Source organism: Tenebrio molitor, chromosome 2, assembly GCF_963966145.1.
Source record: "Tenebrio molitor chromosome 2, icTenMoli1.1, whole genome shotgun sequence".
In the NCBI taxonomy this organism is placed as follows: domain Eukaryota; kingdom Metazoa; phylum Arthropoda; class Insecta; order Coleoptera; family Tenebrionidae; genus Tenebrio; species Tenebrio molitor.
In genome coordinates, this window is record NC_091047.1 from 27,680,954 (window position 1) to 27,943,891 (window position 262,938).

The window sequence follows — 262,938 nt, forward strand, 5'->3', positions numbered from 1 at the left end:
AGAACATAAAACACAAAAAAGTCAAAATGTGGAGGCGAGACGCCGGTAATTATGTTGATAAGCACTGCACTATTACTTGATAGTATTATCCGTAATAGTGTATGTACTCCGGCAAAATTGCCGTGCCGCCGGATGGAGGTGGGATAGTGAAAAATTGAAATGAAACATACATAATATTTGTAGGGCAGTTCTGGGTAAATTCTTATTAACTAAATTAATGACGGAATTGACAACAATGCGAATATTTAAAAACTAAACGTCATATGACAGGACCTGACGCCAATCTAACAAAAAAATATCGCGGCCTCCTGCGTGTTTAAAATAATCGTGAACGGCATATATTTCAATACCAAACAAAATTCCAAGCAGTCATTTGTTTTCGAGTGATGACGTCCTCCGTATTTCTAAACGACAGTATAAGAATTTTGTTATCTTACATAAGGAAATTTTTGAGAAAAAAAAATTATAACGAACAAAAACAAATTAAAAAATCAAGTAGATAAATCAAACAGTCAAATAGTACTGCCAATTTCAATCGTATGTGTTATTTGTTTTACAAAAATTTTTCGAAAATGGCTCATTTCACAGAAACACAACGTATAGAAATTTTAATTTTGATTGGGTGCAGGCATAAAACTTGATAAAACTAAAACAGGAGGAATTTGTTCATATTTAGAGTTATTTATTATCAACAAGCTGGGGGATGGCAATTCGAACATTTAATTCCTTAATTTTAAGTACTTAGTAACACAGTTTTTGACTTGTTTTTGTTCGTTATAAAATTTATTTTTTCCAATCTTTTTTTTCTCAAAAATTTCTTTATGTAAGATAACAAAATGTTTATACTGTCGTTTAGAAAATTAAAAGGGCTATCAGAATCAAGGAAAAAATAGGGGGTTTCCATTAAAAAAAAATATCGATGACGTCATCACTCGAAAATAAATGACTGCTTGGAATTTTATTTGGTTTTAAAATATGTATTTTTATAAACTAAAATTGACCCGTCCAAAAATTTTTTTGGAAAAAAATTTGTTTAGTTTTTAATGAATTTATTCCATACTTTTGCCGCTCACTGTATACATATTAATAAATTTTGAATAAATAGATTAATTCAGTGAAATTTGTCTTTTTTTTATAAAAGTGATAGAGCATATTAAGCATGTTTATGCATATTTTTTGCATATTTGTGCATATTTCAGTGAATTTTTAGCTAAAAAGCGTGCATATACCTATATGCGCATATTTTCATCATTTTTTAGTGCATATAACTCGAGCTTTAGCTATAACGAATGAAATTAATTTACCCTAAATTGGAGATCAGTAGAAGGAAGACCAAGAGGCAGACCAAGGACAAGATGGGAAGACCAGATACACGAGGGCATTAGAAGGATAGGAATAGATGATTGGAGAAACAAGATTCAAGATAGGAAGATCAGGGCAAAAACCATACGAGCAGCCAGGGAGCAAGGCAGAATCTAACGATCAGAGAGAAGAACAAGAGAGAAGAACAAAGCGGAGTGATTCACCGCAGGAAAAACAGAATTGAAAAACTCCACCATAGGAGTAGCTTAAATTCGGCATCGAATAAACGCTTATACTATATACAGGGTGATGAAAAAAAAGTGCCCACGACTGAAACTTAAATGTCCTTTTCTGTCGAAGGATTGTGAAAATCAACACAAAAATGGTCTAAAAACATGCTTTTAAAAGTTAAACAGCTTTCCTAACAGTACAAAGTGGCAATATTGCACTTTTTCTTCTAAAAAATATTATATAGTGAAATTTTTTTAATAAACAATTGTCAGTGTCAAAGTGAAGTAAAAAACCATACTGTACCACCCTAAAATTTGGACATATGGACCAGCTGTATAACAATTTGACACCAAATCATGGTTAAGGTTGTAGTGACCCAGTTTAAAATTTAAATTTAAATTTCCGGTACCGCCACAACAGCGCGCCAAATGTGAAGGTACTAGCGGCTAGACTGGGAACTACTAGCGGAAATATAGCGGGGAGGAAACGGGCTCGCGCGCGTGGTTGAAGGGGGTAGCACTTTTGTTTAGTTTTTCGAAACGAACACACCTTGCGAAGAGCGATCCAAGTTTCTAAAATTTGTAAGTTAAAGCTGACTCAATTTCACTACCGTCCCGTGTAGATATTTGTGTCCCCGTGAGGAATTCGACGTTTTCCATTCACCTGGGTAACTTATTCCACGTTCGTTGGCTTTTTGTTTTTGTTTTTGGGACCAGTACCACGTGGTAAGGGTATGTTGTAGATTTCATTTTGTTGCATGCTGTTTCTTTAAGAAGCGCCCATTCGTTAATTCTAAGCGTTATCTTTCTCCCGGGAGGTTCATTTTTTTAGCAATCTGGTAATTTCGAAAATTCGGAGCCGTCGTCCGAACCGCGTGCGTCCATTTTGGTTTGTTCCACTAACATTTTCTAACGGCACTCGACCCGCCATTTTCTTTTTGTTTAATATTGCCAGCGAGTATGGTATTCCTTTTTAAAGCGTTTTATTTTATCGTTATTTAACGTCACGTTTTGTTCTCTTTTATTTCCTCATTGTTTAATGTGCGTTTTGTTTTGCTTATGTTATCATTGTTTAATGTTGCGTTTTGTTTTGCTTATTTTATCATTGTTTAATGTTGCGCTCTGTTTTGCTGGATTCTCTCATCGTTGAATGTTTCTCTTTGTTTGATTGAATTAAACTCGGTTTTTGTTTTTCTTTGGGTTGTTGCTAGATTTCGGAAAAGTTAAAGTTAAAATGTTGTAAGTACGATCACATGGGGGCTAGGTGACATTCAGGAGGTCGGAGGGGTTGTTTAGTCAAATTTCCGTGGGGGCGACGGTTATGTAGGACCGTATAACGGAGGTGGTACAAGTTCTGCTGTATGCGACTCTGAGAAGCTGACGTGAAGCCCCCGTCGCAGTTATAGGGATCTTGGGAGTTTGTCGGAAACGGTTGGTTGGGGAAGGTGGAACAAGTTCTGCTCTACGCGACTCTGAGAAGCTCATCGTACAACCCCGAACGCTAATATCACTCGGAATTGGTCGGTACACAGTAGTCCGACACGCGATACCCCGAGTACCTATAAATGTCGCTGCTTTCAAGACGACTCAGATTTTCTGAGTCCCCTCGCGGCCGAAAGTTTGTTACCTCCAGCTCTAAGTTCCCGTTGGCGTACCTTGACCGCGTAGTTTCAAATAACCATTGTTTTTGTCATTAATCTAATTGTGAAATATGAGTAATACCTGGGATACGGTTTTTGAAGAGGGTTTTTCATCCGTCCCTGTCTGTAATAACTGCCTTATAATTTGTTTACTTGTTTCGCAAGCTTTAAACTGTCATTTTGTCTGTCATGTGCCCGTTTTTCTGCTATTTTAAATATTGTTGCATTCATCTTGTCGTTTATCTTTGTGATGTACTCAACTAGTTAATTTCTTGTACTTCGTTAACCTTAATTTCTGTCTTTTGTATTCGTTTCAATTTCTTTTTCATCAAAGTTATTACAGGCATTTTTAATAAAAGGTATTTTGCGTCCCTCACATGTGTGTTTTATTTGCGGCACTCTTCCAACTGGAACCCTCACCGTTTGCATTCCGAACCTTTTCCGCCAAAAGAAAATCACAACGTAGGGCTCCTCCGATTCGATGACGATCACGACCACATTTGTTACCGTTTTGCGCAGGTTCAAATATTTGGCGGAAAAAGTAATGTATTCAAAGCATTACAAGGTTATGTTCACTTCACTTCCCGTACCTTTCTTCCGTGAATTCATTTTCAAAACAAATTTAATGAGAAATCAGGAGAAACCTTTTCGAATTTGAAATAAACTCTCGCTCGTTAGGGCGCAGGCTCAGTTACATAAAAAAATGTTGACACTCAATGTGACCAATCGTATTATCATGAAAATCACAGTTTGGCTCATACCAACAAGACAACGTTTTGACAATTGTTTATTAAAAAAATTCAACTATATTCACGTACTTCGCCGTATCTGAGAAACCAATACTGATGACTAGGCTTGGGCAAATGCATGTTTGCATGTTTTTCCTATAAGCTCATATATGGGTGTCAAAACTACACACATGTTTATTTTTTCATTTTGAGCGATAAAAACGCATTTCATTTTTGCATATATTGCATATATCGAAGGTTTCAGACTTATTCTGCATATATAGCTGTTTTACAGCATATAAAAGCATATTTTTCTAAAAAATGGTAAAATACGACGAAATTGGACCGGTCAAAATTTAATTTCGTTTCTTAGAAAGTCTCAAAGAAAAGCACAACTCTCTGATTTATCTTTCTTGGAAAAATCCAACCCAGGTCCTTTAAAAAGAGTTGAGATCCGGACAGAAGCAAATGCAATTTAGTAATTTATTGTAATAAATAATAATATAAATTTGTTTAGATACAGTTGGTTGTAAAAAAAAGGGAAACGAAAATTTTCCTAATATAAATTTTTTTTGTCCATTTGTCAATTAATTGTCTACTTGACCAATATCTATCAAATTATTTTAAAAAATGTTATTGGATTTTGACGTTAATTCTAACCTATCTTTCGTAAGAAGGCTTCATACTATGAAAAGATTGTAAAAATGTGTCAATTTTATTCTGACAGTTCCCGTTTTTTTTGCAACCAACTGTACCTACCTTACTTTCGTTTAAATTTACATATTGTTTTGTATTTAATTAAGTTGCTTTTATAATTTTGTTGTTTTTATTACCTTAAGTATTAGATTTACTTGGGTTTAGTGTACATGTTTTACTAAACATTTCAAAGTGTTTTTCGTCAGTTAATTTTTGTTTTGACTGCATATATTAGCGCATATATCCTTGGATTACCGCATGTTTCGTGCATATTTTGATCATTTTTTACGGCATATTATCGTGCATATATGCCGTCTCTTTACGGCATATCTGCCCAAGCCTACTGATGACAGATACGGTCACCTATAGATTCAATAGATTGAACAAAAAAGTAAATGTTTTAATTAAATCTTATAATAGCTGTTCGAAATTTCTCCCACCAACTTCAATGCACATTGCTGCTCTTCAATGTTCTCTTGAACCTTTTGAAGCATAGGGACATTTATGGTATTAACTGCTGCGTTGATTCTTTCTGTTAATTCCTCTAAGTTAGGTATCGGCGTAGCATATACAAAATTTTGGAGGTGACCCCAGAGGAAGAAATTACAGGGATTAAGGTCAGGTGACCGGGGAGGCCAAGCAATCGCGCCACCTCTACCAATCCATCTATTTGGATAAGTCGCGTGACACCAGTCCCGTACTATCCTACCAAAATGTAGAGGGGCGCCATCCATTTGTAGCCACATTTGCCTCAAAATTGCAAGGGGCAAATCTTCAAGCAAAATTTGAGTCATTTTGTAAAAATTGTAGAAAATTTTCTGCATTCACTCTGGCAGGTAGCATAAAAGGTTCTACGAGGTTATTACGAGTATCAATAACCCCAGCCCACAAATAATTCCGAAGCGGTGCTGATGTGCACGAGGATGCACAGCGAAAGGATTTTCAGTTGCCCACATATTGTGTTGATTAAAAATGCCGTCTAGAGAAAAATACGATTCATCGGTCCATAAAATGTTTTGAATAAACCTAGAATCAATTCTATGACGTCCAAGTAGTCATTCACAAAATTCTACTCTGAGGGGATAATCACCTGGACGAAGAGCTTGCACTTTAACATAGTGATAAGGATGATAATGTTCGTCAGCCAGCATACCTTGTACCGTGCGATAGTCTACGTGAAACTCTCACGCCAATCCTCGTATACTTCGTCCTGGCGCATTTTCAATTGCTTCCAAAATAGCTTCCTCCAAAGCTGGTGTTCGAACTTCACGAGGTCTTCCACGATTTACATAAAGAGGCATTATTTGGCCGTTTTTTCTTAATCGCTCCATCAATATTCTTATTACCTTAGCATCTGGATGACGTCGTTGAGGGTACAGTCTTGCATGTTCTCTTGCTGCTTCAGATGCGTTATCATTTGATGCAACCAAGCAGAGTAACATGTCTACATATTCGTTAAAAGTGTATGCCATTTTTTCAGACTTTTTGGAAAATTGACTGGTTAAATTTGACAAAACCATTAACAATAAAAATTGAATTATGGTTGCTATCGTTTTCAATAATATACATGTTTCTGTATCTCAGGAGTTTTGCAATGTTGTAACATTGACGAATTTCCTTTGGACCCAAGAAATGGTACTCTAACATCTTTAATAACGTTGGTTCCGATTCACTTTTTGTATTTTTTACTTAAGAACATCATCAACTCGATCAAAATCTAGAGTTCAACAATAAAATTATTAGTAAACGGTTAATCATATAGATTTCTATTGTCTAAAAAGGAAATCTTATACATATCTTGGTGAAGAATGGACAAATTTAATTTTGGATTTCGAATTCGTTTTAGTTCAAAATACTCTATAACGTGCAGGTTAGCACGGGCACTTTTTTTCATCACCCTGTATACTGGGTGCCCCAAAATTCGCGGAACAACTCAATGAGGCAATGTCAACTCATGTTAGAGAATGATGAGAAAAGTAATAAAAAAATTCTATACCTCTTAGATTTGAAGATATGGGGGCTCAAAAGGTGCAGCTTTGATCTCATTTATTTTAAATATTAAAAAAGATTTTGACTATTTGTCTTTTACTAGCCAGTGGCCTAATAATTTTGAACGATTGTGATCAGGTTTGCAATTATTTTCTTCATTATTTCCAGTATTTCCGAGTAGTAATTTTATGTTCGTTTTATCTCAAATAGTGTACTATTACGGGCAAAAAAAGTGGGACATCAATGTCATTGTCTTGACTTTTAATGTGAAATGACCCTTACCTGATTCTAACCCTACTTTGAATTGATTGACGTTGTCATTAAGTATTGTAGGTTGTAGGGACTGAATGTAAGTAAGGACGTAGTGAATATTTATTTAATGCAAAGTTCGAATCAAAATCTACCTTTATCAAAAGAAGAGGGCATTTGGAAAAGGAAAATAGGAGTATAAAATAAATGTTTAAACTGTCAGCTGGAAAAGTGTCAAAAAAAATGACAATAAAGTTTTTTCTTTATACCATACTGTTATTAGGATTTATCAGTACTCAATGCTTGATTGATATGATACCTATAACAGACACAGACTAGGCCGTTATTCAAAATTATCAGACCGAGGCCGTTATTTTTGCTACCGTTGCTACGGTTACGGCATAGATGACAACTAAATTTAATTTTTGAAGTAAAGAGAAATGTCAGTCTTACAAATAAATCATCGTTAAATGTTAAGTATTATTGGTATAAAGAAAACTATAAAACAACATACGGCCGATATGGATATAACAGACTCGGTTGATTATAAAATCTCGGCTCCGCCTCGATTTTACAATACCTCAACCATGTCTGTTATATAACCCATATCGGCCTAATACCGTTATATACTAGAACTACATCGAATTTTTCAAAACTGACAGAAATTTCATGTCCCACTTTTTTGCCCGCAATAGTATCTACTGTCGCGAGCAAAAAAAACTGGTCGTCAAAATTATGCTTTGACACAACAGAAAATGCTCCATTGTAAAATGGTCGTAAATATCATAACCTATCATCATGTTGTACGACATTAATTGTCATTTTTTTCTCATTTTTTTGACACTTTGTTGACATGGGCATAATCGGGCAGGAAAAAATTTTCAATTTGTGACAATCTAACCAAATTTTGAAATGACATTGAGGACCAGAATTGTTTGCTCGCGACAGTAGAGCTGGTGCCGGGAAAAGACCCAACCAGCCTCCTTTCATACCGCCCCATTTCCCTCCTGAAAGGGAAAGTTTTTGAGAAAATCCTCTCAACCCGCCTAAAAAATTTCCTTGAAATCAACAACCTCCTCCCACCGGAGCAGTTCGGATTCCGGTCTGAACGCTCCACCATCAACCCCATCCTTGAGTTTCACACGGACACCACCCGACATGCCAATCTGAAGGAGCACACTCTTGCCGTCTTCCTGGACATAGAGAGGGCCTTCGACCGGGTCTGGCACGACGGCCTAGCCCGGAAACTCATAAAAATCCCAATAAACCCCAACTCATCGACTCCTTTCTCTCAAATCGTACCTGCAGCATCAAAATTCAGAACATCAAGTCCCGCCCAATCGCTCTCCAAGCAGGAGTCCCCCAGGGCTCCATCCTTTCCCCACTTCTCTACATTGTATACTGCAGAGATTTTCCTGTTACAGATGCCCCCCGGACGAAGACCAGACTCTTCGCCGACGACACCGCCGTGTGGACAAACCAGAGAAACCCCGTGATCGCCGCCAGGATCCTACAGGGCCACCTGAACGACATCACCACCTGGACAAACACCTGGAGAATCAAGCCAAACCCGCTCAAATCCCAGTCCATCTTAATGTCCTACTCCGAAGCCAACAATTCCAGGTCCCCCCACCAAGCCCCCCATCTCCTGCTCAACAACCAGGCCATCCCCAAACTCCAACACATCCGCTACCTCGGCGTCACCTTTTCCAAAAATTGCACCTTCAACCAGGACGTCAAAGAAACCCTCAAAAATCTCCTCGCAACCGAGCCAACCTCCTATACAGGATTCGAGGGCGCATCCGTGGGTGCGATCCGAAAACCCTGTATAGTCCTCGTCAAGAAATAGTCAATTCTGACTTAAATTGTAAATCATTTTACAATAGGACAGCAAAGCGCCTTATAACAACCATAAATAATATCTAATTTTATTGCCCCTTTGTCGTGCAGTGCCGACTCAAGGAAGGGCAAGCATCAGGTATATTTAGCAACCCCTACTTAGAGAAAGTTTTGTCTTCAGTTGTCGATTGATTTTCGTACACTGCGAATAGAAATATTTTGAATTCGCCACAATAAAAAGAGTGTATTTTTCAACTTATAACCTGTGTTTAAATATATGGCGTCCTTTTGAAGAGAACTGAGAGGAGGAGGAGGTGGTCGACGTTGAAACAATTTTTGATAATAACGAGGAAAATGAAGGTAAAAAATATAGATAAGGGTGTATATTTTAATGCCAAATTATAACAGCGGTACCTGTAATTTTTACAGCAGGACTGAAAAAGAAACATAGGAAGCATTACTCTAACGCAGCAAAAAGCAATATTTACCTGATGTTTGTCTGTCCTTGAGTGGGCACTGCACAACAAAGGGGCAATAAAATTAGAGGGTATAATGGAATAATTTATGGTAGTTATAAGATGGTTGGCTGTCCTATTGTAAAATGATTTACAATTTAAGTCAAAATTGACTATTTCTTGAGGAGGACTTTACCACATCTACAAATCCTTCATCCGTCCCGTCATCGAATACCGCGCCCACCTCCACCATCTTTCGACTCCCCGACAGGTTCCTCTCCAACAACCTCCACCAGGAAACCAACACAATCCCGATCCAATCCCGCCTCAAAGAACTCCAGAGTCCAACTCGTTTAAATACCCGTCACGAGACGGCTGCCTCCTCAACAGAATCCCGAAAAGCCCCAAGCGCAAGCTAAAACACCCCCCAACAGCTCTCCTCTTACCAGTCTACACCGACCTACCGGACGACCTCCAGAAGCTTCTGGACTCAACCCCCTTGACCATGCGGTAACCGTCGACGACGCCAGGAATAACGGGACTCAGGACATCTAACCCGGTAAGCCCTTCTAATCCCCCTTTTCTTTTTCTGCTCTTCTTTCTCTATTCCAGATACCTGAACAACAGGACCCAGAAGCTACAAAGAACAACTCAGCAGCAGGACCATCCATCCACAGGACCCCCAAGGACGCTCAAGACACCATCTTCACCCCCCAGCCCCATCTGCCCCACCTAGTATATAAGTTTTGTTACACCTAATATCTATATAAGTTCATTGTTACCATCCAAATATTTAATTTCCATTGTATTCTGCTTTGTTTTTTTTCATTCTATTGTATAAGATGTGCTCCGCAGCCGAATGGTTGCGAGAAACTCAAAGTTTTGGTGACAGTTTTCTAAATGAATGTCAAAATTATAAGGGCCTTATTATAATATTTTTCTACAATTGATCAAAAAACGGGTGTTTACGCATTAATTTCAGTGCGCAAAACACGCGTTTTTTAACCGTTAAAAAAAATTTTTTTTACACCGTTAAAAAAATTTTTTCACGATCGGGAGTAGAAATCAACTTTTCGGATGTCAACATCGTGACAGAAGTAGAGCATTTTCTCCCTAGGGAGCAAATATTTGCAGTTGTGACAAAAATCTAATGGGAGTTTTCATTTTTTTTGACTGTTGTGACAAAAATCTAATTGTGTTGTCAAGGCAACTACTAATTCCATTAAATTCATCGAAAGATGACAACTCATTTGTCATCATTTTTTTATTCTTAAAATTTGAGATTTTTGTGCTGTTTCTACTCCCTACCGTGAAAAAAATAGTATATATACTTCTGGAGAGAATGCTCATTTTTCCCTCGGTGCTTTGTAGCCCTCGGGCTTCGCCCTCTGGCTACAAACTGCACCTTAGGAAAAATCATGCATTTCTCTCCCTCAATATATAATATACTGTTTTTTGCACACTGCGAAAAATTTCTGACATTTTCTAAAATCCAGATTAAACTGAGAAGAAAATTTTATTGAAACAATTATAACAGGCAATTACAAGTCGACATACTTTATTTTGATATATGAAAATTAAAGTTACAAGCAGAAAAATTACTACGCTATAATTTCCGATTCAAGTGAACATCAATATTTTCTTTTATATTTAGAGTTCCCTTTAACATCAAAAAAAGGGACCACAATGTTGACGGCTCCAAAATCTTCGACTTTTCCTCTAAATACATATCCTATTAGAACGTTTTCTGTTGTGTTACTAACCAAACCCGGAAATCGTGTAAGCTTTTTCATACTGCGGTCTTCTTCGGCAAAATATTTGCAATAGCTTCATTAGCTACTGCTTCTACATCATATTCAGAATCACTGGAGTCTTCCATGAGTCTGCTAACGTCCATTTTTACAGAATTTATAGAAAACACTTGGAAAGCGACACTTATTCAGATGACAGATTTATTTTCAATTTTTATTTACATTAGTAACTACGGGAACGAAAACCCGTGCAACGATAACTTAAAAAAATAATGCTGCCTTTTTTTATGAATTCAATATTTTTTAATAAACTTGCTGTGCAATTGTAGAAAAAAAGTTGTTTATATTACGTACGCAAAGTCAGTTTTTTGAGCTTTCGAATGTATTTTTTGTCTCGACCTAACGGTCTCGACAAAAAACCTAACATTCTCAAGCTCAAAAAACCTTTGCTTTGCGCACTTAAGGCTGTTGCCTAGTGGTTGGCCAAGCAATGGTAAAGCCCGCTAAACGGATTCTAATTATTTTTCCACAGTTTTATGTTTGAAGCTATGGTGACTATATTTTTTGTTAAACATTAACGTATCTCACGGGGCTACTGTCTCAGTTTTTTGAAAAATCGCTTCATTCTTTATAAAAAAATTAATAACGTTTTTCAGTAATTCTAGTTATTTTTGCTCAATTTTTCATTTAGAGACTATTTAAAAATTGCATTGGATTCAGAAGAACGTATCTCATGGGAGTCATGGGGCTACTGTCTCAGTTTTTGGAAAAACAAATTAGATTGGAAGCAAAAAAAATAAACAAAAGCCTCAACAAAACGCGTAAAATTCGGTTATTAGGCAGTCCACTATACTTCTCAACTACCTGCAGCCCCTGGAGGTCATAAACTCGGGTTGACATAATCACTACTATATCCGATTATATCCGATCGGGCGATTTTTGCCTACTTATGGACTAGTTTCTATGGCGTAATTCAGTATATTATAGCCCAGGGGTGTAATAGTATATTATACGCCAAGGTAGAGAAGAGTGGAGAAGACATTTTTTTAAGCCGAGGTAGTTTATTCCCCGAGAAGCGAAGCTTCGAGGGGAATAAAGAAGCGAGGCTTAAAATTGTCTTCTCTAGCGTGGTTTATATACTATTTTTTTCACTACTAGATCCGTTAAAACCCTTTCTAATAATAATTATTAATTAAATTTGTTTGTCCCATGCGACGATCCGAGTTCTCATTTTTCAACGGTTGCTATGAAAATTGAAAATCGTCTGTCTACGTTAACCAATGAAATCAACGAAAATCTTTCGTTGTTAGGTGACGGCTGTTCATTATTGGCCTTGGTTAATAATGAAAATTATTATTAACCAAGGGAGAGAAATTCTACTTCTGGGGTCGGTTCGAGAGTCAATAATGACGCCTTCTGAGACTAGTAATGAAAAAAAGATTTTGCCGCCCTTGTTTATGCCGTTACTACAGTAATAACAATAACTGGCTTATTCCACCTTCCTGATTTTTGTGTCGTTATTTTAAAATTGAATCTACCTAAATTATTATAAAATTCAAAACTTCGACCGGACATAAAATTTTGTATGTACCACGGGCATAATTAGCGTTTGTGACCCTAGCGTGTTATAGCTCTCGACTGACGTCTCGAGCCCTAATGTCACGCCGCGGGCCACAAACGCCTTCATTACGCCCTTAATACATAAATAACTATTGTGGTCACCAAAACAACCTATATCAGACATAATTAAATATAAACAAACACCGAGTAGCCTTTGAATACCTTTTCCAAAAGATGTGTCATTTGAAGCATCCTTGAAAAATTTTAAGATGTCTTCGCGTGTTAAAATCTTTGATTTTTTCGGGACATAACCTTTTGAATTTTGTTTCAGAAAAACCACCAGCCGGTTATAGTTTGCTATGTTTATTTTCTTATTGACTAACAATGTTGACTTCAACATGGAATACTTGGACCACAATGAATTCGGGCTAAATACTTCAGACTACGAAACCATCAACACATAATCTTCGTAATAAAATATTTAAAAATGCAAGAAACTGAGGATAATCGATAAAAGTAGCATTATTAAACAATACATACGTACCAAATACAACGTTCATACTCGTGCAAAATGTGCATCATTTTGTGCTTATTGCATAATATACTAATTTTGTTTTAATTTCAAATAACGGGTATTTCGTCCTCGGACCCGTATAACTTCACGAATACGACGAATTAAGCTGTTGCCACAAAATAGGGAACAACTCACTCAATTCCCGAATATTCACTGGATAAGGCAAACGGTCTGCGAGTGTTTCCAAGGTCTCAGGCGGGTTCAATGGGGTTGAGGTCCGGAGACCGTGGAGGTAGCTGAAAATGTTGAATTCCGTGCAAATCTAAGGCCCGGTTGCTTAAAGCTTAGTTAACATCGTGTCAGCTAACAACGCGTCAAGTCGGAAATCCGTCCATTTGATTGGCTGATTCAAATTCAATGTTAAATATCTCCCCAATCAGATAGCTTGACAGTATGTTGACTTTAACAACGAATTGACATCGTTTTATACAACCAGCCCTAGGTTTCCAAAACCAATTGTATCCTGTGCAGACGAGCGTTATCATCCACAAATCGACAATATTCCTAACTTTTTTGGGGCAATGTACTTATACAGATGAGGATCCTTGAGGAATTTGTGCTGCCGTCGATCATTGAAGTCTTTCATTAGTTCATCACAATTACTGCTAAAACTGGCTAAAGCAAATATTATTAACGTTTTACTATGACCTTAAAGAAGCCCGGATATTAACATGGCAAATATTTGTCCGCGAAATAGGCACAAGCTCATAAATGCAATAAAGAACGAATTGCGTAGTAAAACATTTGAAATTGCAGAGACTTAATTACTTCTGTGTCTCGGCGTTTACATTCAGTGACAGAAAAAAAACGGAACTATAACAAACTACACTCCTGGACAGAAAAACCCGGACACTATAGTTTTTTCATTTATTAATTAATTTAAGATTTAAGAAAGTGAACAATAATAATAAATGATAACAAAAGTTTTTATTTATAACAATCGACATGTGTAAAACTGATTAGAGAATTGGAAGAAATGTGTATCTCCCTTGTATTTTAAGGTAAATTTAAAAAAATCAAATTTTTTTTAAGTGTCCGGGTTTTTTTGTCCAGGAGTGTATTTGTAAAGCAGTTATTTTGTTGTTGTTTATAAATGATTTTACTAATTAAATACGTGTTATTATCTTATCTTATTTGGTTTGCACATTCCGGTTAATCTGACAGTAACGTTTTTTGTTTCTTTGAACGCTGGCTGTAAATCCACAATGTCACTCTAACCTTAACCTTTGTACTAATAATGTTTGTAAATGTTATTAATTTTTAACCATAATTGTAAGCTCTCTCTCGTAAAAAGTTTTCTTCACATTGCAAGAGGATTGTAAAAATGTATCAATTTTATTCTGACAGTTTCAAATTTTTTTTGCAACCACCTGTGCCCTGGTAGACAATTTTTGCACTTTTATAAATGATTGTACCATCGTAGTAGGCGTTGGTGGCTTAGTTAAATGTGCCGCAAGCTTCATAACATGAGTGAGACTAGTATCGCCGATAGGCAGCGCTGCTGGCGGTAATGGAAATCTGTCTACTAGTTTGTCTAACGTTGCGAAGCTGGCGGCATATCCAAAATTTGTGTGGGTTTTCAACGCCAACTACGATGGTACAATCATTTATAATGACCCTGTAGATTTGTTTACATATAAATTATTTATTAGTGGGAATTCTAATACAGGAAACCAATTTAAATACTTTTTTCTAACACTAATCTCTTATACTGTTTCCATGGTGCATTTGAGCTCACACCTTATGTTTCCCATAAAATACGCTTGTCTCTATAAGACACGTCGTCAATAGCAACGTATCTTATAGAGTCATAAAATACGCTCACACACATCATTCAAGTAACATTTTATTCATCATTTTTACAGTAATTATCACAAAAGTGAAAAGTACAATAATTATTGAATTGGAATTGCCATATTAGCTTCGTGCTCTTGTTCCTAACATCTTCTTCTTTAACTTCTGCTGTTTCATTTAATGCAAGTGCCCGGCCATCGAAAATGGCAATCTTTACATTTTCTTCAAATGATTCTTGCCGTAGTGTGAATTAACTTTTAATGAAGTTCTACACGCTTACCCCATGTCAAGAAAAGCCAAAATGACATCTTCCGTTACCTCCGTGATGCTTTTTTTTATTGTTCCGGCCTTGAAACGAAACATACACCTTTTCGTATGCACTTTTAGACTTCATTGGTAACAAATTGCCCCTTTTTTCTTATTTCTTCTGGAACGTTTTGGCACATTTCAACGATGAAAATTGTTTTATTCCATCCTAAACGATAAAATGGTATTTTATCTACTGTTTTCTTCATGGTAAAATGAAGTTTTATCGTCTAGAAAAATAAAATAATTAATGTTTAACATCCATTGTTGTTTTTCTGTTTTTGACGTTTTTTTGATTGTTGAATTTTTTTGACGTTTATAATTGTCATAATCAAAATAATTCAGTAATTCAATCGAAGTAATGGAGGATGGAATAAAATTTTGTATTGTACACGACGATAAAATTCACCATTATCTTCTCGAGCGTATTAGCCTCTCGGCTTAGGCCTCGAGGCTTAAACCGCTCTCGAAGATAAAATAAAATTTTATCGTCTTGTATAATAAATAACTATTTTTCCAAATTTGTTGATATTATTACCATAGTACCCACGGCAACCTCCGCATTTTGTGTATTGTGACCCGCCTCGAATAATTTCTGAATTTATTAAAATTTCTGATAAGATGTTAGTGTTAGAAAAAATCTTGAAGACAACGCGTGTTTTATAGTTTAAAAATCTCGATCTATTAAATCCTCGCTCCCTGCGGTCGCTCTGATTTAAACTACGATCTCGATTTTTAAATCGTCTATAAAACCCTTGTTGTCTTAATAGCTATAATTTTTATTTTATTAATGACTTTTTAATAGTAACACAACACTATAGCAACAGAACTACTTAGTATTAAATATTGTTAAACATTATATTCTGGTTTCATGCTAAAAATGTCTCTCCAAAATTGCATTCTTTCAGATTCCGGATCAACACCTGTTGTTATTTGGTCACCAATATCTATGAAATTGATGTCATTTCCTTTTACAGGTTTCCATTCTATACCATCTACTTTATCTTTTAGATTTGGATTTCCGAATTTAGCAAAATTTGTCCAGTACTTGACGAATCGATTAATTGATAATTCTTCTAAACTTCCTGGTTGTATTTCAGGAGTCCACATTGATTTGAATAAGTAACCAACATCATCTATATGGGACGCACCTTTAAACAACAGTTTGTTAAATTCTTATTTTTTAATGTGACACTAGATTAATTTTTACCTGGGCCTTGAATTTTGAAAAAGTTTTTATACAAATTTAATTTCGATTCCACGGACATTCGGAATAAAAATGTTGGTTGGTCAGATGTTGCAGAGTGCAGTTGTGCTGCGAAGATGATGTCTCTCACAAAAACGTTGTCGGTGTGAATCTAAAAAGTAATAAATAAAGTAAGAGATTACATTCTAAGTACTTGGTTAAATCGCCGAATTCGAATTGTTTGTGTACACTGACTTACACAGAAAATCAAACATGAAAGTGTGACATACCACTACCATTTAGAAAGAATATACTTTACTTACTAAATAAAAGTTGTCCAGTTGATCTTCTGAACCAGGCTTTCCGTAATAAAACTGTTTTATCTTATTTGCAATATTTTTTGAAGAATCAGAACCACGTTCAAGTTCTAACATGCAAGGTATAAGACTTTCAAAATCTTTAGGCATCTCAGGTTTCATCATTGGTGCAAATATCATTCCTTCCCTTGACGTATACCCAAACACGATTGGTACTTTATTATAACGGCCGGCTTTAATTATTTTTAGTGGTTCTTCAGTTATAAATGCTCCTGGAGATTGTTTTTCTATAACTGGACCGAATGGCAGTTTTCCACCGGCATCATTTAATGCGTCACACGTCTTAAAAAATAATTCATGTAAACAAAATATTGCAACTCGTACATGTAATTACTAAATTAATTTTAAAATGGTCAAAATCTATAAACTTACATCTGCCACTTTCTCGTATATTTCAAAAAGTTTCTCAGTGGGTAATGCCTTCAATCGTTGCAAAATCTCTTTTTCATTTGGTGTTTTTAAATCCAGAAAGGAAGCCAAATGGACTATCATGTCGCTTCGTTGTTGTGAAAATGAATTTATTGCAGTCGCACTCTGAATTATAGCCTTGTGAAATAATCCTACAATGAAGTGCAGTAGATATATTGCTATTTTTTTGTTCGACACTGTCAGAATTTGAGAAATTTCTCCTGTGTAAGAGGATTTTGATAAATGTCACAACTTGTCAAAACGAAACGTCAAGCTAACTTTAAAGATTTTACACGATTTGGAGCCTTTAAAGAGCTCGTCGAACAAAAAAACGTTGTATTCAACTCGTTCTTGTGTAAATTGGGCTTTTTTTGGCATGAGTGGACCAGTTTAAAACGCGAGTGAAACGAGCGTTTTAAAGGCCCACTCATGCCAAAAAAAGCCCAATTTACACACGAACTCGTTAAATAAACTACTATTAAACAACCAGTTTTACATTCTTTTAAATGGCAGAAACTTTTAAACAAACAATAATAACATGTAATACTATTGGGAACACGGAAAACTGGGCAGATGTGTCATTCAGTTGTCAAAATTTCTAAACCATACCTTAGCTACTCATAACCAAGCTTAAGTTAATTTGACAGTTTTTTTGAAAATATCAATCATAATGACAGTAAAGGTGCATTTACATTGACACTTTTTGAAATGACAATAGTAGACTGCCCAGGATTCCATGTCCCTCATTGTACGTGTTAAAACAAATTAAGCTATTCATTAATATTTTATACTATTTCAGTATTACCTGCTGTCAAACGTGATAAAACCAAATAGTGTACAGAAGTTGCTCCAGCACTCTCACCAAAAATTGTAACATTATTGGGATCGCCAGAGAATTCGCTTATATTTTTCTGAACCCATTTCAAAGCCATCACCATATCTTTTAATCCAGTGTTGGCAGGAACTCCCAAAGAAGCGTCTTCAAAATTAAGAAAACCAAAAATTCCTACTCGATAGTTTATTGTAACCAAGACAATGTCTTCAGTAAGCAGAAACTCTGGACCATAACGCTTCGATGTGTTGGATCCAGTTTTAAACCCTCCGCCATGAATCCAAAACATCACTGGTTTTAAGGTTTTGCTTGTGTTCGATGGAAGTTGTTGTGTGTAAACATTGAGAAATAAGCAGTCTTCTGAACCTTGTACAGTTCTTGAAAACAAATCCCTGGCATAACATTGGTTTCCATCTTTTGTTGCATCCCGAACACCCACCCACGGTTCAAGTGGTTGTGCATCCTGCATTTTTTCACATAGGTAATTTATAACGACTAGAAGAATTATTTTACCTTGAATCTGAGTTCGCCGATTGGGGGTTTGGCATATGGAATGCCCAGGAAACTCAAGAAGTTCTCATTGCGTATATTTGTGGATATTTTTCCTTGCAACTTTCCGTGCTCCACGCTGACAATTGGTTCAGTCATGATGATAGGTTATTTTATAAATAACACACTACAATTTACACGCTCTCAAACTAGTTGAAGGTTAATCGATAAATGAGTAAGGTAGTGATTACAAAACCGTGTTTATATATTGATATTGCACTGCACAAAATTATCAGACAAAGATTACAAAACTATTTTATATTGGTTAAAATTTACTGTTAAATGTGTTAAGTAGTTAAGTACCTACTGATATCTGCCTCAATTCCAATTTAATTCTAAACTGCTTATCTATGTACCATCTGTTAGTAGTTTTTTGTATCTTTTATTTTATTTACGTATCTAATACGTACTATGGCGGACAATAAATTTAGGCCGGCAAATTTCTGACATTTCAAAAAAGTCAATGCAAGCGACCATTTATTGTCATTATGACTGATGTGTCAGTTTGTCAAACTGAAGGTTTTCAAGCTGTTTGGCGTTTCCTTCGCCCTTTTCGTAACTTACAGATCATGACGCACTAGCATAACTGATTTGTAGTAGCACTTCTCTCTGGTGCACGCTTCTTTTCCCGATTTTAATTTTTATTATCGCTGTCACGATGACAAGAATGACAAAAATCGAAAATGGGGTTAGTTGAACATAATGCCAGCTTCACATTTTGATGTCAAGCCAATGACAGGCCGGCCTAAATTTATTGTCCGCCATAGTACGTACGTAATTAGAATCCTTAAACTCTCAAATCTTTACTTACTTTAGTTACTTTTTAACAGATAATACAACAACTATCAGCCACTTCGACTCTCCTTTCTTTCCTGTCTTCGACTTTACCCTCTTGTCACGTTGCCTTCTGTCCTTTCTTTCCACGATTCTGACAATAGGATCATCTATACCACGTTATCGATACTCCCTCGTACGCTGTTCTTTAATTGGTAGTTTGATATCACATTTTCCATTTTACTTCATTCATTATGTTCCTTCTGGTTTGATCACCCCATGAAACATGCTCCTCAAATTCTTCGAGTCCATTCATTAGGGCTTCCCCTAGTTACGAGTACATTCTCCCTGTCTAAACCGCTTCGTCGATTTCACCACTAAAGTTTCACCTGTTCCAAGAGCTTTTTTGCTTGTCCCATCTGGGCCCCCATTGGGTGGCCAATTGGGAACACCAGCTGCAGGTTGACCAGCTAAGTCGATGACGGAGAGATTACCATTATTCGAGAATCATTTTGAAGACCTTTAAACTTATCCAAGTTCTTCTAGAGTTATCTCCTTCAATGGATCCTCCTGAAACGCGCATTCAGCTCTGTCAGTGGGGATTGCAAAGTTAACAGCCATACTGTAGAACAAGAACTGTCTAAACAAACGGCACACGCTGTAACAAACTTGTAAATAAAAAAATATATGTTTAAATTAATTTAATGATTACACGTACAAGTTGCAATATTTTATTTATGTGAATTGTTTTTAAGATGCTTTGAATGATTCTGGTGGAAAACTGCCATTTGGTCCAGTTATAAAAAAATCATATTCATATTTATTTTATAACTGAAGAACCACTAAAAATAGTTAAAGCCAGCAGTTATAATAAAACACCAATCGTATTTAGGTATACGATAAGGGAAGGAATGATGTTTGCAACAACTCTGAAACCAGAGATGTCTAAAGATTTTGAAAGACATATCCTTTATATCAGAAGTTGAACGTGGTTCAGATTCTCGAAAAAATATTTCAAATAAAATAAGATAAAACAGTTTTAAAACGGAACGTCTGGTTCAGAAGATCATCTCGACAACTTTTATTTGGTAAGTAAATTCTCTTCTTTGTAAATGGTAGTGGTATATCACACTTTCAGATTTGATTTTCTACGTAAAGTAAGTATACACAAACAATTTGAATTCGGCGATTTAAGTTGGGACTTATAACGTAGTATCTTACTTTGCTTCTTAAATTTTAGATTTACAGCGACAACGTCCTCGTGAGAAACATCATCTTCGCAGCAAACATCACTCTGCAACATCTGACCAACTAACGTTTTTATACCGAATTTATAACAACTTTAAAATTGCGTCTCATATAGATGATATTGGTTACCTGTTCAAAACAGGATGGGCTCTTGAAATAAATTTGATGAATTATCAGTTAATCGATTCGTCAAGTACTGGACAAATGTTGCTAAATTTAGAAAATCAAATCTAAATATAAAACAAATGCTCGAGAATGGAAACCTGTAAGAAGAAATGATTTCAATTTCATAGATATTGGTGAATAAGTATTTTAAAAAGTGCAAGAAATGCTTACAAGTGTACTTATAGATAAAATTACTTTTATAGAATTAAATCGGGAGATAATGCGTGACTAGCAAATATTACACTTTATAATCGTCTGTTAGTCAGCATATAATTCTATTGGTGTTTTTTTAAATTTCACCTCGTAGTAGGCGTTAAACAGTCGATTGTGAGCGCGCACTTGTGTAAAACGTAAGATTCAAACAGCTGATCCGTGATCCGTAACCAGTATAGTGCGTTCACAATCGACACTTCAACGCCTACTATGAGGTGAAGTTTTAAAAAACAGCCGATATAAAACTCCAATCAATTCAGATAATAATTAGAGGAAAGATTGCATTCAAACTTTATTTAAGTGATACGTTAATAAATGCATGCGCTATAGAATAACGCTACGCTTAAACGGCATAGTGATTTAAAGTTATTGCAATTTATCAAGGCGTTAACGTTATTAAAAGACATTGCAAAGTTGACAAGTGTGTCAAAAATGGACGAAATGTTAGAAGCTGCAATTTTAGGTGGTGCAAATGACAATGATATTGAAGAAGCAGTTCATCACTTTATTTCTAACTTATTTCGGGTAAATTGCACTCAAATTTTTTGAATAGTCGAACTATTGACATATGAGAAATGTCAAAAATAACGTCTTTCTAAATACTGCTAACCGTTATATGACACTGCAATATGCCATATCTCTCTATTAGTCGTAAATGATAGAGTAACACATTACTCCTACGAAATAATAAATCCCCGGTATTAACATGATCACTGAGATTAGCCCCCACTTTTAAAAAACGCATGCTGCACCTTCTATTTTCGGCTTTCCGAAGTTCTCACTAAATTCAATAAAATATTGTTTGGTTTGGTTTTCCAGTATTTTTCATTTTTTTATTTATTCTGATCCGTTAAAAGAAACTCTTGTGACGCTACTGACCTAATGACATTAAAATGACATAAATTTGGATCAAAAATAGTTGTCAAATTTTTATACGCGTTTGCCCTACTCTTAGTAAACTTTTATATAGGTACACTAATTAATTGTAACAGTTGCAAATGACTAATTTCTCGCTAATCAATTTTGGTTACTGGCGGCATATTTATTTGGATTTAATCTCTCAATTCAAAGTAACCAACCTTAGGCATTCAAAATAACTTTTGAAAATTCTAGTTACACACAACATGAAAAACGTTATTTACCTAAAAGTTCGAATTCTAGGGAGTAATCCATTTTTGACACGAGAGTATTTATTTAATGCAAAGTTCCAATCAAAATCTACCTTTATCAAAAGAATAGGGCATTTGGAAAAGGAAAATAGGAGTATAAAATAAATTTTTAAACTGTCAGCTCGAATAGTGTCAAAAAAATGACAATAAAGCTTGAAGTACATCAAATTTTTCAAAACTGACAGAAATTTGATGTCCCACTTTTTTTGCCCGCAATACTGGCAACATGGTTTTGATTTTTCCCTCTCATTTCCATGGATACAACAGAAATTAAATATTTGCAGACTATTGGGATGCATAGAATGTTTTTAAATGTTGCCACATTTAGTGTAACGAATAGGTCCATATCTTCTACAAAAAATACGATTGATTTTTTTAAACATTTTTACCTGATATCTTAAAGACTACTTAACAACATACTACTACGTTGTTCCGCGAATTTTGGGGCACCCGATATAACCTGCCAAAAAAATTCTGGGTCATTGGAAGGATCTAACAAGTCCAAAAAAAAACATTTTCATTAGGTCCAAAATAATGGGGATAAATTAACCCCTATCCACACACATTCGACGCTGCTCACCACAAAAATACGTACCTACTCAGGAGTTAATTGTTGGTGTTTGTAAGGGTGACAGTATCTAAGCAACATAGGTACCTGAATCGTTTATGACAAATCTCAAATCTGACAAACTAAATCAAATTAATGACATTTATTGAAAACGCTGTACCTACACTGTGTGCGTTAATTCACCAGCTTATTTAGTATTTTTCTTAAAGGTCACTGCGAGATGCTTAGGCGTTAGCAAAAACACAGTGTCAAAGTGTAAAGGTAGTCCAACTAAAACATCATCAAGAAAGATGACGAGGCAGCGTCCCAGAAGAGTTACAGCAGACTTGCATTGCAATATTAAGCAAGAAGTTCATTTTGTACTCAATGATATGGTGCAGAGCAGTAAGACAAGGGTTGTGTACTGTAAAGCTAGTTTTTTTCAATGAAATATTTCTTTTTTAAATTTTCAGTCCTACCGCCACAGGCGGTCAAATTGAATTCGGACTGGCGCACGATAGTCGGTCATTCAGACAAACGTCTGCAGGAAGTCTCAGGATTTAATTTAAATGAACCTTGACGATCTCGTTGTCCATTTTTGTTTTATGTTTATATTACGTATTATGTCTTAAGGATACTCGAGCAGCACTGTCCATAATTTTGTGTAAGTCAGAAATTTAATTTGAAATTAACCAGTTACTGCAGGTGAAAACAAGAACGTATTTGATTTTATTTAATTGAAAAATTAAATACAGGCGTTCTTCAACCCAAGGAATTGTTTTATTTTAACTCCTAGCCCCCTGAGAAGTTCCCCATATTTTGCTTCACGAACTGATCTTCCGCTATTTTGAACACAACAATTTCGTAGACATTTCACGACCAGCAAAATTAAGTCGTTTGATTTCGTATTGATATAAAATTTTTATATAAACGATCTTGTTGGTTGAGGTTTTACTTTTAAATAATCTTGACGCAAGTAGTTATCAAGAGTACACGTCTTCGTGTAAAATACTGCAACTGTAATATTTTCATTCATTTTATCTCTTATTCGTTAAGGTACTTCATTAATTACAGCATAATTTCAGGGCACAAAATATTACTGCTTGAAGGATATATTTCAAACTTTACGCGCGCTAGGTTCTACTTTCTCTGCGTAGAATTTAGTGATTTTTATGTCAACCAATCTCTCGCTGGAGACTGGACAAACCATAAGGCATTCACGATCTTTTTGGGACCGAGTTGGCTATGACCATATAGTGATTTTGTTGGCTGTACCTCGGTAATAACTAAATTCCCTAAAGGAAATTGACACTTTTTGTGTTAGAGGTATTTTCATATTTGGTGGCGGACACAAAAGACTGAGAAGTGTCACAAAATTGTATTGTCAGTGTCAAATTTCTCATAAACGCCGTAAAAAGGAATATCTAGGTAAATTTAAATTTTCGCTAAATAGACTCAAAAAATAAATTCTAAGGAAGCCAATGTTTGTCAGTGGCTCTAAAGGAAAAGTTATTCTCATATAATCAAACGTATTACAAATTATTTCTCTAGTTCGACGATGAATAACTTTCTTATTGCCAATTTGCTGCATTTCTATCGAAATCATGAACGTCTTTGAGAAATTTGACACTGACAATACAAATTTCTGACATTTCTCAGTCTTTTGTTTCCGCCATCAAATATGAAAATATCTCTAGGTTAGGTTGTTTTCAGTTTAGGGTTATATTTTCTGAATAGGTACATTGTTGCCGGATCTCTTAAATCTGATCTGTCCTTTTTAAATTAAATTTAATCGTTTAATAGATATTTTTTATCGTATCAAATTATTTTGGCAATTTTGACTGTTCCTTTGACGGAAATTTAAATTATTTTTACATACTTCATTTAGTTTCTTACGAATATTAAAATAATAAATCTGGCAATCCGGTGGCAAGAAAATGTCGAACAGACACTGACAGAAAAAAAAATTGTATCCGTTGCATCACTGAGTCAGTTAATCCAACATGAAAAGAAAAAATCATAGCCAACTCGGTCCCAAAAAGATCGTGAATGCCTAATATACAAAAGCTGATTTTGTAGACTGAAATGAATGAGTAATAAATAAAGTGGTGTTCCTCAATGTGTAAATTAATAAATGTAGAGGTAATGTGTGCAAAATTATGGAAGAACTGTGTAATAAGAGTATCGTCTTAATTGTGGTTAAATAGCCAAAATAATCTATTGAATAAATTTATTTACACTTTACATATTCGTACTTTCAACTCTAACTGAGAATATCTACTAACTAATGAAAGGTAAACTAGACTAGAAAAATTATTTTGTAATAAATATTCTGTGTGCCTTCCGTTGGCATTTAAGCACATTTGAGAATTTGAGTACACCGGTACCAATTTTCATAAACAGAATTCAGCATTTCTGGGTTTTTACGAATCTGATTCGCGGCGTCTGTTACGCGTTTCTGGAGTTGGCCTTGTAATGATCTGAATACATTACTTTTTCCGCCAAATATTTGAACCTGCGCAAAACGGTAACAAATGTGGTCGTGATCGTCATCGAATTGGAGGAGCCCTACGTTGTGATTTTCTTTTGGCGGAAAAAGTTCGAAATGCAAACGATGAGGGTTCCAGTTGGAAGAGTGCCGCAAATAAAACACACATGTGAGGGACGCAAAATACCTTTTATTAAAAATGCCTATAATAACTTTGATGAAAAAAAAAATTTGAAACGAATACAAAAGGACAGAAATTAAGTTTAACGGAGTACAAGAAATTAACTTGTTGAGTACATTACAAAGATAAACGACAAGATGAATGCAGCAACATTTAAAACAACAGAAAACGGGTACATGACAAAATGGCAGGTTAAAGCTTGCAAAACAAGTAAACAAATTAGAATGCAGTTATTACAGGCAGGGACGGATGAAAAACCCTCTTCAAAAACCATATCCCAGGTATTACTCATATTTTTCAATTCGAACTACGCGGTCAAGGTACGCCAACGGGAGCTTAGAGCTGGAGGTAACAAACTTTCGGCCGCGAGGGGACTCAGAAGAATAATCTGAATCATCTTGAAATCAAGCGACGTTTATAGATATTCGGGTTATTAATGAACGTCAGACTATTTCACCGACTAAGCAAGAGTGACAGAGCGTTTCGGGGTCGTACGATTAGCATTCCTAGACCGCAGCCGCAAAGACCTAGGTCCGCCGTCCCCAACCAACCGTTTCCCGACAAAACCCCGAAGTCTCTATAACCTCGACGGAAGCTTCACGAAAACATCCCGACGCCGCTTCCGCAAAGACTTAGGTCCGCCCCCGCTAACGGCTCTAAATAATCGTAACTTCCACAGAAATTTACTAAATAACCCCACGACTTCCTGATTGTCACCTAGCTCCCATAGGGGCGCACTTACAACATTTTACTTTAACTTTACTGAAATCTAGCTACAACACAAAGACAAACCCGAGTTTAATTCAATCGAACAAAGCGTAACATTAAACGATGAGAAAATTCAGCAAAACAAAGCGCAACATTAAACAATGATAAATAAGCAAAACAAAACGCAACATTAAACTAAGAGCAAATAAAAGAGAACAAAGCGCAAAGTTAAATAACGATACAATAAAACGCTTTAAATGGCACAAATATCGGTAAGCAACATAAATACCGAATACAATAATCGCTGGCTGGTCGAGTACCGTTAGAAAATGTTAGTGAAAGCAAAACAAAATGGACGCGCGCGGCTTCTAATTTTCGAAATTACCAGATCGCCAAAAAAATGAACCTCCCGGGGAAAACTTAGGGATAACGCTTAAAATTAACAAATGGGAGCTTCTCGAAAGAAACAGCATGCAACAAAATGATATTTACGAGTACAACATACCCTTACCACGTGGTCCTGGTCCCAAAACAAAAAACAAAAAGACAACGAACGTGGGATAAATTACCCGTGTGGATTAAAAAAACGCCGGATTCTTCACGGGGACACAAAATATCTACTCGGGACGGTAGTGTAATTGATTCAGATTTAACTTACAAATTTGAGAAATTGGATCGCTCTTCGCAAGGTGTGTTCGTTTCGAAAAACCAAACAAAAGTGACCTCTGACCTACCCCCTTCAACCACGCGCGCGAGAGACCGCTTCACCCCCGCTATATTTCCGCTCTCTCAGTTGCCAACTCCCCAGGATTACCAACCCCATCCCTTAGTTCCTAATCTAGCCGCTAGTACCTTCACATTTGGCGCGCTCTTGTGGCGGTACCGGGAATTAAAATTTAAATTTTAAACTAGGTCACTACAGCCTTTAGTGTTTATTTCAACTTCGTATCCAAATCTTTCGTGTGGCCCCAAAAATTAAAATCCAGAGGGGTTAAATGGAGGATCGGGGACGCCATCGTATTGGAATCAGTCAGAACCAACCTCACATAAATGCAGATGTAGCTACAGAAAAGTACAACGGGACGGAAGGACTCCTTCAGGAAAACGCTCGCCGTATGGTCACCTTGCCGGTCTTGAATTACCACGTGTTACGCCAAATCGGCGTATTCTTGTTTTGTGAATTTCATAATTTTTTGAAGGATTCGCAAATTTAAAATTAAACTTGACAAATGTCATAGGTGTTACAGGTACCGTTGCTAAAGAAATTGCAGCCAAGTAACCAGAATTACCTTTTTGTAATTTGCCTCCATTTTGATTCTCTAATAGACATATTAACGAACGCGACGTCATCATCTGGGATGTCCTTATAGCCATTATTTCACGGAACATTTTACGAAAATTTTTAGGTTGGCAAAGCTTGATCCGTCATGCGTGTCAGTTTAAATTACAAAATGTGCAGAGAATTATTTATCAAGATTTATCAGGCAACAAATTCGCGACCGTATTTTTGGCAATTTCACGTATTTCAGCGGGCGTAAGTACATGAAAGATTATCTTCCATATTCGTGTTTTGTGACAGAATTTGGATAAAACAAAAGGCGACTTTGAAGACTTGATCAAATTTTCACTTTTAAAATTAAGACATTACCAACCGCCACAAAAATCCCTAAATCGAGGAAAGTAAATATTTTTGTTTAAAAACGGCTTAAAAAGGGAAAATTACAAAAAATTGTATAAAAAACTCGTTTCATAAGACCTTAAAGCACTCATTCTTTAAAATAACTCGTGGCTACGCCACTCGTTTTTTAATCTTGAATTCGTGCTTCAAGACTGGTCTTATGAAACTTGTCTTTTAATATACTATTTTAAAACCGATTAACTCATTAGCGTACAGCAAATTTTGACCAAATTTTCAATTATTTTTATATCTAAAACGAAAAGACTTGTTAGAAACATTTTGTGTGTACGGTTGGCTTCAAAAAAAACGGGAACTGTCAGAAAAAGTTCTGTCAAATTTTATTAAATTTTTATAGTTTGAAACGTTCTTTTAGAATTTAGGTTAAAAAACTACACTTATGTGTCAGAAATGTCAGTTATGCAAATACAAATACTACTGTCAAACAGACACAAATTGACATAAATTGACAAATTAAATTTCCAATTCACATTAAGTCAAATTTCATTTCCCTTCTTTTTTTTTGAAGCCAACTGTACGAGTTCTACTCATCATCATCTATTACTGGATTTCTTCTGGCAAGTTATATCGGGACCAGCCTGTACATTATTGGCAGTGAAGTAAATTTTGCTTGTTCGTTTCATAATAATTATACCGGGTGTATTATGAAAAACCTTTGGAGCTACAACTTCCGGATTTTAACAAATGATACGTCAAACATAATCGTTTTAGAAACACTATAGCCCGACATGCTATGATTTTTTTTTTACATTATATTTTTCGACAGACCGCAGCTAACTTTATTTTTTTAAGTTGCACTGTATATTTTTTTATCTTTATTCTGATAGATGTTTATCTTCTGAATACATAAACATTAAAATAAAAAATCAAAAATTTGTTTTTAATAAAAAAAATTGAATTTCCAAAAATCAAGTAACCATAACTTTACTATAGCAAATGTTTGAAATTACCTCCATTCTCTCTAAGGCACATTCGATACCCTCCACTGACGCCCATTGCGGCGTTTAATAAAAATTCTGGTTGTATTTGTTCACATACTGCTACGATTCTTTTTATTAAATCATCTCTGTTATGGGCCGGAGTTAAATAGACATTGTCTTGAATGTCCATAGCTGTCTTAGTCACTTTGCAAAAGTAGAATGCACTTTTATTACTGTTTTATTATTTTTTAATTTCTTCTTTTTGTTTCTTTGCATGAGCATGGTTGTTTACATTTTCATATTTAAAATAAAAATCTCTATAAAACTGAGCAAAAAAAGTTAATAGTGCCATTTGAGAAAAAAAAGTTGACTATCATTTGTCAAAAACAGAACTCAAGAACAAATATTGGATCAATTCAAATTGTAGCCCATTTAAAACGATTTTGTTTGACATATCATTTATTAAAATCGGATAAAAAAATAAGGAAGTTATAGCACCAAAGGTTTTTCATAATACACCCGGTATATTTTCGGTTGCACAAAAAATGTTGTGTACTTCACCTTGGCCGCGAAATCTTTTTAACATTCCCGAGATTGTCTGCCTCGGCCGCAGGCGACCTCGGCGACAATTTTTCTCTCGGTACAGTTAGGAACACGGAATATCGTGCACAATTTTTCTGTCACTTCAAAAAATTGCGATGTAAATCACTCTTTATTGTCAACGTGACATTCAAAAGTCAAATTTTGAAATTTATTTTCTGTTCACGTTAATCGCATGTCAATCAAAATCGGTAAAATTGAGGTTAATAACGTAAAGCCTATTTTACATTTTTTGACAGCATATTGACAGTGATGCCCGAAATTCCGTGTCTCGAACTGTACTATTGCGGGCAAAAAAAGTGGGACATCAACGTCATTGTCTTGACTTTTAATGTGAAATAACCCTTATCTTATTCTAACCCTACTTTGAATTGATTGACGTTGTCATTAAGTATTGTAGGTTGTAGGGAATGATTGTAAGTAAGCACGTAGTGAAGATTTATTTAAGGCAAAGTCCCAATCAAAATCTATCTTTATCAAAAGGAGAGAGCATTTGGAAAAGGAAAATAGGAGTATAAAATAAATTTTTAAACTGTCATCTGGAATAGTGTCAAAAAAATGACAATAAAGCTTAAACTACATCGAATTTTTCAAAACTGACAGAAATTTGATGTCCCACTTTTTTTGCCCGCAATAGTACGTTAAATGATTTCGCGGCCTTGATATACATACAGGTGTCCCAAAATTGGCGTACAAACTACTTACTACCTTATCGAGGATGTAGGTACATGAAAAAAAAATGGAAAAAATGTTTCCGACAAAAAAATTAATTATTTTTATTATTATTAACGGTAATACAATGTAAACAAAGATATATTCGTACATTATTACCTTGCAATGTTACCGTAGTGGATTTAAAATAATTCTTTCGATTTCCAATGCTTCTAAATTCTCTATTATGCAAGACTAGATATTGGTAGTGAGAGATCTTGTGTTTTGTGATAATAAATAATTGACCTGTTAAGTGCCACTTTCAAAGACATCCAAATCAGCAAATAAGTCCAATAGGATTTTTTTAACATTTTTCTGACGTTTACGGTAATCTCTTCTACACCGTAATGCACCGTCAGTACGCCATTTTTGGGACATCCTGTATGTACAAATAACTATTCTTCAAAATTGCTACATATCTTGAACTGTACTAGGCAATGTTAATAAAAACTTCTAGAACTTTATAAACATATTTATTATCATTACATAAACCTGGTAACAAATTTATGACAGTATATAATTTAGTAATCGAAATAGCATATACTTATAAAGTATAATCAATTTGAGCAAAATGTATCTTATAAAACTAAAAGATATATGATTTATAAATAGCAATGGACGTACAATGATCAACGCAGATTTCTCTATTCAAAGTCATCCAATAATTCAATTGGTGAAATAAACCGCAATAATGTCAAATTATGAACGAAACATGAGAAAACGAAAACGCGACAGAGACTACGACAAACCGTTATGATCTGAGAAAAATGCCATTAATACTGCATTAATACCTACAAAAGACCGTCCAATTTGCTATAATTTGACAAAATTGCATGCCTCCATGCACCACAGTGCATTCGTCATATTTACAACTTTTCGCAAATTCAATCAATATCGGTGGGACACAGCTGACGCTCGCCCTCGTTTAAGAAAATCATCATTGCTTTGTAAAGCAAGAACGTTCCCAACTTCGCCTTTTGTTTCTGCGGCCACGTCGCCGCCACTCCGTAAAAGTTCCCCTCCATGGCATTGCACAAATTATCCTTTTTTAAAGCCTCTATGATTGCCGCTTCCCTCGTGTACGCCTCCACGGGAATAGTGTTTTGAAAGAGGTGCAAACACACCACACCACAATCGTCACTCCAAATATCCAAAATTTTGTTCAACTTGTCCGACTCGGACTTCCGCTTTCCTTGATTCCAGAGATTGACAGCGTCGTAGAGGTGGTCGTAGGGCCGCGAACGTTTGCCCTTGCCCACGTAGAACACCGCCGACAGAAAGATTTCCCATCTTTCTTGCGGTTTCAGGGACTCCGCTCTCAAGGGGAGATTACTGGTCACTCTCGGGTCCAGGAGGAGATAAGTGAAAGAGGATTTATTATAGCCCTCGCGCCATTTCTTTGACGGGTCGGGGGTAGTAAACTGGCGGCCCATTTCCTCGTCAAGATGTTTGTAAGCAGATATGTCCTTCAACCAATCGGCATTTTGCAGAGTTTTCTCCAATTCGTTGGAATATACTGTAAATTAAGAAAGTGAGATTAAGACGTTGGGGCAAAGATCTGATTAACATTTCTTGTAAACTTGAGACAAAAGTCGAATAAATAAAAACATAATAAAATTGACGTTTAAATTGAAGTACACCTCGAGCATTTTATCTTGGCGAAAATCGACGCATTCCAAATAGCATTTGTAGTGAAGGTGGTGAAACTTTTATATTTCTATAAGATGTAATTCTAACTTTCGTGACGTCATTTTTTTTTGTAAAATTCATTTAAAAATCGTATTTTGAAAACAGAGATAAAAAAGTGTATCAATTTATTCACTCGCCAAGATAAAATGAACATGATATATTTGCTTACTTGGCTGTCAAGCGTCAAATTTTTAAAGGAAAAAATCAGAAAAAAAAATGCGCAACTATCAAGATTATTGTCCTAAATAAATACTTCACTTTACAGTCTTACAACTCGACCGTTGTCCAATGTTCAGTCAAAGAATCAAATTCAAATTCAACGACAAAGAATCAAGGAACCTACCTCTTTTTGGCGGATCGTCACTGGATTTGACTACTGGCGGCTGCTGCTTGAGCTGCTTCAACTTCTTCAAGTAGACTCGTTTCGTGGTGGCCGTGACAGGTCCAGGATTGTACCCCAGAAGCGTCAACTCTTTTCTGATGATCTCGGGATCGCAATCTTCATAGTCGAATGATTCGGGTAGTGATGGTTTTGACGAAACAAAAGACTTTACACTACCGTTGCAATCACTGGAACCAAAAGCAGGCATGAGACTACTTGCCAACACCATGATTCATACTATATTGGCTGTTTGATAAAAGTGAGTTAAACCTTGTGATAACAAGTGCTATCGATTCGTTGACACAGGTCTCCACTTGTCTGATCAGATAAACTAGTTGTTGATAAATTGCATAAATATTTACCTTAGTGGCGTCTTCAGGAACCTCCTCTCGTACAAGACGATTCCTTCTTGTTGGTCGACGTATTTATACACCTCCGACACACTGACAAAACTCATGTCGGAGCTGCTGATCCCCTCAGATTTCGAAATTGTGGTGGCTTGGCTCCTCACGCTTTTGGTCTCGTCGTTAGTGATAAGACTGTTGAAATCGAAAATATTCCTTTCCAGGATGTCAGGGGAGACACTTGAAGTGCAAGTCGCGTAGTCACTACTTGCGTCTCTCAATTTGGACACCTCCAAGTCGAACTTCTTAAGAGAAACGTCTTTCTTCGTGTTGCAAGACAGAGAGTCTTGCAACAGAGTAATTCCACTCTCTTTGGAGTACTGCTTGTAGTCGCTGTTATCTTCGCTAACACTCCTATTGCAAGTCTGAATCGGCGAAGTCTTCTTCTTAGGAGTCTTAACCTTCTTCCTGTAAACCTTTCGGAAACAGATGTCCTTGATGTCGACCGAATTGTGACGCTCCCCGTCCGATTCCTTCAAGGAATCATCCGAGTCGTCACTGATCCCGCTAGTGCTGCCATTGCTGTGTATCACTTGGTTGGACAAGATAGGAGTGTTCTGCTGGAGGCTGTTGAACCAGTTCATGATATACTCATTGCTGTTGGACTGCGGCAAGTCCTCCAGCTTTTGCAAGTCCTTCGTGTAAATACTGTCCGTCTTGTATTCATTAACGATTTCATATTCTCCAACCGTAGTACCATTGTTTACGAGAATTTTATCTACGAATAAAACGAAAAATTAATTATGAATGCCATTGATAACATTGTTATTATACATAGAAAGAACGATCGAGAAAACAATCAACTTTGACTTATCGAGTAAAAATCGTCTCAAATATAGACTCTGATTTACGTAATCATTGTTTGCTGCTGTCGCTTTGTTTACCGTATTATTTACGCCACAACAACGATTTTATTTTTAGCGCCGATTTGAGGAAGACGACGCGGATTACATTAAATTAATTGTTTCTTGTAAACAGAAAAATTAATTTGACACTTGTGCCTAATTAAACATACTTAAGATTGCTGATAACGACGTCAAAGAGGGGAGGCTTACGTAATACTAAACTGGTGCAAAGAGGATACTGAGGCGCCGAACCGACACGAAATTTGATTAATCGTTCGATTTTTTACAGTGTACTGTAAAATTGACTAATTACTCCTGTCTCAGTTATGTCAAACTTAAGTCAAAATTTAATTTTCTTGTAACACCGATTAAATAAGCAGAGATTGTCTAACTTATACGTCATAATACGACTTTGATTTCTTTCGCAATTAACATCTGGTCCAAAGAGTAAAGCTTATGTTCAACGTGACAAAAAACTGTTTACTTATCACACAAATGTCAAATTTGACTTGAAAGAATTGGCAGAACTGGTGGCATTATTAGATAAAATTTGTTTAGACGAATCATGTCAAAGTTTAATCGTAATTCAACACCTTTTAAATAAGCAAATTCGCAGTAAACACGAAATTAATGATATCGAGTCTAATATGTAAATAATTATTATCAAACTATGGTGACTTATATTTAAATACAACTTTGATTTCCTAGTGTTGGTGTGATGGTTCTGTTATTAGACAAAAATTAGATGAATCAGATTATGTCACACTGTTGACGGTAACGCCTCAAATATGCAGATATCTCGCAAGAAATTGCTGTTGTTAATAAAAATCAAAATTTGTATTTAACACTTTAGAGGTCAGCTTTAAATTCATCAACTGCAATTCGGTAACTAGCATTGGTAGAAGTAGAACTGCTCCTATCTTGATAAAAATGTGTCTAAATTATGTCGAAACATACCTCAAATCAATAAATAAATATTATAACATTGACAAATACAGGGTTATTCTAAATGATTGTAGTCGAAGTAGGCGTGAAAACTCAATGTAAAATTTCTGGTTGCCGCTCCACATAAAAAAACATCAAAATGATGTGAATAAGTGAGTACACACGGGAGTTAAATTGGGTGCAAAACAACTCAATATTTCTGGATTCAATCGTTAATTTAATAAAAATAAATAAAAATCTCATCATCGCAATTTTCATGTAAAAAATGACAGTGACAGCGACAAAACTGACAGTTCACATGAAAGCGGCAAAAATGTAATAACATGGGCATGGCCTACTTCGACTACAATCATTTAGAATAACCCTTACTATATTTAATCATGACTCCAATTACCTTGGTGACGAATTCATCTCTTTCTGGCAGGTTATAATTGCATAAATCTATATCGTTTTATGTTTACTTTAATCACGACTCTAGTTAACGGCAACTTTAATGTGTTTGCGCTACAAACGTCAATTTTTGATATTTGTAGAGTTGGCGGCACTGCCGCTTTGCACATTTCATGAAACACACTGTTTGTCTAAATTTTCCAAATTCAATAATATTACATTAAATAATCCTTTAACTGAGATTTCTTGATACCGATTCAAATGTAATAATAGAGAAAGAGTTACATATTTGAAGTGAATCTGTTTTTCTCCTTCGCTAAAATTAGTTTGTCAGTTATGTCAAAGTTTAACCGTAATTCAGCACCTAATAAATAATCATATTGTTGGCATTTAATGCGAAATCCTTGATAAAGGCACAAGATAAACAATTTTGAGTTGGTGGTAATTTTAGCAAAAAAAAAACCTGATTTTATTACTTGAAAAACAGATAAAGTGGTGGTTCGTAAAATTCCGTTGCAAAAAACAATCGCGAAACGCGTCGTGTCTCCCTTATCGCCTCATTTTATTATCCAAATTAAAATAAATGAATTACGGATTTTAGAGGCACGTTGGATTAGCATGGAGACAAGTCTGCGTTGACCCTTAGCTCTAATCGCTCCGTTGCACAAACGTCTCTTACCTAATAGTAAGGCGTAGTTGATGCAGTCTTCTTTCTCCCTGAAGATTATGCTAGCTTTATCTGTCACGTAGAGCTTGAGCAACTTGTAACAGTCCAAGTATTCCTCCTCCACGGCATAGTGAAGGGCCGTCTTCTTGTTGAGGTCTCTGATTTCAGGATCGCCTCCGCAATCCAGGAGGAGCTTGAGGATGTCATACCGTCCCCACGCCGCCGCTATGTGGATAGGAGTCAAACCGTCGTCCGACCTAGAATCGTTGAATGTGACATCAGCATACGTTCAATTTTTCTAACGATAAATAATAAGGAGTTACAAATGTTATGCAACTGATTTATCGTTGTGTGTTTCGGCTCCAATTAGCCATTATCGTCACATGTGTATAAATGCAGTGACCCGGTAAATATGATGTTCGATTCTGTCAAGGTTGATTTTTAGAGAGGAGCAAAAATGGCGACGTTCGTAGAAAAGATGCGAAAGCAGATTTTTGGCGAACGATAAAAGTTAAGTCGAGTCAAACATCCTTGTTATTGACCCAATTCTTGGTCAATAGAGCCTTGACGATGACTTTATTATTCGCAAAACTAACTGTACTTACTGTACGTTGGGATTTCCTCCGTGCTGCAAGATCAGAATGATCACTTCCAAAGCGAATTTCTCAAAATTGTTGCCGATGATGAGATGGAAAGGGGAGATTTTCCGCTTGGGTAGCACCAGATTCGGGTCTGCTCTCTTCACAGACAGCAGAGTTTTGACCGAACTGTAAAAGGTACAAAATTGTCAATAAATTAAATTTTGATTTTACAAGAACAGACAAATAAATTGTGGCAAATACTCCACGTGCAAATAAAATATCTGATCAGTCTGATGTGCAAACTAATATTAACATGCCAAATATCCAACGTGCATGTGATGCAAAAGGTTGACACTCACAAAGTTCCCATTTCAAGTTACTTGCATAATTATTAGAGAAATAATCATCCCGAATATCTCATGTGCATGTAAAATATTCGACAAAAGAAATGTTTTTAACACGAGTTCTTGTTGCCGTAGCTAATGCTTTCGATATATGTATTTCAAAAGCAAATTTGAAAACGATAAAATGTTATCAATTCTGGGATGCACCAGAGGTGTTGTTATTGATAAATTGCAAAATTTCTTTCTTTAAAGCATCATTTAATGAGAACTGAACCCGTCATGATTTTTCTACAGCTAGACGTTGATTAATGACCCCTTGACACTTTTTCAGATTATAATAGGGCCAATGCGTCAATTATCTACGACCACTGCTGATAACATTATCAATTTTGTCGGCCATTTCCTATTTCTTTGTAGTTATTAATTAACATTCATTAATCACTTCATACTTCTAGAACGAGCGGTTTGTTTACTATTTCATTAAAGAGTCTCGTAAACTATGACCACGATATCATTCTAACAAAATCTATTGCATCTAGCTCCTGGCTACACCGCCTAAAGTATCAAAACCTCACGATCACGATTTGTCGTGGCACCTGAAAGTCACGTCTGAGATTACCCTGGAACATTATATTGAAAGCTGTGTCAAAATACACGGAAGTATCTCCGGCGCCGACTTTTTAAAACTTTGATATTAAAAAAATTTATGTATAAATAAAACTTGCTGAATCTGTCCCACCAAAAACATTTGGCAATGCGCAAGAGCTATCGTAATTGGCGTCTCTAGCGCGATAAGAAGAGGTCTACGTGATAAAGAGATGACCAAAACATGGATTCACATCCAAAGTTTAAAGAATTTTATTGTCTCATTAAGTTTGTGACGTAACTAAATTTTATTTTTTCAATCGGAGAGTCGCAGATAGACATAATACTTTATTAAAATGTAATTAATTGATGCACTTGGCGTAATCGGTTCCAATTACGAGGAACGGTGCCGTCTTGGGCCTTATCGCGCTTCGCGAGAATCACAATTGGTCAGGGCTGTGGGTGATGGGGTTGACACAACAGTGATGATGAAAACGGCTTCACAGTTACACAGATCACACAATTTTAGACAGATCAGGTTCATGGTCAGCAAATAAACAATAACAATGCTATATTTAGCATAGTGAAAAATAAAAACTCTTATCGATCAGAAATGTGACATAGATCACATGGACTGTCGTCGTGATTATTGACGATTTTCGGCAGTAAACAAAGCATTAAAATTCTAGAAAAAACATATTTTCTTTGAGAAGGAACAATAACGTTAAAAATAGCTCCGGAGGAATACAAAAGAAAAGTCTTCATTTCATGCACGCTTAGTTACTACACATGAAGCAGAACAGAGATAAAACAAAGGTTGTAAGAGATTATTTTATTTTAAACATTTTAATTTTATTTATAGAAATCTTTATCAGAGTAATGGGCCGTGCGGTTTATAGTACTACACAACCAGTTACTACCGCAAAAAGGACTCTGTACATGGAAATGACACATTAATCACAAGTTTAATAAATCCAATTATACAAACTTTTGTTTCATATCCACATCTGCCTTACAAGAATAAAAGGATATATCACATTTAGCCACTTTTTTTTTTCTAGAATTCAAAATTGTTATATCATCAAGAGGCGTCTTTATCTCTTAGGTGCTGACATGTTTATGCTATAAAGATCACTATATTTAGCGAAGGAGACGATATTACTAGGACATTCATGAAGCGTGGCATTTTAGGTAATAAATCATGATTTAATGACATATTTTGTCTCATTGTTAGATCTAGAAAATTCATAATACATCAAATTTTACTGAATTAGAAAAAATGTTTACACACTTGTGAATGCCGGAAAAAAATGTTTCTATATACATATATTTGCAACAGTATCGATTTAAAAGGCAAACATCTAGTATACTTAAGGCCAGTTTCAAAATAAACTTAAAGTCGACTTTATCTTAATGCGACTTTAACGGATTGTTGGCAATAATATGTTTCTATGGTAAATGGAAAACTTTCATGTTAAAGTAACTTTAGGCTGTTTATGAAATTGGGGGTTAATCCCCTAGTGTGGGCAAATAAATAATCACTTTAATCAATTATACATTGATGCATAATATGTCTATCGAATTAGAAAAAAAAAACCTTTAAACAATGGTCAATGCAGTTTTTCATAGATATTTATTTTTCACTTTAGTATAATTGCATGATAACTCCTAGGATACGAAATACGTAAACATGTCCATAACAACCGGGGAATAAAACAGGGCGTAATAAGAATAAGCGGGCGTAAAGAATTCACAACGCCCTCATCAATTCATAATTGCAAAGATGCCAATTTTTTTTTTTTAAAGAACAGGTATAGTGAAAAATAAAATCTTGTATGCACCACGGCGTCACCGAATGATTACGCCCATCGAACGATATCCATCTCTCGTGCTAAAGCCCTCGAGTTGGATTTATCGTTCTCCGGGCGTAGTCATCGTTGTAACGCCCTTGGTGCATAAATAGCTATTTTGTAAAATCGTATCAAAATGAAGTCATTTATACAGTAATTTGCGGGCGTAAATAATGCCTTTTGCGCCCTAAAGCCTAAAGGAACAACAATTAATTTTATAGCTATTTTATTTGTTGCATCACACTGGCAACCAACAACATATAACTCTTGATTTTTGAGAACGAATCATGTCATTTATTTTTTCAAAGCTCTAAGGTGGATTTCAATGATTTTACAAAAAATAATGTTTGCATTTCTATTTTGTATTAAGGGCGTGAAGGAGGCGATTTTGGTTCGCGGCGGAATTATAAGCCCGAGGCCCGAAGGGCCGAGGGATTATAAACGCCAAAGTGCCAAAATCGCCGTTCACGCCCGAAATGCAAACATTATTTGTTGTAAAATCATAAATCAATTAAATCGACCTTAAAGCTTTGAAAAAATAAATGACATGATTCGTTCTCAAAAATCAAGAGTTATTATGTTGTTGGTTGCCAATGTGATGCAACAAATAAAATAAAATAGCTATTAAAATTAATTGTTGTTCTTTTAGGCCTTAGAGCGCAAAAGGCATTATTTACGCCCGCAAATTACTGTATAAATGACTTCATTTTGATACGATTTTACAAAAAACATTTTTCATAATTGCCCAGCACATTTAACCACCTGGCAAACTAATTAATAACTTCAATCAAGAATCAAGTGTGCATATGTTACTAGACAAGTGACACATGTCAAACTGAAAATTTCAGAAAAATCACTTTAGAATAAAACTGTAATAGAGTCAAATTGGATAAAAACTAAAGATATTAAGTAAAACTTGTTGGGGCATTTGAGGACCTAGGTAAGAAATACACTTTTCATTTTTAATTTTGACCAAGAAGCAATATCTTAAAAAACATGTACGAGTATTAAAATGTGTGCTGTCCTAATCTGCGTCCACATTAACCAGTACTTATGTAACAATCTGTTCCAACATTTTTGTGGGTTAAGCTCTTCAAGAAATATTTATCAAAATAAAGAAACACGAGTGTCTTTTATCTTCGTGTGATTATACCTGACCTACCCAAATTGGCAGTATTTTAAACATTAGTAGCGTGAACGTTAGGATGATGCAATTAAAAAACGAATTGACTAATACTTTTTTGGAGCTTATCCAGACCACGTTCTCAAGTTCGGATGAACTTCACACATTAGTAGGTGATTAGATTAAAGCAAGTTACTGTTTTAGTTCAGTACCTCTCTCGCTACAACGTAATCTACATTAGTGTTTAATTCAAATTAAATCTATTTTGTTAGTGTTTAATTCAAAAGTGAAAAAAAAATAATACCGTAGGTCGGTGTCTTCAATAGCGTCGTAGAGCAATGAAGCCAAGTAAATTTCGTTCTTGTTCTTGCCTCTGTATATGCTCATTTTCACATAACCCACTAGTTAATAAATGTTCTCTTCTGGGAAAAACGTCTCAACGTGGGTACGTAAGAAAATCAACAAAAAAATGTTTGCGTTCTGGGAGCACTGTCAAGCACTAAACTAGAAGTCTGAATGGTGAACAATGTTTTTATAGCACGAATTTATCGGAAAACTGAACAGAATCAAAGCGATATTGTCGGTCTTTTATCCATGCAAATTGTAAACAATTTTTGTAGGTTAGTTACATTTAAACTTGAAGTTTCGGAAGTGGGCATGCGCACTAATGGGGCTATTGGACGATTTAAAGACGTATGCATCAGAGATTGTAAAAATAATAACAAATACTATCGAATGGTCATCGATCACCGGATGTACGGACGTGATAAGAAATATGTGAATTGGATGAATTAACTGGTAAAAATCGTAAATATTTGGACAAAAATAGGAAATTTTAAGTGCTAATTTTGTCGCGCGGTTTTATTGCCATTTAATTTTAGACCAGCGCAACAAAAATAAAGTAATTATACCTATTTGTTGTTAAGCGTAATTAGTCAATAATAAGTGATGAAAATAACAGAAAAATGTAAAAACATATTTGTTGTGGTTTCGTAATTAACTAGGGGTTAGTGTGCAAAGGTTAAGCGCGGTTTACGCGTCTAAAAAAAATAAGATCGTTTTATTTGATTTACTGAATAAATAAAAAAAAATTGCATATTTTGACGAATGCAATTGAAAATTTTCCTGTAAAGTTTAAATTTTTTTTAGAATTGAACTACATAAAAGTATCTACTATTCCGGACACGGAATCCTGGCCAACATTTTTTAGACATTTCTAAAAAAAATGATGTAAACTCGGTACAAGTTGCAAAGACACAGTTGTCATTTGCAACAGCATTTTTTTCATATTTCTGAACCAAGAACCAAATAAAGGCACAAAGGGACCAGAAAATCATAGTTTGGGTTGAATATTTTCCATATAAGTACAGTTTTAAAGTACATAATTTCAAATGACTAATGCCATAAAAGCGCTGTTGCAAATGACAAGTGTGTCTTTGCAACCTGTACCGAGTTTACTATGGCGGCTAAAAAAATTTAGCCGTCACTTTCTTGACATTCAAGTAAAGTGTAAATAAACCTTAAGGAATTGTAACCCCACTACTATTGGGAGCATGGAATTTCGGGCAGCAATTTATTTGTCATTTAAAAAAACCCGTCCATTTTGTTTTGCTTTCACTAACATTTTCTAACGGCACTCGACCAGCCAGCGATTTTGTAGTCGTTATTTATGTTGCTTACTATTGGGGACACGGAAAACTGGGAAGATGTGTCATTCAGTTGTCAAAATTTCTAAACCATACCTTAGCTACTCATAACCAAGCTTAAGTTAATTTGACAGTTTTTTTGAAAATATGAATCATAATGATGGTAAAGGTGCATTTACATTGACACTTTTGGAAATGACAATAACAGACTGCCCAGGATCCATGTCCCTCATTGTATTATAATTCGTGTTACGTCCTACCTGGACTTTGCGCCTCAGGGCTGATCCTCCCCCACCCTGTTATGTACAAACCGACCACTAGTTTTTCAATTCATTCCCTTTTTGTACTTGTTCAGAGACACATTCATTCATTCATCGTTTTTTCATCAATTTGTACATAGTTAGTTGTTGTTATATTTAATTAAATTGTTACACCAAGCTGTGCTTTTTATTGAGTATACAACGGTTTTGGCGATTTACCCAAAACCCTGTGTTATGTTTGGACATCGACAACAAACAATTCGGTTGATTATTCCATGAATTAAATAGTACCATTTGACAACAGTATTTATTTTTATTACTTTAGCAATAGGATTGAAAACATCTGAGAAACCTACTTGACGAATTATCGAATTATCATTTATAATACCACGAGTAGTCCAAATTATGTCGATTATTATTTTTCAAACTGGTCACGAATTATCGAATTATCAATTGTGCTTGGGAATGAATCCACGAGTGCGTCAGCACGAGTGAGATTCGCAAGCACAATTGAATGAGTGAAACCAGTTTGAAAAATAGTCTACATAATTTGGACTACGAGTTGTATTCGGAGGACTATTCCATGAACCAACTTTGGCAATTTGGCAGCAAATCGGAAGAAGAGATTAACGCAGAAATCGAAGAAAATGTTTCCAACAACACAAAAAAGACACGTGAGTTCATTTGGAAGCAATTCTCAAGGCTGGGATCATTAGTGGTATTACAGATACAATTTCCACGAGTGGGAATATTCCAGGGTTGGCAAAAAACATGTTTTTTTTATTTAAAACAAAACATACAGTTTTTTTTATTTTAAACAGTTCTTTTTGTTTAAAACATGTTTTAAACTTGGTTAAAAAAAACATGTTTTAAACCAATTTTAAACAAGAATAAAACAGCATTAAACCGGTTGAAATCTTTATTATGTTGCTGTACTTTTACGCTCGACTACTGGGCATGCGCACTGCGCAGTTATATTGAATATTGCAATGCAAACTGCGAAGTTACCGAAATTTAGATTTCTTATTATTTTCTCGTGTTATCTCTAGTGGTATAATAGTAGTTTATTTAACAAGTTCGTGTGTAAATTGTTTTTTTTTTTTGGCACTCGTGGACCTTTAAAACGCGAGTGAAACGAGCGTTTTAAACTGGACCACTCATACCAAAAAAAGCCCAATTTGTATTGGAAATGTGAATAATCTGAATAAATGAATGTAACTAAAAAAGTTGAATTCTTGTCTTTTTTTTGTTTTAAAACACAGCCTGACCAGGTAAAATGCAACCCAAAAGACAATTCACAAAGCAATCTCGATCCCTATTACATTATTCGGCATTATCATAATGCACATAAAACATAGACAGCTTTTAACGTCAGCCTAATAAATATCAAGTTCTGACAGAAAAATACCTACTTGAATTCCTGATTTAATTTTTAAATACCAAAACACAATGAATGCTTCGTAAAGTGTATTTTGGGTTGCATTTTTATCTGGTCAGGCTCGTCATCTTACGTGAATAACTCTGTATTTAGAAATCTGTACTGTGATTCTTTTGAACTTGTTTTTTTATAGGTACGGTCGGTGGACAAATAAAACTGGGACACTTAAAACTTAATCTATGTAAATCAGACCATTGAATTGACAATATATTTGTCAGTGTCTATATAATATGTCATACCAAAGTTAACCTATTTGTGATGAAGCCGTAATTAAACGATGCAATTTTTTTAAATTTTGACATGTGATTGTCATTTTTGTCCCAGTTTTATTTGTCCATCGATTGTACCTAGGTATTTTAAAAGATTTGAATCAAACTTGGAATATGTAAGGAACCATTAATTATTATAAAATTAAAATTTTAATTTTATAATAATAATAAAATTGAACTTACATCTTAACAAATGAAAAACAGAAAAACACTGGAACTATGTACTAACGTGTGCAAAAATAGAGGTTGAAATCAAATCGAATTAAAAAAAAAGTTTGACAACTTGGCTAATTTGTACCAATTGTGATGTTAATATCTAGTGTGGCCTCCCCTTTTGCCTACACAAGTGCTGCAGAGCGTCGTGGCAGGCTACGACTACGTATAAGCTTTAACAAAGCATCTTGGGAAAAATGTTCCACTCTTAAACTAAAGCCTGTGCTAACTGTTCAGTTGTAATTGGAGGATTGGGACGTCGTCGAACACATTTCCCTAATTGATCCCAAACATATTCAATTATGGATTCATGTCTGCGCTACATGCGAGCCAATCCATTTTACGATGTAAGCAATGTGCGGTCTGGGATTACCTACCTTACATAAAAATAAATTTACTCTTGGGATCACTTGAAGCTCTGGAATCTCGTCAATGTACCTTCAAGGTGTTAGGCTATCATTACGAATAACAACAAGATCTGTGCGAGTGTTTAATATTGTTCAACCGCACACCATTATGGATCCACCACCAAAAGAGACTGTTTCATGCACTATATTTGGCACGGAATGTTCTCCATACTCTTACACGTTTATCATTACCTGACAGAACAAACTTGGACTCATCGCTAAACATGAGAGGAGTCCCAATAACGAAGTTGTCAGTTTAAGTGTTCTCTTTCAAATTCAGATCTTCTTTGACGATGTTCTCTGGTCACTTTTGCAGGACGTCTTGCCCTCAACGCAGCTTCTCTTCGCCTATTGCGTACGGTTGGCCTCTACATCTCGTTCCTCGTACTACTAGATCTTCTTGCAGGTTCCGCTCAGAATGTGTGAGATTTCGAAGGGCTTGCAATCGCAGAAAAAGCTCATCACCTGCCGTAGTTTTTCTCTTCCGACCTGTACCTACTCGGGTTGTTAAGATAGGTATCTGCATCTACCTACTATCTGTTTCTCGGTATCGTTTCGAAAGCTTCCGCACAGTTCCCTACACAACACCAAAAGCTGTTGGGTAACATAACGTTATGAATATCCTTCTTCAAGTGATGTTACAGCTCTGCTAACTTCCATCGACGTTAATTGTTGAGCCATTGTTACTTTCAAATGTGAGTGAACTGTCAGACTGGTCTAATAGTGTTTAAGACTAAAATGCGTCAAAGTCTGCTTAAACATTTATTCTGAAGTGTTTTTTTTTCATATCTTGCTTTGTCTCATTGAATGTTGTACTTTGAAAGAAGGCGAAAATCTGTCAAATGTTTTGATCATACTTAAATACGTAACTCGATGAAATAAACACGATGATGCAAGAGAGACTTCTGTATACATCGCGTGCGTTAAGAGATAAAGTAGTTTCACTGTCACATTAAGTCATTGTTATAGTTTAAAAAGGTTTAAAATTCAGAAAAAATCTGAAAAGTCCAATTTAAAGATGAAGCTCAACTAATTCAAAGTGCCTTTCAGAACTTATTTGAATTTGCATTATTTTTTTTTACAAATGTACAGTAATGTGCCAGTCGAAATAGTTTACTAAATATTATTTTGAATAATAATTTTAATGTAAATATGTACAATTTTTAAACTTAATAAATAAAAAACTCAGTTTCAAAAACAAACTGTAATTCTGGATTACCTAATTAAAACTTCTTTAAAAATCCTTCAGTGTTCAAATTTTAAGTAAAAATATCTCAAAATGCTGCCTTCAACTTTTTGTTCGATTAGGTACTAGAAATACAATTGAACAACATTAGACTAAGTACAGTTGCGGCCGTTGAAAACTCAGACACTTTGACAACGCCAAACTTTTAGCTTTGTAATGGTATTGAAAGTGACGTTTCTCAAAATGTCACTCAAACATTATCCACATTAATTTCTCTCGCAATGGCTCTTATATTCACACCGTCCCTCAGTCAAACACATTTTTGCAAATCAGATAATTGCGGCATTTCAAAAGTTACTCGCAATTCTGACCTAATAATTATGTCAAATACTGACACTGACTTTATAATCCTTGATGAAAATCCTGTTTACGCTAATCAAATTTCGGAATTTATACAGAGTGTTTAAATCTTTCCTGTCTGAGATTTCAACGGCCGCAACTGTACATCCTGTGCTGCATGTACAAGATGAATCCCATATCGAATGCCAAACTGATAATTTTTATCATCAGATTTCGAGGTTCCAATAATACATCGCAAAATTGCATAATTAATTGCTTTGAAAAATACATATCTCGGCGCCGAATAATACATTCAACTCGCGCAAACATGTTTTCGACTGTGATTTTTTTAATTATAAAACTAGAATCATGCTTTGGTGTTGCTGGTACCAAAAAGTAGATAAAAGAATCTATATTTTAGTGACATTTCACGCCTGATTTGTTGTCTTATCGAAATACTTAAAAGTTAAAACACATATTTGGTCACGCCTAACTTATTCTCTAGGTTATCATCTTGTTTATATCTGTTTATTTAATTAGAACAGCAATTAAAAAAATATTAACATAAAAATTCTTAAAACAGTCTAGTCGATTTAATAAATAGCGTTGTGTTTTTTGTACTTTGCTTCATATTGCTCCAGAAATTTCCACGTGTCTAATCAAAAATTATAAATGTTGGAACACTACCACTCTTCAAATCGCCGAGCGTTGACGTTTACATTTTTGTAAATTATTAAGTATTCAAGGGTAAACTGTCAAAATATTTTTTTTCAAATGGGATTCCATATATTTTTTTAATAATTCTGATAGAGATGTTTATTCTGAAAACAACAATGTATCACAAGTATACACTTAATACCAAACATTCACAAAAAAAAAATCTAAAAAGACGCTACTATCGTCTACGTTCCATTTTGCGCTAAACATTGGAGGCATATCTGCGCAATCCCACATGTTATTATTTGTCATTTGTTTTTCCAGCTATCTTAATTTGGTTATTACATTGTAACGCAATGCATTTTGATAGCTTCTCGCTTGGTGTTGTCATTTGTTTCTGTGAGAGTTTCAGTGAATCAGAAATACAGGTTCAGCGAACACGAAATTCTTTATTATGACAACTCGTTAAAAGTACAATTGTTTGTTATTATGTGCCTAGAGGTATTTTCATATTTGGTGGCGGAAACAAAAGACTGAGAAGTGTCACAAAATTGTATTGTCAGTGTCAAATTTCTCATAAACGCCGTAAAAAGGAATGTCTAGGTAAATTTAAATTTTCGCTAAATAGACTGAAAAAATAAATTCTAAGGAAGCCAATGTTTGTCAGTGGCTCTAAAGGAAAAGTTCTTCTCATATAATCAAACGTATTACAAATTATTTCTCTAGTTCGACGATGAATAACTTTCTTATTGCCAATTTGCTGCATTTCAATCGAAATCACGAACGTCTTTGAGAAATTTGACACTGACAATACAAATTTGTGACATTAATCAGTCTTTTGTTTCCGCCATCAAATATGAAAATATCTCTACTATGTAATACAACACATGGCAACACCAAACGGTAAAATTGCCAAAACTCCAACACTCCCTCTCAAGTTACAGCTGAGGTGTTGTCGGATTGAAGTCCCAATCCAAGAATACATCTGTCATGATTTTCTTTGGGTAAGGCTTTCGTTAGTACATCTGCTATCATTTTCTCGGTCGGTAGGTACAGGATCTTGATGGGATGTTTCTTCACTGCGTCGCGAATAAAATGGTATCTAACATCAATATGTTTCTATTTTGCATGATAGACGGAATTTTCTGTTAATCTTCCAGCACCTTGATTATCGTTAAAAACCAAACGTTGGCTAGTGATTGAAATCCCAATTCCTTGAGGTAACCAATTAGAAAAACTGCCTCCTTGGATGCATCACTGAGTGCCATATATTCGGCTTCGGTAGACGATAATGCGACGGTTCGTTGTTTTCTGGATTCCCAGGAGAAAGCAGCGCCGGAGAGTATGAAGTTGATCCCGTGTAAGATCTTCTGTCAATCTCGCAGTTCGACCAGTCTGCGTCTACGTAGCAGGTTAAATTATCTTGATTCTTCCTGTAGATGAGTTTCTTGTGGATGGTTCCTTTCAGATATCTAAGAACTCTCTTAGCCGCTGTGCAATGTTTCTTGCGGTAACAATTGCTGAATTGACTTAGGACGCTCACAGCATGTGATACATCTGGACGAGTCCCCACTGCAACATACATAAGCGCTCCTACTAGCTCTCTAAAAGGAAAATTTGTGTCTTCGTTGTCATCTCCAGAATGAAGTTCAGAAAATTTAGATCCAACTGCAAGCGGTGTCAAAACGGGCTTACAATCTTCCATGCGATATCTCTTCAAGATTTCCCGGATATATCCTCCTTGAGACAGGCATATTTCATTTTCATTTTGCTCTATTTGAATGCCCAAATAGTACTTTGCTAAACCAAAATCTTTGATTCGAAAAGTTTTGGAAAGAACGTCTTTGATTTGCCTTTCTCTTTCCTGATTTCCGGAGATAATTAATATATCGTCCACATAGATCAAAACAAATGTTCTCGTATTTTTGTCAACGTATACACACGGATCTGCATTTGTTGGAACAAGTCCTGCTCTTTTCATTGTTTTATCTATTTCGTAGTTCCATTGTCGACCTGCCTGTCGCAACCCGTACAGAGCCTTACGAAGTTTGCAGATTTTATTTTCACCTTGAAGATCTCTCAACATAACTCTAGCTTTTTTCACAAGTGTATGATCATCTTCTTCTTCATCGATAATTCGTTGGAGCATTTCTTTGAGCAATGCGGGTTTTTCCATAAAAACTTCCGTGTCTATTTTGCCGTTTAAATATGCGCTTGTTACATCTAGCTGCGATATTTTCAAATTGTATTTAGCTGCTAGGGCCACCAACAATCTCAATGAGCTTAAACGAGCAACTGGCGCAAACGTGTCATGGAAGTCAATCCCGGGTCTCTGAGTAAATTCCTTTGCCACTACTCTCGCCTTACGTCGGTCTAAGGTTCCATCAGCTGCATACTTGTTGCGGAGAACTGTCCTGCAACCCACTACTTTGGCGTGATCTGGCTTGTCGACGACATCCCATGTGTCGTTGATGACTAGACTCTTAATCTCAGATAGGATGGCATCCTTCCATTCGTCCTTATCTGCACCGTGGATAGCTTCTGAAAAAGGAATTTCAGATGCTGCCATGACAAAGTCTATCTCTTCGTTTCGTGGATCTTCTTCCGAAGTTGGTTCAATGTTCGATCTATCGACTACAACAGGAAGATTTTGATTGCAGATCATGTGATACTGTTTCTTCGGACTTCCAACTTTTTTCCAGTTAAAATCTTGCGAAACCTTCCCGGACCCCTCTTGGTTTTGATTGAGTCCTCCATTTTCTCGATCTCTTCGTCTGGAGTGACTATCTCACCTGCGATTTCGTCTTCTTCGAAATCTTCTTGCATCAATGGAATTTCTTGCATATTGACAGTGGGAGCCTTCGTCTCTTCTAGACTGTTCCCCCCCCACAAATGTCAATATCAACTCTTCTCCTAGGATCCATATTGCCCAATAGATCGGAGAGCTTAAACCTTCCATATAAAGTTTCACTTGAGATTATATCTTCGTACTTATTGCTTTCGAATTCTTCTAAGAATTTGACATCTCTCGAAATTCGAATTTTTTGCTCTGACGGTATCCACACTCGATACCCTTTTGGATAATCTGAATAACCAAAAAATATTCCTTCAACAGTTTTCGGGTCAAATTTCCCTCGATTAGTTGATTTATCCAAAACGTAAGCTTTGCAGCCAAATATTTGTAGATGACTAACATCAGGAGACTTCCCAGTCCAACGTTTATAGGGGATATCTCCGTCAATACTTTTAGAGATGCATCTGTTTCGAACGTGATTTGCTGTCATTATGGCTTCTCCCCAAAATGATGCAGGAAGATTCTAATAACATACATCTGGCAGCCTCTACCAGCGTTCTATTCTTGCGTTCTGCCAAACCGTTCTGTTGAGGACTGTAGACCGTAGTCAAACGACGTTGAATACCAGAGTCTCGGAAAAACTTGTCCATTTCCTTGTTGCAATACTCTTTTCCATTATCTGATTGAACTGCTTTGATTTTTCTTTCCAATTGTGTTTCCACAAAGTTCTTGTATTCTCTGAATTTTGATGCTACTTCGGATTTCTTCCGAATCAGATACGTCTGAGTCCAACGACTGTAATCGTCTGTAAAAGTAACAAAATAACGAGCACCACCCTTAGACTCAATTCTCATAGGCCCGCATACATATGTACGATGTCCAGCAGATTTGAGGATCGATTAGGGCGTCTTGGAAACGGGGCGGTAGCAATCTTGCCAGAGATGCAAATTTTGCATGGGTTATTGGTACTCACAGCGCCTTTTAATTTCGCACCAGCAACAAGATTTTCCTTCATCATTACTTCCAAATCTTTGAAATTTAAATGACCAAAACGTCGATGCCAATTGTTAAAAATGTCACATGTCATAGTTACAGATGTAGCACATGCTTTCTGGTGATTTTCTCGAAGAAAGAATAGATCTCCATCTCGATCTGCTATCATCTTGACACGTCCACGACGATCTTGGATGAATGCCCGATTCTTCGTAAAAAGAACTTCACGATTCTTGTCCACGATCGCAATTGACAACAAATTTGTTCTGAAATCTTCTTTGCTTGATTTCCAACCATTTATCGTTAGTTTTACCCGAAAAGTAAGCTTCATGAACAAGTCCAGCCTTTTGGTTTTCTTCTCTCTTCCTTTTGAAGCAATCAGCAGCCTTGTAACCACGTTTACCACAGTAATTACACTTGTAGGTAATTTTTGGTTTCGAAGATTTTTCGTCTTGTTTCTTGTAGCTGTTTTTTGATGAGTTCGAATCCCTTGAGAAATGTTTAGAGAACATGACACCGCCGGTTGAACTTCCGTCAAGTTTCTGATTCCGTGCGTCATTCTCCTCGACAATCTTCACCTTTAGATTTTCCACGTTAGGTAAGCTATCTCTCGACTCGATAGCGCATCGAAAATTCTCAAAACTACTAGGTAAGCTGTATAGCAACATGATGGACAACAGATCACCATTTATCTCGATGCTCGTTCCTTGTAATTTATCGACTGTGTCCATAAATTTTGCTACGTGTTCACGAACGTCGTCATTTTCGCTCATCTTGTGTTGTATCAATTGTTTTAAAAACGTTGCCTTGCGTGCCGGTCCTTTGGATTCATATATGGATTCTAGTTTCATCCATATCTCCCGCGAAATCTCACAACTGCGAATCTGCCTAAGTTCCGATGCGTTCATGGCGAGGATTAAGTCTGATTTCGCCTTGTGATCGGCGGCGATCCATTTCTTTTGCTCCTCTTCTGTGACAGCACGAGCTTCACCTTCACCGGTAATTTGGGGTTTAGGCTTTTCACCGGATACATACGAAGTATCATTCTTGATAAGGAGAGCTTCTACCTGGATTTTCCATGTATCATAATTGCTTTTATTTAATATTTCAAAATGAATTTGTGAAACTCATTTCCACTAAATTGCGTTAGATCAATTGTTCGAGATTTTGCGGGATAGCAGTCTTCAAATTTCAGTTAATCGTGAACCTTGTAGTGACCCAGTTTAAAATTTAAACTTATGTTTCCGGTACCGCCACAACAGCGCGCCAAATGTGAAGGTACTAGCGGCTAGACTGGGAACTACTAGCGGAAATATAGCGGGGAGAAAACGGGCTCGCGCGGGTGGTTGAAGGGGGTAGTTCACTTTTGTTTAGTTTTTCGAAACGAACACACCTTGCGAAGAGCGATCCAAGTTTCTCAAATTTGTAAGTTAGACCTGAACAATTCCACTACCGTTCGGAGTAGATATTTTGTGTCCCCGTGAGGAATTCACCGTTTTTAATTCACCTGGGTAATTTATCCCACCTTCGTTGCATTTTTTTTTGTGTTTTGTTTTTGGGGCCAGGACCACGTGGTAAGGGTATGTTGTAGATTTCATTTTGTTGCATGCTGTTTCTTTAAGAAGCGCCCATTTGTTAATGTTAAGCGTTATCCCTAAGTTTCTCCCGGGAGGTTCTTTTTTTGTAATCTTGTAATTTCGGAAATTAGGAGCCGTCGTCCGGACCGCGAGCGTCCATTTTGTTTTCTTTTTTTTCTTCACTAACATTTTATTTTAACGGCACTCGACCCGCCATTTTCTTTTTGTTTAACATTACCAGCGATTATTGTATTCGTGATTTATGTTGTTTACTGATATTTGTGCCATTTAAAGTGGTTCTATTTTATCGTTATTTAACTTCACGTCTTGTTCTCTTTTATTTCCTCCTTGTTTAATGTTGCGTTTTGTTTTGCTTATGTTATACTTGTTTAATGTTGCGTTTTGTTTTGCTTATTTCATCATTGTTTAATGTTGCGCTATGTTGTGTCGAATTTTCTCATCGTTAATGTTACGCTTTGTTCGATTGAATTAAACTCGGGTTTTTCTTTGTGTTGTTGTTAGATTTCGGAAAAGTTAAAGTAAAATGTGGTAAGTGCGCCCCCATGGGAGCTAGGTGGCAATCAGGAGGTCGGGGGGTTGTTTAGTCAAATTTCTGTGGAAGCTACGGTTATTTAAAGCCGTTAGCGGGGGCGGACCTGAGTCTTCGCTTATGCGGCGGCGGGATGTTTTCGTGAAGCTTCCGTCGAGGTTATAGAGATTTCGGGGGTTGGTCGGGAAACGGTTGGTTGGGGACGGTGGAGCTAAATATTCGCTTATGCTGTTTAGTGATGCTAATCGTACGACCCCGAGGCGCTCTGTCACTCTTGCTTGGTCGGCGAAATAGTCTGACATTCATTAATACCCCGAATATCTATAAACGTCGCTTGATTTCAAGATGATTCAGATTATTCTTCTGAGTCCCCTCGCGACCGAAAGTTTGTTACCTCCAGCTCTAAGTTCCCGTTGACGTACCTTGACCGCGTAGTTCCGAGTTAAACATTGTTTTGTCATTAATCGAATTGTAAAATATGAGTAATACCTGGGATACGGTTTTTGAAGAGGGTTTTTCATCCGTCCCTGTCTGTAATAACTGCCTTATAATTTGTTTACTTGTTTTGCAAGCTTTAAACTGTCATTTTGTCTGTCATGTGCCCGTTTTTCTGTTATTTTAAATATTGTTGCATTCATCTTGTCGTTTATCTTTGTGATGTACTCAACTAGTTAATTTCTGGTACTTCGTTAACCTTAATTTCTGTCTTTTGTATGCGTTTCAATTTCTTTTTCATCAAAGTTATTACAGGCATTTTTAATAAAAGGTATTTTGCGTCCCTCACATGTGTGTTTTATTTGCGGCACTCTTCCAACTGGAACCCTCACCGTTTGCATTCCGAACCTTTTCCGCCAAAAGAAAATCACAACGTAGGGCTCCTCCGATTCGATGACGATCACGACCACATTTGTTACCGTTTTGCGCAGGTTCAAATATTTGGCGGAAAAAGTAATGTATTCAAATCATTACAACCTGTTTGTTAAAAGTACAATTGTTTGTTATTATGTGCCTACTATGTAATACAACACATGGCAACACCAAAGGGTAAAATTGCCAAACCTCCAACAGTTTCAAAAGTTAATGTAATTTTTTTTTATGTGAAGTTATACTTGTGATATATTGTTGCTTTCAGAATTAAAATCTCTATCAGAATTACTAAAAAAAAAGTATGTAATCCCATTTGAAAAAAAATATTTTGACAGTTTAGTCTTGAAGCCCTTGGAGCTATACGTGAATTTATTGAGCCGTTTTGTAGCCTATTAACAACCATTTAATTTGGTGTATAGATAATTAAAATCCTCCGATAAATAAGGGAGCTATGGACTCGTCTTTTTTTTGGGGACACCTGTATAAACATGATCGTATTTCCTGTTCAAAAGTGATACGTAATAGTATTTAACATTACTAGCATGGTAAAAGGGTTTTTATTGGCCACAGAAGCCTTCTGGAGCCAGTAAAACCCATTACCTTGCGTGTATTGTTGAATATTTTACGCACAACTGCATTAGGTAATAGTTATTTTTATATTAAGTGCGTGAAGAGAATGTTTTTTGTGCATGAAAAAGTCTTTTACGCCGAGACGAAGGTCGAGGCAGTATAAGCCTTTGAGTAAATAGTTATCTAGCTATTTACAAACTATTAAAAATTCCCCTTTTTGAAAAAAACAAAAATCGCATGAGCGTTACACTTATCACTTTGGAAACGTACGACACTCATATGAGCACGGGTGTAAAATTTTACTGGCTAGCCAGTAAAAATTATTAGTACAAATTATTAAAAATTCCAATTTTTGAGAAAAAAAAATCGTATGAGCTTTACACTTATCGCTTTGGAAACGCACGACACTCATATGAGCATGGGTGTAAAATTTTACAGGCTAACCAGTTAAGAGACATTTTCAAGGCGAATACAGTGACTTGTAAAACTGACGTTACAAGTGCGGAACAAATAATAGTCTTTGTTGATTAATAGAAAAATATTGTTGTGAAAAAAGATATACAATCTCGATAAAGTTCATAGTACGGCAGACGTCACTACAATTTTACGATTTTAAAATTGTTTTTGTAAACACGTAATTGAAAAATATGACGCAACCAGCAATACACACAATTGAATAATGTCTTCCTCAATACAAGGTGATTTACGAGGAATAATGAGCCCGGCGGAATAGAAAATGCAACCCGCAATTCATCAGGAGAAAAACCCGGACATTTACCGCTTCGATGTCCGGCTTTTTGTTGCAATGTATTGTGGGTTGCATTTTCTATTCCGTCGGGCTCATTATTCCTCGTAAATCATCCTGTATATACACTGCTCCCAAAAATTAACGCATCGCTAACATTTTCTGTGATAATCGAATAGTTTACAAAAATTTCCAAACATGGATACTACTCGTATGAATTGTTAACAAAGTACGTGCAAAAACTAAAATATTCGTAAATAGCTTGTCTTTGCTTATTTATTGTTAATAAAAAGTAAAAACATACTAAAAGATAAGGTGTTAACACGTCCAGTAAATAAACAGTTGTCCTTTTTGATCGAACTGTATCATAATTTTTATTGTCTTGCTAGCGATTTCTAAAAAATCACAAGTTTTGGTCACAATGAACTAAGTTTCTCGCAATTTGAGCTGTGATGAGTGCGTTGAAATGGCTACATTAGCGGGCGAAGGATATTCCCATCCTCTACTCCACTAGCGTAAATGTTTGATGTTTCGCAATCTACCATTTCTTCATGCAACATTACAGCAGGGAGACTGGAGACCGTGTTAGTCGTTCTGGACAAGGAAGACATCGGGCCACAACACCAGCACAGGACAGATATCTGAGATTGCTCGCCGTCAGGGAACGCTTCACCTATACCCTGCTTCTGCAAATGCAGCTAGCCCGAGGAACTAACGTTCAAATTGGCCTCTAAATCATTCGCCAATGTCTTCTAGAAGACAACTTGCACATCAGACGCCCTGCTACTGGACCCTCATTAACAACAGCTCCATCGGCAAGCACGTTTGTAGTTTGCCGAAAACCATGCCAGATGGAAAGATAATGAATGGGCACGAGTACCTACTGTTTTCAGATTAATCCAGATTTTGCTTGGAGTTATCTGACAGACGTGTAAGAGTAGGTAATTCGACACCAAATGAATGCTACGCCCAATGCAACTTTCTTGGAAGGCAGCCTTACGGAGGTGGCTCGGTTATGGTTTGGGGTGGTGTATGTTCTACGGCTCGTACCGATTTGCATATTTTTCCCAGAGGGACAATTAATAGCATTGCTTCTATGCAATGGCCAGTAGGGAGTCAGGACCTTAACCCGATAGAAAATGTGTGGGGCAGGATGAGGCGACGAGTCCAGGCTCTTCAGCCACCTCTAGCTACGCTGGGTGAACTTGGTGAGCAGATAATCGCTATTTGGGATAATCAGAACCGAGCAGATGTCCTGTCCTCTATTAACAGCGTGGGTAGACGGTGTGAAGCCGTCATTCATACCAGAGGTGGAAATACGCGCTACTGAGCCATTTACTCTAGTTTATTTTGTAGAGGCAGTTGTGACGATTTGCCTTTTTTTAATTATTGAATAATAGTTATTTTTATATTAAGTGCGTGAAGAGAGTGTTTTTTGTGCATGAAAAGGTCTTTTACGCCGAGACGAAGGTCGAGGCAGTATAAGCCTTTGAATGCACAAAAACATCTTCACGCACGAAATATAAACAATATTTTTTCTATAATTGATTCAAAAAATTGAAATTAAAAATTCAAATTTTTGAAGGAACTTTGAAGTTTCAATGCAGTGACCATGTTGCTAGGTAACTAATAAAATACAGTGCGTGAAGTGAAACACAGAAATAGTCGTGTGCGTGAAATCGCATTTCACACACTGTTTTGTATGGTTTCTATGGTTTCGATCTTACTAACAATGCAAAAAGAAATACACGTTAGAAAATGAACCACTTCAGGCACCGATAACTATGCGTGAATTTCAATTTTTTGAATCAATAATAGAAAAATTATATTTTTTCTGTAAAACTCTTATTGCAATTTAAAATACTCTCGAATAAGAACTGATTTGTTGTGATTTATTTACAACTTATTTACAACTACTTATCAACTATTTTCACATTTTCTAAAGTGATGCGTTAATTTCTGGGATCAGTGTATCTACTAACCAGTTAGTAGTAGCATTGTTAGTAGTTAGTAGATATATGGGTCAATCACGGATTACAATATCGAGGCAGTGGAAGTATGTTACACATGATTTAATTTATAGTAAAAATAGAAAATGTATACACGAAATATCTGTTGTTACCCTTTACAGTATTGCTCAGGTTATATCTGTTACAAGATTTTGTACTTGGCTTAGTAGAGCAAATAGTGGTCTATGGAGATTATAAAGATGTTGCTTCAATTTTCCATGTGGACTTCCACAACATTCTGTACTGTCATAACAAATAAAAAATTACATTTTATTGATTCTGTTGAAAGCGATACGATATGTTCTCTCAACGCTAAAATTAAAGCCGATGCGTGCTTCAACAGCTTTAGTTTTAGTGATAAAGTTTGGTAATGAAATCAATAAAATGTTATAGCAGTAAACATAATCAATCGTTAAAAAAATGTTACGTCTTTGTTACACAACATTTGAAAGGATTATTAGCGAATAATTAAATATAGCTGCATAGGATAATACACTTCGCTCCAAAATTAACGCATAATTTGTAATTAAGATGATATTATTTTTGTTAACTGTTTTTTTCAACAGATGTGACGGAAATATGTTTACCTTTCTTATTCAGGTTTTTTTTGAAGATAAATCAACACAAAATGTTGATGGGGTTTTGTTTAAGTGAAATAAAAAACACAGCAGTGTTATTTTCTGTTTATTCCTTGCCACATTTCTGTCAATTATCAACGTTAACTGCTTTGAAAGTAGCCTGTCATTGTTATATTCGAGTAAAATGGATGAGTTCGAATAAATCTTACCGCGGAAAAATGTGCGATGGTGGTGGCGTTCTCCGAAAAATGCGAATCTCAACAATCCATCTCTCGACGCTTGGGGGTCACTCAATCTACCATTCTAAGGGTTCAAAATCGAGTTAGAGGAACAGGTGGCAATACGAGAAGGTTGGGTCAGGGTAGAAAACGGATACAAACGCAGCTCAAGACAGATTTTTGCGCCTACGAACCTTGAGACAACGATTTGTAACAAGTTCTAGCTTGAGTCAAGACTTTTCCCGGAGGTACCATACTCAAATTAGTCAAAATACAATTAGGCGAAGATTGGCAGAGCATCATCTGCTACCGTTTGTACCCGCAACGGGTCCCCTTTTAACCGCAGGCCACCGCAAAAGACGACTCGAGTTTGCTCGCGAACACCTAAATTGGCAAGAAGCTGATTGAGCTAAGGTATTGTTCAGCGAAGAGTCTAGGTTTTGTCGATTCTCTAGTGACAGGTGTATAAAAGTCTACAGACGTCCTGGAGAACGCTTTGCCCAGTGAAATGTTGTTGGAACCGATAGTTTTGATGGAGGCTCAGTTATGATTTGGGGAAGCATATCTTTGGACACCCACACGGAGATGGTTGCTGTAGCAATGGACACTTAAATGCCTACGGACACATAACCAATATCTGGGAACCTCATGTTGTGGCCTATGCACCACATATCGGCTAAAATTTCTTGTTTTGCATGATAATGCAAGGCCTCACGTAGCACAAGTGGTGAGTCGATACCTTCACAACGTTGCTATTAACACTGTAGACTGGCCAGCCCGAAGTCCAGATTTAAATCCGATTGAGCACTTATGTGGATAACATGGAAAGACAAGTTGCAGCTTCGCAACCTGCGCCAATAAATCTTAACGATCTTGGAAACAGGCTTGTTGAGATTTGGGATAGTGTTGACCAAGATTACATAAGACATTAACATTAACAGCGAGTAGGGGTAGGCGGTGTCAAGCAGTAGTTACCACAAGAGGCGGAAATACCTGTTATTAGTAACTTTTTCGTGTAATTTCTTAAATAATGTTGTGTTAATTTTTGAATTGTTCCTGTATTTTACTTTATTTAACGTTATTTATAAAACAATATATTGATTTGGTCCATGTAAACGTTAGGTTTTATGTTATTTCAATTTAAACTACAAAAAAAAATTTACGCCGTTTTGAAAATTATGCGTTAATTTTGGTGCGAAGTGTAACTGGATAAATAAATAAAATATCTTTTATTTAAATAAAACCGACAAAAATGAAGCCATAAAATCTTTAAAAACAAAACAAACATAAAACAAATGCAATTCAAATTTTAGGATTCCAATTTTTTATTTCCCTGAACCCACACTGGAGCAGCAACGGCGCCCATATTGACCCTCTCGACTGTAATAAATTCGTCAGTAACGTTCTCTGCATTGTAGAACTTGATGAGATCCTCGATAGCCTTATCTTCGATCTGTTGAAAAAAAAAAAAAATCAAAAATCATGCATCCCTCACTTGTTGGAGCCTCACTTGTGTATAAATTAACAGTTTACTTTTGATCTTAACTAAATTTTCTTTTTGCTTCTTTTCGGAAGACATGATATCACTCAGACTAGTTCCTGGAGAAGGAGGACTGCCAACATCATTGGCAATTTTCCACGGATTTTTGGGACTTTCTAAAATCAAATCTAAAAAAACACAATTTAAAAGACATTTCTGCATACCCGATATCGGCGTTTCTACATTGCTCTCAGACGACAACCTCTTCCTCTGCTTTTGAGACATCTTGATTATTTTATGTTTGGTTTCAAATTTGTGACTTTTCGGATGACAAGACGAAGTAGGTGGACTATTCAGCAACGGAAACTCCTCAAAAGAAGTTCCCAAAACGTCACCATCTCCACTATTCTTTGACACCAACTTGGTAAATTCACCGCTGTAGTCTTCACATTCGATTTTTTCTTCTGCTAATTTTATTGCTCTCAATCGATTTGGCACGACGTGGTGAACATCACAACTAACGTCAGATGGCGAATCGGGAAACTGTATAACATTATCATCACAGACATCTTCCTTCAAAGACTTTTGACTAGCATCCAGACTACTCTTGTGAGTCCGAGACCTCCTCTTCTGACCGCTCTTTTGTACGACTTTCTCTACTTCCAACAGAGAAACAGGATATGCGCTGCTGACCGAAACAATTTCTTCTTCCAGTGGGGCCGTGGAATACGGCGTGATCACTCGACAGCAGATTTCCGACTTCTCTTCGAAATAAAAGTCGCTCAACTCTTTCAAAAGCGCTTCGTCCAGCTCGTCAAACATTCGCAGTTCCAACAGAGGCGCAATATTTGACACGATAAATTTCAAACAGCAAAACTTCAACTTTTCGGCGTTGTAAATGCTCGCGTAAGACAGAAATTGGACACAGTTTTTGAGTGTCAAGCATCGAAACAGCAAATATTCGCATTGCTCCTTGAGTCTGGTTATGAACAGTTGATCCGCCAATATTACCAGTTTGAATAAATGGTCCTGTTCCTTGTTGTTCAAATAGGAGAGGGTGTCTGTGTAGAGGTACTCCAACAGAGCTTCGACAATACTCCTAGAGCAAGGCAGTGTGACTGTTGTCGTTTCAGTCTGTAAAAATTGCAATTGTCAAGAATCCGCCAATCACAACTCGATTAAGCTCCGTTTTATTTTAGTGAACGCGCGCGTGATTGGTGGATTTGAATAGTGTACCAAAGCGACTCACCCCGCGCCATCTCGTTGAAAACAAATTATTAAAATAATCACTCTGGGCGGCTAATATGCACTTGTGGGCTCTAACTTCTTTCCCATCGGCGCATTTTACTGTGACGTCACACAACTCCGACAAAGCCATCTTGTCGAACTGTAGCGGTCTCATCGCAACTTCTTTTTTCGTCTTCTTCTTGATGACGAACTTCTGCATGTCGTAGTTGCTCAATATGGCGCACAGGTCCGCACAACCGAGTTTCTTCGCCATTTCGTGCAACATTCTCACAGGATTTCTGATTTTGTTTTGTTTGTTATCCTGCTTTTGATTTGTTTTTGTTTTGTTATTGTACACCTCGAACGCGGACAACTTCCCGTCGACTTGTTCACTTTCAACCTCTTCGCCTGTTTCCTTGAGTCTCTCGCACAAACTCTTAAACTTGTCAGAGCACTCGCCACACTTCAGCAAGTCACAGTCTCCGGTGTAGACGTACGAAAGAAATTGTTCAAAAATGAGCGAATTGTAACCATCCAGCACCACGACTTTCTCTTCGTCGTTCAACAGTTTCTCGAAATGAGAACTTTTCGACGCCACTACGTAGCGATGGGCGGGGAAGTACCTGTGGTCCACTTGAAAAACGACATCGTGAAGGTCGTCGTTTTCGTGACATTCTTCAAGAAGGGCCCCCATGTTTTGCTTCATCTCTGAATCTATAATTTCGGGAGCGTGGAATCGCTTGTACGGGGGCGCCTGAATGACGCAAAAGTCGTGTCCTTTCACATCACTCGTGATGGCTATCGCTCGATGAATCCTTGGAAACTTTGACAGTTTGACAGAAATGCAATCTTCACGCTCTAGAAACTTGTGAAAGGCGCTCTTGTCGCTTTTTTCGATGTTGGCCGTCCGCTTCTTCCTCGGTCTGATGAAACCTTGAAACGCTTCGCCGTCTTTTGTCACAAACAACAGACCGTTATTATTGATGCTCAACTGTCTCACAATTATGGGTCTGCTCAATGGGTAAATGCATCTGCACAGTTGCGAATCGGATTCCTGCCAAAGCAACAAATTTCCTGTGTTGGTCAGAGCCACCACTTTCAACTCTCTATTAGGCTCCCCTGTCAAATCTTTACCAAGCGACGTGTTCAACTTCCCCCCGAAAATACTGACTTGTATCACATTCAATTGTCTGGAAATGACATCAGATTATATTTTGCTTTCAGAACATTCTGCGTCTACCTGGACGCTATCTTGCGACACTGGTATTCGTGCAAGACGTAAATATCACCCTTTTTTGTACACACGGAGATAGCTCCGTCGCTTGAATCCACAGCTACGATTTGAGTTTCAGAAAAATTTAAAATTCTCACAGCCTTCGGTGTAGAAATGTATTTGTCGTCGGTTCTCATTTTGTGCCCCAACTGGCCGGCGTTTAGACCCCAAGTGTAGAGACATTCTGGTCCCCACGCAACAGAATGGTACTGACCCGCACACACGTATTTCACCTCTTGGGATAAATGCTTCAGTTGAGTAGGAACTAGGACTTGCGCGGGAGGGGGGCTGAGACCCAGGACTCGATGGGTGTTCACTCCACAGGAGTACAACTACAAAAAAAAAGTATATCAAACCCGATTCTTGTTTTTTTTTTGAAAATATAACAGTCTAGATCCACTTTTTTATAAATTTATATTACATACATACTATCATTAGTCATTACTCATTACTATACGTCCTCCATCCGAAATTGTCTGGTGCAAGTTGTGCTTGCGGGAAAATCCAATTGTGGTTAGAAAGCGGTCAAAATATGTCAAATATCAAAAACGGCTGATGTATAAACATAAAATCAGGGCTATTGAATATTTTATTGAAATGCAGGTACACCAAAATACGAGTAAAGAATGTAAATGTAATTGCAATAATGCTCAAAGATACAAAAATGTTCCCTGCAGAGGTCACATTTAAATCAAAGCTACCAACCACATAAAACAAAAAGTACTAGACGGTAACTAGGCCAAACTTATGTTCTCATCAAGTGGGCGCACAGTAATGAACTCTATTGTACAGGGTCATTGTAAATGGTTGTCCCATCCCTGTAGGCGTTGGTGACGTAGTTGAATGTGCTGCAAGCCTCATAACATGAGTGATATTGAGACTGGTATCGCCGATAGGTGGCGCTCCTGGCGGTAGTGGAAATCTGTCTACTACTTTGTTTAACGTTGCGGGGCTAGCGGCACATCCAAAATTTGTGTGGGTTTTCAACGCCAACCGCGATGGGACAATCATTTATAATGACCCTGTACTTTATAATTTTAGAAGTTCAATTTTGTTTTAAAATTTAATATTGCGCAACTGACACCATTTTATTTTTTAATTGAATGCTAATGGTAAAATATGCAAGAACATCGCAATACTTACATTCCCATCTGAACATAAAAATACACTGTGGTCTCGAGAGATAGCGACATCAGTACAGGTGATGGGTTCGCCATGGTTGGTTTCAGGAAAATTGACCATTTCTGGTATGATGACAGTTTGCTGGGTACCTAGACCCAACCTCCCACCTTGTCCATGTCCACAACTAAATACTTTTCCGAGAGAAGTCACAATCATAGAATGAAATTTTTCTACAACGACTTTACAAATCAACTCTTCTGGGTACATTTTATGGAAAATGTCGAGCAATTCAGGGGTGGAACGGGATTGTTGCGGTCCCAATGAATTATTACAATTTGAACCCCAAACATACAATTCACCTGAATTAGTTGATTCTGGTACAAAACCGTCCATCATGGCATGATCCAAGAGAGTTAAGCTATTTGAGTCTAACAGAGTTGTGTTGGCCCCTAAAATACAACACCACATTAATACACAATAATAGAATAATGAGAAATAATATGAAATGTAGTTGTATTTCTTGTACATACAGCCTCATCTAGGGCCATCAAATTTTATTTGTCAACAGTATGGTCCCTATGTGCTTTTCGCAAAAATGTTTTCATCAATTCTATAGCTAGTAATTTATCACAAATTATTTATTCTTGTCAGCCTTTTACCTAGTTTCATCAATTCCACTGCGACATTGATCTTTCCATAAAAAATGCTTCTATGTAAAGCTGTAAATCCTGATTCATCATCTTTCGCGTTAATATTGGCGTGGCGATTTTGCACCAGCCACCGCACCAGATTGACTCGACCACAGGAAGCTGCTACATGCAGTGCAGTCCTTCCAACAGAATCCTTCACAGATTCGCAACATGTACATATGTAGTTGAGATATGAGCAGAGGTCGAAATCGGATACACTTCGTCTGGAGATTGCGGCAGTTATTATGTCACCATGTTGAGTTGATCTACACCGGTCGGTGCAATCTGGGGTTTCTTCCAGACCCATGATTGTTCTACCTGTTACTAAAAAATTATATAAAAATTCACATATAAATACTGAAACTGTGTAAATTTGCTTAATATAATTGCGATAGTTGCTAATGTGGTGTTTACATATGTTTGCACAAGGTTATTGTTTAATATTATGAAATTAATAATTATGTAACAATTGTTGTTTCTATTAATTTTTTTCATTAGATTGGCTAATTGGAAATTTGTAATGTGACACTCACCGGGTATTTGCCGATCAAATGCGGTAAATGCATAAAATTGTAATTAGGTGTTATTTTGAACGGTGAACATTTGACAATTAAATGACATTGACAACTATTTGACATTTGACGTTTTGTAGTTCTGTTGCTTCTGTATGGAAGAAGTGTCTTTCTGGCCACTGGTTGTATCGTTGAAATTCGAGCAGGTGCTCATTCTGATCGTGATCGTCTACGAACCGTTAACAGACAAAATATATAAATCACAACTTGCGCAAACTGTCGACTATTAATCGGCCGATTGCTGCAAATGGCAAGTGGTTTTTTGCAACTTGAGTCAACTACAATGTACAGTCGCGAGCAATAAATTTTGGTCATCAATGTCATTCTTTGAGGCAATGTAAAATGCTCCATTGTAAAACGGTCGTAAATTTCATAATCTATCATCATGTTGTATGACATTAATTCTAATTTTTTTCTCATTTTTTGACACTTTGTTGACGTGGGCATAATCAGGCAGGGAATTTTTTTTTAATTTGTGATAATCTAACCAAATTTTGAAATGATATTGACGACCAGAATTTATTGCTCGCGACAGCATATTTCCTATTACCGGATTCAAACATTACGAGTACAGTTGCGGAAACGGAATTTAGGGCAGCATTTTTCTGTCACTTCAACAAAACCTCTGTAAACCACAGAAAAACCATCTTTTACTGTCCTCAGTGTCATGACTGACATTTAAAAATTAAACTTTTCTGTGTCAGTCACGCAGTGAGTTTTTGAATTTTCAGTTAATTGCCTTGAGTGTAATTAAATCATCGCCTACCCTTTATTATAACACAAAACACAATTTTTGAATGAGTCAAAAAGACAAAAACATGACAAGGTTAAAAGGTTGTTTTAGAGTTTACGTTATGAAAATGACAATACTGCCCGAAATTCCATTTCCGCAAATGTATTTCCTAATTGACTTGATTAACTGCCTTCTCCATTTTCCATTCACAAAATAATCTCGATTCTTTGTTATACCTTTCTGAAGGTTTTGTTGGAATAAGAGAACTATAGTGCCTTCGTTAGATTTGCGAAAAACTTCGTCCGGAATGTTATGTTCTTCCATTGTGTTTTAAACATAAGAAAAAAAATTAACAAACAATCAGTTAGAAAAAAATACCATTGATCCTCCTTTTTCATAGATGCCATATTTTTAATTCGGGAATTTATTTTACGTCCAGTTTCTTTCCAAGTGTGAGTTCCATTTCTTCTTGTCTTGAAAATTTCGTCGTTATGACAACATTCTACTGTTTTATCAATCCACAACGATGGAAACCTTGCAAAGGCCCCAAATAATTTGTCACGTCCAAAAAAACTTAAATTACACAATTCACGACGTGAAATGGATACCTTGTTCGGCGAAATTTGTATCAATCGGAGGCAAATCGAACGGTGCTGGTGTCATAGAAACTTACTCACTTGACGCCGAAGGGGTCGAAAAAGTGTCGGAATTTGGCAAAAAAGAGCACTTCAAATGTGGCACTTTCAGTGCTTCTAGCTTAAGAGACCGACATTTAGCCACCGGAGACTTCAGCGGACGACTTCAAATTTGGTAAGATGATTTAAAAAGTAAACAATGAAAATCTCCAGAGATTTTTTTTTGTAGGGATCTGGAAAACAATCTGATCCCGGTGTACAAAACAGAAAAACATAAAGGGGTGATTAACTCAATTGATGGCGTTGGTGGTACTACCACCGATTGTGGAGCACCGGAAATAGTAACTGGTTCAAAAGATGGTAAATCTTCAAGTTGCAAAAATTTTCATTGATCACCAAATTTCCTAAGGGTCTGTTATGATCTGGGATGTGAGGCAAAAGAACACCCCCGTTGCTAAATTCTGTCAAAGCGAAGGTACCCAAGGAAGGGACTGTTGGGCGGTTGCTTTTGGTAATTCTTACAACAACGAAGAACGAGTCGTGGCAGCTGGATATGATAACGGTGACATTAAAATATACGATCTTAAAAACATGTCCGTCAGATGGTCAAAATGTGTCAAAAATGGAGTACTCATGATACATCTGCCTCTTCCTTATGCTACATTTTTGATATTCTAGGTAGTTTCCCTTCAGTTTGATCGGAAAGACATTGAAATGAACAAACTGGTTGCTACCACTTTAGAGTCTAAGATATTTTGCTTCGACGTGCGGACGCAACATCCCAAAAAGGGGTTTGCTCAGGTCGTTGAAAAGGCGCACAATTCAACGATTTGGGCAGTGAAGCATTTGCCCCAAAATAGAGAGATCTTCATGACGACTGGGGGTGCAGGAACTCTATGTTTATGGAAATAGTCGGTTTACAATGTGATTCATTTACAGAATAATTCTAAACAAATGTTGTAGTAATTATCCTGTCACAAGAGTTGAAAAAGATGCTGATGGTCTGGCTTATGGCGTTCCAGGAGAGTTATCCCTGATACAAAACTCCACACTGAGTGACCAACCCATCACAAGTTTTGACTGGTGCCCTGACAAAATGGGGCTATCAGTTTGCTCAGCGTTTGACCAAGCTATTCGAGTTCTCATCACAACCAAACTCAATTTATATTAAAAATAGTTTAATCTACGTGACTGTAACCTAATTAAACATTTACTCAATATACGTTTGGACAATTAGCTAAAATTTGAACTCTATTACTTTCCATTTTCCAGTGACGTAACCTCCACTTGCACAGTTGATTGGATCACGGATTACGATTGGACGTTGGACGGTTGTCGGTTGTCAGATGGTTGTCAGGTTGTCAGGCACCTCAGAACACTTGTCAGGTGCACGCATGCATGTCACAGAGGACCGCGTGTCATTTTTGTCACGTGGTACACGTTGCGCCATTTGATTGGTCGTCGTGTTGCTTTTGTGACTTTAACCACCAGTCTGTAGTGACGTACGTCAACAATAAAAGTGATTAGTGATAACTAACGTCAAAAGTTAATTTCAAAGTTCGCTTTCAGGTGCTAGTCGAAAGTTGAAAGTTTGTAGAGGAGGTCCATTTCTCTGTTTAAAAATATGGGCAACAGATCGTCGCTACTTTTGCGCGAGGAAGAAATTGCCCAAATCCAGGAGGAAACTGGGTGTAAGTGAAAACGACGCACTTGTCTCTTATTAGTTTAACCTTTGTGCATTTTTGCAGTCACTCCAAACCAAATCGAGCGCTTGTACTCGAGGTTCACATCGCTGGATCGAGGTGATTGTGGGACATTGAGTCGAGATGACTTCTTACGCATTCCAGAACTGGCGATCAACCCATTGGGTGAACGCATCGTGAATTCGTTCTTTCAAGAGGATGGGTTGAATGATAGGGTAAATTTTAGACAGTTTATGCACGTTTTGGCGCACTTCAGACCAATCAAGAAGAACAAAGAGAACAACCTCAACTCCAGAGAAGAAAAATTGAGATGTACGTGTTTAGAATCGTGGGAAAAATTGTACAGTTTTGTATTCCAGTCGCGTTCAAAATGTATGATCTCGACAACGACGATATGATCTCCAAAGAAGAATTGTTGGCGATTCTCCACATGATGGTCGGCGCCAATATAAATGAGGAACAGTTGACTAGCATCGCCGAAAGAACAATAGTGGAAGCTGATGAAGACGGTGACCAGATGATTTCATTCGAAGAATTCTGCAAAGCCTTGCAACGAACAGATGTCGCCCAAAAAATGAGCATCAGATTCTTAAATTAAATTGTATATTTTCATGTATTTAGAATAGGTAGGTTAATAATTAAAGAATGTACAGTACCTCCTATATTTTTATTGCATTGCAACACTTATCCTCAAAAGTATTGGGCGATTCAAAATGATTGTGGCCAAGTATAGCAACTATGTACGAAAATTTATGTGGCAACTGTGTGGGTAGGGTAGAGGTGACATTTCATAGACGTGCAATTTTGAAAGTTGTCAAATCAATGTGTAATGGAATGAAACAAATCAAATGCACGCTTATGAAATGTCATACAAATACCGAGCGATCATTTAATAAAATAAATCGAGTTTGCTTTGGAGCCTATGCTATATTATGGGTTGCCATAGGTAACACGCCGACTCGATTTATTTTTTAATTGATCGCATCGTATTAACTCTATCCCATTCACACAGTTGCCACATACATTTTCGTACATAGTTGCCATACTTGGCCACAATCATTTCGAATCACCCAATACATTAATTTTAATTAAAATATATCCAGTTACAACTATTGTACTTAATAAATAGATGTAAATAAAACATTTGATAGGAGTCCTGTAATATTAAGCGGTCGAGGAAACCGCAAGCTTCTTGAGATGGTCCATGAAGACTTGAAGGGACACATCATCGGTCAGAACAGGAGCGCCTCCATCCTGCAATTAAAATTGCGATATTTATCTGATTTACAACAAAATTTTCCAGTCAAAATTCTACCAACGCCCCCACGTCTCATCCAAAAAAATTTGGAGTGTCATTTTTGACAGATGTACTGGCTGAACAAAGCTCAGACGTTACAATCCAAATTTTCTCGAAATTAATAAAATGTTAATGTTTAACGCTGCGCAGTCTTGAATTTTAGTGTTGCCCCCGTCCACCTGTTAGTCGCCTACACTGAAAATTGTGAAGCCAAACCAGTGCGCGAGTTGCAATAAAATTTAGTAACCCCATCCTAGCCTCAATAAAAAAAAATTACTGTACCGCAGTCGCATTAGATATGGCCTATCCGGAACATGGAACAGAAACAGTATTAACACAGATGAAACACAATGATGAATTTGAAAAGTGAACTGAAGAACTTACCCCTCCGTAAGCGTACATGTTGTTGTGAGTCTGACTCGGATTGACTTTTGACAGCAAGAACCTGGCTTGCGACCCACCCTGCTCTGTATCGATGTATCTCGGCATTGGGAACCGCGTTTGTAGGATTTCTTGAGCGTCATCTATTGGGGCTTGTAGCAATTGTCTGAAATTCTCATATTCTGGCATGTCTTGATACTTCAGGTTCCTCCACTGGGCTATAGTCTCGCCGTGGAAAATCAGAATTTGGAAGAAAGTGTCCATGAGTAAAATCCTATCTGGCTGGATCGAACTGGTATCGAGCAGGACCGGCTCTGGTGGTCCGTTGAAGCTATAACTGTACAGGATCGGCTGGATCATGATCAGCGACTGGGTCAGATCCTCCCTCATCAACATGTGCCTGTAGAAAGAGGTCTCGTCGGGGGAGTTGTTGAAGACTTGCAGGAACTGGGAGCGACGCAGGTGGTACATGAACTGTGGATAAAGGCTGAAATTTTCGCTCAATCTGAAGCTGTTGGGATCGTCCTTGTTGTATTCCCCGAATTTCTGACACTGCAAGAGACATCGAGATTGACTGTGTCGCGCCTGGAGTAGAAATTTATATTTACCAGTCTTATCAACATTCTGTCGACCCATCTGAGGACATCTGGGCTGTCGTCGCTCTCGGCTCGATACACAGCCATACGTGCCATCAGCACTGCTGCAGCCTCCTGGTCGAAACCGGCACTTATGTGGTGGATGTTGGCAGTGGCGTCGGCCCAGTTTCTCGCGATTGTCGTCACACGGATTCTCCTCTGGCCGCTTGCGTGCTGAAGGTAATAATTTGGTCAAATATTTAGTCAAGTAATAAGGGAAAGAAAAAATGCAAAATTAGATAAGTTGAAAATGAGGATTCTAAATACAAATGAAGAAATCTAACAGCGCTAAGAGCCACAGTGAGAAAAATAAAACTTTAAGCACTGAGGTGGCCCCTTTGTGATGTTTTGGAGGTTTATAAATTTTTGTGATACTTGTAAGAGGTTATGCTTGCGACCATAGATTAGAGTTTTCAATGGAAGACATTTGATGATTTTGTAGCCATCTAAGTAAAAAAATATAATTAAGTCAGTACTAGTACTTTTTGCTTTAGGTAGGTGATTGGCAGCATGTAGCTTTAATCTTTATCCACAAGGACAAGAGTGCCCTATTCAAGCAATTTTTATGTTTCAGAGTTACTGCAGTCACAATTTTTGCAAAATAGATAGTTTTCACGTATTTACCGGTTCTGTCTTCAGAGCAGTAGCTTACGTTTACCGCCAAATTTAGTTGTTAATTCATTTGACTTGTTTTCAGATTGTTGTTTTATTTCAAGATAAACAACTTGATAATGTGAATGTATTGGGTGATTCAAAATGATTGTGGATAAGTATGGCAACTATGTACAAAAATTTATGTGGCAACTGTGTGGCTAGGGTAGAGGTGATATTTCTTTGACAGTTCATAGTCGCGCAATTTTGAAACTTGTCAACTCTTCCCCACCCACATAAATTTTCGTACATAGTTGCCATACTTATCCACAATTATTTTGAATCACCCAATATTTGAAATAATCCTCTTCAAATAAATTTTAAACATTTTTTGATATTTGCCTATTAACAACTCTGTTCGTGCTATGAAAAAATATTCATTCTTTGTTTAACTGTTCGTTAAAAGAGTCCTCACCTGATATTGTGTAATAAACTGGATGCAGCCACGACCTCCTTGAGGAATCGGAGCCGAATGTTGATTCACAACTTCAAAGAACAAAGCGATCGTGGAACTCGGTGTCACTGTACACATTTTCCATTGAACGGTATTTCCCATACCGATTTCGGTATCAGACACTAGAGGACTCTTAACATTTAAAGAAACACAAGAACCGATGCCTCCTTGAACTAAAATCAACTCACATTACTGCTGCATCACCTTCGATTTTTCAAAATTTTACCCTTGAGTTCTCTGGAACATTTCACTTCCAAAGTAGCATTGAAGGCCATTTTCAAGTCATTTTTAGAGTCTCGAACAAACACTCGTTGGAATGTTTGTTTGAACAGCGACGAGTTGAACGAGTCTCCCATCACCATGTGTCCACTACAGTAATGAACCAATTAAAGAGACATTTATTTACATTAAACTTCACATTTTACCCTGTAGAATTGCAACATTGCTTCATTTCCATAAGCCCCGTCTGATCCAGGGCGCAAGAGTAAATATCAACACAATGACCGTTGGTGGCAGCTCTCATAGCTAAGGCTTCATAGTGCTTGATGCCCTTCTTCATGTATTTAGCGTTGTCTTTATGTATATCGTGATGGGACCTTCAATTATTTATTTTTTAAAGATGTTACTATTTAGAATAGTTTATTGTCTTTATTTAAAAACATTAGAATAAACAGGTAGCGAACGTTCATTTACAGATTAATTTCACACTGGCTGCCAATATGAAAGTATAGTTTCGTCAATATCACGGAAATACTCTTAGGGCCAGATTACAGGCCCTTTGAATTAGAACTTGCTTTTAAAACTTAATTTTTCTGATTTTCAAATTATATCACTCAAAAAGGTTACATAAAAGACACCAATAGAATCATTTTTACTTTGCACAACTTACACTGGCAGACTCAATATTTGTATGAACCAATCTACAAACCAATTTTTGGATTTAGAGGAGTCATTATAGTTAGTTAAATTTTATTTGCTCCTACTGTAAAGCTTTTAGTCTGTAAGTGGCATCATTTCTGACAATTTCAACTCTACCTGATAGGTTGCTTGAGATCATCGTTGACCACCTGACCAGGCCCTTGTGAGCATGGACCTCCCAAAAACATCATAACTCGAGCTCCAGTATTGGCGTAAGTACACTCCAACAACCCTATCGCGATTGACAACGCAGCCCCCGTCGACCTCAGAGGCCTCTTTCCTTGCCCAACAGGCCACGGATCTCTCTGGAGCTCACCTGCAACTCCAACTGTAACCCCGCTACAAACCGACTTACTCCACCATACCAATCAAATCGGTCAAGCTCATGTCGCACTTCGAAATCGGCTGAAGAAACCGACTGGCCGGTGGAATTGGGGCTTGCGGCTGTTGCGGACCCCTCATCGGCTGTCCCGGTTGTTGTTGGGGCTGAGCTATCGCCACTTTACCGATGCCCAACATCTCTTGGATTTGTTTGGCGGATAGATCTTTCGTCCCCCGGAACACGTAGGATTTGCTGCAGCCTTCTGTGCCCAGTTCGTGAACTTGGACCATCTTTCCGAAAGTGATGAGACCGATGAGGGCCGTCGGCGGTAAAAGACTGAGAGACATTTGCAGTGAATCCTTGAGAGCTCCCAGTTCTTCTTCGTCCATGCAGGTGTCGACGACCAGAAGGTAGATCGGGGGCAAGCACTGGGCCCTGGTTATGGTGTATTCGATAGTCGAAAACATGGGCATCAGTTCTGCGGGTTGGTGTTGTTCCGAGATGGCAGCATATTGGGGAGGAAACTGCAGAGGTGTTAGATATGAGAAGTGTTCCATTGTGAAAGATGAAGTTTTTTTTTAGTAAAATAAATGGTCAAATTGAAGAACAAAATTTAATAAAAAAGTTTGCTGAGAATGAAATAAAAAATCATAATATTCGGTAATCGTGTAACGACTTCAGCGCCCCCTAAAATAGAAATTTTGAAAATTTCAGTTTTATTAATTATTTTTATGGAAAAAATCAATTTGTTAATTTTCTTCAATAAACAAAGAACAAACTAATGTAACTGTGAGTGCATAACATTAATTATTAGAGCTTTTAGCAAAAACTAAACCTACAAAATAGGAATGACATCACTTGACTTGACCACAGCTAACTTGACCTGATTTAGTCCATCTAAATTAAGCAACAAATTAAATTGTGATGTATATTAAATGTATTATTAAATATGTAGTAAATAAAAATAATTCATATTAAACATTTTGCTAAAATTATGTTTCTACAAATACACATTTTCTAAAAATTGGAACATTCCTGTTATTTTATCACTGTGTATTTTTTTATTTCACAAATGGAGACATTGTGGAAATGTCACATCTGATATACTTACAGGATTTCTCTGAAAACAGAAATTGCACACCCATAGCTTAGCCCTGTAGTCTACTTGGCAGAGAGGATTTAAAATTGCTCTACAGTTGCTCCTTGTGCACAAAACCGGGTCATACTGAATAGGCGGTAGGTCTTGACGTTCTTTGATAGGTTGATAGAGACACCCCAAAGGGACAACTAAACGCGTCGCTTCAATACGACTGGACGGCCAAACATTCCAAGTAAAACGAACACCGTCTCGGTCCTCGTTCTGTTGAATGTATTCTTCATACGTTGCCATCTGCACAAATGTAATTTTTCTCTTATTAAAATAACGCCAACCCAAATGTTCGAATATTGTAAGTTAGTTCTGTTGGATGTAATTGTGTAAGTAGGAAAAATTACGCCAACATACCTTCAAGACGACTTAACACAATGAGTTACGAACAATTAATTATTACTAAATCTTCGATTTTAATTTAACTTAAACTGTTAAACATCTTACGAGTGTTACACATTTCACGATCCACGTCATTCACGTCAGCTGTCACTTTGAAAATTGGTAGCAGTCGCCATCTGTTGAGAAATTGTTAATCGTTGATATCACTTGACGTCGCCTGCGTTGATTATAAATTATAATCAACGCAGGCGACGTCACTTGATAAAACCACGTGTATTACCTGTAGAATTCCATAAATATCGATGGTTTACGTTTTTACGAGTCATTTTTTGTAAACCATGCTGCGAGTGATGATTAAAATTTAAAACTGTTGTTAAATCATCCAGCCGCGCTTGTTCCTTCAGTGCTTGTAGCCACATCCATGACGAACGAAACGTCAAAAGCTCGTGTCTAACTGTCAAAAGTCAGCAACGTCAAATAAGAACCACCGGCAGTGAAAGTCAACTTTTCTTTTCTTTTGGGTGACCGAGCTATTCAAGGTTGTTTGTAATTTATAGCAATATGTTCGTGTAGTTAAAATTCTTTCGCAATCTACATTCAGACGTTAGAGGAGATGGGTCCAGAGAGGCGGGTACGCTTTTTTAAAATTATCTTTAATCTTTGTAAAATTTGATTTTTACATTAAATACGAAATTAATCAATCTACAGAAATTGTGAAATAAAAGATAAGATTATGCGTTTTCGATTTAAGTACCATTATGCATACATTCTTCAAGTATCTCAGGTAGAGAATAGATGCACATGTAATGGTGTGATTGTAGAGATTTTGTTAAAATAGATTACCTATGGAAGATTTTTTTTTTGTTTCAGGCCCACAACGCTGGATATTTATTTGATCCAGAACTTCTTAAAAATCTTGATTGGGCGTCAGTGAGGGGTTATCTCTCACCCCCAATCACAAATGAAGCTCCAGGAGAGCCTTGGCTCCATGTTAGGCCTTTGCAAATTGAAGATTATGATAAAGGGTATTTGCAGATTTTAACACAGTTGACAGCTGTAGGAAACGTCAGCAGACCAGATTTTGAACGTAAGTGGTCCGTTTTATGTATTTTTTATTGCAAGGAGAGAAATGTCTTTGGATTTTTATAAAAAAAAGTAGAAAAAATTATGTAGGTTCCACATATTTGAAATTACTTCCTCTTTTGTCTCAAGGTCACCATTTTTAAAGGTGAGCAGCACTTGCCCATGTCTTGATATTTAATTGCAGCATAAAGAAATTCTTGAAATTATAACGCAACCTATATCGCCGTTTACATCACAGTAAATTAATTTGAAAAAAAAACATTTTTTTCCAAAAAAAATTCCAAATATGTACAACATTCAATATTAACTAATCAATTTGGTATTTACCTTTAAAAACCATAATGACAATGATGAAGGCCAACTTTCACCTATAATTATTTATTTGATTGGGTTAAGTTTATTATTTTAAATATTTTTCTTAAGAAACGATTGGTGATTCTAATTTATTCAGAAATCTGGTCCGCGGGTTTTTCAATTCTTTTGGATATTTTAAATTATTTTTTCTACTTCATTCATTACATTAGACGTGTCTTGGGCAGTTAGACTAATCCTAATCTCGTATTTCTGGCGGGGTACATACAAAATCGTCTGGGCTCATTTTTAATTTGTCATAAAAAAAATAATAACAATTGATACATATTTGAATTTTCCAGATAATATGACATTTGTTGCCAACCACGACAAAATTCCCCAAATTTTAAAATTGTTAATTTTCACTTAAAAATGGCTTAAAAGGTGTGATATTTTGTTTATAAGGCATTTTGTAGCACTTATTCCTTCATGGCACTCCTCGTAAGCTCGTCGTGCCCTAAACCCGTGCGTGCCACAAAATGCTTCTTATAAGACTCGTATCATAATATACTATAAAATGAAACATTTTTTGCGAGCAATCAGAATGATATTTAATGATAATTTTCAAGTAGTTTCTTTGATTGAGTCCTTGATAGATAACATTTTTAGGAGCTGTTAATTAAAGGCCAAAAAAACGAAATTTAATTTACATGTTTTAAGAGTCCTCAAAAGTGAGAAGAATATCATTGTATTTAATTAAAACTTTTGCAGATTTGAGAAATAAGAAAATATTTAAGTTTCAAACACGAAACAAAAGCCAAAACATCATTGATTGTTTTTTTTTTTAACTTTTTTTTCTTCATTGACATCAAATACGGTGTGATCAAGAATGACTGAATCTGTTGGTAATAAAGTCAAGATTCACATTTATTTTGTCCGGACTATAACAATGAAATTTGGCAAATTTGACATTTACCATGAAAGGTTCTTTTTTGTAATAGGATAAACATAACTGACATAACCAAAAATGTTTTTAATGTCGTCTCAAGTTAAAAAAATCCTGTTAGTGCCAATTACGAGACAAAAAACACCAGTACTTTTCAATTGTTTCAGTGCCAACAGACTCAGTCATTGTTGATCACGCTGTAGTATTTTCTCATTTAACGGATATGAGGTATTATTTTTAGACAATAAGTAGGTAATAACTAAATCTTGTATTACGACTAGGTATGTAGGTACAATGAAATATTCTTATCAGAAAGGGATAACCACATTAGTAAGAATTATTTTACAACACTTGCCGTTTGATCAATTTTTGTGTACGTCATCAATGAATTATCACAAATTTCTTTATCATTCATCACTACATATTTTGTAAATATCAATAATCGTTTTTACTATTTTTATACATGATTTATGTGGTACCTTTAGAATCAAAGATTTTTTTCTGAATATTAATTTGTAATTACATATTCAAAAATTTATTTAGTTTTATTTGTTTATAAAATATCCGAAAGAATATCAGTAACTGAACCTTTTCAGAATTAATGTCAGCGTTTGCTTTATATTCTGCAGATTTCACAAATATTTAAAAATATTTTTCTTATTTAATCTTTATATTGATCTCAGATGGTATTTCATTGTTTAACAGATGAACAGCTACAATTTGAAATAATGAAAGTGTCTAATCTTAGATATACAGTGTGAACATAAAGTTTGGAACAAAATTCATAGTAGCGTTATGTGATGTTTTTTGGAAAATCGCTCGGACAGGTCGATTTTATTTTGAAAAATTCCATCCTGTGACGTACAACTTGTTTAAATGACGTCATTGGTTTTTGCGCAATGACGTCATCACCAATTTTTTTAAATGGCAACCCCCACTTTTTTATCTTTTTCTGATAGACCTTCCTACTACCTAAACGATGAATGAAAAAAATTGGTACCTTACATAACAATTTTGTTTTTTGAGAAAATGGCAATTTTTATTTTAAAAAATTACATAATTTAATTTTTAATGTAAAAATTTTAATTGACCTCAAACAAATACAAACAACTATCTAAGGTTAGGTTAACAATAAAGTTTAAGGCAAATGTTGAAATTATTCCCTGCCAACAATTTGGCACTTACCGACACTTTGTACACTGCGCTCAATAATGTCAGGGCTTTTCGTTCCGTTTTAGAGCAAATTCGCTGCAGTAAATCTTCTAAATTGTTTGGTCGATTAAAATAAATCTTCTGTTTTAAATAAACCCATACAAAAAAAAAAAATACATTAAAAATTAAATTAAATTTTTTAAATAAAAATTGCCATTTTCTCAAAAAAATTGTTATGTAAAGCTTGTTTGACACGATGCTAAATTTTGTAGAAAATTTGTTAGAAAATGAGAGAGACCCTCGTTCATTGGTCCTCTCATTTTCTAACAAATTTTCTACAAAATTTAGCATCGTGTCATACAGCCTTAAGGTACCAATTTTTTTCATTCGTCGTTTAGGTAGTGGAAGGGTCTATCAAAAAGAGAAGAAAAAAGTGTGGGTTGTCATTGCGCAAAAAGCAGTGACGTCATTTAACAAGTTGCACGTCACAGAATGGCATTTTTCAAAATAAAATTGACCTGTCCGAGTGATTTTCTTAAAAACATCACATTACGTTATTATGAATTTTGTTCTAAACTTTATGTTCACACTGTATGTATCTATGTATGTACATACATTACGAATTTTTTATCAGTTATTTGTTTATTATGTTGTAATAAGTGATAAAAAGGAGAATGTGACAAAGGAAAAAATCGAGTGATTTTTCTTCTAAAACGATTTACCTGTTTATTTCGGGATTTTTTCCAGTAAAACAAAATATCACAGTTAAAATTAGTACTTCTCCGCGCCCTTAAAATTTAAGTAAAGCTTGAATTAATAAAGGTGGTTGCCATTTATAACCGGTAAAAAAAATTGGGTCTTTAGAAAGAATACTTTTTTATGTGCATGACATCATGCCTATCATATTTACCGTATTCAGGTACTATAATACAATTTGTATTTCATATGTTATCCTAATAATGACATGCATGACTATGCATTGTTTTACATCTGAAAATTTTAAATTTCTAATGTTAATGACACCAGAGATAAGTCCACCTGAACTTATCCCGCGTACACCCGGTATTTTAGTCCATGTTTATTTTATCATATCATCAGTTTGTGTTTAATTACTATTGTTATATATTTAGTTCTTGTAAAGTTGTTTTACCTGATGGAAATATAGACAAATTTGATTATTATTTATATTGTAAAATCTTAACCCTCCACCACCCGGCGGCACGGCAATTTTGCCGTTATTATTTTTATTATTATATCGGCATTTTTTACTTTTATCGATTTGAATCGCAAGTCAGAATATGTTATCAGTATCACAAACTGACAAGGCCAAGTAATTTTTGCCATCATTTTAATCTGTTTGCGTCACTTTGCAATTCTTGGATTTTTCGATTAATCAAACATTTTATTTAGTATATTTAGTAAATTTATGTAAAATGAATAAGAAATATTATTCAGATCAGTATCGGAATATGCAAAAATCTGGTGGTTACTACATAACTGTCATCGAGGACACCAGAAACAAAAGAATCATCGGTGCTGCAACCCTCGTCACGGAATTCAAATTTATCCACAACTGCGCCCTCAGAGCTCGTCTGGAGGACGTCGTCGTCAATAACACCTATCGAGGAAAACAGTTGGGGAAACTGTAAGCGTGAGAATAAACCAAATATGTTGCTCACTAACACTCCAATTGCAGAATCGTCCTAACTGTCAGTCTTCTGTCCAAGAAACTAGGTTGCTACAAAATGTCGTTGGACTGTAGAGATCCTCTGATACCGTTTTACAAATCCATCGGGTATAAACTCGAGCCCGGAAATGCCAACTCGATGATTGTGCGCTTCGAGGAAAATCCATCTTGACAATTAGCCGCTAATGCTTCCAACGCCAAATCCAAACTCTAACTAGGATTAGTTAGGACCCTTTGTACAGTTATTAATTGATTCCAGGGTCTGTTTATTATCGGGCTCTTAATTTATTGTTATCTAAGTGCACTAAGCAGAGTAAGAGTGTGATAAATTGTACTTTTATTAAAATCGAATATGACATTTTTTTTATGTTGCAATTCAAACCGATCTTGTTTGTTTCATTCATCACTTTATTTTCTTTTTGAATTTGGTGTTTTTTTTTTTTTTTGACTGGAGACTTCGATTTCATAACTTGCAAAGGTGTCCATTTTGATGTTTTTCCCCAAATGAAAAGTGTCAAAATGTTTGGATTTGATGTTCTAGCATTGGCTGGTGTTTTGAGCGCTTCGGAAACGCTCCACTTGATTTGTTTGGCCGAAATTGTACTTAAGGACCTGAAATAAATTTGTTCCTTTATCTTTTGTGTTTCATTCTCAAAACCTCGATGAAAACCCCACTGATTGATTACTCACGGTTTATTAATTTTACACATTTTATACAATTCGCCAACAACTATAATTTATTACAACTAGGTATTGTACAATTCACTTTTCTATATTGTTACATACAATTATGTGTAGTGATATGTATAAAAGTCCAACTGATTTAACTGACATAAGAGTGGAATTTGAAATTAAGAAGAACAATCGTAACGAAAGTGGGCCTGAAATGAGGATTAGTTTGAGCTGAGAAATTCGGGTTGAACTAATAATCATTGTCCTGTACAATGCGTGTCGAGTGAAATGTCCTAATCTAGCACATGTACTTTTTATAACAATTTGTAACAAGATGCTAACAATTATATAAAGTTATACATTTTAGCATAACGGAATTTTGCCGAATTACGTCCAATTCAATATCCTTTACATCATACACACATACAAACAGTAAATACTTACAAATGATAATTGGAAGACATACATTTCTAGAGGCTAAATGGAAGACATCGTTAACATTATTTGAAATATTTGACCCTTGGTTTGCACAATCCATTTTCCAAATTTGGAGGTGAAAATGTGTAAAATTGCCCTAGATAGCATTAATTTTATATAGCTAAGGTCTATGATGGGTCTATTTAGCATTCAGAAGCTACATAAAATTAATACATACATCGTAACTTCATCTTTAATGAATTTTGATCCTTCAACTGTGTAAATAAAGTTGTTAAAAAATAAGTGAATCTGAAATTTATTGTCTAAATAGTTTATTGCTTCATTGTTTTTGTAGTCAGATAATTTTTTGAAATAGAGACAATAACACACAGGGCGTAAGCTGAATAATACATATTAGATCAGTAAAGGCAGATTTGCATACTTTTTTAACAACACCCAGTATACTTAAGTCTGACTGAATTTTTAGCGTAGTCTAGTTTAAAATTACGTAGCTAAAACACTAGAAATTCCGACAAACTTTGTAACATTTTTGAACATAGGTAGATATCAATATACAGTGTGAATCCAAAAAAAATGGAACAGACAGTGAAATTTTAAGGAAAAATGAAGAGGAAACTTGGGAAGATGTTTAAGGAATTATTAGGTACTAATAGAGAAATAATTCATTTATCTTAACACCTACATCTTCAGTAGTTCCAAGAACCTTGTCTTTAATACAGGATGCATTGAGTAATATTTAAACTTTTTAGTTCATCGGAAGTTTACAATTTTTTTTTGTTAAATTAAAACAGAAATTCATCGAACCATTTGTTAAAAAAAATGTGATGCTCGTTAATAAACGATTTATTTGAATTTTGATTTGTACGAAAGGAAGTTATTTTTTCTTTAATCTTTTGCTATTTAGCTTTTAAAAATTTCCAGGAAATTAACCACAAGCTGAGTACGGTTGGCTTCAAAAAAAACGGGAACTGTCAGAAAAAGTTCTGTCAGATTTTATTAAATTTTTATAGTTTGAAACGGTCTTTTAGAACTTAGGTTAAAAAACTACACTTATGTATCAGAAATGTCTGTTATACAAATACAAATACTACTGTCAAACAGACACAAATTGACAAATTAAATTTCCAATTCACATTAGGTCAAATTTCATTTCCCGTTTTTTTTTTGAAGCCAACTGTACAATGTACATTCGGGCACCATAAAACTCAAACTGATGAATTTCAGTTTTTCAAAAATTCATGATTTCAGTAGGTACCGGGGTATCTACGTGAATAAAGAGAAACTTTCAAAAAGTTAAAACAATCAAATTTGTTGACCATTTTAGTTTCCCGTAATGTAGACTCATTTATTCAGTCGGACGATTGCACCACTCGCCTACGGCTCGTCAAATCTTATTAATTATTATTTATCACATTTTTATGTTTAACAAAGAAGAGATGTTCCTTTTGTTAAATAGGTATCTATGACCATAACACAAATTTTATCAATTCTACATGTTTGTGAAGCATTCATTTGTGCTTCAAGAACGTGAAAGAGACTCAATTCAAAAAATATCATTTTGAAGATATTGTCTGTGAAACTTTTTTAATGTTATCAGAAGTGATCAAAATATCCTTGTAGTAAGTATTAAAACTTCTGAAGATTTTACAAATACCTATTAAGATATTTTTCTTATCTTAAATTTTTCCTGTATTGACATTAGATGGTATTTAATCGTTTATCTAATCCCGTGGGATAAATGACACTTACCCCACTCATTTGAGTGGGATAAGAACTTCATTACCGCACGCATTTCATTACCTCACTCACTGGGATAAGTGAGCTACATTATGCCAAAGATAAAATGCAACATTACTCCTTTCCAGGATATTTGTTTAAATTTTTTTATCTTTTAGGTGTTGCAAGCTCTATAACTTTCAAATATTTGTCCTTTAAAATACAAGAAAAAATGACAAATTTTGTTACCTGCATTTTGTTTAATGCGTCCTCTGATGGACGTTTTTAGTACCTAAGTAATGAATTGAGTGATAAAAAATAAAGTAAAGAGTTTACTTTGTTGAACTGTTAATCTCAACTCCTACATTGTAGACTACTTTAGAGTACCTATACAGGGTGTTTTCGAAGTTGAGACGTTCCTTTTAACATGTGAGAGTAATTAAGTTACAATAAGTTAATTTTTTTGAAATTTTTTAAACCGGTCCTGCTCAAATTTGCGGTGATTTGTTAGAAATTAGAATTGACAAAAAAAAATCAAATGAGCATGGACGTTAATCAAAAATACTGTCTTGAGTTGTCATCTAATTAATCGGAATGGCTTAATCATTACGAAAATAATGAGCTCACAGATATATTGCTAATGTATGGGCAATGTTATCATGTTATCAGAATGCAGCTGCGGCGTCCAGAGAATACGCAGAGCGATTTCCAGAAAGACACCATCCTTGGGCCACGTCAGTTATTAATCTAGTACAGCGGAGAAATAGACAGGACCGGACTCAAAATTTTAGAAAACAATAAAAATATACAATCAATTATCTCCGTTAATACAAACATTTTACTAAGAAGATTTAGGCTAAAATTCTTAAGAATAATGTATAGTACCTCGTGTTACAAGGAACGCCTCAACTTCGAAAACACCCTGTATAATTGCTACAACTCACCAAGCAATTTTTTGGGAGTTTACATTATCAATAAACATTACTAGAGTTATCACTAAAATTCATAAAGCAATTTTTGTGTAACATACCTACTTATAGCTAGGACTATTCCGAACTATTGTGAATAAAATGTACCTATTAGAATTATTGGGTTTAATTTTGTATCATTTTTATGGGTGATCATCAAGATACATTTTTAACATAAAAATTTAACCTAGGTACTAAGCTTAAGTACCTAAATTAATTTTTTCATGACTTCTTTTATCTAATTTTTTTGAAACTAAAGTTTAGTCACTTTAATTCATATTTCTGGCCCTCGTTCTGTATATTGATAGCTACGCTTTTGGGAACCCACTTTTTCTTTAACATTCATCTGTAAAACTGGGGTTTAACAATATTTTTACGTGATCATATTCTACATATTCTTAACAGCAACTCAATTAAAATTTGTAATCTCGTCACGTCGTTTTGAGTACGTATTTTAGACTTAGCACATATTAGAATGAAATATACATCTAATCTTTTATAAGTAATAATTTGTTTATGTATCTAATTGGAAGACAAATTTCAAATTTTCGTTTCTGTTGGGGCATCGAAGGCAAACTTTGATATCTAATGGAAGACTCGTTGAAACCCCATCAAGATACACATCTCGTCTTCTACTTCAGTAAATATGAAACCTTGTTGTACAATAAATATAATTGAACTTTCTTTGTTATTGCGCCACTAGACTAAAAGCTTACGAATTGACAGTTTAGCAGTTGTATCTTTTCATATTTACTGAGTAAGCTTGCGGGCCTTAAAATGGAAGACCAATTGCAAACGCGTCGATGAGAGCGCGACCTGAATCAATGATTCCAATAATGGTAAACAGCACACCCAGAAATATAATAAAATAATCGAACATAACAGTCCTGCTGTCCATCCCCTCTCTTTTCAGCTTCAAGTGGAAATAGCACGGCCAGATGAAGCTCAACATGGTTCCGGTGAAGCTCCCGATGAACCCCATCAAGATCGCGAAGTGTGGGATGAAACAGGCCATCAGGATGGTGAAAATGATCACACCTATTCTGCACGCCAGCCCCCAGACTTTCAGTTCTCCGTCGCCGGCCCAGATCGTAGGAAACGGTGTTTTGGGTTTGCCTCTGAAGAAGGCTCTCTCCAAGAGCTCGCAGGCGGCGTAGTACGGAAGAGGGTAGCTGAGTAGAGCCTTGATTACCAGACATAAGTTGACCAAACCTTTGAAACCCGCTGATGGGAGGTTGTTGGTGATGACTTGTTGGGTGTCGTTCTGGAACGTGAGGAAGCAGATGTAGCCGAAGAGTGCCTTGAAGACCGCCGCCCACACGTGTGACCAGTCCAGCATCCACTGGAACTTGGAAGGGTCCTCCATGTTGCCCTCCAGAGTGGGCAAGAAGATTTGAGAAGTGTACGAGAATACGATCACTCCGAGACTTATGGGGAAGTTCTCCAAGTCGAGGGACCACTTGACCTTGCCCCAGCCCCAGTCGCCGATGTACAAGAGGCAGTAGCCGATGATGATAGCGTTGATGAAGATGTGGGACATGGTGCACCAGAAGGATAAGAGACTCACGCTTTTCAGCGACTTCAGAAACGCTGAAAAAATATATTTTGAAGGGAGCGTTTTGATTATTTGGTGATTTTGCTAGCTTCGAATAGAAGTTTTTTTTTTACCTAGCGGGATTAGAAAGATGCCGACCAGCATCATCCAGGACCTCGTGTCGATGGCTCCTTCGGGGAAAGTGCCGATCATAAGGTCCCCACAGACTACCACATACAAAATGCAGGTCATCAGCAGTTCAATGATTTGGGCTATGTTTACCATCCTAGCCCCGTACTTTTTCCCGAAACATTCTTTTGCAATTGAGACGTACGAGTCCCTTACGCGGATCTGGCGTCCTGTTTGGACGTCGAATTCGTAGAGGCATTCGACGAGGATTTTTCCGGTGTAGCAGCAAATGTAAGCGATGCCGACCATGGCGGCGATGGCCCAGTAGCCGCCCCGGAGGACGGCGAAAGGTAACGACACGATAAACATTCCCTAAAAGCGGTACAGAAACAGATTAGGCTACACAAAAATACCTCGAGACTTTGTTTTGATTGCATCAGCTTTGTACAGCATTACTAATGTTTATTATGACATCGAATTAATCTAAGATATGCCTTTCAAACGTTATGGTGTTTCAGTTGTTTAAAATTTTTTGCTTGTTTTTATAATCCTAGGCAGACTATAAGTTCTTAAACCGAAAATATCTATATATTTATCAGGTTTCAGAATTATCCAGATCGTTAAAAAGTAATTAGGTGTTGATAATAATTGGTCCAGCAATCATTATCAAAAGCTATATCCTCATGTTGCTTTATCTATTCTAAAAACATCCATTTTATATTTAAATTTTTACATTTAATTTATATTAAACATTTTGTCTTGATTAGTGTTTCCATTACATTACTGACGGCAGAGACTGCAGAGAGTCAAATCTCACCTTTGCATTCCCCAAGAATCTACATTTCAATTATCTTTTTGTTTTTGTTTTTAACATTGTTTGTTCATTTTCTTCTCGGAAAAAGTTGTTCCTTATACAGGGTGGAAACTGGAATAAAATTCATAACTTGGAAATAGGCGATTTTTGTAAAAAATACCGAAACAGGCCAATTTTTAATTTTCCTTGCCTACATTTTGACGCAATGGTTTTTGCATATCTGCTCCCGGAAGTGCGCAACCACCCCCAACTTTTTTTTCAAACGTAAGGGTATATCAAGTGACACCTCGTTTGAAAGGCCAATTTGTAAGGAATACAACGCACTATTTGTTTCTTGAACTTGAATATTTTCAATATTTTCAGTTGAAATAAAGGATCTTTTTTAGAAAGGAAGTAAACAGGTCCCTACAAAGTATTGAAACAGTTGAATATTTTGAAAACGGTTTATCGGAAGTCCTCAGCTTTGGCTCATCCTCTACGGCTTTGGCATAGGGTTAGGAGAACCTAAGTGGTCAAATTTTATATTTTTGAGAATAACATTTTCTCCTGAATTTAGTGATGGAACACATGCATACTTATTTTTCATCGAAACTTAATATGTAGTTATTTGTGGGACGAGTGTGTTATGTTGACTATAAGTCCCGCGAGAAAAAGTTTGGTTTTATAAAACTGAAAAAATTACAAATAAGAGAACTTAACTTTCCGTAAGCCTACACCAAATATCAAGGAAATGCAATAAACCTTGTTCAACCGTTTTCAGCGACCTATTTTCTCTAAATCTGTTTAATAGTAGGTATATTATGATACGAGTTTATAAGGAAGCCTTCAAAGTACGCGCGACGAGTTTAAGAGCACGACGCGCAGCTTTTAAGGTCGCAAGTGCTTTAAAGGCACTTATAAACGTGTATCATACGCTATTTTTTATTATACCTGCACTACAATCTAAAAATTATAACAAAAAAAGTAAATACCTTTTCCGAAGTAATCTGTGTCATTACTCGTTGATATAGACATGGTCAATTGTTATTGTTTCGTTGCCATGTATATTGTGTATAAATGTGTATTTATCATTGTTCAAAATGTAGGTGAATTTGTTGTTACCTAAGCAACCTTTAAAACTTTAGTGTTTTAAAGGCCCTCTTTCGCACGCATTTTAGTGTCAAAAATAGGGATTATGATTCAGGTATTATAAAAAATATATTGCTCAATATCAACAACAAACAACACCAGATTAAAATGAGCGGTTTTGAGGGTTCTTGATATAAAACAGTAAAACAACGATAATTTAAGGTAAGGTTTTTTTATATGTTGGTAATACAAATGTTGATCATTTTGATGAGAATTCCATATTTGACAACAGTTACAGGCGTACTATGCCGGACAAAAAATTTTGGCCGTCATTGTCTGTCAATTAAAAAAAAAAAAAAAAAATTGTAATCCGTAAGTACTTTATTGTCATCATGATTACCGTCTTGATTATGAACGTTATTTTTTGGGTGGTAAATTTCAAAACTCAAAATTACTTTTTGTAATTTGCCTCCATTTTGATTCTCTAATAGACATATTAACGAACGCGACGTCATCATGTGGGATGTCCTTATAGCCATTATTTCACGGAACATTTTACGAAAATTTTTAGGTTGGCATAGCTTGATCCGTCATGCGTGTCAGTTTAAATTACAAAATGTGCAAAGAATTATTTATCAGGATTTATCAAGCAACAAATTCGCGACCGTATTTTTGGGAATTTCACGTATTTCAGCGGGCGTACATGAAAGATTATCTTCCATATTCGTGTTTTGTGACAGAATTTAGATAAAACAAAAGGCGACTTTGAAGACTTGATCAAATTTTCACTTTTAAAATTAAGACATTACCAACCGCCACAAAAATCCCTAAATCGAGGAAAGTAAACATTTTTGTTTAAAAACGACTTAAAAAGGGCAAATTTCAAAAAATAGTATAAAAAATCGTTTCAGAAGACCTTGAAGCACTCATTCATTAAAATAACTCGTGGCTACGCCACTCGTTTTTTAATCTTGAATTCGTGCTTCAAGACTGCTCTTATGAAACTTGTCTTTTAATATACTATTGTCATTTCTACTACCTACACAGAACGTTTACCTCAGGTTATCTATGTACGATTGCTCTAATTTTGTTTATTCATGTCGGATTTTTGGAATATCTGAGCTTCAAACAGTTTAAATTGATTGTCAAAATGACAAGAATCGAAAGTGGGGTTACGATTCCTAAAGGTTTATTTACACTTTACTTGAATTGAATGTCAAGAAAGCGACGACCAAAATTTTTTGGCCGCCATAGTACGCGCTTATTTTAGAAAATTAATTAACAATCAATGTCAAAATGACTTTTGTGTACCATGTATAAACACCTCATTTCGAAAATATTCTTCAATAATGCAGGTTTTTTTGTTCCTTTGTGAATACCATTTTGCTTCTTTACACATAAATCTGACAGATACATATATCAAATAAAATCGGAGACAAGTTACAACTTTGATTTTGTTTCCCATGGCCTCTCCTAATGGAACATTTTGTTGATCTCGAATTATTACCAATTTATTAGAAATGTCACAACATTTTCTAGTCACTTGGTACGTATGTTTTACCAGTCCAGAGTTTCTACTATCTACTAATACTCGTAGAATTAAAACTAAGTTTAATTTAGAATATTATTATCTGTAATTATAATCCGAAAATACCATCATACTCAAAGTGAATTTTTTTTTTAATTTTTAACAAAGTGGATAATTTTAGCAAATTTGATCATTATGGTTATTAACGTCATAAGACCGATATGAAGCAAATAACAGACGCGGCTGAATATTGTAAAATCGAGGCGATAGCCGAGATTTTATAATCAGCCGAGTCTGTTATTTGCGTATCGGCCGTCAAACAGTCCTTCTTGATCATCCCGTATATATTTTTAAATAAAATACAATATTCGATGAGAAAGCGAGGGTATTTGTTTCCTTTGTAGCAATTGATACTCTAAAATGCTAGAGCTGAGCAATTTTTCATATGAGCCAATAAACTTTTCTGATTGGAAATGTTTTAATATTAAATTTATTTGTTCGGAAGAAAAACTTATAAGACTAGAATCTATCGCTTATCTTGAAGTAGAAACTATGGGCTAAAACGACATTTGTAAAATTTAGTCAAAGGAAGTGTCCTAAAAATTTTTTGTTACTGTAGAAGAGTTAAAAAAAAAGAGAAGAAATAGTTGAATTAAATAATGTTTGTTGATCATTTTTCTAAGCAGATAGATGATGAATTTTTAGGAATTAGTTGAACTTCTTATAAAATAAAGTTTATTTGTTCATTTTTGCCTCTAAACATTTTGCTAATTTTTTCACGGCTCCTCACTGCATTTTGTAATTTAGTTCCAGGCTCTGAAGGTTTTCTTAGGCTTTTCAGTTCCCTTAAATAATATTACTTTCTTATTAGTCAGGTGCTTGCAATGCAATTGGCAGATTAGACATTGCGATTACATATTTACTTTTAGTTTAATTTTTATTATTTACTTGATTTCCTTATAAGGATTTAATTTAAAAGCAACACTAAACAAGACTGTTGGTGCGATTCTGTTTTAAAATTTACCAATATTGCTGCATAACAACTAACAAGGTTATAGTTGCTATGATATGAAGCTGTTGATTGGTTGGATCTATGCAAAATCAATGTTGTTCAATAACAGTATTGCTAAATTTTGAAACAGAATCGCACTATATAGGTATTATAGGTATTTAATTACCATGCTTGCTACCATGTGGTTAAATGTAAAATTTTATAAAAGACTAGCTGACCCGGTGAACTTCGTATCACCTACAATCGCTGTTCGTTAGTCTCGTTAAAACTCAAAAACGGCTTCACCGATTTGAATATTTTTTTTTGTACAAAAAAAAAAACGGGAAATGAAATTTGACCTAATGTGAATTGGAAATTTAATTTGTCAGTTTATGTCAATTTGTGCCTGTTTGACAGTAGTATTTCTGACACATAAGTGCAATTTTTTTAAATTTTTAAATTTTTAAATTCTAAAAGGTCGTTTCAAACTATAAAAATTTAATAAAATCTGACAGAACTTTTTCTGACAGTTCCCGTTTTTTTTGAAGCCAACCGTAACATTTTGATTAGCCATAATCAATTCTAATCAATCTTCCAACTTCAATTCATTGAGATCAATAGTACTGGCTATATCTTATACGGTTTGAATTTCGTTCGGTTATTAAATGAAACTTGTTTACAATTCCAATGAATTTGATGTCTTTTATGTACTATCGGTGGACATTAAAAGCTGGGACATCCAAAATTTGCTCATTGTGTCTCAGACTTTTGAATTGTCACTCAAAATTAAAATTATCATTAAAGAACTGAACTTTAACTTGATGTTTTTGACAATATGTCATAATTTTCATAACCTTATTTGTAAAAAGCCAAATTTACACAATGTATATTTTTGAATTTTGACTTTATACAAATTTGATGTTTGTCCCAGTTTTTTATGTCCACCGATAGTACATGAAATATAAATACAATGTGATCTAAACGTATTTCTGATTTCCGGTTGTCAGCTTTGACAGAGTTGACAGGCGAATTTGACGTTTACGTGGTATCATTCTTTCCAAATTAGAAGAGTGGTCGATCCGGAGGGTAACCCAATATTATAACATCGCGAAAAGCTGACTCGACAGACGTTGTCTTGTCCAAATTTCAATACCTAAATTTGTTTGTAATCGTTTTGTGAATTTGTGAAAAGCTATTGGAAATGTGTAAACAAAGTAAAAATGAGGAATTTTACATGGGAGATGAATTCTATCGGCAGTATTCTACACTGCTGAAATGGTGGAAATGTGTGATGTGCCTGGAATGTGATCGAGTTGGAACCATGCGGTTTGGTTCCAGAATTTAAGTCAGAATTTCATGTCCAAACTAATTATTTATTTTCTTCCATTAAATTTGAAATCACAATGAATCTCAAGCAGTTTTCTTGGGTGATTCAAAATGATTATGAATAAGTATTGTACGAATATTTATGTGGCAACTGTGTGAATGGGATAGAGTTGACATTTGTATAACATTTCATAAGCGTGCATTTGATTTTTAAAATTTCATTACACATTGATTTGACAACTTTCAAAATTGTGCGACTATGAACTGTCAAAAAAATGTCAACTTTATCGCACCCACACAGTTGCCACATAAATTTTTGTACAGTTGCGGCCGTTGAAATTTCAGACAGGAAAGATTTAAACACTCTGTATAAATTCCGAAATTTGATTAGCGTAAACAGGATTTTTATCAAGGATTATAAAGTCAGTGTCAGTATTTGACATATTAGGTCAGAATCGCGCGTAACTTTTGAAATGCCGCAATTATCTGATTTGCAAAAATGTGTTTGACTGAGGGACGGTGTGAGTATAAGAGCCATTGCGAGAGAAATTAATGTCGATAATGTTTGAGTGACATTTTGAGAAACGTCACTTTCAATACCATTTACAAAGCTAAAAGTTTGGCGTTGTCAAAGTGTCTGAGTTTTCAACGGCCGCAACTGTACATAGTTGCCAGACTTATCCACAATTATTTTGAATCACCCAATATTTACATTTCGATTTCGATTGCAAGATCGATGTTCAAGCAAACAATTCGATTGGTTTGATTCCCAATTTCACAATCAGCTGTCACATGACATTTGTGCATGTAGGCAAATAAATTGGAATAGAAATAAAACAACTACTACATTTGTCGGACAGATCGCGTAACAACACAAAGCAAATGTAATTTTATTTTAATTTACTGGATTGCATTTTTCCAGATTTTTCTTCAAATCTTCCAGGTTTTTTTCAATTGAAAACAAAAAAAAGCATCAAGAAAATATGCAGCTCCTATTGTCAGTTATGATCGAGAGTGCATACAAAAATTATAATTTTTTAAATTTGTCCGAATTTTCCGACTTTCCTTTGTAATTGTCCCGAATTTTTTTTCCGAAAACTTATCCAAAACCCTAACAAACAAAACCAAAAAAAAATTACGCATAGCAATCGTTCAAATCCTGAGTTATGTTCTTGAGTTCATACAAAAAAGCACTTTCAGTTTTCCCCGATTTTTTTTAATTTAGTTTATCCAGATTTTTCTCCAAATCTTCCAGATTTTTTTTCTATTGAAAACATTCAATTGAGTTATTTTCATCCCTGGACATATAGAACAAAAAAAAGGAATTAATGAAATATGTCGTTCTTATCGTCAATTATGATGGAGAATGCATACAAAAATTATAATTTTTGCAGTTTGCCCGAATTTTTCGACTTTCCTTTGTAATTGTCCTAATTTTTTTTCCTGAAAACTTTTTCACGACTATAACGAACAAAACAAAAAAAAATAATTATGCATATCCATCACAAAAAAGCACTTTCAGTTTTTCCCGAATTTTCCAATTTTCCGGGCAACTTTTCCAGTTTTTCTTTACATAAAAACCTCATACGGATTATTACGAACATTAAAAAAAAAATTAGCCAAATCGTTCCAGCCGTTCCCACAGAAAAAAGCACTTTCAGTTTTTCCCGAATTTTCCAATTTTCCGGGCAACTTTTCCGATTTTTTTTTCTTTTTAAACCACCCCTGAAGTAAAGCGAACAAAATAAAAAAATAATTATTCAAATCGGTCGAGCTGTTTTTGAGTTTTAGCGATACTAACGAACGGCGATTCATTTTTATATACAGGTGCGTCTGCTTAAACTTTATATTTGAATATCTTCGTTATTTTAAATGACTGCCCAACGATATTTAGTCTTAATAAAGGCTGCATTGCCCTCTTTACATAGGCACTACAAAAATTAACAAGGATCTGGACAGAAGAGGAATATTCAAGAAAAAAATTAATGAAAAAAAATTATTTTCAGCATTTCCTAACATTATAACTTTTAACATGCATATCAAATGTTTCTGTGTAGATTTTCTGCCTAATAACAATCCTAGTGCTTATTATTGACCAATAAATTAATGTTAAATAAAGACAATTTTCAGACTTCATTCACCAGTGTGTATTTACGTAAAAAAGTACTTCACGGCTTACTGATTTACAAAAAAAAAACCATAATTAATTTATTATTTGACATCGTCAAAGTAAAAAAGTTCGTGAAATCTTTGAAATAATCTGTTATACAAGATGTTGTTCTCACAGCAAGAGGAAATTAATATTATTTTTACGTATGGAGAGCGTCACCGGTGCTATCGAGCCGCAGCAAGAATTCTTCAGGCCCGTCAAGAAAATGATAAATTTTCCGAAATGAATATCAGATGAATTGTAAAGCTGTTTGAAGATACTGGCAGTGTTAAAGAATTTCCACGAGTAAGGGATGCACTCCCCAAAAATATTAACTTTCAAAATGCCGTTGTTGATTAGGTAACTGAAAATCCACACACAAGCACAAGAGTAGTAGCGGCTACACTGAATGTCTCACAAAGCACGATTATTAGAACTTTAAAGTCTTTGAAATTTCATCCATATGAAATGATCCTGCAACAAGAACTTCACGGAGTTTTTATTCCAGAATTGGTGTGTGTGGAAGTTAATGGTCGAAATAAATTTTGAGCATCTTATTTAGTTATATGTAATTATTTTGAGTACATTTTTTAAATTTTCTTTGCTGCTAATTGTGTTACATTGTTGAATTTTGTCGGGGCGTAGAGCCACCCCCCTCCTTTCAGAACGAGAACCACCCCTGCGTGGGTGAATGACAGAGATTTGAGACGACAGTACCGAGATGGACTCAGGATAGAACAGTCACAGTCAGAAGTCACTAAGGCATTTATCCAACATCTCGAGTACGGTCGTACGGTCCAAACAATTGTACATAAATGTAAATAAACGTTTTACACAAAACGATACGGTGTGTCAGTTCACGCGCGCCTACAATCAAACCAGTGAAGCCTCCATTAGGCTGAGCAAACCCAGGAGCCCCATTTGGTTCCGAACAATTCCTGGAGCCCCCATTAGGCCCCAAACAAATTTATTGCAGATATTTTAATTGTTATTATTTAGTATGTGCTTAAATGATTTATTCACCTTCACCCCCTCTTTAAGCTTGACGCACCCACCTCCATAATAGCCACTTTTATAAATAAAAACAAAAAAATTAGGAGGGTACCGGGTACCCCATGATTCATTGTTTAAAAAATAAAATTAATAACATTTAAATTCGTTTTATTGAAAACTTACTTTAAAATAGTTTAGTAAATTTTTCCAGAGAAGACTGATCCCTAGGATGCAGACGTACCTACACCGGGGTTTGTACATACATAACAATGCCCCGTCAAATTGACGTATCTAAATTATTTGCTGAAAAATGAGTAATCTGTGAAACAAATTCGTAACAACTTTTTACGCATAAACTCTGTTTTGAACACAGCTGGAAAATTAGTTCTTTTTAACACTAATTTATTGCGTAGTCATCAGTAAAAGTGTAAAAAACACTACAGGGAGATACAGAGGCCACAGCTGAATATGTTATACTCCGTAATCTGAGAAAAAGCTAAAAAAAAATTTTTTTTACTGCGGTTATTTTTCAAATAACTCTGTATCCTTGCAGGTTTCGTTAACTTTTGTTAAGCACATGTCAAGAGGTCATTGAGATATATAATATTGCTAAATATTGTTTGCCTTAATTGATAATTAAAAAAGATATTCGGATATAAAGTTTTAGTAGACGCACCCTGTATATAGATTATTAAATATGTAGGTAATCCACATCTTAACAATGAATAAATTTATTTTATTCATTTTTTAATTTGAAAATACATACTTAAACTCGGTACAGGTTGCAAAGACACACTTGTCATTTGCAACAACATTTTTTTCATATTTCTGAACAAAAATAAAGGCACAAAGGGACCAGAAAATCATAGTTTGGGTTGAATATTTTCCATATAAGTACAGTTTTAAAGTAATTTCAAATGACTAATGCCATAAAAGCGCTGTTGCAAATGACAAGTGTGTCTTTGCAACCTGTACCGAGTTTACTCGTATTTCATTTGGAGTTACAATGGATTTAATAATCCAGGATTTTAATTCTTTTTCCATTTGTGCAAGAAAATTTGATATAATTAGGTACAGTTAGGTACACAGAATTGGGGACACGATTTTTCTGTCACTTCAAAAGATTGCGATGTAAATCACTCTTTATTGTCAACGTGACATTCAAAAGTCAAATTTTGAAATTTATTTTCTGTTCACGTCGATCGCATGTCAATAATTGAGGTTAATAATGTAAAGCGTATTTTACATTTTTTGACAGTATATTGACAGTGGTGCCCGAAATTCCGTGTCTCTAACTGTACAGTGTTGTTTTTCTTTTTGGTGTTTCTTTGTCTCCTTTTATTGTTATTTGTATCATACAAAAATGTAAAATACCTATTTGTTAATTTGTTGTTGTTGCTCATTGTTTTATAATCACATTGGTAATTTCTGGACCGAGTAGTCCATCGTTGCTTACGTAAACTGCAAAAGTGTTTAGTACAGTTAGTTGCTAAAAAAAACAGGAACTCTCACAATAAATTGAACACATTTTTACAATCTCTTTATATAGGTGTCCCAAAAAAAATGACGAGTCCATAGCTCCCTTATTTATCGGAGGATTTTAATTATTTATACACCAAATTAAATGGTTGTTAATACGCTACGAAACGGCTTAATAAATTCACGTATAGCTCCAAGGGCTTTAAGATTAAACTGTCAAAAAAATTTTTTCAAATGGGATTACATACTTTTTTTAGTAATTCTGATAAAGATTTTAATTCTGAAAACAACAATGTATCACAAGTATGTATAACTTCACATAAAAAAAAATAACAATAACTTTTGAAACAAATGACGAGCACCAAGCGAAAAGCTATCAAAATGCATTGCGTTACACTTTAATAACCAAATTAAGGTAGCTGGAAAAACAAATGACAAATAATAACATGTGAGATTGCGCAGATATGCCGCCAATGTTTAGCGCAAAATGGTACATACATAGACGTGTAGCGTTTTTTTTTACATTTTTTTTTTTGTGAATTTTTGGTGTTTAAGTGTATATTTATGATACATTGTTGTTTTCAGAATAAAAATCTCTATCAGAACTACTAAAAAAAAAATATGTAATCTCATTCGAAAAAAAAATATTTTGACAGTTTACCCTTAAAGCCCATGGGGCTATACTTGAATTTATTAGGCCATTTTGTAGCCTATTAACAACCATTTAATTTGGTGTACAGATAATTAAAATCTTCCGATAAATAACGGAGTTATGGACTCGTCTTCTTTTTTTGGGGACACCCTGTATAACAAAGGGTCATGATAAATGATTGTCACATCGCGATTGGCGTTGAAAACCCACACAAATTTGGGGTGTGTCGCTAGCTTTGCAATGTTAGACAAACTACGTCATACATAGTACACAAATTTACACTACCGCCAGCAGCGCTTCCAATCGGCGATGCTAGTCTCACTCATGTTATAAAGCTTGCGGCACATTCAACTACGCCACCAACGCCTACTGCGCTGACACAATCATTTATAATGATCCCGAATATAGCGTGAAACCTTCTTATGAGAGATAGGTTAGAAATATAATCAAAATTCAATGACATTTTTAAAAAATATTTTTTATTATACCTGAATCATAATCCCTGTTTTTGATACTAAAATGCGTGCGAAAAAGGGTCTTTAAAACACTAAAGCTTTAAGGGTTGCTTAGGTAACAACAAATTCACCTAATTTTGAACAATGATAAATAGACATTTATACACAATTTATGATAGAAACGAAACAACAACAATTGACCATTTCTATATCAACGATTAATGACACAGATTACTTCGGAAAAGGTATTTCAATTTACTTTTTTTGTTATAATTTTCAGATTGTAGTGCAGGTATAATAAAAAATAGCGTATGATAGATACACGTTTATAAGGGCCTTTAAAGCACTTGCGACGTTAAAAGCACTCCGCTACGCGTCGTGCTCGTGCGTGCTTTAAAGGCTTCCTTATAAACTTGTATCATAATATTATACTAAACTAGGCAAAAATGAATAGGGAATTTTTCCATTTTTGAATTTTTTATAAATACAGTTTAAAATTTATAATGAAATGTGTTAGAAATATATAAAGATACACATCAGATGTAATGTTTCAAGTACTTGTAACATTTTAAATTTATCTTGTGTTCAAGAATACGTAGGAGGATTAGGGCAATTATTTTGCTTTCCAAGAAAAATTGTGGAATTCCCTATTCATTTTTGTCTAGTTTATTATATTTCACTGAATCATTATTTGTTTTTTATACCTTGACAACGAGATATATTAAGTAGGCTATAATGCCCTAGGGCGTATAAATCATAATGCCCGCTTATTACGCCCGCTCAAACAAGTCGTAATAGATACGAGTCACCGCAAACTAGAAAATTTAGCAAAATCAAGTTCACGATTTATAAATTTTTTAAATGTTCACAAATTCAAATGCAGTGAAATATAAAACGCTGTATGCACCACGGGCATTATTCCATGTTTATGCTCTTGATACATAAATAACTATAATAAATAGGTATTGTTAAGTAGACAATAACTGACAAATGGACAAAACCAAATTTACATTAGGAAAATTTTCTTTTTCCTTTTTTTTTGCAACCAACTGTACCAGTACAATGTTGTAGTTTGCTTGAAACTCTTCTCTGTTCAGTTATAAAATTAAGTTAATTATGATAGTCGGCTGGTGCATTGTTGCATTTGCCTGGAGAGTCTATTATTTAACGACGACCGGAAATCACATACATTAATGTCATTCTAAGAGAGAGTTATTCTCCAACACGTCTGTATTAAAGTCACTCATGTGAGTAAAACCCTAGTTACCTACTTTCAAAATAATTTCAAATTTTATTAAAAGCTGTAATACCGTAAATTTGTGACTTTTGTGCTTGCCTGCTTGTGTTAAGGCACAATCTCAAATTCTTATCTCTCTGATAATAAAATAAATCAATCAAAAAGTTTCAACAGCGGCCCCGGCGCATCCACCAGAAAGCTAGCGTCAAACTATCATACCTGTATGGCATTGGTAACATTCCACGCCGCCTGATACTCGTTAATCTTGATGTTGCTCTTCCCTTCGACGAAATCGGAGGTCTCGGAAAAATCCGCTGAGGAGATGCGACTCTGTCTTTTCTCGGCGTGATAGCCCCCCTCATTGAAAGTGTCCTCGGCGTCGATGTTCGTCTCTTGCATGCTCAAGAAGGGGTTGGTGCTCTTCATGTTGCTCATCTCGTGGTGCTCGTCCGTTCCTCCATGGGACGTGTGATTCTGATTGACTTGAGCAAAATGGACCCTTTCAGTTTGTTGACTGGTTGTTGATCCTGATCTGTCGGGGATTATCTGGCGGAGGGTCTGTCCGGCGACGTTGACCGCCGCCGACAACGGAGGCAATTTTATGCTACCCAAACGATTCATATTCGGTAAAAACTATGCAGGAAGACCGTTGATTGGCACGATTTTATTTCACTACTAGTATCACTAGAATTTTTAAAACACTAGAAAACTTTGGAAGACCGAGTGAGCTTTAAAAGTACATCACCGCCAAGATGGACAAGCTTTTTGGGAAAGACTAAAGGTTTTGGAATGGTAGAAATCAATAGTAATGCGATTTTTGGTGAAGAATCTTCAGGAATTCATTCGCGGACCCCTAATCTCGACACTTCACACTCGTTTTATTGCTTAAACCATGACTAGACTTAAATCCGGTGTTGAACTAATTAATTCGGCGGAAAAATTAAACTTTTATGATTTCCATCTTGGCGGCGGTAGACCTTCGGAAAATTGGTACATTTGCAGTCTCCGCGTACACTCGCGACGCCGCCCAGAGCCGCATCAAGCAGATTTTATCTTTTTCTTTTCTTTTACAAGAACTCATCTACTCCATTCACCAGCAACACCATAAATGCAATAATAAAGCAAGTTTTGAAAAAATAGAGAAAATAATAATTTTCATGTTTTCCCCATCTCGTTTTCATCTTACTGAATTTTCTAAAATTCGGAATTATAACAATGTCTCTATTTATTTTTGTATAAATACACCAGTTAGAGGAAACAGAAATAAAATGCATGTTGTAATTTTCAATTTGTCGTTTCATACATCTTGAAAAATTTCCCCAGTACGGATCTGTTCCTGAAAAATTTCATCTCGGAGTGTACCGTGACACTGATCAATAAGTTACTGAAACTTTTAGGGACTTTGCGTTTTCAGTAATCACTCTACCATTTTTCATACTCATTAATCTTCAACATGGGGTAAAATTTTCTGAAACAAGAGATATTTTCAGCAACTAGGAGGAACTCAAAACGTGTTCGAGGTTGCGGACAGTTATAATTTGACGAATCGCGCCATTGTTTTGGTAACTTTTGCTTTCTTACTAGTGTCAAGATTCTGCTGTCAAACAGAACTGTCAAGTTTTTGTCAAATGAAAAAAATGACAATTATCGAGCGATTTTGATAAATTAAACGGTTTTGTGATATTAAAGATGAGTTCTGGGTTCATAACAGAGGCTGAAGCAGCTGAAGCCAGACAGAAAAGGCAAGAGGAATGGGAACGTGTGCGGAAACCCGAAGATCCTCTCGGTGTGTACAATTCTAACCTCCCTAGTGTTTTGTGTCGCATTTTCTTCTTTTAAAAACAATTTACCGTGATTTTTGCTTATAGTGAGGCCAGAAGAGCCGTATGATCATCGTAGCTTGTACGAAAGGCTACAGGAACAGAAACAGAAGAAGGACCTGGAGTATGAAGAGGCGCACAAACTAAGTGAGTAAAAGTTTGTAGAGAGTAGTCACGTCATGTTGTTGATGTGTACAATTGTTGTTATGTAACTCGCCGTCCTAAAATAAAATATCACTATCTTACATAAGCCAAAATTTGAACAGAAGTAGTTACGGTTGAGTAGCAAATAGTGTTGTTGTCATTATTTTTTGTTGTGTCACGTGATTTCTATTAGTGTGGAGGTAGTGGGCAATTAATGAGTCCAAAGGTTAATTATTTAGACAGCCGATGACAGTTGCTTATAAAATTTGACAGAATCATTGTTGTTAATATTTTTTTGTACGTAATTGAGGCATTCAGTACCCTTCACACTATTCAGTTCACTTGAAAGTAGAAATGTTACAACAGTACTTTGACCAGAATGAAGGTAAAACATTTACATTGCGAATTTTGTGTGTTCGTGTGACATGGTGTTCTTTTTGCAGAGAACATGATAAAAGGCCTGGACGACGACGAAATAGAGTTTCTAGATTTGGTTGATAGAACAAAGCTTGCCGCCGATCGCAAGAAGGAACTGGAAGAAGAGATAGAACTGAACGACTACAGGAATAGGGTTGCAACTTTACAAGAGAAATCGTTAGAGGAGAGACTGCAGGCGGAAATAGCTGTGAATAAGCCCAAACCCGTGTCGAATAGAAGTTCTCAACAGAAGTTGCTTAAAGGAGTGGTGCTTAAAAAGGTGGAGAGTGGTCAGAAGAGGAAGCTTAGCGACAGTTCAGTTAATGATGAAAGTAAAATTCCAAAGATAGAGAATGAGGAGGCGAAAGATGGGGACAAGGATTTAAGTAAAAGTACTGGTGTGCCTAGTTCAGGTTTGAAATGTGTGGCGATATTGCCAGGTTTAGGATGTTACAACGAATCTACTTCCGACGAGAACAGTTCCGATTCTGAAGTGGAACACAGCAGTAGCAAGATGGATATTTTAGGGAGGAAAATAGTGAATAAGGCGAAGGAGTCGTGAATGGTTTCATGTTGTTGGGCTGTTTATTCTACATAAAAGCACCAGTTTTACCAATGGTATATTTAATAAGCATTAGAGGTTCAATATCTCACTTTTTCAAATGGGTATTTATATGTAAATAGAGTGTAATTAAATTTATTAATTCAAAATTGTTTTTTTAAGTTTATTAAAATCGCAATTTGGAGTGTCACTTTGTATGTATTTGAAAAAATGAAATTTTTTGATGAATGTTCAGATAATTGAAAACTGTAATATTTTACTTAATTTTTTTTTCTACTTAGTTAAAATTATCAAGTTTTTCAATTATTTCTGTTTTGTCTTACACATTTCCTAAAAGAAACCGTTGATATGTGCTGTTCATTTGTTTGGGATTTTTGAAATAAAAACCGTTTTTTCAGATTTCATTTTATTATTTTATAAGTAAGTAATACATTAAGTGCAACTCAGTAGAAGCAGTGGCGTTACGCAACTTATCATTACGCATTTCTTTTTCAGTTCACGAAGTGCCGTTACAATTTTACCGACTTAAAACCTGCTTGGAAATTGTTGTTTTTGGCTGTTTAAATAAATAAATACAGTCGTCGCTTTGTCTTAGTTTCAAGTTTGTTAAAGTGATGTGTGGACTGGCTCATCATCAATATTCTGTCTGTGGGGCCTAAAGGGAAATGTCTTACAAGTTTTATGTATTTGGTGAAGAGATAAACTGCAATGAATTCGTATTTTGTATGGGACAAAACTATTATAAGGTGTTTTCGTTAATTCGTTGTGTTGAGTTAGGTATAAACAGATTCCCAATTACCAGCAAGCTGGTCTTCTCTCTTTAAATTTGTAATTACATTCAACAACTTGCTTCTTTGGGGTCATCACAAGGCTGATTATGTGTCCTTCATCTGTTATTAAGTAAAGTGCTCTCGTCTTGGATGCTGTGTTCCTGAGGTCTCTAAATAGGAAACTTGAAAAGAGGATCGTTACAAACATTATGTTTTGACTCTGTAACGGAGATAAAATGACTTGATGATTGAAAATAGTACATTACGATACAAATTTGTTAAGTAAGGTCGAAAAAAAGTTGGAGATCTATTAGAGTTACTTAACGATTGAGTAGGTACTGTGGATTTTTTGCGTTATTTAACAAATGTATTTGCCTAAAATGTCGAGTCGGTTGGAATCTTGATAGTGTGTGGTAGGTAGTTATTTCTGTGGTGATTAAACAGCGAAATATTTTATCACAAATTTTTTTTGCGGATGCTGTCAGTACGTAATTAAATTTTGTATGTTTATTAATTATTACAAAAACATTTATAATGGACTGTGAAAGTAACTGTAGCAGCACCCACATAGATACAGAAATTGCAGAAGTTTTCAATAATTATGGTTGTGAATAACCTACACACCCACACTTTCTGGCTAGGTAATTGTTCACTTTAACTACTTCTGGAATTTTCGCGTTTTTTCTGGCTAGACAGCCTCAGGACGTCCTCCTACATCGTTTCCCACCAGTCAAACTTTGTGCAAATGAAAATTTTCCTTACCCTTTAGTTATACTAAGACTTGGCGCGACTATGCTATAACATGGGTTGCCATAGGTAACACGCCGACTCGATTTATTTTTTAATTGATCGCACCGTACTAAGACTTGGCGCGACCTTGACGCGACCTTGAAACACAACAAGAGAGAAAAAAAGGCATTTGCACAAGGTTTGAATGGTGGGACACGATCTAGGAGGACGCCCTGAGGCTGTCTAGCCAGAAAAAACGCGAACATTCCAGAAGTAGTTAAAGTGAACAATTACCGAAAGGTACGAAACTGCTTGCAGGATCTTTAAAAAATGGGTTGATGTCGGAAGGAAAGAATTCAGAAAAAAAAAAACAAAGCGGCCTATTTAGTTGAGAACAACGAACTATTAAGTCAGTATGTAGGTACAGTCATAAGCATTAAATCTTGGTCGTCAAGGTCATTTTGAAATTTCCCGCTATTGTTACAAATTAAAATTTTTGCCTGCTTAATTAAATCAATAAAACGTCAATTAAAAAAATGTTAAATTTAATTCTAAACATTCAAAATTATGGTCCCAATGTCGTATTTTAACAGAATAAAAATTATTTCGCTGATAGAGACAGATGTGTCAGAAGCTAGGGTGGCAACACTGGCAACCCAGTTGGGATTTCCAAAAAGTTGACAAGATCTTGACAAGACATGACAAATAGAATTTATTAGAGGTCGAAGTACCAATAATTAAAACTGTTATTTAAATTATTAATCAATCAATAATTATTAATATAAATTTTTACAACCCCTGAAGGGTTATTGCCCTCTACGGTTATTACAAATGTTTTTTACATCGTAGTCGGCAGTGAAATTTGCCATCTACATAGGTACTATTGGGAGCACGGAATTTCGGGCAGACTTGAAATTTGACTGATATAAAATGTGAAATAGGCTTTAGGTGCTAGACGTATTAATAACCTCATTTTAGTATCAACTATTGTTTCATATCATTTTGCAAATTGCATTCATCAAAGCTGCAAGTGCTTAGATGTGATTTTCTGAGAACTAAACCGTGGTTTTTATTAAACTTTGGAAATCAATAACTAAAATGTAAAATAATTGCGCATAATTGTGACAGTTTATTTTGAAGTTCCGTCAAAATTAATTATTATGACATTTATGACAATAAAGCTTAGACTACTTTGGTTTTTTTTAAATGACATGTAAATTGCTGCCCGAAATTCCATGCTCGCCATAGTACAGTTGCGAGCAATACATTTTGGTCGTCAATGTCATTTCAAAATTTGGTTAGATTGTCATAAATTAAAAAAAATCCCTGCCTGATTATACCCGTGTAAACAAAGTGTCAAAAAATGATAAAAAAATTACAATTAATGTCATACAACATGATGATATGATAAGTTATGATATTTACGACCGTTTTACAATGGAGCATTTTCCATTGCGTCAAAGAATGACATTGACGACCGTAGAGGGATATGGAGGGAGCACTCTTCAAAAAAGTGGATACGACCGCGCTTTTCTGTAGACCTAATAAAAGGTCTCCAGATGAGCCGAGCGAAACCGAAGTTAACACAGATATTTCATCTTTCCAGTGGCGTCCCTTTAACTTTTTTTCTGGGGACAATTTTTGTAGGAATTGTAGGAAGACGACCGTAAATATTTAGTTCAAAATAAAAACAGATCAGAGTTATACAACTGAAAAAATACAAAGACAATTCACCAACCGGTTCACGTGTAAAAAACCAAATCCCAGTAAAATGACGGAACACCGACGCCTATGAAGCATCTGATGCCCAACGACCCTCGTCACGAAATTTCACGAAGTACTGGCGGTCATTTTAAAAGGCGTCATAAAAGGTCTCGCGACGTGCCGCTTTCTTTACATTGCCAGCATAGGCAGTGCTCCCTCCATATCCCTCTACGTTGACGACCAAAATTTATTGCTCGCGACTGTACATATCTCTTTGCGATATCTATTTATTTATGTATTATTATGTTTTTTTTTCTGTATCGTAGCATTTGATTTATTTTCTGTATCTGGATAGCATGGTATGCTAAATAAAGTACCTAGGTATAGTTTGTCCAGCGAGAAATTGGTTGACATAAAACTCACTAAATTCTACGTAGAGAAAGTAGTACAGGGTCATAATAAATGATTATCCCATCGTAGTTGGAGTTGAAAACCAATACAAATTTTAGATGCGCCGCCACCCCCGCAACGTTAGACAAACTAAAGTATATTTTTTCCTGGTAGGCGGTTGCACGCGCCGTTTACAAATCCTGCAACGAAATGCGACCTCCCTATTGGTTAGTGGAATAGAGTAACCAACAGGGAGATCGCATTTCGTTGCAGGATTTTGTAAATGGCGCGCGCAACCGCCTACTAGGAATGAATATACTATAGTAGACAGATTTCCAGTACCGCCCTTAGCGCCACCTATCGGGGATACTAGTATCACTCATGTTATGAATCTTGCGGCACATTCAACTACGTCACCAACGCCTATTGCGATGAGACAATCATTTATAATGTCCCTGTATTTAGTGCACGTAAAATTTGAAATACAGATTATTCCCGAGTGATAATGAGCCCGACGGAATTGAAAATGCAACCCACAATACATTTTCGAAAAAAGCTGGATATTTTAATTTCAATAGCCACCTTTTTTCGGAAATGTAGTGTGGGTTGCATTTTCAATTCCGTCGGGCTGATTATCACTCGTGAATTATTCTGTATATCCTTTAAGCAGTAGCATTTTTGCCCTGAAATTATGCTCTAATAATAATTAATGCATTCTAGTGCATTTTCGGCCGGTGGGTTAATTTAATACAACTTATAATTTAAATTTAAAATCTCCCAATCTCTCGCTGGACGAAGTTTACCTAGGTATATTATTGGTTTGAAAAATATTTTGCCACATTCTCTGACCAATATTGCGGCAGTAACGTGTAATTTTTTCCTGGTAAAAACTGTCAAATATCGCAAAATGTTTGTGGGTTTTGCTTTAGTCATTTTTGTAATCGTTAATAGTTTCCTCAGATCCTGAAAGTTTTCCAGTTGATTTTTTCTTAATGCACACTTGCAGTCTTTACGTTAATCTGTTAGAGGTCTTGGATTTTCTCATGGGGTTATGTTATGAGTCATATCTGCACAAATGACGAATATCGGTCTCAACTAGGCGCCACAAACCGACCGGAAAACATCGTCATTCGTTACGTTAGTATCTCTCTCTCTCTCTCTCTCTCTCGTCTAATTGATGTAAAGTAGTCGACGTTTTGAGTTTTCATGTACAGATTTTTTACTGGTTTGTCGCTCCGCCCTCGCGCAGATATTTCCAAGATTACAGCCCATGAGAGAATCCAATACCACTAATTGTATCTTTAATATGGGTTACTGTTGTATTAGGATAACTAACCTGAGGGGCAAAGAAAATTAAGTTTCTAATGAAAATGTAATAGCCAATTTGTTAAAACTTGATCAAGAATTTGTGAACATTCTTTTAAAATTGCAACCTTTTGTTAATTAAATCTGTTCAACTATTTTGTCAGTGTCTGTGATTTAATTAAAACAATATGGTGGATTTTTGTTTTTGAAACAAATTATACTTAGGTCGATTTTTTAGTAACTCTATGGGTTATTGTTTTTCCTGAGTTTGTTTACATTTAAATGCGTAATTTTTGTAGTATTTGAAGATGGAGCGCGCTGGACGAATAAATAACCAAGTGAAAAAATTACATGATTCGTTTATTAACAGAAATACACATAAGAAAAATCACAGACATAAACATCAAACGAAGATGGTTAAATACAGAGAGTATAGCAAGAATGGGGATGAAACTGTAATTTACAAGTATTATCCTCGACCTTGGCGAGGCAGTTGAAAATGCAAAGCGTATCTTGCTTTTCTATGACATTATATAAATATATTTTACATAAAATAAAACTCTTAACACTACAAAAGAAACGTTTTATCTACTCTTGCATCTCCACGTACAAAAATACGAATCGACAATTGTGATATGAGTTGAAAAATCTGAAACCTTGAAAGCTACAAGTCACATCTGAGCTTGAGTCATCCAGATTGTCAGTCTTGATTAATCAACGGTGACAAGTAGCACAGTGAGATTCCAAGTTTTCCACGCTAAGATTTCATTAAAGATATTCTTACATCTCTAACACTAATAATAAATTGTTGGATCAATAGAGATGAGTTTCAGAGTGTTGCTCACATAGACCAATGGCAAATATTTGTCCGATGTTTAATTACACGACGCCATTTACATATTTTTGAACGCAACCGTCGCAAACAGACTCTCGCGACCACGTTCAGACGGACAACAATTATTAATTTGGGAAGAAAACAGATTACAGGAGCGACTCTCATTCTAAGGAAACCAGGATCCACTTGGAATTGACCCCCTTAATCGAATCTTTGTCCAAATGCGGTTCGTCGTTTAACTGTAATTAAATTTATCCGGGGCCAGGATGCGTCCCCAGATTTAATCTTCTCCGATTGAATCTCAAAAGGTAGTCTGCCGTGTTTCACCGTCACTTGCACAGAACGAACGCCTTCGTTGGCCGATCGTCGAACGACACGTCCTCGATCTTCCACTCTGGAATGCGGAATCCCTCGCGTTGTCCTGTCGGTGCTGGTGAATTTTCAGGGGGTCTCAGACGGCGCACGTCATGCTCGTTTTGGGACTCGACTGGAGGCGGGCGAGAGTGAAGTGGAGCTGATTATGGACTGTCGGGACCGATTTAATCCTGTGTAAGTAATGGAGCTGTGCCCCTGATCCGGAACTGTCGGCCCACTGCACAGAACAGATACAACCATTAGGGGGAAAAGTGGTTAAGTGATTGCTAATGCGGACATTTCGCAATAAGTCTACAGAGTGAGGCTGAAACAAAATAAGTTTGAAGGAGTAGACTTGTAAACTTGAAATCAAGCAACCGACAGCAAAAATATCAAGCACGCTCTATAGAATTTTCGCCGATAGAATCGTATTATTTAAATTATGACACATAACAAAAAGTACTAAAAGTATTATAATAAATTACGTTGAAACAAGAATGTATTATTACGTTGGTACTATTGGGAGCACGGAATTTCGGGGAGACTTGAAATTTGACTGAAGATGTGAAATAGGCTTTAGGTGCTAAAGTCCATTCACGTTGGATTTTCCTCTCAAGGTCAAATAATTAAATTTTTTGGCTCTGTAATTATGTTTTGTAAATAGTGACATGCAGGTAAACACCGTACAGGTTGGATTGAGCATTGCTAAATCGCATTATGTTGGTTAGCTGCATGTCACTATTTACAAAACATAATTACAGAGCCAAAAAATTAAATTATTTGACTTTGAGAGGAAAATCCAACGTGAATGGACTTTAGATATTAACAACCTCATTTTAGTCACATGTCATTTTGACAAATTGAATTCATCAATCCTGAAAAGTGCTTAGATATGATTTACTGAAAACTGAACAGTCTTTTATCTAATCCCGTGGGATAAATGACACTTATCCCACTCATTTGAGTGGAATAAGGAACTTCATTACCGAACGCATTTCATTACTCCACTCAGTGGGATAAGTGAGCTTCATTACCCCACTCAGTGGGATAAGTACAGTCGCGGCCAAAATAAAGTAGGACAATGTTTTTTCGCTAATGTAAATTTGTTTGCCCTTTCTATGGTTACTATGAAAATATTTATTTATTTATTATAGTAACCCCGGTTTACTCAACTCAATTTTGGCTAAATTTCTTAATAAGACTTGTCCTACTTTATTTTGGCCGCCACTGTAAGTCATTATTCCACTGAGTGGTGTAATGAGACTGGCGGAAATAAATAAGATTTACTTTTTTTTTTTAATTCGGGGCGGTCTTAGATAAAATTTTGTACATAACACGTGGGCTAAAGCATATTACAGGAAACTCGTGTGATTACAGATGAATCCTGTAATATTGCTTTTATCCCACTAATTGTGTAAATAACATAAATTATTAAACTTTCAAAATCAATAACTAAAATGTAAAATAATTGTGCATAATTGTGACAGTGTATGTATTTTGAAGTTCAGTCAAAATTAATTATTATGACATTTATGACAATAAAGCTTAGTCTACATTGGGTTTTTTAACATGATGTATAAATTGCTGCTCTCAATAGTAAATAGCGATCAAATTAATTTGCAATTGAGTTATCCATGAATTCGAAATCGTATGTCGTTACTTGAACGACCTAACCTTAAAGTTTGTATTTTGGAATTAATCTTGTCAAAAATAACACAACCTAATTTTTTATATAAGATAAATTTCCCAATTTTCATTTAAACATTTTTGCTTTAGACAATTTTACTCGTTGATATTTGGGCATTTTTATTCTGGTTAGGCCCCAGAGTTTTACCTCGTAAAATTGTCAAAGCAAAAAGTTTCCGTAAAATTTAGAAATTTATCCGATAAAAAAATTAGGTCTAGTTATTAAAGAACTCCAATGAACGTTCTAAACTAATCTAAACAAATAGATAAGTACATTATAATTCTCAGGTGTTGTAGTTAAATACAATAATTTTAGTAAAATAATAATGGTTTTTATTTCCACCTTCTAAGTAAATGACAGTTTACAGGCATTTGTGGTAACTAAGTAAATGAGTAGTTACGGGTAGAGCCCTGTAATATCCATTTTACTACGATGCTATCAAAAAATAATTAATCAAAACTAATTAAATGATTTTTGAAAAAGTTTATTATAAACACAAACAAATTTAACTATCAATTGTTGCAATTACATACATTGATATGCATTTTGATCCGTTTTCGAAAGTCATTTTCCTACCGCTCTTGTGATCGAATCAGTCTTGCAGCGTTGATAAATTCCGTCGTTATTTTCTTGCATTTCAAGAAAATCGCCTTCAAAGTCTTCATCGGGCATTAAAACCATTCTTTCTTTTCTTTCTTTTTGCAACAATTTTCACTTCTGACAGTATTTTTGTTGTTTATCTCAACACCATGACGACGTAGGTATCATTGCCCCGCCGCCTTTCATTACAAAATTTTTATACACATAAATAACAATTAAAAAACGAAATTTAAAGGCTGAAGGTGGAAATAAAAGTTTGTATGCAACTCGCCTAGCAATTAATCTTTACTGGGCTTACTGGCTTATGGAGACTCGTTTCTTACGTCATTCGTCCCACAAAAGCCAGCGCGCCCGTAAAGATTAATTTACTAAGCGCCTCAGATAAATAACTATTGTAACCCAACTCTAGCTCTAGCGTCTTTAGGTATACATATTCCTTTAGAAAGAACTTATACTAGATACTAATAATAATAATAGTGGTGGTAAATATGTAAATATTAAAATATACTAGAGGTCGCCCAGCGGTCGAAATTCGCCCGTTTTCATTAAATTTTTAAGTTTGAACGTTACTGAGGTTTTTTTTTATCAAAGAGTATACCGCTATAATTATCGCCTATATTTTTTTTTGAATTTTGTTCTATTACGTCAGTTGCGAGCGTTTACAAATACGTCATTATGCACTAATTTTCGAGTTATTTGAAAAATAGGAACGATAGGAAAAATGAGGTATAGTTTGGCTATGCCATATTTAAAAAACAATAACGCGTTTTTTGACATTTCCTTAGGTTTTTTATTGCTAGGTATACTGGCCAGGTTTCGCCAAGGCTACACAGTTAATTTGCCTATCTTTTTCAAATTATATAAAATTGAAATAAAAAATTAATACAAAAAATTAAAAATGAAATAAAGAACACGTGTTTCGTATTTTTTATACCTATATTTTTTATTGAAAAAAAAACCGGGCGGTTAAAAAAATAAAATGTCCATTGAACTTAAAATAAAATTTCATCGTTTGTTAAATGCCCTTGGCCGTTATATTCGGAAATATAAAATCTCAAACTATTGAATGATCGAACTCTACTTGCTGCGACGTACAGTTGCGGCGAAATAAAACTGGGCAGCAATTTTTTCTGTTGTAAATCGGAATTAAATATTAAATCACCTGAAAAATTATCTCCTAGGAGATAACATAAAAAACTATTTTTCAAATTGACATCATCCGTCACTGTTATGTTGTGCCATAGGTATGGGTATCTGGTTACCAGAGAAACTTTCATTACCAAAATTTATAAAGATGACATAAAACGTCAATTTAGTGGTCGCTTTTATTTGGCCGCAACTGTACAATTGAAAATTGGCTGCCTCAATAAAATTGCAATTTTTCGAATGTTTGCTTTTAAGACTTATTTATTGTCATCGCAAATGCAGCTATAATTGGAAATTGACTTCTTTGAAAATTAAATGGAAAAATAGTACCTGAATATGTTAAATTTATACGTGGAATCAAAATTCTCTTATTGAGTTCGGTTCCAGTTAAAACTTCACAATCAATAGCATTGCGATGCATAAACTTGATGCGTTTTCTTGTTCCATAGACTAATGCTTCCTTTGTATTTAAGTTTCTGATCAGTAAAACGTGCAATTAACTTTCAATACTAACTTATGTGGTGGCAAACCACTAATAGTCGAATAATTTTGTATTTCACTCCGAAGAGTTTTTTTTTTAATGAATAATCTAAATAAACTATCTCTTGGAGTGGATTTCACTGCGGGGGTTTAAATCCATTACAAATCATCCACTCCGCATTCGCTTCAAATTCACTCCGCATTTACTCCGCTAATTTTTTACAGTGTATGACCGTAAACAATGAATGTTTTGATATTTGTAACACACAAGTGTCCCCGAAAAAGAAGATGAGTCCATAACTCCTTTATTTATCAGAGGATTTTAATTATTTATGCACCAAATTAAATGGCTCTAAATAGGCTACAAAAAGCCGTAATAAATTCACATATAGGTCCAAGGGCTTCAGGGCTAAACTATCAAAATATTTTTTTTCAAATGCGAACACATAATTTTTTTAACACTTCTGATAGAGATTTTTATTCTAAAAAGAATAGTGTATCACAAGTGTACACATACCTACCCAAAATACAAAAAAAAGCTAAAAAATGCTACTATCGTCGATGCTTAAACTGCGCTCTGTACGTGCAATCCTGAATGTTATTACATATTTGTCATTTGTTTTTTCAACTAACTTAATTTGGTTAATTTATTACATTGTAACGCAATGAATTTTGATAGCTTCTCGCTTGGTGCTCGTCATTTGTTTCAAAATGTAGTCTTATTTTTTTTATTTTTTTTTCTTATATGAGGTTACACATGTCAAAAAGTATGTCCGTATTTGAAAAAAATATTTTGACAGTTTAACCTTGAAGTACTTTGGGTTTTACGTGAATTTAGTACGCCATTTTGTAGCTTATTCACAACCATTTAATTTGGTGTATAGATCATTAAAATCCTTCGATAAATGAGGGAGCTATGAATTTGTCTCTTTTTTTGGAGACGCCCTGTATATTATACATAAATTTTATCTTTCTGCACTTCTTCTCCACATAAACTTTAACTATGCCAAATCTCACACTCCTCCGTGCGCGCAATTTGCTTAAAAAGGGGTACAAAGGTTTTCCTTCACGTATTAATATACCGGGTGTAGAATTGGTTTACGAGACATAGGATTTTACATGTAAAAATAAAGAGATCCAATTATTGGCTCCCCTAATAATTTTATGGCAAAATGGTTAAAATGAAAGTTAGAGAGAATTAAAAGTGTTGCCTAATTCTACTCTTTGTTTTTTTCTAACATCTTATGGTACTGAAAGAAAAGCAAGAAAGGAGTTAAGACAAAAATACTAAAAAGCAGTACATACTAGGAATGAAATTTGACTTCTAAAATTATTTGTCGGGTGGTTTCACTATTATTTAATTTTCTTTTGATCTGACCTTCAAATGAACTCGTACAGGACTACAGGACGAATGAAAAGGTATCTTCCATTAACTGTTCAAACTTCTCTCCAATTCTTCGAATTGTTTCTATGGCTGAAATTGGTCGGTCTGGGAAACCTGAAGCAAATGTTGCTTGGAAGTTTCTTAAAGATGATCCTCCATAATACCATTTAAAGAAAGAAATAAAATTTCATGCCTAGTAGTACTTTTTCGTATTTTTGTGTTAACTCTTTTCTTGCCTTTCTTTCAGTACCACAAGATGTTAGAATAAAACTAAGATTGAAATTAGACAGTAATTTTAATTCTCTCTAACTTTCATTTTAACTATTTTGCCATAAAATTGTTAGGGGAGCCAATAATTGAAACTCTTCATTTTTACATGTAAAATCCTATGTCTCGTAAGCTAATTCTACACCCGGTATAGATAATGAATGACAATATACCTACTTTTTGTTGGGAGTGAGTTGTGCATTCTAATAATTTTAATAAAAATTCAAAGCAACAACTGAATGCAACTATGGGCATTTCTAGAAGGTGTCGACTAGAATTTATTTTGCATTGTTTACAAATTTGGTTACTTGATTTTGGGTTTTTCAATTTTTTTAAATTAAAATAAATGTTTTGTTCTTTCTTTTAATGTGCGGATATTCAGAAGAAAATTCTCTATGAGAACGATTAAAAAATATAGAGTAATTTGAAAAAAAAAAAAGTTGACTATCGTCTGTCAAAAAATAGATGTCGAAGAAAATATTGAATCACATAATGTTGAAGTGTACATTAATTTCAATGCAAGACTTAATAGTAAAGAGCAGCAAATTATTTTTGGAAAATAAAGAAAAATGCAATTTTATCAGTATGAATCAGAAGTAAAAAGAAGAGATAGAGAACATTTGAAAAAGTAAGAGAAAAAGAAGAGATAAGGATAAGGAAATAAATAAATAATTAGAGAAAGTTTATTAAAATTAACAGAGGCATAAGGAATTAATATAAAAAGCAAAAAAAATTCTATGGTGGATTGAAAACAGAAAATGGTAATGAAAGGAGCAAAAGAGGTACAAAAAGATAAAAAGTGTGAAATTTTCATCAGATAAAATTGTTTAAGATTTGTTTATTTTAATAGTATCCGCGTCCAATCCAGCTTTACTTTGCAAATGTATTGTGGGTTGCATTTTCAATTACGTCGGGCTCATTATCACTCATGTAATACCCTGTATAAAAATTTTCTCAATTTCTCTGATTGTGGGCATCTTACGTTTAAATTTAAATCTACTAAAATGGCCAGCTGTTTAGTGGATCTTGTTGACAACGTCCTTTCATGTGACTCTATAAAACTATAAAATTCAAATTTTATTATCAGCAAAGAGCCCGTGGTTGTCTTTTACGCACTAAGTAATATTTTAACAACACAACGGCCATTGTTCTTTGAAATAATGGAATATATATATATATATATATACGTATGAAGAAAAATTACAATTAAAATTCGAAATTCATAAAATAATTATGGTAAATTATATGTTTTTAATTTGTTGTAGCCAATTTAGGGCGTCTTCGGTAAGTAGATGGAGTTTGGAGAAACCTTGCTGGAATTTAGTAAGGGGACATTCTTCCACAATGTGTTGGATGGTTTCTTTTTCTGCACCGCATTCACAAGAAGGGTTTTCACGAATGTTCCAGTGAAACAGCATATTATTGCATTTGCCATGGCCGGTTCTAAAACGATTTAATTTACACCAGATTTTCCTAGGTAGGTCAAATCCCGGAATTTGTTTTGTAGGATCCTCAATTAGATTTTTATTGAAAATATCTACATCTTGCCAGGCTGCTTTCCAATAGTCAGATTTGGAAAATGGTTCCATGAGAAATTCTTCTTTCCAAAGTGGTTTACGCGATTTTAATCTAAAGGGTGGTAAATTTGCCATGTCTTGTGTTATGGAGTACATGTTCGGTGAATTTTGAAATTTATCCCAAATTCGTTTTGTTACGTATTTTCTACTAATATCGTACGGAATAATGTGCGCTAAGACATGTAGCCATGGTGGTGGAGTAGATTTTAAAGTACCCGTTATTATTCGAAGTGTGGTATTCAATTGAGCATCTATTTTGTTCACGTGTGCACTGTTCTTCCAGACAGGGCAACAATATTCTGCCGTTGAATATACTAGAGCTAGTCCTGTGATACGTAAAGTGTGTGCATTCGCTCCCCAACTTGTGCCTGCGAGTTTATGTATAATGTTGTTTTTCGTTTTCAGTTTCTGTCGTAACTTCTCGATGTATAATTTGAAGGTTAGAGATGAATCAAGAGTTACTCCTAGATATGTCGGAGAATAATTATGCTTAATTGTAGTTTCGTTAAAGACTACTTTCAGTTTTCTATTTTTCTGGTTGTTTACGCGATGGAAACAGCAAACTTCTGTCTTTTGAGGATTTGGGCAAAGTCGCCATTTTGTGAAATATTTATTCAAAGGTATTAAATCTTCTGACAGTCGGTTCTCTACATTTTCAAAATTCTAATGTTGGTAAGCCATTGCTAGGTCGTCAGCATAAATGAATTTTCGGGAATTTGTTGGGGGTAAATCACTTGTATATAAATTAAATAAGATTGGTGACAATACTGAGCCTTGAGGTAAACCATTGTTGAGAAATCGAAATTTACTGCTTTTGTCTTCAACGAAAACCCTGAATTGACGGTTAGACAACATATCTTCTAAGAGTGAGACCATTTTTCCACAAGGTATTACATTATACAATTTATGTATTAGTCCATCTTTCCAGAGGGTGTCGTAGGCTGCGGTGAGATCAACAAAAACAACTCTAGTCTTTAGACGTTTTTGAAAGCCAGATTCGATATAAGATGTTAGGGCCAGCACCTGGTCACAGCAATTTCTGTTTGGTCTAAAACCTGCTTGCTCTATTGGAAGATGTTCTTCTATTATTGGTGAAATTCTATTGTAGATAAGTTTTTCCAAAAATTTATGACATACGCTGAGTAGAGAGATTGGTCTGTAACTCGAAGCTTCATTGGCGGGTTTTCCGGGTTTTAGTATGGCAATAACTTTTGCTATCTTGAATTCAGTTGGTATTTTACCTGTTGAAAGTATGTCATTAAAAAAAGACCTAAGCCAGTTTAAACCTATTGGTCCCAGGTGTTTTATGAATTCAGGATAGATGCCGTCAAAATAATGGAATGAGCAGGTAGGAAACAAAATACTCTAAATTTCCAAATTCTCGGCTATTCAATTCAAAAGAAATTTGCCGTTATCGATATTATTTTTCATGTTAAGCATTGCTTTCAGCATTGAATAATGTGCTTAGAGAGTACAGGCCAGAGTCAACTTCGATTTTCCGTGAAAGTATACTAACAAAGCTTTTTTAGAATTTGCGTCTCTAATAGGTCTATTATTGTATTCAATTTGGAGTCGTTTATGGATATCTATTAAAGCACTCGTGGTTTAATAGATCTCTAAGAAATTTTTTATCAATATTTCAGTGTATTATTGTCATTGACACCAAAAAACTTCCAATATTAATGTTCAAACTCTAGTTTTTAACATCTGTTGCAGATGTAGTTGCATCCGTTACCTTGAATTACCAGTTAATACAAAATTCCCTAGAACTTGAAAATTTAATTTTTTTATTTAAAAATTAAAACAAGAGTGCAAATTCTAAAAAATAACATACAAAACTCGTTTTATAAGGGCATTGGCGCACTCGTCCCATAGAAAACTCCCCTACTCGTTTTCTACACTTGGGACTCGTGCGTCAAATCAACCCTTATAAAACTCGTTTTTAAATATACTATTTTGTTTCCGTTTTCGAGTTTTGTTTCACCATTTCCTCACTTTGGATTAAAAGGTGGTTTTTAGTCTCATGGTATGTGCTATTAGGCCATCAGTATTCAGTGATCCAGCTGACAGGCCAGATCGTTGACAAATATGAAAATAAAACTAGGACGAGAGGGCCCCCTTGTGGAATACTCGATCCCACACTGAACTCACTAGTATAGTAACCACTCAACTGAATAAGCTGTGAACGATTTTTTCAATCCATTGACACAAATTACCTTCCAGTTCATAACAGTTTGATTTAAAAAGTAAAAGAACATAACTAACTCGGTCGGAAACCGCACGGAAATCGATATAAACCGTATTGACTTGATAACTTGCTAGCACTGTTTGATAAATGTAATTAGCAAAATCTCAGAATTAGAAAATACTTCGAATTAGAGAGAACCCCTGTTAAGATTTAGAAGTAACCGAAACATTGTCTGCTGTAATTGATTTAAGAAGCTTACAAAGGCCAAGAATAATGCAAATAGGACAATGATAACTTTTATCAGATTTTTTTTAAGGTCCTGTTTCGAGAAGCAAAAAACCAAAATTAAAATATTGTTTAAAGAACACAATAATTATTGCGATTTTGTATTTATGGGATCATTTTTGTTTTCAATTTAGTTGATATTTTAATATCACTGATTAGTGCAATATACTTGGAATTTTATAATTATTGCTCTTAGATATACAGTGAGTTTTTTTTTAAGACTAGCTATAGGGTTTTACATGCTAATTTTTCACCCTTGTGTTAACTTTTGTCTTCATGAAAATATTCAACCCAGTTTTGTAGTAAAGTAGTGGGATATGATAATATATTGAAACAATTTCAATTTAATAACCAGAAGCAAGGAATAAGCTAGCAAAAAGACGTTTTTAAAATTCCGTTTCCTTCAATTTTAAATTTTAAGTAGGCTAAAATTTCACCTGAAATTTGTAATTTTGATATGTAATTGATTGTGTAACTGCTTAGCTGCCTGTGGAGGCCATTTTGAACATTTCATTTAATTTTTACTGAAGTAAATAACTTTGTTATATTATAACATAATTAATGAATCTATCGTTATTAAAGTAATGTTCAGATTTAGACTATTTTTTACAAATAACATTTTGTTTGTAAATTGTCTATTACAACTATTTAGGTATCACAAAATGAAGTAAAGATAATATTATTGTTTAATCTGAAAACAGCGCTAGGCTTTGTAATTTTCACAAAAATAAAAGTTAACAGGGGGGTTGAAAAATTTATATGTAAAACTTTATGTCTTAAAAAAACTCACTGTATCATATCCATTTTGTTCATTTTATTTTAATGTTTCCTATATACCTGTTCTAGTGATCAATTTAATATTGCATGTAAGTACCTAATAATAAATAAAATAAAATCTAATAAATAATAAATCTTTTATGTCATCTTAATCTGATCTGATTATTCTTTTCATTTCTGTTCGTTTTTTCCCTTCACATTTAGCATAAATTACATCTATTTTTCAGTTGTTTTTCCTTAATCTCGAAGAATTTAAAATTTTTAGCATCTTATATTTTTTGCCTTATTTTTCATTTTCTAATACCCTTCATTTACTTTCATTTTTGTTTTATTTCCTTTATATTCTTTTAACAGGATGATGCATGCTGTGATCTTCTGTTCAATTTCTTAAATTTATGATCGTGATATCACACTCTTTTCGTTAACTGTTTTTAATCGTCATACTTTTCTTAAATTTTTAGCTAGAACTTTTTTTGGTCCTTCTACCTGTAACACTATTTTTGGTAATATTCTTTCTGCAGGAAATTTAAATTAAATACCTAGGTGATGAAAATACCAGGGGAAGGCACGCGATTGCGCTGATAATGTTTCAGCATTAGTTAATATTACATTTCACGATGTGAGCTCATCCTCCCTTTTTTAAATTAGAAATCGCACACCGCAAAAAATGTACTTGATGTTACGAAATTAAATTTTTCCGCACGAAGTATTTTGCGCCTGTTATGGATTTTATGATATTGATTTTCCTTGAAAAATTTAAAAGAATTGAAGCTCACACTTTGGACCTTTTAAAAATATTAAACATTTTTCTATTTCGCACCTTTAGCATTTATAGTAAATTCATTTCTGTAATGACGAACTAGAGTTACTAAATTTAGTAACTTTTCTCTTGTGAATATACCTTTTTACCACGAATTTGTGCTTTTAAAAAGTTACGTTATGGGTCACGTCATTCAAACGGGTTTCAAAAAGGAGCTCCTTTCGATACCGGTTTCAGGAACATTTACTTAAAATTTTTAATGTTGGCAGTGACTGATAGTGAGTAGTGGCTACGTGATTATTAGACACTTTAAATTCAAAATTTGAATTGTTCGTCTAGTTACTAGTGTTAAATAGAAAAAATATTGTAGGACACTCGTTTTATAAGGCATTTTGTCGCACTTGTTTGCTTTATAACACTCCTCGCTGCGCTCGTTGTGCTCGAAGAAACACTTGCGACAAAATGGTGTCTTATAAAACTTGTATAATAAATTACAATTTTCGAATGTACCAATCGTTGTTCATTTAGTTGCTCATCAGTCATCGTCGTTAGTTTATAGATTTTTCTCGGATAAAGTCAAGATCCCAACAGAATTTCGTAACAATATGAATGAAGGTCGGTCTGCATTTTCATATCAAGTGTTTAAATTTGATCCCGAGATGTGATTTCCTCATTTTTTACGGAAATTTGAGTATGTAATTGCAAAATGACTAGACATAAAAGGGAACTCCAAAGTAAATTAAACAACTATTTTAAGATGTATTAGTAAACATGTTAAGTTCATTGTGTCGAAATTTGTTACGTTTTTCATTTTGTTTGGAACAAAAGTAAAAAAGAGTGTTAATGCTGTCTGCAAAGATCTAAGACGTCCTAAATATTTACCCAAAATTCCTACGCAGAGGTTGTTGCGTGCTCATTAAAGGCTTCCGTAATGCAATAGTGAACTCTAATTTTGGAACAACAGGAATCATTTTCCAAAGTGAAATTGCCCTAGGTCCCGCTCTATCAATTCTAAATTCACGTTTATTGGCTTAAATCATTTACGAACGGTTAGACTCGTGCAATTTTATGCGGAACGTAATTTTCTTTTTTAATCGTCGGCAGCCTAATTAAGATAAATTGAACGGGAGTAATGCAACACGAAGGCGTGAATTTAAATCTGACGGGGTAAACTGAATTCAATAATTACGTAAACAAGAACTAATTACAACCGGGGAAGTGTTCTGACCGTTTTCGATGTTTTTCTGTCAGTCCTTTGAAGTATGAGAACGGCAAATTTGATACATTGAGATCCTTTCGAGCGAAAACTTGAATTTTGGGAGGCTCAAATTTAATACTGTCAATGGTGCGATTATAATTTAGACGTCTGAATGGGACGGTCGAAATCTGATACATATTAATCTGCTACGGAGATTCGACGTTGATTAATTCGGGCGTGTTGTGAGGTTTGGTAAAAAAATACGTGAAAAATTAAATTTAAGGTTATTAGACTTTTTTCTGTTGGACGTGTTTTTTTTTTTTATAGTGATTGATAATAGTGCTATACTATGGTATGTTTATGCAGCTGCAATAGTAACAGTGGTTAATATTTTTTGAGGGGAACAAAAAAGTTAGTCAGAGAAATTCATTATAAAAAGAAATGAATGGTTTACGGATATTGATGTAATTTTTTTGGGATTGGAGCAATATTAGCGGACCGAGGAAGTTTTTCAAAATTTTAATCTTTGCTTTTAGACAATTGTATTTTATCCGACGTTTAACACTTAATTTTTAGGCAACCAGCGTTTTATAAAATGAAATAACTACCTATAGTCTATTTTTTTTTTAAATCAGCTGTCAGTGTCAAAACTTTGTAAAAGACCAGAGTCTGTTACCCTAAAACCTGTACTTTCCGACCAACTGTATAACAATTCCCCCACGTCAAATTTGAGGTTATGTCTGTCAGTCTGTCTAACGTATAGTCAAATTTTTTTAATAAACAATTGTCAGTGTCAAAATGAAGTAAAAAACCATACTGTACCACCCTAAAATTTGGACATGTGGACCAGCTGTATAACAATTTGACACCAAATCATGGTTAAGGTTATGTTCACTTCACTTCCCGTACTTTTCTTCCGTGAATTCATTTTCAAAACAAATTTAATGAGAAATCAAGAGAAACCTTTTCGAATTTGAAATACACTCTCGCTCGTTAGGGCGCAGGCTCAGTTACATAAAAAAATGTTGACACTCAATGTGACCAATCGTATTATCATGAAAATCACAGTTTGGCTCATACCAACAAGACAACGTTTTGACAATTGTTTATTAAAAAAATTCAACTATAATTGAAATTGAACACAACGATTTTTTATAATTAAACACAGTTGCAGTTTAAACAATGAAGAAAATATTAATTTTTCGGGGTTGAATACATTTTGTCGTTTTAAAGCCATCACATACAGTATGTCCCCGGATTGAGTTTACAAGAGGGAAAACATTTTTATTTTTGATTTTACGCAAAAACTTCAGAGGAATAACATTTTTTGCTTCATCTGAAACCCCCATTTCTGTTATTAAAAAGTCTTTTTCAACACAGAGGAAGACTTAACATTAAAATCAAAGAAAATGCAGAAAAAATATTTTCCTTTTTTTTTTTTTAAATCAAATGATAATTGAATATAAAACTATTCTATTAAGTATGCGCCGTTTTCTGTACATCATTCAACCCTGTGTCGAAGTTTAAGCTTCTGAACACCCATGCCTGATACATAACTGTTGGGAAATTTTTCATTAAATTTTGTAATTATGTGACAAAAACCGGTCCAACATTGGATTAAATAAATTCTTTGTTCTAAAGACAACATTTTGCAACAGTAATAAGTTGTTTGTCAACAAACCAGGCCAATTGTAATAAAATTTATAACATGAAAATTAATTCAAAGTCCAAATTTGAACAAAAAATGTTAATTTAAGAATACAGTGTATCAATACTGAGATTTTAATAACGGAAATGGGGGTTTCAGATGAAGCAAAAAATGTTATTCCTCTGAAGTTTTTCCGTAAAATCAAAAATAAAAATTTTTTTCCTCTTGTAAACTCAATCCGGGGACATACTGTATGATTGCAGACGTCCAACATATCTACCGTGTGAACAAAAATTACTGATTGAGTTGGCAATAAATTCTGGTGACTTTTGGTGACTTTTATGTCATGTTCCAACGAGAAAACCATTTTATTAATAAAAGAATAGAAAAACCAAGACGTTTAAATATGACATGTATACCAGCTGTCAATAGTGTCAATAAAACAAACCGAAATAGGTACAATTCATAGTCTTGAAAATTTCATGTAAATTTTTTTATTGCCAACTGAAACAGTTATTGTTGCTCACCCTGTATTTTAGAAAAGTATTTACGGAAATAAATGAGAATTTAGAAAATAGGTATTTAATACGATACATTGAATATGTTTGAAGCTTTCTCACAAATTGCCTTTTTACTCAATTCCGGGTTGTCACCTTTCAACTCTTCACAGTACCGAATCAGGGCCATTTTTTCACTCTCTGTGCACTTTTCAAATTTTGTGCGTTAATTTTTCAATGCAAATGACAGGTTGTATTTGTGAGGTTATCATTCTCTGTGTCGTTTTTACAACTCAAGATTTTACAACAAAGGAAAAGAACGGTCCCAACCTTTTTATCTCTTCGAAACATTTTACTACAGCATTTTTCTTTTTAGCGTCAAGTAAATTACGTTGTTTTCGAATCATGTTTATAAAATAATTATATTGCCAACTTTGGTTATAACAATCCCTAATTTAGAAATATTTTTATTTTGCCAACATAATTCAACAGGTGGTGGAAATTTAGAATTGAGAGACTATAGATACCTATTATAAAAAAACATTCAACACAGACACAATCTTTGAGAAGGTTTATTAACGAGTCCATGTAAATCATGTAAAAAGAGCTTAAATATTTTATTTATATTTCATCATTGAATCGTAATGGTGTTTTCAATAACGGAGAATGGACCTATAGCGTTGTTGCCTGTTTGACCGATTTTCGGCAAAAATTTCCAAAGTTAAATTGAAACAGCTATATGCAACCAACAACACTTCCATGAATTCCAGACATCTGTCGACATACGGCCATAATTTTAAAGCCTTCTTTGATCTAAATAATTGTTGCTCGCACCCTCACGGTATAATAGGACTAATAATCCCTCAGGTGATTATTGCCCTCAACTTCGTCTCGGCGAATATTAGTGAAAGAGTGTTTTACAAAGCTGTAAATTAACGCTGTTAGTTTGATCTCTCTAAATATTTTGGTTTTTCTTTGATATTTTTAAAAACATGTAAAGCCAACATTGTATGTTTAGTTTGCTTTGGAATATTCGAATTTTGTGGACACGTTAAATTAACAAGTATCTAATTTGTGGCAGATTCGAACCTGCGAGGCTCTCGAGCCCTTTGAAATCTGTTTGTTTTTACATAAAAAGCAGATAATTTCGCATTCCGTTAATAGGAGATGACAAACATGACAGGGTCAACAAAAAAGTTTAATGAATTAGAATAAAATGGAAATGTTTAATAAAACGTGGGTTTTTATTCGTCACTTAAGGCCTTTTACGTCAGGAACATTAAATGATGACTCACGCACATATTGTAAGGACAATTTTAAAAGCTGGAAAGTAAGTGATACACCATAACTCAATCCAAAAGTTTCATCTTTTACTAAGTTTTTATTTGTTAACACTCTGGAGAATTCATACATTCTACATTTCAGTTATGACTTATAAATAGACGAAAATTCAGCCAATACAATAAAAACCCACGAGTCTCACCATTAATATCTCTCTGATTGCGAGAAGTCGTCGGTTAAATTGCCATTTGAATCTGAAACTTGTTATCTTTTTGACACGATTTTGAGTAGGTTGGTTAGTTTCATATTGCACCGTCCCACGGGATTCTCAACTTGGCCAAGAGGAGTAAATGAGAAATGTGTTTCGCGAGCCGTTAATTACGTTTAGACTGTGATTCTCATATGAAAAGAATTAACAACGGATAACTGCTGACGATAACATGATCATCTCATTTTAATCACGATTCTAGGCGAAATATTAGCGAAATTGAACGTCGTAAGCGAATCCGATTAATAAATTATTTTCGTAATGATCATCGATTTCGATGAAATTTTGGTTAAAACACAACGATAATTACGCTCATTAATCATTAAAACAAACTTGTCTGACGCGGAATTTTTTGATTAAATTTATTAAAATGAATGGAGAATTTTGTAAGGCAGCCTTTTATTGCGGGCACCTCTTTGTAAGCACAGTTTTTCTCATGTTCCAGACTTGCTCCATATAAATAAAAATTCTCTGATACGGACGCCAACACTGGAATACCTTCGAAATGCCTCAAATACCTCTTTATTACACAGTACAGTTTGTGCATTATCCCCGGGGTTATGGAAACTTTTCACATAATAATATTAAATTTAAATCTCTGTTCAACATCTGTTTGATATTTTTACAGTAATCTGTAATCTACACAAAAAAATTCTCTGAACTTTATTTACGAAAAACTCTTGAAAAGGTTGTTTAACTATACGGTTTTTGTAAAATTTAGAAGAAAGTTAAGTTAAATTAATACTGGCCTGCTAACTGCGAATATACCTAGTCGTGCTTGTAAAAAATAATTATTAGCCTTAGTTTTGAAGATACAGCATAGGTAACACTCTAAATTAATTCAGTTTTGCTCTTTGCGCTATGTATAAGGTGACACTATACAGGGAAACTACAATTTCCAATGCTTTCTAACTTCCTAAATGTATAAAAAGTAATACTTAAATGTAAATCAACGATTGCTGCCCCTTATTGTCTGTTATGTCAGTTTTCACATTTATATTAACTTTTGCTCATAACCTCAATAGAGAAAGTGTCATCATTAATCATCTTATTCGGCAAGGTACTTGGATTTCTAACTTATTTCGAATTAATAGTATATAACGGTATTAGGCCGATATGGGTTATATAACAGACATGGTTGAGGTATTGTATAATCAACCGAGTCTGTTATATCCATATCGGCCGTATGTTGTTTTATAGTTTTCTTTATACCAATAATACTTAACATTTAACGATGATTTATTTGTAAGACTGACATTTCTCTTTACTTCAAAAATTAAATTTAGTTGTCATCTATGCCGTAACCGTAGCAACGGTAGCAAAAATAACGGCCTCGGTCTGATAATTTTGAATAACGGCCTAGTCTGTTATAGGTATCATATCAATCAAGCATTGAGTACTGATAAATCCTAATAACAGTATGGTATAAAGAAAACAAAATATCAAGTTCTAGAGGTTTCTTGTATTTTGGGTTGCATATGACGAAATTTTCATCGGGAGTCTCTCGTGAATAACCCTGTATTACCTATTGTATCATAAAAGAGAATCACTCTTTTCTGGAATGAGACGTGTCCAAAATAATTGCTTGTTGAACCTAGAAAAATTCCGTTACCTGCACGTAAATTTATCCTCACAGTTGGCGTTGAAGAGTCCATTGTGAACGCACCACTCGGGCACTCGTCAGTCTGCACAGTAAAAACACAAACAACTCAAAAAGTGAGGTTAGATTTAAACAGATGATTCGTGATCTGTAAATCCATGGTGCGTTCACAATAGACTTTTCTTTTCAGTGTATAGTAATTATCAGAATATTTAAGAGCCCTGTCTCCGTAAAAAGAGGACTAAGCACCTCTTACATTGCAGCTAACTATCGATTAGAAGTTATACAATTTGACTGAGAGGTATGACACCTCGTCTTCTGTCAACAAAAAAGGAGATTGAACTTCCACAAAGTCCAAGTCCAAATGTTGGGAACAAAGGATGTGAAGATAACGGGGACAGCAATCTAAAATGCGTTTCTGTCAGTGATTTGTGGAAGCGGAGATGAATATCAAAAAATGAAAAGAGGTTTAAACTTCTTGGGTATCGGATGAAGGTTTAAAGTATAATAGAAGGAACAGAGTGCCAACAAGACGGGCCTAAAGACAATGCAGTTCGGTGATAGTTTCGTTTTTTTATTATTATTATTTTAGAAAAAATGTTTGTATAGAGATACTCGTATTTCTCTCAGGTTTATCTAGTTTATGAAGATTGAACACTTATATTTAATGATAATTGCAAAAATACAAAAATACGTTGAAGCTTTGATTTTTATTAATGTATGCAAAGGATGAAATACGAAATGAAATTTCCAAAATCATGAGCAGACACATAATCGCAGCCATCATTAAGATTTTTCAATCTCACAATCACACAGAGCAAAGATTCTTTTCAAACAATTTGCAGCCAATTCAGAAAGTCTTTGAGAATTAGACTGAGTATTTAATAATTACATATGCAGTACCAGACTGGATTTTGACTGTTGACTAACAGCTTATCAAGTTTAGAAAAATGTATTCTTTTCGACGTAAGATGCTAATTTCTTGTTCTAATCGTAGATCTTACTTTTTATAGGAACTAGTCGTACACCACGTCATACTCGTACAACCCTTAATTTGGTCTCTACCAGTTGGTATTCATTAGATAATATTCTCTATAACATTTTTACGAAAAAGCATTACAAATTGATTTAAAATTTGGAACAATTTAGTCAACAAAGTGTATACCCGCCTGTGGGTAAGGGCGAAAATTTTCTGTTGTGATAGAAAAAGAGCCTTGTCAAAAAGTTACATTCTTATACGGGGCCACTATAAATGATTGTCCCATCGCAGTAGGCGTTGGTGACGTAGTTGAATGTGCCGCAAGCTTTATAACATGAGTGACACTAGCATCGCCAATAGGTAGATGAGTGGAAAAGAAACTGAAGTTGAGTAAAAGCTGTAAATTACTGCCGCGAGCAAAAAATTCTGGTCGTCAATGTCATTTCAAAATTTGGTTAGATTGTCGCAAATTAAAAAAATTCCCCGCCTGATTATGACCATGTCAACAAAGTGTCAAAAAAATGACAACTAATGTCATACAACATGATGATAGGTTATGATATTTACGACCGTTTTACAATGGAGCATTTTCCATTGCGTCAAAGCATCATTTTGACGACCAGTTTTTTTTTTGCTCGCGACAGTACATCCAAGTCTAGTGTCATAATATTTATAGAAATATTGTTCAAAGTAGATGTGATTTCAAAATTATTAACCTCACAATGCACCAGCCTTATTTTAATAATGACTGTCTTATTTTTATTTTATTTTTAACTTGAAAATAAATCCCTATTACGGACAAAACGTGTATAAAGTATGTAGCATCGCCGGAATAATAGGCGGATTTATCAAATCGTTGGATTTTGTTTTATAATGATGAAATGAATATTGATGGCCTGATTATTTTAAAATTTAATGCTGACATTTATAATAATCTGAAATATTTTGCTCATCATGCATGTTACATTCGCGTCAATAATATGAGTGGGAAATTTTATTTTTGTGAAGGGTTTCAAGTAAAGACATATTTCATTAATGTTGAAATATATAATTGGACTTGTGACGTCAGAAAAATCTCAACGTTGACGTTGACAACACAGAATTGTGATATTCAAAAGAACTGTCAGTTCGAGTTTCTTAGAAATAATCTCATTCAAATTTTAAATTATGAATCGATCCCTTTGCCGAGTGAAGAATTAATTTCACGAAAGTTCAAAAATAACTTTAGGTATGTTCAAAAGAGCAAATAAATCACAAAACTGTAGGTATGTATTTATTTTTAATAGCACCTAATATTAAATATTAAATTTTTGTATTATAAAACAAAAATGTTTATGTAATTATGTTATTAATATAAGCTCTTTATTTTAATATTTTAAATTAATAGTAGATGTTGGCAGAACTTGAGGAAAGTAGTTGAGGAATAAATTAAAATAAATATTAACACGGAATTTTTCCGAGATTCTTAAACAAACAAAAAAAATCCATAAACCTGGCAAAGCTGTAAACTTCTCAAGGAAGTCGTTATGACATAATTCATTAAGGATTTTTTTATTCTTTTTTATTCAAGACAATGTAACTTTTTAAATATGAGTCTTCTCTCCAAGTTGATCGAAACCAACAAGTTTATTGGGAGAAGTAATATAGTAAAAATAATGAGCTACGGACAAAAATAATAAAGGTTGCACTCAAGAAATTACTGAAAGAATGAATCCATGATGTCATTACGGTTCGTGAAACTTTTCTGATACGTGTAAAACCTATATTTCGATGGAAGAAGTTTGTAATATTATTTCTCCCTTCTCATTTTCAATTTGTTCTAAATTGTCTCATATTTGAACTCTCATCAGTGCAATAATCCGCTTTTAAACAATTTAAAAGAGTTAATTAGTCCTAAATTACACAGGGTGAGTCAATAGTAAGATATATGGTACTATGCCGGCCAAAAAATTTTGGCCGTCATTGTCTGTCAATTAAAAAAAAAATAATTGTAATCCGTACTTTATTGTCATCATGATTACCGTCTTGATTATGAACGTTATTTTTTGGGTGGTAAATTTCAAAATTCAAAATTATTTTGTCATTTCTACTAGGTACACAGAACGTTTACCTCAGGTTATCTATGTACGATTGCTCTAATTTTGTTCATTCATGTCGGATTTTTGGAATATCTGAGCTTCAAACAGTTTAAATTGATTGTCAAAATGACAAGAATCGAAAGTGAGGTTACGATTCCTAAAGGTTTATTTACACTTTACTTGAATGTCAAGAAAGTGACGACCAAAATTTTTTGGCGTTTATTACAATCTGACAGCTAGAATATTAGTACCAATAAATAAACACTTAAAATTTTTCATCATAATCATCACTTATATTGAAGTTAAAATTTTGTGGCAAATCATAAACATGCAATTTTCATTACTGATATTAAAAATTCACATGAGCGATTCCATTCATTTTTAAAATGAAGCATTTATTTATCAAAAATTTTTATTTCCCGGCGCATTCACCATTTTTACAAAATAATTTAGACGTTTTCATGATTGAAGTTAAAGTTTCGGTACTGGTTCTGCGATGACAAAAAAATAAAACATTTAATCTACATGAGCGATTCCATTTATTGAACTGAATCTTCTGAAATGTAGCACATAACAAAAATGTTTATTTCCCGGCGCATTCACCATTATTGCAAAATAATTCAGAAGTTTCTTTAGTCTGCTCTACATAAAAAAGATATTTCTTATGAAACAGTCAAACAAAGTTATTTGCTTGTTTTTGACTTATTTTTGTTTCCGTTTATACAAAAGCAATTGTAACCTAAATAAAAAAAATAAAATAAAAACAAACTTACCACTAAAGTAACCAAACACCTGAAAAAAATAATTTTAAATTTAAATCTGCAATCCCAAAATTAAAACAATTTGATTAAATCTGAATGTGGACTACTATTCTTATCAATTTTTCTGACGAAAGGTATGGATAAAAAGTAATTAATTGGTCCTAACCTGTTATTTATTGTTGCTCGCGTGTCCTTAGCGATATGACCGTTATTAGGTCAAGAGTCGGGCAAATGAGGGGCTGTGGTGTCACCAAAGGTCCCGTAAAAAGTTTCCTTTTTGTCAGGATTACGTTGCCAAGGATTTTAGCCGTTGGTCAAGCACGTAGCTGATACACTATCGGACAGGGAAATCATGAGGCAATCTCTCCTGAGACTCCGTCGTTGATAACCAATTTATTGCCGTTTCACAATAATCCCCCAAAAAATCATTAACTGTGACAATTTACATCGCTAATGGACGGTTTTGTAATACGCTAATATTTTGCCGCGCTATGCGAATACATGTTCGAACATGTGCGTGCGTTTACATTAATCAGTGAACATTGCTATTTGTTCTTGATTATTGGGCAAACACTCATTAATAATGGCGAAAGGCCGATGTAATAAAAAACGCACAAGATGGATTGGCCAAGTTCAAATGTTTTTGTTGTGTAAACAGATACTGGAAGATTGAAAACTGTTTGATTTGAGTAAAAAATGTCATTGTGGAAATCGCAGACGTGGATGGAAAAATGTCTCGACAATAGCAGAGGTGTAATAAAACCTGCATGATCGGATAACCTCTTTAGAGATTGCTCGTGAAGTGTTTGCGTAGTTTTATTTCAGACACTTCATATGACGGACCAATCTGTTAAAGTAAATAACGTATTTATCTGGCTTGGCGTGGTGGTATGTAAAGAGGAAGGCAAGATATATTGTGCTGGCATCGAGGGATGATTTCTGCAAGACCAAGCAATTCGAGATATTTCACACAGAATAGAAAAAAAATATATTTTTAGTATATTATGCAACGTGTTTCATGTAAGAGTACGAGCTTGACGAAGTCTAAACGCAACACAAAATACGTTTGACAATGGGAATGTTGTAATTTTGGATATCCATAACTAACACTATCGCTGGGGGGCTTTTCCGCAAATATGTGAAATCTAAAAAACTTCAGGGATATCCAAACTACTTTTTGTCAAAATATGGTTTATTACATCTAGTTACTCATGAAAATTGTACATGTACATAAAAAGATACGAAGGTGATTATTGTCCGAATTTAGTTTGCGTTGTTACATTTAAAGATAATTTTTTCGATCTCCGTCTAGAAAAAGTGATTTTTCATTCGTCTAAATACTCTAAATCGTATGGAAAATAGCATTTTCCAGCCTAGGCAAGAAAATCGAAAGAGGAATTTTTAATGAAAGATTTTAGGTTGGCAGCACAAAATGACAATGCCATGTGGAATTTTTGTACAATTTTTAAAGTGTGAAATCTTTTATCGCAAGCTGTACATTGTGTATAGCAGTAGAGGTCGAGGGGGGTATCAAGCGAGGGGTTAGGAATAACAGAAAGGACGACGACGGTTTTGAATATTTGAGGAATTGATTGATTTTTGTCGTGACAGTCGCTTCTAGGATCCTTTACGTTGCCAATGGAAGAAAAATATTTTAACAAAAATTATTATATTTTACTTTAATTGTCGACCAAAAAAGTTTTGTGTATTACACAAATGACAGTCCCATCGTAATTGGCGTTGAAACCCACACAAATTTTGGATGTGCCGCAGCCTCTCAACGTTAGACAAACTAGTAGACAGATTTGCACTACCGCCAGGAGCGCCACCTATCGGCGATACTAGTCTCACTCATGTTATGACTATGAGGCTTGCGGCACATTCAACTACGTCACCAAAGCTTACTGCGATGGGACAATAATTTATAATGACCCTGTATTTTAGGCATCCTTAAGCTTATGGCTTGTGCAGTCAAACTTTCCATTCATGAAATTACTTTAGATACTTGTTGCATCAATTACTGTTTTTGATTTTTTGAAATTTGCACATTTGCTTAATAAACAACTCCCACAAAGTAATTAAACATATACGCCAATAGTTAGTTATGAAAAATAAAATATTTAACAAAACCAGAAACTTCAGGATTTAACGATAAAGATATGAATGAAACAAACCAAACTGGTCAGAAGTTTGAATACTAGGAAATTTGTGTTTTCTCGAAGTATAAGAGGTTTTGTTTGACCGCAGAAGTTTCAACCAACCAAGGGGACCGTAAACAACCACAGAAAGATCGACGAATTCGCATTGTACAGTGAGGACGTAATTAGTGCCCCACCCTTCTCTTAACTTTTGAACCAGGCAAGGCAGACATCAGATAACAACCGCATGAAATGGTATTAAGTTTTCTACTTTTAACGTAAAATTGAAGCGTGAATCTGTAAACATGGCGCTTAGGGTGTTATCAACTTTCAACTCTTTTTTCTTATCTTTTAACTCTCCTGTACCCCTTGGCAATAAAACTGTATATTTTGACATCTTATATGAACACTCTCGAATATTTCTTGATGTAAGGGTCGCACACACCAGCCTCAATTTTTTCCTCAGATTTTTCAAAGATTTAGGTTGGCCAATGTGAATCTGTGATGGATGTAGTCCATGCTTTATTGTCATTATGACTTTTGGAATTAACATCTAAAAATTTGTCAATGCCATACTTTATTCAAATAGTTGCGAACATGCTACCAATACCCTATTTCAATAAAGTGCAGATAATATCCCTGTTTCAAGATTGCACAAAATGAGGAAGCGCGTTTTCTTTTAAGTCAGTCAGCATCAAAATGACAAGTCTTGTAATAGCAGAAAGTGAGGTTACGAATACTTAAGGGCCACTTTACATCTCAACTCGAACTCAATGGAATGACAAGTGACGGCCAAAATTACGTGGCCGTAATTGTATGTACTATGGCGGCCAAAAAATTTCGGCCGTCATTTTTCCGTCATTTCAAAAAAATCGGTGTAGTCCATTCCTTATTGTCATTATGATTGATGTTTTTACTTGTCACTTTTGAAAGTCAAGCAAAATGCCATCGGTATCAAATTTTAACAAAATCAAAATAGTAACTCTTGCACAAAGAGGAATGTCCCAAGCTCAGATTTCGATGGACCTTCGTATACCTAAAAGTACAATTTCGTCCATTCTTCAGAAATGGAGACAAAATGGAATGGAACTATTGAAAGACGCCAAGGCTCAGGGAGGCCTAGCACATTTACTGCAGAAGAAGATAATATGCTTCTCAATAGATTACGCAATAGCCCTTTTATGACGGCTGTTGAAGGGGTAAATACAAGCAAATACAACGGAAAGGAGCGGTCGATTTTCGGCAAACATATAGGCATGGATTTTAGTAGATAGACCTGGGCTAATGTTGTCTCTAGAAGATCGGCTCAACAGTGATGTTTATGTTAGGATTTCAACAAGACAATTGTTCAATGCATTCAGCACATAGGGTAGCAGAATGGTAGCATAAACGTTCTTGATTGGCCAAGTCGCAGTCCAGATTTTTGGTTCGTAATTTGCAACAACGACAAGTGATTCGGAATAGGGCAGAACTTTTGACTGCATTACTAATGCATGGCAATCATTACATAGGAATTATCACAGAGATTTGTGCCTCTCCATCTCGCGTCGTGTAAGACGAGTTATTGACGCCAATGGAGCAATGACCAAGTATTGATTTTAAACTTCATTCATTTTATCTTTTGATTTAGCTAAGTACTTAAACAAAAATAAATGTTTCATTTCCTTGTCTTTGCCTTAATGTTTTTCGTTTGATTTTTTAAAAACTACGGCATACTCGTGTAATTTCCACGGTTCTCTGTTTGGTACTTTAATCCAAAAATAGCCGCAAGTCTGCCTCTAGTCTCTAGTGCCACTAGCGACTAGCGGTCGTGTGGTAATTGTGTAAGAGTGGAACTTGTCCTTTGTATTCACAAAATTTGAACTGGACTGAATGACAGATTGTCAAAATGACAATAACGATAACAAAGCGAGGTTATTGGTGCTTAAGGGTAGTTTACACTTCATGTCAGGGCCTTGAAAGTGACGGACGAAATTTTTTGGCCGCAATAGTACTAATATTCTAGCTGTCAGATTGTAATAAACGCCAAAAAATTTTGGTCGTCACTTTCTTGACATTCAAGTAAAGTGTAAATAAACCTTTAGGAATCGTAACCTCACTTTCGATTCTTGTCATTTTGACAATTAATTTAAACTGTTTGAAGCTCAGATATTCCAAAAATCCGACATGAATGAACAAAATTAGAGCAATCATACATAGATAACCTGAGGTAAACGTTCTGTGTACCTAGTAGAAATGACAAAATAATTTTGAATTTTGAAATTTACCACCCAAAAAATAACGTTCATAATCAAGACGGTAATCATGATGACAATAAAGTACGGATTACAATTTTTTTTTTTAATTGACAGACAATGACGGCCAAAATTTTTTGGCCGGCATAGTACCATATATCTTACTATTGACTCACCCTGTGTAATTTAGGACTAATTAACTCTTTTAAATTGTTTAAAAGCGGATTATTGCACTGATGAGAGTTCAAATATGAGACAATTTAGAACAAATTGAAAATGAGAAGGGAGAAATAATATTACAAACTTCTTCCATCGAAATATAGGTTTTACACGTATCAGAAAAGTTTCACGAACCGTAATGACATCATGGATTCATTCTTTCAGTAATTTCTTGAGTGCAACCTTTATTATTTTTGTCCGTAGCTCATTATTTTTACTATATTACTTCTCCCAATAAACTTGTTGGTTTCGATCAACTTGGAGAGAAGACTCATATTTAAAAAGTTACATTGTCTTGAATAAAAAAGAATAAAAAAATCCTTAATGAATTATGTCATAACGACTTCCTTGAGAAGTTTACAGCTTTGCCAGGTTTATGGATTTTTTTTGTTTGTTTAAGAATCTCGGAAAAATTCCGTGTTAATATTTATTTTAATTTATTCTCTGTTTGGTACTTTAATCCAAAAATAGCCGCAAGTCTGCCTCTAGTCTCTAGTGCCACTAGCGACTAGCGGTCGTGTGGTAATTTTGTAAGAGTGGAACTTGTCCTTTGTATTCACAAAATTTGAACTGATGGGCTGAATGACAGATTGTCAAAATGACAACAAAACGAGGTTATTGGTGCTTAAGGGTAGTTTACACTTCATGTCAGGGCCTTGAAAGTGACGGACGAAATTTTTTGGCCGCAATAGTACATGGAACAAAGCTTGTACAACACTTTTTTGAACCGTATGAAATCATGTACAAGTTCACACACTACAAATTCTGTACAACAACTTTTTGAACAGAACTGTACATTGCAACAATACCAGAAAGTAAATCCACCCGAATGTTTCTTGCTGACACCGGTGCATTATGTAGAGGATTTTGATAGTAGGTTATATCATTAAGAGTAGAAGTGAGTCTTTTTGCGCTAAGCCCAGAGATTGAAGATTGAAACGAAGTTGAGGTCGGCAACTGGACGAAGCAGAAAAAGATCTTCTACTCTGAATAATATATACTATTTTATCTTCAAGCGGATCACAAAAAAAATCGGACATGAACTCATTTATTTAGTTTATTACATTACTTACAGTAAAATGACAATTTACAAACTTACAATTTTCAAATTTTAAGACACCAGTAATTCCTAGTTCTCTTGTTGCAATATTGTTAGTACGTGAAGGTTCAATAATATTAGTAAAGTCGACTCGTGTTCGTGTTATACCACAGTATAGGCTTTTTTTAATAGGGATAATTTAATTATTAAACATATCGTGTAATTATTGATAAATAAATCGTAAGAAATGCTTCAAATGATCTTACATTTGACTCGGTCGAGCCGCTTGTGAACATTTCAACTACTAGGACTTGAAGTTTTTTAATTCTGGTTACAAAAAAGTCCACATCAATCGTTTCTATAGAGATACACAAAGGCGCGATTTTCGACAGCTTGAAGATAAATGTATTTTTTTGTTCGACACTGTCAGAATTTGAGAATTTTCTCCTATGTGAACGGATTTTGATAAATGTCAGAACTTGTCAAAACGAAACCTCAAGCTGATTTTAAAGGTTTTAAGCGATTTGGAGCCTTTAAGGGGCTCGTCGAACAAAAAAAACGTTGTATTCAACTCGTTTGTGTGTAAATTGGGCCTTTTTTGGCACGCGTGGGCCATTTTAAAACGCGAGTGAAACGAGCCCAATTTACACACAAACTCGTCAAATAAACTACTATTATTGTTTTTAACTGTCATAAATTCTCATTTTCTCCTTTGTAAACTGCCTCTTAACTGCCCTAAACCAAAATGAGCAGATAACGAACCGTTGCCCTAGACAACACATTCAACGTTACATTTCTGACAGGTCTTGAAAAATTTGTCAAAACTGCCAAAAGCAAATGCGAAACCATTTTTAAAAGATTTGGAAGCTTCAGGGACGTCGTTTCAAACACTAAAATTTTGTATGCAACTCGTTTCTGGGTAAATTGGGCTTTTCTAATTGCCCTTGAGGCCTTAAAACTCTCGCTATGCTCCTGTTTTAATCTTGTCTCTCGGGCAATTAGAAAAGCCCAATTTACACAGAAACTCGTTGCATAAATAACTATTACAACGTGGTGACCTAAGACAGTAATAAATTTGCTGCAATATAATTTGTTTACCGATTTACTTGTTTCATTATTCATTACTGCTTCAGCCTCACAATCATTTGTTACTCTGCTCTTCATATAGACTCTTTTGAAATAATAATTCTACTTTAAATGTATACCCTTTAAATGCGATAATGGTGTCGCTGCAATCGATAGTAATTAAAGGTTGTACTTTAGAACATCAGCATCCTCCATTAGCACCTCTCTCCGAAGACGGCACATTCCTCCGAAACCAATAATCAAAACAATTTACGCCTTTCTTGGCCGGAACTCATGTAAATTACCCGGAATATTCATCTCAGCTTCACCCCCATCGGTATTGAATTTCAAATATCGACGCAATCCGGGAGCATACTCTCAATGTATAAATAAGGATCAAATAAAGTGAATAAAAGGGTCAGGCTCACTTCGCATAACGCACTCAGGGATGCTTGTTTATTTTTAATTCAAAAAGAAAATATGTGCTGGTGTCGGGCGAGAGATAAATTGTTGCCATCCCGAGGATAAACAGTTTTAACGGCCTTAGCAAAAATGTAACAGACTTGTTTACAAACGTAATTGCTAAAGGTTTTTCAATGTAAGATCACTTTTCCCAAGTCGATGTTAATTTGCTGTGACCCGATCCACCTTTATTAACTTATTTATTGATTTGGTGATTTTGCCTCGAATAAATATTTACGAATTTTCCTCCGTTAGCGGCAAAAGGATCATAATTCTCAAATTTACTTTAACATTATTTTCGAATTGAGAGTAAATAACGACTTTGTGTTCAATATTTTCGTTATTTGTTTTGTGCTGCTTTGATATCATTAGGCAATTCCGTAGATGTTTCCACTTTTGTGTGTCTTATTTCTCAGATATCTACAAGTAAATGAATTCGTTTTTTACTTTATCTATACTAATCAAAATTTAAACAAAGATGAATAATTAAAATTAACACCTTAGCAGTGTATCGAAAAAAATTTTTTTGTTCGACACTGTCAGAATTTGAGAATTTTCTCCTGTGTGAACAGATTTTGATAAATTTGACAACTTGTCAAAACGAAACGTCAAGCTAATTTTAAAGATTTTCAGCGATTTGGAGCCTTTGGGGGGCTCGTCGAACAAAAAAAGGTTGTATTCAACTCGTTCTTGTGTAATTTGGGCTTTTTTTGGCACACGTGGACCTTTAAAACTCTCGTTTCGCTCGAGTTTTAAACTGGCCCACTCATGCCAAAAAAACTCCAAATTACAGACGAACTCGTTAAATAAACTACTATAAAAGTGAGTTCTTATTCCACGGGGATCGATCTCAACAAAATTTGAAGTCTTTGAGGGCAAGGCGATTTTGCAATGTTTCAAGCAATTAGAGTTTGTATTCTTCTAAAGTACAAAAGAATGTGGTTGATTACGAACCTTAGAGGCAAATTAATGTCTCTTTTAATCTTGAAGTAGCAGCGTTCAAGAGTCATGAAGAAACTACTTTAATTAAAATGGCCAAACAAAGTTCCTCCAATGTTTGTGTAGAGGATGCAACTGCTGACAAAGATCTAAACCAACATTGTTGAGTGAACAGTATTTAATTTGAAGCTTTCTACAAACATTTACCAAATATTGTAATCTGGTCTGAGCTAAAGTAATCCATTGCGTACCAGTTCTAAATTTAATACATCTTTCTTAATTAAATCCTTGAACTGGGATTGTCTGGAAAGATGTTAGGTAATTTATTCCTTTTAATAACAGAAAATTAGTGGATTATAATTTCTACTGCAGTTTTAAATTTATTTCTTCAAATGACATTGAGTAAGTCGTCGCTAAGACAATTCTGACGTTTACTAATGGAATATACGGCGGTTGGGAACGACACACAAAAGCTACACTCGCAGCTCCTAAACTAAGCATCACAGGTACATGATATCTGTAGCCAAAATGTTTGTCTTGAATCCCCCTTGATGAATATTCACAAATATTTCATGTAACTGTGTTAGTATCGGAGAAATGACGCATCTAAAATTTGCACGAAGTAGTTGCACAAAAGTGGTTATAACTTATAACTCAAAATCTACAAACGTTAAAGTTCTTCAATTTTTATTAACACCATTTTCGTCCAATAGGTAGGTACTAATGGTTTACATGCGACGCCTGTTTGAAATGTTTAATTCTCAAGTCAGCACGAGCAGCAGAAATGAAAAATGTGTCATATTTCGGGAAGTATAAAAGGTAGAGGATACATCATTTGGAACATTATTGTAGACCTTAATGAGCTCTACATTTCTAATGAATATCATTTTTGTACAACGCTATCGGTTTACCCGTGACGCGCGTTTAAAGTGCGACTAATAGCAAAAAATAAAAAAAAGAGTGTGTGCTTAAGACCGCACGACAGAAGTGAAAACTTCTACTCGTATGATGCTCGTTACTGATTTTATAAAAATATATCATTATGGATGATAGTACTTGGAGGAATAAGGAGCAAGGCATAAATAATTAATGTTACATATTTAAATCCAATGCTGTTTTTAAATAAACATAAAAAATCTGTATTTTTCAATAGATACTGCAAATACGTCCGCTTGTAGAGGTACACTCTAGCAAAATTTGTGAGGTTAGGTTTGGATGTTTAAGTTTTATTTTCTTGACGATGATATTGAACACAACACAAGTTTTCATAGCAATACCAATACTCTGTATTAGGTATGATAATTTGTCCATTTTCCTCTTCGCATTTGGCTACACAAATTCTCCCAATAAATGGATGAATTGTTGAAGTCATATAATTGAGAATTACGTATTAAATCCTACATTCATCTGTAAATTTACAATATTTGTCGTGTCTTTATCGTTTATATTGTATAAAACTATACAGGGTATTTCATGAGTGATAATGAGCCTGACGGAATAATAAATTCAACCCACAATACATTTTCAAAAAAAGCCGGACATTTTAATGACGGTAGCCAGCTTTTTTCGGAAGTATAATGTGGGTTGCATTTTAAATTACGTCAGGCTCATTATCACTCGTGAAATATCCTGTATATATATACAATTACTCCTGCAGCTCTGCACTGACGTCAGTCAGGTCACAACACAACGTACAATGAAAATTTAAAATTGACAAGTGACGCACAATTGATTGTTTTTCGCTCGCTCCGCTAAAAAACTCGACTCCCTTGATTTTAGCTTGCCATGTCGTGCTGCGAACGATTTTCGCTTGTGCTGCGAACGATTTTTACCGTGTCGCATGAAATTAATTCACTGCCCAGGAATAAAATGTATGTGGCGCGCCTAAAGAAGTTTTTACTTCAAAAATGTCTCATTTAGATGTTATGCCAAAGAGGCACTAAAATTGGGCAAATAATTAGCCGGAAAAACCGTGAATATTGTCAACGGATCATACTCATTCCCATACCGTCAACATGTGAAGACGTTAGATGGTACCACGCCACATGGGTACCATGGTGCCGACGCTGATTATTGAAAAACGGCGGATGTGGCCAGAGGCAGAGCGCAAAAATTGCAATCGAACCAAATGAACACAACATGCAGTTGACAAGAGTGTTAAAATTAATTAAAATCTTCTATATTTGTCTTTTTTTATTATTAGGCCCCTAGAGAAAAAAAAGTGATAAAAATTCCTTCTTGCCATGGAGTAACTAATTAGTTTCAGTCACTTCAGATCAAATCGATAAAATAAATAACCGCTTTTCGGCATAACGAGCGATGGACTCCCCTGTTATAACAGCTTTTTGTAGCAACCCCTTTATTTGCATGATGTTTTGTGTTTGGAAGCGATCATTTTTCAGAGTAAATTAATGAAGCACGGCTAGTATTGTTCGTATTATTCGAAGCTGCACTAAAGAAGTGGAGAACACTGAATGGTTTAGAAGCTTTAGAACAGTTTCCATAAAACATGAGCTTCATGACTTCGGCGGAATTAGCACTTTCTATCGGTTCAAAGTTGAAATAAAGTGTTATCAGAGCAATGCGAGGAGATAATATTGCGATGGATTCAACGCTGAATGGAAGAGTGATGCGAGAGATTTTAGATAAAATTTAAATTTCGAATGTTAGATTCTTTTCGGATCCCGGAAAATGAGTAGGACGTTATAGGGGAATAAAACGTGGTTAATACGCAGCATTTGTAATCCTCTACTTTCTTACTTTTCCTTTATTAAGTCGTTTGTATCTACTTCAAGAGCATAAGAGTATAAGATGAATGAAAAAACCTTTTATGGTCGTTTTTGTTGTTGAAAGTTTCGGCTAAACAAAAAAAGAATTGACAAGATATTGATCAGTTGTAGCTGACGCAAATGTGAAAATTCAATTTTAGTTCAATTTAAGTCGTATAAATTTGCATTTATTTGTTTCACATTTGCCCTCGCAGAAAATAGTTGTCAAGTACAAGGGTGACTGCTCTATGTTATGATAGTTTTCTAGATATTAATAATTTGAATTTTGAAATTTTAACAGTATCGTGTCTGACCTGTTATGGATGATTATAATTATAAAGGTACAAGTTACTTTGAATTTAATTAAAATCGGTAACGCAAGAAATATTTATTATACGATACTCACTCGTTAAGTGCTTATAACTTACAACAGACCTCTAAAATTGGAAAAATTTCACCCTTCTAGTCTCCAACTTTTTCCCAATCTGTTATGGTATAAGGCAAATACCAACCTTGCCCTTGTAGCGTAATGTACTATTATCAGTGTACTGTGTTCAATATTCTTGAAATCAAAATTATGAAATTGCATGTAAACTATTCCAACTGTTCTCTCAGAATTAACCCAAAATCATTTTTTAGACAATTTTCAATTTTAAAACAAATATCCTAGGATGTGCAAACAATAAGAAAATCGATTCTGAATAAGAAAAAAACTTAATGTTTCTTTTACTTTTGCTAGTTGAATTTTCATTTTGTGGGGTAGAAATCTTTCAGTCAAATTTTATTTAGTAGTTATTTACGAATCGAGTGCGAGAAGACATTTTTCGCGCATTTGCGCGAATGTGGCGAATACGTCTTCGTGCATCGAATTTTGTACCAATATTTTTTGAAATGAACATTATGTCTGATTTGTCGTGTACCCTGAATAGATGGCGCTTGCCAAAGTGTCAATCGAATTAATAGCGATTTATTTTCACTCTTTCGAAATTTTTAACATCCAAATTGAAGCAATGGCGTTGTGTAAACAGCATTTTATTATTATCAAGTCAAACTATTTTCAGAAGCACTAGTGCGCGAAATCTACGTTCGCGGTTAACTGCCGCGGTCGCGAAATGTCATTTTGAAGGTAGTGAGTTCAAAAAAGAACATTATTTGCAGAATTTGTTCGAAGTATATCATCCCTATTGGAAAGAAAATCAAAATTTAATTTTCCATTCAGAAAATAAACTTAGTTGAAACATATTGGGTGATACAAAATGATTGTAGCCAAGTATGGCAACTATGTACGAAAATTTATGTGGGAACTGTGTGGATAGGGTAGAGTTGATATTTCTATGACAGTTCATAGTCGCGCAATTTTGAAAACTGTCAAATCAATGTGCAATGATATCAAAAAAATCAAATGCTCGCTTATGAAATGTCATACAAATGATAACTCTACCTCATCCACACAGTTGCCACATACATTTTCATACATAGTTGCCATACTTGGCCACAATCATTTTGAATCACCCAATAGATAACATGTAAGAGCAAAATTATTTTCAGAATAGTTTTCAATCGACTTCTATCTTTTTTATACAATTAATTTTTTTTGAGAAGAATAATAATCAATGTTTCAGTTCACAAACGAGTTTTTAAAACCTGTTTGAATTTGCGGAAAATGACACTTAAGTGCCCCTTTTTAACGACTGTTCTTCAACTTTGTCATTAATTTTATCAATAGACCAAGTTTGGAAAGATTTATTTTGGGAATAATGAGGTTGGTGTTGATGAGACGGGGACTAAGTAAATACCATTTTTGGCTTCTGACGTCACATTAATCATCGACACCGTTTCTGTTGAGTAGTACACAACAATACTGTTCATCTCAAAGTTGGCCAAGTACATTAACATTTTTTGAACAAAATAAAACGACTTTAATTTTATCAACTCGTCGCTGCCACTTTAATTAATTATAGGAAATCCCCTCTTAAGTGCCGGCGAATCAGCGGATTCATTGTTTGGGTTTTTGTCGTTGACTAAATCACACATTAATTTCCCGAGTCTCGGCCCTTGGAAATAAAAAAAAAATCATCAATGGAGAAAACCGCTAAGAAATAACGCCCTAATTGAAAAACAAATCCAAATTAAATTATTGTGCGACGGTTGCTGAGAGGGTCATTAATTACGGTCAAAATCTGGGTGGAATGTGTTAAGTTTGCTCAGTTTATTGGGGTTAAATGTGCCAGATAAAGACATAAATTTTAAATACTGTCGGCTCGTAAGTGATAGATGATTAACAGGATCGGTTTCATTTGCTCGTCTGAACATTAATCAATTCTGGTTCGGGGAGAGATTTCGTTTTTCTCAGCGGATACGATTCGGGGAAATTAATAAATTGGTACAATTATGTAGAACAACGAGGGAGACAACCACAATCAATTACTTTTGAGTTGTGCAGGTATAAACAAAAACAAAGAAATTAATTTGTATGAAAAATGATGGACAATTTAGCTCGAAGACAGTTTCGACTTGTGGGAAAAGAAAACAGTGAAGTGTCTATTGTCAAACAAATAAAGTGCACAGTCTCTAATGAATGGAAAGTTTCAGTGAGAAGGGTTTCAAATTTTTTTTGGGAGAAAATCTGGGAAGTGTCTTTAGAAGAACGTTGTACATCAAGAGTCCTGTGGAATTGTGCGGTTCTACAGGGTTATTCTAAATGATTGTAGTCGAAGTAGGCGCGAAAACTGAATGTAAAATTTATGGTTGCCGCTCCACATAAAAAAATCATCAAAATGATGTGTTAAATTGGGTGCAAAACAACTCAATATTTTTAAAATTGATTGTAGAACAACTCACTATTTCTGCATTCAATCGTTAATTTAACAAAAATAAATAAAAGCCTCATCACCGCACTTTTCACCTAAAACATGACAGTGACAGAGACACAACTGAAAGCGGCAAAAACGTAATAACATGGGCATGGCCTACTTCGACTACAATCATTTAGAATAACCCTGTATAATTTAGTGTGTCGAACTATGTCGAGCCGTTGAAGCTGTCAAATCAGATGTCAATAGTCAAATGTCAAATAATAAAATTTTAGCGTCAGTTGGGAATTCGACGTCTTAGTTGTTTTCCTTGTGATTTTCTTCTACGGCGTTATGATAAAATAACGCACAAAATTTATAAAACGTACAGTATTAATTTTTGAAAAAAAATGCAAAAACACGTCAAATAGTTTTTTAAATTCTGCGTCTTTTAACATATACAGGGTGTTTCTGAAATATGTGTGTTAATTTTAACCAGTGAAAGAACTCGCCAATTTATGAAACTTTTCTCTGTAACATTTTGTAAAATTCGTAAAAGTATTCCAAGATTTTTTGCCCCACAATTTTTACCAAACGAGTCGTTTTGTGTGATTAACTAGTTTCTATTTTTTGTAACCATGAGAATCTAAATTTTGATTATTTATTTTTTTCTATAACAATGGAACTTTTTAACAAAGCTCTGTTTCTATCACAACAGAAAATTTTCGCCCTTACCCATAGGCGGGTATACACTTTGATGGTTGATTTATTCCAAATTTTAAATCAATTTGTACTGGTTTTTCGTAAAAATGTTATAGAGAAAAGTTCCATGATTTGGCGCGTTTTTCCATTGGTTAAAATTAACACACGTATTTCAGAAACACTCTGTATGTATAGAAAAAAAAAATGGGTCAAATTTGTCAAAGTTATGACGTCATTAATATTTTTTCAAAATGGAAAGCTACGATTCCGATTATATTATTTGATAAAGCTTATTTTTCTGGATTATAAAAATCTAGTTTAAGTATGGATTACATAAAAAAATGAGCAAAGTAATAAACAACGAAATAAACTTGATTTTAATTACATATTAAAATGAACTACATATTAAAAAATTAAAACAGAAAGCTATCTAATAAGAGAATCTGTTTTTATAATTTTTTTCAGTTGGTTTAATAAAACAAATAACAAACCAAAAACAAAAATATTTGTTGTTGTTTATAATCCAGTAGTTTGTGACTTGTGAAAATTAGTCGTTTCACCAGTGTCATACCAATAATGACTCGTTTAACCGAAAAAGAACGTATAGAGATTCTAACGATGGTAGTTAGGTTACGGCAAATAACTTCGAAGTCATGAAGAAGGATGTGCTTTGTTTAACGAAGTCCATTTTGAAATACCTCCAATTGCTAGAAGCAGAGTAAGCAGAATTTTGTTGCAAAATTTAATGAAATAGGAAAGCAAGTACAACAGAAATGGCTTTATAAGAAAATGTTCGTCAGTCGTTTGTGGTAAAGCTTTAAAAAAAAGAAAAACTGCACTCATATAAAGGTCAACTCGTTCATGAACTCTCAGAAGAAAATCCGGATATACGTTTGGAATTTTGTGAAATCCTCATGAGACATTGCGACGAAAATCCAAAATTTTTAAGTAGTGTAGTATTTTTCGAAGGAGGCAACGTTATACAGGGTGTTTCTGAAATAGGTGCATTAATTTTGGCGAAAAACGTTGCGTAGTGGTTTAAAAAAATAGGAAAGATTTTCCTAAAACCGTTCATATCTCCAAAACTAAGCTACCTAAAAACGTGAAACAACCAGATTCTTACGAAGTGGATTTTTTGCTATACGGGTAGATTTATTTGAATTTCGATTTCAGCGTTAAAACACGTTTTCTGGATGAAAATGGATATTTTTTTCATATTAGCGCTGATCTCAATTAGCCATTGCAGTATTTAGTGGCGTAGGGTTATTTTAGTGAAAAGTCTCTCCAATTTTTTTTTGGAATTAAACATCGTTTTTCGGCAAAATGGTAGATAGAAAAGTTGTTCCTTTTGACGAGTTCTATTACCAGTTAAAATTAATGTACTTATTTCTGTTACACGTTGTATTTAAGTGGTACAGTAAATCGACATAATTGTCACTACTGAGCTCGGGAAAATCTTCATTGGGTTCAAATAAAACACACCCAGCGACCCCAAAAAATTAATGTTTGGGTAGGAATAGTCAGGAGAAAATTTATTGGATATTTCTTTCACGGGAATTTAACAGCTGAGCGGTATTTAGATCACCTTCGTACGGAGGTGCTGCCGGACTTAATTGCTGCATTTCCTGATCCAAATAATGCACAGAATTTAGATTCCAGCATTTGGTTTCAGCAAAATGGGCCACCACCACATTATGGTGTTAATGTTAGGAGATTTCTAGACAACCAGTTCGAAAGAAGGTGGATTGGAAGACGTGGACCAATGGAGTGGCCACCTAGGTCCCCGGATCTGACCCCCCTAGATTTTTTTCTTTGGGTTTTTCTGTGGGTTAATTGCCGATTTGGAAAAAATGGTAAATAAAAAAATTGTTCATCATGACGAGTTCTATTACTGGATAAAATTAATGTACTTATTTCTGTTACACACTGTATACACATTTATATTGACAAAAACTTTCGTGTAGGCTATGTTTCCAAACGTTTTTTTTTCAAAATTTCTTCAAGTTAATTTTGTTTATGTTTTGAAGACTGTCATTTTTTGTATGTAGTATTTGGAATTATGTTTCAAAAATGTATTGATATTTTTGACTCCATTCGTAGAATGTTCCCGAAAGCGTGTAATAATCATATATTTATTTAGATCAAAGTGTCGACTATTTTGACGTTTTCGAATCCCTTGAAAATATATTCAATTTCATACTTCGTCGTGGATTTTTGACTAGTTAATAAAGTAATGGTAGTATCTTCAAGGATATCTTGGGGAATGTTTTCGTCGGAATCACTATCGAGAACGGAACTTTGATAACGGCAAGTGTGCTTATTCTAATGCTGATTTCAAAAAAGGATAATGTTAATAAGCTGCTTTATTCTAAAAAAACAAAATAAATAAAAAAATAGGTGGTAGAAAACTTATGGGTTTACCTCTGCAGTGAACTATCATTTTCTCCCTTGGGTGATTACGATTTCACTCGCGGAAAGAAGTGATAGGGATTTCTCTCTGTTATATTAATAATTATAATTTGTGATCACATTTTGAGCGAAAAGTTTAAATTAAAATTGATTTCATTTATGCATTTGGTTCAATGTTGCGATATAGATATTTCCTTTTTGTAAAACATTTAAGAAGCTGAAGTTTAATAAAAAAAGCTTTCTGTTACTGTGATTACTTACTGATTGCCTGGGAAATAATGTGCCTACGGTAGCAATTTATACCAAAATGGTGTCAATTGCCAGTGTGGTATGCATATGTGGTTGGCGTAAAAACTTTATTTTCCATCATTACTCGTGAATTGTTTTTCTAACAAATTTAAAAGGTTCTCTAGGTGTTCTCCTGTAATGGTCGAGCCCTCGAAGTGGCAGCAAACGCCATGACATTGACATTTCATTTAGATGAAACTTCTCCTGTCTTCCTCAAATTAGCAGAATGGTTTTCATGGTTTTCATTGTCTTGATGATTTTCTCAGTTCTGAAATGTAACTGTGAATCTAAAGTTGAGATCCAGAGCAGTACACTGACAGAGAATGTTGTGAATATGCACCATGTGCTAAACAATGCAGAAATTTTTTGACAAGAAATTATCAGTTTTTCATTGTTTTATGCCAATATTCACAGAAGAGATTGAACGAAATTGTTTTTTGTCTGGGAAGTTTTTTCTTATATCTACTTACTTACTATTTATTCATCAGACACGACACCATTTGATTTATGATTGAAATCAATACAGCTTTGCATGTTTTAACCAATTCAATTAAAACTGTTATTTAATTTTTATAAAAAAAAGAATTACTTTATGCACTTAATACAGGGTTATTATAAATGATTTTAGTCCAAGTAGGCGTAAAAACTGAATGTAAAATTTATGGTTGCCGCTCCATATAAAAAACATCAAAATGATGTGAATAAGTGAGTACACACCGTTTCACACACGGGAGTTAAATTGGATGCAAAACAACTCAATATTTTTAGAATTGGTTGCAAAATTCAATATTTTTGGATTCAATCGTTAATTAAAAAAAAATAAATAAAACCCTCATCACCGCACTTTTCTCCTAAAAAATGACAGTGACAGCGACAAAAATTGACAGTTCACTTAAAAGCGGCAAACATTTCATAACCTGCTTCGACTATAATCATTTATAAAAATCCTGTATGTGTTTTGCATGTTGTTTTAAAAAATATTTATTCTGATACATATTATTTTTTGACTTTATTTCACATAGACCTAGAAACTTCTATTCACATTTTCAGTATCGTTTTGTATCTTCAGCCATTTTATTAAAATTATTCACTATTTTTGTTCAGCCTATTTGAATATAGTAATTTTACAATTTCCTTCTTCAAACTTGCATTTAATTTCAAACAAATTCAATTACTATCGGCATAAATGAACCCATTAAATTTTTTACATTAAAACATTTGTGTATCTCCATAGAGACGGTGTCTTTTTTTCTGAGCGGAGTTAGAAGTACTTGTAGTCCTAGGAGTAGAAGTGTCCCATAGGCGGCTCGACCGAGTCAAATGTAAGGCCAGGTTGATGTATTTGTTACGATTTATTTATCAGTTACAATGATCAATTACACAAAATATGTAATAATTAAATTATCCCTATTAAAGAAAAACCTCTAAAAAAGGGAAATAACGAAATTATTACCCAAATTTAACCGCTTCCCCTATGGCCTATCACGAGCCGCCCGTTGTGGACCCGTTGTGGGCGTGTCCACGGCGTGGATATAGATGTCAGATGTCATGATGTCAAAATTAAAAAATAACGCAAGATGACCGTTCAGTGTTAAAAAGTAAACAGCTGTAAGTTGTAATCTTTTGCTATTCACGTCTTGATAATTTTTGTTATATTTAGCGAATAACTGATGCCGTTGAAAACGAAATGCATGCCACGCCTCGGGAATAACAGAATAATTGACGCAGATCGCGGCCCAACCAAAGTCCCGAAAAGTGTATAACGCTCATGATGAAAAGTATCTGGCTACAAATGTAAAATTTCTGAGTTCCCTAGAGGAAGAATTATAAATTATTATTGTAGGTTATGATGTGTGACCGGCGTTTGTGATGCCATGAATTCACCAATTTGACACTGAGAGATATCGAAGATTTGGGCTCTGTTATCTTAGTTAAAGTTACTTATAATTACAAATCGCGATCATTTGAAAGAGTACATCGGATAATTTAGCTAGACTTTACTAATCCGTGCGATCAAATAAAAAAAAAAATTAGAGTAAGCGAAAATGGTGGTTTGAACCAATCAAAGCATCAAAGCATATTATGAAAGTTTCAAGTAAGTACCAATAATATTACAAGGGAAGTACTTAGGAATTACTGTTGCCTTAAACTTTAATAACTGTAATATGAATGCAACTGCAGGAAAAAAATGAGTTCATGTCAGTTTTTTTTTTTTTTTGGTGACCCGCTTGAAGATAAAATATTTAGTATATATCATTCAGAGTAGAAGGTCTTTTTGTGCTTCGCCCAGTTGCCAACCTTAACTACCAATCTCTGGGCTTGGCACAAAAACACTCACTTCTGCTCTTTATGATATAATATACTATTGTTGTATTATGATCGCAATTCTTTCAGCCATGGAGTTATATTTTGTTTTTAATAGAGTTTGTATTATTAGTACTGTTGATACAGTCGATTCATCGTGGGTCATGGTTAGATACATAAAAGATTTTAAATTTTTACTCGAATCTTCTCTCAACAATGAGAAATCGATGATTTCAATCATGACATCGTTTAACTGGCCTCAGGGTGTTAAAATTACATAATTATATTTGATGAAATATTTGATCTCGATTCCATTCATTTCCTGATATTACTAATTCTAGCTGAAGGGCTGCTTTGTGTTATATGGCTCTCCCCTTATTATTTACACAGGGTAACGTATATTATTCCATGATTGATTTTGCACTGCTTGAAATTAAATTTTCAGATGTGAAATATACCCCTGTTGTGTGGACATACACGTTTCAGCTCTGCTCGAAATGGTTACTGAATTATGTCTGATACTGTGTAATATTTGGTAAATATTTATTTGCCTCTTGGATGAAGCTACACGAGAAAACTTCTAACAAAGACAACACAATTGGTGATTTCAAACGAATGATATAACATTTTATATAAAAAAACTCTTTCCTTGCCTTCTAAATTTAATAGAGCGAAATATTTCTTTCTTGAGAACGAACAGGGAACGGTTTGAAGTTGGGACGAAATTTTAATTTCAATTTTTTTACTTCCTTCTCGACTAAGAACTGTGTACCGTCCATCGTTTCGCAAAGCACTCAAGAGCCACCTAATAAATTATACGAAAATACTACGAGAAGTAGTATTTTTATACAATATAAATTTGTTTTCTAATCTCTTTAATTCTACAAATGCATTTGATATATTGATTTACAGGAATTTTTGGTGTAATATACGTCTAATATTTTACAGCTTTTCCTATCGAGTTAGGTATATTATGACAAATAGAAAGCGTTTCCAAGGGTTCGACTGGAAAAGAGTCCATAAAGTAAACTAAAGTAGATTTCAACAGAGTTTGTGTTATAAAAATAATGTTTGTTTTTAGAAGGAAGTAAGTATAATGCAATTTTGTCATTTCTGGAACCGTACACGACATGAAACGGTAGTAAGAAATTTGAACGTTTTTACTTGAGGAGAAAAATAAGTAAAAAGTGTAAGTGATTGCTTAGTATTTTTCAATTTTCAATTTGCCGCAAAAATAGAGAAATTGAATTTTTAAATGGAGCGGATGCGTGGTTGCTATCTAGCACATCATAACTAATACCAACGCATCAAAAACGATTTAATTTTGTAATTGCCCTAAAAGCCCAAAACGTAACTGAATACCGTTTGTCTGTTGACTTTTGTGATATTATAAAGCTAAAAATTCCCCACCTAATGGAATTTTAAATATTGGCGAATAATTCAAACGAACGTCCGTATCTTTGTTTCCGGTGGACATCCATTACTCTAATCGCTTAAATCCGGAAACCCTTTTTCCACTATAAATCCCAACACACAAGTGAATTGTGATTTTCAACGTTTCACGCGTCACGAAAATTACACGTTTTTCACAGTTCAATTGCCCGCTTGCACGATTACCCATTTTTCCTTTCTTTTGCTGGTGTTTGCGAGCCATCTGAAGTTGGGCTCGCATTTTTCAGTGTTATTCTTTGCGGTTTTTTTTTATAGTAACACATTCTGTTCGAACAATATAAAATATAAGTTTGGATTGGGCTCTTCAAATGAGTCACATTCCACAATGTTTTGGTAATTGGCTTCAACACAAAAGTTTTTATTGGATTCTCATTTCTGCTACGAGGGCTTTTATTTGTTGTCTTTCCGTAAATAAATATTCTTCTGTATTTAAGTAAGAGTGATATCTCACGCAATCAAATATGAAAAAATGTTAAATGTTAATTACACCTTCTTACTTGTTACGTTAAGAGTTATACGTCATTCACCTATATTATAGTAGCGGCCGGGGAAAATGGGAATCTAGATTTTGAATTTAAATAACTTTGGGGGTTGTATTTAAATAAAACTGTAATGATTAACATTATTAAGATTTACGACCTCGAGGGGTCGATGGGCACTTTTCTGTTGTAAACAAACAGTCGCCCTTTTGTCAGGTAGGTAAAAATTTATCCCTGTCCTAAATCTTAATAATGATAATTGATAACCCTTACAGTTTTATTTAAATATAGCCCAAAGTTATTTAAGTCAAGAAGCCAAATGCCCGTTTTGCCGGGCCGCTACTATATGAGTTATGACCATGAAGAAATATCTAATATGCCCTGTTTCTCTGTCATTTTGGAAATATTTTATTCAGGGTTAAATGATTAAATCATCAGGTGGTGCAAAAAATAGGATATACGGTACGGGACTAAAGTATGTTTTCATCCCTCATATAATTATTGCCTTCGCTGTGTTTCAGTAATAAATTTACACTATGAAAATCTGCACTTTGGTTTTCATTCGTTTGCGTTCATAAAATATGTGATTTTTGAATCGGTCAAGGAGCGTTAAAAAAAGTGCCGTAGCGTGTCATTTTTTAACGCAATTATAAAATTTTTCATTCATAATTACTAGCTTTTTTAACGAGTTCGTATGTAAATTGGGATTTTTTTGGCATGAGTGGGCCAATTTAAAACGCGAGTAAAACGAGCATTTTAAAGGTCCACGGGTTCACGCAGGAGAAAATTTTCAAATTTTGAGTGTCGAAAAAATTGTTATCGAAACTTACGGGCGGCAAAAGATTTTTGTATCCAACTCGTTAGTAAAGTATCTTCTTTTCACTCGGCGGATTTGCGCACTCGCTTCGCTAGAGCGGCACATTTTCCTTCTCGTACTCACTTGTTGCATAAATAACTAGGTATAACTATGCGTTTAACCCATCCACTATACCTATACCTATACCATATTGTAATAATCATTTTCTATTTTGGTTGTTTTCGTTAATTTTGTTATCGTCAAGAAAGAGATACGAATGAATTTAAGAAATATACGTAATAAGGCTGACTTAAGGAATCAAAAGCGACAAATTCTCAACAAAATTCATGGTTCTAAAATGTATGATAGGTACTTCGAGAAAGGCAACACCATTATTATAACTGGAACTAAATAAATTGAAGAAAGTAGGTACAAAGATTGTATTTAAAGAAAAAAAAAATTGTAACAATAAAAATGGTGAGGATATAATTCTTGATAGAACAGATCTTAAGTTTTCTTCGTCATGGACTATTATTTCGGGGCGAAGAAGAGTTCAATTTCAGTCTATATTGTGTGAGTACGATACGATCTCTAGATATAGAGACTTAGAGTAAAGTTATTTAGGACCAATGGAACAGCAGTCAAAGCTGCTATTCTGTTGATGTACTGAATCTTTAGCGACCTACGTATTGCTCCTCTTGACTTTGAAGAATTTTTTTTCAAGTGCGGTTACTAAGATAAGATTTTGCGTAATGTAAGGTTCTTATTTTTTTAATATAATCTCCATGATATGCAAATAAAGCAAACATTTTTTTTGCAAAGACAAACAAGTGTCAAAGAACGAAAAAGATTATGAGGCGTAAAATGATAACTTTAAATACATCTTTGAGCATTTGTTTTGCAGCATTATTTCTTTCTTCATTTATAGAAAAGAAATCTTGAAAATGATAAATCAGTTGACGAATGCCGTTATACCTACATGGAAAGCTGTCTGGAGGTATGGTGTTCACAATAATGCTCCCGCACACACGTTGTCCTTCTTGCAAACCCACTTTACAGCCCTGATTCGGCCCCAAGTGACTATCAACTGCTCTCGAAATTGAAATCCGATCTGCGAGGGAAAAATTGAAAAATCTATGAAGAGGCGAATTTTGTACGTTTTATAAGGAAGAATTTGGACAATTTTTACAAAGGTATGGAAGTGTTAATTAAGCTCTGTAAGAAATGCATTTACATAGAATATAATTATGTTGAGAAAAAAAATTTCAACCACCAATTAGATCGGAAACTTTCGGCTCTTACTATGCACGTCCTGTGGAAATTATCTGAACAACTCGAATTAAATTAATATAAACCTCATATCATTGTAGAAGTTTTATTTTTATCGCAGACGCCTGTTTTCGTTTAAAATAGTTTTCTTAACACGTACCTACTGAAGTGTAAGGTGGATTTTGTGATAAAACCAGTGTAATAACTAAAGTGCAGCGTGATCAACAATGACTGAGTCTGTTGGCAATGAAACAATTGAAAAGTACTGGTGTTTTTTGTCTCGTAATTGGCACTGACTTGAGACGACATTAAAAACATTTTTGGTTTTGTCACTTATGCTTTTACAAAAATGAACCTTTCATGGTAAATTTCAAATTTGCCAAATTTCATTGTTACCAACACATTCTTGATCACACCGTAGATAAGAGAAAGGAAATTTAAGAGAACTGTTAATTAAATAGTTGGGAGAAATTTGGGAATTAGTAATAATTGGGAAAAATCCATAATTAAAGCTCCAGAGCTGTATACTTTTACAAAATCTACTACCCTCGCCTACTCGATTAAAGACATTTTAAATTGCTTTCACTCTAACAACCACCGTTTTAACTGCATCATCATTTAATCCGCTACAAATCCACAATTTTATCCAAACACATCCACGCTGAACTCAAGCAATTTCATTTAGTCGGATTTTATGTTGAGCAACTCGCGGAAAACGATGAGTTAACTCTATTCTCGAAGAGACGTTTCTGACACGAAACAAATCAAATATTACAATTTCATACAAACCTGCATGTTCTGCCTTCGTCTGGTGAAGTGTATGTCGACGCAGATCAAATCTTTGATCGAATTCCGGAATCTGCGTGAGAGGGCGCAATAGATGACGGGATTGAGGGCGGAATTGGCGTGGCCTAGCAGCAGAAGATACATGGTGAGTTCTTTGTAGTTGTCGTTACCCACGTCGCCGAGGAGGTTGACCACGTGATAGGGCAGCCAGCATCCAGCGAAGATGAAAGCCAGCAGGAGAAGAATGCAAGCAACGCGTTTGCGACTTCGCATTAAGCGATTCCTCTGAAAGAAAGAGAATCACGTTTCAGAAAATAACCCTCTAGAACGGAGAGGAGTTTGTGTTTTTATATGATCACGTTACTTAGGAATTTATTGTTCAGTGATAGTTGAAAAACGCTTTTGTCGTTGGCGATCGATGTAGTCTGGACATTGAAAAATTCCGTTATTAATTTTATTGTAAACGTAAACCTTACGTTGGACAAGCTATTTATGCTTTCAGTGCTTTATCGACCTCAGGACTAGACTATTTTTAACCAAAGTACGTTTCAGTTTTTGATTTTTGTCAGACAATGTTTTCAGTACAAGGTGATCAAAAAGAAAATAAATCAGAGCAGGCGTTGCAAATTATAGGTCATGTCGTAGTGGAATTCTACGCAAATAAACGTTCAATGCATGGGCGTAGACAAATTGTGGTGTTAAATGCTACTTTATAATATTATAATAAATCATACCTCATAAATTTTAGACGTTGTAATTATAATTGTGCCTTTTATCATTATTATCCGATAATGGAGAAAATGAAAAAATAAACAAGAGCCGTATTTTACATTCGTAAGAATGGGTAATATATCGTGCGTTCATTTAAATTTATCCTCAAGTTGGCGTTGAAGACTCGATTGTGAACGCACAATACGGATAACGGATGACGGATCAGCTGTTTAAATCTTACGCTTTTACACGAATGGTTCTCAATCGACTCTCCAACGTCAACTTTGAGGATAAATTTAAATGAACGCACGATACCAGCTTCATTGCCAAATGCGACATCACTGGTCATCGCGGAAATGTCAAAGAAACGTCAATTTTAAAGCAACGGTCTGCTGTGTAGGTAGTACTCTTAATTTAATTTGTTTCTGTCCACCCAGTAGTATTAACACGAAAGAGCTCTACTACATGTATGTACATGGTTTAGAGATGTCACAAATTGATAAAACAACAATTTGGAAGAAAAATGGATTGATTGCTGCAGATCCATTTTGTTCCCAGTGTGGTCACTGGATTTAAATCCGTGTGATTTTTTTTTGTGAGGACTTACTCGTATTAATCAGTTAGTGTACGCGTCTTCACTTAACACAATCGAAGAACTAATCGTCAAAATCCAGTGGATATTTGTTTTTTGATTTAAAAAACATAAAACATGGTTAGCTGTATAGTTTCGTAAATTTTGACATAAACGTCATTCGCTATGGTTAAATGAAATTGTGAAAAAACGACGAGAAGGGAAAATGTCTATTGTCTGCAAAAACGCACAACGGCATAAACATTTTTATTACATTTGCCATAAATTATATCATGTCTGTTTTTCTCAGCGTTCGAATACATTTTAATCGTCGTATTTTAACTTTTTCGTAAATGTCATGGATTTGTAATTTCATTTTTAAACAATACGATATTTAAAATAACCACGTTCACTTTGGAAATGTATTGTGGGTTGCATTTTCAATTCCGCCGGGCTCATTCGTGAAATACCTTGTATAAACCCAAGAAATTTATTTTCATAACAGATTCAAAGGGTTGACGAGATGCATTTAAGAATAAAGATGTCCTTTTTTTAATTTAAAACATTCATAAGGTGCAGCAAATATTTGAAATTTGAGATGAAGAGCCCCTACAGTGTGGTTTTCTGTCCGTGATTAAAAATGGCCCATATAAAATAACATTAGAATTTCTGCTTCTCTGAACTTTTATCTTGTAACACTCCCGAATTACAAAAAAGTTTCAATAACAAGGTACATATTATTTTTTAGCTCAAGTTTTAAAAAACAAGGCAAGTATTTTGCATTTTTCTTAAACTAAACACAAAACTCCAGGCTTTCAATTAGGAAATACTTATAGCTGGAAAACTTTTTAACGTCGAGTCAAGCACAAAACTAATCAGTGCTGTGTAAAATTAATCTATTTAAGAGAGAAGCGAAAGTAGTGGAAGCAATTCTGCAAATGGTGTTTTACCGGTTTCAGGAAGGAATCTTGTTTATTAAATCATTTTGACGAATTGCATAAGCGAATATAATAAAGGATCTTTAATATATTCACAACTTTTTTGCGTAAAACATTTGTTTCTGGTAATAATAATAATCGGAGTAGAATTGAAAAAATGCCAAAGCCTGTCATTATTTCATTCTGGCCTTATATCGAGCGATCAAATTAATTTGTAATCCAGTCATCCATGGATTTGAATCCGTATGGCTTTTGCAATTGATATGAAATAGACGAATTATAAGGTTGCAATGAAAACAATTGAAGTTGTCTTTGCTCTAGATTTGTGTTTTGATGTTGATTGTGTTTCTAATCGCAGACAGTGCTAAAAAATGCAGGGTTATTATAAATGATTGTAGTCGAAGCAGACCATGCCCATGTTATGAAATTTTTGCCGCTTTCATGTGAACTGTTAATTTTTGTCGCTGTCACTGTTATTTTTTAGGTGAAAAGTGCGGTGATGAGAATTTTATTTATTTTTTTTAATTAACCATCGAATCCAAAAATGTTGAGTTGTTTTGCAACCATTTCTAATACTATTGAGTTGTTTTGCACCTAATTTAACTCCTGCGTGTGAACCGTGTGTACTCACCTATTCACATCATTTTAATGTTTTTTATATGGAGCGGCAACCATAAATTTTACATTCAGTTTTTACGCCTACTTGGACTACAATCATTTACAATAACCCTGTATATTGTAAGGCATATACATAAACATATAGGTACAGTTGCGGAATTAAAATTTCGGGCACTATTTTTCTGTCACTTTAACAAAATCTCTGTAAAGCACTTTCTACTGTCATCATGACTGAAATTCAAAAATTAAACTTTTCTGTGTCAGTCACCCAATCAATTTTGAATTTTGAGATTTCAGTTAGTTGCACTGAGTGTAATTAAATCATCGCTTTGATATGTTGCCTACCCGTTATTATGCCACAAATGACAATTTTTGAATGCCAAAAAGACAAAAACATGACAAGAGTAAAAAATAAGGTTATTAACGTAAAGGTTGTTTTAGAGTTTATATCATGACATTGACAATAGTGCCCGAAATTTTAATTCCGCAACTGTCCATATCATTTTCAAGTGTTTTCTTTTACTCATGGGATTGCCATTCATGTAGAAAGTACTACTTTATGCAGTTGTTGCATAAATTACATTTTTTTTTTAAATTCAAATGAGTTAGTATTTTTGCCACTTTTCTCCATGTCCACTGTCACCTTTAAAACGACATTTAACAAAATAATAACAAAATGTAACCTAACTTGACCCCATAAATGTTATTGCTCATAAGCACTAAAGCCCGTAAAGAAAACTTATTTTAGTACAAGGCCTAAGAATGTTCATTTCTAAATTATATATTCTCGGTGTGAAAACTCCTGAAAAATAAAATTTCTAATTTGATTCCCTTTGATAAATCAGCCGTTGGCTGAACCATTACTGACATTTGTTCGCATCACCCCAATATCTTCCCTTTCACTTCTTTTTACTTCAGCAGCACTAAGAGCAAATTTGGAGTCAATTAGATCCGAGCATCCATCGTAAATTCCGTCAAAACCAGACGCGGAAGTGAAAGAGTGATTACGCAAATATTTGAACCGGATAAAGCTATTAGCTTCTGATGAATCCACCGTAATGAGAAAAAAATTGCACTCTTCACGCAATTTTCCCGAGTTTAGTGCAAGCACTCGTCCTTGCATTTTAATTCGATGTAAATGTGCAAGTTCAGCTTCGCCTGTAATCCCTACGTGCAGAGTTAGCAGTTTCTCACCTGTTGCATGCAGGTCACACCGTCGTTGTTGTCGAACGGCGGCACTCCGGAGCACAGGGTACGGCTCATCATGGAATAAGCGAAAAGGATTATCAAACCTGAAAAAAGCGAAACAATTCCCTTGATTGTTTTCTTTTTATTTTGGAATTAATTCTAACGTCTTTGCTAATTTTCACTCCGCTGTACTTTAAGCACTTTGCTTACTTATCCACCAGCGGGGCGTAAAACCTTCAAATTGGCCCAGCGCCTTACCGCACTTTAAAACGTGATAAAACATATTAAAACGCGAAAATATGCCCGTTGGGGGTTTAGCAAGCGATGACATTAATCTCAATTCCATTGCCATTCTTGGAGAATGTTGCACACTTAGAACGCTTTATTACCGGTCTCCCATTTGTGTAATGGGGCTAAGTGGAAATAAACTGCTTTAACGCGTTTGCTGACGCCCGAAAATCATCACGATATAAAAGTCTGGATCCTTCTCCTTTTTACCTGGGAGAACGAACATGAAGATGAACCAGGTGATGCCCAAGGCCTGTTGTACGGGAGACATCGACGACTTCTCCCAATGCTCACCGCAGAAGTGGACGTTTATGTACAGGCTCTTGTTCTGAACTTCAATGTATTCAAGTTTAGACGTTCCTGTTACCAGCAGGACCGGCATGAAGAGAGCCAAAGAGAGAATCCACATCAGAAGAATTATGATGGTGGTGGTTCTCTTGTTGAAGCAACGGTAGAAGAAGCCAAACGGGCGGGTTATCGCAAGGTAGCGGTCTACGGCCATCGCTGTTATGGTGAAGATGCTGGATGCTACTGAAACACCTGGAAAGAAGAAAATGTGCAAGAGATTTATTGTGTTCGAGCTGAAAATATTTTAAATTGATTTAAAATTTATATTTTTCTCTATAATGAATTTGACTGGGATTTTTGTAACTAGGTATACAGAACAAATTGTATTTTTTTTGTTCAACCAACAAGTTTTGTCGCGTTTATTATCAATGATTTTTTAAAAGCTTCAGAAAATGTTCCATTGCTTTGCACATACTACTCACATTATTCGCAATTTCATTTAACTAATGAACTATTAGATTAATTAACCAACAGAAAAAAAGCTTTAAAATTTCATTAGTTTAACACCCACCCAAAGAATAGCTATTGTTAGAAATAATCGAATATAATTTATACAGGGTTATTTATAATTTTTGCTTTAAAAAAAAGCAAAATTAAATTTTTTGAGCTCAACCCTGTACACTTTGTACAGTTTGTACAAAATTACTCTTTTTCGTGCCTCTTGTTACACGAGACAACATCGTTTTCATTAAATAACGAAGTTTTCTTTAACAACAAATAATTATGAAAGGTTAAGTAAATTTTGAATAACCCAAAGACAGTGCTCTTGGCATCTTGTTGAAACTATTGTTTGCCATTGTTCATTACACTAAAAGCAACTCAAAGCATTGTTGAGGGACTAAGCTACAAATGTTACAGGATTGCTTTCAGGAATTAGTTTCTATACAATAATATGGGAGTAAATTGGATTTACGAACGTAATCTGGTGCCATTTTACATTTATAAAACAAGACTTAGTTAACCAGTGGAGTTAAATCTTTTGGCAAGCTTTTCAAAATACCTAACTGTTATTTGTCCTTGAATGCATACAGTGTGGAACAAAATTATTGTGATCTAGTTAGCTTTGGAATTTTTGCTCATGTAAATTTTCCTGCACCGGTAGCTAGCTGTGTAGTTCTGTCAATAAATGTCATTAATCAAATTGACAATTGTTACAATTTACTAAAATAAATTAACAAACGATTAAAATGTGTAGGATACAAGAAAACACTTCCATTATTGGACGCGTAGTAAATGGGAAATGGCAGTGTTCTATGTCTGAATGCAAAGCACAGTTTTGACTTAGGCTTCCGAACAACATTGTTGAAGAAACTGCATTGCACCACCTCATTAGACTTCTTCATATTTAGCTTTCTTAAAACTGAGGTCTTCAAAGAAAGTATTAACAATTTGCAAGAACTGATTGCACGGATCACATTGATTGAAATGCAACGAGATAACACTGGATATATTGCAGCACATTTTTAATAATATGAAATGTCGTATAGTTTTATGTATGTAGCAAAATGGTGACCACTTTCAACACTTGCTGTGACTTGCTTTTGTTGGTTTCTTTGCATTCATATCATCTCTTCGTAATAAATCACATTTAGAATTTTTTAGTATATTTTGAGGTTAGGGGTTTTTTTTTTTTGGTAGAGTAGCACTTCGTATTTTTACAAGGATAACGCAAAGGTAACTAGATGAAAATAGTTTTGTTCCACCTTGTATATGTCTTAATTAAATGATTACATGCACTCGCCTTGCTCATGCAATAATATATTATTATTTACTTTCTTGTCTTTTTCAATTTTCTATTTGTGTTATTTATCGAACAGTTTAAAATGAAAATACCAGAAATGACGACACAAAACTGGTTTTGATGTTCTCTGTTATGAAATTATCCCCATCGTCTGTCAGTCCCTTTCATCTGTGGCCCAAATTGTATCCGGATAATATTACACAGTTACTGCTCACAGTGTTTAAAATTGAATTTCCCAGTTATTCAATTCTTTAGAAATTGTTTTACTGCTGCCGGCAGCTCCCGCCAAAGTTAATAATTATAACACTTTGTGGCATTAACTGAGTGAGGCGCAAAACGATTGAAATTATTTTAATGTGTTTAGTTGAAATGGATCCCTTTTACTAGTAAGGGTCTGTGGAAAGAGTTGGGGAAATTCACCGAACACGTTTGTTTATGTAGGATTTTAGGAAAATAGATAATAAAAAATTAAGGAAACTTTGTGTAAGAGAAAACAGACAAAGATAATAAAATGTGTGAAGTATAATATCAGTTGGAATGGAGCTAGATCCTTTACTGTTTGTTCAATGTAAAAGGAAATTTTGCAAGGCAAAGTTTAAAAATGTTTCATTTGAAAATATAAGATGTTGGAAAATGTATATTTAACGCGTCTAATAGATTTTAAAAATAATCGGCAAAAGTTAAATAAGTACTCATTTCAGCAATAATAAAATGTATTTGTCGGACGAGTTGAAATAGGATATGAAATTGTTGTTGTGCTAATTGTTTATTAACAATTAACACAACTAAATTAAACAGCTAATTTTGCAAAAGGTACAAAACATCTCTTTCAAAGATAATTTCATTATTATTGTCTCAAAGTATAAGGAAATGTAATTATGTGAAAACTTTTTAAAGCACCTGTTCCAATTAAAAAAAAATTGGAAATTATTTAGCATCTGGTTAAGATGGTTATCAGTCCAAGAAAAAAACACTTCTCTGTTAAAACTCACGTCTTTTTTCGTTTACTGTAATTTTTTTTAAACCGAACTCCCAGACACATTTTTATCTCATTAATTCGACAAACAAACAAACTGCTTGATTCTAAGAAAACAACTGAGTGTTTGTTTTACTGGTTGTTTACCCTTACAACTAAAATCCTGAGTGCTAATAAATGAGCCCAACCACAAATTTGCATAGTCCAATTTATTCTTGTTATTTCAAAGTAGATGTGAGATTATATTCACTTCAAAAAAATACAGTGAAAATCTCCAAAATTTATCTAATAACTGGAATAATGTTCCCATTAGTTTCTCCTTGTGTGGTTTTCAGCATAAACATCAGTTTAAGCTGGTTTACATATCATATAAATTGTTTAAAGTTGACGTTAAACAGTAATTGATTGTAAATTTTTGTTATTGATCAATACAAACTTTCTTCCACTTCAATTAAATCAATTAGCGTTTAGTGCTTTGTAAATTTATGTGTGTAAAGTGATTCTTTCTAATTAATGACACTTTCCGCCTTTTAGCTGTCTTTCGCAACAATGTCTTTCACTGATGGAGCATCCGAATAGGTACACCGTAGACCACCCTCCAGCGTGTTACATTTGCCGCGCTGTAATTGATGGTCTTTCTTATTTTACACGTCCCTGGAAAGAACTTTGAAGCGAAGTGGCGAAGCCATTTAATATTTAGATCACGCCTAGCTGAGTTCCTTTCAAAGTCACGTTTATTTTTCAGTTCATCACCAGTTTAATTATGCGACGAAAAATTTGTTTCCATCAAGCCAACCACTCAACTAATCTTTCCAAATAGTCTTAATTCATTTTGGTCTGTTTTGACGATAAGAAATTGAAAAAAGAAAATGCGCAAACCGACACCACGAATAATCATCCGGAACAGGCCTAATTCGGTTTGCTCTATTTTCGATAAAAAGTTGAAATGGGAAAATTCGCACACTATCGATAAAAGCGACGCTGGCGTTATCCCCTAAAATAAAATATGAGGTAAGTTTGGCCTTCCGACGCAGACAATTTTTCGTTATACGAGTAGGTAATTTAAAAAAAACATGTGTCTAGTTTCGTATTAAGTTTAAGAAGAAATTGAATTTTTTATTGTGTGTGTGTGTGTGTGTGTGTAGATGTATACACGTTAAAGTAATGTAAGTTGCTGATATACCGGGACATTTTTTTAACTCTGAACATAGTCCATACTTATTCGTATGTTCAATTTTAAAAAACACAGGTCAATGCATTGTGAGTTGCTATGCAACCAACTATACCAAACACCAGAGATTTTGAAATAATGTTAAAAATTATTCCGATTGATGGAATTGGTCTAACATGTGTTGCATTGGAAATGTCACGTACATTTCTAATGCTCTGATTGGCATAGAATAACTGCATTATGTGCATTTCTTCTTCAAACAACTTGACCATTTTGTTAAACTGTCAAGTACTTATTGTCGTTACCTTGGTTACGTGATTACATACATGCATTGACCTGTGTTTTTTAAAACTGAACATAGGGAATAAGTATGGGCTATGTTCAATATTAAAATAAATGTCCCGGTATACAAGTATTTAAGAAATTAAAAAAAATAGAGTATGGTGTAAGAAAAGACGTTTTCTGTAGTTATCTCTCTGTTGCTTTGAAAAAACTCAATAATCCAATTAGTCAAAGAGTAAATGATACTTAACATTTTTTGTGGTGTGATTGAAAGACATATTGATATGATTAATTGCCACGTGTATATCAAACGTGCCAATCAGATCGCTTGCTTTCATACAATCAAAAATGGTTATCGCGATAAAAACGTCCTACTACTCTGTCATCTGTCAAAAGTGATTACTATTGCATGTTACTCCTGTCAGATTCTCAAATTGTTTTTAATAATTGTATTTTTAATAACTGTATTATAAATAAATAATTACCTAACGTTAAAGTTTGTATTCTGGAATTAATCTGGCTAAAAATAATAGGATCTAATTTTTAATAAGTATCTGATAAATTTCTCAATTTTCACTTAAACATTTCTAATCTAATAAAATATATAATAATTTTGTTATGTCGTGGTAGTTAAGTACCTGCATAGTCTTAATATGTCCACTTGATATTTAAAATGGTTTCTTGCTTCTACTTCCTATAATGACCGTCGTTATGCCCAAAAATAAATGAAATATTTCCATTCCTCGTAATGTTGTTATAAGTGAATTGAATTTTGTTAAGAAATTTCACTTCATCTAGAATTTGGTTCTACACTCGTGTCTCAATGAAGGCATTTGTTTTTTTCAGTCTGTACGATTCTGGAACAACCACTCGTTGAAATTACCTCAGACGAAAAAACTTGCACTAATGGGCCTCTAATGTAACCCTCTGCCAGAGCCGAGGATTTCCATCCTTCGTGGCGTTTTTGTTAAAAGTGTTGTTAAAGTGATGTTCACTACAATGCAAAGCACTCGAACGCCTGAAACAATACCCAGAAAAAAGCTGGGGATTCGACAGTTTAAAAAGAGCAAATATGGTTTTAGGCATTTACTAATCATATTTGTACGAATTGGGGTGCTAATACAATATCCATTCCGATAAGGAACGAATAAGCGCCTATTTTTTCCAAACAGTCCGGGTATATTAGTTAGTTTTAATTTTAGGAATAGAAACTAAAATCATATTCGATTTATGTTCTATGTCCCCTACCATCATGTTTATAAACTGTTCACTTCTACATGCGTCGTTGTAAACTAATATTATAAGCACGATCTGCAGAGTCATTATGATTGTCCCATCGTGCCTAGTTGGCGTTGAAAACCCACACAAATTTTGGATATGCCGCAGCCTCGCAACGCTAGACAAACTAGTAGACAGATTTCCACTACCGCCAGTAGCGTCACCTATCGACGATACTAGTCTCACTCAAATTATGAGGCTTGCGGCACATTCAAGTACGTCACCAACAAGTACAGCGATGGGACAATAATTTATAATGACCCTGTACAACGGAAGAAGAAATAAAATAATTCACCGTTCACCAAATATGAACGGAAACTCCAACTTCCAACCTTTATTGCAAATTGCAAGGTACTTGTTATTATTCGTTTCTCGAATGAAACTTGTCTACTTGTCTATCTCCTTGTACAGTTTTTCGGAGGTTATTATATTCTTTGTCAAAGGCCTCACGCGACTTCTTAGGAAGTAAAGTATTCAGAGTAGCCTCTGCTTCTTCTCGTCTTTCAAGGAGCGTACAAGTTAGATCAATGTCGTTCATAATGCAGTTTGAAAAGCTAATGTTACTGATCAGTTTTTTAATAATATACATTTCACTTTTTAACGGCTAGTGTCAGTTATGTCAGTTTGTATGATGTGAAAATCAATAACGGGTAGACTAAAAGCAACTGTAAAATTTTCAAAGCTGATCAAGTGGAAACTCATAAAATTTTATTAAACTAGCTGGTGAAAAATCAAATCATTTAAAATTATTGCGAAAACAAACGGTGACATAAAACAATCTAGAAATATTAAAAAGCTTTCGTGATTGGTTAAAATAACGAATTTGGAATCTATCAGAACTGACTGGCTATTTTGGTCAAGAAAGGAGTGAGAAAGGGGTGTTCGAAAATGATGGAAGGAAAATGAACTACAGCGAATCACTTGATTCGCTCTCGGTAAGACGCATTCTTTCGAAGGCAAATTATTTCTCTACGTCGATAACTTTTATATGTATACAAGATTTAATTTCAACACCATTATTAGTTCATTTCTTACACTTATTTTCTTTGGAAATTGATTTATAAATAAAACCTTGTTTTTCAAAATCTTTCATTTAATTTACTTTAACTTCATTATCGAGAAGTATGTGATCGTTTTGCATTTAACCAGTGGCGAAACGCGGTACCACCAAATAGTTTATAAATGAGATTCTTCATTTATTATGGGTTCGTTGGAGCTCTTGTAGTCGGAAAGGATCCGCCAGTGTCCGTGGTAGGTACTCTAGAAGCTGTGGCTTGGCGCAGAGCATAAAATGCAGCCACGCCACCTGGATCGAGCACAAATCGCTAATAGTTACTTAAGTATCAAAGGCGGTAAGTGCGTTTTACCGGTCGAGGGTAATAGTGTTAGTAGCCCAGACCGGTAGCACTACGCCCGTGATACTTTGTAAGTTTTTTGCACGATCCATGCAATAACCAAATTAAATGATGATGAATTTGTTCAAATCAAAGTGACACTTGTGTGACAACTATAAAATTATCTAAAATGACAAAAAAAATAATTAACCGATTCTGTTTCCAGGACGGTAGCTTGGAAAAAAAAACTTTCTAATTTGATTACTTACCGCCTTCTAATCCGTACCTAAGTGAATGTCTTACCGATCAATGATTTGTAAACATAATCTTTTATTGACGGGTCGTCCAAAAAGTAATAAGTATTAAACAAGTAATTTAATGGATTAAAAACTTTGATTTTAAATTATGATAACAGCCTAGTGCTCTGTGAAATATTTCCAATTACTTTTAATTTACCCGTTATATCCATGTTTGATGAAATTTTAAATATTTCATATTTTAAGAGAACAGCATCATTAATTTATTAACGCATTTCATAAGGCAAATTTGCGCACGAATTTTTGCAAACTTGCACTTGTGCGGTAATATTGCTGTTATAAAACTTCATAAATCTTTATTTGAGGGTGAAACCACAAAAAAAGGACTGTTGATTAATTATCGTCATCGAATGTGAACAATTTCGAGATAGTAAACTGCTCGTCAGAATGAAGGGTGGAAATGCTAATTTAATAATTAGTTTAGAAAAAATTTAATTAGCTCTGAAAAAATTTTTAGAAAAACAGCTCTATTTAATGAGTATGCATTTAATAATATAATATAAATCATCAGTGGCAAAATTTTCTCAATTTCAAATCGTTACGAGCGTTTCTTGGGTGGCAAGTTATCGACTGACAATGGGCCGTATCACGACACCGTTATTAAAATTGCCGTTAACTAGAGTCGTGATTAAAGTAAACATAAAACGATATAGATTTATGCAATTATAACCTGATAGAAAGAGATGAATTCGTCACCAAGGTAATTAGAGTCATAAGGGTGTCGTGATACGGCCCATTGCGTTTAACGAATGTCACGAGATAAATTGACAACAAATCAATCCGAAATTTTTGTCAAGATAAAATGATAATCGAATGTTTATTTCATGAATAAAACTACACATTCAAATCTGTAACTGTTCATTGCTATAAATAAAAGTTGAAACTACATATAATCATTATACATTCAACTTTTATTTATAGCAATGAACAATTATGCTCGGATTGCCGTTGTTTTCTTTGGTTGTGACAAAAGTTACAGTCGTAGTTTCTGCTTTTATTGATGGGTTACCTCGTAAGCCCTTTATTAGCTTCTGCTGATGACAAGAATTCAGTTGAAAATATGGTTTAATAGACTAAGGCCCAGTTTACAGAAGCGAAATTAAGTTAATCGTAATCAAATGCGAGTTTAACTGAACACGTGATCCGATTGAACCAATCGAAGTTTCGGATTTATGGGTTAATCGTGCATTAAGATTTAATTCGAATTAAATATTTAATTCTCTTTCTATAAACTGGCTCTAAGAAGATGAATGCACTGTTAACTTGATTAGTTCCTGTTCGCCAACATCCTTTTTCGTTAAAGTAGATACTACAGAAATCCAATGACAATGGTTGGCTAACTAATTTCCACTTTTGCTGTTTCCATCACAATTTTCTTTGCAGATGCTTTGGTTTGGTTCTAGTTTGTTTATTGATTGGAGTGGGTACGTTGCGCGTACTTTCCCTTCGTACTCGCCCAATTTGGTTTCACAGTTGTCAAGGACCCTTAATGTCTTACAGGCAAAGGACTAGTAAGAGGGTGGGCCCACCTTTGATCTAGACCTGTATAGTAAAGAGCAGGTATGTTGCTTGTACTTTCTCTTTGTATGTACCATTGCACCACTCAGCACTGATTGCATTGTCAGTAATTGAAGCGGGTGCCTCGCGCGCTGTTTCCTTCCCACCTTTTGCACCAACTTCTTACTGGCGTCAACCCTATAACCCTCCCACATCCGACAGAGCTCTATGCATTTGTGTTATTTCACAATCACCAAAAGTGTTAATATTTGCTGTTTTAAATTTGTATCGTTTGTGTTCACTCCATGCTCTCAGCGAATTGGTTGCTAACAGCTCCTTTTTACTATTTTAGAGGAGGTCTCTGTGATCGACGCCCAGACCATGGTCAACTCGACACAAGCCCCCATGACACACCACTGTTTTAACGTAATATCAACCCAAATTATTTTATTTATTAACGATTAACAACTAATATAATGAATCAAGTTTGATGTTATTAATTAATAAATACAATTATTATTACTTCTGTATCCTGCCTCTTCTGCGAGAGTTGTTACTCTCGCATCCACATCATCGCTTCACACGCCTCATTATTAACTTTAAATATTAGGTGGAGGCGGTGAAATTATGGCTGAATTAATTTTATTGATTGAAAATTTGCACTCGTCGTTGATTGATTGACGGGATACTATTGTAAATGAAATAGTTAGTTAAAATTAAGTCACGAATATATTTGCAAATTCTTAATCGGGAAGGCAAACTTTGTTTTACAAATTGCATCCCACGCGTCCGTAATTGTGTTCTATCTATTCCATCAAAACTATATTTGATGAGTTCTGTTTCAAACCCACTGGTTTGTGTTGAGGTTTTTATAAAGAGCGATCGATACTCTCTGTGTGGGACACCGGGCATTAAGGGGTAAACGATTTATCATATAACACTGATAATATCTTCCTAATGATGTTTTCTGTGGGTTATCCGAAATGATTGGTGCGATTTCCCAATTCAAAGCGTCGCATTTATTTGATTTTTTCTGTTGCGCGGAAGCCCCGGAATCGTTTTACAAAGCGCGTTTTCGCCGATTTAAACTGATGCTTTATTACGTATTTCCCAGTCGGAAAATAGAAACGAATCCTTCTCCGCCTCAAGTTCAATTTACCACCCTCGAAAATTGATACCCGGAATTTGATTTGAAATTAAAATTGACAAATTAGAGCCGTGCCATGAGTCATATTTCGTTTGACTGGCAGCTTTTCTTTCATTAGCATTTATTTGCATATAATCGGCTTAGGTTTAAGTGAAATGCTAATTCGGCTTATCAATGACAGTTTTATTACTCTAACTTCTGAAAAACTCCTAACCAAGGTTAACGTCATGAGCTTGCGTTTATAGGTTCCACTTATAAATAAATACAGGATTACTCACATTGCAAATAAGCGGATATTTTACAGGCGTACTCTCCAAAGCTGTAAACTGAAGTGTATGCCGCGTATGCCGCGTTGGGCATGCACACCAAGGCTACAAACAGGTCAGCTATTGACAAATTCACTAGGAAGTAGTTGGTGACACTGAAACAGAAAAACCCTGTTAAAAACCAAAATTGTCTACAGACAGAAAACAAGTCGTTAATTATTGAATGTGCTGTACAAACATTTTCAGTAACAAGTGCATATAAATATATCTTTGTTATGTGCAATGTTGCATACAGTGGTCCTTTGTAAAATTTTATGCGATTAAGTTTTCGAATGAGCGCGCACGTTTAAAGCGAAAAACAAAGAATTATTTTTGTTCCTTTCCACTTGAGGAAAATTCTTTTTTTCAGGCGAACAAAAGCACAACGTGGGGCTTCTCTGCGACGTGAGAGTGCAAATAAAAGGTTTGGAGGAAAACAAGAGCATTTGTTATTGGAAGGAAATAATTATTTTAAATAATGATGTTTGGTTAGGTAACTTCGAGCATAAATATTTTGAATTAATTTTCTTATTGGTATTGCTTATTTACTAAACAACTAAAATCCATAATCATGTCGCTTACCGCCTCCTGAATTTCTTCTTGCGCCTCCCGGGCCTGGCGATGGACGGGAAACGAGAAGAATTTTTATTTTGTGAATATTGTTTTGTCATTTAAATAAAAAAATATTGTTTAATTGAATTAACTAATTCACAACAAAAAAAGATTACTGATATCATATTCTCAGTATTTGGATATTATGTTTTATCTAATCCCGTGGGATAAATGACACTTATCCCACTCATTTGAGTGGAATAAGGAACTTTATTACCGGACGCATTTCATTACTCCACTCAGTGGGATAAATGACCTTCATTACCCCACTCAGTGGGATAAGTAAGTCATTATTCCACTGAGTGGTGTAATGAAACTGGCGGAAATAAATAAGATTTACCTTTTTTTTTAAATTCGGGGCGGTCTTAGATAAAATTTTGTACATAACACGTGGGCTAAAGCATATTACAGGAAACTCGTGTGATTACAGATGAACTCGGGCTAACGCCCTCGTCATCTGCAATCTTCACACTCGAATCCTGTAATATTGCTTTTATCCCACTAATTGTGTAAACAACTATTATCTCTCTTCATTCTAAAAATTTAACTTCTTTTGAAATCTAAATTTTTGAAAAGTCTAATTGGTCTTGTTTGACAACGTTTTTTTCTGTGTTTTTTAATCATTGTAATTTTATATTATAGGAACGAGAGACGATTTCTTTACTGTATTTTTCCTGTTCCAGAGTTGAATTTTAACGACAACAATAAGTCGCTGAATACTGAAAGCTCAATTAAAACTTTCATTTAACAAATTGTCAGATTAAATAACGAAATTCCTAAATTACTTCCCGCTCTGAAAATATTATGAAATTAACAAATTCCAGTGGCAATCATCGATAAACAGTTAGAGTTGGAATCTGGTGAATTTGCACCAACTCCATCAAATTACAGTTTCTTCAAATATAAAATGTCTGAGTAGATACTCAATACTTGGTGTTGGGTTTTGTAAATACTTAATTTTAGTTTTTAACATTATGCCCCACGTTGTGGAGTCACTTTTAACAGTGTTTGTGTTGTAAATAGTTTATTTACATAAAGGTAAACAAAGTTAACAAAGGTTTGTGGTGAGACTCTTGAGGGAGCTCGAATGATCAAATGAATAATGAATGATTGTCCATGGGTGCATCCCTTTTATAGCCTGGCTGGGGATGGTGCGGTACGCTCCGACGGCGCGCAGCTGGTAAAGATGGTAGGGGCCCAGCGATTAGATTCTCGCTGGCGACGGTAGCGCTTCGAAAGGGTTAGTACGGGGCGCTTTGGTACTACATCCGTGATTTATGCTACAAGTTGTTTTATTTTATTTGTTGCTGCACCCTCTTCGATTGGTTGTTGCGAGTTAACAATCTCACAATGTCGCTTATAGTCGGGAATGACAAACCCCCCGCCCTTGAGGGACATTTTGGAAAGAAAAGAAGCACTTTGACCATCGTGTCGTGACACCCACTTGCTAGAAGTGGTACCAATTTTCGTGGTCTTCTGGTCCACGGTGTCTTCGCGGTCCTCATTTAAGGTCCGCCAATCTTGATTTAACGAATTGTGGATGACGAAGAAAATCGAACAAAGCTCTTCGTTTAGGTAGACTTAAATCAACTAAAACTGATTTAAATGCTCTGGAGACAAACACTTGGTGTTTACGTAATTGGGGGGTCTTCCAATCATTGCAAAGAGAAAAGGAATGCATTGAACGTCAAATTCTCAAAACTCGACTACGATTTCCGGTCTGGCAAATTGTCAGTAATGTTCCCAAATTAATTTCACCTTTGAGTCTAAATACATTTACATTTGTGAGAAATCACAGATGCAGTCTTTTTGTTTCTAAATTACACACATTCTAAATGGATTTATTTTAATTTCAATTGTTTAGTTGAAAACCCATTTTAATAACACGTTGCATTTGTGCAGATCAGGTTTTAATCAGGAGAAAAGTTTTATTTTGTGAAAGAAAACATTCTTGTTAACGGTGCAAGTAAAAACTTTGACTAAACGTTAGTTCAGAAAAGGAAATGGAAAACAATTTGTCTTTTTTGTAATACATTCTGAAATATATCTTTCAGCGGTGACAGCTGAACATATTGGTGAAACCGCGAAACCAAGCTGTATGAGAAATTGTTGAACCTCTTCATCTACGGAAAGATTTTTATTCCAGGAGCGGTCTAAAATAGTCTGGGAAATTCTCTGTTAATATAGTTATTAAAAGTTATGAGGAAATCGAATATGATGGAACAATATACAGGAGAACAATAAAATCATAATTTTATTACTATGAGTTCATTTACCCGGAATTGACTGTTCTGGGCGACAATATACAATTTTAGTTGTTGAAGCGTAAACAGGCAATTAATAATATAATAATTTTGGAGTTTTACTACGAGTTAGTAAGTGTTATCACGGATGCTTGGAGTGAGACTGAGATTAAACAAACTGCGCTTGTCAAAATTGGTTATTGAACTAAAGGTGAACGAATAGAAAAATCGTTGAAAAATGTCGAGGGTAGGTATGTGTTGTATCTGTGCTTTTAGTTTAATAAACAACTTCTAAAAATACGATTTAAGATTAGCAAGTAAACTAAACAAACATTTAAAATTTGAAAAGAATACATTTTTATTAACATAACACACCGTTAATTTTTCCTGGAATAATTGATACTCTACACATTTTTATTTAATTTTAACCGTTCTTTGCTTGTTCGTTTATTTGAGAGAATGGAAATCTTAACTCGTCTCTTTGTAGAAAATTTTCGATCTTTCTTTGATGTTCTATAAGAAAAAATGTTGTCTGAATATTGTAATTCATGTATCACGTGATCCCCTTTCAACGATTTTAATTGGCTGAAATATCACCTTATTGTGGTCCTTTTTACCCGTAAGGGGATTTGTCAAATTTGACAGTTCTACAAATCGTGCGATTATAACGATTCTTTTTTTTACATTTTTGAAACCTCTAATTAGACATTCCGTCGCTGAAATGATTGTCAATTAAGATGTAGGTACGAAAAAGCTAAAATGTTTATGTGTAAGAGTCTTTACATTTTTTTCGTGCTGAAACTAATCGCCGGTTGTTTACGATGTCACCAGTGTTAAAAGTAAAAGTCTTTGGTGTTCGATTTGTCAGTGAAAATAATTGTTTCTTTTAATTTCTCTAAAAATGGTGAACTTCATAAGTGTCGGATTTACGTTACTGTATGGGGAAGCTTTGGGTAATGCGGCTGAAGCTCGTCGATTCTACATGGAACGATTTCCACAACGGCAAATTCTGGATTCGCTTGTTCGTATATTTACGTTGAGACGTCCAAAAAATGACTGGATTTTGAAAATAAAACTTGAAATTCTACAACGCATTGACCAAAAGCAAAATTGGAGTATAAAAAGAGACTTGCTTTACGTTTAGGTGTTTCCCCATTTACGGCAACTCTGCATGAACAAGGATTGCATGTGTACCACGTCCACTCGCAGGATAGCTTTTTCTCAATGACTTAATTGGAAAATAGATGAGGAACCAAATATGTCGAGTCCGTTATTAATCACAAACGAAGCAGGCTTTACACTCAAGATCTGACTCCTCATCTAGATTGTTTGATTGGGCCTCGTAATTGACTCCTTCGTTTATATCACACCTACAGGGCTAGTCACATAAAGTTTATTTTGTACGCAACCAAAAATAACGCTGACCACTTGATACCGTTTATAATATGATTTAATTTAGTAATCAACGTAGGTATCTAATTCGGCTAAAAATGTCAAAATGACAAAATGAAGGTCATTTTATTGGTTGCCTACCTCTCGAAAAATTTATTATTTGTGTTATTATTAATTAATTCATAATTAATGCTTTATCAATGGTAAAACCCATTTCACCACTTATTCTGAGATAATTGATGCTTACAATTGCGGTAAACATCTGTAAACTTTGCCGAAATCAAAAAGTTGATTTCTAGGCTAACAACAGCACATCGTTGACGTTTCTTTGACATTTCAGCGAAAAATTTGATTACCAGTGGCATCGTGTTTGGCAATAAAACTGGTAAATTACCCATTATTTTACCCAAAATTCATTAAGTATGACTTATTATAAAGTAGCGTTTGAGACCACAAATTGGCTACGCCCATGCATTGAACGCTCATTTGCATAGAATCCGCTACGACATGACCGATAATAATAATTTGGAACGTCTGCTCTAATTTGTTTTCTTTTTGATTGCTTTGAAGTATTTAGACGACGGAGCTCCACCACACTGTTGAAGAGATGTCATAGATTGATAAAAACAACAATTTAGAAGAAAAATGGATCGCTTAATACGGATTCATTTTGTAGTCCGCTGATCTTGATGTTTTATGCGCATATGGGAGTCAGTTAGTATACATATCTAAACTGCGTGACATACGAGTAAGTGGCCGAAAGTATTCGTGAAAATCCAGCGATGACAAACATGTTTAGCGCGAATAATTGATAATAATCAAGGAAGGCATTTGGAGCATTTATTACATCTCTTTTATCCCGTCAGGTCAGCAAACTTATTACTAACGCAGGAGGGTCGCTCCAAAAATTCTCGGTCTGACATAGATCCAGATTTCTTAGCAGGATAAATTCGTGGCCTTTAATAGCCTTGTAAGCCTTACGTTTTACGCCAAACAGTTTTTAATTGAAGGTATCTTAAACACGACATATTCAATAAAATGTGGCTCAAATCGAGTATCGAGCTGTGATAAAATTCTTGGTAAAGGAAGGGCTTACTCCCTAAATTATCAAGCAAAGGTTGGATGGTGTGTAGAGTAGAAGTTCTCCTTCCTATTTTGTATTAAAAGATTGGGCAAAGGGCTTTCTTATGGGACAAGAGTCTCTTGAAGATGATGCAAGATCTATCTGGTCGACCAATAACAATATTGCCCTTGTTGAAGAGTCGGTATTAAGTGACTGCCGTTAGAAGGTCAAGAAATATCAGAAATGTTTAAATTTTCCGATGCGAGTGTTCGCCGGATCCTGCATGACCAGCTGGGAATTCACAAAGTCAGCGCAAGGTGGGTTCCCAAACATCTTTCGGCTGTTCAGCGGCAACACCGAGTTGCGTGTGCGCAAACACTTTTAAAGCTTTATGAGTCAGACCAAAAAAGCTGTGTTGGAGACCATTGTAACAAGAGATGAAATAATGATCGTGTACTATGATCCTCTGTCGAAAAGGGAATCGATAGAATGGCGACGTAAGGGTGAAACACCCCCAAGAAAATTCAACAAAAAATGTAATGGCCGCAATCTTCTTTGATTGTGAGGGAATCCTTTTTATAGATTTTAAGGAAACTAACACCACGGTCAATGGCAGTTGGCGCTGAAAACCATACAAATGTTGGATGTGTCGCAGCCTCGCAACATGAAACAGATTAGTAGACAGATTTCCGGGGGAAAAACTACGGCGATTATCGCCACCTACCGGCGATACTAGTTTGACTCATGTTATGAGGCTTGCGGCACATTCAACTACGCCAGGAACCCCAACTGGGATGAGGCAATCATTTATAATAAGTCTCTAGTAGCTCATTTTGAGGATAAACCAAAAGAATATTTTTTGAAAAGAATGGAGTTGTTAATTAAATGATGTAACAAATAAGTATCTTGAAGTTAATCCAGTATGCACATTGACAGTATATTACACACTAATGAAAACTGTTAATTGTTTACCATAAATCTTTCTTTGATAATTATAACAATATTAGTTTTCACCGAATACCCACAGCTTTATTAATAATCTCGTAAATAGCTTTAATTCGATTTTTTATAATGTCACAATTTTCCCTCCTATTTCAATATGGTAATCAGTTCTGACTGACAGAAAAATTAAAGTCGTTTTATGATTTACGTCACTTATTAATCATTAAAAAACTCAGACATTTCAATTTCTTCGGGAGACGATTTTTAAACACACTTTTTCAGATTTCCAGTCCGTCTTAAACGATTTTAAAATTGCTTGTCTTGTTTGTAATTTTGTCGTTCTTCTCGTTCTGAATTTTTGGGTTTGCATTAAAAAGAATTCAGTCTATATTCGGAGCAAATCTGTTTAATGAATTTTTCACTTATGGAGACTTTTCATTCCACTTCATACATACGCGAAATCGCGCTATGGAGATTTTATATTTTATCCACAAATGTTGGGGAGGCGATATTTTAATGATTTCAATGAATTTAAAAAAATTATAGGACGCCTGCCGCTTTCTGGAAAATTGGCGGTTTTATTTATCTGCAGCAAATATTTACTCCGTTTTTAGTCAAATTGAAAATTTGCTCGAGATGCGATGTTTAATGTCGCTTTCACGAGGGAAATGCAGAATTTTAAAAGAATGAGTGGCATCCAAAACAAATAAGTCAGAAGTAAGTAGATGGAAGTTTTTCGACGTAAGCCGAATTAGAATTATCTACTAATTAGCATATTATACGCGCTAGTAAATATAGCTAGGAAAGTAGTTCAACCTGATATGGTAAAAAATTTTAAAATCTCTGAATTGAGAAATTATTCTCTTAAACATAATGATAATTTTTCTGACGGTCATTATTTCAAACTACCTAGCAACCCTAGTATCACAACTGACGTGAAAATTACCCATCATCGGTGTTACTAAACAACCTGGATTACTTTTTTCATACAGGCTATTTTTGACTTACAATTGTAGTAGCTCGGCTACGCTACGCTTCGCCTCGCAATGTAAACAAAGTGCTCGACAAAAAAAGTACCACTTTTAATCCTAATACATAATATACTATTATTCTTGTAATTATCTTTTTTTCAGTAGGTATCTGTCGGATCTTTCTTAAGTATCGTTGACAGGATTTAGAAAAATTATTTGACACAATTACATCAGTTTTTCAGAAACGAGCAGCATTATTAATGCATAAAATATCAGAATATATAGGGTGTTCATTTAAAACGCACCACCGATTACAGATCACGGATCAGCTGTTTAATTTTGATCTCACTTTTTGCGTTGTTTGTGTTTTTACTCTGCAGACGGACGAGTGGTGCGTTCACAATCGACTCTTCAACGCCAACTTTGAGGATAAATTTAAATGAACATCCGATACTACATTTTGTAAATGGAGAACTGTGAAAAATGTAAAAGATGTCATGGAGCACGTACTTTTCTTAAAATGAATTTATTAATCATTTTGTTTAGGTATTTAATTACGTAGTCCTGCTTTTAAGTAAAAATGTTGATAAATGTAACACTATTCACTAATGAAAAAAATAATAGTATACATATTACATACAGAAGTGGAAATTACTGCCGAAAGCTAAAACACGAGGGTGGAATGATACACAACTATCATATTTTAAACAAAAATTGGTAAACATACTATAATGACATTTTTGGAATAATATGTTTCTAAATAAAAAAAAAATAAAATAATAAAATAAAAAAAATCGAGAAGGCCGTGATTAATATGCTTCAGTTGGCAACACGTAAAAATTTAATTCAAATGTCATTGCAATGGTAATTGCATTATTAATTATAGACTATTAAAATTTTCTACTACAATATTTTCACTTTAGAGCAAAAAATTTCATTGTGCAGTGTTACTTTAAAAATAGAGAAAGACTTGAGAACGGCGAATGGTCCTATCGACACCTCGAGTGTTGGAGGAATTTCAACAAAAGTTTCCGGACTTTCAAGGCACTTATCAACAACTTGCCCAGAAAGTCTACAAATGCGTAAACATGTTTTTGGAAACAAGTAGTGATCTGCACAAAAAAGGCAGTGCACGACCGACAAAAAGAGCAGCTGAAAATATTGAAGAGGTTGAACAAAGAATTGCAGAGACCCTAAATAAATCGATCCGGAGATTAACCCAAGAAACTAACCTATCATTTGGTACAGTTCAGCTTATCCTTAAAAAAGATTTGCACTTTTTTTCCCTATTGTGTGTCTGTTGTGCATGAAATTAAACCCCTTGACAATAAGAGCCCTCACAACATAACCTCCCTGAATATTGATCGTTGAATCGATTTATAAACAAGCTGCGTGGTCACCGTTGAATAAAGGCGCGGGAGTTTTAAATCTCATCGTTTCATTGCACTAGCTGAGGAAATTCTTTTACAACCGACAGCTCACACATAATCCACACCTTTTTGAATATCAAGATTTCAACGTTCTCAAAATCACTAACCTAACTTTTAAGGCTGACATCTGATAATTGAAATCTTAACGAATTGCCAACTGAAAATTTTGGCTACAGCCAACTTTAATTTTTTTTCTTTTTCGATCTCACGGTATTATACAGGGTTATTCTAAATTATTGTAGTCGAAGTAGGCGTGAAAACTGAATGTAAAATTTATGGTTGCCGCTCCATATAAAAAAACATCAAAATGATGTGAAAATATTGAGTTGTTTTGCACCTAATTTAACTCTCGTGTGTGAACGGTGTGTGTACTCACTTATTCTGATTCAATCGTTAATTTAACAAAAATAAATAAAATCCTCATCACCGCACTTTTCACCTAAAAAATGACAGTGACAGCGACAAAACTGACAGTTCACATGAAAGCGGCAAAAATGTGGGCATGGCCTACTTCGACTACAATCATTTAGAATAACCTGTATTTAATATTAATTTGTCATGTTTATCATGTTTTTCATTCTGTCCGAAAATTGCTCCAGATAAAAGAGAAGAAAACAAAAATGAATATTGGAAACTTGAATTAAAAGTAAAAAATTACGGATTTTGGTGGAAAATGTTCTCCCTACTCGTGTAAACTTTTCCAGTTGGGTCGAAAACTTTAAAAAATAATATGTAGCTTATTTTCAAACTTTTAAAATGTCAGTAATAACTTAATTTGTACTAATTAATTACATAGGTACAACTTGTCGCACTTAAGATGGAAATAGTTTTACAATTTTGTCACTGTTAGGAGCAGACATTTGAGTTTTTGTACAGTTATAGAATTTCATCAGTTGCATCTTTTGAGGTATACTCAATTCAATTTTAAGTAAATAATTGTAAGTATAATTTCGGATATTCTGCTTGGCATGGGAGATATCGCTAGAAGCTATTTTAAGAAATTGGTTAGAATCCAATTTTGACCATTTGTATCGAGTTTCAAAGCATTTCAATTTATTTTTTTTTAGGAATTTTCAATTGCTTATTGTTTCAATATAATTTGTATGTTGTTCTCACGGTATTTTATACACAACTGCAAGTGGAGCTTGGGGCTACATTATTTAAATAATTACATTGTAAATTTTGCGATGAAACTCATCATATCGAGTTAAAATTGGATGGTGAACATTTTTTTCTAATAACTTTGCAAAACAAATGTCGAGAGTTGGCAGTATTTGCGAGGTAACAGTCGGCTGGGTTTAAAAGTTAATTAAGTTGGGTACCATGAAAGATGCACGTTATAAAATTCTATAACTATATAAAAATTTCTACACCTAAAAGTAACGAAACTATGAGCCGATTTTCTTTTTGGTAATTGTTCACTTTAACTACTTCTGGAATTTTCGCGTTTTTTCTGGCTAGACAGCCTCAGGGCGTCCTCCTAGATCGTGCCCCACCATTCAAACCTTGTGCAAATGCCTTTTTTTTCTCTCTTGTTGTGTTTCAAGGTCGCACCAAGTCTTAGTATAACTAAAGGGTAAGGAAAATTTTCATTTGCACAAGGTTTGACTAGTGGGAATCGATGTAGGAGGATGTCCTGAGGCTGTCTAGCCAGAAAAAACGCGAAAATTCCAGAAGTAGTTAAAGTGAACAATTACCTTCTTTTTAAATGCGACACATTGTATATATGTCGCAGGCGTATAGCAGAATTAGGCTTTTTGCAAAAAAACTAGGCGTTTTGCAAAACAGCATCACTTTGAATAATAATGATAAAAGGATTTATTCAAAGTGCCTAGTCATTTAGAAAATAATCGTAACGTGCTGTATAGTTTGTTACCAAATCACAGTTGGTAGAAGTTAAGTTGGTAGTATTAAGTAGCGTAGTCTAGCCGACGAGAGACTGTGTATGTTCATTTACTTTTTCCAACGTCAAGTCTGAAAATGACATTTCCATCACTCAATTTAGAGATGAAAGTAGGCGTTTGCATCACATGTGAGGAAAGTAAATCACTTCCCTCACTAGTGGGGAAAGTAAGAAAAAAATTGATCCCCATTTAGGTATGTACATACTTTCTTTAAAATAACGTTCAAATATACATATATATACATTTGTAAGAATTCTTTATTAACAATTAGCACTTACAAAGATACTTAACTTTTTTATCAGTATTATAGAAATTAAATGTACAATTTTTTACACGAATTAAAACTCCAAATGTTCCTGATTTTTTTTTTCTAAATAACGTGTCGGTACAGAGCTTGACGTTGACGCCAAACTAGCGCTTCTTACTACTTGTCTCCATCTCAGTAACGCATTGTATTCCTTTCCGTAGCGTGCTCGAGATTTTATAGGTAATAATTCCAAAGATACCTACAGGTCGACCAGAACAGCTTGGCGAGTGACGCAGTGGACTGAAATCCCTCCCATTAGCGGAGCGCACTTGTCTGTTGGGTCTGGAAGTGTTTAGATCGTGTACTAACGGGCGAAAATCAGCGCTTCAAGCTTCAAGGGAACAGCATGTCCGGGCTGTTTTGAGCAGATTTGCTTCATTGAGTGTACCGTACCTACAACCATAGCCATATCCTTGTCTTACAGAGACTCGCTCGTTTCCTCTTGTGCGCATCTCATACGCCAAGCTGTTCTGGTCAAGCTGTACTTCGCTGCTTCTGGATTTGGTAAATTTACAACACTATCTTCTACTTCCATCACTATTTGTTTAGTAAATTCTGAGTAATTTTCAAGTTTTGGTAAAAACACGACTTGACATTCATTAATTAAATTTTATTGTTTACTGTGAGCATGGAAACGTGATTTTCAAATTTTACTTCTATGTTGATTTGCATAAAATAATAAATTGATAATACCTATGCAAGATAAACCGAAAGCTCTTGACGTTGGAAAAAATAGTATGTTATATACGTGAGGAAAGGTCCATTGCTAAACTTGAATGATTAGATCAACTCGCTATCGCTCGTGATCCAATTGTCATTCTCGTTTAGCAATGCATCCCTTTCCTCACTTATATAACAATATACTATTTTTCAATATAATTTCCGTTTAGAATACCGCGGACCATTTTATTCAATCTCTATCAATTCAGTATATTGCGATATTTCAATATGCCTAATTGCCATTAGACATTTTGCAAAATGAGTGAAAACTACAGGTTATTTTGAATAATTGAAAGTTATTATTCAAAGTGACGCAAATTGGCAAATCGCCAATTCTGCTATAAGCCTGCGACATATACATAGTTGTTAGCAAGTCTGCGGTATTTCGTATTTCCCGCGAATGGGACACCTCAAGGGCGCAGGCGCAGAAGAGGCTGGAAAAGAGGAAGATGAAGACGCGAATGGGACGAAAGGGGGCAATCCAAGTAAGTGCATCTTGAATGGTAGAGAGACAAGATCCAACCTCTGTGTTTGAAAAACCAATAAAGCCAAAGCGGCAATAAAATCAAAAGTGTTTTCTTATTGACCTCAGTGATAACATAGTTGTAAATAAATTTTTTATCAGTCTATACAATGTTAGTATGTATTATTAATTAGTAGATGTTAAAAGATTAATTATTTTTGTAATACTAGAATACTACTAATCAAGCGGCCGTAGCTAAAAATAATGAAATAAGTAAAGTTGCCTTGTTTCTTAATTTAGATAAAAGTTCAGTGATCTTGCTATTTGTTTAGTAGTAGTACATACTGATTTTTTTTTATTATCACATCATTTCATGCAACTTTACGAGCTTGTCATGACCTTCGTCAGCAATGTCTATTTTTGCATGTGTCAGATTGCGAATTAGATGAGGGTCCTTGACGAAAATGGGGCGTTGACAGTGCATCTATTCCTTTTGTATTCATGTTCCTTGCAATAAAGTTATACTAATTTACATAGAAATTATAATGCTAATGTACTGGGATCAATAATGTTACTTTACTGTTCGATTGTGCTAAAATTGCTCATCTAAAAGAATCTTGCCAACACGACTTCATACTAATAGGAGCGTAGAGATGGGATTGAATCAGCAGTTCATCAAAAACATTTGCTGAAAATACATTTTTTTCACTACTAGTCTCAGAAGGCGTCATTACTCATTATTGACTCTCGAACCGACCCCAGAAGTAGAATTTCTCTCCCTAGGTTAATAATAATTTTCATTATTAACCAAGGTCAATAATGAACAGCCGTCATCTAGCAACGAAAGATTTTCGTTGATTTCATTGGTTAACGTAGACGATTTTCATAGCAACCGTTGAAAAATCAAAACATCAGACAAAATAATTTGATTAATAATTATTATCAGAAAGGGTTTTAACGTATCTAGTAGTGCGCGCCTTAGAACCCTCGGCACGCCTCGGGCTCTAATCTTGGCGCTCTGGCTATAACCATGAATTTCTTCACCTTTCGTTGATATGAATTTAATATATTGTCTGCAGTCGTTTCAATAAAATATGACTTCTCATAGGAAAGAACTAATTTTGAAAGAAACATTTCAAGTGACTTAATATTCTAAACTAAACGAATGCAGTGGAAAATAAGTAGCAGCAGTTTTCATAATCTCTAATCTGTTGCCACTCTTCTGAAATAGTATTTAACATTACTAGCACGGTAAAACGGTTTTTACTGGCGGCAGAAGGTTATGAGCCAGTCACCTTCTGCCTTCTGGGGCTAGTTAAACCCGTTACCTTGCGTGTATTGTTGAATATTTTATTTGTTCCACACTTGTAATTAGTTATACAAACTATTAAAAATTCAAATATTTGAAAAAAAATCGTATGAGCTTCACACGTATTGTTTTGGAAACGCAGGACACTCATATTAGCACGGGTGTAAAATTTTATTGGCTAGCCAGTTAAGAGACATTTTCAAAGCGAATACAGTCACTTGTAAAACTGACGTTTACAATTGCGGAACAAATAAACAAAATTAAACCTTTGAGAAAATTTTGTTAAAAATAAAAATTATCCGTTGCCCTTTTAGTTTTCAAAAACTTGAAAGGCACGGCGGGTCGTAGTCGAATGATTTAATGTCTTCATCTTGAATATTGAGTCCAAGAGAAAAACAAATTAACCAAATGATATAAGAAAATGTATTATTCTTTTATGCATAATTTTTACTAGCAATACTCGTAGAGACTGACACTAGTCGATAATATTTTTCTGCAAATTTCAATTTTGTATTATAGGCAGTTTTGAATCTGCCATCACCTGAGAAGTTTTTACCATCTACAGGTAAAGCAAACCATTGAATTATGTTCCGTAGATAACGTGAATTTAAATGTACAAATTTGATGTAAATTCACCACTTCACGAGAACCACTATAATTAGATCCACCCACAGTAAATTCCGGAAAGTTCTAACCCAACCCTGTATGCATAATTAAGGATTTTTTTAGTTGCGTTGGCCGTAGTTTAATCGAAATCCTAACTTTTCTTGTTTGGAAGCTTATCGAATGATACATGAGAGATCTGTCTTTACTTCATAAATTCTTAAAATGATGCAGACTCTTGATTTACTTGAAGAGGGCTTCACCTCGCTTTGTAAAGTTCTGGAGGCTACATCAAGAAGCCATTTATAAATTTCAAATTAGTCTAAAATCTATTAACAATTTATTTCTGTCGTGTAGTTTTCTCTAATAAATGACCGGGAGAAATGTGTTAGGCTGGAGTATGATCGCAGACAGGCTTCACAATCAAGCGATGGCGTTAACTTAAAATTGTTAGCCTGAAACGTACATACGTCAAGCACAGATGCACAGAAAATGTTTACGCCTTGGCTTTATGTGCTTTGGTAAGTTATGCCAATCTCCTGTCCTCGAGGAAAGTGTTGACTTTTATGTCTCGAGTTAAGTGTCTGAGACCAACATCTGCAACGTGATGAGGGAAATTTGAAAATCTAATTAGTGACGAACGATAAGAGTCAATTCGCAAATTGACTCGTGTGGGGTTAAATCTTTGTTAAACGTTTTGTTGTTGGGAGAGGAAACAAACAAAGGATAAGGGATACGGGACGATAAATTAGTAAACAGAATTGGAAAAATGTGTAAGGGACAAAAAAAAATTACAGATTAATCAAGAAAATTCGAGAGGCAAGAGGTTAGAAGAAAGGAATTAATTGTGTGAATTACAAATTTACTATGAAAAAATAAACAGAAAGAAGTACAGAAGAAGTATAGAAACTCTCAAACCTTTTATTTTAAACGCAATTAGTGGACAAGAAAGAACTACACATATTTTTTTGGAACGCCAACGGACTCAAAAGTCGCGAGGAGAAATAGGAACTCGAAAAATACCTAAATGAGAAAATCAACGTCGACATCACTGATAAGAAGAATAATGGAATAGAAAAAGAAAAGAAGAAAGAAGAAACAAAGAAGAAAACAACGGAACACCACAGGAGAAAGGAAGAAATCAAAGCAAAAATAAATGAAATGATGGAAAAAAGAAGAATCTTCGAAAACCGCGTAACAGAGCACTGTCCAGTCCAGTCCAGGGAACGGGGCTTTCTTCCCTCACTCGGGGTGTGATCTCCAAAGTAACTGGAGCTACGTACGGCAATTGTTGCTGTGACCACGTGTTTTACAATTACAAGGTCCATTATTTCTCTAATTCTTGTACTTTAATTATTATAGACACGGTTTGATTATTCAACCAACATTAGTTCTTTATCACACTAAGGTAAAGGTAGATTACTTTCTTTGAGAACTCGATGATAACAAGACTACTCGTATCTTCACGACCTTGCATTTAGTTAGTGTAAATTCTTTATCGCGATGTATGTGATCTTCTTGCATTTATCGATTGGGGGAATGCGGTCTCGCCAAGGCGATCTACTCTAAAATTATTTTAAAACATCTTCATTTATTATTCGTTCCTTGGGGCTCTCGCGGTCGGGGCAAGCTACCGCCAGTGTCCATCGCTCTCAATTAGCTGAAGTCCGGCGTAGTGCACAAAGAGCTGCGCCGTATTTAGATGGATATGGATCATTGAAATGAGCTGACACGTGAAGAGAGGTATCCCTGATAAGTCTGTTAGTACCTTTTCCACTTTTGTTTTCCCTATATTAGACCAGGCTAGACTGAGAGGTTCCAGGGGTATCGCGTCGACTTCAATTTAATAATTCAAATCTAAACCGGATCACATAGTTCGCATCTCAAATTCTTATAATGCTGCTCACGTTCATAAATGTATGTATTTATTCAGCTGGTCGTTTTTCTATTAGTCTTTACTAAATTCTATTATATATTTGTATGGTTGTTGGAACCAGACAGCACCATACACGATTACTTGTTAAGTAAAATGTAAATGAAGTTTTATTTGAAATCCTTTCACGGTACGGCTTCCCGTAGAACTTTAAACTAGGACAAAACACAACCTAGGATCAATAAATATTTCTTTCCCAAAATTTTTGTTTCGTCCGAGGGAAAGCGGCAACCAACAATACACCAAATAAGTGAGAAAAGTTGCGTTGAGGATGAGACGAGATAATCAAAACGTTTCACTCAACATTTATGATCCTTTTGTGCACCACCGACAGAATGACAGTCTAAGACAAATTTGAAGTATTTCATACTTTGACGAAATATGATTTTAATTTGACATTGAAGATATAAGATCAGATTAAAAAACACCTCGTATAATTATGTTGTTTCCATTAATTTTTTAAATTTAGTATGTACATGAAAAAATATAATTTTATGGAAGGCTAACGACTATTGATGTGGTAATTAGCGATATATTTTTATTTGTTCTGAAACGCAAACAACATTCTGTTTGTTCAAGTGGTTAACAAACATCCTTCTTAATTAAAACAATAACTCATTAGCTAATTCGAAAAAAAGAATCGATAGGTGGAACTCAAATTATTATACTTAACTCAACAAAGAAATAATTCTAAACGATAAAAGTACGGATAACAACACTAGTAGATCGGTTTAATAGTACATTCTTGAACGAGCGTATAATGATGGCTATTATTCAAGAGGATGAAAATTCCAACAAGAGCCGTAGGCGAGTGGTGGAATCGTCCGAGTGAATAATAGCCATTATACGCGAGTTGAAGACTATACTTTCTCCACGATCATACAAAGAAAAAGCAATCTTTGAAACTTTAATTTAATTTGATTTTTTATATTTGGCAATTAAAATTGTACCTTGTTCAGCGATGCGCAACTTATTGTTTACAGACGCATCCGCTTGACGATCTACCCGTGATAGAATGAAAACACGAGGGATGTGATTGACCGACAGCGGTGGATTTCAGTATATTTTATCACTGGGTGTTGAATTGGATATATCATTCTTTCATTGAATATCCAACAGAATTCATTTATTCTTTAATAGTCATGGAGAAACCTTGTTTATAAATTTGAGAACTTTTCGTTTGCAATGAAGTATGTAAACCCAATTAGACGAGAAGAAAAACTTTGAAAGCAAGTTGCATAGAACACATCTTTCCAGTCAAGAATATCGTAGTATTCTGTTTTGATTGTCAGAGACCTCGGTGGTATGAAGCAATTCTTCATAAGGGAACTTAACAGCATCCCTTGATGGCTTGGAGGATGCAAAAGGCAAGCATTCTTGGTTCTCTCACTGTGACGCGACGTCGTGTTAGTGTTAGTGTTCCTATGAATAAGACGTTTTTTTAACCCCTAATTTAACACTTCGCTCATGGGATAATCATCAGTTGAAACGAAACAGGGTGTGAAAATGTTTTTGTGCGGTAAAAACTTTACCAGTACCAGTTTTATGAAGAAAGAACGATCGCTGTTCTAATTACCAACAGTTTTTACTGTTTTTTAATTATAACTCTGTTGCGAAAAATTTTTCGGAAAAAATGATAAATCAAAAAATTTTTTATTTTAACGAGTCCTACTGGTGGTTAAATTTATTACGTGGACTTCCATAACACCTGTATATAATTATAAGTATTTACATTTAAAAAAACTGCGTATGACGTCACAGCTCTGAAGGAGATGACGTCACAAATAGGTGCAGTAATTTAAACTCAGCTCACTTTAAAATAAAAGTTGACCTGTTTTAGCGTTTTACAAAAGTATTAGTTGTCCCACTGTTGTATATTGGACGCCACAAAAAAAAAAATTTTGATTGAATTTCTTGAACTATATTCATTCAGAAGAGGATCCACAATTTGTCAAAAAATGGGAGACTACATTTCAAATAACAATAAGCAAAGAAACAAATTTCTCCAAGTGTAAAACTCATCTGTTAATGAGTGTCAACTAAGTCGTTAAAAGAATTTGTTTTCGTCAGCCTTAGACTTGGTAACACTCGCCACGTTCTCAAAGGAACTTTTCCTCTAATTCCTCACACCCCCATATCTATCAGACATCTATTACTGCATTACATCTTGAGCGAAATTTATTGCGATTTCATAAATAGATTACATTGTCCTAGTTGACATAAGCTGAGTTTATTAAGCTTTTTATCCGTTATAATCCATTGTAACTTGCACAAATAACTGAACAAATTTAAAGTGTATTCTTAATGTGTGAATGTGCAGTTACTTTAAAATCCAAGTTACGATGTTTAAACATAATTGATAAAAGCAAAAGATATACTTTGAAGATGTATACACTGGAACTGAAAAAATAAATACATTAGGAAATGCGGAAAGTTTAATGGTTAAAATGGTCAATTAATTTTTGAAAAGTTGTAGACACGATTAAAAAACACATTTGGCAAACTAAAAGTAATAAGAGATACGAAATTTACAATTAACACAAATCTTTCGATCACTAATTTTAGAGAAAAATAAAATTTTAAATGTGTGAACAGATATACCTATCGATCATTTTTAAAATATAGTCTATTTTTTAAACAAAGAACCACGACCTGTTGATTTAGGTTTGCAAATATAAAATTTTACTAAATTTAATGTCCTTGAAAGTACGCAAACTCGCAGCTAAAATTTGAACGTGTTATTAAAATGCCTCGCAAAGTAAGACATTTATTAAACTCTCAAATTAGTTGTTATTAGTTGTTATAAACTTTATTAACATGCTGAATTGCTGCGCTACTAATATCTGTAATAACCTCAATTTTTATATGATAAGATTTTTCACACGAGAGGCTAAATGACCCAGGCCATTCCATACTTGTGCGCAAGTCCTATAATTTTGCGCGTTATTTAAATTTGACGTTCACGGACTTCTTTATGTAGTAAACTCATTTATGCAGGGTGTCCCAGAACTCGCACGTCAGCTGTTAACTGTGAATTTTAATATTTAATCCAACAAGGATTCTACAACAACAAACGTGAAAAGTATATTAGTTTTGAAATGAAAACGATTTTAAGATAACTAATCACACACGCTTTCCTGAAGGTAACTGCACTAAATGTATGCGTTTCCGAGGAAACGATTTTTGATGTTGCTGCTAAAAAAAACTGTGATGAAATGTTTGGACGAGTTTTATAAGGGTTGATTTGGCGCACGAATCCCAGGTCTAGAAAACGACCCGTAGGCGAGCTTTTTATGTTATTTTTTAGATTTTTTTTTTAATTTTTAAATAAAAAATAAAATTTTCAAATTCTAGGGAATTTTGTATTATGTAATTGGTAATTCAAGGTAACGAATGCAACTACATCTGCAACATATGTTAAAAAGTAGAGTTTGAACATTAATATTGGAAGTTTTTTGGTGTAAATGACAATAATACGAGTGCTTTAATAGATAGCCATAAACGACTCCAAATTGAATACAATAATAGACCTATTAAAAGATTCTAAAAACATAATTATATCTTTAGTTTGTGTTCTACTCATCTACTGTTCTTTGCCTTACGTGCAGCACGCGGTACAGTACCATGCGGTACATGTAAAAAAGCACCCAAGTTACTAACGCATGCGTATTGGTAAGGAAGGATCGTCCTGGGTTATTTAGCCTCGCGTATTTTTCACCCTATGTCAAAAGTGTACAATGTTGTCAGCTCTATTTTGGGTGTAAATTGCGGTGTTGTGGTTCTTTGATTAAAAAATAGACTGTAGCTATTTGACTACTATACTGCAAAGCTTTGATGTGATGTGAGCAGTGATCTGAAAATTTTACACATCACTTGGTGTTATTGAATATCAAATTTCTAACAAAGCAAAATAGTAAATTATTTTGCATTTACAACAAACAAGCAAGTTTTATACACTTTGACATATTGACCGCAGCACTGGAACATTATTTGTTGCATTAGCTTGACGCTGGACGCGAATTAATGTAGAACTGGTAATAAATAGTAAAAGAAAAATTATTAAAAAATCCTATCCGCTTTTCTATGAAGAACGTCTACATTTTTTTTCTCACTTGGTACATAGTTTGTTGCGTATTGATTATGCAAATTCGCACTATGCGTGAGTTCGGGATGAACTAGAGTTAATTAATTTAGCAACATTCCACTTAGATAATTCAATTTTGGCCTCAAATGTAGTTTAGAATTTCTTGTGGATTAAACTGCTTCTTCAAGAGCCCTCATGATGGGGTCCTTCGACAATTATGTAGTTTAAAGTCGAAAATACTCTAATTCGGTATAAACAGTTTTAAATCTGGGTAGCAGATTTTCATTTAGTTGTATCAATTCAGTTTTACTCATCTATTTTTACATACACAAAACTAATGGTATTTGATTTAAATTAGTTGATTTCAGAGATTTGAATTTTGCGGAAATGTAAACAAATTAAACGTAGAGGATGAATTCTTAACTTCCAAGTTATATAAATAAAGCTGTTGCAGATGGCGAATGTTGATTTTTTTGTCTGGAGTTAAGAATTTGGAAGTAATCATGTCAAGCTTGATCGTTGATTAAAAAAAAAATGTTTAGGTGTTTTAAGCATCTGTTAATCAATATGAAATAAAGAAAAACACTTTCTTTGAATTATCGGTTTGTTCTTCAGGTTTTAAAAATGAATGTCCGATTAATTTGTTGAAATTTGAATTATTTTTGTGGACTATCACCCTGTTTTCAGCTTTAAACGTCGATAACTCATGCCAAAGGTCATACACAGGCATAAATATTTATAGAATTAGAAGGAAATCGTGGCGAGCCATTTAAAAAATGGACTAAAAAATAAAAATCACCGGAAAATGTTTTATTTTTAAATGAACTTCACCTGTCTGGAGTTATTTTCGAAAAGCTCTGATTTGTTTCAGGCGTTGCAAATTATCAGTTATGTCGTAGCGGAATTCTATGCAAATAAGCGTTCATTGCATGGGCGTAGACAATTTTTGGTCTCAAATGCTACTTTACCTCATGAATTTTAAACGTAGGAATTATATGTAATTGTGCATTTTATAAAAATAAAAATTAAAATAAAAAATTTGTTACCCAGTCTAGGACTGGTTTACAAATCTATGAGGGGCATGATGACCAACTCAATAGACCGGGACCAATGGCTTAACGTGACTTCCGAATCACGAGACAGAATATAACCTTTTTTTTTTTTAAATTTCGCCCTGGGTCGGAATCGAACCCGCGACCCTCGCGTCCCTGAGCCGAAACGGACTCCCTTAGGCTATATTTATCAAATAATGAAGAAAAAGCAACATTTTACATTCGTAAAAATGGATAATTTACCAGCTTTACTGCCAAACGCGATCCCACTGGTAAGCAGATTTTTCGTTGAAATGTCAAATAAACGTCAATTTTAAAGCAACGGTGTGCTGTGTTAACCAAGGAACAACTTTTCGGTTTCGGCAAAGTTTACAGACGTTTACAGTTATTGTAAGCAACAACTATCTCAGAATAAGTGGTGAAATGGGTTTTACCATTGAAGAGAAAGCGTTTTTATTAGAATGTTACTTTCGAAACGGAGTGAATAGGCAACCAATAAAACGACTGCGTAACAAGTGTAATTCTGCATACGAACAACGTAAGACAAACGTTTCGCTAAAACAAAAGATAAGGTAGCACTCTTGATTTGCTTTCACTTTGTACACCTAGACGGTTGGTGCAGTTGCGTTACAGAAATCATAAAATAAAATAATATTTCTGTGCAAAGTTAATTAACGTAGTGCACAGATTGCACATATGTACGAGTATTAAACAAGATCTTAATTAGGAGCTGGCTATGAAATTCAATGCCTTGGGATGCTTTCCTCTTGATATTTATATAAAATGTTATGTTAATTAACTAATTTAATACAGTATATTTCAAAGAAATATGTTACACAGTCGATCTACTTTATCCCAAAATACCGCTATTCTTCAAATTTCTTCCTAGATTCGCTCTAAGGATTAAGCAGTGCCTATCAAACTGAACTCTCACAAGAACTATTTGACACATGGAACCAAAGGATATTTAAGTGAAGATAGTTTCAGAATTTCCTATATTCCAATTTGTCAGTGCACTCTCTTTGGCATTTATTCAGTTTTAAATTGTATACATACTTAAAATATTCACATTCTATGTAGATATTCAGACATCCACGCTGAAGTTTGTTCGTAAAAAATTATGGATTCTAGACAATGCTGAGAGCAAATAATGAAGCTATGAAATATTGAAGTTACAACGGAACGCGCTTTCCCAGCTGCCACCCATTCAGATACTAATGTCATGGAGATTATATAAAAAAAAAGAAACAAAAAGCAAAAGTAAAATAAGAACAATATAGGCAAGACTGGAGATAGCTTTTAACTGAAACGTATATTTTGATTTCTTATTTGAATACATTTTGAAGGATCTCATTTCAGTTATTAAATTTAATCGAGAACTGTTAGCATAAGTAGCGGCACTGCCAATTTATTGTATTAATAACAATCTCTAGAAAACTGACTAACTGATCCAGTTATAGCTCGCCTTCTCCTTTGCTTACATTAAAGCTGGTTTTTTATTTGAAATATCCCAACCCAAACATTGAAAGTTTATTTCGCACAATTCTTCTTACTCATGCACAAATTATAATTAACTAAACTCGTGTACGTGCAGAAGATATGTAGTTTTCCTTGTTCGCGAAAACCGAATAAATTTAAATAACGTTCTATTCTAGTCCTGCAGGTACTCGGTTATCAAACGAACACACAACTCGATTCTAGTCGAGCGAGATGAGTTAGTTAAAGTTAGCACACACAACGGTTACACTAACTACACACAAATTATACATTTCCTAAACACATACGTTTCGAAATATGTAACGCTAAAGTAAGGCCAAGGCGACCTGAAATTCCAACAGAAAAATAGAATAAATAAGAGCTTAAGTGAAAGAATCGTGTGCAATAATGGATGTATTTGGAATTTATTCAAAGAATTCCATCGTCATTACGGCTGAAGTTTTATTGTTCCTCGTTTGTCGTCATTAAATAAAATTGTTTGTAGATAAAGCATAAAATAAATTGACATGATATTTGAATATCGGCGAACGAAGAGAAAATGATGTTCAGACTGGATTCGTAATAAAAGCTGCGATTTTAGGAAGTGTGGGATTTTATTACCTTTATAAAAATAACAGCCCAGAGCGAATGTCGGAGTAGCAGTAATATAAACCGGGTCAAGATTTTACTGTTTTCCAGGAAATAAAACGATATTACTCCTATTATTCGTCTAGCTGATAATAACTTGTTTCTGTTTTTTACCTATAGATTGCACTAATTCTAATCTAACCAAAACTAAGCAATCTACAAGAGCAACGACACGGTTATTGTTATTTTTTCCCAAATTTGGACCCGTTGCAACTTCACAATAATATGTCTTTCAAAGAAAACAGATTGTAATTACGATCTGCTAGAAGAGAGATGTGTAACAGAATAGAGTCACAGGAGAAATATTTTAAAAATCAACTTATTTGTGCTGATTTGCAAGCTTGTCATTTATTTTTGTTCTTTCGATTGAAACACGAGTGCTTAGTTAACGATCAAGTCATGAAAGCTTTTCAAATTTTATTTCTGAATCGACTCAAAAAGTGGAAATTTTTGTTTCGATAACTGGTTCCATCGAATGTCTAATTTTATTGAACTGAAAGATAATAAATGTAAACATGTTTTTTAGGTAAGATTGGTTTCATTAGAAGACGCTTTTGGATCAACCTACGTTCGGAGAAAATGAAGAGGTTAAAGTTAAATGACAAGCATTTGGAAAGTTTCCTTTGATTAAAGGAGTGTTCTGAGTGAAAGTTGAATTAAAGATTAAATTAATATTAAATTTAACTCCGTTTTCAAGAAATGGTGCAGAAGATTGATTTAATTGACGGGAACTCGCAATAAAATTAGATTCAGTTTGAAGTTTTATTTTATTTTGAAAAATATATTTTCCAAATAAGAATTTAATTTAACTTTCTAAATTTGCAATAAAAGAATATAAACAATTTTGAAACAAAATACAAGGATCTTGACAAAAACGATTTACTAAAAATGTAGGGCATTTCCATTTAATGGAATAATAGTTTATTTAACGAGTTCGTGTGTTAATTTGTTTTTTTTTTTGTCATGAGTGGGCCAGTTTAGAACACTAGAACACATAAAAAACTATGCCCTTTGATAACAAAATTTCCGAGAAAAAGTGGAAAATATGTTGCATCAAAATTTGATTTATTGTCACATTATTGAAAAAAATAAATTAACCGACCTCCATTAATCAATGATTTTTATGAATTATAATTGAATAAATAAAATTTGCACCATAAAACGTGCGTAAAATTGACATTTAAGTGAAGTCTAGCACACTACCATTACCATCTAGAACACAAAGCCTTAAGGCAGCAATTGTTTTTGATCGTGACGTCACAGTAAAGGCTTCATCAAAAAGCGCGTTAAACCTCCAGAATTTAATAAAAACAGTAAAATTTTTGGTTTGCACTCGTGGAGTAAAATGCCATTAACGAGGCGAAAATTGTCATTTACAAGTGAGGTTAAGTTTGTGTATTTATTGTTTTTGCGTAATTTTTACTTTGTGAATCATTTAAATAACACCAAATCACAACAAATGTTTCTTACATCTTAATTATATGTGTAACAAATATTTTTTCAACTTAATTGTTCTTACAACGACTTGTAATCAGGAAAATGTTGATAGGGTATAAAAATACTTCCCAGGTTTCAACGTCTTTTGCGACGTTGAATGAACAGTAAATACCCTGGTATCAACTGAAATTATTATATACACTTGCCACCAAGCTTTTGCTTATCTCACAATTTTCAATTTTCGGTTAGAATGATTAAAACACCGTATTTGATACTTTCTGAAAATTTTGACGTTTGGCCTTCCTCGTGACATCACACGCTGTCTGGCTTGAGGCCTGGAGTTCTAGAGGGCAATGACACTACACCAACAAATTTTCGTTTATGAAATAAGGACATTTCCGCGAAAAATCTGCTTACCAGTGTCGTCGCGTTTGGCAATAAAACTGGTCAATTATACATTCTCACAAATGTAAAATGTTACTCTTGTGTGTTTGATAAATTTTCTTCATTATCAGATAATAATAATAAAATGCGCAATCATAATTCCAACGTCCAAAATTCATGAGGTACGATTTATAATAAACTAGCATTTGAAAGTGTATTTGCATAGAATCCGCTACGACATTACCAATAATTTGCAACGCCTGCTTTGATTGGTTTTGCTTTTGATTGCCTAGTAACAAATAATAGTAAAAATAATAAAAATAGTCTAGATTGATTGAAACGAGTAAATCTAGGTTATTGTAATTTACTCAATAAAGTTTTGCAGTTTTTTAAGATTTAGAATTCTTGTCAAAAAATGTTTAATTTTACTTATCCGAAATGTTATTTGTGTACTGAAAAGTCGAGCATTATATGCTGTATCAAAGGTCTCGATTGAATCCGTGTGGAAATAGATGTTGATACTTTTTAGTTAGTTGAGAGTAAACTTTCACTCTACATACTTCATTGTAAAGCAGGAAACAATATCAGTAACTTTTCTCCTTATTTTTTTTTACTTTACTTTGTCTCTTCAATTAAATATTTTTAATAATTTTTCTCTGCTTGTATTTTTTATCCTCATTATCAAGACTATCAAGTCCCATTGACATTTATCTTTATACTGATGATGAAACCATCAAAGAGATCATAAATTTCAACTTCCACTGTCACCACCATTTCTCCACTGGCTTTATCATTATTACTTCGATAAAAACAGTTCAGCTGACGATTACAAACTAAATCGTAACGTTCAGTCGTAATGCGACGTTAAGAAAAGATAAAACTCTCATTTTTCTACCACACACTTCTGCTCACCTTCTCATATACTGCTCCTTAATCACAACCCACACCACCAACACGTTCGCCAGCAGAGCCGTGATGAACACAGGTACGTACAGTCCAATCACGAGAAAATTCTTCACCAGTAACTTCTCATAGATTTCATCGATGATTATCGAAGTGTTTGAATCATTCATCTCTTAACGCGGTTGATTGTCCTCTGGTTGTGATTACATATTTCCACCGTCTGTAGATATCTGCAAGGAAATATATGATTTAACACCAAAATACTTCTTTACGTGTAAATAACGTTTTATCGAGGCTGGAAACGGCAGTTTGAAAGCTCGCGACTTTACGTAAGCGGAACACGAGCTTTTCACAAGATTTCAGCCGTAACTTTACACCAAGTGTTAATCTCAACACAAAAATGTGTCGCCTTAATGAAGGATTACGACAGACCAGATTTCAGGAAGTGCCAACTTTGTAAAATATTAAATGCTTCGAGCTGTTATCGTGTTTCGATCGCAGCTTAAAATGAGCTTGAAATAGATAACCCCTGCAGGCAGAGACGTCACTTTATGACAAAATAAAACCAGGCTTGCAGAGCTCAGGCTCGCAGGGCAGTAAGTGCTTCTGGTGGAGTTACAAAATTAGATATTACAGACTATTAGCTTCAGTTCAGATCAATGAGCTCTACTTGAGCTAGCTCGTTTGAGATAACGTTTGTGCAGTGCCCTAAATAGAAATTGGAGCTTTTTGAAGGTTTGTAGCTTGCAGTGATCACTCAACGGTTTTAGCTTCTGTCCAAAGCAAATAAACGTATTGAAGTAATTAGTATCAGTCAGATTGATGTGGGATTAATCTCTCTATAGCATTAGGTGCACGTCTCTATGGACAGATAAAGGGTCATCGATGTACGCTATGATAACAATTTAATCAAAATAATGAGGTTCCATTGTTGTGGAAGGAGAAACCGGTGAGCTTGCAGTGTAAACGTGAAGCTTTAAAGTGAATTTGTAAAAGCAAGAGGGGTCCTTATTTTGCTCCCATTTAGTGGATTTTCAAAAGTGCTTTTAAAATAATCCAATCTTGTTATTTTTCGGTCGCATTTCAGGGAAATAAAAATATGTGGAATATGCATATACTCGTAGATTCAATAAATCTTTGACCCGCCTAATCTCATTTTTACCATACTTTCGTTTATGAAATATTTCAGCGAATAAGATGTGCCATAAGTTAATGGAAACAAAAGCAAACGCTAGGTCATCTGGCCACAATTTTTTTTGGAACACGCGATAACGGGTGGCGTCGAAGCTGGCGTTGAAGAGTCGATTGTGAATTGTGTGATTTGATTAGGGCTCCTTAAACTTGTTTCTTATTTTTAAGCCTACGATGTAAGGAAGAAATGCAAAAGAATTACAGTGTTTTTCTTTTGCTTTTCTTCTTTTGTCAGTTGTGTTTCACGATTTGTCAAATGACTTTCCAATTTTTTAAATGTCAAAATGATATGTCAAATGAAATTCCCCTTTTCTCAAATCACTTACACTTTATACAAAATGCTTTTCTTATTAATTTAATTGATTTTCATTGTCACAATGGGAAAGTCAATTGACAAATAATGAATTACATTTGACAAAAAAGGAATTTGTTCTACAAATCATCCCTTACTAGCAAATTAAATGGGAAAATCAATTGAGAAATTGTGAAACACAGTTGACAAAAGGAGAAAAGCAAAATAAAAACACTGTAAAAATTATTTTTATACCGTTTGAAGTAAATTGAGGAAATTCCATAATAATAGTGTAACAGAACTGACCTATTTCCTAAGTAGTTTGAATAGTTTATGATGTCTACACAATAAAAAATATGGATTAAACTGGTGAATAATTTTTTAAATAAATAAAATTTGTTTATGTTACAGATTTTGTTGTAGTCATCACATGGAAAGGTTCAAACATAATTCATCTTTGAGCAACAGCGAACCTCTAAAGAAGAATTTATCTAATAAGTGAGAAAATAAAGCATCTTGTTCTGGAATAAAAAACTGCGAAATTCAATTCTTCAATTTGCTCTCTCCTAGTATCCAGTGTTTCGTATATTTAACTCTGAAAATTTCTCAATCGGCATTTTAATGAGATGAAATCTCAAAAGTGCTCTGAAGTTTCAATTTGAGAATATCGTATTCTTTCGGTTTTGTCAAATAAAAAATTATTTGTTCTCTTATTTAAAATGTTACATAAATACAAACAGCGTTTAAATCGTTTTCAAAATTTATATTTATTCATAATCAAATGGTGAAAGGTTTTGATAATATGTTTAAATAATAGTAATAATAGTTATTTAATAAACTAGTTTGTTAATGAAGGCGATTAATAATCGAAACTGTTTAAAGCACGAACGAGTGTAGCGAGTGAGTGGCTTTAATAGTTGAGATTATTAATCGCCCATTAACAAAAGAGTTGATTACAAAAATTTTTCGTTGACCGCAAACATTTTTTTTTGTGACAAATTTTGAAATTAAAGCCATATCAAAACCAATTTCATCTTTTTCCATATTATAAATACCTTCATTCTCTTTTTGTCCTCAGGGTAGGCGATTTTTAAATTTTTCAACACTTTCTATTCACTTTTCCACAAAGAGTGTCAGAAGACGTGAACTCCATTCACATTCAATTTCACGTAAAAATCACGATTGCTACGGAAACCTAGTTACCTTTGAAAAATATGACATGCGAATTATAACCAAAAATGTCGGTTTTTGAAAAAGTGAATTTGTAATTGTGCAGTTATGGAGCTATAAAATATAGAAAACCCTGCTGCACTACCTGCTGCAGTGTGGGTAAGTGCAAACAATGCATGTTCGAGGTTGTTTATACATCAAAATTTAATCAAAACGTTAAAATCGCAAAAATCGTTGATTAATGAAAAATAGTGTATTAATGAGGTCCATTAATACACTATAATTTAGACAAAAGAATTAATTAATATTGAAATTAACAAGCGGTCAACGGAAAAATATTTTGCGCACATTAATCAATGCAAACCACAACATTATAATCCGAAAGGCTTTTCAGACACTATCGTCAGGATAATTCAAAAAAGTTCCATATCAATTCAGCTTTCAGTGATCCGCCTTAAAGCTACATTCATCATTGCACGTTTTATGCTCACAGTCTCTGCTTTTGGCAAGCAATTACATTAATGTAGGTACGGTTTATCATTTCACAAAACTGCAATTCATTTTTAATTTAGCTTAGTACAAAATGTTCTCAGTATTTATGAATTCGATCATTTTCGGCTAATGAATATTTATTACAATTGAAGCGCGAACTTTGACATTAGTCCCGAACAATTGCCAAATGATACGAAAATAATTTCTTATAATTCATAACCGTCGTGAAGATTGTTTCAATATGCTAGAGTTTGGAGTCGTTTAAGAATATTTAATTTGCTCCTCCAACTTTTCCAAAGGCTGAGAGATGTTTTCTCTATTGTCACTGATTCTCGTTTGCTTCCTCCAGAGCTAACAAAATTAAAATTGTTTATAAGCATTCCGTTTAAGGATGTTTATGACGCTCGCAGAGTCTATTCATCATTTACCTCCCCTAAGTATGAATATTTAGGGCTCCCTTGGTTCGTTTGAGTGATTGAGAACATTATTACAGAAAGTTACAAAATTACAGACTACCTACTTTCTTAAGAATTTCTTGTAAATATACCGACTTTTAAAAATATTATTATTGAAAAATATAGAGATAAAAAAATAGAGAAAGGAAAACTTTCTGGTGTACACGTAACTACCTTTGTAGTACTAGAAGCTAATTTATTTATTTCCTAATTATAATTTTATCTATATCTTAAGTCATTGTGAACTTTGTAAGTCTTTACCTCTAAGAAACAAATTTGAAATTTTTAGCTTTGTTCACACTGAATTTCAATCTCATTACTTATGCGTTTCTTATTTATACAGTCTAGAAAATATGGTGTCCTAATTGATTTCAGCACTAATTCTTTGCAACAACACGTTTCTAATTAACTCCGCTTTACTTGTGTCGAATATAAATAAGTACCTGACCAACATATTGTCTAATCTTCTCTACAGCCACCTCTGCTTTCCCAATTTACATTTTAATTATATTTGCAAAGAAAAAAATTACAAGTGCATTAATCTAAGGGTGAGTGCTCAATCGATACTGAACAGATTCTTATTGTTGAATGACCGACACTGTTACTAAATTACTTAGCCCCGAAAGTTGTAAATTTATGTTTCCTTAATATACATTAATGTTCATAACGAAACTCGACAACGGTGGTAAACCTCCGGAGTTTCAAATTTCTGAGTTATTACAGCTTAGAAAAACAATTCACAGGATGAGGGTTGCCCACACAACTTTAAAAAAATATTTGCAGACTTTTCATTATATTATTCCTGAATTTAGACACTCGCTTATCTATGTGCTTGATAAATGATTTCTAAATCCGATTTTACCGAGAAGTGTGGACACATCCAACGTTTTTTGCTTCGGATGAAAACGGCTCTAAGGTCATATTTTACGGTTTCTGGCGACGACGATGGAGTTTTGTTGCAACTCTCAGGCTAAAATTTGCATTATGTCTGCTTTTTATTAAGACGTGACGTTTATTCCGTTTATTCCTAAAATTTATCGAGTTTTCTCTGTCAAGCAATATTCAATTTTTAGGGTAAAAATGATCAATTTATGCATTCTCGCGTAATTTTTAATAATATATATTTAGAACAACCGTTTATTAGAAGAAAAATTCATCAAAATCTAATGCAAACAAGATGAAGGATATAATTGTGATTGATATAGTAGGTCTGTATGTTTGTATTGATCAAATTTGAATTAGATGTTGTGAATTACTACTACGGACTACATCAAACACTAGAACGTTAACCAATTAAATTGATGAATGTTCACATGGTGTGTATAGTCTATTTTTTAATTAAAGAACCACGACCTATTGATTTAGGTTTGCAAATATAAAATTTTACTAAATTTAGGGAATTTAATGATATCTATTGGTTATACCAGCCAACGCCTGTCATTTTTAATGTCTTTGAAAGTACGCAAACTCGCAAATAAAATTTGAACGTGTTATTAAAAATGCCTCGCAAAGTAAGACATTTATTAAACTCTCAAATTATGGTATTGCCGTTATAACTTTTTATCTGCTCCGCCCACTAAAATTGACCAATCAGAATCAAAGCCAGATTCAATCTGTACAACTTTTCATCACATTTGCCACATAAAAAAGTTAAGGCGGGGTTGTACCTAGCCGCGAACACAGAATCTTTGAATATGCAACCCTGATAACGTTTTCGGGGTCTGAAGTGCGAGGAGGGTTGGTTAAGAAATCATGCAGAGACCAAGGCTGGAATGGAAATGTTCGGCACACGTTCGGCACATTTAGGATATGCTCGAACGTACCTATTTGTGATTATATTTATAATACACCGTAGTAAGTAAAATCGACCTCTGGGGTGTAACCAAGTGAATAATAATTGTTCAACAATATACAATTATCAGATTAAATGGATCAAAAGAAATTGGCCAGACAAATAATATAAAAACGAAAGAATTACCAAAATGGGAACAAAGACTAAATAAACGTATTAATAATATCAGACGAGATTTAGGTAGAATAACTCAATATTTAAAGGGTATAAATTCTAATCATCTAAATAATTGTATTCAATCCATTTTAAATAACAACCGAATACATTGTTTAAAATATAATGAATATAATAAAACATTAATAGAAATCAAAGACACTTTATTACAGAAGTTAAATATTTATTCTAAACGACTCAAAAGATATAAAAATAATAAACAACGGAAATTTGAAAACAAACTATTTAGAAATAATGAGAAGTTGTTTTACAAAAATTTAACAGATAATAAAACTCAAACTAATAATGGTACACCAAATATAAACGAAATTAAAGAATTCTGGTCAAACATATGGTCAAATGAAGGTCAATTTAATAATCAGGCAGAATGGATTCCTCATTTAGAAAATGATATACCAGATAGTAATAATCGACATCATATTCAAATTAGCCTTGAAATTTTAGTTAAAAATATTAATAGTTCACATAATTGGAAATCCCCTGGAGGTGACCAAATTCATAACTTTTGGTTAAAAAAATTTACTTGTATTCATAAATGCTTACTTGATCACTTTAACGGATTTATTAGGGAACCTAACACATTTCCAGAGTTTTTGGCCCATGGTATAACATATCTGAAACCAAAAGATTTCGATACTAAAAATCCATCAAAATATAGGCCAATCACATGTCTGCCTACAATTTATAAAATTATGACATCTTGCATTAAAGTAATAATTTACGACCATTGTCAAAAATTAAATATACTTAATGAAGAACAAAAAGGTTGTGTTAAAGAGTGTTTTGGTTGTAAAGAACAACTCATAATAGATACGGTAATAATGGAACAAGCTAGAAAAAATAATAGAAATATTTATACCGCATTCATAGACTACAAAAAAGCCTATGATTCAGTACCACATTCATGGTTAATTAAAATTCTTAAAATTTATAAAATTAATTTGGATTTGATTAACTTTTTATCTCATGTTATGACATTTTGGAGAACTACTTTAAATTTATCAATAAACAATACTAAATTAAAATCCGAGCCTATTCAAATTAAACGGGGGATTTATCAAGGAGATTCTTTAAGTCCTTTATGGTTTTGTCTAGCCATTAATCCTTTGACAAATCTATTAAATAGCACTGGATATGGTTTCAATATTAGACTTAATAATACCACACTATCCAAATTAAATCACCTTCTCTATATGGATGACATAAAACTTTATGCATCAAAAAAGAATCACATTTTATCTTTACTAACAATAACTGAAAATTTCTCAAATGATATTGGGATGAGTTTTGGTATTGATAAGTGTAAAATGCAATCAATATGTCGCGGTCATTACGAACATTTAGAATATATAACTCAAGAAGGAGAAATCATTAAAAATTTAAATAAAGGAGAATTTTATAAATATTTAGGTATTAATCAATCAAATCATATTCAACATTCAATTATAAAAGAAAATTTAGAAAAGCAATTTTATTTAAGAATTAAATCTATTTTAAAATCAAAATTAAACGGTAATAATTTAATTAAAGCAGTTAATACATATTGCTGTTCCATTACTGACCTATTCTTTCGGTGTTATAAAATGGTCCAAAACTAATTTACAGAACATAAACATTAAAACTAGAGTTCTTTTTACCAAATTTAGTAAACACCATCCTAAATCTGCTATTGAAAGATTTAATTTACCACGCGAAAACGGTGGTAGGGGTTTTTCAAATCTAGAAATACTGCTAAAAAATCAAATTGCTTCACTAAAAAATTATTTCCTCAATAGAGCTCGTGATAACACCTTTTTCAATGCTTTGGTTTCAGCCGATAAAGGCTACACACCTTTAAATTTAAGTGATAATATAATTTCAGACATTGTTAAGCCAAATATACCTGACACAATAGCAAATATAAAACAGAAGTCTTTACATGGGAGATACTTTAAAGAACTGGAACAACCAGAAGTTAATATTCAGGCATCTCATGCATGGCTTAAGAAATCAAATATTCACCCTGAGACGGAGGGTTTTATATTTGCAATACAAGATCGTGTTATAAATACAAGAAATTATAAAAAACACATATGCGGTTTACAATCGATAATTGATAAATGTAGGATTTGCGGAACTGAAGGGGAAACAATTGAACACATTATTTCTTCTTGCACCGTTTTGGCTCAAAGCGAATATAAAAAACGACACGATATATTCGCTAAAATTATACACATGAATTTAGCTGTTAAATTCAATTTATTAAAGAATACACAACCACATTATAGTTATACACCAGAAAGTTGTTTGGAAAATGACAGTTACAAGTTATATTTTGATAGAACAATTTTAACTGACATTCATATTAAGCATAACAGACCAGACATTATTATTTTAAATAAACAACAAAAGCAAGCATATCTTTTAGATATAGCTGTTCCAAATTCACATAATATAACACAGACATATAACACAAAAATTAATAAATATTTAGAGCTGTCCGTTGCTATGAGAAATCTTTGGTGTTTAGAAAAAATTTCGATTTTACCACTTGTAATTTCAGCAACGGGAATAGTACCGCAATCTCTTTTTAAAAATTTAAAAATTCTGGATTTAGATAACACATTGGTAGTTGAAATTCAAAAAGGTATATTATTATACTCATGTCACATCGTGAGGAAGTTCCTTAACATTGACACAGAACATAATACACAACAAAGTCAAAATGCGGAGGCAAGACGCCGGTAATTATGTTGATAAGCACTGCACTATTACTTGATAGTAATATCCGTAATAGTGTATGTACTCCGGCAAAATTGCCGTGCCGCCGGGTGGAGGTGGGATAGTTGATACGAAATGAATTATTGACGATTTTTTGAGTAGGACGGAAAGTCACTATGTATTTCCAAAAAGTAAAAATTTAAATTTTTTGTTGACAGATTTGTACATAACTATAATATATTATACACAAAAGCACAGAATATTTTTTCGTCTTGATCACATCATGATTTTTTCAATTTATAGAAGACAAAGAAAATTAAACAGAAAGAGGAGCAAAATCATATAAGATTCCATGAGATGACACAAGAATTTTATAAATCTTTGGTTTTTGTTATTATTTTTGCAGTCTATAACTTTACATAAGAAAAAGTCATACATATTATGATAATTGACTATAATCAATTAAAAAATAAATCGAGTCGGCGTGTTACCTATGGCAACCCATGCTATAGCAGGCTTATCAAGCTATTCCTTAAAAACTCACAAATATTTTAAACATTTATACCATGGACAAAACGTGCAATTTCGTCAAATGTGTAAAAGAAAGTTAAAAATGTTAGATATACATATGTATATGTATATAGAATGCAGAACGGAGATATAACAAAAATTGCACTAATTTTTCGAATGAAAATATGTTAGTACATATGTAATAATTACAGGAAATAGATAGTGGGAGGTAAATAGATAAATTTACTCAAGAGTAAATTTAATGAAAATGCAAATAAAATTAGGTACTCATATTAATGTTAGCAATTATTACTAATAATACTAAAGAAATAAAAACAGTACTCTGACAACAAAAATAAATTCTTGCAGTTAACAAAAAAGAGAAAAACCAAGTAAAAATATTATAACAGAAAACACAACTATTGCCTCCCCAGAGACACAAAAGAAACTTCAAAAAAACAAATTATTTATAGGTACCGCTTGTAGATTTTTTAATTCCTCCAGTCCTAATACTTATAATTATTGTCTTTTGGCGTTTATCAATTCCGGTAATTGATATGTTAAATAAAAATGTTTAAGTTTTTCTTCCATTTTTTCATGCCAAAATTCGGGATCTCTAAGTATGTTTTCCGATGAAAAGCCATGAGGGGTCCAAACTATGAATATGCAATATTTTCTGTCGGTGACTTCAAGTTGTCCCTGTATTTGGTAATAATAAGGATGATTTTTTTTTAGAGATAGTTGATTGTTAGTGTCAACATTACAAAATTTAATGATTTTTTTACGAACTGCTTCAACAGGAGAAAGATGTTTTCCACTAAATGGACACTTAATTTCAACTATTCCCTCATTTCCTACTAAAGCATCAGGAGATGCACCTAAATAGGGCAATGTTTTGTGCACAAACATGCCACATTGTTCATAATTAAAATTTAAAACTGTAGACGCTTCGTTTAATGCTTTAAACTCATTTTGTTGACCCCATCTTGTATACTTATTTCCTTCAAAATTTGAGTAAAGTAAATTTTTTAGAACCGTTAGCCGATTGGTACTATCTCTCAATTTGCAAACTTTACCAAAATTTGAGGCAGTCAATCGTTTGAATCTTTCGTTGTGCCATAATTTATTTTGGTGTTGACTCCTTGTAGATTCTTGAATGTTTTTATGTTTGGATAGTTCAATTAAAAACTGAGATGATTTTTGTTCATATTCCTCTTTATCCATTAAATTCGTCACTCCACCGTAATCCTCGTCTGCGCCAGTTACTTTTGCTCGGGATGTTTTTTTAGTCCTTTCAAATTTTAAAGAGCGTTTGCATTTGGCACTCTTTCTTTTACTGCAATTATTTGCAAAACGTTTTACGTACTTTCCGGGACTGCGATGTGTCATAGCTTTATTAATTTTAGAGTAAAATGTTCTTTTGTTATTGAAGGATACAGCTGCAGCTTCACATCTGCTTTTGTAGGAACCTCTCTGGACAAAATTGCATCGCTTCCCACCAATAAATTTAACAATTACCGAATTATAGCGCTCACAGTAATTATTGTTAACGTTAAAAATTAAACTTTGCACATTTTTAATTAGCACGGTATTTATCAAATGCATTACAGCATCCCATAGTTTAGAAGTCTTTAAATCATCAACAAAGTCTACATCATTTTCAGGATCTTTGCAATTAGTGCTTGTTTGCAAACAGATGTCGTGTCTACCAAAAACATGGTTTGGGGCATTCATAAGATCTTTCGTTAAATTGGCTTGCTTTTCATTTATAGATGTAGACTCGTTGGAACGTTTTTTGATTGCGGAATAGACACCGATCCTCATGCGATCCAAGTTTTTTGATAGTAGTTTTCGCATTTCTAGTGGATAAGTTCTGTCTTTCGATAATTCTGATAAGCGTTTATTAAAATTGCGACAGATGTGATTAGTGCATTCAACTTTTTCAATTGGTGAATCTACACCATAAGGTTTAGCCCTCCTCAGTTTTTCGGTGACACTACTATCACCGTCACCTTTGAAAAAAGTCAAATAAATACGAATTGAATAGAAAAGTAAAATTTTTCTAGTTTGGATATGTACCTATAATGTAGTCATTATATTGTACCTATACTTATAATTTATAAAAACGAAAATATTGATAATATTCGATAATAATTTATTATTCACTAGATGAAATTTTAGAATAACTACATTATAGAAGCCAAAAGTAGAAAAATTGTAAATTAATTTTCGTCTTATAAGACCCATCGTAGCAGATGTTCTTACAAACCTATTAAACGAATATACTTGGCTCCATGCATTGGAATGCTTTGTTGAAAACCTCCAACAATTATGTCGGATTCCATTGCATTTGGAGAACCCGACCAATTTTTGAAGCAAGTATGAGTTGGTGTGTCAATTTGCCTTTTTTCCGCCAATGTACAAAGCAAACAGAAGATGTTTCGTACACCAATAAACAAAACTTTTCCCGTATGGAACCCTATTATAGAAGCCTATAAAGAACCACAAGATTAAAAATAGAAAAACCTTGACATTCTAAATAATTTACCATTCCCGACAAAGAGCTATAATTACATTTATAGGACCGTTTAGCCCACGATCCGTCAGCAACTACCGTCAAAAGAGGTACCCCGTTTTCGTCTACATCTCCTCTTTTTATGGCGAGTTGTTTCTCTTCATCAATCGCTTCCTTCATTTCCTCTAGAGCTCTCTCACCAATTACCTTCTGGAGACGTTCTTCTATTTTAAAATACGTTTTTGAAGACATAGAAGGCATATTCAACACGGCATAGCGCTCTTCCATTTGGGAAAAGCTTTGTCCGGTACAAGTGTTTCCTAGTACCTTGAGACGATATTGAAATGAATAAGCACACTAACAAATTTTACAACAGGTAACTCACAGTGGCTGTGTTGACATCCATATAAGATTCGTCTTTAGGCTCAGAAAAAAGTTTTTCTACCTTGTGGCACATATCACATTTGAACACCAACTCAAAACAACTTCCTCGTCTAATTTCTTTTTGAAAACTCATGTTGTTTCCACTACAACCAAATAAACCTTCTGAATGGTGTCCAAATGTTTTTAATTGTTCCACAAGGAACGCAACGTCGAAAATCCTTCTGCCTTCAATTGTAGCAGAAACAGCATGATCCGATTCTACTATTTCTGTATCATATGGCAAATCTAATAGTTCATTATCATTACTAAGGAGAGCCAAATTGTTATTTAAATGTTTATAATAACTTTTCCATCATACCTATTTTGAGAAGTAATACTTTCAACTTCTTCTTTTTTAGATTGAGAATCACTACTATTGTCTTGAAAAGATGTCTCCATGAAATCATATCTGCTTTGAGTGCTATTGCTCTCGGAGTTGTTGCTAAAGTAATAAGACTTGTCCATGTGTATAAAGACAAATAGAAAACTTACTCATCACAATTTGTAAAACTTGAAAGCTCTCCTTGAGTCTCATTATTATTTTTACGGCTTTGAGATCTAATATGCAATTAGACAAATTAAACAAAAATTATTTTGTTTCAATTAACGTTTATTAATACAGGGGTCCCAAAAATGGCGTACTAACGGTGCACTACGGTGTAGAAAAGATTACCGTAAACGTCAGAAAAATTCTATTGAACTTATTTGCTGATTTGGCGGTCTTTGAAAGTGGCACTTGTCAATTCTTTTGAAATATATGTATGAAATTGTAATGACAGTTACCTCTAATCGTACATATTATCACAAAGTACAAGATCACTCACTACCAATATTTAATCCTGCATAATAGAGAATTTAGAAGCTTTGGAAATCGAAAAAAATATTTTAAATCCACTACGGTAACATTGCAAGGTAATGATGTACGAATATATCTTTGTTTACATTGTATTACCGTTAATAGTAATAATAAAAATAATTAATTTTTTTGTCGGAAACATTTTTTCCATATTTTTTTCATGTACATACTCGATAAGGTAGTAAGTAGTTTGTACGCCAATTTTGGGACACCTGTATATTATGTATAATAACTATTATTAATGATATGTTGGTGAATATTTTTACCTGTATTGGCTTGCTCGTTTAGCACGATTTCGTTTCGAAAGTCTCTTTTTTGAGAGTCTTAAACGGCCCATTTTTATATTAATTTATTGGTTAGGCGAAAACGCGGGAAAAACCATTTATTCCACTACGATCGAGACTACGATTCACAAGAGATCTTTGCGAGTACACGACGGCGTGAGGCCCCTCTTGCGTCGCCCCTTCACCTAGCCCGAGTGAGGGTAAGCAAAGTTTGAGCGTGCAATTTCGGGCTGCAGAGTGTTGCAAAATTCCGTCTCATTACTTTATTTGCTCATCATTTGACAAAAATGATACATAGATATCTTCGTAAAAGATGAGAGATGGTACCGACGGTGTTATTATTTGAAAAAAAGCATCAGAAATCAACAATATTATACCGTGAAAGTGACAATTTTTCACCAACTTTGTATTTTTTTTTTCAAATAAACTAATTTCAAAGCGCAAAAAAAACACCGTCGGTACCTCTTTTAAACTTTTGTCTGTGTCCACAAAAAAATTTGCTGCTGTAGGTGGAATAATAAGGCCACTAGGCGGTATTTTGGAAGTGCCTAAAACAGCCGGATTTTTCTAGGTACAACCTCGCCTTAAGGTTAGAATTTTGCTGTCAAGTCCACAATTATTGTTTTAGGTTCTAAAAAATAAAATGTCATTAAGACAATTCGAATGTCAGAAATTTTTACTGTCTCAATCAGATCGTCTTAACAAGCTATTTGATTGGCGGGGCAGATAAAATGTTACGTTGTATGTACGAAAATTTATGTGGCAATTGGGTGGGTAGGATAAAGTTGACATTTCTTTGACGGTTCATAGTCGCGCAATTTTGAAAATTGTCAAATCAATGTGCAATGGTATAGAAAAAATCAAATGCACGCTATGAAATGTTATACATGTCAAGTTTACAGTTACCACATAAATTTTCGTACATAGTTGCCATACTTATCATTTTGAATCACCCAATATTATCATGCACATTAATTTTAAAATTAAAATTATATGCTATAATTCTACTGACTTGGTCTTTACTCTTGCTCGGAGCTAAAAATATTGTCGGCAACAATTAAAGCACAAAATGAACTTTAAATTCTGTTGATACATAGCATTGACAAATCGGGCTATGCGAAGTGTTGAAGTCATATTTCTGTTAGAAATGGTTTGGTTCTTTAAGTCCACAGTTGTTGTGGGAGAATTAGTTCAATTCGATAGTTATTGCTAAATCTTTGGAGTCAATCCAGGTGTATATTTGGATAGTTGAGGTATTTTGTGATAAAATAGAGTCGACTGTATAATATGTTTCTTTAAGAAATAGTGTATTAAACATTAACTAATTAGCACCCCAAATACGTATTAAGAGAAAATTATCATAACGTAAGGTATTAAATTCCACAGCCAAGTACTAATTAAGATCTTGTATAACACACACTATGTTAATTAAAGTGCAAAGCTCGTTGTTTGAAAAGCTTATTTTATGGTTTCTGTCTGCAAACTAATTGAACCAACGAATTTTTTGAAATTTAAAATGCAGATATGTTAGACAGTAAAGATTCTATTAGTAATAATAAAATTACCTCAAGTTAAAAATAGTTATTTAGGCAACGAGTGTTAGAAGTGCAACTTTTTTTCATAAGTGTGGAAGTTTTTTAAACGAGTCGTAGACGAGTTAAATAATCCACACGCATGAAAAAAAAGCACGCTAACACGAGTTGTCTATTAGTTATTTAGACAACGAGTGTTAGAAGTGCAACTTTTTTTCATAAGTGTGGAAGTTTATTAAACGAGTCGTAGACGAGTTAAATAATCCACACGCATGAAAAAAAAGCACGCTAACACGAGTTATCTATAAAATTTTTTTTAATTTCATAAATCAAAACCTAATTTACTGTAATTTGTGCTTCCATTTTGGTCAAGTGCGGTAGCCGGTTGTGGTAACTAAGGAAACATTATATGTTTATTGTTGTAAAATTAATTTGTCAGTTTTATGTCAGTCTCAATAAAAGTCAAAATGAGTGATTCAGATGAAGATCCTGAAATTACTAGTGGACTAAAGAAAGGTGGGTTTAATGTTACTAATTGTTCTAACCGTTATTTCAATTTTCATTTTGATAAATCAATGAAAAATAGTAAACTTTTTTTAATGAAATTTAAAAAAATTAATTTTAGCACATGTTTCTTTTATTGAAAATTCAGTGCGATTATTGTTAGATTGTTAAACATTAAAAAAATAGGTGTCTACACAAACAATTAACTAAATCACTCGTCTGATCCAACGAAAAAATTTAATTTTGTTGTTAAAAATTTGATCTAAATTGTCTTTAGTCGAAAAGTTGCTGCAAATTTAATGATTTTAGGATAGCACCCTAGATTTTCACATTCACCTATACAAACCCTATGGAGAGCTTGTCAAAAAAACTTTCAACCAGTGTAATAATAAATACGGGGTGCCATTTGAAAAAAAATGAATTTTTTACATTTTTAGTTTGTTGTGTTTAAAAAATCGCAGTAGGCATATGCGACTGAGCAGGGAATCAAACACTCACTTTAATTTATCTGCAACGATTTGGAAAGTACGAATTTTCGAACGGACCCCTGGTAAAAAAAGCGCCATAGATCAAAAACGATGGCAAATTAGTAAAAACGACCTCTATAGATTTGATTCATAGTTTAACATAGAATCCAAAAATGAAATCAAACTGGGAAGGTCTATTAAAATAAACCCTCGATTTTAAATAACCCCATTGAAAAACAATTTTACGTTAAACATTAAATTACATTTTTTTAAGTAAAATTTGTCATTTTCTCAAAAAAATTGTTATGTAAGGTAACAATTTTTTTATTCATCGTTTAGGTAGTAGGAAGGTCTATCAAAAGGAGAAGAAAAAAGTAGGGGTTGTCATTTAAAAAAACCAATGATGACGTCATTGTGAAAAAATACATGCCGTCATAAGTAAAATTCTTATGTCATAAGGTGGCTAATTAATAGTATATTACATACCGGGGAAGAAAGTGTTCCATTCCTGTCGAGAAAACAACAGTTTACCGAGAGGCTTGCCCTCGAGGTGAACTAGTTCTCGAGACACAGGAATGGACTTTCGCCGAAGTTTGTATACTATTTTATTCACAATCCAAATCATTTAATAAAACAAGCTACATTGTAATAATAAAAAAAAAATAAAAACCAACCTCCGTAATATTATCGTTTATTTTGGCAAAATATTAAAACTTAGTAGGCGCGCACGATTGAGATTGTATTAAATTTTAGTTCACAAAAGTCAAACCAAATTGACATTTGCACACTTTTTAACAAACAAAATGTGCGATAGTGAAATAGAGTGTACCCTCCCCAGAATTGCGGGACTCCGCGCACAAATTAACACTCAATCCGTTACCTGAGAAAAGCAAATTACGATATCAGAAAAACGTACAGAGATTTTCGCGATTGATGCTACAGTAGCGCCACCACAGGTCAGTTATGGGTTTCATTACTGACCGCTTACGACTCATTACTGACTCCTCTTTTCATCATTACTGACCGGTTGATGTGTACACGAGTAATCGCTCACTTTCTAACCTTTAAGAGGTTAGAAAAGCTGTACGTTACTAATCGATTGTGAATAAAAAATAAAATTGATCTGTCCGAGCGTTTTGCTTGAAAACATTAAATAATGCAATTATAAATTTTGTTCTTTACTTTATCATCATACTGTATACAGTGTGGAAACTTTGACTAGAATAAAATTCATAACTTGGAGAGGTCGATACATATTTGTTTTTCCTTGCCCACATTTCGGCGTATATGGTTTTTGCATATTTCCTCCCAGAAGTGAGCAACCACCCCTAACTCTTATTTTTTTCAAATGGAAGGGTATGCTAAGTGACACCTCGTTTGAAAGCAGACTTCGCAAAGAATACAATGCACTATTTGTTTTCTGAATATTTTCAAGGCCTAGGTGCTAAAAAATAAAAACCAATTTTATAAGTTGAAAACTATTATTTTAATGCAACAAATGTTCAAAATGGGCACGGTTTGTTTGTTGGCAATTTGGAAATCCATACTAACCTGCATCCCTTACGTTTTGTAATATTTCCACCGTGGGGATGCATGTTACTATCCATATGCGCCAAATTGTGGGCAAGGGAAAACAAAAATCGACCTGCTTCGGGATGTTTTACAAAAATCACCTATACCTTAGTTATGAATTTTATTCCACTTAAAGTTTCCACACTGTATATCTTTAATAACAAACAAGTTTGGAGCTTTTTCGCAACTCTGGGACACCTGTATAACACTTTTTTTCTTCAAACGTCCGTAAATTATGACATTATCCTGCTGCATTGATAATGCTAAAGTGTCACTTCATTGTCATGGCATCTAACGAGCTGACGAGCGGCAGATAAAGTTATTATCTCCGCTGATGAGCGGCAGTAAAGTAAACTAGCTAAATAATTTGAAATTCCTACCTGGTTTCTTAACATGTCTTAAATAATTTGTTATGAAGGTTTGAAGAAAAAATAGTATATCTTATTCGGAGCAAAAATGGTTTTATGTGCTTTGGCTAGTTTGTCTGCCTCACTGCGTTCGGCAGCCAATCTACCAGCCGCAGCACATAAAACTTCATTTTTGCTCCTCATAACATAATATACTATTATCGTCATTGTAAGTATGTTTATTGCATTTTGAGCAACGGATCTTGTTTTTTTACTTATTTTATTTGAACAAAGTAACAAACATTATGGTATAAGTGGGTTATTTAAGATATTACCCACGAGAGGTATTTCTAACCTCAAGTGGGTAGTACTTAATAACCCACGTTTTATCCAATATTCCAAAATTTTTAAATGTGTAATAACATTATTAATGAAAATCTGCTCCCGATGGGTTATGTATAGTATAGCCCAGTTTACTTAATTAAAACTAACTAGTAAAACACGATATTACTATTGAATATTGGATAAATAACTTTAGGCTAATTCTTTATTCACGCTTCATGGTATACTTTCATCACATCCAATTTCATTCACACTCTTTTCGAATCAAAACAGTGTAAACTACGAGTATATGTATAAAGGTGTCTGCTTTTACTTTACACCATAATAAAAAAATCATCTCGTCATTTTGAAAGTCAAAAGTAATGGATACACCTTTTCCATAAGTAAGATATTTGTGGGTTGCAGCAGAATCATAATTTGATAAAGTTTGTCCAGCGAGAGATTGGTTGACATAAAATCCACTAAATTCTACGTAGAGGACGTAGTACCTAGCGCACGTCAAATTTGAAATATATCCTTCAAGCAGTAATTTAATACAATTTAAAATCTCCCAATCCGTCGCTGGTCAAAGTATATTGTATTTTCCTGGAACGTACTATTATGAAAATAAAGAAGAAACGAAACAGTCATCGAATAACACTAGTTTTGATTCTGACCGCTTCCATTTGATTTTCAAGAGATCAAGAACACCAAACTTCTTCTGCCTTTTCTGAAATATACTCGTACACCGACTAACTACAAGAAACATATTTCATATCAATGTCCGCACTTCCTCTTCACTTTCTGCGTCTTCAAGGATATTTTAAGATTACTCCTACAGAGAGCTCAGCACAGTTTCAAAAGAGAAGGAATGGAAAGATTCATTCATACCTGATACAGACAGACTGTTCCTTGAAAGAAAATATTATATTCCTGAAGAACCTAATCGAATTCTACTAGAACTAAAACAATTAGAAAGAAGAATGCAGAATATTCTCGAGATCGTTTTTGAAAACAATGTTTGAACATTGAAACACATAACTGTAAGAGAATTTTAAAAACGCAACAGAAAAACTACCTCTTCCACCCAAACATGTGGCTCATAAATTATGTTCTGAAAGGTCCTTGACTCGGGGGTGATTTTTACGAGTCCCACAGGCGAGACGGGGACAGTGACTCTTGGCAGCTGGAACGGTACGGAGCTGGCTGGGATGCGGGTACGAGAGTGACGGCAGGTGAATCATCTGTGACCCGGGAGTGGTGCAGTGAATTAGGCTTGTGATTGTCCGGTGATAGAGATACAGTTACCAGGTGTGCTGGTAACTGGGTGATAGCAGGTGTGGGCAATCTGGGCTACGATATCAGTACCAACAATGTGTTAAAACCTCTGGCAGATACCATGGTATAATTCCTGAGCACCGGATGTCCGGGTGAGGCATCTTTGGCTCATGACACGGCTCGGCCGTTGACTGGGCGCGTCTTGTCGAGACGGCCAGTGGTGACAACCAAATGTAACAGATCATACGTGCTTGATGAACGGTTGGGAGGTAACCCCGGCTCTCCTGTACTGAGGGAGCACAGTATCGTATGGAAGTGGGTTGTAGGCTCACACGCTGGCCGTGGCGGTCTTCTTCTGTGGAGACCGCGGGCGGGCCGTGCATCCCAAACTGCACACGGGGCTATTACAGGTACTACCAGACCATCCAACGCAATCCCGGAACGTAGCGCTCTGAAGACGACGCCCGTGGTTCGAGCCCCTCATCATGATAGAAGCTAGGGGGAGGAATCCCCCGGGTGTGTCACTGTATGACCTTGATTCGCGACAGATGTGTCAGGTGTTTATCATTTACATGTTTGTACCGTCCCAATGAGCAAACCCGAGTCCGGACCTGTGCTGTACACTTTGAATGACTGAATGAGGTGGAGGTGAGTCCGATTGTAGATTATCGTATGACTGTAGCTGAGATTGTCTAATTTAATGTGTACCGATGAGTCTGATCGATTAATTATCAAATATTGAGGGATAACGCCTTTGGGCAAAAATCAAGTCTTACACCTGACTAATTATTGATAAGGTATATTTGAGAATTAAAAAAAAATTTTTTGTTAATAAATAAGGCCGTAACAGTTTTATTAGTTTTCTGAAATTAATTGTTAATTTACCTATAAAGTTTTTACACTAAATGAATCTGTATCTGCTAGCCCATCAAATCCTGGTGGCACAATTACAAATTTTGACTTGGTTAGCTAAATAATTCGCTTTTTTATTTAAACGTAAACCAGACGGGTGATTTACGGCACAATGGTATAATTTCCCAACAAAGGTATAGCCGACCGTTTTAAACCTTTTTTCCATAAAATTGACAGTTTCCATTGTCACCTAAATTTACGACAGCACAAGTAGCAGGTCATAAATAAAAATGATTTTGAAAGTTGAAATGTAAAACTGCGTTTAATTCAAAATCTAATTGGTATTTTTTTCCGTAGATTTCGTAAATAATTATAGGAAGTGAATCTGGGTAGGTTAGTATAAAAATCAGAATTTGACTTTTTGGTTGAAATTTACATTTTAATTTTTTTTGGCTTTGTTTGTAAGTGAAAAATTATCAAAAAATTATGAAATGTACCTTACCAATAGCCAGGTAAGTCTGAAAAATTTCGACAATTTTATTTAATTAGAAGTCGCGATTTCTCGCGTGCGCGTATACGATGCCCCGCCCGGTACAGGGTGTTCCGAAAGAACCGCCTCTCCTTGAAGGTGCTCATCTAGAAGTGTTATGGAGTAATGAAAAATATTCAATATCTACTTCTACGGTGACTCCTGAAATGCTTGAGTGCGTTCACGGCAACATCGTTAAAAGAGCCAACGCATGTTCAGACGCAAATGGACAAAATTTTGAAGATTTATTTTAATAAAATAATTTTTGTTGAAGTGTTTGGTTGTTGTGTTACCTCTCAAGCTCATCAAAATGGTTGCCTAATAATACAATGCTATTACATATTTCTAGGTAGAGGTAATTCTCAGGTTACAGCGTTGCCTTTTTTATATTTTAAAATTGCGTGTATTTCCTAAATAGAGGCTCAGGATTTAAAAAACATATTTTTCCAGCACTCTACTACATCCCTAAATGACGTACCTTCAAGGAAAGGCGGTACTTTTGGGACAGCCTGTATAACGGATAAATAATAGTATAATCTATAATCTTTTTTTTTTTTTTTAATGAAATAAGTTATCATGAGAGGTAGTTTTCCATAATTTTTTTTATATACTTACGAAAACTAATTTGAATATTTGCAATGTATTTTTAACGTTCTTTGACATAATTCAAGATCAAATTTTCAGTTCTTCTTATCTCATTAAGTGATTACTTTATGGTACAGTAAAATTATATAGAAGTTCTACAATGTAAACTTATCGAAATTAGTTGACAAATAAATAAAAATATTATCGAAATTTCCAAGTGAAGTGTAACTAAGAGAAGTCAAAACAACGTTATTAAAACATTAACTGCCTTTGTAAGTCATATAAAAGACAAGAAAAGTCAACTTACACCCATATTCCTGTGTTGACAAATCATAAATAAAGCAAATACCACAGTAATAAAGAGCTGAATTAACACAACAGATTAAAGCCAAACAAGACATTACATTCAAACAAATTCTCTCTGAAGATAATTATTCTCGCACTACCTTCAAAAAAATCGACACTGATGTCATCACTTTGGAAAATATTGATTTAAAAATATTTTTGTGTGGCATAACATTTGTTAATCCTTGATAATTTTCACTTTGGAATGTGAGTACTCAACCAGTGCAAGTTTAGTTCCAGGAGGGTATTTACAATAGATTGGAACAAAGCAATGATTTGGATAAGTGTTTGTAGAGGTCTGCTCCTTCCAACTGATCTTAGTCGAATCCTTAATGAAAATTACACCTCTCCCAGTTTCAGATGTGGCTGTAGTGTTCTTATTTTACAAACTAATTTTCTGATACTTGTTTGTGTGAAAATTCCAGAAATTCAGAGCTTCTGTGGAAAACATTTAGGTCGATCTGGCAGTCATCAAACATAATTTAATTGGAGCTTCTTACTCGTAGTTTTATTTTTCATTTGCTAATAAATGTCAGAACTTGATTGTCATCTGTCACAGGAGAATAGTGCTGAGGCTGAAGCTTTATTAAATTTTAATAACTAATGCTTCTGGAATTGTTCTTCGAATAACTCCGTTTTTCTCATTAGAGCAGGAATCACAGAAAGACAACCAGCAAAAGTAAAGCTTGTTTGAAAATTCCGTCACGTCAATATCGAATAAAGAATTAGGTGTAGCTTGTCGCGTGAGGCTCACATCATCATGTTGCAGTATTAGAAACACGATAAATGAAAGCAGGTCAAACGTACTAATTTAAGTTCAACTTATCAGAATTAAAAAATAAATTCTGCAAAAATATTTGGTAAATACACATAATTGGTTAATCATTTAGAGCAATTTTTTGTATTATTTTATTAGTAAATAAAGCTCTAAATTAGAAAAACAGATCGCATTTCAGCCTCAGGATGTACGAGTATGATGTATTCACCCTCAATAAATATTATTAACATTAATTAAATAATATAATTAATTAAAAAATATTAATTACATTTGGAGTTAGACCCACCCTTGTATTATAAAATCAAAAACTGTCCGTCCCTAGTTGGACGGTCGTAAATTATGCGACAATGGGATTTGTCAGGAACAGGTAGTAGTACTCTGTAATCGGGCTGCTCCGGTTCACATTTATAAATAAGAGGCTCCAAGACGGTAAATGATCCTTGTGTTGATAAATTATACTATTTTGCCATAAATGATTGCATTGGTATGTTTTGCAATGCAAAAACCCCATTATTTAACAAACTACATAATTCAATTTTTGTAACTTTGATTGTTAAAAGAAATATCCCATTAGTGAATATTGATCTTGGCTAAAATTTTATGAACAAATTGACAGATTCTATTAGAAAATCACAAAAATTGCATCTAGGGAAAATTACAAAAAAATAATTGTTCTTTATCATTATAATGGGTGTTCAAATGAGAAGTTCATCAAGCTGGCTATGACTTTTTGATGAAAAAAGATATAGCGAAAAAGGGATGATGCCTCCTTTGACAGATGTCAGTTGTGTTTTGCGAGTGTAACGTCTTTTTTTTGAGTTGAGTTTCGTTTTCTGTGAAATTATAATAAAACAACTGCTTTCACAAGAACCTAAAAAATTGTGTTTTTCAAAGACTTGTCGCAAATTTGGTTGACTTACTGCAAAGAATTCAACATAAAACAATGTTCACCGTAGTTTTAAAACGTATCGATGAAGGTGGTCAACATTTTGAACATCTTCTATGATTTTAAAATTGTCTTGGTGGGCATTTAATGCTTTCAACAAAAAAAAATACATCTAACCTAAGATTTTATAGATTACACGTCGCTGCGACTTTGGCCAAATTAAGAGGTTTTGTATAGTATTCTCAATTTGGTTGTAAGCCCTAAAATTTGATTACATATTATGAGCGATTAACGGACACAATGGTTGGATTTAAAGGGTTAAAAAGGTTGGGAAGCGGCGCGTGCCATTTGCCGTACAATGCAAGTATACAAAATGTACAATACAACCCTGCTTAAAATATTACCTGCTAGTGGTAAACTAGGATTTATAAGCTCAAGATCTTAAAGTACCATAAAATTTTACGACCTACAACCAAATTGAGAATACTATACTTGAGCCAACCAACAGATATAGTAATAAAACCGCCCCCTTGTGCCCGCGTATTTTAAATAGCAGCTTCCAATTGGCTTATTCAAAACGTGCGCAGATTTTCGAAAGCCTGATGTACACCCACAAAAATTACTGGACGGCATCCGGCATCTCATTCGTTTTAACCTCGCTTCGGGAGTTTGACCACGTGTTTATGTTTGTTTGTTTTCCTTGGTATTTTTCGATTTGTATTACAAGATAGTTTTTTTTCAAGACTTTTGGTTGTCTATTTGTTAGAAAGAACCTGCTTGATTGTGAAACAGGGTTTGGCGTATATCGTTCTACGCAACTAGACCACATCCCCTTTTTTTAATTACTATATCTGTTGGTTGGCCCAAGTATAGATTCAATGTTACCAAACATGTAGCCAGACATGTCCTGCTCTAATTATAAACTTTCTTGATAACCTGGCACTCACATTCACATTACATATGAAATAAATTTAATCAAAAATGTAAATGTCACTTCTTAACATAGTCCTAACCTAATTTTTGTCATTGATCTTCTAAGATCTAAGACATACTCGTACTTCACAATATTGTGAAAAATTCAAAGGCTACTTGATGAACTTTAAAACTGAACACTCGTGTAAGCGAATTTTAAAAACGCAACGGAAAAACTACCTCTTCCACCCAAACATGTGGCTCATAAATTATGTTCTGAAAGGTCCTTGACTTGGGGGTGATTTTACGGCAGGTGAATAATCTGTGACCCGGGAGTGAATTATTTTTGTGATTATCCGGTGATAAAGATACAGTTACCAAGTGTTTCGGTTTGGACGACCTGCTATCACCCAGTGGGCTGTAGGCTCACACGCTGGCAGTGGCGGTCTTCTTCTGTGAAGATCGCGGGCGAGCCGTGCATCCCAAACTGCACACGGGGCTGTTACAGGTACTACCAGACCATCCAACGCAACCCCGGAATGTAGCGCTCTGAAGACGATGCCCGTGGTTGGAGCCCCTCGTCATGATAGGGCTAGGGGGAGGAATCCCCCGGGTGAGTCACTGTATGTCCTTGATTTGTGACAGATGTGTCAGATGTTTATCGTTTACATGTTTGTACCGTCCCCATTGAGCAAACCCGAGTCCAGACCTGGGCTTTACCGTTTGAATGACTCAATGAGGTGGAGGTAAGTCCGATTGTAGATTATCGTACATCTGCAGCTGAGATTAATTCTCAAATATTGAGCCGATAAAGTCCTAAATTATGTGTACCGATTTTGGTTAATTATGTTTAATTAGAAGCCGTGATTTTAAATTTACATGTAACGTTGTTAAAGTGTATTTCATGTAACAAGATTCTAGACTGAATTACAATATGAAAAAGCTTTGACGAATCGCTTTGTAAACAAACACGACCCCTGAAATAAACCCTTGATACATTTGCATTTTCAGCATCAAAAATCACAGTGAAATTAAACTCGCTTGTGCAAGCTTCTTTGGGGGAGACTTGAACTCTCTCTTAATTAAATAATAGCCTTTATGTAATTAAGACAGATTTAATACGCAGAATTAAATTAGAATATTTACTTATACATGGAATTTCTTGCTGTCTCTTCCGCCATACTTCCTGTTTGATAATAATTTTCTTTGGTTATTACCGCAATCCTTATTAAAATTTCAATTACGGCAAACTGCAAACAGAAATAATTACTTTAAAGTGAATTGCAACCCTTCCTGCTACTGAAAAATATTTTCCTTTTATCGCTTAAATTTCCTTTCAGAAATGTGCAACATGTTGCATGCATTGTATAGTGCAGCGAATAATGAAAATCGGTGTTCAGCAGGTAAAACAATCTTTTCATTGAAATAAATTCTCTTTTCAGCTGAGAGCTACGGAAATTAATAATTTTCTTCCTATGAATTACAAAGTTCCGCTTTCTAAAGTAACTTTGTGAAAAAACTTATAGAGTGTAGTGAAATATCCAATTACTTTAAAACCCTCCATCACACAGGTTGGGTCTGTGAGACCCAGACCACGTAAAAATATGCCAAAATTTGGTTATGTCTCTCAGTGTAACGCAGGGTTAATGCAAGAATTTTAACTTGTTCAAGCCATTTTTAATCACATAATGAGTAATTTATGCTTGTTACTTTTAGATATACCGAGTGACTATAAATGATTGAAAATTATTTTGTTATGTTGGTAACACATTTGAAATCTTTAGTTGGCGACATCGTTGGCATGACACACGTAATTTTTAAAATTGAAACAAACGTCAAAAAAATCTAAATCGACAATGTACTTCGTGACTTAACCTAACCTAAATAGAAATGACTGACAGATAATGCACGACAAGACTTGCACTACCAACTGCATCAGTGTTGCCAATCCACTATTTTCTTTCAATCATTTATAGTCACTCGGTACTAATCGTTATCATAACAAAGTTGTTTTATGTTGTGTGTGTTGTGCGCTCAAATCTACTGACCTGACCTGACCTAACTTGACATCTGTCAAAGATAACCTCAAAATTTACAATTAATTAATGACTTTTCCCAAATGAACACGAAAAACGTTTCAATATTCGTACGCTGTCAGTTTTCAGGTATTCGGCATCTTTGTTCCTTCCCAAATGAGCTTACCCGAGTCGGGACCTGTGCTTTGCCATTTGAATGACTGAATTTCAGTATTCACAGTGAAATGGACAAGAAGTGAAGCTTCAAGGTCACGTACCAATCATATGCTGAAAAGGCATCTAATGGTAATTAAAACAACTAACTCAATTTTAATTTAACATTTTGGAGATAAAACAACTTGTCTAATTTTCTTTACGTCTATTGTAAAATGTCCCAAATTAAGACTACATATTATGTACATATTACTGTAAACTGACTACTGAGTGACTTAATGCTTAGAAAATTATTTGCATTATTTAATGTCATTTGTTTCTCTCGTGTTCTTTCAGATTTTGTATTAAAATAAATTTACATGTTTTCTTCTGTAAGACTTGGTTTTTGACCAAGGGCGTTATCCCTCAATATTTGATAATTAATCGATCAGACTCATCGATACACATTAAATTAGACAATCTCAGCTACAGTCATACGATAATCTACAATCGGACGCACAGGTCCGGACTCGGGTTTGCTCAATGGGACGGTACAAACATGTAAATGATAAACACCTGACACATCTGTCGCGAATCAAGGCCATACAGTGACTCACCCGGGGGATTCCTCCCCCTAGCTTCTAACATGATGAGGGGCTCGAACCACTGGCGTCGTCTTCAGAGCGCTACGTTCCGGGATTGCGTTGGATGTTCTAGTAGCACCTGTAATAGCCCCGTGTGCAGTTTGGGGTGCACAGCCCGCCCGCAGCCTCCACAGAAGAAGGCCGCCAATGCCAGCGTGAGAGCGCGATAGCTCCCTTCCATACGTTACACTGTCCCCTCAGTACCTGGGGACCGGGCTGACCTCATAACCTTACAATCCGCAACGTATGATCTGTTACATTTGGTTGTCACCACCGGCCGTCTCTACCGACGCGCCCAGTCAACGGCCGTGCCGTGTCATGAGCCAAAGATGCCTCACCCGGACATCCGGTGCTCAGGAATTATACCATGGTATCTGCTCGAGGTTTTACGCATTGAGGTACTGATCTATGGCCCAGGTTGCCCAACCTGCTATCACCCAGTTACCGACACACCTGGTAACTGTATCTCTATTACCGGCTATCACTAGCCTAATTCACTACACCACTTCCGGGCCACGATTATTCACCTGCCGTCACTCTCGTACTCGTACCTTGGACAGCCCGTCGGTTTCAGCTGCCAAGCCCACACTGTCCCTGTCTCGCCTGTCGGACTCGTAAAAATCACCCCCGAGTCAAGGACCTTTCAGAACATAATTTATGAGCCACATGTTTGGGGTGGAAGAGGTAGTTTTTCTGTTGCGTTTTTAAAATTCTCTTACACTTCATTTATATTGACAACACATTTTCCTGTCCCGTGCAAATTAGATTTATTGTACTTTGCTGAACATCCTTCCTGCAACTTCTCTCAATCTTGACACCAACAGACCGTTTGCACTTGCAATGCATGTCGTACAAGTTTTTTCAAATTGACATTTTTATAGTTTGTATTCACCATTTGCTCCGAACAGAAAAACTTACTGCACACATACATTCCACCATTTCCCGTCATAGACAGATGCACTATTTGCAGTTCAATTTAACAAACTGTTCGCTTCTCTACCTTTATTATTTTTCTTTAACGATTTGCTCGGTTTAAAAATGGAAGAACTCTAACTGACTCACAAATAGAAACACCCACATGATAAAGAAGATTCACATATTTTTTTGATATTATGTTTTTAAACTTATCACAAAGTTGAAAGGGGAAATTCGCAAATTAAGTAGGTTACTAACAATAATAATAAAACGGCGATATATTATAATTAAGGCAATTTGTTTATTAATGTTTACGTCTATTTAAACAAACTTTATCCGGCCGAAAGCAAACACATTTGTTTGCTTGTTCTAATTTATTAAAAATAAAATTTTCGGAGATTGCTTTTAAATCTAAAATTTTATCTTTTTTATTTACCTTATAAACAAAATAAATCACTTCTGATCAAACATTCTATATTTATCTATTTACATTTACTCCCGATCATTGTATATCCTAACTAAATCCTAGTGATGCATTCACATACATTTTCTTAATTTATTAAATAAATTTTAACTTCCTCCAGCGAGAAACATTCCAGATTATTATAATATGCAATAATATGTTGTGGTAACTTCACCTTGACAGCAATATTGACGCCACTTTCCATCATTTTCCACGAAATCTAAATTAAAAAGTGCTACCAACGCAATAGAATGAATCATTCAAAGTTATTTGGCCGCGGATCCCTTCCAGTGTTAAATTACATCCGTTGTAACACCGACTCGCGGATTGACAGTCAATGAACATCTTTATTTATTTTCTAGTTTTTCAGATGAGCGGAACTGCTTTTAAATCAAACAAGTGTGTCTGACATTTAATTTGTTTAAAACAATATACAATGTCTGCCGTGTTGAAAACACCAACATTTTAAATTATTTTTAGTTTTGTGAGCACCGAACGAAGCAGGTTGAGGTATCTGACGTTTAATTACACAGGTGTAAAGTATTGTCGGCTTCAGTTTTCACTACTTAACAGGCAATCAATCGCGTCCCAATCAAAACACAGAGGTTGCTAATTGAATATATGGATTAAACAAATTGTGTTTACTTTCTTTCTGAATTATATTCTGAGAATGACTGTGTGCGTGTTCTGTTTTCGACGAAATAAACAAAGTACAACAAACAAAAATGGACTCATTTGTTTTTCTAACCAAGTCATAAATGTTGCTTCGATCAATTAGTAACTGTGTCTTTGTCTCAATTTAAAATAAAAGGCTGCACAAGTAAGTTATATTAAATTTGAAATTGTACTTTTAATGTACACTATACTGCACTATAAATTGTACAGCTTCATTAACACCCAAGATTAACATTGATAAATATTAGTTGGTTGCTGCGATTACATTGTTTATTAAATTTATCTCACTTATTACTTAGTTTTTTTACGACTTCATAAAGTTTAATAAACTCTTGAAACCGGTTAGAAAAAGTTATGAAGGAAAGTTTGCAGGAAAATGGGAAAATGTAGGACCAAGAAGATCCAAGGGAAACGAGGACTGGTTCGCCGAAAAAGGGTTCTAGAACAACGGTACCAGACAAGATTAATGCTACTAAATAGACAGACAGAAGAGAATAAAAAATATACGAGGCAGCAAGGAAAATAGCGAAACGAGTATGCAGGCAGGAAAAAAGAGAACAATTAACGAAGAAGTAAGTTAAGAACAATAGAGGAAAGTTACAAAAATAAAGAAATAGGGAACTTCTACCAGGAAAGCTAGAGAGACCCAACAGAAAACGACGAGATACCCGCCAGAAATATTGAAATATGTAGGAGAAGGCTATAAAGCAGGGTGAGCGCACTGATTAAGCGAATTTGGCAAGAAGAACGAATGCCACAGCAGTGGACAAACGCTATAATATGTTCAATCCGAAAAAAGGGGATAGAACGAACTGTGAAAATTACAGAGGGATACCGCTGCTCGACGTCACCTACAAAGTGCTGACAAGAATAATTAGAAAGAGACTAACCCTCTTTCACGATACCCTAATTGGCCAGTACCAAGGAGGATTCAGGAAGGGTAGATCAACAACAGATCAGATCTTCACGTTGAGGATGCTACAGAAGCAAAGCTTCGAACAAAATATAAGTCTCCATATTTTGTTCATAGATTTTAAGAAAGCTTACGACTCGATAGTAAGAAAAAAGCTTTACCAAGCTATGAAAAAACTGAAGTTTCCGAACAAATTAATCGGTTTGACAAGAATGATGCTGACAGATACGCAGAACAAAATCTCAGCAGACGGAAGACTATCTGACAGTTTTGGAGGAAAGATCGGAGTCAGACAGGGGGACCCGATATCCACAATGCTGTTTAACATAGATTTAGAAGCAGTTTTCAGAGAGCGAAATCCATACCAGCGAAAACAACAGACGACGTCGCGTTGATAACAAAGTCAAAAAAGGAATTAGAAAAAAAGCATTTGGCAAACTGGAAAAGGCTGCGAGGGGTTATGGACTGAGGATAAACGAAGAAAAAACGAAGTACCTAGTAATGAAGCAAGAAATAACAACTGACAAACCGTACAGAAACTTCAGAACAGAATCAAAAAGATACAACACTAGGAGTGACAGTGTCCTATGATAACGATGAAGAGCCGGAGATAGACAAGGGAATGAGCAAAGGAAGCAAGGCAATGGGCCCACTACAGAGAATGCTAACACGACGAGAACCGAGGACGGAAGATGGCGAAGAAAAACAAATAGAGAAATAAAGGAACTTTACAGGTACAGCAGCATAGTACAGCATATCAAAAGCACAAAGGATAAGGTGGCTGGGTCATGTCGGTAGAATGGCAGAGCAGAGACATACGAAAAGAGCGCTGCTGGAGGGAGAAGGAGGAAAGGAGAGGAGGCGAAGACCGAAGAAGAAATGGCTGGAGGCGGTAACAGCAGACCTAAGAATGCTGGGCGTAATCGACTGGAGGAAAGCGTCACATGACAGAAACCAATGGAGACAAATTGTTAAGAGGAGTTGTAACGAAGTGGACAGTGTGAGATAGAATACTGCAACTAAGCCATGGGCCTAAATGGCCTGTAGTGCTACAATATACAGTGTGTCCAAAAAGTCTGGAAACACCCCAATAAAATAGAAACGAATGATGTTTTCCAAAAAGCTTTCTGCTGATGTAAAAAAGCAGTTTGAACAAACACCGGTATTATTAACAATAAATATATAGAAAATCGATGACCCCAGAATGGAGCCCTGAAGAATACCCGTAAATTGGTTAATCGAATTGTTTAGATAAAAACAAGCATTGAAAAAGATGTTTAAAGGTTTTGATTGATTCACCAGAATGTTTAGACAATCGATTATAACAAACACAGGAATCGAGTCAGACCTGAGGTCAGTGAAGATTTCCATATTGAAAAGAGTGACGTTGAAGTTTGAATATTAAGCAGTCGATATACATCCTAACAAAAAAATTTGCATAAAAGATTGTCAAAAATGTTCTAATATTAATTGTTATCTCTGCAGGAATTGAATCTTGTGTTTAATTTGTGTCGAATTTTGTGTTTGCGTCAGTGCCATTGTTTTTCGTCCTGTGTCGTAATTTTCTTCTTTTTTTTTAAGTATTTACTCAAATGAGCAGAATGGGTTTATGATAGAAAGTAATTTTCGCAACGGTCATCGATGAGAGGTTTTATTCAATGCAACATTGTTTGCAAGAATTTAAACTTTTACAAGTTGCCGTTGATTATAAAAAATTTCGTGGGTGTTTAGATAGTACTGTGAAATTGTTTCAACAGACTGGAAACATAACAAGTAAAAGGTTGTGTAAACAAAACGTACTCCAAAAGTTGTTGATGCAGTTGAGGAAATTGTGGGGAAGGAACCATAAAAACATTCCTCTGTCATATATCTCAATCAGCGAATTCTTTGGTGGAAACGTAGCGCCGCAAGAAAAAAAAATATTTATATTTATATCCTCACGGTGTGACTTCCGTTCCGAAACTTTTAGGTGGTGATTTGGCACAAAGGCATCAATTTAGTAAATGAATTTTAAACAGATTGCTTAATGATGATGCAACCCTCTAAACACATCTTTTTTACTGATGAAGCTTGGTTTTATAAGACAGGTTATTTGAATTAACAAAACATGGGGACATGGAGTGGAAAAATATACACACTTGAAGATTGAGTCCTCTTTACACCGGGAAAAATTTGGGACGTGAGTAGCCATTAATGATAGAAGACTAATAGGACCAATTTCCTTTAAAAGTAAAAATCCATGTCATTGCAAGGAACCGAAATTAAGATGGTAAGAATTTTAGGTAGAATAACTACAGCTCGACATAGGGAATATGTATGTCGGCTGTAATTATTTTAAAACGTACTTTGTGTCGTTTTTTTTTTGTCAATCAGCCATAACCTAAAAAAGGAAATTACCTTCAGTAATAAAGAACCCGTTTTTTTTTATTTGCCTCCATATTCGTCACGCAGAGTGAGAAACTGTCTCTTCATTATACTAAAGATCTAACTAGACTAACTAGAGTTTCGTTATGTTTTCTAGGTTTACTCATTTTAAACGGCCACCAGATTTTAGATTCTTGCTTTATTTTATAATTATGATATGTATTGTCCATTTTTCTCTAATTCTTTCACTGTTTCACTATTCATCGATCTTCTTCGGTTGAAAGATTTGATGTTGACAAACCAAAAAAATTTTGAATTTGAATCATCTCCTCCAAAGAGATTTTTTTCTGTCAAGCATCCTAACATCCTTTGAGACTTGCGCGCCTACACCCTTGGACGTTGTCCTCCATAAACTGTTAATATCCTTGCAAATGATCAATTTTTGTTAAACTTAAAGTTTAAAGGTTATCACAGCGGAGCGTTTTCTTTCTTAATTAGTACAAAAACCTTTGGGTATAGTGATCCTAGAACTCTAACGTTTTATGATAGACAATACTAATAACGAGGGAATTAGAATTTGACACCTCCTAGTGAGAAAGGAGCACTTCGTCCAAAAGAAACTACCTGGTACCTGCCTTCTTTCTAAATCCAGAGCCCCCAGGCTAAAGACCGACCCTTAAAGGTCTGTTTATTGTACGTCCATTACTTGCTTCTTTGTTAAGCTGTTTAACTTCATAACGATATTGCCTATCATAAAACTTTAGAGTTCTGGGATCACTGTACTGTGTTTTCAATTTGGTTGTAGGTCGTAAAATTTTATGGTACTTTAAGTTAAAGATCTTGCGGGGCTTATAAATCCTAGTTTACCACTAGCAGGTAATATTTTAAGCAGGGTTGTATTGTACATTTTGTATATTTGCATTGTACGGCAAACGGCACGCGCCGCTTCCCAACCTTTTCAAACCCAACCATTGTGCCCGTTAATCGCTCATAATATGCAATAAAATTTTACGACCTACAACCAAATTGAGAATACAATACTTGCATTTATATCAGGTTTACCTTCTTGACTTAGAACTACAGCAAAATCTGATTTTATTAAAACCGTCATATAAACATATGAATGTGAGAGAAGTGTTCTTATTTGAAGCTTTAAGCAATTTATTACAATATTTCGCCATCTAAAGTGTAGAAACAATTTTTATTGCAATTAGTTGTTATTTTAATAACTCTTGCTCTAAATTGAAAAATAACGTCTCAAGTTCATTTCATAATTTTGTATCTTTTTTATTTTATTCGCCATTTTTATAACATCGTTTGCGTCACGTAACATTTTTTATGTTTCTAAAGTATCATGTAACAATTAGTTACGAAAAAAAAATATAAAAGATGTAAACTGAGTTAAGCGAATACGACGGCGAAGACCGTTCGAAAGAATTTATTTTTTTAGATTTTTAGCTTGAAATACTTAAACATCGCCAGCAGCGAAGTAAACGCTGAAAAAAGAATTAAATAATCAAAGTATTCAACAAACGCGAACTTGAAAAGAATTAAAAAAAACAATTTACTCTCAAAACATCAGTAATTGTACCGTGTTTGTTGTTGCCAGATTTTTTTCATATTTTTTAATTTATCGAAAAAATATATATGTTTGTGATATTGTTGTTTGCTGCCGTGAAATAACAAAATAACAATGATTTTATGTGGCTGCTTTGGGAGCGAGAGGTTAAAACATTGAATTAATAAAGAGAAATGTTATTCAACAAATTTCAAATACCACTGATGTACTTTATTCAACCGGAAAAATACATAAACATTAATAGTTTAGTTTAAAACTGATAATATAATTATTCGCACAAATGAGTTTAGATTGGCTCCTCGCTTTGAAACTTTTGTGTCCAAGCCATTAAAATAGTTCTGTTTTAATTAACAGAGTTAAAACTGTTTCGTGGTGTGCAAATTTCATTTAGACATTAGGCCGGTACATAATTCAGGATTTTATTTAAGGACGGCAACCTTTTGCCTATTTAAATATAATTATGTGTATTGTTTGTGTTAATTTTGTGTTCTGTTTTGAAGGACATTTACATACACTTTACTAATTACAAAAAATTTTGTTTGTACACTTTTGTAATCCTCATACTACATACTTTGTATTTCATTTTGTGTTTGTGAGCTATTTCTCAATTCAACACTTCTTTCCTTTTTTTATTCTTTCTTTCTTCAACACCACAATAGTTCAAATTTTAATTATTGTTTTCTAGAGTAGGTTTGTTTTAGTGTTTTATCGTCTGTTATTAGAGATACATCTCCTTTCATTATTGAGGATGCTATATTGTATGTTGATGTTCGTGTCCTAACAGTTTCTCATAATTTTCTCATAAATCATAATTTTTGATGATATTATTAAAAAAAAAACTGTATACAAGATGCACCCGACCAACGGCATCGCCGTCTCATGAGCCAAAGGCGTCCTACCCGAACTTAGTTCGGTGCTCAGGAATTAAACCATGGTATCTGCCAGAGATTGATGCCACTGATTTATCTCAGGTTGCCCAAACCTGCTATCATTCAGTTACACCTGGTTACTGATATCTATCACCGGCCTTCACTGCACCACTCTCGGGGCCACAAATTATTATTATTCACCCGCCCTCATTCTCGTGCATCTTGAACAGCACCGTTCTTTACCAGCTGCCAAGCAAGAGTCTCGCCTGTGTTAAAAATCACCCCCGAGTCACGGACCTTTTCGAATATAATTTATCAACCACATATTTGACTAGAAGAGGTAGTTTTTCTGTTGACTTATTAACATTCGGTTACATAATTATTTCAATCAAGTACTTAAATTAAATTTTATGAGTGGTTTGATTCTGGTGCATTGCTTTACGTAGGTTCGCTGCGCTCGTTGCTGTGACCTATAATGATAAGGGTGAGGAGAAAAAAGAAAATCATATGGTAGATATAAAATGAAAACAATTTTAATAATAAATATTTTAAACAGACCCTAATGAATCGCCCATATCTAAGATAAGGACAAAATGTTTCCTAAAATTAGTGTATTAATCTGTAAAAATTCTCATGAAGGAATCAGAGTAATCACTAATCATTACAAGAAGTGTTCAAAGTGACCGCCACTATTGTAAATACAATAATGAAAGCGCCGACGAAATGATTCTTCCACTTTTTCTAGCATTCCTCTGTTATTGCGAATTGTTGTGGCAGCATTTTTTATCAGTACACTTAAAATTTCAATTGTATAAATTGGGACTGAATATACCAAGTTCCTCAGGTACCCCCACAAGAAGAAGTCGCACTGGCTCGAGGAGCACTCCCGCATGCTTCACCATAGGCCAACACAATACACCTCTATGTATTCACTATTCGAAAATAAACGTACTTGTACCATTTTTATAAAACTTTAGCTCAAATCACAGAATCAACACATAAGCACCTTTTGCCTTTTGGAGTCGGAAAGAACTAACTAAAAATTTAATCCTTTTAAGTATCGTTACCTGAGCCGCAGAGCGAAAAAACTTTATTCTAAAAACACAATGTTTTTCGCTGATTTAAAAAAACTACTATTTCACGGTCACTCTCATTGGGTCAAATAATTAGAAAATAGACAGTGTGTAAAATACTGAAATGAAAATTATACTTCGAAAAAATGGTCCATAACTATTTTGTTATTCTTGACGAGATCTGTCACTGGTTAAAATTAATGCACTTATTTCTGAGACACGTTGTATGTATAAGATTTTCACGTCCCCGTACAAAAGGAAATCATACAGAGTTAGGTCTGGCGATATGGCAGATATATCTAAAAGACTATTTCGTCCTATCCATCGTGCAGGAAAATTTGTGTTTAGGCAATTTTGAGCAATGTCTAATAAGTTCTCCATTTATAATTCCAGCTTAAATATTAAGCGAAAATTGGTATTGAAAATTGCCTTCCCTAACAGCGCAGCGTGGGGATTTTAATCTGTCCAGATATGTGTGTTATGCATATTGAACATCCTTTCTCTGCTAAATCCAGCTTCATCAGTTGCCAACACAGTTGATAAAAAAAATATGCTGCTCGTTTATTTTTGCAAGAATTCTACAAAATCGACATCACATCTATAGGATGAATGACCGAGTTGCACAGTTGGACTTTTTAGGCATGACACGAATACAATCGTTGTGCATTTCGTATTCGCCAAATAGTATTTCACGATACTCTATGTACGAGTACTAATGTCAGTCTTCGGGTGCTGGTCCCTGGTCGAACCTCGACACTCTGCAAAACAGCCTCTTAACCGTTTTCAATTCGCTGGAGACGTGGGTTCAAGCCTTAAAGGATCCGTGATCTCAGAGATGCTTCGCAACATGCACAAACGTGCACGCGTTAGGCATGAAACGATTGGAAAACGTTGCATGTAAATTATCTGCCATGGAACAGCGTTCCTGGAAGCTTCACCATGAGCGAACATAATGTTCGTGTAGGTATTCACAATTGAAAATTCAGGCTTTAAAAAAATTGCTTGTCAATCAAACTTAAACAATACCTATTTGAACTCGGATATAAAACTAACTTTTTAATGCTGTTATCTCTCTACCTCAGCCGCAGCAGGAAAAGAAATATTCTAAAAACACCTTAGGTTGATAACATTTTTTTTCTAATTTGCTGTTTTTTAACAAAGCTATTAAAATAAACTATTAACACATCCGAAATCTAGGAACTTTTTTCAGTTGGTAACACACATTGCCGGCAGCAAATTGACACTGGTATTCTCTGCTGTTTGCCGCATTTCTGGATAATTCATCTTTAATTGCAATTCCACTTGCGAAAAATGACAATTATGTTTAGTCTAGATTCAAATTTAGAATTTTACTTTCAATGTTAACCATGAAATCAATGTGTCACCAACTGTCACAAAATTACCAAAATTGATTTTATTTGTAAAAAGCATGTATTTAATATGCAAATTAGAAAATATAGCATAAAAAAACTCGTTTTATAAAACATAAGAGCACTCGTCATTTACAGGCACTCCTGCCTGCGGCAGTCGTGCTGCAAATCTGACTCGTGTCTTAATATAAGTTTTATAAAACTTATGTTTTAATATACTATTATAAACTTCTGCGTTGAAACGCTCATTTTAACATAACTGTAACACAAGTATGTATGTAGCTTATTTTTGTACTTGAGTGTAATTGAACTTGTGTATGTAATGATAAAAAAGCAAACAAGAGATGTTTATTTTAAAATTGAAATATTCAGGTGTTGTCATTTGTTTGATTGTTGCAGAGGAGTCACAACATGACATGATGAATGATGCCAACTAATCAGTTATAACTTATAATAATAGAAACGGTACCATTAGTAGCTGCAGCTTCAGTGAGTTCATAGGACGAGTTGAATGTGCTGTTCCGGTTTCACGAGTCGTATCATCGATTATTACTCATATGACGAGTTTATATGACTAGAGAATATTATGAATGAATATACAGGGTGAAATCGACATACATCAGAATATTAAAACCCCAGCATCTTCATAACATTAGTGAAAATCACGTGCATTCAGTTTTGAGTTATATTAAAATAATCCTATGTACATTTTCAGAGTTGAGTACGCCAATCATATCATGTTTAGGAAGAATAGTAAGATTAAAAAGTTATCGAGTGCAACGCAAAAAAAAAAGGTAAAAGGTTTTTAGTTTTCATTCACACGTTTTTGTGGCTCTGTGTATTTTAAAGTTTTTTTGGGCTATTTCATTCATAGTAAGGTTTTGTGGCTCTCTGTTTTTAAACGAGAGCTTCCAGACGCGTCTGGTTCGGGATGGATTAAGTCAAATTTAAAATGATTAATCACATTTTCTTATTGAAGATACTATTTTATTTTGTGACCAAAACTTGGATGTGTAAGAAGAGAGATCAAATAATATATTATGCACCGAGGGAGTGAAGTGGATGATTTTTACCCGAGGTGCAGTTTGTAGCCCGAGGGTTCTACAAAGCACTGAGGGTAAAAATCATTCACTCCCGTGGCCCATATACTATTTTTTTCACCGATTTTAATAGAAAAAAGCCGAAAATTTGTAGATTATTACTAACTGTCAAGCTAAATTTAAATGTCATGTTGACAGTTAAAAATAATTTTTAACCTTCAATTAAATTTTTTGGATCGTGCATATAATAGTATCTGCACCTCGGGACTGCATTATTGTTACCGTCGGTGCTTTGTAGGATCCTCGGGCTTCGCCTTCGGGCAACAAACTGCATCCCGAGAGAAAAAACAAATTAATTCGAAATAAATATGTATCATAAAAGGTTGAATTGGTTGTGGTTTATTGCCCAAGGTTTGAATTATGAAATTATGAAACTTTTCTCTATAACATTTTGTAAAATTCGTAAAAGTATTCCAAGATTTTTTGCCCCACAATTTTTACCAAACGAGTCGTTTTGTGTGATTAACTAGTTTCTATTTTTTGTAACCATGAGAATCTAAATTTTGATTATTAATTTTTTTCTATAACAATGGAACTTTTTAACAAAGCTCTGTTTCTATCACAACAGAAAATTTCCGCCCTTACCCATAGGCGGGTATACACTTTGATGGTTAATTTATTCCAAATTTTAAATCAATTTGTATTGCTCTTTCGTAAAAATGTTATAGAGAAAAGTTCCATGATTTGGCGCGTTCTTCCACTGGTTAAAATTAACACACGTATTTCAGAAACACCCTGTATATTGGCTTATAAGTATTATGAGAGAAGACGCTACAGACATGTAACTTACCAAACGATTACCTACAACTTACGGAAGGTTACATTACTATACCCCCGAAAAGACAATCTCTGGATTTGTGTGGTTTTGTAGTCCATTCCTCATAAAAATATTAGCTGTCGAGAGTGAAATGTAAAAATCGGGGCTTTGTTTCGTTTCTTCCTGACCCTTTGAAAAAAAAGGACGAAAAAAATCATTAACCGAAAGGTTGTTTTTTTTTTCAAGCGCTATAACAGTGTGCAAATGGTAGATGAAAAAAATTTAATTTCATAATTCACCCACGATTTTAGGTGGTGCTTTCAACTGTGAAATACGAGTAGATATGTATCTGGGCAATAATTTTTGTGAGAAATGAAGGAATATAATATAAATATTTTGGAAGGAACTACAAATATAATCGACCGCTTAGATTCCAGGGTATAGTAAGGTAATCTGTCCTATTAGAGAGACACAAAATTCTATTAAAACCATGAAGCTAAAAAAACAATAAAATATAAAATATCTATAAATTGTAAATTTGATCACTTCAAAGATATAAACAAGATTTTTTTTTTACTAGAACCAACTTTTTCCTATAACTCTTTTTCCTCCATTTAACAAATCTCATTTTCGGATTTTTTTATGTTAAATTGAGTTTACCTTGTGCAGTAATTTTTGTATGTGATTATATAATTATTTAATAATAAATAAACAAATTACCTAAGTCCGTATACAGGCTGTCTCAAAAATGGCGCCCAATCTCCTAAGGGTCTTAAAGAATAGAAGTCTGGGAAGGTAAATCTCAATACAAACTTTGATCGGACCAATAGATTTTGTATAACTTGCTCTTAAATATGGTAATTTTAAAGAGATGTATCTCCTTTATTACCAAATTTTACAGCTGAATTATACATTACTTTACAATGTTACTTTTTCCAAGACCCCTTTAGGTAGTGGAACAACACCGAAGTAATTCTTTTGAGAGTAATGAGTAATGACCTACCAAAATACGCTAAAATAACAGTGGCAACATTGACCTCAAAGGAGACATGGTTTAGTTGATTGTGCATACCAACCGATGTTGCCAAATTTGCTTATTTTAAAATGTGTATAACTCAGAAAATAGTCAAAGGAAAAAAAATTCACAACGAAATTGAACTCAACTCTTCAAATAGTTTAACCCCTCAAGAGATTGGGCGCGATTTTTGAGACAGCCTGTATATATACATATATATAGAATATAGCCTAAGGGAGTCCGTTTCGGCTCAGGGACGCGAGGACCGCGGGTTCGATTCCGACCCACGGCGAAATTAAAAAAAAAAAGCTACATATATTCTATCTCGTGATTCGGAAGTCACGTTAAGCCATTGGTCCCGGTCTATTGATGAGTTGGTCATCATGCCCCTCATACATTTGTAAACCAGTCCTAGACTGTGAAACAATTTTTTTTTTCCAAAAGTTAGTATTGATAAAATTGTTTACTTTATTTATGTTAATAAGATTCTAATTAAGCAACTTCATCATTTTTCTTCCGACTATTTAAAAAAAAATCATTTAACAAGAAATATCTGGGGTTTGTTTTGGAGAGAAATTTAAATACATAGGTATAATTCTTCATTACATGTTTCTAAAAAATATGTAAAATATGTAGTATTTTTGATGTCTCACTCATTATATAATACTTCTTTGATGTACCACACATTATGAAATTCTGGTTTGCTCTAATGTTGGACATAATTTCGACACTTTCTTAAAGAAGTTTTTAGTCAGTCCAGCAAAATAATAAGAGGTTGTTGGTAAAACTCACTACAAAAGTGGCCAGTTTTAGTATAATTTCTAGTGATGCAACGATTACGATTAAATTAATCGTAACCGGCGATTGTACAGGGTTTTCCGATTAATCGTAATCGCCGGTTATCGTTACGATTATTAAACGATTAAATGGCGACAAGTTAATGCACGTTTACTTCTGTTCTAACGAGTTGGGTGGCTAGTCACTGGCACAACGCAAAGTTGCAACCTCGAAAGTGGGGAGTACGACTGCATTTGGTCAATTTTTCAGAAACAAGTGGACGAAGGGCGTTCATCCGTACCTCAGTCGATTCGGTTTTTTCTGTAGAATGAAGTGAGACGGATAAATTGTGTATCTGGTGCGTACCTTCATCGAACAATCAGTGTTATTTCTACTAGTCGTGTGGACGTGTGTTTGTCAAAATGTCTAAACGCCAGGCAAGTGATATTTGGAAGCATTTTATTAAAGTAACAGATAACGTAAATAAAGCAAAATGCACTTATTGTGGTAGTGAAATTTCTCGTGGTGGTCAAAATGCAGCCGCTAAAGGTTTTACCACGAGCAATATGTGGGCACATGTCAAGCGATTCCATGGAGATGAAGTAATAAAGGTTCAATATGACTCAAGTTTGGATAATAGTACTACGAGTGATACACCACCAATAAAAAAACAAGCAACGATTCCTCATCTTTTGGAAAATATTTGTGGTATGTATGACATTAATCATCCTCGAGCAAAGGAGATAACGCAAACGATAGCTGAACTTATTTGTCTGGACATGGAACCCCTTGATCTTGTTAATAAGAAAGGATTCAATAGACTCTTGCGAAAGCTTTGTCCAAAGTACAAGATTGTATCCAGAACGTACATAACCGAAACAGTTCTTCCCGATATGTATTCACGTGTAAAAAATAAAGTACAAATAGAATTGAACAAGATTCCATACATTGTAATTACTACGGATCTGTGGACTAGTGATTCATCTTCGAATATAAATGATTTTATTAGTTTTACTGCACATGGCATCAACCAAAATTTTGAAACACAAAACTTTTGTTTGGAAGTAATGCCTTTTGAAGGTGACAGTCATTCTGGTGAAAATATAGCTCACAACTTAAATTTGGCTATGTTAAAATGGGAAATAAATAATAAAGTAGTGGCAGTTGTCACAGACAATGCCAGAAATATTGTAAATGCTATAAAGGAGCTTCAGTCTCTTGAACACATATCTTGTATGGTACATACAGTACAACTTGTTTTACATGATGGTTTGCTGGAACAGGCAGCTGTGAAGGAAGTAATTACCATTTCTAGAAAAATCATCGGTCATTTTAGTCATTCTACAAAAGCAGCGAAAATGCTTCTAGAAGCTCAAACAACATATAACATACCAAAACATGTTTTAATTCAAGATGTTCCTACTCGTTGGGATTCTACCTATTACATGCTTAGTAGACTATATGAACAACGAATCTCTGTCCAAGTAGTTTTGCCCAAACTTAACTGTAACTATGAACTAAGTACTCAACAATGGATTCTGGTGCAGAAGATTGTAGATATATTAAAATATTTTGAGGATGTTACAAAAGCATTGAGTAATGAAAATTCGTTACTATCCGATGCAATTCCCTTAAGAAATAGTTTGATGAAAATAATGGAAAAAATTTCTTCGGATAATTCTATCCATGCCAACGATCACTGCATCAAATCTATCGCACAATCTTTACATCAACAACTCTCCGCAAGATTTTGCAGTATTGAAGAAAATGATTCGTATATAATGGCGACGGCATTAAATCCGAAATACAAAACGCGAGTTTTCTTGTCATCAACTACAGCTAGGAAAGCCAAGGAACTCTTGTGTTCAACAATTCGTAAACAAAAGGATCAAAATGTTCGACCTCTTGAAGAAGAACCTTCTACCAGCAGCACAAGCAGTCGTAGTGATGATATTTGGAGTATTTGCCAAGAAATTATCGATGATGTACAACAAAATGAACCCTTGTCAAATTATATAGGTAAGGAAGAAACATCCACAAGTAACATTAATTTAAGTTCAATTTTATTTAGCTGATGCTGCTGATGAGGAAGTTAAGGCCTATTTAAATGCTCCTAATGAACCACATTCTGCAGATCCATTATATTTTTGGAGAACTTCGCAACATTTCCCTCGTTTAAAAAAATTGGCTTTAAAATATTTGGCCTATAAAGCTTCTTCAGTATCATCTGAAAGGCTGTTTTCAACTGCAGGCCTAATACAAACAGATAAAAGGAATCGTTTAAGTGGGGAGAATTTACAAATGCTTTGCTTTTTGAATAAAAATCTGCGCGCAGTCAACTTTGATTATTAAACTTATACACGTTAAATGTTTGTAATTGTTAAAATCTTTGTTTCTAATAAATTTTGACGTTTTTTAAAGTTTTATTTATTAATCGTAATCGTAATCGTAATCGCACGATTACTGTATTTTAAAATCGTAATCGTAATCGTAATCGTCAAATAATAATCGTTGCATCACTAATAATTTCCAATAATATTTTTGACACCCTGTATATTACAAATTTGTAAACATGTAGATGAGAAAATACCTTAATAAAACTTTTGGAAGTATCCATAGGCGACTTTAGTTGCATTTTCGTGGTCGAAGGCATCCGCCGTACGGTAACCAACTTCAGCACCGCAACTTCTACAGTTCGAAAACTTCTCGCATCTCATCCAAGTTAGCGGAACTCGCGTCTTTTGTCGGTCCGTCGCGCCGCCTTTGATGAGGACGGTGTCGGTACTGAGTCCGCTCCCACCTTTGCGTTCGTCGGAAAGTAGCGCAACTGTGTTTTGCGCTCGCGCCACAGCTTTCTTGCCGGCTTAAAGCTCTTATGAATTGCCGGGTTAACCGGAAATTCGGGGACAAGGGTTTATGTACCGGAAGTCGGCTTTGACGGTTTCACTTGCTTATTTTCAGGAGAAAAAGCGAACGGGTTGTCCCGCCATAACAGATTCACTTTTCACTGTTTTTTGCGTAGCACTGTTTTGACAGGACTTTTCACACACTGCTCGACAGATGTAAGTCATTCGTAGCAGTACACAAATTAAAATACTTTCGCCTAATCTCATGGCAGTTTATTTTTAAACGATGTTTAAACTTCCACGGAACAATTGTGTAGGTTCGGATTGTCGGTTTTTGCTTGAAATGGGTGCGAGAAATGCGACGGAGGTGTCTGTTTAGTAGCATCCTTCCTTGAAATGCTTCCAGACAGAATACGGAGAGATATTTTGCGGAGGAATGTCACGGAAAGAAAATAAGTTACGAAACAAAATATACTCTTACGTCATATTTTGACTATAAATTAAACGTAAAGATAATAAACAATTGTACTATCAAACACTGCTGGTAACTGAACCTCTCCAAAGCTTATTTTGCTGTATCATTATCATTACTCGTTATCCACACCAGAAGTTCCCGAAATATAAGACAATATACAGAGTGTCTATAAATGATTGTGGGATCGAAGTAGGCGCTGAAACTTTGCCGACTCTTTCACCAGAAATAGAATAATATTAGTCTCATCTACGATATGCAACCCTCAGAACAAATTGGTTTTACTGGTTGCCTATTGCCTAGCTTGAAAACATTGATGCTTTACCAAAAAAAAATTAAATAAATAAAATAATGAAATGCATTATTGATAGCTCTCAACACTTGCAACAAATTACGTATTCACTGAACACTTAAGAAGAAGGTAAATAACATCAGTGGTTCAGTTAAAAAAGTAACAATGAAAATGAAAGAAATGGCTCGAAAGGTCCTCCATTTTCCTCTGAACATCTTCTCACTCCCACTTTCTTGTCCATCACCTTGGGACGACCTGATGATTTCAACGCTATTGGTAGTAACAAAACGGTTAACAATTCGGTGTATGTGAGCTGCGAGGGACTTTTCATTTTGGTTCAGATAGTTGGCTAAAAATTCTTCTTTACAAGCTTAAACCCTGTATGTCTATTCTCCGTTTCTTTTAACACCGTTGCGGTAATAAGACATTACGAGGAACTTATTTTGTTCAAGTGTGAAGACCATTGTAACAATTACTTGTAAAATATTTACGAGGTTATAAAATTACCGGAGATTATCTTGCTTTGGAAAATGCTTTTATTTTAAGAATAAATAGGCCAGGAACGCAAGAAACAACAAAGCAGGTCTTCGAAAGCGGAAATTAGGTTAAGTTGACTTTTTGTTGATATGTTGTGATTATTTGACAATTTGTAATTAGTAATGAATGAATTTAAAGGGGTTGGGAAATTCAAATTTCAGAGCTCTCTGCGATCCCACATTCTCTTGTAGAAAGTCTGTAGGTAGTTCAAGTAATTTAATTTTTTCGTCATAGAAGATTTTTCTTTAAAATAAAATTGTATACCGGGTGTCCACTCTCAAAGTCGAACATAGCCAATTAATATTGCGCATTTAGTTTATAGGTATGTATTATGTCATTATTAAAGAATTAACAATTTAAGCAGTTTTTATTAGATATAAGTTGTTTGAAGAAAAAACAATACCGAAGAAAGATAAAATTACAATAAATATTTAAATAACGCCAATCCGTTATAAAAAGCAAGAGGAAGAGTGAAGAGAATGAGTGGAAGTGGGAAGGAAAGAATATAGAACAAGTGAGCGAGTTTAAGTACTTGGGCTACACCTTCAAGGAAAGAGCCACGGACAAGGCACACACGAGAGATATAGTGAGGAAGGCAAACAAGGTGGTGGGATGTGTGTGGGGAATAGGAGAGAAAGTGGGGAGGTGATTTCAGGAGGAGAATGATGATGTTTGACAGCATGGTAGAGAGCGTATTGATGTACGGGGTAGAGATCTAGGTATGGAAGGAAAAAGAGGAGACAGAGAGAGTGCAAGAAAAATATTTGAGGTGGGTGCTAGGAGTGGATAGAGAAACGCCAGGTTACATAGTGAAGGAAGAGTGCAAGAGGAGCAGGCTGAGAGAGAAAGCGGGAAAGAGAGTGGCAAAGTTTGAGGACAAATTGGATGGAAGGGAAGATTGCAGGATACTGATGGAATGCTGGAGAAAAAAGAAAAAGAACAAGGAGAAGAAGGAGAGAGGCAAGTACTACCACAGGAACCGGTATGCCAGTGAAGAAGTGCAAAAAATTTGAAAACAAAAGGAAGATGGATGAATGTAGAGTTGAGTGAAAGGGACGAAGATACGAACAGGCAAGAAAGAAGGGAGAGAATCAAAGAATCAAGGTACAACAGGGAGCATGAGAGGTGTATGACAGAGGAAATTCCGGAGTACCTGGGGAGAGAGTGTCCAAGAGAGAAAAAACAGATATTGGATGGAAGGAGAGGAAAGGAGGTGCAGAATGTACTATGAGGAAAGAGATACAATCGAGCACATGTGAAATGAATGTAGCGAAATGAGAGAAAGAGGGAGGAAAAGGAGCGAGGAGAAATACAGAATGAAGACGATGTGGCACGATATTATTTTTTTTAAATAAACCCATAAATGATAATAATCTAAAGGATTTAGAACGAGTGGTCTCGCGAGCCATTTTCTTGGCCCACTTCTGCCAATCCGCTGACCAAGAAATTGGATGATCAGAATTGTATAGCAGTAGCATAATATGGAAGAGTTCCGTCTAGCTGAGAATGAAGATAATTTTCGTTATTGTTTCATCGTTTTCTATCATTTACGTTGTGAAAACTCCGAAGTACTGCAAAATGTGGGAAATGCATTTGAGCAAAATTTTATTATTGTATGGAAGCAAATGGTTTCCATTCTGAATATTTAATAACTTAATGTTGCTTACATAAAGAGAATATATTAAATTGCTTTAAAATGATACTCGACCGTTGTTCCCAGTGTAAATTTTGTAATAATATTGTGTAAAACTCAAATATTTTGGTATCACCTTCAATAGAATTTAAAATGTTTTGAAAAATTATTTGGAAGGGAGTATTCTATCTCTAATGAGTTTAGATGGACGCATTGGAAATATCTGTTGTTCTTGATTCACTGAACTCGATACGTCAGTTTCTTTTATGCAGGATCAAAGTTTGTAGTCCGTTCACGGTCTTGATCTTCAACAAAAACAAGATGTTGATGCTAAGCTTGGGGTATTAGAAAGCATTTACCAGATTTTTTGGCCAAGAGGGTAACCTAACTCTCCATTTTAGTTTAGAAGAGGCTTGGATGTTGGGAAAATATTCCGCAAGAACATCATCGAGAATGGCTAGATGCCTTCCTCCCACATAGCACCAATGAAAGGAACAAGATTCCAAAATCAGGCAAGATCTGAATAATCTCGCACAGGAGGTAGTCGTTCCATCATCTTTGAGATCTGCAAAGACGCTGTCTAAATAATAAAGGATATTTTTCTCATCCCTAGAGGGTGCGCGCTGAAGCTTTCCTCGCTTTTTCCCTTCAGCGGAAAGGATGCAGGATGAGTCTGTTTAACGATGGGTGAGAAGAGGAAAGTTACTGGTAGGTATTGAGGGGTGAAGACCTGACCCGGTGGTATTCACCTCTCTGTGATATGTACGGAAAAGCCTCAGAAATCACATCAAAATCAGATCCCTGGGGCTCGAACCTGGGAGCTTCGGAATGTGAAGCAGCGCGTTAAGCTCTTGGCCACAGCGGTCGGTGCCGCTACATTCCATTGCTGGGTTTATAAATTCTTAGGAAAATTTTTATCATACAACTTTCCAAAATATTACAGGCTTGACTCGTACAAAGAAGTTAGCCTCATTTTTCTTCATTCTCTCAGCGAGGTGCTACAGATGCAAATGCTCTCTTCCAGTGAGTGGGTTCCAAAGAGAATTTTAAAAATTGCAGGTCTGTTAGTGTTCTGTCAGCTTTTAGCTAAAAAATCCATATTTATATTTAATTATTTAAATATTAGTTTTATGTATGTGCACAGTTTATGCGATCGATATTTCTTTTCCATCCATAATGCCATAACACCTCATTCCAAACTAAAACAGCATATAACGGGCCTTCAAATAAATTTATATTTAGAGCAGCCTATGGAAATTCAATTGTTTGCAACATTTTTCCAGCGTAGAAAATGACACAAGAAACGTCTGACATTTTAACGAAATAAAATTAGGTTAGAAAATATTTTTAATTTTTGTAGTGCATTCTCCTCTCCCTATTCCCCCTCCACGGAATATGACATATGAAATTGGGAAAAAGCTTACTATGTAACTCCGGAGAATAATTGGTTACCTACAAAAATTACTTTACACTGTTAACAGAATTAGAATGTCGCCTACGCCTACTCTAAATATATATTTATTTGAACGCCCGATACAAGTAGAAGTTGTTTTTGTAAGAAGTACTATCGCGGCCAAAATACTTTGGTCGTCACTTTTTGACACTTCAAATGTAAATAAAGTATTAATGTCAATATACATGACAATTTCAATTTATTCTTGTCAAAAATATGGCATCTTCAGTTTTTGATAAATATAGGATCGTCTTACTTGCTTCTGAAGGTTGTCTAAACCGCGCCCATGTTGATCTTTTGCTTTTGAACTCTGCCTTCGCAGCTGGGATTTACCCCACCCGTATGACACTGATGGATTAAAATAATTTTGACAACAGTAAAAAATAAGGTTAAACATCCTAAAGCTTGCTTTACAATTGAATATCATTTATGTCACATTGACGACCAAAGTATTTTGGCCGCGACAGTACATAGGCGAAGCCAACAACCTGCGCGAAGCTGACGTCATAGTTATGAGCAGTGGCGTAACTAAACTATTTCAATTTATTTTATTTATTTCTTATTAATTAAAAACACATTCTGTTCCATTTGTCTTACAGAGAACAATGTTTTGGAGTGCAGGTTTCTATTAAGAAATACAATTTTTTATCGTTTATTACAACACAATCTTCAATACAACACAACAAAATTAAATTTGGGTACCGCAACTGAAAACCAGGACACCACTGAATGTCCGAACAGCTAATTGATTTAGCAGAGTGGGGCACGAGCGAACCAACGTTGGTTTACTGCGCAACTATACGGTGTGTACTTCTTACAAAAACAACCTCTACGTGGTTCTCAGTTTTCAAACAATGAAGCAGTGATAAGGGAGGTAGATCAACGAGGTAGATCAGAGGTCCAAATGCGTTGAAGTGTTAGAAAAATGTGTGAAGCAATAAAATTGTTTGAATTTATTTTAATTACTTGTTTCTCTGTCAGAGATTGTAGTTTATTTTAGTTTAATTTTATTTGATAATTTCAAAAATACAATTTCTTCTTCTACAACTAGACTGTAACTGTTCATATTTTAGTAATAACGGCAGATTCATGGTCCTGCTAAAAGCACGACACCATTTTCCAGATATAATCGATCCACATTCAATTAAAATTTCATTTGCTTAGTGCAGTATATTACTCGTCAGACTGGATTATAACAATTATATTTTCATTGCACATTAAATGTACATAATTAGGTCTTTCATGTTAAAACTATCTCGTCGAAAGAATTTCAAGCAATAATTACATTTTAAACGACGAAAGAATGTAGCAATTATTACACCGGAAATTGAATGGAAGAGTCAACAGTCTTTTTGATGTAGCATTATAAAAGTCGTTAACTTATTGTCAAAGGCTGTAGATTTACGGAGTGTACATGACATCCTTTTAAAGAAAACTGAATATTAACGTATAGTTGTCCGTTTTCTCTAAGGTTATATTGGGGCCGTAAAATTATCCCATTGTGTAAAAGTTGATTTGTCTACAATAGGAAACATTTTGTGGTTTTAAACAGCAGGCAAACCCGGCTGGTTGTTTCGTTCAGAGTTTTTTGATTTATTGCAGGGGCGCGTAGCTTCTGAAACCCACACAAAAGGGCAACTTATTCGGAGTAACTACTTTTACGGCCCCAATATAACCTTAGAGAAAACGGACCACTATACTCTCAGACGTCCAACCAGGATGAAAAGAATATGACACAACAGCAGTTTATTTGTTGCTTTCCAAATTCAGACTTAATAAACGTTCTAATCGATAAAAGTCAATTTAATACAGCAATAAGCAATTACTAATCATAATTCCTTTGAAAATTTTCAAATATAAACTTCTGAATTTCGGGTGTTAATTTAAATGTTTGTGGAATATTCTTAATATTATATTATTACGTGAAGGTAATGATGGCTATTACTCGCCTTCGGCTCGTGACACAATTCATCCGAGTGAGTAATAATAGCCATTAGATATTACTTTTAATACTGATGAGCCTTAGTTTCACCTTTCTGATTTCGTTAATCTCAAAATTATAAAATTTGATCTTCATATGTATAATCTTTACAATACAGAATCATTGCACTCAGTTAAAATTGGTGTTTGGGTTGCAATGTCCCGAAGAAAAATTGTTGCCTCAATGATCTTTGTTAAAACTACTAACGCTCCAAAGATACCAAAAATTCATTCCTGAAGCATTCATAAAGCAACTGGATATTTTTTCCAACAAGATTCAGTTCCTGCTCACACGGCACGAACAGCAATTAATTAGTTAGAGTTATTCTCAGACCGATAGATAAATCTAGAATTGTGTGATTTGACCTCTCTTGAATCCTTTTTGTTTCCCAATTTAAGAAACGTAATGTGTAAAAGTCTCATTAACAATTTGCAATTGCAAGTACTGCAACCAGATGGTAAAACCCATTTTACCACTTATTCTGGGATAATTGTTGCTTAAAATTACAGTAAACGTGCGTAAACTTTGCCGAAATCTAAAACTTTTTTCAAAGTTAACAACACCTTTGCTTTAAAATTGATGTTTTTTGCCATTTTCGAGAAAAATCTGCTTACAAGTGGCGTCGTGTTTGACAATAAAGCTGGTAGAGGTATTTTCATATTTGGTGGCGGAAATGTCACAAAAATGTATTGTCAGTGTCAAATTTCTCATAAACGCCGTAAAAAGGAATGTCTAGGTAAATTTAAATTTTCGTTAAATAGACTGAAAAAACAAATTCTAAGGAAACCAATTTTTGTCAGTGCTTCAAAAGGAAAAGTTATTCTCATAGAATCAAACCTATTACAAATTATTTCTCTAGTTCGACGATGAATAACTTTCTTATTGCCAATTTGCTGCATTTCTGTCGAAATCACGAACGTCTTTGAGAAATTTGACACTGACAATACAAATTTGTGACATTTCTCAGTCTTTTGTTTCCGCCATTAAATATGAAAATATCTCTAAATTTCCCATTCTTACAAAAGTAATATTGCTCTTGTTTACTTTCTAAATTTTCTTCATTATCAAATAATAATAAATAATAAATGCACAATAAAATTATAAAAAACACATTTGCGGAACTGAAGGGGAAACAATTGAACACATCATTTCTTCTTGCACCGTTTTGGCTTAAAGCGAATATAAAAAACGTCACGATATATTCGCTAAAATTATACACATGAATTTAGCTGTTAAATTCAATTTATTAAAGAATACACAACCACATTATAGTTATACACCAGAAAGTTGTTTGGAAAATGACAGTTACAAGTTATATTTTGATAGAACAATTTTAACTGACATTCATATTAAGCATAACAGACCAGACATTATAATTTTAAATAAACAACAAAAGCAAGCATATCTTTTAGATATAGCTGTTCCAAATTCACATAATATAACACAGACATATAACACAAAAATTAATAAATATTTAGAGCTCTCCGTTGCTATGAGAAATCTTTGGTGTTTAGAAAAAATTTCGATTTTACCACTTGTAATTTCAGCAAAGGGAATAGTACCGCAATCTCTTTTTAAAAATTTAAAAATTCTGGATTTAGATAACACATTGGTGGTTGAAATTCAAAAAGGTATATTATTATACTCATGTCACATCGTGAGGAAGTTCCTTAACATTGACACAGAACATAATACACAACAAAGTCATAATGCGGAGGCGAGACGCCGGTAATTATGTTGATAAGCACTGCACTATTACTTGATAGTATTATCCGTAATAGTGTATGTACTCCGGCAAAATTGCCGTGCCGCCGGGTGGAGGTGGGATACGAAAAATTATAATTCCAACGTCTAAAATTCATGAGGTATGATTTATTATAAAGTGGCGTTTGAGACCACAAATTGAACGCTTATTTACATAGGATTCCGCTACGACATGACCGATAATTTGCAACGCCTGCTCTGATTTGTTTTCTTCTTGATCACTTTGTACAGTTGTTTCATTTGTCAATTAATTGAATGAAATTACGTGTTTCACGTGTTTTACAATTGCAATGTCAACATATGAAAAAGCGTTCCAACTCTTATGGTTACTTGTATCTACAGCATCTTATCTACAGTACACACATGTTATTATAATTTCAATATGACAATATATCAGACAAATAATGAATAATAACAAAATATTATTATTTATGACAATGTACTAAACAAATCAAATAAATATTAATAGTTTTTGAGAGTAGAAGTTCTATTTTTCTTGGACAATACATACAGAACACATATACAGAATATTTGTTTGAAAAAAAAAACTTAAGATTAGATTTTAAAAACAGTTTTGTCCTTAATAATATTTTGAAAATTGAATTGTAAGAATTAATTAAGTTTAAACAATTCCTAATATTTTATTGTTATTTTCACTTACAAAATAATCAGAAGGAACAATTAATGTATATTGGCTATTTTTATGTTTTATCTTCTTCCAACCTTTGTTTTCTTTTTTTTTGGAAAACTAGACGCTGCAAGCTAAATTGTGTTCGAAAGTAAAAGCTAATATCATGTAAGTTCTTATTTTTATTTCCTTAGTCAGTCGAAAAATATGTGGAAAACAAGTAAAATTTCAAATTACGATGTGAAAAAATAACGAATGAAAATAGCCCCAAGAGAAACGGTGTATTTATCCGAACACTTTTATTGTCAATTTAGGAAACACATTGTTTTGGATAATAAAATCGTTTCGGAAACATTCTTCAGTCGCCGGCAGCGATTCGCTGAGTTATTTACCAGAGAATTTTCGAGTTCCTCCTTCATCCCTTTGTTTTGCATTTTGTGCATTTAATTCGCACTTCATCCTCGATAAAATATTACTAGGGATTAATTTAGTTCCTTTGCGATCAATTTTTCAAACGCACTTAATTGGCTCTCAGCTATGGGTTATTTCGATATTTTAAACGTAGTTGTTTGATAAACAGAAAATGCGTCTGGATAAAAGGCTTTGAACTGTTAACACAACAAAGAATAATTTATGCGGACTAATAATACTCATATGATTTGTTGTCTCATTAAAATTTAGCACAAATATTTAATAACTAGCTGACCCGGCGAACTTCGTACCGCCTCAGAATCAATAAAAAATGTTGTGTTAACTGTTTAGCTGAATTGAATGAAGTTTTTTTATTAAGATAAAATGAATAATCAAAATGAAGGAGATTATTAGTATTCACGTCACGTGATGTGCAAATGTGATTAATTCCGATGAATTTACGACAATTCATTGATAGAGTACTGAAAAATTAAGTTTTTTCGGTAAATTCATGTGCAAGAAGTGAAAGTATAACGAGTAGTAGAGCAAATTGCTGTGTCCCGAGTTGTAACTAACTATACAGTGAATTTTTTATCAATGAACCATAGGGATTGACATGGTGTAAACTTTATTTCATGTCCGAAAAATAATTTTGAAATTAGCAATAGAAAGACCATTGACGCGAAATAAAGTTTATACTTTATACCATGTAAATCTCTATGGTTCATTGATAAAAAAATTCACTGTATAAAAATAATCCAGGATTAACAATCACCATAAACGGATTGAATATTTTAATGAGTTTGGTTGGGATGCAGTCAACATCTGACTGGGAAGAAAATATGGAAAATTAAATTAAAAATTGGAAAGAGAATTACTAAGCATATGCGTGTTTGTTAGAAACATTTTGTAGATGAAGATTTTGTTCCACTGGTTTGTTGGTTTGGATGCACTGTTCACTTGTTTGATAGTTTCGAGGTTAGGTATGCCGCACAGCAATAAATGTTCAACCCTAAAACAGCTTCCCCCGTGACGTAGCATTACTTGGGGTAGCATTTAAATAATTACAGACAGTTGACGTACTTAAATGCATAATTAGTTAGATACAGGTGCGATACACTGAATAAGTGAATAAGCCCATTTCTAGCGTTAGCCATGACATAGCAGCGGGTATGTTCGCAATTTCTGCACGGATATTGGCCTTGTAGGGTCCTTTGATGGTTGATATAAACGCAAGATTTAAAAAAAAAACACAAACAAAATTGCAAGGGGACAAATCGGGCGAGCGGGCTCTCTACTACAAATTGCCCCTTATTGAGGTGAGACTCCAGTTCTTCGTCTTGTCACACTCCCGGTTTGTCTGAAATCATGGTCTGAACGTAGTGACCCATGTGACAATTGATTTCTGGTTCGCGACACGACCCAACATTGAAAACATTTGAAAAGTAGACCTCAACGGCAAACGCAGGCTTTCCACTCTTCCAACGCATGATGGCAGCTGACAGGGATAGGGAACAAATCTTTAAAACCACGGCTTCCGAATGAGACCACTCCCGCCCCATTACGACCCCTACAGTCTGAATAGCGCGCATTTCAAAAAAGGAAGTTATGTTGTCGCACCCTGTACGATGCAAAACTACGTGTTGTTGATTACCATTGATCACACTTGGTGTTAAAACTCAGCTGACGTTAAATCTCACTCTCAGTTAAGTTCAAATTGTCGATGCGCGCACAATGACGGATTGTGACAGATGACATAACCTTTCAAAATGAATTTTCTTCATAATTTTTTTTTTCGTTAGTTATTCGATGTTTTAATAGTTATTCTGCTAATCGGGGCGGAGACAAATCCAACAATATAATGATCATAGAAATCTGTCCAGCCGTTCTTGAGTTATAAATAGCGTAACTAACCCGACTTTGTTTTATATACCCCGTGTCCGTTCTCAAACTCGAACATAGGCAATTAACATTGAATTGAACGTTTTTGCTGATTCCTGCTCGCCAATTGAACTTACAGGTAAGGTAATGGTATCAAAAGAAAGATAAAATTATTGCGCTTGAAATAATAAGATTAAAGGTGCTATTTTTATTTTAATATGCTAATTTAAAACTTGGCGATTTTTAAATATGACATGCCATGATTTTCAAATTTGACAGCATTTGTCAAAAAATTTGAAATTTGTTGGTTTAAGTCAAGTGAAAAATGAATTGTTACTCCAATGAAGAACGAATTTTTATGGTAAAAACCTTTTACAGTGGCGTTAGTTTGCGGAGAGTTAGAGATTTGTTTGCCGTAAAGTTTCATACCAGACCTATACCTTCTGTTAGTACTATTCACAAATTTGTACAAAAATTTAAAAGATGTGCAAATATTTCTTTAGAATCAGAAGCTAGGGGTGGTAAGTAATAATATTTTGTATTGGTAAGAGAAAATATTCAAAAACAATAATTGTATCGGAAGAACGTGTTTTGGCGATGGTAAATTTGGACCCAACATCCAGTTTAAGGCAAATTTCCCTTGAAGTAGGTTTATGCAAATCGCGGATACAGACTATCCTCAGAAAATATAAATATCATCCCTACAAGGCACAGTGCCATCAAGAGATATTTGCTGTTGACGAAGAAAGTAGGAGTGCCTTCTGTTATGAAATGCAGGAGCGTGCTAACAATGATCGTCGCTTTCTGTCGGCAATTTGCTTTACAGACGAATGCACTTTTACGTTAAATAACGAACCAAATGTTCAAAACACGCGATATTGGGCTCAGGAAAACCCTAGAGTTAATATTTCTACTCGAACTCAGTATCCTCAAAAAATTAATATCTGGGCTGGGATTTTTAATAACATTTGAAATAGAGGGAAATTTAAATTCAGCAACTTATTTAGATTTATTAGTAACTAAGGTAGGACCTGCATTGGAAGAAGTTGCAAGAGAAAATCAGGAAATCTGCTTCCAACAAGATGGCTGTCCCGCGCATTTCGGCCTAGGAGTTAGAATTTTTTTAAATTATTCATTTCCAAATTGTTGGATTGGTAGAGGTGGTGCTATAAATTGGCCAGCAAGATCTCCTGATTTAGCACCTTGCGAATTTTTCTTGTGGGGTCACCTTAAAAGCAAAATTTACAAAAGACGCCACCCAGATATTAATTCTTTGAGAGAAGAACTGCCGAGTGCGCGTTAATTACTGAAAGGCAGTTGGCTAATGTAAGAAATGCTTTTTATAACAGATTGGGGTATTGCTTATTTCAAAACGGGGGGTTATTTGAATATTTATTGTAATTTTACCTTCTTTAGTTTCTTTGCTTTTTTTTTATTAAGAATTTTATAATAAAAACTGCTTTTAAAATGTTAATTACTTTATTATTATTAATTCTTTAATGTGTGATGTATAAAAATAATAGCATAATGCCTATAAACTGAATGCACAATGTTAATTGCCTATGATTGACTTTGAGAATGGACACCCGGTATATAGATTGTCTACTTTCCGGTTTTATTAAAAACGTAACGGCATGGCAGTCGTAAAGGTGAAAAGAGAAATTTACGTCGAAAAGCTAGTGCATTCGCTTGTTACCACTGTAATGGCGTTTCATAAATTTAATTTTTTTGACTTAAGATATCATTTTTGTGTCATAATGTGGTAGCTGTGTTCATTTAAAATAAAACAGAACCATGTTTTATTTTTGTTCCGATAATATAGTTATTTGTGTATCAAGGCCAAAAAGTGCATCTTTTTCGTCCGAGTCTGGGTTTTCCAGTCGAGGCGCAACCGAGACTTGAAAATAGGCGAGGAAAAAATGCGCTTTTTGACATTAAATTTTTTAGGCGACCGCACGAACTATGTACAAAGCAAACGACATCATTGGAAAAATTACAAATTTATTTTTTATCAGCTTGCCAACAAAATAGAAATTTGCCATTTGCAATAATACAATTACGTAGTTATTTACATCATTTATGATGACAGGACAATTATTGCGATTATCATCTAAAATGTCCGGCCGGCGGCGTATTAGACATTAGACATCACTTTGGCTGTTGTATTAGACATTTCTTCATCACGCTGTTGCTATCGATTATATGAACGTTCATTTTCTTATTATGCACCAAATAAGCACCAGAAGTAAACGATACAACACTTTTCCGCTCAAATAAAATATGTACTTGGTTAAATTTAACAGTCAAAGATTCATTTGTTTTCAGTCGGTTTACTCGATTTTGTCGGTTTCGTTGCTGACTTGCTCAAAAGATGACGCCACGGTCCATGGTAAGAAAAGTGCGTACGAAAAAGAGTTACTTCTCGTTCGCATGGGAGTACCTACGTGAAATTACGTTTTTCATTAAAGGTGCCTAAAAAATATGTTCTTAAACTTTAAAAACTTTACCATTGAATCTCTTAAGCCCCTACAAATACAGGGTCTTTCACAACTCGCGCCCTAGAGAAAAAGAGGAAACAAGAGATCGCATTTGGATGTGTAATTTTGAAGAAAAAAAAATCTAGCTTAAAAGATATTCGAGAAAAGACAACTTAAAGTTTTTCTTTATTCATCGTCTGAATAATTTTTGCAATGTTAGTACACAAAAAGTAGACTTCATTAAATAATATTTTATGAGAGGTCTTGAAGCGGTGACTTCATGTTGAATTAATAAAGTGTGTCAGCATTCGTACAAGTTAATTTTATCTAAATACATATCTGAATCAAGCACATTTAGTTTGGAGCTATCTTTGCTCAAGCAAAACTTGAAATGCAGATAACGATGAAAAGTTTGAAGCAGGGTTAAATTAATATGAAGTTGTTTAGTTTTCGCACCTCTGGAAGTTGTCGAAATTATTCGTTGAATAATAATTCGACTTGCAAAATAATTTGAGCTCATTTAAATCGCAATTTAACAAACACGACATATCATTAAAAGTTCGTCGAATACTTTCGTGGAAGTTTGACGTTTTTAAGAGACTCCATAATCTGTTGTGGTTTGTCGGAATTAAAAAGTTTGCCTGAATTATTGTCCAACTTTGTTAAATCTATCCGTCAGATCAGAAGTCATTCCGGAAATGGGTTGCAATTACTGAAACATACAAAGCCCACTCTGGCTCGCTGGGTAATTACAATTTAAAAATATCATTTACAATTAGCATTTCTCCAAGCCCCAACTGAAAATGATATAATTGATGAGAGTAAAAAAAAATCTCATTAAAGGGAAAAAAATCTACTACACTCGGATAAAATTTAAATTACGAGGAAAACCACTCGAACTTGAAGTTTTTTCTAGAATCAGGGAAAATATTTTGAAATAATAACCTCGGGCTGGTTTTAAATAGAAAAATAATAATATATTTTAAAATCAGCCTCTCACTTATAAAACAAAAAATTCATTCTTATCTACTTTCATCTCGATTTTTTTAAATTAAAAGACGAACAATAAAGATTTTTGTCTTGTCTTGAATACAATTATTGCAATTTTCATCAACCATCTTATGAATTAAGTACCATTAAGTAGACTTTTATCTTTATTTGGATAAGTCATTAATTCCTAAAACTTTCAAAAGACCGGTTTATTTTATGCTAAAAAGAGTTGCTCTTTGATTTATGAAATATTTAATCGAAGGATAACAAAACTGTTCTTTCGCCTCAAATGTGCATGTGTTTACTTCCGTTGCCACAGTTTTAGTTTTGTAAATGTTAAAGTTAGAATCCCCATTTGAATTTTTAATGTGACGTCGAGGTCCACACCGCTCTGAATCCATTAGTTTTAATGCAAAAGAGTAAGGTACATTTACAAAATATATTTAGTGTAGCAGATGTACAGCTTAATAGATTTCGGCGAGAGTGGAGTGGTGAAAGTGTCATTGCTCGCTGAAGCAAACTCGGGAGCTTATCTAAGCCACAGCGAATAGATCGAGTTGGGGCCGTTACCACCAACTGCATTTAGTTTCTCATTAATTCCTTGCGGCATAATCAATTGGTTAAAATTTGTTAGTTTAACGTTGCGTGATAATGTGTTGTTAAAATGTCGGGCACGAACTTGGAAAACTGTTGTGTGAAGTGGCGGCGAAGTTACGGGCAAGAGCAAAACAAAAAAATTTTTGTAGGCTGAACTGGTGTCATTAGGAGGAGCAGTTTTACCCTTGAACTACACCCTCGAGATACCGGACAAATATTACCAACAATAAGATCGATACTATCTTTCTTAGTAATTTTGATTTATTGCCCTAGAAGATTTACTTGTCTCTAGAAGGACTTACTGCCTCCTACGTCTCGTTTAAATTTTCATTCTCTTCATTCATAACGATGAAATAATTAAGATTATAAAATAATAAATCAAGCAAATGATCAACACAATGAGATATATTTACATATTTCAGTTGAGGTTCATTTCGTGCTATCACGTTATAAAAGATTGTGTAAATGACAAAAAATTACAATAATTAAATTTTACAATACATATTTACAAAAACATATACTGACTGACGAAAATCCTTTGACACTGTATCTTGGCAACAGACATTTGTCACAAAAATGTAAGGTTATATTTACTAAATTTACCTCGTAGTTACATTCGCTACCTTGACGCTTGACGTCAAACGGCTGATGTTACCAATATAACAAAAGCTAAAAGTTACCAAAAGCAGTTTAAAAAATTATGCTTCATTGCTGTTTTCAGTATAATAATGAGGCTATTTGTAACTCAAAGTAGATAAAAATTATTTCTTTTGATGTGTCATTTATTCAAATCGTATAAAAAATAAGCAAGATACAGCATCAAAGGTTTTTCGTCAATCACCCGGTATATTTATTTTATAAACATCTTTTGACGCCTTATTTTTTAAGTTTATTTCAAGCCTGTTTAACAAATTTTTTGAAAACAAACAAGATGCTGCCCCAAAATGGTACTTTTAAAACTAATATACGAGTATGTAACTGATTTTAATTTTGATTTTTTGATTTGATTTGATTTTTTTCTCCAGCTGTCCTAAGGCACAAATCGTAATATCCTATTCTTTTAGATTATTAATTTCGTCTTAACACTTATTTTAGATGCACAGTCAAAAAAGAAAAACCAAGGTTTACTATAGTAGAATATGACAAATACTTAAAATTAATTAAATAATTCTGAAATAAGTTTGGAAAAAAAATCCGGTAATTGGTGATAATGAGAAGAAGTCATAGACAATAGCTATTTGTGTATTAAGAGCGCAAAGTGATACATTGTCGATTGAGAGATTTTCTCAAAATCGACAATATACATTTGCGCTCGCAACACACACAAGATTTTTCCTACAATCGCAGCTATGACTACTACATATTATTTTATTTGGATCAAATCAATGTAATACCTTCTTAAAATCACAATATTGATATTAAAAGTACAATAATTTCGGTTTTTGAAAAGTAATCCATGCTCTAGAAGTGTGCATTCTAGTTCTTTTGCTGCACTTACAATTTCGGGAGGTGTACACGAAAACGCTTCCTCAACAGTTTCCCTTCATTCTACAGGTTTTTGAGCAATGTTTTTTGTAAAAACACAAAGAACACCGACACAAACTGACACAACACTTCTTTCTGTTTATTCGTTGTCACTAGTTACAATAATCACTGGACATCTGATTTTAACAAAAAATTCGAAGAGCGAGCGTTTTGTACATTTTTTCGCGCGAGAGCGACAAAGTGACAGTCGTCGGAAAACGTCAACTTTGCGTTGTCAAATGCAAGCGCAAAGACCTACTTTCTACATCGATTGTAGGAAAAAAAATTTTCTTATGAAAGTTTTTTCGTTTTCGAGATACAAATGATTGAAAATTTGCTCAAAATTGCTCGTACGCTGCTGAGTTAAAGGTGATTACGTGATTATCTTGGTAGTTTAGCAACAATAATAATTCAAAGGTAAAAGGTACCCGTCAGTCACAAACGTTACATTATTTCTTTCGATCATTTCCATAGAAATATTTACAAAGCAGGGTGCTTGCACCTACAATTTTATTGTGGATTTGATGCAACAATAGTTGCTAATGAAGTGAACAAATTTTCCCTATTCATAGGCGTTGAAAATACAAGAATATAGGGTAATTTCCATCCTTTTGATTTCACCTCCAAAAGTCATTTACGCAGAATTAATTTGTCTGTAGGATACTTCACATTTTTTCCAAACTTATTTCAGAATCACCCTGTATGTAAAAAGGTAGACACGGCATCCAGGCTGGATTTATTTATCACTACAGATATTCATCTCAAATCTTAACAATTCCTTCGAGAGCAGAGAAAGCAAAATAATGTCACTCCACGATAAAGCAAGTGTGAATATTTGCTATGGAACCGCACTTCCAATATCCTCTTGCTATGTTTTAAAAAACTTTCGAACAATATGACAAAAACATAGTAATACCGTTCACTCGTTCAGTCTCTCAATTCTCTCATCAACTTAATCTGAACCTCACTTTTTGGGTTTGTAATAAACAATAAATTTTCATCAAATGAACATTTATTAATTGCAATAAACAATTTACAATAAATGATCAAAATGGCCACCGCCTTCATCCAGGCACGCCCGAACTCTTCCCCCATTTCTGTTAACATGGTTAAAGTTATTACTTTCATAATTTTTTCCACTACTCGTATTACGAGTATGTGCTGCAATTCATCCAGGTTGTCTACAGGCTGCTGGAAAATTGAGTTCTTTAAATACGGCCACAAAAAGAAATTACATGGCGTGAAGTCACAGGATAAGGTATCAGTGTGTTACGAGGTTCCGACTAATAATCCGCTTGTCGAAAAATTCTCCTATTAAATTGAAGGTTCGTTGTGTGCGTAGTGGCCCCAAAACCCAAATCTGAGTCCATCATCATGAAGATCTTTGAAAAAGGGTTGTACAATCTCTTCTCGACATCTTTGTCCGTTCAAAGTGCTTAAAACAATCTCGTAAATTTGTAAACAAATAAACTCTTTATATGGCTCAACCATTCTACGCCATGAAATGGCCACCCCCACTCCAATTTTTTGGATCTCTGTCCTAAATAACCTTTTCCAAGTTTCATCTGTGAATGTTCATCGACATGAGGTTGTTCAAGCTGTGTAATAATTTCTCATCCATTCCCAACAGTGACCCTGCAGTTCGACATTCACGTAAACCTCGTCATTACTAGTTTAGCTACCAGGTAATAATTAGCACTATTATCAGATTGATAATTACGTGAAGCAATGGCAACGCCCAGAACTCAGTCCAATTACTCCTCCAAGCTTCTTCTGATTAAATAATATGTTACTGTTACTGTTTGTTACTGACCCCGCAGGGGAGCTGTCCACTGTCAGAACGTCCCTCGAATGATGTTTCGATGGGTCAGCTGAGTACCAACAGCTTGAGCATGGACTATTGGATCCCCTAATTATTTTAGAACAAACCCTTAAATACAAGTTTTAAAAATGGTTCCCAATTCTTGTTTGTTTTGTTTTTTAACATATTCGGGAAGTACACAATAATGGAAAAAAGAATTAAAGGATTTGTCAAAATAGCAATAGCTGGGAAGTGTAACCGAGGTGACAACCAAAGATGACAATGTATGATATTTGACATCTCAAACTTGGAATTGGTCGGTCCGGATAGAATACAGGAAATGTTGCTTGCATGTCTCTAAAAGACAATCCGGAGTAATACCATTTACGAAGTTAACTTTTTATTCTTTGTTAAAAGAGTTCTTCTTTGAGGAATCAGCAAACTCGTTACGTTTGTCAAAAAATGAACTTTATTGTTGTCGGGAGTCATGGCTATTACTATTTTGTCGGTAGATTTTTCTTGTCTAACAGAACCAGAAGGTGTTAGAAAATAATTAGAAAAGGATTTAGGTACTTTTTTTTTACTCTACAACTTTTGTGTTTAAGGTTTTGTTGGAAAATAATTAGGGGAGCCAATATCAGAGGATTTTCACTATTGCACGTAAAGTGCATATGTGCCAAAATCCATTCTACACCCTGTATCAGTATCAACACGATTCTGCTATACTCGTAATAGGTGAAACGTAGATGTTATCGAGCATATCAGTACCATAATCCGATAAGATCGCTTTTCTAAAGGGACAACAGACGACTTATAGCTTCACCCAAGGTTTTCTTCAAACCAGGTAAATATCAAATTGTTATCTAGAACAATTTAGGACAATAATACAAGTTCTTAATAGTTGTTTGTTAGTTTCAATGTGTTTTATTATGTTGGGTAATTACTCTAGGACTCCTCAGAAGAACGTGGAGAAGTATCAAAATCTGCTTCTTGTTTTGTTTTTGTGTAAAAAGAAATACGCAAGATGGTTAAAATATTAGGGAATCGGTTTTAACGATCTAGCACTTCTTACGGTTGTCCTACTCGGATAGACGCCATTTGGCCTATCTACTTCTAGGAGAACTCTAGAATATATCGGTCGCCAAATTTTACTGCGTACATCTTATTCGCAATACAAACCATTATGTTACAGCTCAGAATGTAATTTTTCATAATTTTTGAGAAGTATCGGTCTGATATTTGTTGGTGAAATATAATTTTGAATAAAATTATAGCTAGGTATACTACCTACTTACTTACGAGAAACCAACTCAATATTATGATAGTCCAATGTGTTATTTAAACGTCAACCGCTGTTTCCCAGGCAGTAATAGTTCCTTCAAAGGTTTTGCCTATTTTAACAGAAAACCAAATTTTGAAACAAATGTTTGTTGTTATGCAAAATAAAATTTCTTCGATGAGATCCTTTGGTAAATTAAAACATAAATTTCCAGTTAAATTAGCGTTCAAGAACAAAGGACCTGAGGGTGCTGTTCAGAATATCCAGCCATGCATATACAATTGTATGTGTGCGTGTTGAACACATCCTTCTCATATGAAATATGAATTTTTCTTTCAGGCAGTTTGCCTTATTGATATTAGCTAGAAACAACCAAAACGAATGCTTTTCGATAGATTTAACTCATAGATGTCACATTTAACGAAGCATTCAGAATCATGTTATCCAATATTTCCTTATTTTTTTAATTAATTCACAATCGACTCTTCAACGCCAACTTTGAGGGTAAATTTAAATGAACACCCGATATGTATAAGGATTAAGGATGACACACAATTTAACTTTTTTCGAGAGACGCCGATTTAAAAAGCAGAATTGAATTCATTAAATCCATTCCCGATCGAGTGAAAATATTGCGACATTAAGTGTTTTCAGTTATATTTGGTTTTGATTGACGTTTATTGAAAAAATAAAGAATTTCATTGGCTTGTTTATTACAGGGTTGAATAATCACACAAATACAATTCACTGAAAAGCAGGATTACACAAAGCATATTTTGTTTCTTTGTGACACAGGAAAATTATTTCCTCGTTGTTGGTATACATATAAAAATATAGATTATAAAAGTACGAGAGCCAGATGTTGGTTAATGAATAAACCGTCGATGCCTAATTACTTAAAAAGATATTGTGGTGATACACGAATTTATAAAATCAATTTTCACGCCGAAGATAAAAGGTTCCTACTGAGAAAAATAGTATATTTTAAACCAAGGTAAGAAAGTGCTTTCTTGCAGACCACAGGCAAAGATTATAAACCGAGCCGTAGGCGAGGTTTGTAAGTGCCCAAGGTCTGCAAGGGCACGTTCTTAACAAGGTTTGAATACTATTTTTTCCCTACCGGCGCAACTTCGTTGAAAAAAGTCAAAAAAAGATAATTATATTCTTGATTAAAATGAAAATTTTGAGAATTGAGTAGTAGGTTGGGTTATTTGTTTAATTAACTTGTTATCGCATTTGAAGATTTGACGTTTGTTCGAAAATTTGATATAAACAGAAGTTATAGTACCTACCTAGCTTATCTGTTTATTTTCCAGATTATATGAGTGATCTACCAACTTGCTTTATTGAATTGACTTTCATTTATCAATAACTTATTTCACTTTTGACATTTTTGACATTTATATTTTGGTATAGTTTTACCATAAACATTTCATGATTAACTTTCTTACCTTAGCGAGAAAGTTAAATTTTCTCACCTCAAATGAGGTATCCACAGCCTACATTCTAACCGATAGGGAAAAAATTCTATTCTCAAATTCCGAACAAGTTAAATTCTCAAGGTATTATTATAGTCAACTCGGTGTAAATTCACAAAATGTTCCTGTATATTAATAGGGTTATTATTTATTGATATTTGCAAGTAGACTTCAGTCCAAACAAAACTGATTGTTTGTGCGGTTTTATCGTTGATCTTGGGGCTAATATTGCCTAATTAATTTAACTGATCTCTCGGATTTTATTAATATTGCGGATTTTTTCGCAGTCCTGATCGCGCATGTCGTAGGTGATCAATTAATTTTAATCGATCTAGCGACGAATTTTCTCCCAATTTTGATGAAATTAATTGGCAGGAATCAATGAAAAAAATATCAAAATTTCTCCAGACTCAATAACACTGAAGATTTGGTGATCTAGTTAATTAATATGGAAAAGATAGTTCATAAGAGTCTATCAGTATCCAGAATTCGCCTGATGGTGAATTTGAGGCACAGCAGAAAGCATAACAGTTTTGGCAAATCTTGCCAAGAGCTTTTAGTGTCAATAACACCATACATGAATGAACTAAAGGAAATGAAGAAGGTGGAAGGAAGTATTTGCTAGAAGCGAGTTCCTTTCGTTGCGTACACTTTCTGTTGATGGCATATTTAAAATGTTCTAAAATCAAAAGGAAAAAGAAGAAAGAGAAGAGAAGAAAAAGAAGATTTACATAATTCGAATATACATTAATTGTGTATAGTACTTACTTAACATTGGTATCAATTCTTAGATATTTGAACTGACAATCAGAATTGACTTTTCTTCTTTTAAGGTTAAATCCTGGGGAGAAGAATTATCGTAACTTCTGAATCAAACCAAAAGCTTTCAAACGATACCTAACCTGTCTACATTGGTTCCCATGTTTCTCTTCAACCATTGACTGGTGAAGACTACCTGAATAAACTGGTTCATTGTCCAGCAAGCTAGATGAACGTAAAAATGTACCTATAGCATCTTGAAAGCACAACTTGGTATCAGTTCTTGTACGATATATGTAGCTTGAATATCAGCTTTTCCAATGACTGTCAAAATTTTTGATTGCATTTTTTTTTGTTTTTGCAGTAAATCGTCTTTTTTATTTTTTCAAAATATGTAACATATAAAAATGAACCTATCGTAGATTTAATAAACATTTACGACATCCCATGAATCACCCTGCATACTGACGCAAATTCAGAAATGTACAAAACCCCGAATGTTATTTCTTCATGAATTTGTTGTTCAAATGTCAGCGTCTATCATTCCATTTGAATACTCGTTGTTTAACAAATTTTACCTATTTTGTTATCATTGATTAATTTAAGTCATTATCTAGTTCTCTCTAATTAAAATTTAACCAGCATTTCCAAATAACTCTAATCAAAAGTCAAACTTTTATGCATGTAATTGTACTCGTATGTAATTGCTTTCAGACTATGTTTGGTTCCAGTGTTGTATTTAATTTTTCGGCAAAGTATTCTATTGTACCTGCATCAAGAGTGTTTTAATCTTGAATAAATTAAGACAAAACTAAAAGGGAAACCTCTCCCAGAAACACAAAACCATAAAAGAGAAAATAAATAAATATCGCATTAAATAAAACACAGTTTCATTAAACCAGATTCGTCTAATTACACAACAAGGACCCTCCACGAGAAGCACCTCTATCGCTACAATTTTTTATTACGATTTAATGTGTTTATGAACTGAACTAGATGAACTGAAGTGAAAACACCAATACCTCGTCTATTTTCAGTGCCATTAATTCTTTTATTTTATTACCCACCTACATATAAAACTGAACAATCGATAAAGTCTCGAATAAACCAGATTTATTATCATTAAGTAGACATTCACAAAAATCTAGCTCATTTATTATAAATTAATTAACCCCAGGGGTAATAATATCATAAAGTTGCGTGTTGGGAGTTTCGTGCACCGATTAAATATAAGGTAACTCCACATGACATTAAAAAATAAATTATTCTGTCAGTCGGAGTGTCCGCTTAAAAAAAAATGTTTAAAAAAGAACAATTAATTCTGGCAGAAAACAGTTTTTGTTTTAGGAAAGAGAGAAATTATCTCCGATTCTGCTCCCTTCAGGTTCACTCTGTAATTGTCACTTTATTTATAATTAATTTTCAGTTGTTTGTGTAAGGTATATTTCTTCCTAAAGAGAATGTACGTTTGCAGTTGATCAATAGTGTGCGGTTGATAATTCATGTAATTGTTGCGGCGTCAGAGCCCGTGCCGCTCGCGTTATGTCGACACACGGACTAGTTCTCTGCAGCCCTTGTGCCAAGAACTGGTATCATGTGATGATAAATGAGAGTGTATTTTCGTTATGCCTAAAAATAAGTGTGGTTTTTCGGAATTTGAAATAATAATCAAAATCTTTGAAACAACCGTTACTTTCTCGTAAATTGTAATAATAGTCATAAATATTTTTGCTGGTCGATAGCGCACCGTGTATTGTATAATGTTCGTAGTGTTTGTTTATTTACCTTGAATTTTATTTTGGGAAAAAAATTATTAAATATCGTAAAGTCCGTCCTGATTTACGCCTCAGATATTTTAAACAGTTTAAATCGCGTTTGGTGCAGATTTACAATATTTTTGGGGTGTTTTCCTGATTAATGACACGGAAGAACCGCACAAAAACTCGACCGCAATACATCTTGCAGGAAGTGCGGTCATAACCGCGATACGGTCATCGATTCAACTGTCACTAGCAAACAAAAACGAAAGGAAGCATGAATTGGGCAGATTTCGTCGAATTTATTCGGTGAAATATTGGCAGGGGTTGATCGGTGTTTTATGGGCGATTTTTGTCGAGCAAAATTGATAGAGGCGCTCAAATTTGAATCGACGCGATAATGCAGCAGAGCACGTGGCGAATTTGGTAAACACTTTAAAGAATTTTTCATTTTGAGAGTCGGACGCTTTACGCCAATCGTAATTTCTTCAACGCGAAACTAATAAACATTTATCTTAAAGAGGACGTTATTCAGTGAATAAAAAAGATACAGAACATCTGCCGCTTTTCATACATCATAAACAACGATTCTTTAAGGCGATTAGGGTAACTTATTGCGGCGCAGTCTTGCAAAAGTCAACATTTACCCAAATCTGACCTCGGACAATAATAGGAGTTGTCTCGCTTTTGCCCCTGGACTAAATGTTCGACTGACAGTTTATTTAACTCGATTGTAAACAGGAAACATTTCTGGTACAATTTTCAGTTGCTAGAGCAGCAGCTAGTCAGGGACGCCAAACAATAACAAATTATATTAAAAAAGGAACCTTCACCAGGAAGTTACAGGTGAAGCAACGCTTCGCCGGCGCCTGCGACATCTGACGAGCCAACACTGTGTCTGACTCTCTAATAATGCAGGAGATATTGCTCCTTCACTAACAATCTCTTTCAAATATTATAACTAAGAAAAAAAACTCAAGGCAAGTTGTTGCTCACATTTCTGACTCGACATAATAGCTATTTATGCACCAAGGGCGTTACAACGATGATTACGCCCGGAGAACGATGAATCCAGCTCGAGGACTTTAGCCCGAGAGATGGATATCGTTCGATGGGCGTAATCATTCGGTGACGCCGTGGTGCATACAAGATTTTATTTTTCACTATACGTGTTCTTAAAAAAAAATTGGCATCTTTGCAATTATGAATTGATGAGGGCGTTATGAATTCATTACGCCCGCTTATTCTTATTACGCCCGCTTATTCTTATTATGCCCTGTTATTATTCCCCGGTTGTTATGGACATGTATCGTATCCTAGGAGTTATCATGCAATTATACTAAAGTGAAAAATAAAATGTTTTTTAAATTTAAACTCATTTCGATATATTGATTTTTTAAATTAAAAAATATATCATTTTTCTGTTTTTTGTTACGAAACACCAAGATCAAATACGTTTGGTGTAATGATACTGAAGCCCTTTAATGTTTTTAAATTTATTTTTTTTCGAAAAATGAGTAGGTACCCCAAAGATGGTTTCTCAATATACAGTGTGGAAACCACTTATGGAATAAATTCAGTAATTTCAAAAATATTGACATTTGTCAAAAACGCGGAAACAGGTCGATTTTTATTTCTCGTGTGTCTTATTCTAAGTTGCTTCACTTGTTTATGACGCCATCCATTTTTGAGCTATGACGTTATCACCATTTTTTTTAAATGACAACACTAACTTTTTTCTTCTTTTTCTGATAGACCTTACTACTAACTAAACAATTAATGAAAAAAATTGGTACCTTAAATAACAATTTTTTTGAGAAAATGATAAATTTTACTTCAAAAATTTAATTTAATTTTTAATGTAAAAATTTTAATTGACCTTAAACAGAAAGAAACAAACATCTAAGGTTAACAATAAAATGTAACGCAAATGTTGAAATTACCCCCCGCCAACTTTTCGCACTGTACACCGCGCTCAATAATGTCACGGCTGATTTGTTCCATTTCAGCGCGAATTCTCTGTCATAAATCTTCTAAATTGTTTGGTCTATTAAAGTAAACCCTCGATTTTAAATAACCACATAGAAAAAAAATAAGTACATTAAAAATTAAATTAAATTTTTGAAATAAAATTTGTTATTTTCTCAAAAAAATTGTTATGTAAGATACCAATTTTTTTCATTCATAGTTTAGGTAGTAGGAAGGACTATCAGAAAGAGAAGAAAAAAGTGGGGGTTGTCATTTAAAAAAATTGGTGATGACGTCATAGCTCAAAAATGGATGACGTCATGAACAAGTGAAGTAACTTAAAATAAGCATTATTAAAAACAAAAATTGACCTGTTTCAGCGTTTTCGGCAAATGTCATTAGTTTTGAAATTACTGAATTTATTCCATAAGTAATTCCCACACTGTATGTACATGTAGAAGCATATGTATGTATCTTTTTTTTTAAACACTGACGTGTAGTAAGTTGAAAACGTTAAATAAAATATGTTATTTAATTCGTTAAAAAAATACTTGAGTACATACAGGGTCATTATAAATTATTGTCCCATTGCAGCAGGCGTTGGTAACGTAGTTGAATGTGCCGCAAGCCTCATAAAAAATGAGTGAGACTAGTATCGCCGATAAGTGGCCGCTCCTGGCGGTAGTGGAAATCTGTCTATAACAGCCCTTTCACAATGGCGTTAACGTTACGTCGATGTTAAAACGTTAATGTTAACGTTAGATCTAATTACATGTATTTCAGTACTTTTTATAAATTATTTCCGTTGGCTAATGTTAGAATGTAACGTTAAGAATCCAGAACATTTCTAGAACTAACGTTAACGCTAACAATATCATGCAACATTAATTTTCATCATAACGTCATTGTGAACGGTCCACAATGAAATACATGTAATTTTGAATTTCTAGATCTAACGTTAACATTAACGTTTTAACATCGACGTAACGTTAACGCCATTGTGTATGGGCCTTTAGTTTGTCTAACGTTACGAGACTGGCGTATTTCAACGCCAACTGCAATGGCACAATCATTTATAATTAATGACCCTGTAGTAGGTCTTAGATTAAGCATTTGTTGACACTTGTCGTCATTGATGAGACTGCAGATTATGATTTAAAAAAGAAAATTTACATTACTGAACATCTCATTCTCAAAGGACCTTAAGATAAGGTACGAAAAATCTCAACTGGTAAGTATTGATGTTATAAAAATAAGTATCAAACATACCTAGTTAAGATTTGTTAAAATTAGTTTTCAAAATATTTTCGACATTCTGCCCGTATGATGGATTTAAATTCGCGTTTACTTTGTTTGAAATATACAATGGACCAGTTTTAAACAACAGCATCGCTAAAATTAAAAACAGAGCCTCTAGCGGCGGCTACCACTAACTAAATAAAAATTTAGTCGTTAGTTTGAAGTGAAATTGAAACAATTTTTATTATTATAACGGATGACTATTAAAATTTTCACTTAGGGTTGGCTATGGATCATTCTTTGTTTCCGTTGCACCTTAGACACTGACAAGTTTGACATTTCAATAAATGTTTTTTATAATTTATAGGTTACGTTTCAATTGTACTGACTGACATTTGTCGTTCGTTCTTGCGTGTGTCTAAAGTAACAAAAAACAAAAAACTCGTTGAAAGCCAACTCCAAGCGAAAATTTTAATAGTCACCCGTTATTATCATCATTACACTATAAGTGTGTATAGTCAGAATCACGAAACAATGCGTGTGCGTCATTACACATCCGTGACGTCACGATATTACTACGTTTGTCTGCGTTAGTCAACGCAACGCGAATGACAACCGGCGTCCGGCTTAACATGTCAAAATAATTATATATTTACAAAGACAAGACATTTATACAATTTAAAGTGTGTGCTTAAGACCGCACGACAGAAGTGAAAATGTCTATGAAGTTCAAAATTTGATTTTAATAATAATATATGAAATTGTATTATTATGGATGATGGTATTTGGAGGAATCAGGTTCAACGGGCTTGTGGTAGTTAAAATACGAAATAAACAAGTACTTTGGATTCAAATCTATTTATATATGTAAAATACAGTGGAAATTTCAAGCAAAATCAAACAAAACCATCACAAATGCGATTAAAACTTAACATAAAAATTTGACAGCGCTAATGTACCTAATAAACGTACAACTCGCATCTTACTCTATTCGCACATGGAGAATTACTAAATTCATCTGTGAATTTACAATATTTGTCATGTCTTTATCGTTACTCCTGCAGCTCTACACCGAAAAAGCCAAAGCTGCTCATTCAATAAAACCATTCTTATTGCCTACATGCAACACAATAGATCTGTAATGCATCATCCATTTTCAAATATCCATGTCTCATCAAGGTATACACACTGTAGAGGATTTTGTGCATTCAAATTTTAAATCCTGAAACACAAATTTGAAGCTCTCAAAACATTCATGGTGTGGAATTATACTTTTTTCAACCATCTCATAAATACTCCCTCAAATTTCACATTTTTCAGGCTGACTAATGTCACATACTTGTTTTTTCCTTGGCCTTTTTTTTGGGGGAATGTTAATGGCTCACCAGTTTTAACCTGGTTATTAACAGACGACACTGTGCACAGATTAATTTTTAAAGCGTCAGCCACCCTCTGCAACAGAATCAAGACTCCTTTAATAATCAACATTACATTAAATTTTTCTCTTACTTGTTGAATGCTTTTTAAAGATAGAAGAGGTCCTCCGTGATCTCT

General features: G+C 34.5%; 12 protein-coding genes and 1 long non-coding RNA gene across 23 annotated transcripts; 5 read left to right on the forward strand and 8 right to left on the reverse strand.

The window, feature by feature from the left end:
• Positions 1 to 15,883: 15,883 nt before the first annotated feature.
• Positions 15,884 to 19,897, reverse strand: LOC138123221 (juvenile hormone esterase-like). Its single transcript, XM_069037819.1, has 7 exons — positions 19,277 to 19,897; positions 18,430 to 18,592; positions 17,890 to 18,379; positions 17,049 to 17,236; positions 16,623 to 16,958; positions 16,324 to 16,471; positions 15,884 to 16,264 (listed from the first exon to the last, which is right to left on the reverse strand). The coding sequence occupies exons 2-7, from the start codon at positions 18,562 to 18,564 to the stop codon at positions 15,963 to 15,965; spliced, it is 1,599 nt and encodes a 532-aa protein (XP_068893920.1). The 5' UTR covers positions 18,565 to 18,592; positions 19,277 to 19,897; the 3' UTR covers positions 15,884 to 15,962.
• Positions 19,898 to 30,342: 10,445 nt separating this feature from the next.
• Positions 30,343 to 40,338, reverse strand: LOC138123326 (ankyrin repeat and LEM domain-containing protein 1). The gene is made up of 6 exons (XM_069037966.1): positions 39,995 to 40,338; positions 35,813 to 35,974; positions 35,220 to 35,464; positions 32,319 to 33,078; positions 31,918 to 32,144; positions 30,343 to 31,401 (listed from the first exon to the last, which is right to left on the reverse strand). The coding sequence occupies exons 1-6, from the start codon at positions 40,075 to 40,077 to the stop codon at positions 30,770 to 30,772; spliced, it is 2,109 nt and encodes a 702-aa protein (XP_068894067.1). The 5' UTR covers positions 40,078 to 40,338; the 3' UTR covers positions 30,343 to 30,769.
• A 17,882-nt stretch (positions 40,339 to 58,220) lies between these two features.
• Positions 58,221 to 63,471, reverse strand: LOC138124730 (inhibitor of Bruton tyrosine kinase). 2 transcript variants are annotated; one of them, XM_069039887.1, is made up of 8 exons: positions 63,331 to 63,471; positions 62,768 to 63,121; positions 62,130 to 62,557; positions 60,954 to 61,318; positions 59,736 to 60,903; positions 58,711 to 59,620; positions 58,517 to 58,662; positions 58,221 to 58,459 (listed from the first exon to the last, which is right to left on the reverse strand). In XM_069039887.1, the coding sequence occupies exons 2-8, from the start codon at positions 63,102 to 63,104 to the stop codon at positions 58,316 to 58,318; spliced, it is 3,498 nt and encodes a 1,165-aa protein (XP_068895988.1). In that variant the 5' UTR covers positions 63,105 to 63,121; positions 63,331 to 63,471; the 3' UTR covers positions 58,221 to 58,315. The 2 variants fall into 2 exon arrangements, with proteins under 2 accessions (XP_068895988.1, XP_068895989.1); XM_069039888.1 differs by having other exon boundaries at positions 62,768 to 63,115; positions 63,331 to 63,416.
• A 351-nt stretch (positions 63,472 to 63,822) lies between these two features.
• Wdr92 (WD repeat domain 92) lies at positions 63,823 to 65,980 on the forward strand. Its single transcript, XM_069039892.1, has 5 exons — positions 63,823 to 64,912; positions 64,967 to 65,097; positions 65,147 to 65,364; positions 65,416 to 65,648; positions 65,701 to 65,980. Exons 1-5 carry the CDS (start codon positions 64,629 to 64,631, stop codon positions 65,906 to 65,908), a joined length of 1,074 nt encoding a protein of 357 aa, XP_068895993.1. The 5' UTR covers positions 63,823 to 64,628; the 3' UTR covers positions 65,909 to 65,980.
• A 156-nt stretch (positions 65,981 to 66,136) lies between these two features.
• Positions 66,137 to 67,095, forward strand: elm (calcineurin like EF-hand protein 1 elm). The gene is made up of 4 exons (XM_069039895.1): positions 66,137 to 66,256; positions 66,307 to 66,428; positions 66,486 to 66,752; positions 66,800 to 67,095. The coding sequence occupies exons 2-4, from the start codon at positions 66,362 to 66,364 to the stop codon at positions 67,036 to 67,038; spliced, it is 573 nt and encodes a 190-aa protein (XP_068895996.1). The 5' UTR covers positions 66,137 to 66,256; positions 66,307 to 66,361; the 3' UTR covers positions 67,039 to 67,095.
• Sec23 (transport protein Sec23) lies at positions 67,089 to 72,759 on the reverse strand. 2 transcript variants are annotated; one of them, XM_069039889.1, is made up of 11 exons: positions 72,603 to 72,759; positions 72,210 to 72,488; positions 71,142 to 71,622; positions 70,894 to 71,092; positions 70,284 to 70,454; positions 70,085 to 70,227; positions 69,820 to 70,031; positions 68,727 to 68,927; positions 68,122 to 68,670; positions 68,020 to 68,040; positions 67,089 to 67,694 (listed from the first exon to the last, which is right to left on the reverse strand). In XM_069039889.1, exons 2-11 carry the CDS (start codon positions 72,486 to 72,488, stop codon positions 67,605 to 67,607), a joined length of 2,346 nt encoding a protein of 781 aa, XP_068895990.1. In that variant the 5' UTR covers positions 72,603 to 72,759; the 3' UTR covers positions 67,089 to 67,604. The 2 variants fall into 2 exon arrangements, with proteins under 2 accessions (XP_068895990.1, XP_068895991.1); XM_069039890.1 differs by lacking the exon at positions 68,020 to 68,040.
• A 128-nt stretch (positions 72,760 to 72,887) lies between these two features.
• Gnpnat (glucosamine 6-phosphate N-acetyltransferase) lies at positions 72,888 to 78,380 on the forward strand. The gene is made up of 4 exons (XM_069039894.1): positions 72,888 to 73,218; positions 73,458 to 73,674; positions 77,515 to 77,704; positions 77,756 to 78,380. Exons 1-4 carry the CDS (start codon positions 73,201 to 73,203, stop codon positions 77,916 to 77,918), a joined length of 588 nt encoding a protein of 195 aa, XP_068895995.1. The 5' UTR covers positions 72,888 to 73,200; the 3' UTR covers positions 77,919 to 78,380.
• Positions 78,381 to 82,272: 3,892 nt separating this feature from the next.
• On the reverse strand, positions 82,273 to 96,981 carry VGAT (vesicular GABA transporter). The gene is made up of 3 exons (XM_069039891.1): positions 96,115 to 96,981; positions 83,209 to 83,575; positions 82,273 to 83,130 (listed from the first exon to the last, which is right to left on the reverse strand). The coding sequence occupies exons 1-3, from the start codon at positions 96,514 to 96,516 to the stop codon at positions 82,313 to 82,315; spliced, it is 1,587 nt and encodes a 528-aa protein (XP_068895992.1). The 5' UTR covers positions 96,517 to 96,981; the 3' UTR covers positions 82,273 to 82,312.
• A 504-nt stretch (positions 96,982 to 97,485) lies between these two features.
• LOC138124734 (PSME3-interacting protein) lies at positions 97,486 to 99,237 on the forward strand. Its single transcript, XM_069039893.1, has 3 exons — positions 97,486 to 97,681; positions 97,764 to 97,862; positions 98,303 to 99,237. Exons 1-3 carry the CDS (start codon positions 97,585 to 97,587, stop codon positions 98,836 to 98,838), a joined length of 732 nt encoding a protein of 243 aa, XP_068895994.1. The 5' UTR covers positions 97,486 to 97,584; the 3' UTR covers positions 98,839 to 99,237.
• On the reverse strand, positions 97,514 to 98,048 carry LOC138124738 (uncharacterized). The gene is made up of 2 exons (XR_011157253.1): positions 97,992 to 98,048; positions 97,514 to 97,936 (listed from the first exon to the last, which is right to left on the reverse strand). It is a non-coding gene; the product is annotated as an uncharacterized lncRNA (long non-coding RNA).
• A 4,838-nt stretch (positions 99,238 to 104,075) lies between the features above and the next one.
• Positions 104,076 to 234,613, reverse strand: LOC138123271 (orexin receptor type 2-like). Of its 7 annotated transcripts, XM_069037896.1 has the most exons (10): positions 234,208 to 234,613; positions 191,123 to 191,343; positions 188,050 to 188,088; positions 165,211 to 165,353; positions 155,052 to 155,381; positions 154,560 to 154,657; positions 150,531 to 150,812; positions 149,452 to 149,583; positions 126,399 to 126,417; positions 105,042 to 105,163 (listed from the first exon to the last, which is right to left on the reverse strand). In XM_069037896.1, exons 2-8 carry the CDS (start codon positions 191,281 to 191,283, stop codon positions 149,479 to 149,481), a joined length of 1,158 nt encoding a protein of 385 aa, XP_068893997.1. In that variant the 5' UTR covers positions 191,284 to 191,343; positions 234,208 to 234,613; the 3' UTR covers positions 105,042 to 105,163; positions 126,399 to 126,417; positions 149,452 to 149,478. The 7 variants fall into 7 exon arrangements, with proteins under 7 accessions (XP_068894001.1, XP_068893994.1, XP_068894000.1 ...); XM_069037900.1 differs by lacking the exon at positions 149,452 to 149,583 and having other exon boundaries at positions 104,076 to 105,163; positions 234,208 to 234,611; XM_069037895.1 differs by lacking the exon at positions 126,399 to 126,417 and having other exon boundaries at positions 105,024 to 105,163; positions 234,208 to 234,611.
• Positions 202,048 to 203,509, reverse strand: LOC138124049 (uncharacterized). 3 transcript variants are annotated; one of them, XM_069038963.1, is made up of 5 exons: positions 203,380 to 203,509; positions 203,207 to 203,329; positions 202,850 to 203,133; positions 202,498 to 202,791; positions 202,048 to 202,441 (listed from the first exon to the last, which is right to left on the reverse strand). In XM_069038963.1, the coding sequence occupies exons 1-5, from the start codon at positions 203,420 to 203,422 to the stop codon at positions 202,211 to 202,213; spliced, it is 975 nt and encodes a 324-aa protein (XP_068895064.1). In that variant the 5' UTR covers positions 203,423 to 203,509; the 3' UTR covers positions 202,048 to 202,210. The 3 variants fall into 3 exon arrangements, with proteins under 3 accessions (XP_068895064.1, XP_068895065.1, XP_068895063.1); XM_069038964.1 differs by having other exon boundaries at positions 202,850 to 203,153; XM_069038962.1 differs by having other exon boundaries at positions 202,850 to 203,153; positions 203,207 to 203,504.
• Positions 231,760 to 234,037, forward strand: LOC138123270 (zinc finger BED domain-containing protein 4-like). Its single transcript, XM_069037892.1, has 2 exons — positions 231,760 to 233,636; positions 233,689 to 234,037. Exons 1-2 carry the CDS (start codon positions 232,040 to 232,042, stop codon positions 233,967 to 233,969), a joined length of 1,878 nt encoding a protein of 625 aa, XP_068893993.1. The 5' UTR covers positions 231,760 to 232,039; the 3' UTR covers positions 233,970 to 234,037.
• Positions 234,614 to 262,938: the final 28,325 nt, after the last annotated feature.

What these genes read in the sequence shown, in the direction of transcription:
- LOC138124730 (XM_069039887.1), bottom strand. Translation starts at nt 63,104, where the DNA reads ATGGGTCTGGAAGAAACCCCAGATTGCACCGACCGGTGTAGATCAACT. An exon ending in TTTCAACGAGATGGCGCGGG is followed by an intron (nt 59,621 to 59,735) that starts GTGAGTCGCTTT and finishes CAATTTTTACAG; the next exon opens with ACTGAAACGACAACAGTCAC. An exon ending in TGTAGAAACGCCGATATCGG is followed by an intron (nt 58,663 to 58,710) that starts GTATGCAGAAAT and finishes ATTTGATTTTAG; the next exon opens with AAAGTCCCAAAAATCCGTGG.
- LOC138123221 (XM_069037819.1), bottom strand. Translation starts at nt 18,564, where the DNA reads ATGACTGAACCAATTGTCAGCGTGGAGCACGGAAAGTTGCAAGGAAAA. An exon ending in TCGGCGAACTCAGATTCAAG is followed by an intron (nt 18,380 to 18,429) that starts GTAAAATAATTC and finishes GAAAAAATGCAG; the next exon opens with GATGCACAACCACTTGAACC. An exon ending in AACTGGACAACTTTTATTTA is followed by an intron (nt 16,472 to 16,622) that starts GTAAGTAAAGTA and finishes ATTACTTTTTAG; the next exon opens with ATTCACACCGACAACGTTTT.
- LOC138123270 (XM_069037892.1), top strand. Translation starts at nt 232,040, where the DNA reads ATGTCTAAACGCCAGGCAAGTGATATTTGGAAGCATTTTATTAAAGTA. An exon ending in ACCCTTGTCAAATTATATAG is followed by an intron (nt 233,637 to 233,688) that starts GTAAGGAAGAAA and finishes AATTTTATTTAG; the next exon opens with CTGATGCTGCTGATGAGGAA.
- LOC138123271 (XM_069037893.1), bottom strand. Translation starts at nt 191,283, where the DNA reads ATGAATGATTCAAACACTTCGATAATCATCGATGAAATCTATGAGAAG. An exon ending in AATATCCGCTTATTTGCAAT is followed by an intron (nt 155,382 to 165,210) that starts GTGAGTAATCCT and finishes TCTTCTTTCCAG; the next exon opens with GTGTTTCAGTAGCATCCAGC. An exon ending in GTGTGACCTGCATGCAACAG is followed by an intron (nt 150,813 to 154,559) that starts GTGAGAAACTGC and finishes TCTTTCTTTCAG; the next exon opens with AGGAATCGCTTAATGCGAAG.
- Sec23 (XM_069039889.1), bottom strand. Translation starts at nt 72,488, where the DNA reads ATGGCAACGTATGAAGAATACATTCAACAGAACGAGGACCGAGACGGT. An exon ending in TCTGTTTTCAGAGAAATCCT is followed by an intron (nt 71,623 to 72,209) that starts GTAAGTATATCA and finishes ACACCTCTGCAG; the next exon opens with TTTCCTCCCCAATATGCTGC. An exon ending in CAATGTTGCAATTCTACAGG is followed by an intron (nt 70,228 to 70,283) that starts GTAAAATGTGAA and finishes TCATTACTGTAG; the next exon opens with TGGACACATGGTGATGGGAG.
- Gnpnat (XM_069039894.1), top strand. An exon ending in CAGCAGACCAGATTTTGAAC is followed by an intron (nt 73,675 to 77,514) that starts GTAAGTGGTCCG and finishes AATATTATTCAG; the next exon opens with ATCAGTATCGGAATATGCAA. An exon ending in GGAAAACAGTTGGGGAAACT is followed by an intron (nt 77,705 to 77,755) that starts GTAAGCGTGAGA and finishes CTCCAATTGCAG; the next exon opens with AATCGTCCTAACTGTCAGTC.
- LOC138124734 (XM_069039893.1), top strand. Translation starts at nt 97,585, where the DNA reads ATGAGTTCTGGGTTCATAACAGAGGCTGAAGCAGCTGAAGCCAGACAG. An exon ending in GAAACCCGAAGATCCTCTCG is followed by an intron (nt 97,682 to 97,763) that starts GTGTGTACAATT and finishes TTTTGCTTATAG; the next exon opens with TGAGGCCAGAAGAGCCGTAT. An exon ending in TGAAGAGGCGCACAAACTAA is followed by an intron (nt 97,863 to 98,302) that starts GTGAGTAAAAGT and finishes TTCTTTTTGCAG; the next exon opens with AGAACATGATAAAAGGCCTG.
- elm (XM_069039895.1), top strand. Translation starts at nt 66,362, where the DNA reads ATGGGCAACAGATCGTCGCTACTTTTGCGCGAGGAAGAAATTGCCCAA. An exon ending in AATCCAGGAGGAAACTGGGT is followed by an intron (nt 66,429 to 66,485) that starts GTAAGTGAAAAC and finishes GCATTTTTGCAG; the next exon opens with TCACTCCAAACCAAATCGAG. An exon ending in CAGAGAAGAAAAATTGAGAT is followed by an intron (nt 66,753 to 66,799) that starts GTACGTGTTTAG and finishes TTTGTATTCCAG; the next exon opens with TCGCGTTCAAAATGTATGAT.
- LOC138123326 (XM_069037966.1), bottom strand. Translation starts at nt 40,077, where the DNA reads ATGAGCATATACAGAGGCAAGAACAAGAACGAAATTTACTTGGCTTCA. An exon ending in CAACTACGCCTTACTATTAG is followed by an intron (nt 33,079 to 35,219) that starts GTAAGAGACGTT and finishes TTTTATTCGTAG; the next exon opens with ATAAAATTCTCGTAAACAAT. An exon ending in TTCCTGAAGACGCCACTAAG is followed by an intron (nt 32,145 to 32,318) that starts GTAAATATTTAT and finishes TTTTGGTTCCAG; the next exon opens with TGATTGCAACGGTAGTGTAA.
- LOC138124049 (XM_069038963.1), bottom strand. Translation starts at nt 203,422, where the DNA reads ATGAGACTCAAGGAGAGCTTTCAAGTTTTACAAATTGTGATGA. An exon ending in AGTTTTACAAATTGTGATGA is followed by an intron (nt 203,330 to 203,379) that starts GTAAGTTTTCTA and finishes TTATTACTTTAG; the next exon opens with CAACAACTCCGAGAGCAATA. An exon ending in ATAGCTCTTTGTCGGGAATG is followed by an intron (nt 202,442 to 202,497) that starts GTAAATTATTTA and finishes GGTTCTTTATAG; the next exon opens with GCTTCTATAATAGGGTTCCA.
- VGAT (XM_069039891.1), bottom strand. Translation starts at nt 96,516, where the DNA reads ATGAATCGTTTGGGTAGCATAAAATTGCCTCCGTTGTCGGCGGCGGTC. An exon ending in ATGTTACCAATGCCATACAG is followed by an intron (nt 83,576 to 96,114) that starts GTATGATAGTTT and finishes TACCGCTTTTAG; the next exon opens with GGAATGTTTATCGTGTCGTT. An exon ending in CATCTTTCTAATCCCGCTAG is followed by an intron (nt 83,131 to 83,208) that starts GTAAAAAAAAAA and finishes ATATTTTTTCAG; the next exon opens with CGTTTCTGAAGTCGCTGAAA.
- Wdr92 (XM_069039892.1), top strand. Translation starts at nt 64,629, where the DNA reads ATGGAAACCTTGCAAAGGCCCCAAATAATTTGTCACGTCCAAAAAAAC. An exon ending in AGCGGACGACTTCAAATTTG is followed by an intron (nt 64,913 to 64,966) that starts GTAAGATGATTT and finishes TTTTTTTTGTAG; the next exon opens with GGATCTGGAAAACAATCTGA. An exon ending in ACTCTATGTTTATGGAAATA is followed by an intron (nt 65,649 to 65,700) that starts GTCGGTTTACAA and finishes CAAATGTTGTAG; the next exon opens with TAATTATCCTGTCACAAGAG.